The sequence below is a fragment of the Pongo abelii genome, chromosome 1 (genome assembly GCF_028885655.2).
Source record: "Pongo abelii isolate AG06213 chromosome 1, NHGRI_mPonAbe1-v2.0_pri, whole genome shotgun sequence".
In the NCBI taxonomy this organism is placed as follows: Eukaryota; Metazoa; Chordata; class Mammalia; order Primates; family Hominidae; genus Pongo; species Pongo abelii.
In genome coordinates this window covers 214,729,835-215,017,267 of record NC_071985.2, presented here as the reverse complement: position 1 = coordinate 215,017,267, position 287,433 = coordinate 214,729,835, and the positions used below count along the sequence as shown (strand labels likewise).

At 50.4% G+C, this 287,433-nt stretch overlaps 1 protein-coding gene across 6 annotated transcripts; it reads left to right on the top strand.

Moving 5' to 3' along the window:
• Window positions 1-89,811: 89,811 nt before the first annotated feature.
• Window positions 89,812-209,925, top strand: PAX7 (paired box 7). 6 transcript variants are annotated; one of them, XM_054540825.2, is made up of 9 exons: window positions 89,814-90,695; window positions 93,308-93,543; window positions 94,119-94,245; window positions 95,198-95,332; window positions 150,659-150,858; window positions 159,531-159,696; window positions 161,943-162,145; window positions 194,305-194,551; window positions 203,484-209,925. In XM_054540825.2, exons 1-9 carry the CDS (start codon window positions 90,611-90,613, stop codon window positions 203,597-203,599), a joined length of 1,515 nt encoding a protein of 504 aa, XP_054396800.1. In that variant the 5' UTR covers window positions 89,814-90,610; the 3' UTR covers window positions 203,600-209,925. The 6 variants fall into 6 exon arrangements, with proteins under 6 accessions (XP_009232676.1, XP_054396800.1, XP_003775838.1 ...); XM_054540839.1 differs by having other exon boundaries at window positions 89,817-90,695; window positions 95,204-95,332; XM_002811397.4 differs by having other exon boundaries at window positions 89,817-90,695; window positions 94,116-94,245.
• Window positions 209,926-287,433: the final 77,508 nt, after the last annotated feature.

Here is a 287,433-nt window from a genome sequence, read left to right as displayed (position 1 = left end):
TCAGCGTCTGGAGTTGCTCCTCTTCCCTCTCTTTGTTCATTGAACAAATATTTTTCCAACACTGACCATGTGCCAGGCTCTGTACTAAGTCTTCACACCCAGATGCAGGAAGCAAGTAACAGTAATGACAGTGACGATGAGAGCCAGCCTCCTCCAGATGACAGCATGAATGGTGGTCAAGATCCAGGCCTGCGTGAGTCCCCCTGCTACTTTCCCAACTGTGTGATCTTCGGCACATTGCTACACCTCCCCGTGCCTCAATTTCCTCCTTGTAAAATGGAAGAGATAGATTGTGTGTGATGGAGAAGAAACGGGATCACCCAGCCCAGGCTTTCAGCACAGCACCTGGTCCATGGGGGGCTCTCAGTACATGGTGACCACTGCTCTTACAGTCCCACAAAGCAGTGGCTTCAGACAGAGCTCGAAGAAGTGAGAAGGGATCTGGAGTGACTCTCCTTCTTGCTCTTTTCCATCCTCCCTATTGTGGCCCTAACTCAGGCCTCGTCATCCCTTACAAGGAATTTCCCCCCAGCCTCCCTGCCTCTGGCCTCGTCCCATCCAATTTGTCTGCAACACGACCACCAGGTTGATCAACCCCAAATTGCAGGTTGCCTTGGGATCACGTCACTCCCTGGGCCTCCTCCTACATGCATGATAAAGACCACACTGCTCAGTGGGCCCTCAAGATCCTCAAAGGCTGAGGCCAGCATTGATGCTACCTCCTGCTGCCTCTCACCTCCTATCAGCCTTTCCCACGCCTGCCACCTAAGGTCTACTTCATCGCCTAGGGCCTCTGGAAAGAAGACACCTAATGGTTATCTGAGCGGGCTGGAGGCCAGCTCACATGGGCATGGAGGCCCATTCCTCAGGTTTCTGAGACCTGGAGAAATTGGGGTTACAGCAGGATAAGGGGCTTCATATAGAAAGGGGCAGCTCTGGAGGCTCCAGGGGAGAATCCTTCCTGGCCTCTTCCAGCTTCTGGTGGTGGCCGGCAGCCTTGTCATTGCTTGGCTTGTAGCCACATCACTCCAATCCCTACCTCTGTCATCACCCGGCCTTCCCTGTGTCTCTGTGCCTGTGTCTTCAGTTGGCGTTCTCATAAAGACACCTGTCATTGGATTTATGACCCCCCCGCCAATCCAGCATGATTCAGTATTAACTTGATAACATCTGCAAAGACACTATTTCCAAATAATCTCACATTTGAAATTCCAGTTTCACATGGATTTGGGGGAGACACTATTCAGCCACAAACAATGGTCTTATTCCCCCATTTTCTAGAAGAGGAAACTGAGACACAGAAAGTGACTTGCTCGAGGTCATGTGGCAGGTCCAGGATCCGTGCTCCTGTCTGCCTGACATCAGGACCTGCCCTACCCATCCCACCACCCTAGAACTCCAAGGACCTCAGTCATCACTGTCACTTATTGATGTGCCATTTGACATCCATTCTTCCATTTAACCCTCAGAACAGTCTTCTGGGACTGGAGACATTATGCTTGTTTCATAGACATCAGCTTAGAAAGGCTAAGTGGCTTGCCCCAGACAGTACAGCAAATTAGGGAAAGAGCCAGGATTAGAACTGAAGTCAATCTGACTTCAGAATCAAGGGCTTACCCACTACGGCCTTGAAACACTTCCATTTCTCTCTTTGCTTTGTGACCATTTAAATCTGGAGGAATCACATATCGCCATCCCTGCAATCCAAAGGCCGTTTTCCAGAGTCAGAGATCCTCCCCACTTAATCCATGTTGAAGGGGCTCTCCCATCCCTAGGGGTCTGGGAGGGGGATGTGGAGCGGAGAAGCCACCTCCCCCATCCACATTTACACACACACTCACACTCACACATCCATACTCACACACTCACACTCCTCTGCCAGCCAGCCATCTCCCAGAGCCAATTAACAAGGCTGGGTGGTCTCAAGGGAGCCCCACGGGGTGATAGACTTATTGATCCGCTAGAGTTGTGGAGTGTCAGGCCGGAGAGAGGAGTCATTTAGGCAGTGTTCTTTCTGAGTGCGGCAGGGACTCCGGGGGTGGAGAGTAAGTTGTATTTACTGTGACGGTAATTGAAAGGCAGCAGCAGCCACCCCGCATTGTCCCCAGCGATACCTAATTGGTGGACCAAAAACTGCAGGAGAGCTGGGGCTGGGGCTGGGGGTGGGGAGAGGGAGAAAGAAAGTTAATATAGCCCAGAATCAATAGTGAAAGCTTTCACAGTGTCAGGCACAATAAATGGAGCTGAACGACTGGAAGCTGCAGAAAATTAGCCTCGAGGCTGACTTGGTTTGAAAGCTAAAAGCTGGTAAACGCAGAGACAGACGGGAGTTCCCGGCCACCCCTTCTGTTGTCATGTTTTCTGGTGGCAACTGGAGGCCTGGTGCCAGCTCAGGGTGCACAGGCCTGGGGGAGGATGCATCAGACAGACTCTAATTTGGCCACCTGGTAAAGGACTCAAGACATGGAAAGGCTGCGGTCACCCATGACCTTGGCCCAATCGTGTCAGCTCACAGAGCTTTAGTTTGCTCCTCTGCAGAGTGTGCACCTAGTATGGGAGTGCAGTGTCATATGGTGGAAAGAACATGAAAAGACCAGGGTTTGAACCCCAGGTGTGCCATGTCCTCACGGTGGGACACTGAATAGGTGACTTAACCCCACTAGAAAAGGAGAATTGTGATACCTGGTTGTGGTAGGCTGAGAATGGACCCCTAAAAGATATTCACGTCTCAACGCCTGGAACTTGTGAATGCTACCTTATAGGGCAAAATAAAAATGGTTCTTTGCAGCTGTGACTAAATTAAGGATATTGAGATGGGCAGATTATCCTGGAGCATCTGGGAGGACCTTAAATGCAATCACCACTGTCCCTTATAAGAGAGTGGCAAAGAGAGATTTTACAAAGACACACAGAGGAGGAGGTGACATTAAGATAGAGCAGAGGGTGATCTGAAGATGCTGTCCTTGAAGATTGGAGAGATGCAGCCACAAGCCAAGGAATACTGGCAGCCTCCAACACTGGAAAAGATTCTCCCCTAGAGCCCCTAGAGGAAGAACAGCCCAGCTGACACCTTGCTTTCTGCCCAGTGATCCTGATTTTGAACTTCTGGCCTCGGTAACTGTAAGAGAATAAATGCCTATTGTTAAAGATGCCACATTGTGGTCACTTGTTATAGCAGCCTCAGGAAACTAATGCACCAGCTTTGCAGAGCTGTGAAGATGAGAAACGTGTATTAAAACAGCTGGCACATGGCAAACTTCAGAGCCGAGAGGTCACAACTCTCAAGCAATCAGCAGCTGTCAAGCTAGAGCCCAGGGCTCCGTTTTAAGGCCAGGTCTTCAGTTTCTACATGAAGCATCTGAAATTTCTCCAACAAGATTAATTGAGAAAATTATTATAATCTTTTGAGACAATAATAATTGGTCTCACTCTGTCACCCAGAGCTCGCTGCAGCCTTGTCCTCCTGGGCTAAAGTGATTCTCCCACATTAGCCTCACGAGTAGCTGGGACTACAGGTGCACACCACCACACTGGCCTAATTTTTTTATTTTTTTTGTTTGTGAAAACAAGGTCTCACTATGTTGCCCAGGCTGGTTTCGAACCCCAGGCTTCAAGCAATCCTCTCACCTTGGCTTCCCAAAGTACTGGGATCACAGGTGTGAGTCACTGCATCTGACTGAGAAAATTACATATTGTCTGTTTTCTTTTGCTAGAATGCAAGCCCCAAGAGGACAGGTTTCTTTATTTTGTTCACCCATATACTCAAATGCCTAGGACAGTGCCTGGCACTTAGCAAATGTTCAATAAACACTTGCTGAATGATAATAATAGAACAACAACCAAAAAAATACTCACCTAATGCAAAGCAGATGCTCACAGGATGGCAGCTGTAGTGACATTAACAAAAGGCTTTGTCTTTCCTCTCTGAGCCTCAGTTTCCTGACTTGGGGAATGATGTTGCTTAAAATAGCATAGCTCTGGAGGACTGGCCATGTGGGGAATACTCAGTGAGGGAAAGAAGAGTGCTTTGAAATTTGTAAAATGTTGTCCAGAGTCCTTAACCCAGCCTTCCTGCCCTCTCATGAGACTCCAACCACTCACAGCCCACTAAACCCCCTGAGACCCTGAAAGTGTCCTTTGATTGCCTTCAGGAGTCAAGAATTCCCTATAATTATGTACAAAATGTTCTGTAAATATACACTCCTGCACTTCCCTTGCTAAGTGTTCAATTTTTAGATTCTCAAAGAGGGCCTGTGACCTTTAAAAAATCTGTAACCCCTGGAACAATCTATCTCCTGCATCTCCAGCTATGGGGAGCCCCAGAGGCCAGCTAGGAGAGCAACCTCCAGATTCACATTATCACTGGCTGTGCCCCAAGACAAGACCCTCTGGGGGACGTGGCAGAAATACCCTGCCTCTGTGGGCGGAGGGCAGGAGGCCAAGATGAGGAAGCAGTGAGGCCTGGGGAAGCAGTGAGGAACGAGGGGCACCAGAGGTCAAGGGAGAAGTCTCAGGCATGCTGCAAATAACCTACACCTCCTCCCAAATGAGCGCTGACAGTGTACATCTCACCTCAATTCTGCAGTAGCTTGAAGGTGGCCACAGTGGGAATATTTACACCACGGAAATTGGCAAATGCTACAAATCAGTTTACCTTCTTTATTTTTCCTGGATAACTGGCTGTTGAACATTTTACCATCACACCACTGGAAAAACCCCCCTTGGAGACAAGCTACCTATTCCAGAGCTTTGTAAGGAACTTCCCCACCACACCAGCATCCCCATGCAGGAAGCCTTTGTCCAACATGCATTCATGAATGTTTATTTACCAGAACTCAACTGAGACAGCTCCAACACCTGCTGGACCTAGAACAGGGAGGATGGCCCATCTCACCCCATCTCATCTTTCCTGAGGGGCCTCAGTCCCAGCCCCACTGGCAGCAAAGGATTAGTGGGGCCATTTGGGCACCAGGGAACTCAGTTGGGGCTGATCTACCCAGCATGCAGAGACGGCTCCACCACAGACAGGCCAGCCTTGGGGGTCCAGCCTCTCTCCATCCCTCTCCTGAGCAAGTACTCACTTTGCTTGGCTCCCTCAAGCAAGAATCCTAAGCTGGCAAGTCAGGCAGCCTGAGGGCCGGGAGGTCTTGCACTTTCCAGGTGGCGGGATCACACTTTCCATCCCCCAGCCTCCCTCTCCTCCTCTGTACCCTGGCAATGAAGGGCAAGGACTGTGAGAATTAAACATGACCAAGTCAGAGAAAGCTCCAAGCCAAAACTCCCATTCGAAGTGCATCTCCCACACACCAGGAACTTGACAGATGGCATCATAATTCACCCTCCTGAAAATACTTCTGTCATCCCTCCTTTCCAGTTGAGGGAACTGAGGCTCATAACAAGTAAATTCCATGCTCAAACCACACTAGGAGCTTGAGGTGACTTGGAAATTAGACCGGTCCAAAGGCCTTTGCCTTCACTGGCTCCCAGGAGTGCACATGGCACATCACTGTGAGATTCTAGCATCGTACCCTCCTCGCACTTGCCATAGAGACCACACACCTGCCCCCCAGTTCAGCAGCTCCAGCTGTGTCCCTTCTTCTCCAGCAAATGCCACAGGTTCCAGGTTAATTGCTGGCTTGAGAGCAGGGAAGGGAGGCCAAAGTGTGCAGCAGTGCAGATGGTCCAGGCAGGAGCAGTAAACTCTGCAGGTGCATTGCTGCAAGCTCCACGTCTGCCCTCTGCCTTGCTAATTGGCACTTCCTTGTTAGAGCCATTTCATCGAGATGGAAAAATACATACATGTGTGGACGTGGTGGGAATCTGCTAGGAAGGCTGAAATATCAAAGTAAGGTGGCCAACTCCTTTGGAGAGCTGCAAAAATGGGAGACTGGGACGGACAGGGCAGGGGTGAGAAGGGATGCAGCCAGAGAATTTGGTGTGGTTCAGTGCTTCCCCTCCAGTGGCAGACAGATCTGAATGAGAAACTCTCCAGGAATTCACGGGAATCGCTTGAAGCCGGGAGGCGGAGGTTGCAATGAGCTGAGATCACACCACTGTACTCCAGCCAGGGCAACAGAGTGAGACCTTGTCTCAAAAAAAAAAAAAAAGATATTTGTTATGAAGCAGGAGCCCACAGCATCCACAGGTCCTCAGCTGGAGGAGATGCAAGCCAGCCACACAAAAAATGTGTCTTTTTCACATCCTCTCTCACGCCCCACACACACTGTCCTTCAGGGGCTTCTAGGAGCCAGCATCACCCCCTGACTGCTCCTGACCATAAACACCCAGTGGCAGATTCTGTCTGTCATCTTGGAGAGCAGAAACAACTTGGCTCTGGTCACCAAAGCAACTCAGCATCCAGACCCCAAGAGGGAGAAGAGGAGGGAGTGGGCATCTTCCATTCATCCACTCACCCACCCACCCACCCACCCATCCAACTCAGTAAGCACTGAGCGATTCTCTCTTTGGGCTTTTGCACATGCTGTTCCCACTTGCTGGAATGCTTTTCCCTTCGGGTGCCCACATGGAAGATTCTTCTTATCATTCAGGTCCTAGCTCAAACGCTAGCTCTTCGAAGAGACCTTTCCTGTCTATTTAGAGCACTTCTTCTCCAGCCCTGGGTTTAACAGCCTTCTTGGCACTTGCTTCTCTCAAAATGATCTTGTGCCTTCGTTTTAGTCCTTGATTACTGCTGAATCCTCCCTCTCCCAATAGAAAGCAAGCATCACCCTTACTGCTGCGTTCCCAGTGCCCAGGGTGCTGCAGGGTGCAGGCATGGGTGAGTGAGTGGGTGGACCAGTGAGTGTCACTTGCTGTGCACCTGCCATCTGCTGGGCCCTGTGCTAGGGACCCCCAGAGGAATGAGAGTGGTTCGGTCCCTGTCCACCACCTCCCCAGCAGCTCACAGGCCTGCTGCCCCAGGGCAGGTGGCCTCCTTGTTTTAAGTGTGGTCACAAAGCCACCAGGAAAGCCTGTGATTTCAGAGAAGGCTTTCCATAGCCAGAGGCATTTAAGCTGAGCATTGAAGGAGGAATAAGAATTCCTCAGGCATCCATGGGTCAAAGGGGATTCCAGGAAGAGAAATTCACGTGGCCCAGGCCCTGATGGAAAATGGGGAAACTACAAGTTGCTTGGTGGATCTTGAACTCAAGAGAGAGTGATGCATCCAAGTTGTCTGTTAAGATCTCTCGGGCAGCAGTGGTGTAAATAGATAGGAAGGAGGGATTCGATGTGACGCAAGGTGAGAGGAGAAAGAGGACGCTGTTGCAGGAGGCAGATGGAAAAAGGAAAGGAGGAGAGGACAGATATGGGAGATATCAGATTGTGGAAAGGAAAGGATTTGGGTGGGGTAAATGGAGAAGCACAGGATGGCATCCAGGGTTCTCTGCTGGGCCACAGGAAGGATTCCTGGGGTCCCCACTGAGCGAGGAAGCCAAAAGCAGGAGCCAGTGGGAGGAGGAATTCTGTTCTGGGTCTACTGAATTTGAAATGCCAGAGGGACCTCCTCCTCTCTCCAGCCCACCCTGTCCTTCCAGTACAGCCCACCTACAGCAACAACAGAATCTGCTGGCTTAGGGGGAGTGTGGCAGGGGCGAGGCAGGGGCGAGGTAGGGGTGTGGCAGGGGCGAGGCAGGGGCGAGGCAGGGGCAAGGCAGGGGCAAAGCAGGGGCAAGGTAGGGGTGCGGCAGGGGTGAGGCAGGGGCTCCTGTGTGGGTGTGGACAGCAGCCCCTTGATTCATCCCCTGGAGGTTGAAATGGAGGGAACCCAGAGACAACCTGGCCATTGGTCCAGCCTCTCATCTTCCAGGTTAGGAAACAGGTCTAGAGAGAGGAAGTAATTTTCTCACCAGTCGGGAAAAGCTATGTTTGCTGCACTCACAAACAGTCCCAAATTATCAGCAAATGGATTCAAGCCACAGTACTTACTTCTCATTTAACATGACCGGGATAGATCCTCTGGGGTCTGTTCTGTGTCCTCCTCCAGGACCCAGACTGCCCCAGTCACTGGGGCAAAGGGGAACGAAGCCCCTGGAGAGTCTCCCACAGGCAAGCATGATGCCCGGGTCACTTCCCAACTCCTTGGCTGGAAGCAGTCCATGGCTCCACTCAACCCCAAGGGAACCAGACAAGCTGTCTTCCATATGCCCAGAAGGAGGGGGACTGGGAACATTTGGGGACTGCACTGACGAGCCTGCAGCCCAGGTCACTAACAGAGCTGACTCAGTGCTGGGCAGCGTGCTGTGTGTTTCACAGACACCATCCATGTGATCCTCACCACAACCCTGCAGACACAGCACCATGACTGCCCCCATCTGCCAGTCCAGGGCCTCATGGCTCACAGCAGGGATGTCTTGGCCAAGACCAAGAGGTGGAGCTGGGGTTCAAACCCAGGGCTTCCACTTTTGGAGGACCAGCAAGAGTCTGGATGACCCAGAGGAGGAATCCAAGACTCAGCCTTACTCCACAACCCTAACATGCTGTCAGTCTCCTCTGAGATCTGCTGTATTTTTCCTGAACACTGCAGCCAGCTCCACCCTCAAATCTCCAGGGAGTGATGGTGAGAGTGAATTTGATCTTAAAATCTGTCAAGTCACGTGTGTGGTGAGGAGAAAAGTCCCATACACTTTCCAGGTGTTTTTATTGGAAAAGAAACATGCAAAGTCCAAAGTCAAGCTGCCTTCATAAGTGGGACGAGGCCAGTCGGCTGGAAAAATGACAGCTCCACACCAGCCCTCCGTGTTAATTGCATCCCAGCCACTACCCCCAGCTGGAGAAACACGGATGCAATTAGCATGCAGCCCACGACTCTCTGGGGCCTATTCCATCAACACATTTGTCCGATGGCATTAACACCACCTCGCTGCCATCATCCTCACACAGCTGGGCCCTCATGCTCTTAAAAAGAAAAACTCGGGATATTTTCTGTGCATAACCCTGGTTACCCGCCCAGATGTCTGCACTTCTCTTTTGCTCACCTTGTATCCCCAGCAGCATGCCAGGCATGTAGTAAATGCTCAATTAATATCTGCAGATGAATGAATGATGTTCCAAGTCTTCTAGTTTTATGATTCACCTGCCCTTTAATATTCAAATGAAGTGGCTCCAGGCACCGGCAGATGACTTCTTTTGCTCTGGCCCCTCATCTGGGAAAGGCTCAGTTTCGTCCACCTCCTCTCACATGGACTTTCTCTCCTCCCTTCCTCTGTTATCCCAAATGTGGGACATAGCGGCCCCCTTGCCTTGGTTCCTCCCAGCTTCCACCAGGACAAGGCACATGTGTGTGTCCAAAATTTGCTGAAGGTTTGGGTAGTGCTGACGAAGAAAAATGACATTGCCTGGAAATGGAAAAGCAGACATCTCTGCTACGAAATTCCTTCTTCCAAGTCCCATGGATGGAAGGAAACTTGTCCTTATGAGCTCCCCAACCCCAGCCCTCTAGCCTCCCACCAGCTCCTCAGCCTCCCACTCCTCCCCTCTCTTGCTCCTGGCCTCCAACCCCCAGCAGCCATCTGCTCCTGTTTCTCACAAAGGCAGCTGGCTTTCACCCCCTCCCAGAGCTCCCCCAGGCCTGCTGTGACGGCCCAAACCTCACACAGACTCTGCCAAACAATCCGATCTTCACCCTTACCAACCCAGAGCCCCGGGAGAAGCTCGGAAATTGCCTGGACAGGGAATTCCTGGGCTTGGCTCTTGGCATGTGGGCTCTGTAGGTGAAGGCCTCAGTGCAAAGATGTATTCTCCCCTAGACACCAGTTGTGCCACCTCTGCCTCCTTGGGAAGCAGGAGTGGCTACGGTCTGGTTTGGGGAGTGTAAATGGCAATGCATTTAATCCTCACAATCACCATTTGAGGTGATGTCATGATTCTTGCCATTTTCCAGATGAGGAGTCTGAGGCCCAGAGAAGTAGGTGACTTCTCCGAGATCATCAGGTTAGCAGGTGGTGGAACCGGGATTCAAAGACAGCTCTGTGTGAGTCTGAGGTCCATGTGGTGCCTGCACATCACACGGCGCACACCGTGCTATGTCATCCCATCCAAAATCCACATCCGCTTAATAACAAGGAACACACAGAGGGCAGAGAGGTCTTCTCACCCAGGACTGAAGGGGCAGGGAGGCCTTTGGGCTCTGAATGGGAGAAAGGGGCAAAGCCAGAGGAAGGACCACCTTTGTGGGACACCTGTGGTGTGCCAGGCACCAGCTGGGCATGCTGCACAGTGTCCCATTCATCCTTGTGACAGCCTTTTACTACCATGTTACAGATGGGGAACTGAGGTCCACAGAAGGTCATGCAGCTTGTAAATGGCCAAGCTGGGACTGAAACAAAAGTCTGTCAGCCTCCGAGGCCCACACTGCACCCCTCCATCTCAGCATGGTCTTCCAGGGTAACCGTCTCAAGGTCAGGCTGTGTGGGGAGGGGAGTCCAATCCGTGTTGTGGCAAATTCAGCTGGTGGACTCTCATGACAGCCCTGTTCTCACACAGTGCTCTGTGCAGACAGGTGGGGCCCAGACACTGCCAAGCAACTGGTCCACCCCACCTGCATTCACTGCTTCCTGCAGCCACCAATGTGGAATTATTGCCCACCTGGCAAATCCACCCTTTGGGCCATTTCTGATCCCTCTGTCCCAAGACAAAGCCCCAGCATCCAGCTCCACGGGCCGTCACATCTGGTTGAGAAGTAAAATGCTTTGTTTCATCTACATGGCATAGGCTTTGCAGTCAGACCAAGGTCAAGTCCTAATTCCACAATAACAACCCAAGATAGCTGATGAGTGACTGCTAAATAGAGAACCAAGAGGCAAGGTTATGGATGCTAATGAAATCATAGAAGTAGCTGGGCATAGTGGCTCACGTCTGTAATCCTAGCACTTTGGGAGGCTGAGCAGGTGGATCACCTGAGGTCAGGAGATTGAGACCAGCCTGGTTAACATGTTGAAACTCTATCTCTACTAAAAATACAAATATTAGCTAGGCACATTGGAGTGCACCTGTAATCCCAGCTACTTGGGGGGCTGAGGCAGGAGAATCGCTTGAACCCAGGAGGCAGAGGTTGCAGTGAGTCAAAATTGTGCCACTGCACTCCAGCCTGGGTGACAGAGTGAGGTTCTGAAAAAAAAAGAAAAAGAAAGAAAGAAAAGAAAAGAAGAGAAAAAAGAAAGAAGGAAAAAAAGAAAGGAAAGGAAGAAAAGAAGTTTGGGGACTATGTACACACAGACACACACAATGAGAGAGAGAGAGAGAGAGAATTGCCATCTGGTGCAGCCTTCTCTCTCCACTCTGGTAATATCCCCATTTTACAGACAAGGCAACTGAGGCACAGAGCTTTGCCTAACACATGGCAAAGAGGGGGCTAGAACTTGGCTCCTCCATCAGTGGAGTTCACACTGGGTCTCAGGGAGCCTCAGACTTCACGGAGATGCCACAGGGAGGGGAGAAGCCAGTCGGGCAGAGGCTCCATCGCCAGAACAGCTTTGCTTTGGTCTGCACCTGTCGGGGCTCCGTGTCAAGTTTTATTTGAAGAAATGGTTTGCTGCTTAAGGAAAAATCTGAAAGCCAAGGCACTGCTGCTCCAGGGAGAGGCCGTGGCAGCCTTTGAGGAATGAGAAGGTCAGGATGACAGTGGTTAAGCCTCAGGAAATCAACTACCCAAAAACGTGCCCCTTAGTCCTCTACAGAGTGCCTTCACCTCCCCAAGGACCTTGTGCCTATTTTCTCTCCTCTGTCTTCTACGCAACCCTCCCTCCCCACTGGCTCTCTGCTGCAGGCCTTGCCCCTTAAGACTTGGAGAATAGAGAAGCCGTCAGATGCAAACCCACCATCAAGTCTTCCTCCTGCCCCACTGCAGTTGCCCCCTCCTCTTATAGGGAGAAAGTCCCCCCCAACTCACTGAAGGCCAGTCTCTCCACCCGGACCGTGGGTCCTACTAGGAACCCCCTCCATGCCATATTTCACTTACCTTCCACATCTTCAGTCTGTCCCCTTCCCGGACCCTTCCCATTAGCTTTCAGAAATGTTCTGCCCTCTCTCTTTTGTCAGGACACCTTCCCTTGAGCCCTCATGGCTCCCACATCTGCCTCTCTGCCTCCTCCCATCAGCTGCTTAGCCCCAACCCCAAAGGCCCCCACCCACCAACCTCACGTCACCAAATCCAACAGGCACCTGTCAGCCTGCCCATCGGGAGCTCCCAGCAGCATTTGGCCGGTGGAAGTTCCCCTCTTCTTGCGACGTGCTTTCCCAGCATCTGCACCCCCCTGCTCCCTGGCCTCTCCTTCTCAGTCTCCTCAGCTGTCCCTGCCGCTCCACATGGCTCCTAAGGAGTGGCCTTCAGGACTGGGCCCAAACCATTTTCTCCCTGAGTGATTTCCTCCATGCACACAGCCCAAAATGCCACCTGCTCACTGATGACTCCGAAATTTCACCTGTGCATGAGGCACTGACAAAATCACACGCTTGGTGTCTTTAATCTGCTTCCTGACCCCACCTGTATGTCCCAGGGGCACCTCAAACTGGCTGTAACTGGAACTGCTGATCTTGTCCCGGGATCTTCTTGGCCACTCCTCAGACTCACAACCTCTAGCTTCTCCCACCCCAACACTCTGTCCAGAAACCCACACCCTCTGCAGGCTGCCTGACTCCTCCCGCTGGCCCTGCCAACCCTGTCTCCTGATTCTCTGGAACCATCCACTGAATCGCTGCCGCCCCCACGTAGCCCGAGCCAACATTATCTATGGCTCAGAACTGCACAGGCCCCAGCTGTGCCCTCTGCTTCCCTCCAGCTCTCCCTCCAGTCCCTCTCCACAGGGCAGTCAGAGGGGCACTGTGAAAACAAAATCTAGTTCGTGGGGCTGCTCCTCCCCACTTCAGCAGCTCCCCGAGCCCATAGTGTGGCTCTGAGGCTCTGCCGATCGGCTCTGCATCCACGTCCCTGGGCTCACCTCTCGCTCTTGCCGTCCACACATGGCACCCCCTTCAGCCAGGCATCCTCTTGCCACAGGGCCTTTGCACGTGCGAATCCCCCTTCCTCCCCCAGCTCCAGTGCCACTGGACATTCACTGTCCCTTATTCTCAGGGGTAGGGAAGTCTCAGCTCTAGATGAAGTCAAATGACCCCATCTTTCAACTTCTCCAAGGCCCTCCTCTCTTTAAACCAATCCAAGCAATGCCTCCTTCCTCCCTGGGCCGAGGGCATCATGATGAGGTCGAGAGCTCCATCCATCTCCTTGACATGATACCCCACACTTAGCGCTGTGCCCAGCACCGAGCCCATAATGGGTACCCAATAAATCCTTGCTGGGTGAATAAGTGACTTACAACAACCCTCAGAGCTCTCCAGGGGCTGCCTTGGGGCACACTCAAGTAAGGAAGCTGGGCAGGAATTCTCTCCATTCTGCAGATGGCAATACTGGGGCTGAGAGAGGAGTGGCAACTTGCCCTCAGGGACACAGTTAGGATATGGTGGGCCATGACACCGAGCCAGGTCCAATCAGCAAGCCCTAGGGCTCAACCTGTGTAGATCCTGGTGACCTCTCTCCCATCTGACTTTGACAACCAGCTCCAATTAGAGTAGCATCATAAGTGGTGAGAGATCCACTAAGCAAACCATGTCCCAAACCGTCTATTGTGTAATTGGCCGCATAAGACACATTTTTCTCTGCCGTTCAGTTACAACTTAATTTGCCAGGTCAGCAGTTCTGCCTAAAGTCACGGGCAGCAGCCTGGTTATGAATATCAACTGATTCTCCCAGCACGGCTCAATGAAATGGAATTCATCAGCACTTACCCAGGGATGAGTGTGACAGAGGAGGAAACTGAGGCACGGAGAGGGGAAGTGACTCACTCCAGGCCACGCAATCAGTAAGTGCTGGAGCCAGAACTGGAATTCAGCTCATGTCTTTCTGGCATCACACCCGACACCTCCCCTACTGCCCCGCACTACACATGACTGCTCCGTTTGGTTTTGATTTTTTTTTTTTAATATAAGGCTTCTCTGAAACGAACTGCTTCCCTACATCTCAGGTCCAGAAAATAAGCATCACTTTATATCCAACTAGATTGTAGCACTTAGTTACCATGTTTTTGGAGCTGTTTATACCCATCCCCATTCTCTATCCTGTACTCCTAGCCTCTGACCGGGAGCTCCTGGTGGGGACAGGGACTGTATTTATCTTGGTATCGAAGGTGCCCTGCACAAGTTTAACCTAAGGAAGCCAATCCCCACGGGTGCTTCCTGGGTGGAGTTGTTACTTTCAGAGCAGTCACTTTGTATATTATTAACAGTGACAGCGATGAAATATTTATGAATGAATGATGCAATGTTTGAAATTTGCTTTAACTTAATAAGGGACAAGAGGAGAGGATGGGGGTGTGGAGGGGGCAGAATTGAAGAAGGATTGGTGGCGAGTGGGGCTGGGGACTGGGTACATGGGGGTCCTTAGACACCCTGTCCGTTTGTATGGAAGTTCAGAATTCTCCATAGTCAAAATATTTTTAATTAAATATCCTTCCCAAAATAATACTAATCATGGCAATGGGAGTAGCTACAAGTGGAAGTAAATGTGATCATTTGTTAATCACTGCTCATGTGCCACGCTCTATGCTGAGATTCACACGTGTCATCTGATTCCATCCTCATGTTACCACTATAAATATTTTGTCTGTGTTGCACCCAGGAAGCAGCAGGTCACAGACAGAGATCTAGAGATTCAAACCCAGACCTGTCAGGAACCAATATCCACAGTCTCTACCCACAAGCCACATTGCACATGGCCTTGACACTGTCAGTGATGGAGACATCCTGGCCTGTATTTTGGGAAGGGGCCTCCAAGCCAGCACCTTTCCTCTGGGGGCCTGTACCTTTATCCTTTAAAGAGAGTGATGCTGATTTTCTGAGTCATCCAGGAATCACATGGAGCTAAAATCTCATGGGCCAGGAGGGCTGTCAAGCTGGACAAAACTGCCTTGGATCAAGACAAGCAGCAGTCATGAGCGCCCAGGCCTCCTGGCGCCAGGCTGCCACGACTCTTCCTCTTTAATAATTCTGAAGTTCCTCCCGCCAAGGTGCCCCTGCTTCCACCCAGGTTCAGGCCTCAGCATTGCTCACCCAGGTCACCCTCTTCCCTAGTCCACCTACCTCCCACGTGGCCAGTCTGTTCTGACCTCCCCACAGTCAACAGAGACTCAAGTCTAGAACCCAAAAGTGATGTACCCTATCCCTTCCCAAGCCCCGGGAGATGAAGCCCAAATTCCTTAGCATGGCCCTGGGCAATCTCCCTGCTCCCTATCCTCTTGCCCCTGACCTTCCAACCTCATTTATCTTATTTGCCCACCTCTTACCACTCCCTGCCATGCATTCTCTTCCCCACCCCAGCCAGACTGGACAATCTGCAGGCAAACAAAAGCCCCACATTCTTGTATCTGGATGGCTTTGCTTATCTGTTACTCCATGTAGCTGGGACAACACTTCCCTCCTTAGCTGCTACCTCTCCCAACCTGACAAATGTCTAATCATCCTCTAAGACTCAGCTCAGGTGTCACCTTCTCCAGGAAGCCTTCCCTGATGCCCCAGGCTGGGGACAGGGGTATGTTCCTACAGCCCACTATGCTTGTCTCCAGCCCTGCACAGCAGCCTGGGTTATACACACCTGCTGCTCTGTGTCCCACTCCAGCCAGGGCTCTTCTCCAAGGCTGGGACCCATCTCTGTGTCCCCAGAGCCTAGCACTAAGCCTATGACACTGTAGCTGCTAAACAGAGCCAGTATGTGCAAGGGTAGCCTGGCCATTTAGTCTTTCTGAGCCTCGGTTTTCTCATCTGCAAAACAGGATTATGGCACCTACTGCATAAGGATGTTTGTTCACTCAGCAAATATTTATTGAGCTCCTATAATGTGCCAGTCTCTAGGCCCCAGGTTGATAGCTGAGAGCAAAGCCGGATGAATTCTCATGAGCTGACATTCCAGCAGGGGGAGACAGACAAGAAATAAGACAAACAAATACAATGTAGAGCAGTAGTCCCAAATTTTTGGCACCAGGGACCAATTTCATGGAAGACAATTTTTTTCATGGACTAGGAAATGGGTGGGTGGGAAGGGATGGTTTCGGAATGATTTGAGCACCTTACATTTATCGTGCACTTTATTTCTATTATTATTACACTGTAATATATAATAAAATCATTATACAACTCACCATAATGTAGAATCAGTGGCAGCCCTGAGCTTGTTTTCCTGCAACTGGATGGTCCCATCTGGGGGTGATGGGAGACAGTGACAGATCATCAGGCATTAGATTCTCATAAGGAGCTCACAACCTAGATCCCTCACTGACGCAGTTCACAGTAGGGTCCGTGCTCCTATGGGAATCTAACACCACTGCTGATCTGACAGGAGGAGGGGCTCAGGCAGTAATGCTCACCCGCTGCTCACCTCCCGCTGTGCAGCCCCATTCCTAACAGGCCACGGACCAGTATCAGGAACTGGGGAGCTCTGAAGTATATAGGATGTCATGTGGCAGTGATGAAAATGAATCAAGAAAAGAGCACTAGAGATTAAGGGGAGCCCAGAGGCAAAGTAGCACTTTTTTTTTTTTTTTTTTTTGAGATGGAATTTTGTTCTTGTTGCCCAGGTTGGAGCGCAGTGGCACAATCACAGCTCACCGCAACCTCTGCCTCCCAGGTTCAAGCGATTCTCCTGCCTCAGCCTCCCGAGTAGCTGGGATTACAGGTGCGTGCCACCACACCTGGCTAATTTTGTATTTTTAGCAGAGATGGGGTTTCTCCATGTTGGTCAAGCTGGTCTTGAACTCCCGACCTCAGGTGATCAGCCCGCCTCGACCTCCCAAAGTACTGGGATTACAGGTGTGAGCCACCGCGCCCGGCCCAAAGTAGCACTTTTAAGTGCTTTGGTCAGGAGTGGCTTCCCTGTGAAGGTGCCACTTAACTGGCGTCCTGGAGCAGGTGCAGGAACGGACTGTGTGGGTGTCCTGGAGAAGTCTAGGCAGCAGGAAGGAAATGCAAAGGCCCAGAGGTGGAGCCTTGCCAGGGACAGGGTGGGAGGTGGAGAAAGGAGGGTGGGGAGGAGAAGCAGGCCGTGGTAACCATGGTGATGAGTCCTGTACTCCGAGTTCAATGGGAACTCATTCTGAGCAGCGAGTGACACAATCTGATGGCTGGGCTGGCAGGGAGTAGGCGTGTGAGCACTCAGCCCGGTGCCGGCACACAGAGGTCGCTGCAGAAGCGTAGCTGTGGCTGCTCTTATAGCAGCAAGCAGCGTTCTCGCCCTCATCCTGATCACTAAGGCATGAATAGTAGCTGCTTCTGATGGCCGTTTCCGGAAACGTTCTGCACACAGGAGCTTCTCTTGAAAGAGCCTCGGCCCTCAGAGGTGGCTTCTTTGAAGGACAGCCGTGGTTGTGATGCGTGAACCCTGCTGCGCCTCTTTAGAGCAACACCAAAGTCTCTTTACCTGGTGCAAAGGCTCCGTGAGATGACTGGGGAGCCTTGCCTGGGAGCTATTTACAAGCTGGCTAGGGACAAGAGAATTGAAAGAATGGCTGTATTGAGCAGAAGACTACACCACCAGGATGAATTCGGGGTAATCGTGAGCCCCAGCGTGTGTAATGCAGGACAGGGGCAGTGGAGCCCAGCGGGGAGGTGCCTACTGGGGCTGAGATCATCGAGGGCGAATGAGGCTTCACCTCCGCCTAGAAGGACTAGGGTGGGGGAGGGACAGCCTGGGCTCGCCAACCCACCTGTGCAGGCAGGCAGTGGAAATTTCTGCCAAGGAGATCACCCCTTGTGCCTGACCCTCTGACCCAGGACAGAGAGCAAGGACCGGGAAGACCTTCTCCTGCAGGAGGATCAGGAGGAAGAGAAAAAGGAAGACAGGAAGGAAGAGGGGGAGAATGGAGGGACTGCTTTTAGAGCAAAAGGTATCCGGAAGTGTCTGGCAGTCCGATGGAGGAGACAGCCCTTGTGCTGGGGAGCTCCCAATCTGATGGGGGAGGCACACCACCACTACCTCTTTGCCCTCTGCCTTCCTTCCTAGATGTATCCCAGAAGACTTATGGGGGCCTGCGGGGACGGGGTGTGAACCATCCAAAATGAAATATCTTCTTTCAGAAATTGAGGCCAAGAAGTGAAGCAAAAGCAGAAGGTAGCGACAGGCTGCTGACTTCTACAGAAGTTTCTCCTAAGGGGATGAGCGGGGTTTGTTTTTAAATTCAAGGAGAACCATAGGAGCAAAAATAAAACAAACCTCAGCTAAACTCAGAGAAAGATTTGCCAGACTGCCGCAGTGGAGCTTTGTCTTCACAAGGTTTGGGTATTTTTTCTAATCATAAAGTTAAGATGTGCACTTTCCAGAGTCCAAAAAATATATAACCAAGAAGACGGGGGAAGAGTCCCGTAACATTTGTTTGTTACCTTTCTTTCTCCTTTTTATTCTATGCATTTTAACGTGGTTGAATCACGCTGCATACCTCCTTTCACTTATTCATAGAAGAGCAATTTAAGTCTCTCTTACATACCTGGTACTGTTCTGGGGATGGGGGATACTGCAGTGAACAAAACAAGCCCCCTGCCCTCATGGAGCTGAAAGTCTACTGGGGGAGACAGGCAAGACACAAATAATTCCACACATAAAATATGTTCAGCAAATGAGAACTCCTATAAAGAAAACAGGAAAATGATGGAAAGTCACTGAAAGGCTTGGGGCAACTTAGTCAAGGTGGTCAGGGAAAGTCTCTTCTGAGAAAAAACTTTTTTTTTTTTTTGTGAGATGGAGTTCCGCTCTTGTCGCCCAGGCTGGAGTGCAATGGTGCGATTTTGGCTCACCACAACCTCCACCTCCCAGGTTCAAGCAATTCTGCTTCAGCCTCCTGAGTAGCTGAGATTACAGGCACCTGCCACCACACTCGGCTAATTTTGTGTTTTTAGTAGAGACGGGGTTTCTCCATGTTGGTCAGGCTGGTCTTGAACTCCCAACCTGAGCCCAACCATGGAAGAACCAGCCGTGAAAAGATCCAGGGGAGAGGCACTCAGGGTAGAGGGCACCGCGGGGGCAAAATCCCAGGGACTGAGATGTGCTTGGCATCTTCAAGGAACAGAAAGAATGCCAGTGTAGCTGGAGGCATGTCCCTGTGCTATTATTAAACACTCAGGAAGAACTTTTTAGACATCCAGGGGCTGTGAGCCTGGATTGGGTAATCGGGAGTTTTGTCCTTGAGAAGACACGAGCATCCCCGCAGCCTGCATTTATCCCAGAATTGGAGCGTGAGGAGGGGATTTAGAACCCGTCTGCTCTCCAGCTTCTCTTACTGGAGGAAGGAAGAGAAGGTGGGCATTTCCCACTGAAAAAGGCTTCGGCCCTCACAGGGGGCCCATTTCAAGGGCAACCGTTGTTGCAATGCGTGAACCCTGCAGCGCCTCTTTAGGACGACACCAAAGTCTCTTTACCTAGTGCAAAGGCCCTGCGAGATGACTGGGGAGCCCTGCCTAGGAACTATTTACAGGCTGGCTGGGGACAAGAGAGTTGAAACTACGACCGTACTGAGCAAGATGAATTCAGGAGAATGATGTTGCTTGAGAGCTGCCAAATGCCAATTCTGCCAGATGCCATTTAGTGCTGTGAAAATCTTAATTCACTTCAACCTCATGGCAGTCCCATGAAGGAGATAATGTTATTCTCCCATTTTTCTCATGAGGAAACAGAGGCTTAGAGCTGTGAAATACCTTGTCCCAGGGCCGGGCACAGTGGCTGACGCCTGTAATCCCAGCACTTTGGGAGGCCGAGGCAGGCAAGTCACTTGAGGTCAGGAGTTCGAGACCAGCCTGGCCAACATGGCAAAACCCCATCTCTACTGAAAATACAAAAATTAGCCGGGCATGGTGGCAGGCACCTGCAATCCCAGCTACTCAGGAGGCTAAAGCAGGAGCATTGCTTGAACCCACAATGTGGAGGTTGCAGTGAGCCAAGATCGTGCCACATGGATTGTTGCACTCCAGCCTGGGCAACAAGGTAAGACTCCATCACAAAAAAAAAAAAAAAAAAAGGAGAAGAAGTGAGAACAAAGACAGCAGACGTGCCCCAGTGAAGCCTGTACTGCCTGTTTGAAGGCTCTGATCCTACATCAGGACAAGCCATGGGAGGATAAAATTAACTTCTATTGGCCAAGACCAAGTGGTGTCAGCTCAGCACAACCTCACCAAACCTCACCTCTGAACCTGTAGTTGTAAGGCCAACAGGGGGCCCTGCTCGGAGAGGAACCATGCAGATGCCCTGGCTGAGAAAAGTCAGGCACTGCACCCAACCACACCACCAGCCCAGCAGCCCTACCTCGCCTCCATACAGAGCAGGAAACAGTGAAACACCAAAGGGAAAAGAATGAGACAGACCTGGAGTTTAGTAAACAAACACACGGAACAGATGGATAGGTGGATGGACGAATGAGTGGATTCCAAGTAGAGAGCTCCACATGATGACAGATGTGATAACTATCAGAGATCTATCAGAAAGAGGGGAGTAAATTATATATTATATATGTATGACTATGCTTACATGTCAGATAGATTGACAGATTTTTGAGATACACAGATTATATGTTTGAGGTAGATGAAAAAATTCAAGGGTGGACTGGAGCCCCCATTCACATCAGCAGGTGAGTCAATCCCGTGCATCTCTCCCTGACTCTGTTCTGTAACATCACATGGGTTGCCTGAAATCAGCCTTGGTGGGAACATTTACACCAGAGAAACGGGGAGATGCTACAATCAGGGCTATATTTTTTCCAAGGTCTGATTTAGCAGCACATGCTGATTAGATCTGCTGTAACAGGTTGGTAATTGGATATATCTCAGATAGATTGTATATACAATGCACATATATGAGACATTATATATGCAAGGTACATAAGTTATATTTCTTTAATAAACTGACAAACATAAATATATATATACACCTAAATATAATTTACATTTGACTGAATCTTATGAAATTGTGGTTCTTCTACTGTTTTTAGTCTGCCAAAAAAAGGCACTTTCATAGGATTATACCTAGTAGACAAGTTATAAATGTGTGTGTCCCTGTGTGTATAATCTTTAGAAAGCACCCAGGACTGAGAGTCAGAGAGGAGACAGGGACACCTGGGCTCCAGGAACTACTCCACCACTTACTAGCTGTGTGGTCCTAAGCAAATGGCTATCCTTCTCTGAACCTCGGTTTCCTTGCTGGGCATTGACAGCCTCACCTCCAGGGTTGCTGAGGGGACCACAGGAGGGCACAGCCCAGCGCACAGCCCCCGGCAGGGCTTCCTGGGAGCCTCTCAGGCCTGCACTAGCCCCCACAGCACATTCCCACTGCAGGTCGGCCCTGGGCATCTGTGTGACCTCGCTGGATCTCCAGAGGTCTCCTCCTGCAGAAATGGACTCTCCCTAGGGGAAGTCGCTCCTTTCCTGGTCCTCGCCCCTCCCTATGTCCCCCCGTCAGAGTGAGGATGCACCAGCTGACAGATTCCCAGCCCTGATGCCATGCTGAGTCTGGCTGGAGGAGTGACACCCCTCAGCCATCAATCAACAGAGCCATGACAAGCACCGGTCTCTAGGAGAATCCATCATCATTTTCCTGTTCACCCAGCCCCTCCAGTCCATCCAGCAAACTCCCTAAGGGGAGGGGCCAAAGGGAGCCTTTCCAGCAGGACAGAGGCAGAGCCAGGCGCTGGCTGGGGCTCTGGTTCTAAGTGTGCTGGGTGTCCATGGGCAGGGCCACTTCCTTTCTGGGCCTCAGTTTCTCTTCTGTATGTTTAGCCTAAAAACATTTTTTTTAGACGGGTTGTCACTCTATTGCCCCAGCTGGAGTGCAGTGGCACCATCAGGGCTCACTGCAGCCTCAAGCTCCCCAGGTTCAAACACTCATCTCGCCTCAGCCTCCCGAGTAGCTAGGATTACAGGCATGTACCACCCCACCTGGCTAAGATTTTTTGAGTTTTAATGGAGACAAGGTCTCACTATGTTGCCCAGGCTGCTCTCAAACTCAGCTCAAGCAATCCTCCTGTCTTGGTCTTCCAAAGTGCTGGGATTACAGGGATATGAGCCACCACATCTGGTCCTAAAAATATTTTTAAATCAACTGAATAAAAACAAAAAAAAAAACCCTTCCAGCTGAAGAAAGCTGCTTGTAGGTGGATCCAGCTCTGGAGAGAAGAGATTACAACCCTGCCCTTCACAGAAATCAGCTCTTGGGAATCTTACCTTAGTAACTGGTGTTAAGGAACAAGTACAGGTTCAAACTCTAGCTCTGTGACCTATTAGCTGTGTGACTTCAGGCAAGTTATTCAATATCTCTGAACCTCAGTCTCTTCATCAGTAAAATGAGGATACTAACACCTGCCTCACAGGGTTCTCATGTGGATTAAAAGACATAACCTTTAAAAATGATGATATCAGGCCAGGCGTGGTAGCTCACACCTGTAATTCCAGCACTTTGGAAGGCTGAGGCGGGGGGATCACTTGAGCTCAGGAGTTTGAGACCAGCCTGACCAACATGGTAAAACATGTTGCTGCCTGGGATGCTGCTAAGTTTACTAAAAATACAAAAATTAGCTGGACGTGGTGGCATGCACCTGTAGTGCTGGCTACTCGGGAGGCTGAGGCAGGAGACTTGCTTGAACCCAGAAGGCGGAGGTTGCAATGAGCTGAGATTGTGCAATTACACTCCAACCTGGAAGACAGAGAGACTCTGTCTCCAAAAAAAAAAAAAAAAAAAATTCTGCCATTTTTAGAGCACTGGCTACATGCCAGCTTCTGTGCCATGAACTTTGTGTACCAGCTCATTTCTTACTACAAGGATACTGTGAAGCAGGTCCTATTATTCTGCCCATTTTACAGAGGAGAAAACTGAGGCTCAGGAAGATGAAGTGACTTGCCCAAGGCACACAGCTGGCAAATGGCAAATCGGGATTTGAACCCAGGTAATCTGTCTCACCCAGAGTGGGTGCATGTTCTCACCCACTACACCACAGCAATAACACTTGTAAGATCTCTGATGCATAGGAGGGGCTCTATCCAAGTCAGTTACTGGGGTAACCATTGTTAAATTTTCATCCTTTATTCACTAGGCTAACAGGACCTTCCGGACTGAGACATTTCCTCCAGGACTCAGCCTCGGGGCTTTTGGACCAAGGCTGTGAAAGGGAAGGAGTCTATCCCAGTCTTTTGAAAGCCTTGATTGGAAATGGTTTTGCTGCTGCCGCCCTCTATCAACAGGCTTGCCCTGAGCCTTGTGCAGCTTAGCATCCCTTCAACGTGTTGGGGACATTTGGGGCTGTGCAGAGATCTGGGGCAGGATGCCAAGGGGAGGCAGAAACAGGTAAGCTTTGTGTACAGAGCCTCAGCTTGGCCTCCTGAGCATCCACCAGAGAGGAGAGCAAGGGCGGGGGGCTCTCAAACCCATTTCACCTCAGACCCTACAGGAAACTAGTTTGCAGATGCAGGGAGAAATCAAAAGCATAAGGCTGGGAGCAGTGGCTCACACCTGTAATCCCAGCACTTTGGGAGGCCAAGGCGGGCAGATCACTTCAGGTCAGGAGTTCAAGACCAGCCTGGCCAACATGGTGAAACCGCAGCTCTACTAAAAATATGAAAATTAGCCAGGCATGGTGGTGCGTGCCTGTAATCCCAGCTACTCGGGAGGCAGAGGCAGGAGAATCACTTGAACCTGGGAGGCAGAGGTTGCGGTGAGCCAAGATAGTGCCACTGCACTCCAGTCTGGGCGACAGAAGGAGACTCCATCTCCAAAAAAAAAAAAGAAAGAAAGTATGAGCTTTAGGCATGAGAGAGACTGGGAATCAAATTCAGGCTGTCCACTGTGTGACCTCAGACAGGAGAACTCACCTCTCGGAGCCTAACTTCATCATCAGTAAAATGGGGATGTTAATGGCAACCTTGCAAAGCTGCAACGTACAAAAATGCCTGGCTCATAGCAGATGCTCAGTAAATGGTAGCTGTCACCATTGATTATTTTAGTTTGGCAAACCACTGATTCTGAGCCAATTACAGTCAGCCCACTTGAAACCCAGCAGCTGTTGGCCAAAGTCTGTCTGTCTGGTTTCAATACACCCAGGGGCTTGGGTTCAACCAATGGCTTTTGGGGGAGTTGGTTGAGTTTCGCTGCTGGTTATTTGCAAAGTATCTGGCTGCTCAAACCCAGCCCAGCTGGCCAGTTCCTCAAAGAAGCATCTCTGGACTGAACCATGCAGGCTGTGTCGGGAGAGCTGGCTGTTTCTTGCACATCTGCAGAGCAGCTGTAGATGTGAATTTAAGCTATAGAATGGAATTTAAGCCCTTCCTTTTCAAACACAAGAGTCTGGCTTGAAAATAAAGCCTGGCTTAGCCCCAGAGGCAACCAGTGTGGCACTCAACCTGTATTTACAGGGGAAGGGGAGGTGCTAACAGCTTGGGACTCTGCTCCAAGCCTGTCTCTTTTAAAAAGCCACTGAGCAGCTCTGCCTGGCTGTAGAACATCCCACTTGGGGTGATCTGCCTGGAACGCTGCTAAATTCCAAACCGATATTGAAATCAGCCTTCATAGGTAGGCAGGGCATCCTGGGCACATGGAAAACAGCCAGGGAAGGGCCAGTTCTTTTGTTCTGAGCAGACCCCAACCCCACTGGATGAGGCCCATTTTCCAGTGACCAGTTGAATTCAAGGACGCTGCAACACAATTTGGAGAGGAGTTGAAGAAGGGAGCCAGTGTGCTGGGACTCTGGCAGAGGGGGCTAGGAGGGACACTGATGTGGCTGAGAGAGGGAAGAAGCAGGAGACTTGGGAAGCAGTGTGAGTTTTCTTTCCATCTCTGCTGTGTGATCTTGGTTACTCTGCTTGCCCTCTCTGGGCCTCTTCTGCCTAAATGAAATATGACCATGAGCTGTATGAGCACCGTGGCTGGGCGTTGTTCAATGCTGTCTCTAAAGCACCTGGCTCAATGCTTAGCACGTAGTAGGCCCCCTATAAATAATTACTGAGTGAAAATGCCTCTCCCTCCAGCCCTTCTCCATGTAATTTTCCCAAAGGCAAGCCTTTGATTAGAGAAGCATTGTGTGTCAGTACAGACTGCTCTCAGTGCAAGAAACAGTGTCGGTATGTATCTGATTTTTAAAAGCATTGATCTCCAGCCCATTCCGATCCTAATGAGGCAGAGAAGAGAAGAGAAGCCTTCATTCTCGCATTCCTCTCTGGAATTGCTCTCCCACCCCTGCCACCGCAGGCTGACAGCTACTGAAGGCAGACAGTACCTTGGGACCCAAGGCCAGAACTGCAAACCCTGCCTACAGGACTGATGAGGTATTGGGAGAGTGTGGGGCCCAGTGAGGTCTGGGGCAAACTGGATTGTATCCACCCCATCCACAGGGGCACCTCCTATCAGCTCCTGCCCATCATTAACACAGGAAATGCAAGCCTGATACAGCCAGCCCTTATAATCTTTCTAAGATACAAATACAGATTTGTATGTTAAATCACTTAATTTTAAGAGTTGACAACTAATTCAACATTGAAAAAGAAAAATTACTGGGTGAGGCAAACACATTTTGCTGGCAGGATTCAGCCCAGCCTCTGAAGTCTACTGGGTAGTGGATAGGAACCTATTCGAAGAGGGAAGACTCAGCTCTTGCCCTAAGGGACATGTCAGTCTGATGATGGGGACCCAGCTCTGCCCTTGGGAATCCTTCAGTTGAGATGAGAGAGGCAAAAAGAGACAAGAATTCCAGATACTTCCAGATTGACCCACAAAAATGTGCAGATGAATCTCACACAGACTAAGGCCACAGCCACTGGGAACCACAGGGTAGAGGACCAGCCTGGACTAGTTTGGGGTGAATTGGGGAAATGCCTCTGACACTTTCCTACAGGGTCTTGAAGAAAGGAAAGGATGTGGATGGTGAAGGTGGGTGGCCCAGGTGAAGTGAACAGGGGAAAGCCAAGCAGAGCAAGGTGCTAGGTGGGTAGCAGGTGCACCTGGCCGCTGAATGGAGAGGCGCAGTCTTAGAATGTCTGGGACGGAAGGGTTGCTGGCATGGCCTGGTCTCATGGTCCCAATACAAGATGGGAAAATAGAGGTTCAAGGAGGGGAGAAACTTTCCCAAGACCAGGGAGGGCACTGATAACATGGACAGGATGGAAATGAAGTCACAGGAGATGAGGCTGGGTGGGAAGGGGCCAGGGAGCCCACCTGAGGGATTGCAGTTTACCGCATGGCAGTTTACACGGGGGAAAAGCTTCTGGCTGATGACCCCACCTGCCCCGCTTCCTGTGGACTGGAGCCAGGTGGAAGGCACCATCTCCAGCCCACGGCTGCCCTTTGAATTAACCTTTAGACTGCACAGATGAATGGCTCCATCTATCTTTCACCCAACAGGCTCCAGAAGTCTGACAGAGGGAGCGAGTGTGGCCCAGAAAGGGCAGAGGTCCCGGTAAGAACAGGAAGGATGTCCCAGAGACAGGAGGCCTTGCCTGCCAGGACTTAGGGGCCCATGAGGGGTGAAGGGAAAGCTGCATTGAGCGATTTCAGGGGTGGGCCAGGGCCTTCATGGTCATGGTATCCCTGACTCCTCTCATCGACCGTGCAAGGCCAGGACTGTCATGACCCATCCCACAGATGAGGAAGCAGAGACTTGCCCATGGTCACCCAGCCAGAAACGGCAGCTCTAGGCTTAGGATCTTTCGAACAGACCAGCCAGGTGATGCCACACCCTGGTGTGGAGCCACTCCATGACCCTTGCCTCTTTCTCCTGCTCCTGATCCTCCACCCTTCCCTCGCACAGGGTCTTTGCACTTGGCATTCACTCCTTCTGGAACACTCTCCCAGCATCCTTCATACAGCTGGAGACATTCAAGAATCTGCAACAGTCGGGGGAAGGGGAGACAGAACTCAATCTCAAGGGGACACTGGGGGCTGGGTCTCCAGGGCCTCCCTGTGCCAGGCCAAGAGTCTTGGACAATTGGGAGCTGGCAGAGGACTTTTACCCTCTGTGCTTATTCAGATACTCTTCATTGCAGCCTTTAAAATTTCCTAAATTGAGGTATAAAATGCATCAAGGGTACTGAACTTAAGTGACCAGTTCAACTTCTGACATATCCACATCCGTGTCCTTTCCACCCATATCAAGGCAAAGATCATGTCCTGTACCCCAGAAGATCTCTTTGTGTTCCTTTCTAGTCAAAGCTACCTTCCTCTAAAGGTAATGTAATTCTGACTTCTCTCACCATCCATTAGGGATGCCTCTTGTTGACTTTCATCTGTATGAAACCACAGAGCATGTGGCCTATGGCAGATGGCATTTTCCACAGCTGGCTTCAACAGTATCTCCCATTCCCCATACTCTTTTTGCAATGTGGTGTTGATACTCCTCCCATAGAGAACTGAGTTCTGTGTTCCCTCCCCTTTAATCTGTGTGGACATTTATCCCCTCATCTAATAGAGCATAGTGGGTGGAATGCTATGTGAGTTGAACAGGTGATAAAAAATGCCACATACTTCACTGTGCTCTCAGGGGACAATTGCTCTTGGATCTGGCCACCATGCTATAAGGAAGTTCAAGCAGCCTGTGGAGGGGCTGATATAGGAGAAATCCATTGCCCTGGCTGAGCCCCCAGCCCACAGCCAGAAACAGCCTGATAGCCATGGGAGTGATCCATCTTGGACATGGGTTCTGCAGCCCCAGTTGAGCTACCCACCAATGCCAATTGAGCAGAAACAGGCCACCCCACAACATCCTGCCTAAACTGCCTCTTTTGAGTGAAATAAATTATCATTTTGTTTTATGCCACTAACTCTGAGATGGTTCATAAAAAAGATTTTAAGCAGGAGAGTGATTTTGAGTAAGAGTTTTGCCCTTGTATATAATAAAAGACACAGCATAAATTGGCTTGAGGGAAAAGAAAGAAGAAGGAAGGAGGGAGGGAAGGAGGGAAAGAAGGAAGTAAAGAAAGAAGGATGGAGGGAGGAAGGAAGGAAGAAAGAAAGAAAGGAAAGAAGGAGGGAGGGAAGGAAGGGAGGAAAAGAGGGAGAGAAGGAGGGAAGGGAGGAAGGGTGGGAACGAGAGAGGGAGGGATGGAGAGAGGAGGGGATATATTGGTTCTCATAACTAAAAAGTTCAAAGAGGGTTTGTATTGGTTTCCTAGAACTGCTATAACAAACAACTATGGACTGGGGGCACAAAGAACAGATAGTTATTGTCTCACAGTTCTGGAGGGTAGCAGGCCAAGGTCAAGGTGTCAACAGGGTTGGTTCCCTCTGCAGGCTGTGAGGGAGGGATCTGTTCCAGGCCTCTCTCCTTGGCTTGTAGTCAGCCATCATCTGTCTTCACGTCATCTTCCCCCATGTATGTCTGTGCATATGGGGATGCACGAATGTCCCCTTTTTATAAGGACACATGTCATATTGAATTAGGGGCCCGCCCATTCCAATATGACTTCATCTTAACTAATTACATCTGCAAATGACCCTATATCTAAATAAAGTCACATTCTGAGATTCTGGGGTCAGGACTTCAACATAGGAAGTTGGAGGGGGTAGGACACAATTTATCTCCTAACAAGGCTAATCCAGTCATGGCTAGGTCCAGCCATCATCAATGTCACCAGCATCTCTACACCTCCCGAGCTTTGCTTTCCTGTTTGGGCTCATTCTCAGGCTCTATGTGCTGACAAGATGTTCCAGGCCTGCATCCTCCCAGGCTCATGTGCCTGGGAGAAGAGCGCTGCCTCTCTCAACAGCCGTTTTGAACACACAGCTCTGGCCAGCTTGGGGCCGGCGCCTGCCAGTGAGGGGGACAGGGCAAGAGAGTGGGGATGGCTCCGCGCCAAGCTCTCCAAGCCTGCCACACTCTTGCAGGAACGGATCCACCATCCCCGGGTCACTTGTGTCACGTTCCCATTCCAAGAACAGCATGCTCAACACCCAGCCCTGAGATTAAGAGGAAAAATAATATTTAAAGGCACTTATTAAAGATACTCAGAAGGCCCTTCGAATGTCAAACAGCTGTGAGCAAACCCTAATTTGATGATCTACGTGTTAATGAATCCCAGACATGCAGATTAAATTCTCTTTAAATTGCACGTGGTTTTAAAATGCATTTTTCTCTGGCATGTCTGGTTCAGAATAAGGTTAGCGAAACACCTGTGAGGCAGGTCCAACGATCTGGGGATGGAGCAGGAGCTGGAGATGTCCCTGGCTCGGGCCTGGGGGAGCCTGTGAGCTATAAAGAAAAAGACCCACTGAGAACCGCATCAGCAGCAATGCCGACTGGAGCATGCGGTTGAGGGCAGCTTCCCACGTGCGGGTCTTTCACTTAGCAAATATTTACAGAACTTCTACAGAGGGTGCAGGCCCTCTCCTGGGCATTGGGGATGAAGCAGTGAAGATGGAAGCCGCAGCCTTGCCCTTACCTCCAGGTGAAGGGGACAGACAATAATGAGAGAGGTAGATTGCTAATCAAGGGAATTCAGAGTAGAATAAGTGCTATTAAGGAAAGAAACAACGATGTGATGAGGAGCAGTTTGGTAGCAGGTAACTGGGGAAAGGAGGTGGTTCAAGAAAAGGGGTTAACCATCATGAGGCTGGGGAATGGCACAGGCAAGAGCCCCGGCACCCACCAGGCCTGGCCCAGTCAAGGTGCCAAAGCTGGCCTAGAGGGAGTGGGGAGGTGGCATATGGCAGACACAGGGCAAGCCGAGGACTCCACAGCAGGTGATAGGCGTCTTCTGAACAGCAACGCAGATACACCTGAAAACACAGTACATGGAGACCAAGGTAAGAAACAGAACAGGAGCCTTAACTCAGCCACGGCTGGGACATTAAACATACATGTTGGCTGGGCGCAGTGGCTCATGACTGTAATCCCAGCACTTTGGGAGGCCGAGGTAGGTGGATTGCTTGAGCTCAGGAGTTCGAGACTAGCCTGGGCAACATGACAAAACCCCGTCTCTACCAAAAAATACAAAACTTAGCTGGGCATGGTGGCACATGCCTGTAGTCCCAGCTACTTTGGAGGCTGAGGTGGGAGGATCGCTTGAGCCTGGGAGGTCGAGGCTGCAGTGAGCTGTGTGATTGTGCCACTGCACTGCAGTTGAGAAGGTGAGAACTTGTCTCAAAAAAATAAAATAAAAATACACATAATATACCAGAATGAGGCATGGCCAGGTTACTGGGTGCTGGTCACAAGCTGGGGGCTGAGTCCACTCTGGAAAAAGTCCTCAAGCTGTATTTGGGGTACCTGTACACCTTTCTGTCTGTATGTTATTCTTCAATAAAATGTGTACCAAAATGATTACACAACGTAATGTTTGAGATGCTGGATATGCTAATTACCCTGATCTGATCCCTGTACATTACAGATATTGAAACATCACTTTGGACCCCATGAATATGGACCATTATTTTATGTCAACCATTAAAACGTAAAATTAAAAAGACAAAAACTAAAAGAAAAAAGACCAAAAAAAAAGTATGTACATGAGAAATAGCCGCGCGCCTTTGGCAAGAACGTGGACCCACAAAAGGATAAATCTTAAAGACATTCAAATGGTTGTCTAGGAGGGACGGGAATCAGGGATGAGGAGAAGCAAATTTTCTAAAACTTCCTGGAGCCCCCAGACCCCATAGCAGTGACTTTGTGTGTAACTCACTCACTGGTTTTGTATTGTCAACAACCTCGTGATCCATCCAAATGAAGAGACAGGCACTGATTGGACCCGTTTAACAGATGCATTGGCCGTAGTGGTGCATGACTGCAGTCCCAGCTATTCAGGAGACCAAGAGGGAGGATCCCTTGAGTCCAGGAGTTCGAGACCAATCTGGGCAACATAGCGAGACACCCCCTTCAACACTGACCCCACGTCATAAATAAATAAATAGCCGATGAGTTCTTTGTGCCACTGATAATGAATGAATGGGTGAGTGAATTCTGGCGAGAGGCCCCGGGTGCCTGGGAGTGGCTGTGAGGCACAGGTGGGGAGGAGCTGACAGAGTCTTAAAGGCCAGTGCTGTGTGCTCTCTCATCCCTCCCCTTAAGCCCCCAAGACACCCCCAGCCCACCTCTGGTCACGGTGGGAGCTGGCCCTCCTATCACTTCCACAACCTGCACCTGGTAGGGTGGCAACATGACGGATGAGGGCTTCCGCGACCCCAGCTGCTGGCATGAGGAAGGGAGGGAGAGGAAAACACCCCCGCCGTCCCATCCTCTATTTTTATTTCTCTCTGAACCTTGAAAGACAAGGGTTCCAGCAAATTGCTCTCGCTGGCTGATAGAGCCTGGAAGTGTCTTGCGTCGCCCATCAACATCCTTGAGTCAAGTCCTGCCCTGCTGCTCAGACTGACCACCCTTACTTCTGGCCCAGGTCTGGAGGGCAGATATCTCAAGACCTCAGAGACAGGGACTGAGCTGTTCATCCTGCCTCGATGCCTCTGGCAGGGCAGAGTGGACAGTGGTCAGCTCCTTGTGGGTTGCCAGGTCAGTGAGCCCAGCCACCTGCTGCCCACCTGCTCTGGGGACAGAGGAATCAGGAGCGTGTGTGGCTGAGGTCAGACTTGCTCACTCATTCATCATGCTCTGCTTCTTTCGTTCCTGCACACCCTGTAAGCCGTGGTTCTCTTACGTAGAAATTAGTCGACCTTGAAAGACAAGGGTTCCAGCAAATTGCTCTCGCTGGCTGATAGAGCCTGGAAGTGTCTTGCGTCGCCCATCAACATCCTTGAGTCAAGTCCTGCCCTGCTGCTCAGACTGACCACCCTTACTTCTGGCCCAGGTCTGGAGGGCAGATATCTCAAGACCTCAGAGACAGGGACTGAGCTGTTCATCCTGCCTCGATGCCTCTGGCAGGGCAGAGTGGACAGTGGTCAGCTCCTTGTGGGTTGCCAGGTCAGTGAGCCCAGCCACCTGCTGCCCACCTGCTCTGGGGACAGAGGAATCAGGAGCGTGTGTGGCTGAGGTCAGACTTGCTCACTCATTCATCATGCTCTGCTTCTTTCGTTCCTGCACACCCTGTAAGCCGTGGTTCTCTTACGTAGAAATTAGTCGACTTATTTTTTGTCTTCCCACTGCAGGTAAGCTCCATGAGGGCAGGGCCCAGGGCCTGCCCTGTCACAGTGGGTCCCCAGGTCACTCATCCCCACCTACCTCATGGCAGAAACTCAATCAATATTTGCTGAATAAGAGAGGGCCTCTGTGAAGGAGGCCGGGGTTATTCCCATTTATAGGTGAGGGGACCAAAGCTCAAGGGAAGAGCATTCGAACCCAGGACCTGGGAACTGCAAGCCTCGTATTATTCTCCGTGCAGGCTGCCTCTTGGGAACTCTGCTTTAGAAGGGACGGTGCAGTCTAAACTGGTGCATGCAAATGAAATGCAAATGACAATGCAAATATCACTGGCTGGCTTACACAATGTCCTGGCCTCTGGGAGGATTCTCTGAGTGACACTGTCGGAAGCTCTGCTGCAAACTGGTCCCTCCAGGTGGCAGCTGGAGTGGGAATAGGAGAACACCCAGAAGAGACAGGGAGAGCAGTTACAACACTGGTCCTGACCCCAGCCACTCCATCATCTAACGTCTTTGGAGGGGCGCTCACCGTCCTGTGGGCTCAGGCCCTACCCTCCCCATTCTGCAAAGAAACCAAGGCACACAGTTTAGGACTGGAATGGAATGGAGCTGAAACAAGGACCCCACCATGATGAGGAGGATCGAAGTTCTCAACCCCTGTACCCGGCTTTATGCACATAATCTCATTCTGTCCTGACACATCCTAAGCAAGAGGGATCTGCATGCTTCATTTTGCAGATGAGAAAACTGAGGCTTAGCAAAGTCAGCTAACTCACCTAAAGCTACAGAGCTGGCAAGTGTGGCTGGCATCACTGCCCATTTAAACCTCTGCACAGTTCCGCCTCGCTCATCCCTGTATTTCCTCGTCCTCCTCATCCACACACACCTATGTTGTTCCAAGGATTGCCTCTCTGCTCCTGCTGTGCTCCAAGACCCCCCAATCCTTCCGGGCTAGAGGAAGCCCTCCTCTTCCAGGGAGCCCTCCCTCATGTCTTCCTCTTTGGGAAGCCCTGCAGCAGGGAGAGGCTGTGCCCACAAATGTGTGGTTTCACTTCCTCTGTATTTCTTGCATGAGCCACTGGGCATGGTGGCTCATGTCTGTCACATCTATTTCTTCAGCCCCCACCCTAGTCAAGCCACCCTCATCTCTCCCCTGGAAGACCCCCACCACGTCTCCTCATTCCATCTCAGCCACACGGGCCTCCTTCCTTTGTTTCCAACACACCAAGCTATTGCTGCCTCAGGATGTTTGCACCAACCATTCCCTCTACCTGAAGCCCAAAGTCTCTGGCCTTTGTTCAGCAGTGTCATAATTTGAGGTCTCAGCTCATAGTGCACCTCTAAGAGTAGCCGCTGCCCCAGTGGCTCCTTATCTCATTCCTCTCTTCACCTCTCCTGCAATCCACAATGCTCTGTTTGTTTCTTTCTTTGTCTCCCTCCCTTAAGGTGTGAGCCTCAAGGACAGGGACCTTGTCTCTTTAGTTTGCTGCATATTCCCCCCACAGAGGAGGCACTCAATAAATATTTGTTGAATAAATGAATAAATCAACTAGTCAATTGAACAATCAATCATGAAGGAGGGTTTTAATGTTTTGAAGAGGCTCTGGGTCCAGAGCCACTATGAACAGCCAGGGCCAAAATCCCAGAGAGGTGACAGGGCCACTGTGGTCTCACTCAGTCAATCATATGGTCAGTCAACAAACTCTCTCTGGGCTTGATCATCCAGCTGGCACAAAGATTCACCAAGGAATATGACGGGTGTCCACCCTGCCCCCTGAGCTCGGTGTCCAATAGAGATGTTGAATGGCAGCTGACAAAACCACTACTTCGACCTAGGTCCCACTTGGGCCAGGCCTCTCCACCACCTCTCCCCTGAGTCCAGCCTTGGCAAGACTCTGAGACCCGGGTCTAGGGAAGCCATTCATTGACTCAACTTCTGCTCACTGGGAAGCAGTAAAGTGATTAGCAGTGTGGACCTGGGTTCCAATCCTGTCTCTGCCACCTACTAAGAGCATGACTCTTTGCAATGTGTCTAGGCCTCTGAGCCTCAGTTTACCCATCTGCAAATGGGGATAGTAAAGGCATCTCCCCATGGAGTTTCTCCAAGGAGAAGGTGTCAAGAAGGACCTACCGTGGTGCTGGGCACATACATGAATGCTAGTCACCATTACTGAGCTGCCCGAAAGGAGCCAAACTGGGGCCCAGGGGTACAGAGTGGATTCAGACACTACTGCAGAACACTCCCAGACCACAAGGCCATGTGACAAGTGTAACAGGACAGAGTTGTGGGGAGCCTCAGAGAGCCGCAGGACCTGGAACCCACCCTGGCGGCCAGAACAAGTTCCCAAACCTACTAAGCTGGGTCAAATCGCCCCTGCCCACAATCCCATCTTGTTTTGTTACTTAAAAAAAAAAAAAAAAAATTCTGGCCGCGTGCAGGGTGCACACCTGTAATCTCAGTGCTTTGGAGGGCAGAGGCAGGAGGATCGCTTGAGGTCAAGAGTTGGAGACCAGCCTGGGCAACACAGTGAGACCCTGTCTCTACCAAAAATTTTAAAAATTAGCTGAGCGTGGTGGCATATGCCTATAGTCCCAGCTACTCAGGAGGCTAAGGTGTGAGGATCACTTGAGTCCAGGAGTTGGAGGCTGCAGTGAGCCATGATTGTGCCACTGCACTCCAGCCTGGGCAACAGAGCAAGATCTGTCTCTTAAAAAAGAAAAAATTGAAAGCTGAAGCCAGGATGCGGGTGTCGTTGGCTCAGCCCCTCCCTGCCCATGTCCCCTTATCGGTTCTGAGGCCTCTCCAGGTGGGCAGCAGCTGAGGCCTGGGATCTCCTCTAGGAGCTGGAGGGGTCTCCTGGGTAGAGAGAAGGAGAGAAGAGAGAAGCCTCTGCTTAAATCCAGAACCTCTCGTCCTACCAGGGGAGCACACGGGTTTTCGCAGCCCAGCTGGCTCAGGAGGGGCTCTGTCCTCCAGGGCAGGGCTACCCAGGCCCAGCAGGGGCTGTAAAGGGGGAACCTGATTTTAAGCCACAGAGGCCTTTCTGCTCATGAAAAGGAGCCTGCAGGTCCCACAGACAGAACAGAGGACTAGAAGTCGGGAGGCACCAGGCAGCCTTGCCTCCCCAGAAACTAACCAATCCACCAGCTCCCTGTGCAAATGGGGAAACTGAGCCCCAGGAGGCACGGGAGGGTGACTTACCCAAGGTCACACAGAGACAAGACTGGCACTCAAGTCCCCTCACCCCAACGGACTCACTGCATAAGAGAGTAGAAACAGCACCAAGCTCCGGATGAAGGGGTTGAGAGTGAGTGACATCTGGCCAACCCGACCCCCAGCTCCATCTCGCCTAGGGCAGCCCCCAGCCCAACCAGGCACCCAGTTCCTTGGGACAGCTTCCCCCAGGCCTTGACTCTGCTGCCCCCCAGTGGCCACCTGTGTTGTTCTCCAGCACCAGGTCCCTGACATTGCTGACAGCTGGTCCAGGGGCTGAGCCCTGGAGTACGCCAAAAATATGCAGGAATGAGGGAGCAGGAAGCCGAGGTGAGAGGCCACAGAAACAGGCTTGGCCTCCTCGCCTAACTCCTCCCCACAAACACAAACCTGAAAAAGACGCTGGGGAGAAAGTGGAAGCCAGTCAGTGTGGGGTCAGGAGAACACCTCTGGGGGTCTTTGGACTCAGACTGAGGCTCCAGTCCCTGCTATGGTGGACGGTAAAAGGCAAGAAATTATCCTCGGCTGTCCTCCCACGCCAAGGTGCAGTCTATTTCCCTCCCCTGAATCTGGCCTACCCTTGGTTTTGTTTGACGAGTAGAATGCAGCAGGAGTGGCTCTGTGTGATTCTAAGGCTGGGCCTTAGGAGATCTGCGGCAAGGCCGGGTGTGGTGGCTCACGCCTGTAATCCCAGCATTTTGGGAGGCCAAGACAGGCGGATCGCCTGAATCCAGGAGTTTGAGACCCGCCTGGGCAACATAGTGAGACTCTATCTCTATAAAAAAAAATTTTTTTAAATAGCTGGGTATGGTGGTGCACACCTGTAGTCCCAGCTACTCAGGAGGCTGAGGTGGGAGGATCACTTGGGCCCAGGAAGTTGATGCTGCAAGTGAGCTGTGAACGCCCTGCTGTACTCCAGCCTGGCTGACAGAGCAAGACCCTATCTCAAAAAAAAGAAAAAGCTCCACATAATAAGCACACAGTAAACAAACAGGTCATTTTCACCAGGTCATCACCGTCACCACCACTGCCATCATCATCAACACTCTCATCACCACCATCACCACTATAATCATCATCACCATCATCACCAACATTATGCTTTGTGACCACAGAAAACTAGCTGAGCCTCTCTGGGCCCAGGAAAGTGCTGCCTTCCAAAGTGGGCAGGACCCTCAGCAGTGGAGATGAAATGCAGAAAGCTCTCTTCCCTCTCTCTTCAGCCCTCCCCCACAAGGACCAGCACAGACGAGTGAGTTTCCACCCCGTCTTCACTTCTGGGCAAAACTCCCTGAACATGTGGAAGACAGAGTCAGCTTTTTAGCATCTGGGGCTTCCTTCCCCACTTTTGAGCTCACCCGAGCCCACCAGCTTCAGAAAGGTGTCCCTGATCCATTGCCCCCACTTGTCTTCCTGAGAAGTGCTGGACAAGGACAAAGACACATTTGAACAGCCCACATTCTCCAATTATTGATCTTTCACAAATATCTCCTGAACCCCCACCCCCTGGGGCCATACACTGTGTTGGTTCCTGCACCTACACAAAGATGAGAACAAGCTTTGGAATCAGACAGGCCTAGACCCAGGCAGACCCCTTTAATTCCTAGGCACATAAAAGTGGACAAGTCATTTAGCCTTTCTGTGCTCCAAATAATAGATAGATGACTGAACACAGGAAGCCCTTCCAAAGCTCCTCCAAGACATTCTCCGCACGCTCATCCCAGGGTACCAGTATCCAAGGCAGAGTCTGGTGTGGACTGAACAGTGGGGCTGCTCTTAGGCCTTCATAGATGCAGGTGTCCTGCCCCCTAGCTCCATGGCGAGTGGGCTGAGCATGATGTTCTCACCCATGGAAGGGACTCCCCATTCTCTGGACCTTGCTTTTCTCTCTGTTCCCAGCTCTGAACCACTTCCAGCCTCTGGAGAAGGGATGAGCTGTCAGTCAACAGCCACTGGGATATGGACGGCTAGGGCCCCTGCTGTGGCCTGGCTTTTCTTTATCACTGATGCCTTTGCCAGATGGTCACCTGCACAGGCCATTTGAAATAAACAGGAACGTTTCATCACGGACAAATTGAGGCCAGGAGTTTGAGACCAGCCTGGCCAACATGGTGAAACCCCGTCTCTACTAAAAATACAAAAATCAGTAGGGCACAGTGCCACAGGCCTGTAATCCCAGCTACTCAGGAGGTGCAAGAATCACTTGAGCCTGGGAGGCAGAGGCTGCAGTGAGCTGAGATCATGCCACTGCAGTCCGGGCTGGGAGACAGAGTGAGACTCTATATAAAAAAAAAAAAAAAAAAAAAAAAACAGAACCGCTCAGGATTCGTAATGACAGCTGCTACCACGTCTCAAATGCCTAGGTGTCCCAGGCAGAACTCTGGGACCTTTCCCTATGTGCCATCAGCAAACATTTATTGAGCACCTACTATATGCCAGGTGTTTTTCTGGGCACTTGGGAGATAGTAGTGACAAACACAAAGCTCCATGACTGTGCAGAGCTGATTTTTCTATCAGGGAAAGAAAGCAAATTAAATCATAATAAATAAGTAAATTATGTAATAGGTGGTAAGGGCATTAGAAAAAGACAAACCGCATGGGGAAAAGGGATTGATCCTGCTGAGAGAATCTCAATTTTCATCAGGTGCTCAGAGTGGACACCACTGAGAGGTGATTTTGAGCAAAGACCTAAAGGGGGTAAGGGGATGAGCCAAGCAGGCATGTGAGGAAGGTTTGGCCTGTGGGAAGACCCTGGGGCAGGAAGAGGCTGTCCCGTTCCAGAACAGCGAGAAGGCCAGAGGGGCTGGAACAAAGTGGAAGTAGCAGGAGACGGGGCCCAGAAAAACTTTGGCTTTATTCTGGGGCTTGCTGCAGAGTGTTGAGCAGAGGGACAACAGGATCTGACTCATATTTTTCAATGCTCTCTCTGAAGCTGGCACAGTGGCTCACGCCTGTAATCCCAGCACTGCGGGAGGCAGAAGTGGGCAAATTGCTCAAGCTCAGGAGTTCAAGACCAACCTGGACAACATAGCGAGACCCTGTCCTTACCAAAAAATACAAAAATTAGCCAGGTGTAATGGTGTGCACCTGTGGTCCCAGCTACTCAGGAGGGTGAGGTGGGAGGATCACCTGAGCTCAGGGAGGTCAATCAGCCATGATCACATCACTTTACTCTAGCCTGGGCTGCAGAGTGAGACCCTATCTTCAGAAAAAAATTAAAAAGGCAGGGCGCGGTGGCTCATGCCTGTAATCCCAGCACTTTGGGAGGCCGAGGCGGGTGGATCACGAGGTCAGGAGATCGAGACCATCCTGGCTAACACGGTGAAACCCCATCTCTACTAAAAATACAAAAAATTAGCCGTGTGTGGTAGCGGGCACCTGTAGTCCCAGCTACTCAGGAGGCTGAGGCAGGAGGCATGAACCTGGGAGGTGGAGCTTGCAGTGAGCAGAGATGGTGTCACTGCGCTCCAGCCTGGGTGACAGAGCAAGATTCCGTCTCAAAAAAAAAAAAAATTAAAAATAACTTCCTCTGGCTGCTGCGTGGAGACTTGCAGGGGGCAGGGATGGGAGCAGTGAGGAGGCTGCCTAGAGTCCAGATGTGAGAGGATGATAACTCAGAGCAGGGTGGCCCAGTGGAGGTGGGGAGAAGAGATCAGAGCCAGGATGTATTCTGAAGGTAGGGCCCTGTATTAGTCCGTTCTCAGGCTGCTATGAAGGACTGCCTGAGACTGGGTAATTTATAAAGGAAAGAAGTTTAATTAACTCACAGTTCCGCAGGGCTGGGGAGGCCTCAGAAAACTTACAATCATGGCAGAAGAAGAAGCAAACACATCCCTCTTCACGTGGCAACAGGAAGGAGAAGTGCTGAGTAAAGGGGAAAAAGCCCTTTATAAAACCATCAGATCTCGTGAGAACTCACTCACTACCACGAGAACAGCATGGGGTAACGCCCCCATGATTCATTTACCTCCTACCGGGCCCCTCCCATGACAAGTGAGGATTATGGGAACTACAATTCAAGATGAGATTTGGGTTGGGACACAGCCAAACCATATCAGGCACCAACCAGGACTCCCTGATGGACTGGATGTGACTTTATTTCAGCTTCCTGGCCCCTCTGAAAGGTGGGCATGATTATTCCTATTGTATTTTATTTTATTTTATTTTTATTTTTATTTTTTCTGAGACAGGGTCTCACTCTGTTGCCCAGGCTGGAGTGCAGTGGTGCAGTATCAGCTCACTGAAACCTCCACCTCCTGGGCTCAAGCAATCCTCCCACCTCAGCCTCCCGAATAGCTGGGGCTACAGGCACGTGCTACCACACCTGGTTAAGTTTTGTATTTTTTGTAGAGATGGGGTTTTGCCATGTTGCCCAGGCTGGTCTCAAACGCCTGGGTTCAAGCAATCTGCTCACCTCGGCCTCCCAAAGTGTTGGGATTACAGGTGTGAGCCATCACACCCAGCCTATTCCCATTTTAGAGTTGAGTCAACTGAGGCTGAGAACTTGTCTTTCTCCTCCCACTGGCTCAGGGGCATGGCAGCCAGGCAGAGCTCTGCCATGAGTAGCACCGCTGGCATCCAGAAGCCGCCAGAGACAAGCCTGGGGCCTCGGGCAGGGGCAGTCAGGGGCCAACACCTGCCTGCCCAGCACCCCATAAAGCCAGCTGGAGCATGAATTGATGGTCCATTAACAGCCTGGAGCTCAGAGCAGCCGTGTCCTCAGCAGTTTATAAACTCATGAAAACACCATGGTCACGGCCACACATCCCTGCCTCCTTTAGCCGACGATGAATGGGCTTTCCTGGTGGAAGAGGTACTGGGCTGCTGGGGTGTCCCTAAGCTTGGGCATAACAGGACTCCTGTGCCCCTCCCCATCTCCTCACTAGGAGTCTGCCCAGGACCAGGCACCCACTTCCCATGGCTGCCTCATGGCTCTGTCCCCACTGTCCTCACTCTTTAAGGAAGCCCCCTGGGGCAGGGGGTATAGGAAAGGATGAAGGAAGTTTATATCTGATGGGAATGTACTGTGTGCCTGACACAACCTTTAGTCATCACAGCATCCCCACAAGGTCAGTGGCACGGCCCCCATCTTAAAAGTGGACAAACTAAAGCCCACGGGACTGGAAGGACTCACTCAAGGTCACCTGGCTGGTAAGATCAGAGCCCCGGGGGTCTGGCTCCTGAGTTGATCCCCTAAACCCCCACCCTCTGAGGCCACATGAGTGCCCCAGCCCTCAGTGTGGTTCCTGGTTTGCACAGATGGATAAACGGCATCACGTGGGCACCAATATGTGTGTGCCAATGTGTGCCATCCAGATGGGATCCTGCCCTGATCCCTGGCATGACTCTGGCACGTGTATCCCGGGGACACACTGCCATCTGGACAGAACCCAGAGGCACCACCTGTGCTCCCTCCACCATCTCTCCTTCACCATTCATTCAACAAAATTCACTGCGTATCCTGACGTTAGGGAATGCTCTCTGCATCAGGCTCGGTTCCAAGCTCATATCGATTCACCTGACCCACCCACCGTTTGATGAGATGTGTATTCTTTTTCCTGATGTGCAAGTGAGGGATGTGAGGCACAGGAAAGTTAAACAACTTGCCCAAGGTCACACAGCTGTTTAATGGCAGAACCAGGCTTTGAACTCACGTGTATCCAACCAGAACCCACTATACCTTCTGGCTTGGTCTAGCTGGCTTTCCCCTGAGGGTCCCCACTCACTGCAGGGCAGGGGGTCTCTGTGTCCAGGCTCCATCTTTGAGCCCCTGTGGAAGAGCGACCAGGCACATCTGCTGTGGCTGGAGAAGAGGCTGGGCAGGTGCCCACCTCCACTCTCAAGCTCTAGTAAGGCTTCTGTTCCTGCTCCTGGGCCACCTCCAGCGGAGCAGTGTAGCTCGCTCTCCTCAGAAGCTCACCCCAAGTTCCCTGGAGGGATGTCCTGAGGGGCGCAGGCATCCAGGGTTCCAGAAGGCACGATCCAGCCCACACCTGCCTCAGGTGGGACGCTGGCGCCACCTTGCGTCCTTCCGCAGCCCTGCAGCCCTCTGCACAAGAGCTCTTCGGACAGGGCTGGGCCTTGCACCCCAAAAACCTCAGGCCCTCCCGTGCCATCTTCATTTTGTTGTCACAACAGCACACCACCTGAACTATTATTTTTTTTTTTTTGAGACAAAGTCTCATCCTGTCACCCAGGCTGGAGTGCAGTGGCACGATCTTGTCTCACTGTAACCTCCACCCCCTGGGTTCAAGCGATTCTCTGCCTCACCCTCCCGAGTAGCTGGGATTACAGGCTCATGCCACCACGCCTGGCTAATTTTAGTGTTTTTAGTAGAGATGGGGGTTTCACCATGTTGGTCAGGCTGGTCTCAAACTTCTGACCTCAAGTTATCTGCCTGCCTCGGCCTCCCAAACTGCTGGGATTACAGGCACGAGCCACCACACCCAGCCTGAACTATTATTTACTCAGTATATTTTTATTTAAATCAACTCACTTGTTTTAGCTAGCCTCATCCTGGGCAATAATGTCTGCAAAATCCCAAGTATGATGTGCTGGTCGCATTTTGTCCTGATACCAATAAATACTAAGTATATACCTTCAAAAATTGTATTCATGTGTCATGTAAAATCGCTTCTCCACTACGTTTTGGCAACAAGCTCATTCATGAGTGTGTCCCTTCTTCCCTGGGTGAGTTTACAGAGGCTGAGAGCCTTCTTTATGGAAAGAGAGAGGCAGACTCCACCCCTGTCCTCATCCAATTTGCAGCCCAGTGGTGGTACCAGATATTAATCAAAGAATTGCAAAAATAAATATACAATGATGACCCATCAATGCTATTGAATTATAAAGCTGATTTCCTATGAGGAAGTAAAGACCACTGGATAAGCCCACGATAAGGGGACTTGACCTGGATGGGGAAGTCAGGGAGGACTTCCTGAAGGAGGTGGTGCTTGAGCTGAGAGCTGAAGGAAGAGCAAAACGTTAACTAGGTGAAGAGGGAAGGAAAGTGTTCTGGGCTGAAGAACCAGCATTTCCAAGAACCCCAAGGCAGAAGGGAGCCCTTCCCATGAGTTCCTGGCCTTCAAACTTGGCTTCCTGTCTGTGGGCAGCGTGGGCACTCTGCGTGTGTGGCCTCCTTCCTTTGCCTTCCTTGCTTCAGCTCCAGCCTAACCCACCCACGCATATCCCCAGCACGAGCAGGTTCTTTGAGTCTATTTCCTTTTTACTCTTGTAACTTTGAGGTTTTGCCATCAAGAACCCCATTTTTAAATCAAGAAAATCGAATTTGGGGGATTTCCAGTTATTTTTCCAAAGTCACACAGCTTGGCAGAGCCAGGATTTGCACCCAGGCCCGGTGGCTGTGCTCTCCTGCTACATTCGGCCATCTCTCAGCAGCGTCCCAACTCTCATCTCCATGGATTTAGAACCGGGAGATCTGGGAGCACAGCCTGTCTTAGCACTAGCTTGCTGGGCAACTTTGGGCAGGTCACTATGCCTCTCTGAATCTTGGTCTCCTCATCTATAAAATAAGAAGGCTGCACAATAATGGTATTAATAGCTAACATGTGTTGCTCCTCATACCCACCCTTAAAAGTACACAGTGGAGTTATCCCCACTTTGCAGATGTGGAAACAAGCTCTGAGAGGTTTAGCAATTTGTCCAAAGCCACAATGCTGGTAAGTAGCAAAGCAGCCTGGAACTATCTCCAATGTGCTTTCCAGTAACAATGCTCCCAATCTGACTGTCCCAAGGTTGTCCCTGGAATGTGAATCCACATCTGGCCTCAGTCACCGGATTCCAAGGCTGTCCATTTTAGTCCACTCCCGCTGTCTGTGGGTGTGAGACTTTTCTGTCCAAAGAAGTAGGGGCTCAGGCGCTGCCTGCCTGGCACTGCCCAGCCCACGGTGAGCTGAGCTGGGTCCCTGGGGTTCTGGCTAAGCCCATCCCTGCAACCCAGGCCACCCACTCAGCCGCCTTTACAGAGATGCATTGACCCATTTAGACACTCTCAGGGGAGCCATTGCTCTTTCAGAGTGACATCATTCTTCTGGCCTCAGGTCAATACACAGATTTGTTCCTGGCATCGGAAAACATTTAATAGCTGGCTCCATGGCCCTCTGTCAAAGCCGCCTCCACTCCCAGCCATGGCCCAGGCTCCTCTGGGAACCTTGGGAGCGCTGGGTTGACCCACTCTGGCCAAGAGCTGGCCTGCAGAGAGGGGCGGAGCCAGGGTGTGGGTGTGGTTCTGGCCAGGTCTCCCCTGGGGTCCAGGGTGATGGTACAGCACAAGCTCTGCACATGCTGTCAGCAGCAGGGTTTGCAAGCCTCTGGGCCAACTTTTGATGCGATACTCTGGCCTGGCCCCTTCCCTTCAAGAGCCTCCAGTCTGATGGGACAGACCCAGCCTCTGCCTTCAGGGATCCCCAGGTCAAATGGGGGAAGCCAAGCTTCTGCTTTTGGAGGCCTCAGCCTCAGAAGGAAGAGTGACATCAAGATGAAAACAGCATTAAAACAAAGCCACAACGAGACAAAGGCAAATCAATGCCCAGAAAATGGAGTCTGGCCCATGTGCAGGAAGGGTTTGACAAGGGTTTGGAGTTTATCATGACTGGCTGCATGGAGGAGGCGAACATTACAGCACATTTAAAGCAAAGAAAATTACAGACAGACTGAAAGTATGAGAGTGAGCAATTTGAGGAAGGAAAGCCCGTGCAAACGTTCAAAACGGAACAAACTGCAGCTTGTACAAAGGTGGATAGTTGAGCAGTTGAGGGATAGATCTTAGACTGTCCAAGAAGAGCCGAGGTTTTACTGAGCACATACTATGTGCTGGCTGTGTTCTAAGGTCTCCACCTGTATCATTTCATCAGGTCTTCACAGCAACCCTATGTGCCAGCTGCTACCATGTTATCATCCCCATGTCCAAATGAGGGCACTGAAGCACAGAGAGGTTAAGTAACTTGCCCAAGGTCACACAGCTGGTAAGTGGCGAAGCTGGGAAGGTCCTAAGTCATGGCCCAATCTAATATCTCTGTATTACAAATAGCAGCTAAGGCTCAAAGAGGGGTGACACAACTTGCTCAGCATCACACAGTGAGAGGCAGGGTCAGAATGGGAGCTGAGGTTATAATGCCCTGGAATGGAAGGCTAGGAGGGATCTTCAGAAGGCACTGAGATCAACCTTCTGTAGATCTGACTGATCCACTGGGGGTAGGGGATGTGGCAAGAGCAATGTGGAAAGGTTGTTGCCATAGAGAGAGAAATGGCAGCATCAATGTGGAAGGAAGCCTTAGATCTTGCAGCACCGTCTGCTGGAACCTAAAAATAGCCTGACATTCCATCTGTAACAGGCAAAAGGTTTTAACAGATGCTCCGCCAAAGAGAATATGTGGATGGCAAGTAAGCACATGAAAAGATGCTCAACCTCATTAGTCATTAGAGAAATGCCAGTCACAAACACAGTGAGATGCCAAGTGTTGGCAAGGAAACAGGACTCTTCTTCTGGGAATGAAAAATGGTACAACCACTTCAGAAGAGTGTGGTGAGGCCAGGCACAGTGGCTCACGCCTATAATCCCAGCACTTTGGGAGGCCGAGGCGGGCAGGTCACTTGAGGCCAGGTTTGAGACCAGCCTGGCCAACATGGTGAATCCCTATCTCTACTAAAAATACAAAAATTAGCCGGGCATCGTGGTGTGTACCTGTAATCCCAGCTACTCGGGAGGCTGAGGCAGGAGAATCATTTGAACCCGGGAGGCAGAGGTTGCAGTGAGCCGAGATCGTGTGACTGCACTTCAGCCTGGGTGACAGAGCAAGACTCCATCTAAAAAATAAATAAATAAATAAAAGAAAAACGAAGGAAAAGTTTGGTGATTTCTGAAAATGTTAAACTTATACCTACCACATAATTCACCCATTCGGTTCCTAGATGTTTACCCAAGAGAAAAGAAAGCATGTGTCCACACAAACACTTGCGCACGTGTGTTCCTCAAAGCTTGATTGGAAGTAACCAAAAACTGGAAATAACCCAAACGTCCATCAGCAGGTGAATGGCCAAATTGTGGTACGTCCACACAGCAGAACACTATTTAGCAACAAAAAGGAAGGAACTAGGAATACACATGGCAACGTGGATGAATTTCAAGATAATTGTGCTGAAGAAAGAAGCCAGACCAAAATGAATCCATACGGTATGATTCCATTTATATAAAACTCTAGAAAATGCAAACTAATCTGTAGTGACAGAAAGCAGGTCAGTGGTTGCAGGGAGTGGGGGTGGGGGGAAGATGGGAGAAGGCAGGGTTACACAGGTACACAGGGAAGCTTTTGAGGATGATGAATACATTCCTTATCTTGATTTTGGCTATGGTTTTGATAATGCATGCATATATCAAAACTATCACATGGGCCAGGCACAGTGGCTCACGCCTGTAATCCCAACACTTTGGGAGGCCAAGGTGAGTGGATCACTTGAGGTGAGGAGTTCAAAACCGGCCTGGCCAACATGGTGAAACCCCGTCTCTACTAAAAATACAAAAAATTAGCCGGATGCAGTGGTGCGTGCCTGTAGTTCCAGCTACTCGAGAGGCTGAGGCACAAGAATCACTTGAACTCTGGAGGCAGAGGTTGCAGTGAGCCAAGATCGCGCCACTGCACTCCAGCCTGAGTGACTGAGCAAGACTCTGTCTCAAAAAAAAAAAAAAAAGAGAAAGAAAAAGAAACTGTCACATGGTAGACTTTAAATATCTGCCATTTATTGTGTGTCAATTACTTCTTGATAAAGCTGTTTCAACAAATGGCCGGGTATTAAGCAGCCCAGGGGCCCAGGGAGAATTCCCTGAACTAGAGTGGTTCACCTCTAGCTCAGGTGAGGTCAGCCTGAGGTTCTAGTTCAGGTGTCCGAGGGAGGCACCTAGACACCCTCAGGCCCTACATAACCCCACCCTCCACCTCAAAGCCCAAGATTTCAGGAGGTTTAGATGTTGATTAGTCCAACTCCTACGGTATAAAAGGGGAAACTGAGGCCCTACCCACTACACCACTGCTGTACCTGTACTCAGCCTGGTGGAAAGTGCATCCCACAGAGCATCCTGCCTGGCCAGGCCACAGCCATGGTCATGGATGGCCTAGAGCCAGGCATGGGCCTGGTTCAGCCCCACTCAACACCCTTTATAGCCAACCGATGTGCAGAGCTCAACACATTGAGCAGGGAGGGCTCGTGCAGCAGAGAGAAGCCTTCAGAGTCAGATAGATCTGGGTTCAAACTCTGGCTTAGCCTCTTCATGGGTCCATGACCTTGCACAAATCACACAATTGCTCTCTCCTTGGGTCCCTCATCCATGAATGGGGATGAGAACACCCACCAGATGCTTTCTCAGGATGCTTTCCATTCCTAGTAACAGACAACCCAACTCAATCAGACTGAAACCACGAAGAGACTCCACTGGCTCACAGAACCGTGAAGCCCAGCTTTAGGTCCAGTCTGGCAAGGATTGGTCCAGCAGCAGCTCAGCAATGCCAGCAAGAAACGGCTTTCTTTCTGTTTTTGTTCTCTGCCTTTTGAAGTGTGGGCATTTCCCTAAAGCTGGCTACCCACCTGATCCCAAGAATGCAGCCAGCAGTTCCTGGTCTATAGGTGTCCTCATTTATACCCTGCAGAAATGAGAAGACATCTTTGTCTTTGCATCCCCAGAACAAGTGGTTGAAATGTTAGCAACCTCTAATGGGCACCGCCATTACCCAGACAGGTATGGACATGAAGTGCCTGTATCCCATGGGGACTAAAGGGTGGATTCTGGGAATGGGGATGAGGGCAGGGAAAGGAGGTGGAGACGAAATGAAGGAAGGAGAGAGGAGATCAGAAGCTAGATCTCTGGTTAATTCACAAAGCCTCTTTGGAATGGGTGAGGATTTCCAGCTGGTGGGAAGGAGGCTAACTGAGACAGATAGAAACCACTCTCAAGGCTTAGCGTTTTAAATGTGTCACAGAGGGTGTGTTCAGGAACAGAGACAAGTATATAAGGCATAACGTACATCCTTGGGCAGTTTTATTTTAAATTTCATTCTGTTGCATTTTAATTTTTGAATAGCTAATGTATTCACATGCTTCAAAAACCAAACAACATCAAAATATATGCAGTAAAAATCGTCCTTCCACCTCTGTCCCTCATCTGCCCAGTTCTCAGCATCGACCGCACAGGTGACCGCTGTTCATGCTTTCTTCTGTATTTTTCCAGCATTTTTTCTGCATCTCCATGCAAATAAGAATATAGAGTCTCGGTTGTCCCTCTTTTGACACAAAATGTAAAACACTAAACACACTGTCTCTCTCCTTCTAATTTTTTCTCCTAACCATGGTATTCTGTGGTCCACACAGACCATAATTTAATTAACCAGCTCCTTATTGCAGCGCATGGGCTGTTTTTAGCCATTTGCTGAACAATGTTGCGATGAACAGCCTTGTATACAGCTGTCGTTTCACACGTGCAGGTATCTCTATAGGATAAATTCCCACAGGGGAATCACTGGGTCAGAGAGAACATGCGTTTGAAACTTTGATGGATAGTGCCAAGGTACCCTTAGACATTGTCCCCGCGGTGACATAGGAGAATGTCTACTTCTCCCTCACACTCACCAACAGAAGGTGTCATTTTACATTTGGATGATTGGCAGTCTGATAAGGGAACGTGACATGTGTCTGTAGCTTTAATGGGCATTGATCTTACTATGGGTGAGCTGAACTTCTTTTCCTATGTTCAAGCATTTTTGGATTTTCTTTTCTCTAAATTGTCTCTTCACAGCTTTTGCCCATTTTTATTTTGGGTCGTTTGACTTTCTCATCAATTTCCCTACGTTCTTCAGGAGGGAGATTAACCCTTTGCCTCTGATATGAGTTGCAAACATTTTGTCCCAGTTTGTCATTTGTTTTTTTGACTTTGCTCATGATGGGATTTTTTTTTTTTTTTTGACAAGCAGAATTTTTTTTTATTTTTTTATCTATTTATTTTTTATTTTTTTATTTTTGAGACGAAGTCTAGCTCTGTCGCCCAAGCTGGAGTGCAGTGGTGCGCCTCGGCTCACTGCAACCTCCGCCTCCCGGGTTCAAGCAATTCTCCTGCTTCAGCCTCCCGAGTAGCTGGGACTACAGGTGCGCACCACTATGCCCAGCCACTTTTGTATTTTTAGTAGAGACAGGGTTTCGCCATGTTGGCCAGGCTGGTCTCGAACTCCTGACCTCAGGTGATCCACCTGCCTCAGCCTCCCAAAGTGCTGGGATTACAGGTGTGAGCCATCGTGCCCAATTTTTATAGAAGTAAATTTATCAGCCAACCACGGTGGTGTGTACCTGTAGTCCCAGCTACTTGGAAGGCTGAGGTGGGAGGATTGCTTGAGACCAGGAGTTCAAGACCAGCCTGGGCAACCTAGGACTGCCCCATCTCTACAATAAATGAATAAATGAATAAATAAAAATTAGCCAGGCATGGTGGCGCATGCCTGTAGTCCCAGCTACAAGGGAGGCTGAGGTGGGAGGATTGCTTGAGGCCAGGAGTTCAAGACCAATCTTGGCAGCATAATGAAGCCGTGTCTTTAAAGAAAAATAAAAAATAAGTAAATTATCCATTTTTAATAGCTTCTAGATTTCTGAGTCATAATTAGAAAGTCCCCCATTTAAAAGTCATAAAGAAACTCTCTGATGTTTCCTTCTAAAATGTTTAAGTTTTATTTTCACACTTAAATTTTTGATTCCTTCAACATTTATTTTAAATATAAAGTAGAAATCCAGATTTTTTTTCCAGGTGTCTATCCAGTTGTCCAACACCATTTATTAAATAATTCAGCTTTTCTTTGCGGGTTTGGTATGGTAACCTTACTAACTGTCCATCTAAATGTAGGCCTATTTCTGAGTTTTCTTTTATTTTATTGTCTGCTTGACTATTCACTGGTCAAAACCACATTGTTTTAATGATCGAGGCTTCATAATATGGGTTGGTCCTTCCCCTGAGCACCCTCTTTTACCAGAATTTTCCTGGCTATGCCTACTGGTTAATTTTTCATACGAACTTTAGGATAAGCATGCCTCATTCAACAAAAACTGTGGATATTTTTTATCAGAATCAAAGTATATTTATCAATTAGCTGAGAGAGAATTAAAATGTCATGGTATTGAGCCCTGCTGCTCCCCCCCTCCGCCGCAATACGATGTATCTTTCCACTTGTTCACATTCTTCTGCCTTTTAGTAATTTTGTTAATTAAAATGCTTATTGAAATAGAACATGTATACAGGAAAGTCACAAATCATAAAGGGAACAGCACTGTGAATTTTAACAAAGCAAGCGCCCCCGTGAAATAGTCACCCAGATTGAGAACCAGAACGTGACCAGCTCCCCAGAGCCCTCCTTCTTCTCTTCCTGGTGATCATACCTCTCTTCCCAAAAAGAAACACCTTTCCCATTTCTATTAGGTTGGCGCAAAAGTGATCGCGGTTTTTGCCATTAAAAGTAATTTGCCCTTAAAAGTAATGTCATTACTTTTAGTGGCAAAAACCTCGATCACTTTTGCATCAAACTAGTATCATCCTGTGTTGTCTGTTTTTATTTATTTTTATTTATTTTTATTTTTATTATATTTTAAGTTCTAGGGTACATGTGCACACATGCAGGTTTGTTACATATGTACACATGTGCCATGTTGATGTGCTGCACCCATTAACTCATCATTTACATTAGGTATATCTCCTAATGCTATCCCTCCTCCCTCCCCCCTCCCCCCACCCCACGACAGGCCCTGGTGTGTGATGTTCCCCTTCCTGTGTCCAAGTGTTCTCATTGTTAAATTCCCACCTATGAGTGAGAACATGTGGTGTTTGGTTTTTTGTCCTTGCAATAGTTTGCTGAGAATGATGGTTTCCAGCTTCATCCATGTCCCTACAAAGGACATGAACTCATCCTTTTTTATGGCTGCATAGTATTCCATGGTGTATGTATGCCACATTTTCTTAACCCAGTCTATCATTGATGGACATTTGGGTTGGTTCCAAGTCTTTGCTATTGTGAATAGTGCCACAATAAACATACATGTGCATGTGTCTTTATACCAGCATGATTTATAATCCTCTGGGTATATACCCAGTAATGGGATGGTTGGGTCAAATGGTATTTCTAGTTCTAGATCCTTGAGGAATCGCCACACTGTCTTCCACAATTGTTGAACTAGTTTACAGTCCCACCAACAGTGTAAAAGTGTTCCTATTTCTCCACATCCTCTCCAGCATCTGTTGTTTCCTGACTTTTTAATGATCGCCATTCTAACTGATGTGAGATGGTATCTCATTGTGGTTTTGATTTGCATTTCTCTGATGGCCAGTGATGATGAGCATTTTTTCACATTATAATGTAAATCAAAACATATATAAAGACAAATAAAGAAAAAAATGAAAAAGAAAAAATGTTTTAAAAAATGTGCTCTTTTTTTCCAATTTTTTCTTTTTTTGAAACAGTGTCTTGCTCTGTCACCCAGGCTGGAGGGCAGCAGCACCATCACAGCTCACTGCAGCCTCAACCTCCCAGGCTCAGCCTATCAAGTTGCTGGGACTACCTCATCCTCCCACCTCAGCCTACCAAGTAGCTGTGACTACAGATGTGCACCACCACACCCAGCTAATTCTTTCTTTCTTCTTCTTCCTCTTCCCCTTCCCCTTCCTCTTCTTCTTCTTCTTCTTTCTTCTTTCTTCCTCTTCCTCTTCCTCTTCCTCTTCCTCTTCCTCTTCCTCTTCCTCTCCTTCTCCTTCTCCTTCTCCTTCTCCTTCTTCTTCTCAGAGTCTAGCTTTGTTGCCCAGGCTGGAGTGCAGTGGCGAAATCTCAGCTCACTGCAACCTCCACCTCCAGGGTTCAGGTGATTCTCCTGTCTCAGTCTCCGGAGTAGCTGGGATTACAGGTGCATGCCACCATGCCCAGCTAGTTTTTTTTGTATTTTTAATAAAGACAGGGTTTCACCGTGTTAGCCAGGATGGTCTAGATCTCCTGACCTCGTGATCCACCCACCTCAGCCTCCCAAAGTGCTGGGATTACAGGCATGAGCCACTGCGCCCAGCCACACCCAGCTAATTTTTGTATTTTTTGCAGAGACAAGGTTTCACCATGTTGCTCAGGCTGGTCTCAAACTTCTGGGCTCAAGCAATACACCTGCCTCACCCAGCCTCCCAAAGTGCTGGGATTACAGGCATGAGCCACTGTACTGGACTCACATGTGCTCTTTGGTGTCTGACTTCTTTCACTCAACACTGTGTAAGAGCCATCCTTGCTGTGATGCACAGCAGTACTTTGTCCAACTTAATCACTGTAGAGTTTTTCATTGTCTGACTATGTTACAATGTGTTCAAGCATTCTACTGCTGATGGATATTTGGGCTATTAGGAATACTGTTATGGAATTAATAATATTACTAATAATTAATAATAGGAATTAGATTGTGCATGGTAGCTCACATCTATAATCCCAGCACTATGGGAGGCTGAAGTGGGAGGATCACTTGAGGCAAGGAGTTTGAGACTAGCTTGGGCAACATGGTGAGACCCCATCTTTACAAAGCAGTTTAAAAATTAGCAGAGTGTGGTGGTGCACACCTATAGTCCCAGCTACTTAGAGGCTGAGGTAGGAGCCTGGCTTGAATGCAGAAGTTGGAGGCTGCAGTGAGCTACAATTGCACCATTACACTACAGGCCTGGGCAACACAGATACACCCTGTCTCTTAAAAAAATTAATAATAATAAACAGTAGCATTAGGAATAGAACACTCTTGCCTATGTCTTTTGGTACAAATATGTGCTCATTTCTGCTGAGCCCTCCTAGGAGTACCATGGCTGGGCCATACAGTGTATGTATGTGAACTCTGGCAGACACTGACAAATCATTTTCTAAAGCACCGGTACTCATTTCCACTCCACCAGTTGTCTGCTCAAATTCATTCTTCCTTTCTCATCAGGAACATTGTGAGACTACATTTCCCAGGTTCTCTTGCAGTTAGATAAGGTCACATGTGCTGAGTTCTCACCAACAGATTATGAATGGAAGTCTATGTGTCCCTTTCATAGTCCACAGTGGGTGCACCTCCTTCACACTCCTGTCCCCCTTCCCTCTCTCTGGAGCCCACAGTGACCCAGTATCAACCATGCAAACAATGGCAATGCCCTAGGAGAAGACAGAGAAACATGTTGGAAGGGATCTGGCTTCCTGAAGACCCTTTGGAACAGAGCTGCCCCACCAACTAAGCAGATCACCTCACACTGTGAGGAGTTAGACCTCTTTGTTCTCCAAGCCGATGTATGTTGGAGTCTTTTTGTTCTAAGAGTTAGATCTTTCATCCTCAATAATACAGGAATTGGTACCAGAAGTGGGGTGTCAATCTGTGACAGTGTCTTAACAGCCAGGCAATGGATAAGAGTTATTCATCACCTTATGAAGACTTTCTTTATCCTTGATTTGTCATGCAACGAGGAAAGTTAATTGAAGTGCGTTTCTCCTTTGTATCTCATGTGATTTCTCCTTTAGAAATGCACCTACTATGTTATTTAGAGCATAGAGGTTCATAACTCTTATCTTCATTGTGGATACACATTTGTATATTCTAAGATGACTTTCTTTGTCTTATTAAATACTTTTTAATCTAAACTCCACATTGTGTAATATTAAGATTTTAGTCTGCATTTGCCTAGTATACCTTTGCCTAGCTTTTAGGTTCAACCTTTCTGAATTACTTTGGTTTATGATTGCCTTGTTTATAGAACACTGAGTTAGATTTGGTTTTGTGACCAAATCTAATTTCTTTTCTTTCACTGGGCAAATTAAGCTTATTTGCATTTATAACACCTGTGTTCTGTCATATTATTTTATGTAATTTTTTCCTGTTTATGGGTGTTTTAAATGTCTTTTGTTATGTGGTTTGTTCTTTTTTGTGTGGTTCTTTTGATATAGAAGGAGTTTTATACTTTTGTTCATTATTATAACTTTACATAATATTCTTAGTCCTCAATTTCTCAGAAAGTAAGAACACTACAGTGTTTATTCTTTTTCTTGCCCATCTCCCTGGCTTTCCCCCAGCACAGCTAATAAGGCACTGATGGGTTCCTTTCTCAGTGTCTCCTCTGTTCTGCTGCATGTCTTCATACTACTTGTCTTGATTTGCCAGCTTTGAAACATGTTCTTTGTGCTTCCATTGTGTAATGGTTAGCACTCTTGACTCTGAAAGATGTTCTTTGATTCCCACCTACTACAGAAGAGGCACTTTGCAAACACACCCTGTTTCCTGGCTTCTTTCACCCGTCCCCTCCCATTTCTTCTCACATGCATCATTTCTAACCTCATCACGGAGGCCTGCATTCACATTTTTATCTATTCCTCTACTTCCCACATTTGCATTAGTCTCAGTTCCACACTTCACCACAGTCAATGCACTACCAGCCCTCTGCCAGTCATGGGGCTGAAGTTCATCCTCTAGATGTTTCCTCCAGAGAGACTCCACAGGGACAATATCCACAGAGTTCTGCCATGTTCAGAATTGCTGGTGGGTGGCGCGTATATCTGAAGGACAGCTTGGCTCAATAGAAAATCCTGCCTCACACCTTCTTTCCTCAATTAGATCTCATTGGCATTGCTCTGCTGTCTTCCAATATCTTACTATTACCTTATTATTACCAACAAGGGAAGGAGCTAGGTTTTTCTGGCCTATTTTAGGCAATGTCTTCTGCTCTTTGGTGTTTAAGAGATAGAGATGCTGTCTCTTCTGGGTGAGCTTCTCACTGACACAAGTGCACTTTTGCTCATCTTTCTGGACTCTCCGCTGGTGGAGCAATCTTGCCCTTTATACCCTCCCACGTTGTTTCTGCCACCCTTCACCCCATGTGGCTTGTGTGCCAAGGGTGGCTGCATTTGACAGCCATTATGCCTTATGTTCCAGTCTGCCCTTTCTTCATTCGAGTTTGGCTGAAGATGGAGTTTGTTGGGTCTTTAGTCACAATATCCAGGCGGAGAAGATGAAAACTGCTTTTTCATGCTGACACGTTCACATCAGCGTTCTGTGGAGCAACCCTACAGCTGACCTCGCCTGCACGCGGCACTGTGGGTGCCACAAACAGAGGCCACAGCTCCTGCCTTTGACAAGCAGCCATCAGTCTCCTCACAGAATGGAGAACCAGGAAACCTCTGGAATCAGAGGCTGTCTCTCTTGTCGTTGTCCCGCATAACCATATGAGTTGACTATACAGTCAGCCTTCTGTATCCACACGTCCTCATCCACAGATTCAACCCATCAGGGATCTCAAAAGTGTGAAAAATAATTAAAAATAATACAACATTGGGAGGCCGAGGCAGGCGGATCACGAGGTCAGGAGATCAAGACCATCCTGGCTAACACGGTGAAACCCCATCTCTACTAAAAATACAAAAAAATTAGCCGGGCATGGTGGCGGGCGCCTGTAGTCCCAGCTACTCGGGAGGCTGAGGCAGGAGAATGGCGCGAACCCGGGAGGTGGAGCTTGCAGTGAGCCGAGATCGCACCACAGCACTCCCGCCTGGGTGATAGAGTGAGATTCCGTCTCAAAAAAAAAAAAAAAAAAAAAAATACAACAATAAATAATGCAAATAATAAATAGAACAATTAAAGAAAATACACATTTTAAAATACAGTATAACAACAACTTATACAGCATTTACACTGTATCAGGTATAAGTAACCTAGAGATGATTTAAAGTACATGACAGGATAGGCCAGGCACAGTGGCTCATGCCTGTAATTTCAGCACTTTGGGAGGCCGAGGTGCACAGATTACTTGAGGTCAGGAGTTCAAGACCATCTGACCAACATGGTGAAACCTGTTGACCTGACAGAAGGAGAATCAGAATTAGTCTCAGATTTTAATATTGAATACGCTGCAGGCCCATACACTCTCTTTTTTATAGCAGAGTACATGAATATTATTATAATAAATGCCCTAACTACTACAATCTTTCTAGGAGCACTATACACTATGCATTTTCCAGAACTCTATACCACACATTTTATTATCAAAACCCTCTTCTTAACCTTCCTGTCTCTACTTTAAAACATATATATAGAAATTAGCCAGCCATAGTGGCTTATGCCTGTGATCCCAGCTATTCAGGAGGCTGAGGCATGAGAACCGCTTGAACCCAGGAGGCGGAGGTTGCAGTGAGTCGAGATCATGCCACTGCACTCCAGCCTGGGTGATGGAGTGAAACCCTGTCTCAAAAACAATTTAAAATAAAATTAAAGTATATGAGAGGATGTGTGAAGTTTATACACAAATACTACAGCATTTTATAGAAGGGACTTGAGCATCTGCAGATTTTAGTATCACCGTAGATACCAAGAAACAACCGTATATTGTGAGCCCTGTGAAGAAAGCAAAGTAGGCAAAGGGGAAGAAAAGTGATGGAGGCTGCTAATTTAGTTAAGGCAGACTTTTCTGAGTAAGGACTATTTAAGCAGAGTGATAAATGACACGAGGGTCCACCTGTGCAGCTACCCAGGGGATGGTCATTCCAAGCAGAGGGAACAGCAGTGAGAGTTTAAGGCATGACAAGGAGGCTGGAGAGGAGCTGATGAGGGGCAGGTGCAGTCTGAAAGATAAACAGAGCTGGGCACCGTGGCTCAAGCCTGTAATCCCAGCACTTTGGGAGGCCGAGGTGGGAGGATTGCTTGAGTCCCAGAGTTCCAGACCAGCCTGCACAACATGGTGAAACCCTGCCTCTACTAAAGATACAAAAAATTAGCCAGGCATGATGGCACGTGCCTGTAATCCCAGCTACTCAGGAGGCTGAGGCAGGAGAATCGCTTGAACCTGGAGGCAGAGGCTGCAGTGAGCTGAGATCGCGCCATTGCACTCCAGCCTGGGTGATAGGGCGAGACTCTGTCTCAAAAAAAAAAAAAAGAACAAAAAAAGAAATGCCAATTAGCTGGCCACGGTGGTGCACACCTGTAGTCCCAGCTACTCAGGAGGCTGAAGTGGGAAGATTGCTTGAGCCCATCAGGTCGAGGCTGCAGTGAGCCATGATTGCACCACTGCACTCCAGCCTGGGTGATAAAGTGAGACCCCGTGTCAAAAACAAAACAAGTCCAGGTGCAGTGGCTCATGCCTATAATCCCAGCACTTTGGGAGGCCGAGATGGGTGGATCACCTGAGGTCAGGAGCTTGAGACCAGCACCAGTCTAGCCAACATGGCAAAACCCTGTCTCTACTAAAAATACAAAAATTATCTGGGTGTGGTGACATATGCCTGTAATCTCAGCTTCTTGAGAGGCTGAGGCAAGAGAATCGCTTGAACCTGGGAGGCAGAGATTGCAGTGAGCTGAGAGTGCACCACTGCACTCCAGCCTGAGCAACAGAGCAAGACTCCGTCTCAAAAAAAAATAAATAAATAAGTTAATAAATAAATATTAAAAACAAAAACTAAAAAGATGAACAACGGCAAGGAAGGTTACCCACAGGCCCTGATCCTGTCTTGCTGTCTTTGGTTTTACTCTGAGTGGGAATTACTGCAGGGTTTGAGCAGTGGCATGACATCATCTGACTTGCTTTTAAAGGGATCACTCTAGAAGCCAGGTAGAGAATAAACTACGGGAAAACACGAGGTAGAAACAGGGTGAGGCTCACACGAAGGAGCTTCTTGACTTCAACACTGACAGGCACACTGCAGATGAGGGTCTGCAAACCAGGCCTCCTGTCCTCACCTGCTCTGATGGAATATCTGCCAAGCCAAGTCCAATGGCAGAAGGAGCTAGGGGGCCCAAGGACAAGCTGCCCTTCATAAGAGCGGAGACCCTGCCTCCTCAGCCCATCCTCTCCACTGCAATATTTGTTCTCTCATGACCAGACACGGAAGCCTGACCACCGGTAGCTTTGCAGGTGTGGAGGGGTATCTGGGGTCAGCTCCCAAGGGCAGGTGCTCCGGGTCAGCCCCTGATTCCAAGGAGAAGGGTGCGAGGTGGCCACTAGGTGGCAGCATTGCTCCGCTGAGAAGGCGGTATGTTGAAATCCCAGAAAGAAGGGGCTTCTTGGGAAGTCTCAAAACCTCCCTCAGCCCCCTTGCTTTCATGGATGAGGACGGCAGTGAGTAATATAGTGGTGAATTCAGGAGTTTCCAAGACGATAAATACTTTTCACATCAATCGCTTCATGTGACCCTTACAGCAAATATTGTGAACTGGTCCATGGCGACCTGTTAGTCCATTTTGCAGTGAGAACAGAGGCCCAAAGAGAGCACCGTGGCTGCCGAGCCCGGCCTTCTTCCAAGCTGTTCACCCCTTCCAGAATCTGGCCCAGTGGCAGGGTAGACAGTGGAGGTAGGGGGAGTAAGAAGTCCCTTTACCTGTGTCTGGTATACAGGTTGAGAGCAGCGCACATAGTTTGGAGGTGGGGAGAGTGAGAAGTCCCTTTACCTGTGTCTGGTACACAGGTCGAGAGCAGCGCACATAGTTTGGAGGTGGGGGGAGTGAGAAGTCCCATTACCTGTGTCTGGTGTGCAGGTCAAGAGCAGCACACATAGTTTGGGGCCCTTTTAGGACCCTCCAGAAGCCGCTCACATCAGTTGATGGAGGGTTATCTAAATTCAACACACATAAAGTCAAAAGTGGCAGCAAAGGAGGAATTATATTTGTCACTGCCTGTCTGTATAAACACTCCACTAATGGTGTCATTATTCATTATCATGCAAAAAAGTGGGGGTGGCTTCCTTTGTGCCTCCCCCAACAGACCTAGTCAACCCCCATATTATAAAGCATCCTATTCCTCTCCTTCAGCACAGAACTAAAGGAAATCTGTTTAACATTCTTTGGTTTTATGTTGTTGTTTTGAGACAAAGTCTTACTGTGTCACCCAGGCTGAGCACAAACATAGCTCACTGTAGCCTTGACCTCCCAGGCTAAATCAATCCTCCCACTTCAGCCTCCCTAGTAGCTGGGACTACAGGCATTTGCCAACATGCCTGGTTAATTTTAATTTTCTTAGAGATGAGGGTCGCAATAGGTTGCCCAGGCTGGTCTCGAACTCCTGGCCTCAAGAGATCCTCCCGCCTAGGCCTCCCAAAATGCTGGGATTACAGACATGAGCCACCGTGCCCCGCCAGCATTCTCTTAAGTAACTATGGGATTAACGTCGCTCCCTTCCACCAAACTGTCAGCTTCAAAAGAACAGGAACTGATCTCTGTGCTCGGCACTACAACCTCAGCTCCCAGGACTGTGTGATGCATAAAACGTGTTCAATAACATGAGTTAATGAATGCGCAAATGTCCTGGCCTAATCTCATGGCCTCCAAGAGGTCTCTCCTGCCGCAAAGTTTTGCGGAGCCCACAGCAAACGGCAATCTGTTGCTGCATCGGGGCCAACTGCCTTCCATGAACCCGGAACTGAAGTCGGTTCCAAGTCAAAAGCTTCCCCGGGTTTGGGCCCGTTCCCCCAGCTGATGGGCAGATAGAGCAGAATGGGAGATGACCCAGCGAGGCCGGCCCCAGCCCCACTTCCACTCCCCAACCCATTCACTGGCTGGGAGTCCTGCCCAGGCTGCAGGATGGAGAAGCCGGGAGAGCCTTGCTCGTAAATTACATTTTAGACAGTCTGCTGGGAAGATTAGAATCACACTGGTTTGGAGCCAGGGCTTTCCAGAGTGTCCCTGCAGGAAAAGAGGATCCGGGATAAACAGCGAAAGGGAAAGAGAGAAGGGGACGGGAAGGGGGAGAAGGAGGTAGCCAGGGAGAAGGAAGAGGGAGGGAGAGAAGGAGAGGGAAGGGAGAGAAAAAAAAAAAGACAGAGAGACAAAAGACAGGGAGAGAGGGGTGGGGGTGGCGTGTACAGCCAGGGCAGTGAAGACCAGAAGCCACAGAGAAGGGCCAGGGGAGACAGAGCTGGACAGAAGGAGCCAAGATTCCTACACAGGCAGGTGGGCTGACAGCACCCCCTCTGCCTCTTGCAGTTTTCTCAGTCCTGGGTGCTGAGGGGAGCATGTCCCCAGCATCCTTCTCTGGCAGAGAAGACTGATGGTCTCACTGGTCCTCAATAACAAGGGAGAAGGTTTTTTCCCAACCACGGCACAGACTGGGGAAGATGTTTCCCCAAGGTCACACAGCAAACCTGGTGGTGGATCTGAGGACTTCAGGTGCTAGGCCGCCACTAAATGCTGTTCTTGGGGTCCCCTCGTTGGAGCAGGACAGGCCTCGAGGACGGCGTGTGGAGGACGCACATTCTCACGCTTCCTCAGTTTCCACTGCAGCAACATCTACTTGTTTCTCACCACAAGACTCCGCTTCTCCCCACCATGCTGCAACACCTCTTACGGAATGAACTTTGGCCTCAAAATTTTTTTAAAAAATGAGCTCTAACCTCCAGAAAGAAACAATTTTTTTAACTAAACTTTAAGCCCTGAGATCACAGAGAGGCACACCTCTCCGACTGAGATTCAGCAAACCTGGCTTCAGATCCCAGCTCAGCTATAAACTCACTGTGTGGTCTTGGGGTACCCACATGATGTCTCTGGGTCACATTTTCCTAGAGAAGCAGAAGAGTGGAGTAGTGGTCCCCAAAGGGATCGTTCAATTTTTTAACAATCCTTACCTCCCCCTTGGAAGAAATCCCAAGTAGGGTGCACTGAGTGAGCACTGGATTGGAAGTCTGGGGCGCCATTGGTCCCAGCAGATGCAGCTCTCAGCTCACCCCTCATCTTGGCAGGCCCTTTCAGAGCCAGCAGCACTGGTTAAAATGCAAGCGTGGCCGGGCGTGGTGGCTCACACCTGTAATCCCAGCACCTTGGGAGGCTGAGGCAGGCAGATCACCTGAGGTCAGGAGTTCGAGAACAGCCTAGCCAATATGGTGAAACCCAAACTCTACTAAAAATACAAAACTAGCCGGGCGTGGTGGCACATGCCTGTAATCGCAGCCACTTGGGAGGCTGAGGCATGAGAATTGCTTGAACCCGGGAGGCAGAGGTTGCAGTGGGCCGAGATCATGCCACTGCACTCCAACCTGGGCAACAAGAGCGAAAACCAGTCTCACAAAAAAAAAAAAAAAAAAAAAAAGCAAGCATGTCTCTTACCTGCTACTGTGTTTGAGCTTTCCTGCAACGCTGTAGGCTAGGCCTTTCAACTATGCCCATTATACCGATGAGAAAAATGAGGCTTGGGCAGAAGTGATTTGCTGATGGTGATTCAGCTCAGAAGCAGCAGATGAGGCAGGTGTCAGATGGATGGAAGCCTGTCTGAGCCCACAGCCCCAGCACATGCCTGCTCCACCCAATGGCCGAACTGAGATGGGAAGAAATTTGGGGTGGATAAACGGAAGATAACGGCTGCCTCCCACAAGGAACCTCTGGATCATCTCCCCAGGAAACCTCTTGCCCCAAATCTCTATTGTATAAAAACATTTTTTTGTACCGACAAGAAAAACTGAGACCCAGAGAAGGTTTTGTAGCTCCGGGCATCCTTTCTGCTCCACTTATAGGACAAGAGTTGCCTGAAAAAAATACAGGACAATAATTGAGACATATACTAAAAATATATTCCTAGTTTATCTGAAATTCACATTTAACTGAGCAGTTTTATTTGCTAAATCTGGTGCCTTCAGTGAGACACACCCCACTCCCCAGTTTCCATCACCCTTTAGGACTGGGATAGATGGGGATGATCCAATTCTAGAGCCTGTGTCTCTTTCTTCCCAACCTGAGCTATCCTCACCTGGAATCCTGGGCCTTGCAATGAACAAATATTGGAACAGAAACTTGGGATACAATTATTTTGTTCAACAAAGTGTTGAAGTCCAGCCGTCTCTAATGCACATCCCAACTCTCTGGGCTTGTCCAAGGAGGTCTCTGTGTTGGGGCAGCCAGCGGCCCTTGGAATCCATTGAGCCCTGACCATGTGACCTCAAGCCAGTTCCATCACCCCTCTGGGCCTCAGTTTCCACATCTGTGAAATGGGAGCCCATTCTTCCTTTCCCTGCAGCCCTGGTCCAGGAGAACACAGCTCTGGAAGCATCTCCACGCCCTGTGCCCAGCGCTCTTGGGACCCAGGCTTTGGGCTCTGTGAAGGCTTCATGTCCCTCCTCCTCCAAGGTCAGGGTGGAGGGTAAGGGGTGGGAGGGCAGCCTGGTCCTGCCACTGGGAGATGCTACTTCTGCCTTGTGACCAAGTATCACACATGCCCCAGATCTATGTGTCTCCTGCCCCCAGGTCCCGGTGTAGTGCCCAGCTAGTCAAAATCCCCGCTGATGCAAATGAAACACTGAGCCTCACACGAGGTGCCCCGTGTGGATGATCCGCTGCAATCCCCACCACCATCTCAAACCCCCTGAGACTCCCATCACCTGGCAATGCTACAGTTACTATGTGTGTGGTCTGCCTCCCCCCAGGTTACTGGGCCCCTGTGGGCAGTGATCCTGTCCGTTCCGTTTACTGCCACGTGCCCAGGGCCAAGAACAGTGCCTGGCACGTGGGAGGTGCTCAGGATCTTGTTGTGAAATACACAAGTGGACAACACGGTAAGGTGACTGCTTTACTATCCCCTTTCACAAATGAAGAAACTGAGGAAGAGATGAAGCCAGTTGCCCGAGGCCACACAGTGAGTGTATTTGAACCCAGGCAGCCTGACTCCCGAGCCTATCCTGTTAACTACCACCCTACACAGGAGCACACGAAAAATAAATGCATGAGTGAATGAATGAATGCAAAAGTGAATGAATGCATGCATGAGTGAATGAATGAATGCATGCATGAGTAAATGAATGAATGAATGAATGAATGAATGAATGCATAGTGAATGAATGCATGCATGTGTGAGTGAATGAATGCATGCATGCATGAGCCACCCTCCATCCTTCACCCATCTCCTTCAGGGGCCTGTATTTCTCCCACAATGTGGGGCAAAGCAGTCCTACAAATGGTGGTAAGCAGTCAACCTGAGGCCTTAACCATCAGGCGCTCATGGAGACCCACTCAGAGATGGGCAGCACTGGCCCCGAGTCACTCAGCATGTTGGTAGGGGGCAGAGCATCCTCTCCCAAGGCCCCTGGCCCTCAAGCCTAGCCCTGCCCCACTCTGAAACCCTCGTGTGTTTGGTGGCACAGCCGTGGCTGGGGGTAAACTCCAGGCTTGCTGTTGACTACCTGGGTAACCCTAGGTGAGTCCTGCACCTCTCCGAGTCTCTCCTGTTGTAAAATGGGAACACTGCTACCCAATTCGCAGGGCTGTTCTGAAAATGATGAGGTGACATCGTGGACAACAAGCTGACTTGGAGAACAGGCTCCGCTCAGCAGATACCACCAGTCCCCTCCCAGCCTCTACCCCACCAGGACTAACTGGGGCCCGCCAAACCCCAGAGCCAACCTGACAATTCTATGAAGGTCTGAATCACTGGGAAATAATTGAGGTTAATTCCTCAGTCTCCCGCACAAACCACCCACCTCTCCTCCCAGCAGGCCTGGGAGGATTTATGAGTTAATGGTGGCATTGTCATGTAAAGGGCATTGAGATCCTCGGAGAGAGAGCCCTGGGAATGTATGGAGTATGAAATGGGAAGCATAATGGTATTAGCACCCAATTACTCCAGGATGATCACTCGCCCGCAGCTAAAACTAAGAGCTCTCTCCCCTAGTAACCCTTCCGCACACCCCTGAAAGGACCAGGCCGGCAGATACATTTGGCTCAGGCCTGAGTCCTTCCAGCTTGCTGTGTGGCCTTAGGAAGCTCACAGGCCCTCTCTGGGTATCTTGCCACATTAGCTCTCCTGAGGGTCCCTGCAAATCAACAATCATACACCCAGCCTGCCCCTCTGCCCCCAAGCGGTGGCCCTACCAGGGATGGTGGGAACCTCGCATGGGTGTCAACTCACAGAAGAAGCCAGGGATTTGAGCTCCCAGCCCAAGCTCCTTCCCCACCCCTCACTGAGGCCCCGACATGTAGACAAACAGCTCTTTGAATCTGTCATATGAAGAGCTCGCACGCTGCAGCTCAGAGAACCTTCCAGAGGAATGCACTTAATCCTGGCCACAGCTCTCTAAAGAAGCTAAGATTATGATTACCAATCTTTGGGTGAGAAAACTGAGGCCACAGGGCAAGTTCTTGCCCACAGACCCAAAGCTGTGAAGCAGGTGACCAGGGTTCAAATCCAGAAAGCCTGACTCCAGACCTGCCTCATACGTGCTCAGTATGGAGGAAAAGCCCCAACCTCCTTCCGGAGGTCTCACCCTCAGAGCTTCGTGCTGGATCATCTGCCTGCTCCCCACTTCCCCTTGCTAATAGTAGAGCCAGAGCACAGCTTCAGTTAGCAGTGACCACACTCCAGGCCCTGTGCTGAGCGCCACTGACTCGAAGCCCAGGAAATGCATGTCTGCATCCTCATTCTACAGGTGAGGAATTAAGGCCCAGAGAGGAGTACTTGGCCCAAAGTCTTATAGCTAAGATGTGGCCGCTCCATCATTTATGCCACCTCCCAATGTCATTCTTTTTTTTTTTTACTTTGAGACAGTCTCACTCTGTCATCCAGGCTGGAGTGAGTGGCGTGATCACAGCTCACTGCAGCCTTGACCTCCTGGTCTCAAGGATCCTCCCACCTCAGCCTCCTGAGTAGCTGGGACTACAGGTGCCTGCCACCATGCCTAGCTAATTTATTTTAATTTTTTAAGTAGAAATGGAGTTTTGCTATGTTGCCCAGGCTGGTCAAATGACCTTCCTGCCCTGGCCTCCCGAAGTACTGGGATTGCAGGCGTGAGCCACCATTCCCCGCCTGAGCCACCACGCCCGGCCTGATTTCATTTTCCTTAGAGCACATCCTTCTCCCTCTGTCTCTTTTCTTGCATCTGTGCACAGGGGAGTGTCTGCCCAGGCCTCACCTTTCCCCTTCACTGCCGGGTTTCTAGTGCTTGGGGCAGCGCCGGGCACATAGTAGGTGCTCAACAGACGTTTATAAATAATGCTCGGAAGGAAACGTTTTGTAGGCCACGGGGCTGAGGAGTCTTCCTCATGGGGTAAGAATGAGAACCTTCCACTTAAGCAGCCTGAGCAAGGCGAGGGATTGAGGCCGGGACGGTTATGAAGGCCACTCAGAGAGAGAATCAGCAAAGGCATTGGCCGCAGCTCCGTTGCACCCAAAGTCCCTCAATGTCTTGGGTCAGACCTGCAGTCCAGCCCATCTGGCACAACTGACCCCCAAAGGAAGCATTCAGATCCTTCATCCCCCCAGGCTGCTGGGGTTCTCTGGGGCCCTCCTGGGTCCCAGAGCTCTCTCTGCCGGCCACAGCAGTTGTGGGCCCACCTGCCTTTCCCAATGGGAGCAATACAGCCTGTCTGAAAGTCTCTCTAAGGTCTCTGCCTCCTTCCTCAGAGACTGCTGGCATGCTTGTCTTGGCCCAGGTCCTCACCTTCCTCCTTCGGCTCCCTTATCCCTCCCCGCCTGCCCACCCCCACACTGCCCCCTTCACCCATCAGAAGTTAATTCCTCAGAAACTTTCCTTGGGAGCAATTTCCACTTCTTATTATGCCCGCTGCGCCGGCCCAGCTCGGTGCTATCTGGCTCTGTACAGCAGGGAAGACGGTCTGACACTTGCCTGGAATAGCAGAGGTGATGGAGAGGGGGGCGGCTCCTGGGATTAGGATAAGGGCTCACAGGCCGCTTGGTATGCCAGCCCAGGCCGCAAGCTTTACCTTCCATATTGGGGTGATAAAGATGATTTTCCATGCTGGTCCCTATCTCCTATCAGGACCAAACATTCAAATACAGCCCTACGTTTTAAACTCTGCAGCACCCTGCAAGACACCGCCTTCTCCAAAGGAAATGGAACCTTACAATTTGAAAGGTAAAAAAAAAATTAATTGAAGTAGCCAGGTCAATCCCTCCCTATCGACTCCTGGATTAATGAAAAAATGGAGACCCATTTTGAAGGCAGGTGTGCTTATAGGGGGCAGAAAGAGAGAGACGGGGACTGGGAGGTATTTGGCCAGCTTCGAGAAAGCCCCATGCATGCCTTCAGGAGGGTTCCAGAGAAGGGCACCCTGTCCCAACCCACTTGTAGGTGCCCTGGCCTCAAAGCTGTAAAATCCCAGCCAAGGAGGAAGACCTTGACCCAAAGGTTGGAAGGTTGGAACCTTTGCCAGGTTCTGCCAGGTTGGAAGAAGCAGGCGGGGTGGGGGTGGAGGAGGCAGCGTGACTTCACTTCCCATCCTAATAAAATTTTACCAAAGAAGAAAGAGGCTTCAGGAAGGTTTGGCTTCTGTTTATATTATTATTATTATTTGAGGATTTCAGAATTGTTTCCTGGGTTCAGAGTCTGTCAGCAGAATATTTATTGTACTTTATGGTACATTAGTAACGAGATTGTCTTCCCTTTCCACCGCCAACTTCAAACCCCCTGTCATTCTGGAAGGAGAGGGTATTAAGGAGCAGGATTTCTTTTTTGCCAAAGTCAGCAGCTATGGCAGAGATGCCCCAACTCCCGGAACTCCAGCTGCTGTGGCATTGCCCACGGGGCCGGGGGAGGAGTGGGGGAAACAGCTAAGCTTTCAGGCTTTGTACCCTGGCTAGGCCTGGCACTACCATCATCCTTGTTCCTCTTGGTCATCGTGCACCCCGTGCACCTGCACCTGGCACCTCCTGAACTCTTCAGAGGGCTGCTGGGAGCACTGCAGGAAGAGGCCCTGCCCCCTGTGTCTCCCCATCCCCAGAGGGGCACCACACCCCAGCACAGCCTCAGCACCAGCCACAAATTACAGCCTGGACAACCATGGATCGCTGGCCTGCAGGAAGGGGCCGGAGTGGGGCGCCGGGGATGAGGAGGCGGCGCCATCCCCCCTCCTGCAGGAGCAAAGGGACAAAGGGGTGGGAACAGAGAAGCTGGCCGCCTAGCCAGCTACCCTGCCCACAGCAGCTTCTCCTACAGGTTTTACAAGTCTGCCCTGGAGGCGGGGAGAAATGTGGCCACAAGCCATTAATTACAAATTGGTTCAGGGAAGGAAAGGCTGGAGAAAGGGTTTCCACATCAGCTCCTACCTCAGCTGGGAATTCCTCCTCTTTCTGGAATGGGTCCTGCAGTGAGCTCTGGGCTGGCAGAGGGGTCCCAGCACCTGCCCCGCTGGGTGTTTGCCTGTCGCGCCTCTGTGGGCCTCATTTTTTCCCACCTGTCAACCAAGGGATTGGATGAGATCAGCTCTAGGGATATTCCTAATTCTGGTAATAACAACAATGGTAAGAGGTGCCAAAGGCATTACCTCATTGAATCCTCCAACAACACTGTGAGCTGGGTCCGATTACTATCTTCACTGTGCAGGTGAAGGAGCAGGAGGAGCAGCAAGTGTGGTGGCCTCGGAGGAGGCAGAGTCAGCCTTGTCATTAGGTAGGTAGTGGCAGTTGGTGCCTGGAGTCCTGCCTGACTCCAGAGCCCCCCTCGTGACTCTCAGCATAACGGCCTCTGACAATTCTGCAGGTCTAGGATTATACATTTATCTTCCAACTTTTCCTCATCAACTAAAAATAAATAAAGAAATGTGTCTAGAATCTTAAAAACTTCAGGATGAGTTCCTGGGCAGCAGCAGGACTCTCTGCACCCATGCAGACACCAGCAGCAGTGTGGGAAAATCCAGGCCTGGGCCTTTCATGTAGGAGGTAGAGAGGCTGTGGAGAAGGCAGCCAAGCCCAGTTAGTACACCAGGGGCACCATGGTCCTCCACCTTCCCTCCTCTTCCAGAATCCTGCATCCTGCCAGGTCCAAATCTCCTCGCTCTGGACCAATCTCAAGAGTGGTGGGATGTTGCAGGGTACAATTCCTTGTTGGGGGGCAGCCTTAGCCTTACCAACTAGATGCCAGGGGCACCCCCAACCGCAGTTGTGACAACATTCCCAGGTATTCCCAATTGTCTCCTGGGGGGGGCGGGAAGGGAGGCAAAATCATCGCCCAGTTGAAAAGCATTGCTCTAGTAGTTAAAAGTATGGGGCCAAGTTACCCCAGTTCAAAGTCCCCTTCTGCCACCTAGAGTGTGGCATTTGGCAAGCTGCTCGACCTATCCAAAGCTCAGTCTCCCCATCCGTCAAATGGAAGTCATAATGATTACAAGGACACACTCTGAGGACTTGACAAGAGAAAGCCTGTGCAGTGCACACAAGGCCCTTAGCCCAGAGCCTGGAAATGGCCTTAACCACAGGAAATGGTCATAGGATGGGAGAAGCAACAGTGTCACCCAGAGAAGAGGAGCTTCACTGATAGAAATCACCAGACTTGAGTCTGGTGTCATCATAGGTTGGGCACAGCACAGCCTGAAAATTTGTCTGCAGACTTTGAGACCCTGGCTCTGAAGGCCCTGGTAGTCACCTTGCCTGGTCCTTTAACCAAAAACCCCACATCAAGGTTTGCCTCATTTCATTAGATCATAAGTTCTCAACCAGGGTCAGTATTCACTCACAGAGGACATTTAGCAATGTCTGGAGACATTTTTTGTTGTCACAACCAGAAAGAGGAGTAAGTGGGGGTGCTATTGGCACCTAATAGGTAGAGACCAGGGATGCTTCTAAACATCCTACAATTCACAGAAGAGCCATCAGAGCAAAGAATTGCCCAGGCCAACATGTCAGTTGTGTCCAGATTGAGATACTCTGCATCAGACTGATTTGACTCAACTTTCTTTCCCTTTTTGCCTTGGCCACCAGGAAGCTCAAAGCAAAGTTTTATACTCAACTGCCATAGTTGTTTTCATTCTTGGTTTCCAATTTGACTATTTATCTCCCCAGCTCTCATCTTTAATGACTCTATATGTTCTTTTATCCTTCTTTCAATAGGCCTATAGGATTTTTGTTTTGATTTAACCATGCTTTACTCTTTTAGCAAGAAGATGGTATATACACCAAAGCCAAACTAATCTCTGTTGCTTCTTTTTAGTTGATTAAAAATTTTTGGTGTGTGGTTTGCACTTTCTTTTGTAAGTTATTTTATCCTCTCAACAGCCAAATAAAACATGTGTGTGAAGAAACTGAGGCTCAGCCCGGTCATTCTGTGAGTAAATAATGAAGCTAGAACTTACAAAACAAGTGAAATGTCAGAGACTAAATGAACCGTATTAACCTGCTTAGATGGGCAATAGTAATCATTCTTAATGTATTCATGCTAATTAACCAATTAATCCCTACAGCAACCTTTTAAAACATAACACCATTTCCTTTTTAAAGATGAGAAAACCCAACACCCCCAGCCAACGTGGATGACTAAATTAGATAGTCTCATCCGAAAGCCACTTGATTAATTCTGTCGTCCACACAGACTAAGTTATCCAGATGATTGGCACATGTGAGGTGGTCTGCTCATTTTTCAGCAAGCCGTCATCACGATGTCCCCTCCACTCAGCTGCCTGATGGATCGCCAAACTCAAAGTGGCAGAAACAGGTATATCCAGGCAATGGATAAAGGGAACAAAGCCACAAGAGGAACAAAGTACTCATTCATGCTACAACATGGAAGGGCCTTGCAAACATTATGCTGGCTGAAAGGAGCCAGCCACTAAAGGATACGGCCAGGAGTGGTGGCTCATGCCTTAATCCCAGCACTTTGGGAGATCGAGGCAGGAGGATCATCTGAGGTCAGGAGTTCAAGACCAGCCTGGCCAACATGGTGAAACCCCGTCTCCGCTAAAAATACAAAAATTAGCTGGGCGCGGTGGCAGGCACCTGTAGTCCCAGATACTCAGGAAGCTGAAACACAAGAATCACTTGAACCCAGGAGGCAGAGGTTACAGTGAGCCAAGATTGAGCCACTGCACTCCAGCCTGAGTGACAGAGTGAGACTCCATCTCAAAAAAAAAAGAATACGTATTGTATGATGCCATTAAATAAAATGTGCAGAATAGGCAAATCTAGAGAGAAAGGAAGTGATTGCCCAGGGCTGGGAGCAGAATGGAGAAGGATTGCTGTGGGGACAGGGCTTATTTCAGGATGGATGAAAATGTTCTAGGGCTAAGCAGCAGTGATGGCTGCATGACATGGTAAATATACTCAATGCTGCTGAACCGTGCAGTTTAAAATAGTATATTTTATGTTACATGTATTTTACCACAATAAAAAAATGTAAAATAAGAAAGAAAGAAAAAAGAAAAGGGCCAGGTAAGGTGGCTCACACCTGTAATCCCAACACTTTGGGAGGCCAAGGCAGGAGGATTGCTATAGGCCAGGAGTTTGAGACCAGCCCGGGCAACATAGTGAGATCCTGTTTCTACAAAATAAAAGATAGGCCGGGCATGATGGCTAACGCCTATAATTCCAGCACTTTGGGAGGCCGAGGCAGGTGGATCACTTAAAGTCAGAAGTTCAAGACCAGCCTGGCCAATATGGTGAAAACCTGTCTCTACTAAAAATATAAAAATTGGCTGGGTGTGGTGGCGCATACCTGTAGAGGCTGAAGCCATGATAATTGCTTGAACCCAGGAGGCGGAGGTTGCAGTGCACTACGATCATGCCACTGCACTCCAGCCTGGGTGACAAAGCAAGACTCTGTCTCAAAATATATATATAAATAAATTAAATTAAAAAATAAAACAATTAGTCAGGAGTGTTGGTGCACTCCTGTGGTCCTAGCTACTGGGGAGGCTGAGGCAGGAGGATCACTTGAGCCCGGGAGTTTGAGGCTGCAGTGAGCTATGATTATGCCACTGCATTCCAGCCTGGGTGACAGAGTAAGACCCCATCTCTAAAAATGATAATAAATAAATAAAAATAAAAAATAAACAAAAGAAATAAAAGGCACAACCAATCTCCCTCTTCTGGACCAGGAGACAATGTGATCATCTTTTTCTTCCTTTTCTTTCTCTCTCTTTAACAGTGAAATATTGTTGGCACAACAAACCAACCGAAAGAAAGAAGGAAGGAAGGAAGGTAGGAAGGAAGGAAGGAGAGAGAGAGAGAGAGAGAGAGAGAGAGAGAGAGAAAGAAAGAAGGAAGGAAGGAAGGAAGGAAGGAAGGAAGGAAGGAAGGAAGGAAGGAAGGAAGGAAGGAAGGAAGGAAGGAAGGAAGGAAGGAAGGAAGGAAGGAAGGAAGGAAGGAAGGAAGGAAAGAAAGAAAGAAAGAAAGAAAGAAAGAAAGAAAGAAAGAAAGAAAGAAAGAAAGGGAAAGAAAAGCCGAACCCGCTGGAGCAGCTGAAGTCTTGCTGACATTATGGAGCGTCATCAGGTCCAAAAGGTGCTCTGATTGGTCCGTCAAAGGGTTATTTTGTCTACACAACACGCACAGCTGGTTCAAAGTTGGATTTTTGTTTTCATTTTCCCTCACTTTGGCTGGATGCTTTACCTTGGTGAATAAGCAATTTGAGAATGACTGGGGAAAAAATAATACTTTTACTCAAGTCCAGGTTTCCAAATTGCCCAATTAATAGACGAGGGGGAAGTCCTTTCTTTGAAAGATCTGGCCTGAAGCATTTGGAGCCAAAGTGAGTTTTGGTCCCACTGCAAACGATGGGAAAATGACTCAACAGGAGGTCTGCCCTGCTTCACTCCTCCCTGGGGCCTAGAGAGAGGGTTTCTTATTTAGCAGGTGTACTGGGGGTTATTCATCCTGCAGGAAGGGAAAAGCAACCTGCAGAAATCCCACTTGAGAATGGCTAATGAAACTGTGTAACTCCATACAAGAGAACATAATGTAGCTATTAAATATGCTGCCTGCAAAAATTAAAAAAAAAAACTAAAGACACGAAGAAGTATTTTCATATAGACTTGAGTGAAATAGCACTTGAAGCCATAGTACAATTGCAAATGTAGGGACAGGGGAAATACTGAAGCAAACACACGAAAATGCAGGGCTGATTCCCTGGCCAGTCTTTATTTTGCTCTACGTACTTTGCAAAGAGCGAGTGTGTTACTTTTATAATCCAAAAACATTTTTTTTTCTACAAATATTTTCAGGGAATATCAAGGACCAGCCTTCCCTTTGAAATGGCTTCCAGCTTGCAAATAGCCTAAACTCTTCTTTGCTCTCTGCCTGTAGCTGCAGCCGCGGTGGGGGAGATTTCAGATCACAGGCAGAGAAGCGGCTCAGCTGGGTTGCTCCTGGCCACCTCCCAAAGATGCTGCCTCTGCAGAGAGCCGGAGAGAAACCCGACCCTGGAGATGCTTGGGTTATGGGCTTCTGGAAACACAGAGCCTCCCACCAGTGCCAGGGCTGCTTTCTCACAGAGAATCCAAGGTTCATTTTAGATCAAAGTTGAAGCAATTCTTCCTGGAGTCTTCTTTCTAATGCCCTCCATTCGTGCCTCTGCCCTCTTACTGGTTGTGCGTCTTTAGGCAAGTCATTTGTACCACTTGCCAGTAAAAGGAGCCAGTTGTTGGCTGGGCACGGTGGCTCACGTCTGTAATCCCAGCACTTTGGAAGGCCAAGGCGGGTGGATCACCTGAGGTCAGGAGTTCAAGACCAGCCTGGCCAACATGGCGAAACCCCATCTCTACTAAAAATACAAAAATTAGCTGGGCGTGGTGGCAAGTGCCTGCAATCCCAGTTATTCAGGGGGCTGAAGCAGAAGTATAATTTGAACCCAGGAGGTGGAGATCACACCACTGCACTCCAGCCTGGGCAACAGAGCGAGACTCCACCTCAAAAAAATAAATAATATAGGCCAGGTGTGGTGGCTCACATCAGTAATCCCAGCACTTTGGGATGCCGAGATGGGCAGATCACCTGAGGTCAGGAGTTCGAGACCAGCCTGTCCAACGTGGTGAAACCTTGTCTCTACTAAAAATACAAAAAAATTAGTCAGGTGAGGTGACAGGCGCCTATAATCCCAGCTAGTTGGGAGGCTGAGGCAGGAGAATCACTTGAACCCGGGAGGTGGAGGTTGCAATGAGCCGAGACTGCACCATTTCACTCCAGCCTGGGCAACAAGAATGAAACTCTGTCTCAAAATAAGTAAATAAATAAATAAATTTAATTTTAAAAAAGAGCGAGTTGTTCCAGTGAGGTTCAAATAAGCAAGTCCCAGGGCTCCAACCCTGCCTGGAGCGTGAACCCTGCATCCTGGCAAGTCTGTTCTGGTTCTTCACCTCTCTGCATAGTCCTATAAGCCAGATGCTCTCTACCAAAGAGGAAATGGTCTCAAAGAGGTGAAGCCTCCCGCCCAAAGTCACAGAGCTGGAAAACTGCAGAGCCAGGATTCGAACCCAGATGCCTGGCCACAGAGCGCAGGCTCTTTTGAATAGTTCCTCATTTTCATGTCTACATTGTCCCTCTGACTACACAGCAGCTTAAGGATTGACACCACATTTGGTTCAGTCAACATTTGTGATGAATCCCTAATGATAATAACACTAAGACACGTATTGTAAGTCCAGGCGTGGTGGCTCACGCCTGTAATCCCAGCACTTTGGGAGGCCAAGGCGGGCGGATCACAGGCCAACATGGCTAAACCCCATCTCTACTAAAAATATAAAAATTAGCCAGACATGGTGGCGGGTGCCTGTAGTCCCAGCTACTCAGGAGGCTGAGGCAGGAGAATTGCTTGAACCCGGGAGGCGGAGGTTACAGCGAGCCAAGATAGCACCACTGCACTCCAGTCTGGGTGACAGAGGGAGACTCCACCTCAAAACAACAACAACAACAACAACAACAAAAATTAAAAAAAAAAAAAACCATGTATTGTGCAGCTACTGTGCTAAGTGCTTTTCATACTTTGCTTTATTTAATCCTTTCATCAGTCCCTGAGAGGTAGCTATTATTATCATGCCTATTTTATAGATGAGCAGATGAAGACACAGAGACGTAAACTGACTCATCCTACATCACACAGCTGCGGAGTCAGGAGGATATGAAGCCAAGGGTGTCTGATATGGTTAAGATTATCAGCTCCACAGCTTGGGTATTGCAGTTGGTGTCTACATAGGACCAGGGGTGTTAAATTCTACACTGACTGTTTTCCCTGGGTACTTTCAGCTAACAGGGCCACTATAAATCTTGATCCCTGCTTACAGCTGGGGAGCCATGCCCTGGGCCAGAGTAGTTGGTACGCTAAGTCTCCCTTACTAGACAGAGACTGTGAGAGCAGTGAGTCTGCCCAGCTGTGGCCAGTGGCCAATAGACAGCTGTGGATTGGTGGACATCGTGGCCCAGCTGTAGATCAGCAGACATTACCCAGCTACAGGAGACAAGAGAAGATGCTCTTTTCCTTGCAAACCATGGATGTGGCCCACAGAGAAAGTGTAGGTGTTCACTTGCCAGCCTTCCATACATCATGGCACACCCAGAAACTGATACACTTAGGGACAGACAAGACCACTTGCAGCTGTAGGCACCTGGCGCAGCCACCTGCTCCCACCAACACATTCCCTCCCCAGGTTCAGGGGGATCCCTCTCCCTTCCCCACCCTTTAGAATTTACTTTTCACTCCAAGGAAAAATAAAGAATTTACCTCAGAAAGGCTTTTAAAGGAACTCCCAGTTCATCCCAAGGAAGTACTGTTTTAATGTAGATTCCCAGCTTTAATGTAAAGACACTGGTGCCCATGGGTAGATGAAAAAATGTTTGACTCTGCAATGAGTACATTTGAATGGCCTATAGTTTGCAATTTGCAGCAATCTGGTATCAGTCAACACTTTTTGTTAATGTATCTTTTAGAGAATAAAGAAAACTGGGAGGCCAGGCATGGTGGCTCATGCCTGTAGTCTCAGCACTTTGGGAGGCTGAGGAAGGCAGATCAGTTGAGTTCAAGTCTAGCCTGGGCAACGTAGTAAGACCCCATCTCTGCAAACAAATACAAAACTTAGCTGGGTATGGTGGTGCACACCTGTAGTCCCAGCTACTCAGGAGGCTGAGATGGGAGGATAACTGAGCCCAGGGAGGTCGAGTTTGCAATGAGCCATAATTGCGCCACTGCACTCCAGCATGGATGACTGAGTGAGACCCTGCCTTAACAAAAAAAAAGGAAAGAAAACTTAAAAATACCCTTTCTATCTGCATCAGCCCTTTCTTTCTATGGACTTCAGCCCACGTCAGTCTTTAGGGCACACACATGCACACAAACATACACACAAAAACACATGCATCCTCTCTTTACAACTCCATGAGTCTCTTCCCTAGACTTAATCAATATATAAAACATATCTCCATGACTCTTCTCAATAACGCCCAGCTCTGGAAATTCAGAACGGAATAGAATTTCCAGGTTTCAAATCACGGATGCAAGCTTAGGGACCATCTGACCTCATCATTAAACAGAGGAGCACACTGAGGCCCAGAGGGGAAGTGACTTATCCAAGGTCACAGAGTGAATTTATGCTGGAGCCCAAGTGGGTACCCAGGTGGCCCCCAGCTCTCAGACCAGCACTGCCCAGAGAGGTACAAGAAATAAAAGTCATTGTCTAAATTGCAAGGAGACAGATACAACTTCTCCATCCCCAAGGAGAGCCAATGGACGGAATCTTTGCAGGCACAATTGCCACAAAAAGTTTTCAAAGACTTTCCTAGCCTAATATATGTAAAGAAATCTTTGGAGAGTCATTCCCCATTAATCAGCTGTCAGCAGTGTTCTGAGGGAGGGGAGGGGAGTTGAGGATGGAGAACACTAACTCATTTCCCAGAGCCTGTCTTCAGGATTTCAAAAATGAGTTTAGCAGAGCCAGCCACTTTGGGGGCATCTGAGAAAATGAGAAATGCTTCTAACACCCTCAAATGCTCTCAACCCACATAACGGTGGCTGTGATTTAGTGACTCTCACACTTTAGCATGCATATGAATCTTCTGGAAGGTTTGTTAAAACAGATTGCTGGCCGGGTGCGGTGGCTCATGCCTGTGATCTCAGCACTTTGGAAGGCCTAGGTAGGTGGATCACTTGAGCCTAGGAGTTTGAGACTAGCCTGGGCAACACTGACAGACCTTATCTTTACAAAAAATACAAAAATTAGCCAAGCATGGTGGCTTGCACTTGTAGTCCCAGCTACTTGGGAGGCCGAGGTGGGAGGATCGCTTGAGCCTAGGAGGCAGAGGCTGCAGCCGAGATTGTGCCACTCCACCACAGCCTGGGCAACAGAGCCAGACCCTGTCTCAAAAAAACAAAAACAAAACATAGATTGCTGCCCACCACCCCTCTCCAACCACCCAGAGTTTCTGATTCAGTAGGCATGGCGTGGGGCCTGAGAAGTTGCATTTCTATCAAGTTCCCAAGTAAAGCTGATGCTGCTGGTTCCTGGCCCACACTTTGAGAATCACTGTTTTGTGCTCTTGATACTGTTTGGACGGTTCAGACAAAAGGGTGAAAAACAATTACATTAACCTGGGAGCAGCATCCCATGGCAGTTGGGCACAGAACTCAGAGTCAAGCAGACGTGGCTGGGACTGGAGTTCTGCTGTAGACTGCAGGAGTCCAGCCTGGTTGCTGCTGTTCCCTGCTGCTTGGCTCCGAGGCTGGCACACTGTGGGTGTCCAATAAATGTGTGTTTCTGGGTGCTGTCTTAGCTTTTAGGTGGAGGTAAATTACACCACTGCCTCCCACTCCCTAAAAGGAAGGGAACGGAGAGATGCACAAGAGTCTGCAGAAACACCAAGAGTAGCCATGGCTCTCTCAGTTTTTCACCTTGACATTGAGTTCGGAGCAATTAGGTGCTGAAGCCTGAACATGGGTCCAAAGTCCATTTCTTTTCATTGTAATGATTTTCACATGGGTGTTCTTATTTTTAATAGTTGTGACCCTCATTATAGAAAATTTACAAAATGTTTGGAGGCAAAAAGAAGAAAATAGCTATCACCCATAACCTCACCCCTGAGGAGTACTCACTCACCATTTGGGAATACGTTCTTTGGGTGCTATTTTTCCACACATAAGTATTTTTTTTTCTTAAGTAGAATCATGCTGTTTGGGAAGTTGCCTTTTTTTCACTCAATGTTTCATGAATATTTTTGCAGGTCATGAAATTTTTCCAGGTACAAATTCCAAGGGGTAGGATAGTTCCATTAAGAAAGTAGACTCATGGCCGGGTGCGGTGGCTCACGCCTGTAATCCCAGCACTTTGGGAGGCCGAGGAGGGCGGATCACCTGAGGTCAGGAGTTCGAGACCAGCCTGACCAACATGGAGAAACCCCATCTCTACTAAAAATACAAAATTAGCCGGGTGTGGTGGTGCATGCCTGTAATCCCAGCTACTCGGGAGGCTGAGACAGGAGAATCACTTTAACCTGGGAGGCAGAGGTTGTGGTGAGCCAAGATCGTGCCATTGCACTCCACTCCAGCCTGGGCAACAAGAGCGAAACTCCATCTCAAAAAGAAAAAAAGAACATAGACTCAGCCAGGTGCAGTGGCTGACGCCTGTAATCCCAACACTTTGGGAGACTGAGGCAGGCAGATCGCTTGAGCCCAGGAATTCGAGACCAGCCTGAGCAACATGGTGAAACCACAACTTCTACAAAAAATGCAAAATTTAGCTGGGCATGATGAGACACACCTGTAGTCCCAGCTACTCGGGAGGCTGAGGTTGGGGGATCGCTTGAGCACAGGTAGGTGGAGGCTGCACTGCGTTGTGATTGCACCACTGCACTCCAGCCTGGGTGACACAGTGAGACCCTGTATCAAAAAAATAAAAATAAAGAACATGTACGTAGCCGGGCGCGGTGGCTCATGCCTATAATCCCAGCACTTTGGGAGGCCGAGGCGAGTGGATCACGAGGTCAGGAGATCAAGACCATCCTGGCTAACATGGTGAAACCCTGACTCTACTAAAAAATACAACAAAAATTAGCTGGGCGTGGTGGTGTGCGCCTGTAGTCCCAGCTACTCGGAAGGCTGAGGCAGGAGAATGGCGTGAATCCGGGAGGTGGAGCTTGTAGTGAGCCAAGATCGCACCACCGCACTCCAGCCTGGGCGGAAGAGCAAGACTCCATCTCAAACAAAAAAAAAAAAGAACATGTATGTAGACTCTGAAGCCAAACTACCTGAATTCACACTGGCATCTGCCACTTACTAGATAAGGGAAGTTGGACAAGTTGCTTAACTTCTGAGTGTCTCCGTTTCTTCACCAGTATAATTGGGATGATATTATTTGTACCTATCACAAACAGTTGTTAGGAGAATTAGATGAGCTAATCTATGTAAGGCATTTAGGATGGTTGCTAGCGTGAAGCTAAATTTTTGGTGGAATATGGGTTATAGCCTAGAAACATTACACATTGTTGCCTCTTATTATGTGTCCTTGTAATGGCCTGGAGTATTCCATTATATGGATGTTTCATAATATATCTGTCAATATCCTATTGTTAGGAATGTTTACTTTTTTCCAGTTTTCCCTATTAGAAAAAAAATATTGTGATGTACTTATATCTTTGCACATATGCGTGGTAAATTCCTAGGCATACAAAGTGATGTATAAGGATGGTTCTAAACATTTCTAGAGCTTTTGACACATACTTGCTAAATTGCCCTTCAGAAAGCATAGCAATTTACTCTGCCACACAGTATATGAGTCACACTTTCCAGACCTCTCAGTCATCCTGATAGTACCATTCTCCCCTTCACAACTGCCACTTAGATGGGCGGGGCATGGTATATCATTGTTTTAATTTGTTTTTCTTTGAGGTTTCTGGTAAGATGGACCATTTTTCATATACTACCAGCCCTCGAGTATGTCTTTCATAAATTGCCTGTCTATGTCCTTTGCCCAGAGATTGTTCATCATCCATATTGATTTGCAAGTGCTCTTTATATAGCAAAGATATTAACCCTTTGCAGCAGAGGCATTGAAAGCGTTTAATCCAGTTTGCCATTTGCTGTCAATTTTATTTTCAGTGTTTTTTCTCCCACCGTGTGTCACTTTGTTTGCCTCAGATCCCAGCCAGGGGAGCCATAGTCTCCTCCCCCTCAGCATCTTCCCTGCCCAGCTCCACCAGCCTTGGGCCCTTTTAAGTCTGCAGCCTGGGGCAGTCTCTTTGATTTACTGTCCTCTACGTAATGAAAAACCCCAGATTGGAAAGTGGTCTATCAGGTCTTTTCAGAAGTCTAAGACGACCCCCAAATCCACTGGGTTCCTACCCCTGCTGGCTGCCTCATAAGGTCACAGGTCATAGGTCATCACGCCCCAATGACCCCCAAAAAGGGATAACTCAAGCCCCCTGGTGATAACAGTTGATGCCAGCCAACTGGTTTGGCTGCTTGCTTCTCTAAATTTCCCTGATAATTTTTGGTGGAATGTAGATTATAGCTTAGGACTGCAAGAGGAAAAATAATATTCAATTGAGGATAAAAGATAAGAGATGCCCCTTACTGAGCCCTGCTAAGTGCCAGCCGCTCTACATGCATTATCTCCGCAGCAGTCCCCACCAGCTAAGTGTCACTGTGCTCCTTTCTTAAAAGTGGAAATGGAAGTTCAGAGAGGTTAAGTAACTTGCCCCAAGAAACCCAGCTCCTGAGGATTGAAGCCAAGATTAAAATTTAGCTCATCAGATTTCAGAACCTGTGTCCTCTTCCTAAGCCCCACTCACCGGGTTTAACCCCGGCTTTGCCACATGCTTGTTTTATGACACCAGAAAACCCCTTCACCACACTAGTCCCCAGTTTTCTTTCATCTGGGGATAATAACAGCTTACCTCCATACCATCCAGTATCAAGAAGAGAGCCAAGGTTTTTAAAAAACATGGACATGAAGTCTCCATAACTGTAAAATGACAGTTTACCTTTGACAAAGGTACACATGGCACCTTCTTAGATGAATTCTCGGAATACAGCCATTAATTCACTTACAACCTTACAACCTGTATCAGTCATATATAGTCAGATATTTACATTTACAGGATGGATCGCCAACCCCCTTTCCCATTCCCACAAATCGTTTTCATTTATTCAACAGATATTCACAGTTTTCCAGGTCCTGCGGGAGAGAAGACTGTGTCTGTGACCTCGAGGAGCTCACACTGATACACAGATGCACACACATACACACACATGCATCCTCACCTCCATTAGAGTTTTCCTTTAGAGTGTCTTTTTTTTTTTTTTTTTTTTTTTTTTTTTTTTTTTTTTTGAGACAGAGTCTCGCTCTGTGGACCAGGCTAGAATGCAGTGGCACGATCATAGCTCACTACAACCTCTGCCTCCCGGGTTCAAGCAATTCTCCTGTCTCAGCCTCCCAAGTATCTGGGACTACAGGTGAATGCCACCACGCCCAGCTAATTTTTGTATGTTTAATAGAGGGGGTTTCACCATATTGGTCAGTTTGGTCTCAAACTCCTGAACTCAGGTGATCCACCCACTTCAGACTCCCAAAGTGCTGGGATTAGAGGCGTGAGCCACCGCGCCCGGCTAGCATATCTTTCTCCTCCATGGCTTGAAACCTCTTGACTTTCCAAGGTCTTAGAGACACAGAATCCCTCGGTTCACATGAAACTGGGTCCCTAATGAGCCCGGCCTTCCTGACACATGGCAAACCTGTGTTCAGCTGAGTCCCCGTACCTGGAGGTGCAGTCAGAGCAGGTGTGGCCCCACCCTTTCAGAACATGGCAGCCAGCGGCCAAGTGCCATGGTTCATGCCTGTAACCCTAGCATTTAGGGAGTCCAAGGCGTGCGGATCACCTGAGGTCAGGAGTTCAAGACCAGCCTGGCCAACATGGTGAAATCCCATCTCTACTAAAAATACAAAAGTTAGCTGGGTGTGGTGGCAGGCACCTGTAATCCCAGCTACTTGGGAGGCTGAGGCAGGAGAATCACTTGAACCCGGGAGGTGGAAGTTGTAATGAGCCAAGATTACACCATTGCACTCCAGCCTGGGCGACAGAGTGAGACTCCATCTCAAAAAAACAACAACAACAAAAAAGAACGTGGCAGCCAGAGCCAACCCTGCATTTGCCCTGCAGAGCCCATTCTGCAGACGCAACTCCAATATCCTTCAGGATCCAACTGCATCTGCCCGGCAAGTGAGACCCTTTTTTCCTCTGAAACCAACATTACCTGGGTCAATAAGGATAATCTCAAAAACATGATGTTGAGCAAGAGAAGTTTCAGAATGATGCCTAAAGTATGCTGTTACATAAACTGTAAAAACTTTATGTTAATATACATATGTAGTAAAAAATATGGGCCAGGAGCAGTGGCTCATGCTTGTAATCTCAGCAATTTGAAGGCCAAAGCAGGAAGATTACTTTAGCCCAGGAGTTCAGAGCCAGCCTGGGCAACATAGCAAGACCCCATCTCTACAAAAAATTTTAAAAACTAGCTGGGTATGGTGGTGTGTGCCTGTAGTCCCAGCTACTTGAGAGGCTGAGGAGGGAGGATTGCTTGAGCCGGGGAGGTGGTGGCTGCAGTGAGCTGTGTGTATGCCACTGCATTCCAACCTGGGCGGCAGAGATCCTACCTCCAAAAAAAATTATAAAAGCATGTATATTAGTTTCCTATGGCTGCTGTAACAAATTCCTAAAAACCTGGTGACTAAAAATAACAAAAAATTATGCTCTCATGGTCTGGAGGTCAGAAGTCCTCAATTACTATCACGGGGCTGAAATCAAGGTGTCAGGTGAGCAGAGCGTGCTTTCTCTGGATGCTGCAGAAGAGAATCCCTCCCTTGCTTCTTCCAGCTTCTAGTGGCTGCCGGCATTCCTAGACTTACGGCCACATCACCCAGTCTCTGCCTCCATGGCCACGTTACCTTCTCTTCCGTCTGTGTCAAAGCTCCCTTTTCTTCCCTCTTATAATGACACTTGTGATTGCATTTAGGGGCCACCAAGAAAATCCAGGATAATCTTCCCATCTCATGATCTGTAACTTAGTCACATCTGAAAAGACCCTTTTTCATTTGAAGGTAACATTTACACGTTCCAGGGATTAAGACCTGATATTTCTAGGGGCCATTATCCGGGCTACTACAAAATGTAGAGAAACGACAGATGCCACCTTAGGGAGTGTGTTTCCTTCCGGGAAGAGAAGAAAGGGACCGAGGCAGGGAAGGGGTACTCGAGGGTGTTGATTGTGTCCCTAAATAGTTAATGGTAAACATTTATTAAAATAAATAAATAACTTAAAATTTAAAATTTTAAGCCCTGCTTTCTCCTAGCTATGCAACCCTAGGCAATTTATTTCACATCTCAGGACCTTTATCTCCTCATCTGTCTTATAAGGATGCCGATATCTACTTCATGGATTTGTATGAGAACTAAATAATATAATGAATGGAACATGCCTAACACAGTGTCCGGCTCATTGTGAGTACTGAGTTACCATTATGATTATTATTTTTTTAAGACAGAGTCTCACTCTTGTTGCCCAGGCTGGAGTGCAGTGGCATGATCATTGCTCACTGCAGCCTCTGTCTCCCAGATTCAAGGGATTCTCATGCTTCAGCCTCCCAAGTAGCTGGGATTACAGGTGTGTGACATCACACTTGGCTCATTTTTGTATTTTTACTGAAGGTGGGGTTTTACCATGTTGGCCAGGCTGGTCTAGAACTTCTTTTTCTTTCTTTTTTTTTTTTTTTTTTTTGAGACAGAGTCTCACTCTGTAGCCCAGGCTGGAGTGCAGTGGCACGATCTCAGCTCACTGCAACCTCCGCCTCCCAGGTTCAAGAGATTCTCCAGCCTCAGCTTCTCGAGTAGCTGGGACTACAGGCATGCGCCATCATGCCCAGCTAATTTTTTATTTTTAGTAGAGACAGGGTTTCACTATGTTGGCCAGGCTGGTCTAGAACTTGTGACCTCAAGTGATCCACCCACCTCAGCATCCCAAAGTGCTGGGATTACAGGAGTGGGCCACTGTGCCCAGCCAGGCTTGTCTAGAACTTCTGACCTCTAGTGATCCACCTGCCTTGGCCTCCCAAAGTGCTGGGATTACAGTTATGAGCCACCACACCTGGCCCATCATTATTATCATTGTTGTTGTGGTTGCTACCTTTCTGAAAGTGAGGAGCATTTTCTACAATGCACCTGCGGGTACCAGCATGTGCGTGTGGGCACACACACACACACACATGCAAGCGCACGACCCTTTCTGAGCGAGATAAATAAGTTTTTCTGCTCCAAGCCCTGGTTTCTGAAATTCAGCATTGGTAGGGGGGTGGGTACTCAGGCGAGCTGGAAACTACAATGGTAGAAGCGGGGGGAGCCCTTTGCAAAGGTACTTTTTGATCTGCTCTAACTGCCACTATAGAGAATTAGATGGAATTCATTTTTATGATGAAGGAATTAATGGTTATGGAGAGAATCGGGTTCAGGTGGAAGACTTGAATCCAAAAAAGGGAATAAAGCCTTGAAATTCAAATGAAAAATTATTATATAAGCATAAAGGAAACCTATTTTACACCTGTAAGACTAAATGTATAAATATGAACCAACTGCTCCCTCTGGGAAATGGGGATTGTGCTTTTAATTCACCTAGACAAATATGCAGTGCATTCTCACTTCCACCTATACATTTCAATGAAGACCGGGCACCCGCCAGGGGCTCCTGAGTACCCCTAGACTGGCCACCTCCTTCCCCAGGCTAAGCACTTTCTGGCCCAGCAAAAGCCTCCCTGGCTTCCCCAGAACTCCCAGAAAGCAGGTGAGGCTCTCTAAGCTGCAAAATCCTTGAGCAAGGTCATCTCAAAGGCTGCCTCCTGGCAGTAACATTCTCTGATCCTACAGTCCCACACCCCCACCAGGACTGCCAAGGCAGTATCTAAAATCTCACAGCCATCAGAATGTTTCAGCTGCATTCCGTCATTCAATCATTCATTCATTCAATAACACCTCTGAGCACCCACCATGCACCAGTCTCTGTGCTCAGTGTTGAAGATCATTTGGTTTACAAAAGAGAAACTGATGCTGCAAGAGAAGAAAGAGAAACAAGAAAGAGCTTTGAAATCTAGGAGGCCTAAGTGAAAAATATCTTCCCGGCCAGGTGCGGTGGCTCATGCCGGTAATCCCAGCTACTTGGGAGGCTGAGGCAGGAGAATCACTTGAACGGGGGAGGTGGAGGTTGCAGTGAGTTGAGACTGCACCACTGGACTTCAGCCTGGGCAACAAGAATGTGACTCCATCCCATCTCAAAAAAAAAAAAAAAAAAAGCAAAAGAAGAAAAAAGAAAAGAAAAATCTCTTCCATGCTATCTGATAACTCTTTGACCTTGGACTCCTCTCTGAGCCTCCCTGAGTCTATTTCTTCCTCTGTAAAATAGAGATGCTGCTATCTCCTACTTGGGGTAGCTTTGAGATTAAGCAGGCTTACTGTCAATTGTGTGGCACAGAGTGGGCATTCAAAAATTCTAGTTATAAACGTGAGTGCCCAAGGTCAAAGAGTAACATAAGAATCCAACTTCAAGATCATTCAGCTCTTTATTGTGCACCATCTGTGTTCTTTCAGACACTGAGCTCCATCCCAGAATTGCAGAGATAAATACAAAAAAAAAAATCCCAGTGGCCAACTATCAAGGAAGTGGGAAACAAGGAGGCCAGCTTGCGTTGAGTGCCAACCAACTGTAGACCAACCATGATGCTAGGCGTTTTCCCCCAACTCATCCCTGCTCCTCAGGACAGTACAGATCACCATGTTCCGAGTTCTGTTGGAGCACTGTTCACCATGCACACATGGCCATGCACCCTCATGGTGCTCCAAGGGACAAGTCTCCAGTTAACCTATGAGGAAACCTTAGCACATAGAGAGCAAGCCAAGGTTCAATCTGCTAGGATCATTCATTCATCCATTCATTCACCCAGTGATGTTTATTGAGCATCTGCTATGGTACATAGTATACAGCAATGAATACACAGAACAAGTACGCTTGTCCTTGTGGAGCTTCCATAAGCTTCTGCCAAGTCCATCCGTATGCTCCTCCTGCATGTGGGAGAGGAAAGACCCCTCTGCATGGAGTGAACCGTGATAGAGGTGGGAGCTCCCCAGGGAAAGAAGGAAGCCGGAGACTTGCAAGCAAGAAAACTCAATTCCATCAGCTTCCTCTTCTCAACAAGCCAGTCTAAGGTGGAGTACAGGCAGCGTTTGATCTTTTCATCCTCGTTCCCATCCTGCCTCAGCCCTGAGAAAGCCTGGGGGCCTGGAGGGAACATTCACCTGGGCTTGTGGGCTTCCCTGGAACTTGTGCACAGCCCAGAGCTCCAGGCCGGCCAGTGCTGGGCTCACCACATCCCTCTGATTGTTTAATGAAAGTGCTTTGAAGGTCCCACAGATGCTCCACTGTGATAAGGTAATTGTCCAAGGGCAATTTCTACAACCCATTAATGCTGGACTTGGTGCAAATTGAACTTGGAGAAGGTGCCTCGGCACTGTCTGACACTTGGTCTTTTGTTCCAGCAACTGGGAGTTTGCGAGGAGGCTTTCCTCCCGAGCCTTCCAAAGGGTGCCAAGAGAGAGAAATTCCTGTTACACATGCCCTACCTCACATCTCTGCATGAGCATATGCACTCGTGTGTACACACATGCACACATGCACATAAGTACATATGTAGCTGCACTCATACTCTCTTGTGTACAGGCTGTTGTGTACTCTTATATAGGTGCACACATGCTCTCAACCTCACATATTCATATGAACGTATCGCAATATACCTCCATCCCAATCCATTACCTTTAAACCACTGGGACCAGACTGGGGCGGGCTGGCAGGGGAGGAGGGGCATTCTCTTCCTCCTGGGAAGGTTCTTTTTCCACTTCAGAAATGGAAAGGAAAGAGGGATTACCAGGCACGGGCAGAGAGGAAAAGGCTTTTACAGATATCAGGGACCACTCTGTAAAGATGGTTTCAATCGCATCTCTGAAAGCCAGTAGAAAAGCATTAATAGGAGAGGAAAGTGCAGAGAGGAGAAGGAAGAGAAGTGGGAGAAGCACCTTGGCGAGTCCTGGGTCTCTCTCTAAGCTTCAGCCTCGCTTGTCTTTATTTCCAGAACCTTGAGAGGTAGAAGGCTCCCAGGACCAGCCTGAGAAGGAGATGAAGGGAGAAATGGAGGAAAAGAAAGCAGAGAGGAGGAGAAAAGGAGCAAGGAGAAGAAGAGAAGGAGAAAAAGAGGGGACATAAGAAACAGGGAGGAGAAGGAAGAATGGAGGAAGGAGAAAGAGGGAGAGGGAGAAGAGGAGGATGAGGAAGGGAGGAAGGAGAACACAAGGAAGAGAAGGAAAAGAGGTGAAGAGGGGCTGGGCACGGTGCCCCATGCCTATAATCCCAATACTTTGGGAGGCTGAGGTGGGTGGATCACCTGAGGTCAGGATTTCGAGACCAGCCTGGCCAACAATAGTGAAACCCCATCTCTACTAAAAATCCAAAAATTAGCCAGGTGTGGTGGCAGGTCCCTGTAATCCCAGCTACTCAGGAAGCTGAGGTGGGAAAATTGCTTGAACCTGGAAGGCAGAGGCTGCAGTGAGCCAAGATCATGCCACTGCACTTCAGCCCGGGTGACAGAGTGACAAAAAAAAAAAAAAAAAAAAAAAAGGTGAAGAGGAGGAGGCGAAGGAGGAGGAAGAGGAAGAAAACAGAGGACAAAGAGAAAATAGAAGAGGAAGGGAAGGAAGAGGAAGAGAAAGGGCGAAGGAAGAGTGGAAGAGGAGGAGAAGGAGAGGAAGGAGAAAGACCAGGAAGAAAGGAGGAGGCTCACTCGAGAGCCCACTTAGCAGTAGGCCTGAGACAAACCTGGTTATTATTACTGTTGTTGTATCTTTACTGATGTTGTTCTTGTCCAGTTCTTGAGAACTGGAATCCAATGCATACTATTCCATTTTTCTGGGGGAAAAGGAAAATGTCAAGCAAGCTATCAACTTTCCTTATTGTTTCTATTCAGGTTTGGGCAGATTATTTCAAGGTCACCTCTAGAAGAGTGCCACTTCTTAAAAGAAAAGCATAATAATAAAACGAAAACGTCGGTGCCTCTTGGAAATGTAGCGCTGAGGGATTCCAGCCTCCAAAACCTGGAAGGAGACTCCTGAGAGCCCTTTGTTCCTGGATGTTCAGTTTCCCTCCACACCCCCATGCCCACCCCCTCCTCTCTCATTATCAAACATTTGAAGACTGAGTAATTCCATTTGTTGATATCTTTGGCCTCCTCTAGCAGAGCAGGCCAGAGCCTCTGAAAATGCAAAGGCCCCCAATGAAATAAAAACCCCTGGTTTTCAAGGTGGATTTATCACTCTTTAAATGAATATTTATTGGGTAATCACTTTCCAAAAGTGCTCATGACACAGGGGACTGAAATAAAGAGCATCCTCTCCCTTGGGCTGGGGGAAGAGGCTGTTGGCCGCTTGGGTGCAGGGAGGAGGGAGCCCCTTTGTGGCCCATGTCTTGGGAGGGAGCAGCCGGAGACAGGCCAAGTTTCCCCAGCTGAACTCAAGCTGGGGTCTTGCTTCTGTATCTTGAGCCTGCTTATTTCTCTCCCATTTCCAAACCCAAATTGGGTTTGGAAGATGCCACTTGGAAACTTGGGAAGAAGAATACCTGTTAGCATTGTTGTTGCCTTAAGAAAAGGGAAAAGGAGGAATGCAGAGATTTCAGACTAGACGGGGTGAGCTAGAGATAGGAGACAATCATCCAAGCCAGATCACACTGAGATGGGAATGATTCCTAGGGGATTAGCGGGCTGGGCTGGGCCCAGAGATGCACCCCCAGACCAAGAAGAGAAGGAGGATCTCTTCCCCAAGGTCTTCAGCCAACCTCATCTGGACCAAAGGATCTTCCCAGGGATTCAGGTCTGAGTTACAGCCCAGAGAGCAATGGAGGCCCATACATACCTCAGGAAACCATGGAGATGGGGGAGGCGGTGACAAGACAGACAGTCCCAGAGAAAAGCCGCTGGGGTGAAGCCAGAAAGGCAAGGAGGAAAAGAGAAAGAGAGATCAAAAGAACAAAACAGATGGAGGAGACCATAAGATAGACTGAGGGAGACAGAGAGACAGGAGAAATGTTTGTGTGTGAGAGAGAAACAGAGAGAAAGAGGGTGAAAGAGGGTGAGGAGAGACGGACAGAAAGAGGGGGTCAAGGGCTAAAGGAAAACTTTCTGGAACAAGTTCGGCCCAGCCCACACACTCAGAAGCCCTAACACCATCCCAGCAGCAATTGGAAGTCTTAGGAGTTGATTAAGCCTGCATGGGGGTGACTTTTTCTAGACAAGGGGGTAAGCAAAGGGAAACGAGAGAAGGGGACGCTGCTCTCCCTCATCCCCAGCCACAGTTCCCAGGTGAACCCCCCTTTCCCCTGCTGGATGTGAAATTGCCATTTCACCCTGCCACACTCCTTAATTGTTGCAAAAATCATTTGTGAAATTGGTCTCCAACAGGCAAGAATGGCCACACTCATTCTAATAGACAACCCCACCTCAACCCTTCCCTCTGCAGGGGCCCATGGAATCCCGGAGCTGCAGAAATGCTGGGGACCTGTGTCGCTACTGGACCCGCTACTGTGAGTCTTTTGCAGGGAGGGTGAGGGACCACACTGTGGGCAAGGTGGCCCCAGTGCAGGACTCCTGAGGTTCTGAGAGTCCCTGGCAGCAGAAGCGTCCAGCTATGCACTCGCCCCACTCGGCTCAAGATGCTACTTGAGCACTGGCCAGAAGAGAGGGAGCCTCCCACCCTCGGCACACCCTGGAGGTCTTTTCTCACTCGAGAATTGACCTAAACACACACTCACACATTCCTGACGCGTGCTTAGAGCTATACCAAGGCAACCTGGAGGTGACCTCAAAGCAGAAATACAGACATGGACCCTCACTTAGAAACACACATTTACCCTAACTGACCCCAAACAGACCTACACACAAAACCCACCTGCACCTTGACACACAGACCCAAGCACAGGCAGGCCTATATTCACACGAAAGCACACTGGCCCATTCCACAAATACAGGGAAGAAGTGCCTTGAAACCTTCTAGGCAGAGGACAACTAGTGACGAATGAATGGATGAATATGCAATATACCTAATATATATGTGTGTGTGTTATATGTGTGTGTGCATAAGTGTATATGATACAAATACATGTATATATACACACAGAGAATATATATCCACCTATGGAGGCCAAAGCAGGCCAGGTCCCCAGCAAGGCTGGTGATGTAAGGGGGTTGCCATCTTCCCTGGGCACACATGCTATGACTTAAAGCTTGATCTCCCAATCTCTCCTGGGGCAGGGCCCCATAACTTGGGCCAGACAAGGTACCCGGGTCTCCCCCTTCCAATTCGAAAGCTACTTGGCATCTCTCTTCTCAATTAGAGAGAGTATGAGCTTAACAAGTTTTTCATCAGGGCCCCCATTCCCAGAAGGCCCCCCCAAAATCTGATGAGCCCCTTGTGCTAGGAGAGTGGGGAGAGGAGGGAGATCTGTCACATGCTGAGAGGGGCAAAGGTCACAGGTGAGGCGAAGAGGAGGGATGGGGACACCCTGGGGCCAGCCAGCGGTGAGCCCCCCAGGCTAAGACAAGGCTGACCCCACTGCCGAGAGAGGGCGGGCAGGGGGCGAGATTGAAGGCTGGGTTCATTTTATTGTATTTTGCCTCCAGCGTGGGGCCGGAGACGCTCTTTCCCCCGGGAGACAAAAGGCCTGCAGTTGTGGCGTCCTGCCCCGCTGGGAGGGCGTTTCGCCCCCAGGACTCGGTGTCCCGAGGTTGAGGCTACTGGTCACTCTGGCTTCAGAAAGCGAATAATTCAGGAACCTCTGATCACCCCACCCTGACTCCCGATCATTCAACTGGGGCGTCCCCTCAAACCCACCAGCAAGGAGCTCAGAGTTGATGAGCTCAGAGCTGTATCAAGTCTTGACGGGCTCCCTCCCTCCCATTTCCCACCTCTGTGGGCCCCCAGATCCTCACACCAGCACCAACTCCCTGTAAACCCAACTACCTGCTGGTAAGGAGTTATGGGCCCGGCCTGGGGGCCTGAGAAGGACGGCGGCGGCTGGAGATGTCTGCACGGGGCGGAACTGGAAGGGGAGGAAGAAACCTGTCCCTAACACTTAGCAGACCCACTTTGCCAAGCCTCGGAACGAGATACGTTACTGGGGGCTTCTCAGAGCGGCGGGAAGGTAGAGTAAGAACCGGACACCGGGGCTCTGACATTACACAAAAAAGTCAGAATTCCTCCCTTCAAGTCACCCTAGGCCCGTTCCCGGGGAGCCTCACTGGAGGAATTTCAGAGGGTGTAAGACGAGGGAGAAGATGAGAAATAGGGCGGACTCTGGCCCTGGGAGGCCAGAGAAAAGGCGAGACTCCAGAGAGGCGCCGGACTGGAGGCAGACATTCCCATACAGCCGGGACTCCGAGAGCAGCCGTGGGCGACCTGGGGGCCGGGGACTCGGCGGATCCGGCCCATTCATCAAAGGAAGGCACTGGGACAAAGTTGGCCCCCTCCCCTTCTCCCCCAGCCCCCAACTCGCCGGGATCGGCTGCCTCTGTTTTCACGGCGGTTCAAATTCTCCCCCAAAACGAGGTCGAGCCGGGGATTAGAAAAGAGGAAAAAAATATTCGTTGGCGATTTCTTTTCGTTATTGGTCCTCCGCTCCCTTGCGCCCTGGCCCCCTTCCCTCCTCATGAATAAAAGAAAAGTCCAAACCTATCAGATCGCGTTCACTGCCTCCTCCGCCTCCTCCTCCTCCTCCTCCTCCTCCTCGTACTTCGGTGAAGACTTTTGCACAACTTACCCAGCTGATCACTCGCGCCCCCTCGCTTTTCCATTTCTCTTTCCCCAACCCCGTCACCCCCTGTCGCCTCCGTCCAGCCCTGAAACCCGAGGAGGCTCCTTCTTCCGTCTGTCCCCGGGTCTCCTAGGGGACCGGGGTGTGAAAGCTGGTGTGGAGGGAGAAGCGAGTGTGGTCCGGAGAAAGAAGGCGTGGAGAAGAGGGAGGGAGCGAGAGCGAGAGAATAAATATATAAATAAATACGAGAACGAAAGCCACTCCGCAGTCTCCGGGCTCGGAAACTTTGGCCCCGAGCGCGAGAGCGCGAGAGCGCGAGAGCGCGGCGCTCGCCACTCCGAGGCTGGCGGCCCCGATTCCGGCCGCGTTCCACCGGCCCCCCTCCGCCGCCGGGCCTCGTCTCCGGGTTCTGCCAGGCGCAGCAGCCCGCACAACTTCTGGCCGAGCCCAGCCGGCAGAGGCGGACTTGGGGTTGGAGTGTTTGTTTGTTTGAACTTCCTCGTCGTCGCCACCTTCCCTCCCCCCAACCTCCGCCCCCACCTCACCCACCTCCCCAGCTTCTGGACGTGTTTGACTGCAGCCGGGGTGGGGGGTGGGGGTAGGGAGTGTGTGTGGAGGGGAGGGAGAAGAGGTTAAAAAAAAGAAGACGAAGAAGACGGAAAGAAAGAGATCGCAGCAGGGGTGAAGGGAGCGGACGGGAAGCGATTTTTGCCGACTTTGGATTCGTCCCCGGCGTGCGCAAGAATGGCGGCCCTTCCCGGCACGGTACCGAGAATGATGCGGCCGGCTCCGGGGCAGAACTACCCCCGCACGGGATTCCCTTTGGAAGGTAAGAACGGCCAGGCTGGCCTCGCCGCGACTCCGCCGCCCGGAACTCGGGGTCCTTGGAGAGGCTGCGGTCTCCAGGGGACGGTGGCGGCGCCGGCGATAGCAGAGGGATCCCGTTCTCTTCTGGGTCCCAGTCCGGGCGCGGAACCCAGGAAGTTTCTGAGACCCATACTTGTCCGCTTCTGCTGGGTTTCACTGACCGGCGGCCTTCGTTTCGCAGGTCGCGAGCTGCCGGCCTTTATCCGCAGGGCTGAAATTCTGGTAGATTTGGACTCCTAGTAAATATCAGGTCCGGGTGAATTTCAGCTCTTTCCACTATTTCCAGAAACTTCTTCCCTGACAGTTTCTCGGCTCTCCAGGCTCGCTGGCTGCCAGCTTTCTACTCTTGTTTTGAATTATTTTTTCCACCCCCGGGATTGGTCTTCCAGTCCCTTTTATTTCGAATCACCTACCATGGGTGATACTTTATATGCCTCAACTACCACGGCTATCCATTTCTTCCGAAGCCACATTCAAACACTCCTGCTTTTCAGCCTGGAAACAAACTAATTGGAAATAATAATTAGTAATGATTTTCCCCCTAAAACTTTTTACTCGGGCTTCCGCACTCTGGAAATCTCCCGGGAGAGAACCTCTAAACGGCGAGGTTTAGAGAACCTCTAAACGGCGAGAGGGGCACGGCAATGTCCAAACGAGGAGAAAGAGCTGATTTTGTAAAGCGTCCTTCCTAAACATCCAGCGCCCGCCCAGGGAGACCTGAGAGGACGGGCGGCGGCGAACCGGGTCCCGGCTGGAGAAAAGGCTGGGAGCGCACGGCGGAGAGACCCGCTCCTGTGTTTTTGTTCTGTTTTCTTTTTAAACTAATGGAAGGCCTCAACCTGTCACTGAGGGATCATTTGGCTTCTGAGGGTAGGTAGCCTAGGGTGTCACAGAGAAGTCGTTAGAAATATGTGCGACTTTTTTTTTTTTTAATTACTCTTCTTGTAATCGTATGAGTCCCTGGCGCGTGAGGAAGGGGAGAGAAGGCAGGGAGCGGGTGGGCGGGCTGGCAGCCTGCGATCCGGGAGGAGCTCCCTTGGGCAGCGAGACGGCGCCGGGTCCCTGAATTAGACAGAGGCGAAGAGAGTGGCTCCGTGATCAAGTGCGCGCCGGCAGCCACGCAGGCGGGAGAGCGCGCAAACCCGGGGATTTGCAGTGGCACTCTCCTGTAGCGAATGCAAGTAAAACAGGCGGCTGAGGACGCGCGGCGGATTAGAACAATATTTGCCCAACATGACGCAGAATACTGAGGAGAGCCGAGTGCCGGTCGCTAAAGAGGCTCTTGAATATAAAGTTGGGCGCTCGAGAGCTCTTGAGCGCTAATGGCATATCCCGCCACGGAGACCGAGTGACTCTGACTTTGCGACGCACGATTTCTGATTAAATCCGAGGGTGGCTTCAGACACCGACTTTTACAAAGAGAGTGGGGGGACCGGGAGAACGAGGGAGGGGGCTGTAGGAACGGCCCAGCAGCGGAGCCTCTTCTCGCCTCCTCCCTTTCAATTACAGTCAGCTCCCTCCACTCCCGCGGCTGTGAAATCGTTCTAATCTTCCAGATCTCCGCAGCCGCTGAGTCCCCAAATTGGGGGGATCGAGGCCGGATTAGTGCTCTGGGTGTCCCCTCAATCTTCTGTGAGGAAATTGTGTAGACTTTGCATTAAGGCGACCAGGGTGTTCTCCCCTCCCCAGCACACACCAGGGATGCCTGTCTTCCCGGTTCCCAAAGTCACCCCCACCCGGGGGAACTGTGTCCCATCTGTCTACCAGCCTCGCAGAGCCTGCAGGCACTGTTCATGGATTTGTGAGGCCAAGTCAACTATTTAATTTAGGAGCTTTGGGGCAGTGGTGTCCTAAAATTGTCCCAAAACGAAATTAGGACTTTGAGGGTGGTTAGAAGCAAGGGGAGTCACCCAAGGGACAGCCAGGTGCCCTTGGAGGCAGCAGCCAACAGCATATGTCACCCGTCCCTCGGCTGTGTCTCAGCTGGTCCCTGGGACAGTTCCACTGCTCTAGCCAGAGCTGTAAATGTAGTAATCAGCCAGGCCTTTCTAGCCCCCAACAAACTGGATCATTCATGACTACCAGGAGTGTAGAACTGAGCAGATGAGCCACATCACACCCGTTATTGGACTCTCCAAGACGCAGGCAGGCCTGCAGCCCAAGCTTCGGCCTGAGGGACAGAGGGTCATTGGTCCCAAGATCTCTAAGGCTCTACCAGCCTGGTGGCTCTGAGGTCTCACCTTCGTCTCTCTCCCTCCCCTTCTTAGCAGCATTCGAATCCCCCAGGTGTGTCCTCATCCCTCATAGTGTGGAAGGAGTTGGGGCACACAGCATCTGGGGAGACTCTTGCAGCTGTGACTCCTCTATCCATCTCTGCAGGAGATTTCCTAGATTTATGACAGTTGTTTCTCAAACTACCTACCTACCGAAGCCCCAGTGTGAGGACCACCGGGATCGTTGTCTGAGGTCTTGGGGCTCAAACTAACAAAACTGGAGTCAGGGAGTGCACTCAGTGTCTGCTCTCCATCCTCACCCTGCACCTCTCTCCTTCTGCATCTCCCCTCCCTTCTCCAGTGTCCACCCCGCTTGGCCAAGGCCGGGTCAATCAGCTGGGAGGGGTCTTCATCAATGGGCGACCCCTGCCTAACCACATCCGCCACAAGATAGTGGAGATGGCCCACCATGGCATCCGGCCCTGTGTCATCTCCCGACAGCTGCGTGTCTCCCACGGCTGCGTCTCCAAGATTCTTTGCCGCTACCAGGAGACCGGGTCCATCCGGCCTGGGGCCATCGGCGGCAGCAAGCCCAGAGTGAGTGTCTTTGCTACAGAGGCTGGCAGCTGGCTTCCTATGGTCAGGGGCTCCTGGTTGTGGCCCCTCTTACTAACTCATAGCACCAGGCTGTAGGAAAGTACAGCTGGAGGGTGTCTTCTACTCCCAGATATCCTCCCATTGTTTTCCTATTATTTGAATTTCTCAGAGAAGGAGCTAAGTGAGGTCTAGGTTGTCCAAGACCTTGAGGCCAATGAGCCATTCCTGGACTGTCCCCACATTTGCCTCAACCCCTGTCACCTTCCAAGACCAGAAAACATCTTCTCTCAGTCTTTCCTGAGATAATGACGGGGACCCTGGGGGTCCTAATTAGAGTTTTTTTATTGCCTATCCGTGTTCCACCCCGCCCCACCTGGCCAGACCCCCAGCTGCCTTCCTAGGAGCCAGGAACCGGTTTCTTGAAAGGATAAAGCCAATCTCTTGGGGGATGGGGGGACACATGGCAACCAGAACCACCAGCCTGGTCTGGGGCTCTTAAGAGGTGATATTAAAAGTATTTCCCTCCCCCATCCCATTTTTCCACTCCTACTCTCCCACCTCCACCTCTGAAGCAGGTGGCGACTCCGGATGTAGAGAAAAAGATTGAGGAGTACAAGAGGGAAAACCCGGGCATGTTCAGCTGGGAGATCCGGGACAGGCTGCTGAAGGACGGGCACTGTGACCGAAGCACTGTGCCCTCAGGTGAGAAGGCAGCTGAGCCGGCAGAGCTGGCCCAGAGTGTGGCCAGGGCTCCAGTGTGGAGGGCTGGAGGTGGGAGAGAGGGGAGGGGAGATGATTGTTGACTGGGAACTTACTGAGAAGTTGGGAGGAAAGGAGTACAGAAAGGCAGAGTTAAGGCATAGGAGTAAATCAAAACAGAATGGAATACGATGGAAAGAAGGAATAGGGAAAGAAAAAAGTTAAGAAAGAGGAGAGAGAAAGAAGAAAGGGAGGAAGAAGGAAGGAAGGAAGGAAGGAAGGAAGGAGGGAAAGCAGGCAGGCAGGCAGGCAGGCGGGCAGGCAGGAATGGGCAAAAAGTTAACCTAGAAAGTTGGATGATAAGAGAGCCCCCCTGGAGGCTTTTTCGGAGAAAATGGCTTCAATAGATGGATCTGTCCTAGGAGGGTGGATGCCCATGGGCTTCCCTGGACCACCGTCTCAGAGTTATCATTTCTGCTGTCGCCAACACCAGCCATTTGAGTCCTAAATTTGGAGGTCCCAAACCATACTGCCTGTGAGAGAGAAAGTGATCTGTTGTGTGTGTGTGTGTGTTTGTACGTGTGCATTCAGGCACGCGGGGCCAGAATGCACACCTGAGTGTGGGAGTGGCAGCAGGAGCTGGAGAGACTCCAGGGGTGTGGGTGGAAGCGCACCTAGGCAGGTGTTAGTGTAAGGCACAAATGCATGCAAGCATCTGCATAGGAATGCACAGTCTAACCACCCTGTGAGTGCCCGGGGTGTGAGTCAGGCTTCTCCAAGTGGATGCTGGTTATGGAGTACGTGTCAATGCCTAAATGTCTGTGTGTGGAAGAGGGATGAATGGATATCTGTAAGGAAGCAGGGGGCTTCCTGACTTTCTCGCAGGGGCCCAGGCCACCGCTCGCTCCTCTGCTCCAACAACTTATACTTGCTCTTTTGCCTTTGAATTTCTGAGGTTTAGTGAGTTCGATTAGCCGCGTGCTCAGAATCAAGTTCGGGAAGAAAGAGGAGGAGGATGAAGCGGACAAGAAGGAGGACGATGGCGAAAAGAAGGCCAAACACAGCATCGACGGCATCCTGGGCGACAAAGGTAGGGAACTTCCCTGGGCTGCGAGGCCCCAGCCCGGGTTTTCCCACGCTCCGGTGTGCGGGCCAGTGGTTCGCTCCCGCCGCCGGAGCAGGCGACCAGAACTCCAGCGGGGAAACTCTCAGGCTGCGGGGCAGCTGGGAGCTGCTCAGGCTTTGCCGACAGCGCCCCCTCGGTGCGCACCCAGGATGCCGGCTAGATGCGAAGCCCGCGCCTTCTTTGCGCTATGGAGGCCGGGCGCGGACGGCCTGTGAGTCCCGGGAGAGCCCGGCTGCGGGGCCGCGCGCCTGGACCCCAGTACTGCGGGGAGTGCGTCCTCCCTGGCTGGCGTTTTGGCTGCTACTCTCGGCGTCGATCAATTATTTATAGGAAACTTGGGCAAGGGGGCGGGGGACGGGAGGGAGGGAGAGAGGAAGGAGGAGCAGGCCCGCGGCTCCCTAAATGAATTTGTTAACCAGACCCGCACACGCTCTCTAAACGGTCCCTTGAAACCCCGCCTGACAGTTGACTGACCGCTGCAATCAATAAAAATTAGCCAGGGCCGCCGCCTGACTCAGCCCCGCGTTGCCAGGGCGGACTGGGGGCCAGAGAGTGCCTTCCTCTGTGGCGTGCGCCGGCAGGGCTGGGAGTGGAGGCCAAGTTCCCAGATGCCCAGGGTCGGAGGATCGCAGTGGGGGAGAGACTCAGGCTCCACACACCCTCTCCCCATTCTTAGCACGGCTTCCGCGGGCAGGCTGGGGTCTGAGCCCTGCGCCATGCTTTTTCTCAGGATCAGCTAAGGAGGGCGTTTAGTTTTCAAGCGCCCGCAAGCCCGGGAAAGGGGATTGTGCTTTTGTTTCTTGACGGGAGGAAGTTTCGAGAGAAGGAAGGGAAAGTTCTTTCCTCCTCATTAAACCCTCCCCTTCCTCACTGCCCTCATAATTCCCCTCCTAAGTCTCTTTGAGACTTGGTAAGTGCACGTTAAGGGGCGACAGGGAGAGAAACAGAAATGGAAGACCCAGAGTCACAAAGACTGACAGTTAAAAGAAAAGGCCCCAAACACACACGCGGGGAGGCGGCAGGGTGAGGGAATCGGAAAGACAGTGGCCATGGGAACCCGCAGACTGGTGGCTTTGGAAAAAGTGGCGAGTGCCCTGGAACCTGAAAGCTTGCAAAGAGCCTGTGTTGTTTCAGTCTCCCTTCAGAGGTTTCTCCTGGCACCCCTCTCCTCACGACCCCAGCACTCCTAGCCTAGGTCTCTCTCCAGTTCTCAGAAGACCCTCCCAACCTTGAAGATGAACTTCACAGACAAAGCCGGCTTACTAAGACAACTCCCATCTACGCCCAGCCCCCACAGGCGTGGTCCGAGGAGGAAGGATGGGGGGCCGGGCAGCCCCGTGTGAGAGCGGCCTGGAGCGAAGGGAAGGGGCGGGCTATTGACACACAGGGCCCCTAGTGATGCCGCAGTCCCGCCCGGGACAAAAGGGCGAGGGAAGAAAGGGAGCGAGCTGTGCCGGGCGCCCGGCTGTGCCCGGCCTGACCGAGGGGCCACGGGTCTGCGGCGGGAGGCAGCCCTGCACTGCCAAGCGGTCCTTGGCTAGGCCAGTCGTCCCAGAGCCCTGGGACACCTGCCGGGGGACCCAGTCCTTATTTCAGTTCCCATTGGAAGGAGACTAGATGGACTTTTTGTGGGCTGTGGAGGGGAGGCATAGAACTTGAATAATCTTTCCTGGACAAATAATCTTTCCTGCACAACAGACAACTCTTCTGAGAGTTATCCCAGGGAGAAGCAGAGGAGGTTTGGTTTTCCTTGGAGAGACTTTAAGTGTGTTTGCACGCAGGGAGTATATCCAGTTCAATCTGCGAGGAAGCACAAATAGGTAAATTTCCTCTGAGAAAAAAGGGAAGGGAAGGAAAGGAAGAGGATGGAAAGATCGTGAGGTTTGGAGGATTCCTCTGATTCCAGGGAATGCGGGGCGTTCCATGCTGGCCTGGGCTCACCACACCAGCTAACAAGCCACTTCGCTGGATAGAGGTTTTCCCTGCAGCAGAACCAGGAAGAACCACGTCTCCAAGGGTTTAAAGTGGAGCCTGTGCCAGATGGGGGAGGCTGAGGACACAGGTGCTAAGTCTAGAGGAGCTGAAGAAATGAAATGATCTTATGCAGTGAGCCTGGTCTCCAGAAAGTCCCGCAGTTTTTGCGTGACGGTGGGTGCACTGAGTGCGCTGATTGTGCATTGAATGGCTGTGTAAGCGCAAGCATTTCTTGGTGTGACTGTTTACCCACGGGCCTTCGGATCTGAATGCTGTAGGCCATATATCTGTGCAAACAGGATTCAGCATAGGTGTGCAGGGAGTGTGTAGATGGGTGTGAATGGGCAATATGATGGTGCAGATGAGAGAGGACCATCTATCCATCTGTGAGCAAATTGTATCCGTTTCCTATTTGAGTTCCTGGGCTGGTCGGCAGGCACCCCTGTGAACCCCTCATCTCTCTCCCAGGCCCCAGACATCAGTTTCATGGCCAAGTTAAAGGTGAAAAGACCTTCCAATCTCCATCCGAGTCATCCAGGTAGGGAGAGGCAGAGATGCCCCATGGCCAGAGCAGGGGGAGTTGTGCACTCCCACAACTTTGTTTTGGCTTCTTGCTCTTGAAAAATGCTTTCTCTGGGGGAGTTGCCCCTCTCATGGCAGGGAGTCACCAAAGAAGGGGTTTAAGAGCTCTCCTCTTTAAGCACTAAAGAGAGATCCCTCCCTGAGTCCGTTTTTTCCTATCGTCCGCTTGGCATTTAATAATGTTAAGACTTATTAGAGCTGGTAATGAAAACTGGGACTGCTGAATAGGAAACTGTGTTGGAGAGGGGTGTAATAGCTTCCAGGCATGGTAAGAAACTATTTATCCGCAATCAGTTCTCACTCTCAGAGTTTGAAGCACAAACGTTAAGTTGAAGGGTTTTAAAGCAGATTAAATTGAGCTTTTATTTCTGTGCACTTTCATCTCTGAACAGCTCACTCCTGCTCCCCTTGGGCTGATATTCATGAGGCTGTTCATATTTTTTTTTTTTTTTTTGCTCTTATCCTTGTTAAGACTGAGTTATTAGGATTGTTGGTTGTGAGTATTCTCAGACCGTTGCCGATAGGTGCTTGCCCCAGCCAAGCTCGGCTCACCTGGAGAGGGAAGTGGACAGTTCCTTGCCCCTATGCACTTAGACTCCCTCCTCTTCACCCCTTTCTCCGAGGATCAGGGGATAGACAGGCCAGGGACCCAACAGGGAGGGGATTTGAGGAGAGAAGAGAAAGGAAAAGATTTTCATAGAATCTGAGCTCAGAGAGATTCTTGTGGGGAATTTGATAGGGGTTTGCAATGGGTCAAACCGTTCCTCAGTGGGAGCTGAGGGAGTGAGTGTGAAGAAATAAGCAATAATATAAACAACAATAACAGCAGTGACAAACAATAAGAACACCAAAGCCGCATGCATCTGACAGTGCACCAGTTTAAGCCAAAACTGATCAGATCGGACCAGGGTCTCCGCTTTGTTCTTTAGGATGGAAAGGCCAATGAGGTTACAATTAATATGAAATATAGGGAAAAGTTACCAGATTAGAAAAAAGAAGTAGTAGTAGTGGAGGCAGCATTTTTCTCTGGGGTACGGGGCGGGGGGGAATCCTGGGGGTGTCAAAGTCCAGGTGGAGAATTTGCAGACTTCCTGGGTGTGAAAGACCATCTGAGGTGGGGGGAGGATTGGCGAGGACGGCGAGTGAGGCAGATTTGTTTCTCTTTGCATTTTTCCTTTATTTATTTTTAAGGCAGCAAACTTACAGGTGTGGAGAGGGAAATGACGGGGAAGGATCGGAAAGGAGGGGAGAGCCCGGAGTGTCGGTTTTAGACACTTGTAAAAGGAGGTGGGAAACAATTTAATTTGGCAGCAGCGATAGCTGCTAATGCGGTTTTCGGTCGTTTGCTACACTGGAGGAAGCTGTTTTGATTGTGTGTACAAGGACCTGCCAAATTTAATTAGGCTCCGGGGGAGCTAGTGAATAGGGGAAGGGGGGCACGGCTCCCCTCAGCCCACACCATTTTTTCGGCTTCACACCTGGAAGGGACATTGTTTACGGGATCTTCGAGAACCAGGAAGGGGCGGGGGCGGAGAGGGACAGGAGCCTTGGAAGAGGGGGCGAGGGAGGGGACGAGGATAGTCTATTTATCACGAAACAATCTGCATTGATTTAAACCAACAAGTTCCCTCCTCTGTAAATGTGTGTTTAGAGAAAGGTAATTGACACTCCACCAAATCAAAGGATTACCCGGGTTGGCAATCTAATCAAACAGAGTCCAGGCGGGATTTGAAGCTGTTCAGAGTGGGATCAGCTTCGCATAATGGGGGCTCGGAGGAAGATGGGAGGGTGTCAGGCAATTCCCGGCTTTAGGCAGCGCTCGGCGGTGGATATCCAGTGCGACCAGAGGGAGAGAGGGAGGGGGCGCGGGAGGGGGCGCGGGAGGGGCGCGCCGGGCCGGGGGCTGGGGGGGATGGGGCGAGCGGAGAGGGGCAAGCGGAGCTGGGAACGTCCCGGCGGAGGGGGCTCCCCGCGGAGGGGGCTCCCGGCGAGGGGCCGAGCCCACACTGGGCTGACAAGGCTCCCCTTTTCTTCCCTCCATCCCCCCAACCGAAGAAGAGAGAGGGGGGAGGCGGGAGCGGAGACTAACGAGAAACAACAATGAGGAGATAACTATTACAAAGGCAAACACTGGCGCTCGCGCGCTCGCAGCCCCAGAACCCGCGGTAAATAAACAAAGTCTGCAAACTGTTTGCTAGATAAACTCGTGCCTAAATTGAGTGTGACGGGCAAGGAGAGAAGAGACAGAAGGAGATAAGGTTGGAGGGGGATGAACGAGCATAATCTAATAGAAGACGTTTAGAAAACAAACTTTAAACAAGGGAGAACAGGCGAGCGGAGGGCAATTATCCGCCCCAGAGAGCGGGGAAGCCGTCGGAGGTCTAAGAAGGGGTGGAAGGGAGGGGACTGGGAGCTGCGGAAGAGCTGAGTGTTGGGGGGTGCCTTTGGGACTCCGTGGGGAGCCAAGAGGGGCTCCCCAGGGCCCGCAAGAAAAGAGGCTCTGTTCCCGGATTGAGTGAGGTTCCCGTGCTCAGCCGGTCTTGGAACGCAGGCACGTCTAAACCGGGTGGGGTCCCCCGCTGCGAGGGCGTGCGGGTTTTGTGTTCCCCTCGGGGCACGCACCGCCACACCTGGGCTGTTTCAAGACGTTTGTACCTAAAAGACTAGTGTGCACGGCGCAGCGGTTAAAGGAATTAGATATTTACCAGTTTGAAATAAGCCTGGCTAAGAAGAAGAGAGAAGAGAGAGACATTGAAAAGATGAGGCTGGGGGAAGACTTCAAACGAATTCATCATTTGGAATGGTGGAGGGGAGATTTACCAGACAGTATTGGGAAGTTATTTAGATATTAATAACACATTTTCCTGAGGCGCGACCACAGCAGCCATCTGCGCTGCTCTCGGAGCTATTTGGCTGGGTAAAATATGGGCGTCTCAAATGTTGGGAAGAGATAACGCAATCAGGCTAACCCCGGTCCTAAGACTGCATCGCAGCGTTAAACCCGGATTAACCTCCCCCCCCAACTCCCGCGGCCCCCTCCCCTTTCACAGCTTTCCAAATTTTCAGTGGAATTTACATGGAAGGATTTAAAAGCACATATAACAGTAGCCTTAAAGCAGTAAGGTGATTATTTGGGCTTTTTTTTTTTTTAAGAATGTCTTTCTGAAAATGATAGTTGTCACACATTACATTATATATAAATAATATTATATGAAAACATATTTTTATATAGGCAAAGAGGGCTGAGCAAATGAGATTTCCTTCCAGGTTACCTCTTTGGAGTTTCTATTTGCCATCATTCTATCATCATCAATAAAGTTGATGAGGCTTCATTCTGTACTGTGGGGCAAGAGCGCCTAAGGATATAAACATGTAATGTACAAGGTTCTGGCCGTGGCCCTGGAAGCTCATAGTCTAAGACTAGACAGAACTCACACCCCTGAAAAGACAATGCCTGGTTGAGGGAAGGGTTCCTGCACAGAGGAGAGACCCCCAAAGAAAGGTTCTCTAGAGGCTCTGGGGCCTTGAAGGCCATGACTAAGGGGGGCGCACGTTCCAGAAATTCCAGAAAAATAGCTCTTCTCTCCCTCCCATTGCAGACTAAAGGGGTAATTAGGAAACTCAGGATGAGGGTAAGAGGCGCTTGGAAGATTAGGATGCCCCCCTCAGTTTTTGCTGTCCGGGGCCTTCCCTCTTCTTTTCCCCTTCCCCCAACTCTGATTGAAAGAGGAAAAGGTGGAAATGGGGTCAGCGCTTTCTGACCTGCTCTGGAGCGATTGGCCCCGGCTGGGGTCGGGCAGGGGGAGGGAGGGAGGGAACTCGCCTTCCCAAATCGAATCAAGGCAGAACGGTGACCTAAGGGGGAAACTTCGCCATTAGTAGATAGATCTCTCCAAAACTTCAAACGAAGTGGGGTGGGGGAGAGGTGAGGCAGGGAAAGAGTCCAGAGAGAGCGCAGGGGGAACTACCAGCATGCGAAAGGGAGGGGCCTGGAGGAGGAAGAGATGGGGTCGAGGGCAAAGGGGAGGCGGGGGCCAAAGGAAGGGGTGTGGGGAAGGGGATGCGAAGGGAGGGGGTCGGCTGCACTTGGAACTTCAACCCCCTGGGAGAGGAAAAGCGTCTGCGGGTCGCTGCAGCCTCGGGAGGGGTGAAGGGAAGTTGTGTGCGCCCCAAGTCCAGCTCAAAAGAGGCCCCGAGGACATTCCAGGGCGCCTTAGGCACGCGTGCCAGGCCCCCGGTTTGGCAGCCGAGCTGAGCGAGGGTGGATTGCGAGGGGCACTGGGGCTGCCGCGGGGCTCTGCGTGTCGGCTGCCAGTGAATTGGCCGATTTCCCCAGTCTGAGGGTCAGCGAATGGACCTTTCCATGGCTTGGTCGCCGTGGTCCTGGAGGTGCGCTGGGCCTGAGCTCCGGTGGAGACCAAGGGAGGGGTGGGGAGAGGCAGCGGAGACAGAGAACCACAGAGGACGAGAGAGCTAGAAAATTCAGAGTGAGAAAGTCTGAGCGCAGCAGGAGAATCTTGCGTACAGTTTGAGGACGCTGGAAAATGCGGAGGGGCAGAGGGAGGCGCCGAGCAGCAGGAAGAAAGACAAAGAGATGCAGAGTCACCGAGAGACTGGCCCTGGGAATGGCGGATCAGGAGAGCCAGCGGGACCTAGAGACGCAGCCCGCGGGAGAGCATGGGCAGAGAGGGCGAACGCTCAAAGCCGGGCAGCAGCGAGGGGAAGACGGGAGGCGGGCGAGCCGCGGCCGCCCTTTTGATCCTTCGTGGCTTCCCCTTATCAGAAGCGCTTTCGGTGACATCGGCACAAAGGCAGTTCATCATATTACAGCACATCCTGGCGGCTCGCTGCGATCCTGCCGCTTAATTAGAGGCGAGCGAGCTGGGCCGGCGGGGCGGGAGGGAGGCCGACCCCGAGGCGGGGACCCGGGTTCCGCGCTCCAACCCGGGGCGCTGGGCAGGGGCCAGCCCGCGTGCCTGGTGGTGTTGGGACGTGGAGCGAGGGGGAAGCCGGGAACTGCATTCAGAGCGTCGCTAAATTAACAGGCCGGCCCGGACTTCACTGCCCGAAGAGTGAAGCTCGCCGCCTTCCAATTTAGCCGCCGCCCCTTCTAAGTTCTCGGCTTTGGGAAGGGATTGCGCTCCGGCCACTTTCCCCGCTTCCAGGCTGCGAACGCTGCGGACTGCAGGGCGAGTAAGGGGGAGGTAACCCAGTGCGAGCTGAAGGCTCAGTACAACTCCGGGTCCAGGTTTCACCCACCAGCCCCCCGCGGTTGTGTTCCTTCCCCTCCTCCGACCGCCTTGCTCTCCATCCGAACCCAGGTGTGAGAGGCTGGAGCAATCTGAGAGGGTCAAAGTGCATCGTGGTCGAGGTTCTACTGTCCATGCCGTTCGCAACTCACTAGTGATATCACCCTAGACAACCCATTCAACCTCTATGGGCCTCAGTTTCCTTCCATGAAAAAGGAGAATTAGCTAAGACAAATGTTGTTATCCTTTTAGGGGATCCTGGATCCCTTTAAGAATAGGCTAAAACCGAAAAAATAATTTTAAAACCTTGTCATTTACATACTTATATACTTTCATACAGGCAGAATTTTTCATCTAGTATAAAGGGGTCTTTGGGGCTTCCAGAGGCCACACCCCATTCAGAACCTCAGATCTGCGTGCTTCCTGATGACTCCAGTATTCTCCAGGGAGCTTCTGATTCCAGCATCAGGAAGCTCAAAATGAGGGGATGGGGAGGAGGGGCACTGAGATCCTGCTCTTGGTCTGGTCCTTGCTGCTTCCTCCCCTCTCCAAAACAGAGCGGAGAGCTTCTCCTCCACCCCACTTGGTTACTGGAAGGGTCCTTTGGGAAGTGTTCATATGCTGATATAAGCACGTGTGCTATGCTCCCCCTTTTACCTATACCACCCAAAAGAGAAATTTTCCTCTGGAGTGTATGTGTGTGAATGTCTTCATTTATTCTGCAAAAATCTTTTGGGCACCTACCAGGTGCCAGGCGTTGTGTTAAGTGACCTCAAGAAGGTCCCTGCCCTCATGGAGTTCTGAGCCAGGCGGTGGAGACAGAAAATAAACAAGCCCGCAAATAAACAGATGTGTCTCGTGTATGTGTTTGTTTTGTGTTTACCTGGATATCTTTGTGGGCTTCCCTCTTCGCAAGACTGTCTTGTGTCTGGGTGTTTGTGAATGGTGTGTGTGTGTGCGCGCGCGTGCGTGCGCACGACAGCAGGGTGTGTTTGCGGGGCTGTGGCTGAATTTGGCAGGCAGCCCCCAAGCTGACCTCTGGAGTGGCCCGCGTCGGCGGGCTGGGCCTTGCTTCGCCACGGGTTCCAGGGAGAGGCGGAGGGAGGAGCGGCTGGGCTGCGGAGCCTCTTGCCTTCACTGCACTCTTTGTCTGACACCACGAAAAGACCGAAGATCAAAGAGGCCCCCGGGCGGGACAGAAAAAGGGGTGGGGCGGCGGGCGTGATAAGTAGCTCGGAAAACTCCACCCTAAACTTTTCTGGGTCCTTTCCATGGGACCCAGACCCTACAGAACCTCACCCAAGTGGGCGAGTGGGCGGCTGGCGATGGGTTCTCTACAGTCCCAAGCCTCAGCGAGGGCGACAGGTGGAGAGGGACAGCTACGGCTGCGGGCTCCAATTCAGGCCGAGGTCTTTAGGTGACTGGAGAAGGTGGAGACAGAGCAACATTCAGAAGTTTTGTGAGGTGTGTGTGTGTTTGTGCGGTGTGTTCTGAACACTTTTGCAGGGAGATTGTGAGTCTGGATCAAGCCTCCTGGTTTCCTGAAACTTGTCTTAAAGTCTGCTCTGGCTTTACCTGGGCTGCAGACTTGGGAACTGGAAGGAGTCAGGAGGAGTCCTAAGGAAGCTTCTGGGACCTCTTGTTCCCAGTGGAAGCCTGCAGAAGCGCCTCCGTCTCCCGCACTTTCCTGTAACCACAGCCCTAACTCAGGAAGCTGGTCTCTAAGCCACCTGGCAAGGCGCTTTCCCCCCACCTCCCGCGGTCCTCACCCTGCAGCTCTCCTTTCCGCCTGGACTTCTTGAGTTCAAATTCACCCTTCCGAGGGTCTAAAAATATGGTAGAAAAATAAAGTCCAATGTGGGGGGATATGCCCCATCCTCCATTCTCCTCCCTCCCGCTGTCTGCAAATGCCAAAATTCAAAATGCCCACCCCTTCCACATTTTCCATGGGGGAAGATTCTGAATGATTGCAGAATCCCAGCATGTCCGGGATTTGTCGGAGGTCCTCGGAGTGAACCCTAAGAAAAGAGGCCTTGAAACTTTCTTTAATAAGTGGGGCTGAACCTCCCTCTCTCTTCAAATTAGGTTCTGGTTGGGACTTTTTCTCTGGTGGCCTGGTGGCCCGTACAGGGGACACGGAGAGGTTTGCCCAGAGCTGCCTGTTACAGGCGATTACTGCTGTAAATGGTCCCCTTTGCGTCGACCCTCTTCCCCAAAAACCCGGTCTTTTCCGTCTCGGCGGTGCCTGAGCCTCAGTTTCCCTATCTGATTAGTGAGGATAAGAGCCGCTCCTGGCCTCCCCAGACAGCAGGAAATTAGGGCCGGGAAAGCGGTTTGGAAACTGGTCAGCGGGTGCAGGCGGGCAGAGGGTGGGAGGCGTCAGGAGTTCTTCCTCCTCCCCGGGTCGCCCCCTCCCCGCCGCCCTCTCGGCACAGTCCCCGCTCGCGCCTCAATGGCCACTTTAGAAATACAAACAACTTTAGAAATAAAGTAACCAAACCCCCGAAAGGGGCTTTGAAGAGGCGAATGCCTGGTGGCGCTTTACTATGGTGTGGGCCGAGGCCCCTGCCTAATCCCGCTTTCATTTCCACCGACGGCCGCGGGGGAAGCGCTCCCGACCTCCCGGCCCCTCAGGAGGCTGATTAGGCCACAAAGAGCCCCCATTATCCCGAGAAGAAAACCGGGGGGCGGCGCGGGGCGGCGCGGCGCGGGGGGAGCGGCCCGCCCGCGCCCGGGCTATTGACTTAGTGGATGAAGTCAAGAGCGGGCACGCTGGGAGCCCGGGGGTGGGGTGGGGGGGAGGGCTGGGGCCTTGGGCGGGGATCCCGGAGGTGGGGTGGGGGAAGGGCTGGAGGGGGAGGGGGGACCCGCGCGGGAAGGGGCGGGGGACGGAACAAAACAGAACGCACAAAACCCACAACAAAACCGAGCTCCGGGCGAGGGAAGCCGGGCCCTGGTGCAGGGCTTCGTCTGCTGAGCTTGGCTGGGTCAGCTGCCCGCGCCGGCCAGGGGAGGGGAGGGGGGCAAACGACCTGGGCCCCGCCGCCACTGCCGCCTGGGCTGAGTTGCTTACTTGGGACGGGGTGGTGGAGGAAAGGAGAAAGTTGCAGCCGTTGGATAGTCTGTCGCTAAGTGCTACATGGCTTGGGCTCGCGGCTCTGTGGCTCAGGCTGTCTAGTCCTCCTCTGTGACCCCAGGGAGCTGGGTACAGAGGTCTCCAGAAGTCACTCCCGCTGTGGCAGCCTGCGAATCTGTGATCACAGCTATAGAGGATGCTGTAGAGGAGATGCCTGAATTGGGGGGGATGGGGCAGGGAGAGGAGAAGGAGGCAGGAGATTGAAGGAGAAAGAGGAGGACCCTGGATTCTGAAAGATCTGGGTAACTTTGAGTGAAGCATTCTGAGAGCCTAGATGTCCTCTTCTGCAAAATGGGTCCATGGACACAACCTCAAAGTAGGCTAGGAAACGTAAATGCTATAATTACATGAAGTACAGGGCAAACTGGGAGGCTGGAGAAATATCACTCCCCCATCCTCTCCTGCCTCCTCATTTCCTGCAAGACTTCTTTCAGTCACTCCCCTATGACTTGAGAAATAATAGGGGCCTTGGAAGAAACGGGCTGTGAATCCATAAGTGATCACCAAATGTGGGCGCAGGTGGGGTGGGGGCAGGTGCTCAGCCAAGTGCAAATAAATCGTATCCCTCCCAATCTACAGTTCTAGACAGAAGAAATAGACCTGCTCTGTGGGCAGCTCCTCATTCAGCAGAAGGTCAAGAGAAGAAGGTGGAAACGCACAGAGCCAGTTCCTGGAGCCCAGTAGACACTGTTCTGTGTGTGGACGGACTTCCCTCCCCTGATGGTTTCTGTCCCCACAGGCGGAGGCTGGGCAGCCTTGACTGACAGGATAGGAAGGTGTGGGTGAGTGCTCTGGCTTGAGGAGATGGTGAAAACATCCTCCAGGTATAAAGGAGGCAGGTGAGGGTATGTGACACAGGCTCCCACCTGACTGGCCCAGTTACCTCCCTTCCCCAACCAGAGCTGTTTTCCCCACCCCCAGCCATCTCCCAGAAACGGGCTCTGACTCCAATGATTTGGAAGTTCTTTGAAGGCAATGTCACTCTTCATCCATTCACTCTACTACTTTATTTTTGTCTTTTTTTTTTGAGTCTGGGTCTTGCTCTGTCACCTAGGCTAGAATGCAGTGGTGTGATCACTGCTCAGTGTAGCCACAACCTCCCAGGCTCAAGCGATTCTCCCACCTCTGCCTCCCAAGTAGCTGGGACTACAGGCACGCACCACCACACCTGGCTAGTTTTTGTGTCTTTTTGTAGAAACAGGATTTTGCCATGTTGCCCGGGCTGGTCTGGAGCTCTTGGACTCAAGCGATCCTCCCACCTTGGCCTCCCAAAGTACTGGGATTATAGTGATGAGCCACCATGCCCAGCCATTCCACTACTATTTATCAAGCCCTAGGTTGTGTGGGATGTGCTGGGGAGGATACCCCCCACTGCCGGTCCAGACTCATCAAAGGCTAAGTTAAGGAGTTAGGACTTATTCCAAGGGCAGCAGGGAGCCATGGAGGATATTTCAGTAGGAGAGTGATGGATTCACCGAGCCGAGAATGTACCAGAAGATGTGGAGATACCAGCTAGGAGGTCAAGGCTGTGGGAAAGGAGCAGAGAGGTGCAGAGGGGCTGGAGAGCAGAGGATGCAAGGAGACATGGTTAGGAGAGGGCTGCCCCAGCTGGAGGTGGAAGAGGAGGAAAGCAGCCCATTCCCAGACTCCCACCACTGACGCCCAGGGGTACTGAGCCTGTGACTGGCTGCTAGGTTCATTCAAGGGAACTTGGAATTCCTCTGCAGGCTGAGACTACAAAGGGTGGAGTCAGACTCAAACAGGCCTTAGACGTCATCTGGCCATTTTACAGATGGCAAAGCTGAGGTCCAGAGGGAGTGACATGAGTGAGGCCAGAGGAGGGAAAGGCCACTCTGGTCTGCTGGCAGTTATGTGCGGGTACAGGAGCAAAACGGACTGGTGGAAGCTTTGGTCTCAGGAATTAGGAAGTCATGGAATAAGGACAGCTGCGGGAATAAGGCCTTTCCCCATGCCGGCAGTTCATCGCCCTCCGTGTTTAATGTGACACATGCCTTAAAGTTCTGATTCACAGAGGGGGAGACTGAGGCACAGAGTGTTGATCAGCCCAAGGAAGTAAGGGGAAGAGGATCCCCTTCTAACAGGCTCTGCAGGACTCTGACACCTTTGCCCTAAGAAGCCTGAAGGGCAGCAAGAAGCTCCTCTTCTTACCCCGTCTGGACAATTGCAGCCCCCATCCCCCTCCCCCGTTCTTCATAAACCCCAGATTCTCAGGTCCAGGGGAGACTGTGGTTCAAGCGATTGCCACACTCACCCCACCCCGCTACCACCCACACTCCCAGCACCCATAAGCACCTACTGGGATCTTGAGCCCTGCTAGATGCCACAAACTTGGCCTGCTGAAGGGTTGGTCTGTCCACCATCCTGGGAACAGTCCTTTCAACGGCAAGGAAAAATAAAGCCCAGAGGGAAAAGAATCACAGATTGTGGTTAGGGTTGGAATTCAGATCCTCATGTAAATGGCCCCATGCAGAGGCCCTAGCCTGAGCACTAACTGCTGTGTCATTCTGGAAGAGCTGCTTCATGTCTCTGGCCCCTGGTCCTTTTGTCTGAACAATGGCAAGGCAGGATCTGCCTAGTGGTTTTCAAACTGTGTTCCATGGAGTCTTGAGATTCTCAGCCTCAGGGCACATCCTTTGAGCTGTAATACTCTGGGCATGTGTTTAGTGGAGGTGAAGCAGTGAAAAACCAGCCTGGTTCCCCATGGATAGAGGAAACTCCAGGAAGGCAGGGCTTTGTCCTGGGAAAAGCAAGGACCACTTCCCATCCAAGGCTGCTCTGGAGGAGGGTGAGGGGAAGAAGCTCTGTATACTCCTGGAATCAGAGCCCTCGGGCTGTGGTTATTGGTCTTCAGAGATAAGGTGATAACTGCTTATCTGGTGACAAATGATTATCCTCCTCTTCTATTCCTCTGATTAGGGAACTTTCTCTCCTGGCTGGGAGGTCTCTTTGGAAGAAGGGCAGGGCTGGTCAAGAGACACTGACGTCTGCCTCTTCAGTCCCTGCCCGGCTTGCTGTGTGACCAGGAAGCAGTTACACACTCTGTGCTTCATTTTGGAGCCTGGTGGAGCAGCTGGCTTTCAATGCCATCCTGGGATGGTGCTGGAAGGAGGATTCAATGCAGCCTGTGAGGGATGGAAGGAGCAGGAGGGGTGAGGGCAGAGGACAGAGGGCTGTGCCCCAGAGTCACCCAGGTGCTTTCACAAGACATGCACACCTGGGTACTTTCTTGATTTGGGACATCTGAGCACAGTGGCTTTGGAGCAATCTGTCCCGATCATTCTGATGGCCTCCCCAGCAAGAGCCACTGGTCTCATGCAACACCTTTTGTTATAGATGGAGAAACTGAAGCCCAGAGAATGGAAGGGAATTGTTACCCGTTGCATAGCAAATGGAGAGGAGTCAGAAGAGAGACCCAGTCCCCAAACTATTACGCCAGGCACCATGAAGGGAACATTCTTCCAAAGTTGCTGGGTCCCTCAGCTTTTGTTATGGTCACCTGTCCCTACTGAGGGTCCCATCTGCCAGGGTACCATGCTGGGAACAATGGGGCTGGCCGGGCAAGACCTCTGCTCTGTCCTACCGTTCCCAACTCCTGCTTGTGCCATAGATGGTCTGCCAGACACTCACTGTCATCTCAGCTCTGGGCTCTGAGCCCTTATATCCACAGGCAGCTTCAGTGCACGGAAGGACCCCTGGACTTGGAATCAGTAAGACCCAGGTTCCTCCCCACTTCTGCCCCCACCATGTCCCCTGAGCTGTGGCTTCCCCTCTCTCAGCCTTAGTTTTCTCATCCAGGCAATGGGAGAAAATGAATTAAAACACAGAAAAGCTATGTGGCACATAGGAAGTACATGCTTAAAAGGAGATAAAAGACTTGAAAGTGCTTTGTGTGAAATAGATGATCCCTAAAGATCTATATGCTGAGAATTTCCTAAGTCAAAAGCACATTGTTTCATCAGTGACTCTAAAATGTATATGCATATATTTTTATAGGTTTTTGAAAGATTTATTGCAAAAGTAATATGTACTTGCAAAATTTCACATCGTAAAAAAGTATATCAAATAAAAATTAAGAATCCTTCTCTATCCCTAACAACAGCTTTGTTGAGTTGGAATATAACTGTCTAGATTTATACAGTGATATCTAGATATGTCTCTCTATCTAGATCTACCTATCCATCTATCTGTTTAGATGCAGATATATATTTGAAGGAAAGTGGTGTCACATCAGCTTAACTTGGGGGCAATAGAGGCTTCAAGGGGTGACTGTGAATCCCCAGAATTAATTTATCAGTGGTGGGTATGAATCTGGAGAGAGATTCTGAGTGTTCCAGAGCTCAGGGTCCCCCAAAGGTTAAGCATCCTGAGTTGGAAGATTTGTAGTTGTTTGTCCTCTCAAAGCTCTGTCCCTCCCCCGCACCCTCCCTCCAGGCCTCACAGTGCCACCCCTCCCCCTCTCCCCTCCCCCTACCCCACCGCCTCCTCATGCACCTGCTGAGGCTTCCGGCCTCTGCTGCTTCAAAGAGGCAGGCTGGGCTTTACCTGCCTGCCTCGGAGAAAAGCAGCCTGGTTTGAAAGGGGAAGTGGCATTTCAGGCACTTAATTAGACCCGGGACAAGAATGGAAGCTGGCTCTCCGGTCAGGCCAGGGGGGATTGTTGGGGGATTAACACTCAGGTAAACCCATCAAGGCTCACCGGCCCCCTGGCAGGAGGCAGCAAGAGAATCCCGGGCAGCAGCAGAAAGGCTGGGCCGGCTGGGCCCACAGCCTGGGAATCACATTCCAGAGTAGGGTAGTGGGGGTGTGCAGAGCCGATAGAGGGTGGGAGGGGAAGGGAGGGCCACTGGCTGCCTCCACCCTTAACCTCGAGACTGGCCCCCTTCTCTTCCCCGCCCCCCCATTGCCCCAGGAAGGTAGAGTTACAACTGCCATTTTATTTCTACAGCAAAATGTATTGAGAACCCACTATGTGCCAGGCGCTATTCCTAGGAGCACAGCCGGCAATAGCGCGAGGTCCTGGCTGCACAGAGCTCACACACTGGGGGAAGAGCAGGTTCACCAATACGGAAAGGCTTTCAGAAGGTAGATAAGGGCTTGAAGAATATAAAGCATAATCGTGATAGAAAGGGACTGACAGAGGAGTGATGTTTATTAATAGTTGGGCTATCAGGGAGGCCTGCCACCAGAAGAGGTGATATTTGACCTGAAACTTGGGTGGAAGGAAAGAGGTAACCATTTATTCAAAACATCTACTACTTAGGACAATGGCCAGTTGAGAGCTGACTGCATACGTGTTAAGTGCTTTACATTAATGAATTAATCAGATCCTCCCAAGAATACCTCGAAGGAGAGATTATTAATTAAGAAGCCGATTTGTAGGTACAGAAATTGAGGCATACAGAGAGGTGCCTCAGCTCTTTGGGTCCAGATGGGCAGGGCCATCTCAATGGATGCCTGTGCCGTCTACCTGCCCACCTCTTGCTACGTGCCAGGAACTGAGCCAGGTGCTCTATACACCTCCCTTAACTCCCCAGCCCTGTGGGTATCTGTTTTCCCAATTTTGTAGATGAAAGCACAGCTCAGAGAGGTTTACTCCGTTGCTTGGAGTCACACAGCCAACAAGTGTAGAGCCAGTAATTGAATCTGGTACCACAAACTCTTCCTGCTGCAACAGCTACGCTTTTGCAGGCATTGACTTTGGAATACCCTCAGCTAATTCACAGGGTCCTTTGTCCCTGAGGAATGGCCTTCCCTGTCTCCTTCAGGGAAAGGGTTTCATCCTTCAGGGAAGATTCATCGAATCGGGATTTGCTGGGGTTTTTTTTATTTTTTTATTTTTACGAATGGGCTTCCTGGCCCGCATTTTGATTTGCGCTTGGGTTTATGAATTGAGGAATCACAGTCAGCCTTGGGAATTAGTTGCAAGATAAATATTGCAATCCTGGTTAAGGACTTAAGAATTGTCACTTGTGTGTGTATATTGTTGTTGTTGTTACTGTTATTGTTGTTGTTGTTGCAACGGGGCTGTGTACGCATGGTTACGGTGGGTCAAATGTGGGGAGTTAGGAAGTGGAGTTGGTTTGTGGTTAGACTTGGGGGAGGTGTTGCTTTCGGTTGTTGGTGTGCTAGTGGCTGTGTCCCTGTGATATGGAATGTACTGTCTGAGTGAGAATGTGTTCAGGGCTCTGTGGTTATGTGGATATGGGTGTGTAGCTGTTGATGACATGGATGGAGGGATGTATCTGGGTGTGTTTCTGCAGAACAAGTGATACCTGTACCATGTGACTTTGTCAGTTCCACCATGTCCAGGTGCAGGTCAGGGGTCTGTCCATGGTTCTGAACGTATCTGCCCCCATTTTACAGATAGGAAACCAAGACTTAGAGAGGGCAAGTCATCTGCTTGAAGTCATCTAGCTGAGAAGCGGCTGAGCCTGAAGGGAAACCAGGGCTGCCTTCAGAGTCCAGCCTCTTTTCCCTGCTCCCCAGGAAAGGTTTAAGTGACAACAAAAGGTTTAAATGCCAGCAAAAGGTTTAAACGCCAACGTCGGTCACGGGGCCTGGCGGACGTGTGTGTGGTCACATGCATGTCCTCCTTCTCGTTCTGGTGTCTCAGCTCCTGCGCATTCCGTGGGCCCCCAGCCCAGCCCTGTCGCAGGAGAGCCTTTCTTTCTCAGGACTGCAAATACACCAAAGATGAACGCCGCCCGCAGCTGGCTGCAGCCCTGAACAATGGCAAGACCTAGGAAGTGAAGAAATTGCCCGAGGAGCACAGCAGCCCAGTCCAGAGAGGCAGTTTGCAGAGTCTGCCTGCTGGCTCTGGCTTGAGTGCAGTGAGCCCTTCCCCGACCCGCCAGCTCCACACTCCCGGCTGGAAGGATAAACAGTCTGTAAAGAAATTTTCCCTAGAAAGAACACTTCGCTCAAGTGCAGGTCCACTGCCTTAGACCGGTGATTAGGGGAGAGTTAAAGAAGGGGAGGGGTGTCCCCTCCCAGGGGGAAATATGCAATAAATAATCACAGGTGGGAGAGCATGAAGTGGAGGGGCTGGAATCCCAGCTGGATGCTGGACCCCGCTCCAACACCGTTCTCCAGAATGGATGACAAAATGCAACACAGTAAAACAAATCTGGTGCTCATGTGCAATGCCTTCCTCCTTCCTAAATCTCCACTCACCCACTTCTTCCCAGCGAGTGGCAAGGTGGCAGATGCCATCTGAGAACTACCTAGGGTAGCAGAGGAAAAAAACTACAACATCGGGTGGGCTGCAAGGTAGCTTGTACAAATTTGCCAGGCCGTAGTAATTAGAGATGAACAGAGCATGCTCGTGTCCAGTTGGGAGGGAGCTCTGGAAAGCAAACCTGGAATTCTGGAGGATTTACCATGAGCCAGACACAGCTCCTTTAATCAGCACAGCCCTATGAACGTCACAGGTTTTACTAATCCCATTTTACAGATGAGAGAACTGAGGCTCAGTGAGGTAAAGTCACTTGCCTGAGATCACAGGGCTAAAGAAAGAGGCAAGGCATTTGAATCCAGGCCTCTCAGGCTTTGGACCTGGGGCCTCCTATCACCCCTGGGGTGGCAAGGGAGGAGCCGATCAAAGGAAGAACTAATCTTGCTTGGCACGTGCCTACAATGCCACCGTGATATTAGTTCCTGGGCCAGAACCATATATGCATTCCTTTAATTTGGGCATTATCATTATCGTTTAATTTTAACTCTGCTATTTTGTCTGGAGCTAGTCAGGTTTGCACAAACTCCTTCCCAATTCATCTCATTACTGCAAAAAATAAAGACTGTTATTTTCAATGAAGACAATGTGACTCCTTTCTAGCGGCCAGAAGCTGGTCTCCCTGGATTCCAGTTTCCACGGTCAGAAACAAGGGCTGCGGCCGGTCCCAGTCCATGACTACAGAGCTTAGAAATGCAGGTGGCACGTCCCCTCCATAGATGAAGCCACTTAATTACGACGCAATCAATATGCAAACAAGTGCCAAACTGGGTTTGAATCAAATTTCTCACTGGGGACTCAGTGGGGGAGGAAAGTCCAGCTGAAGGGGGCCAACCGGGATGAGTTGGCAGGGAGGGGGCTGCAGGATGAAGAGATGGGCTTCAGCTGGGACCCAGGCACCTGAGGGTTGCTCAGAGACCCTCCACAGTCCCCAGTGTCTGGCATGGGGCCCGGCTCCCATTGAGGGGAGCCGAGGCCTGTGGCTCAGGGCTGCAGTCGGCGGGAGGGTTTCCAGGCCTGTCAGCTGAAGTCTGGCGGCCTCCGCTAATTCATTTGACTCGGAAATCTCAACTTGACCAAGTTCCCCCTCCCTTCTTTAAAACAAACTCATTAAACTTGTCAACACTCATTAGGCCTGTAAAACATTGAACTACAGCCACTGGGGAGACTTGGAGAGGGTGTGTGTGTGTGTGTGTGTGTGTGTGTGTGTGTGTTTGTGTGTGTGTCTGGGAGTGTGTGCTCCAAAGCTGAACTAGGCCCTGGGAGACCCATCTCCGAGGCTTCGCAGGGGCAGAAGTCACATTCGTTTGTTCATCTACTTCCTTCCTTCCTGCATCTGTGTTTCATCAAAGGCAGAACAGCTTGGGGGTTTGCAGCATCAGACTTGAGCTGGAATCGGCCTTTACCCTCCTGGCACTCCAATGCAGCCCTCTCCTTAGCCTTGCCAGTGTATCAGTTTACCCCATCTGCGATATGGGTATTGTCATAACGGACCCATTTCACTGGGCTATTGGGAAAAATACATCTAAAGCACTTATAACAATGCCTGGTGCATTTTAAGAGTGCAATGACTGGTAGCTATTATTCTTGTTGCTGTGATTGATGATTTAAAATGTAAGAGGCAAGTCCGGGCGCAGTGGCTCACGCCTGTAACCCCAGCACTTTGGGAGGCCAAGACAGGTGGATCACTTGAGGTCAGGAGTTCGAGACCAGCCTGGACAACATGGTGAAGCCCTGTCTCTATTAAAAATAAAAAAAAAAAAAATTAGCCAGGTGAGGTGGTGTGCACCTGTAATCCCAGCGACTCGGGAGGCTGAGGCACAAGAATCGCTCGAACCTGGGAGGGCAGAGGTTGCAATGAGCTGAGATACCGCCACTGCACTGCAGCCTGGGTGACAGAGTGACACTGTCTCAAACAAATAAATAAATAAAATGTAAGAGGCGGCTTCATTTAGCACTTTGAAATTTGGATTTGGAAAGATTCAAGTTTGAATTTCAGCTTCCTGGTGTGAGACTCTAGATCATGGACCATTTCCCTGAGTTTCAGTTTCCCAAAGTAACATGAGTAAAATAAAATGCATGCAAAAAAAAAAAAAAAAAAGGGATAAGGAGGCGAGACATGGTGGCTCATGCCTGTAATACCAGCACTTTGGGAGGCTGAGGCAGGAGGATTGCGTGAGCCCAGGAGTTAGAGAGCAGCCTGGGGGACACGAACCCTCTCTCTACAAAAAAATCAAAAAATTAGCTGGGCATGGTGAGGCACGCCTGTGGTCACAGCTACTCGGGAGGCTGAGGAGGGAGGATTGCCTGAGCCTGGGAGGCCGAGGTTGCAGTGAGCCGTGATCACACCACTGCACTGCAGCCTTGATAACAGAGCAAAACCCTGTCTCAAAAAATAAAGAAAGAAAAAATAGGATCATGTCAAGAAGTGAGTTAACACATACGGAATCAAAACTAGTGTGGTGTCTGTTGCTGTAGGAATATCAGGAATGTCCTTTTTTCTTTATTTCCCTCCCTATTCAACCCACGACCCCACCTTACCAGGCAGCGCAGAATCAGGGGGACAGGTCGAGATCCCATTGTTTTGGCATGGAGCATGGGGGTGATCAGAGGCTACACCTTCTTATGACCTAATCCAAAAGTGAGGCAGATATGGGCTCCCAGGAGAGGGGCAGGGGATTGAAACTCTACCCCCAGCCTAAGGGTGGAGGTCCCTCTGATCTGAGAAGCAGAAGCCTCATGTGGAGAGGAAAAAGTGCTCAGAGGAGAAAAAACTGGCCCCATCGCCTCCACCTTCCGTGAAAAAAAAACCAAACAAACAAACAAAAAAAAACGCCGCAGTTTTTAAAAACTGCCTGATGGCAAAGAGACCAAATGACCCCAGATCTAGAAAGAGAAGCCAGAGGAAGGGTTCCTGGCTGCTCTTGCTTTCTGTCACACTTTCCTCCTGAGAAGCTCCTCTTCTCAGCTCGCACTCTCTGAGCTAGAGACCTGGTCTCCTCTGCCTCCTCCAGGCTGCCAGCAGAACCCAGCTCCACTAGGCTCAGGGACACTTAAAGGGAAGCAGAATTCAGGGGCCCGATGAATAGCGGTTTTGTCTGGGCTGCCTTTTAGGATCTGCGACTGCAGTGGTGGTGTGTTCTTTTTCCCTTTAAAGCGGGGTGTCTACAGGCTCTCTCTCTCTCTCTCTCCCCTTCCCCTTCTTATTGAGAATGCCCCCTAAAAAAAAAAAAAAGACGCCAGCCTTCTGCTATTTTTCTTCTCTCTCTGAAAATGAGAACATCAGCTATTGAAGCGGATTGATGAACTCTTCCCAAAAGTTTATTAAGGGAAGGTTAGACAAAGGCCCCAGGGCCCGCAGGCGACTGAGCAGTCAGTATATATACTGGGCCCTTTTGTCCCCCCAGGGCCGATGCATGAATACCTCTCAATGGCCCTCTTTAGAGTGACAAGATCAAGCCAGACAACGGCTTGTTAAAAGGAACTGCTAGCTGTTTCTCTTTTTCCAGCCCAAAGCTCCGTCCCCCACTTCTCCTGCATTAATGTACATCTGCAGCGGGAGGAATAATTGGCTGGAATTCTGTCGGTTTTGTGTGGGTTTTTCTTTTTTCTTAAATACACCCTTCCTCCTCCTCTTCCCTGCCCCCACCTGCCCCTCCCCACTCCTGCCCTCCCCCTCCCCCCACAAAGGTCCTGGAGCCATATGTTACTGAGCACATCCTGGCTGTGTCTTCGAGGGACCCCAGGGTGGGTATTTCTGGAAGACAGCAAGAGAAGGGGGTTCTGAAGCTTCTGTTCCTTCCAGTCCATGCTTATAATAATCACCCTGTTTCCGAACACTTACTGTGTAGCAGGGGCTGGACTAGGGACCCAGGTGTGCCATCACCTCTGCAGACTTTTTCATCAAGGTAGGTGTTATTGGCCCCCATATGATGGAAGGGAAAATGAGGCAAGAGAGAAGTAACTTTCTCAGGGAATCATCTGGGATGCAACTCTAGGCCTGGCCCACTCTTGGGGGCGTGCCCTGATTTTCAGCTGCTGCATTCAGGACAGGGGTTAAAGCCAAAAGCAAATCTTAGCCCCAGTTCTATGGCAGGCTTCTGCCCGGCTGACTATGGCTCAGGCAGCTAGAGAGAATGTGTTGTGCAAGGAAGGTTTGCTGGTAGAAGCCTGACCCCAAGGACATGTGGCTGGGCAAGGTTGTAGGAGAGCTGGTTGGGGCTGACATTTCATAAACATGAAGTTGCCTTGGGAGAAACCTTTCTTCATTATCAATGCTAAGGGAACCCTTGCTCAAACAAGCCAGGGTTATGTAAAAATCCAAAATTTCCTTCATTTGAGCTGGAGAGTGTGTGTGCGTATGTGTGTGTGCATGCATGTATATGTGTGTGTGTGTTGTGTGTGTGCATGCATGTGTAATGTGTGCATGCCTGTATGTATATGTGTGTGCACATGTATTTGTGTGCATGCATGTGACTATGTGCACATGAGCACGTGTGTGACATGTGTGTGTCTGTGTGTGTCTGTGTGTGTACTGCAGATTCACTGTCCTAGTGAGTTTTGTTCTGTGTTTCCAGCTCCTGCACCAGATTAGGACCTTCCTTGAGAGCAAGGACCAGTCAACTACATTTTATTCTGCTTTGATCTCACCTATTTAGTGCCAGTGCAATACCATATGCAGAACAGGTGCTCAATAAATGCTCCCTAACTTGAGAACTTCTCTGAGACACCTAAGCAGGAAAGGAGAGGGGGCAGCCAGGCCTCCGCTGAGGACTGAAGGCAAGCCTTTCCCTCCCGCTCCTTTCCACTTCTCTTCCTCCCTCTCTCGCAATCCCACATCGGTCTTAATTTGGGTGCTACTGAGGGAACCTGAAAAGGGAGTGTCCCTAATGATCATGATGTAGAGAATTCCACCCATGTCATTCACCTTCACCTTCTAAGGAGCTTCCCTGCTAGCAGAGCCAGGGAGGTCATTTGTACTCACCTTCCCTGGTGGTTTTTTCCCCTGGGGAAAGAGAGAGTGGAAAGGAAAGGACCTTAGGCAAATAGCCAGGTGGAGGGAAAACTGCTTTTGCCTGAGAGGTGGGAACCCTGCCTCTGAGTCCTGGTAGCAGGCAACTGTCCCATTTGGCCTGGGACTTTCCTGGTTTTCACACTGAGGGTCTCACATTCCAGAAAAGCCTTCAGTCCCAGGCAGACTGGGATGGTTGCTCACCCTACCCCCTGGGGTGTAAGGATCAGTCCCGTAGGTCCATGGGGCTCAGGTACCTGTCACAAGGAGCGGCCTCAACCTCCTCCCACCTTTGTTAAGGAATGGGTTGGAGGGGAAGAGTGACTGCAAAAGAATTGGGAAAAGCCCAGCGGGCCATGTGCTCGAGGGCCTTACCCTTCGGCATCTGTCCCTTGTGTGGGGTGGTTGAGGGGAAGCATGGATGTGGGAGGTCGGAATTCGTCCATGTTTGTGGGTGGAATTGGAGCCCAGTGGCTGGAGCCTGGGGTGTCCTCCTTATCAACGCTCCCAAATTGGAGCCTCTGTCAGGGGAGGGGCCACTAGGATAGGGCCAAATGGGCCTCCCATTTGGAGCTTGGCTCTTTGACTTAGACCAACTCAAGTTTGAATCCCGGCTCTGCCACTTGCCGGCTGGGAGGTTTTGGCCAAGTCATCCCCCTACCTGTGGAAGAGAGGTGACACCACTCCAACCCAACTCTGCCCAGGACAGAGCAGGCCTCCGACTCACGCCACATTCTTCTCTTCCTTTCTGCTCTGCTCTTCCCCCAGACACCTTATTTTTTTCTGGCTTAAGGACAGAATTAGGAGGGAGGAAAACGGAAAATCCAGATGCCAAGTCCTTCCAGGGAGACCAAAGTGGGGGATGAGTGAGGCCTGGGAGGCGGAGGGAGGGTTGTCGTGGAGTCATCATAATTTAAGAAATCTGCCTCCCTTCCGCACCCCAAGATGAGCATTACTATTTCATGGATGATTCAAGTCTAACTTCCCCCAAGGAAGGGCTGTGACCCCTGACCCCTGTAACCTGTATTTACCACGTTCAAAAGCCCCTACTAGCCCCAGAGAGCTGACCTGAGCTGGGACCAAGGCACCAGGACCGGCAGGGCTATAAACAAGCCTGCCTCCTTGGGCTCAGGAATCCTGAGCGAAAAAACAGAAGGGGGCTCAGAGGTGGGGCCCAGTCCTGGCCTGTGAGCCAGCGGCTAAAGGGAGGGGAGAGAGGACCCATGGGGGTGGGGGACCTGGAAGATGAGTTAGGGGAGAAATGGGCAAATAAGGCACTATTTCCTCTCCTTGACCCTCCGTTTTCTTGGCTGTAAAATGGAGCAAAAGCTACTTTGCTCGTAGGGGTTTTGTAAGGCTGAAGTGAAATAGTGAGTGTAAGGGCTTCAGAGTGCTAGAGGGGAAAGTAAAACGCAAACACGCGTGCTAGAGCAGGGGGCATAGAATGGGGAGGGGGCTGAAGGATGGAGGATTAGACAGTTGACACGTGGTTGTTAGATGATCAGTAAATCTCTGTTGAGAAATAAATACCCAGAGCTTGGCTGAAACAGAACAACGTGGGTCCATCCCTGCCCTCAGAGGCCCCCTTGCTTGGTGGGGTAGACAGGCAAACAGGTATCGCTCCCTTCAGTGTAAGGGTCGCCATGAGGAGTAGGGGGCATACGGGCTGTGGGAGAGTCCCGCTTTGGGGTCCATGAGGTGGAAATGAATTCGTCTTTATTTTTTCAAACTCACATTTCCTGTGCATATTTGCAGAAACTTTCTGATCTCCCCTCCCATCCCAAACCTGCCTTTGGTGTGTCCACGTCTCTGGATTAGACTTTAATCCTCCTCCAGCTCCTTGATGGGCATGCAGAGGCTGAGAGGATCGAAATGGCCTTTCCCAGCGCTTGCTCTGGGACTATCTGGAAGCCTGTACACTAACTCAGCCCTCTTCCCTGCCCTGTAACTGCAGACAAGAAATGACCTCCACGAGCCTCAGTGTTCTCATCTGTAAAATAGGGCTAACGACACCCACCTCACAGCGTTGGACAAAGCCACGCGCGGTGCCTGGCACACAGTAGGTGCTCAGAGTGTGGGCCTGGAGCCCATGCTGGCTTTCCGGCTGCAGCACACAAGAGCCTGGGCTCCCTCGGCCAACTGGGCTTGGCCTTTGAAGCTTAGTGTGGCTCCTTATTATGTCAATTAATTACCCGGGGACAATGGAGCACAGCCCTGCCCTCTGCCCGCACCTTCCAGTGGCAGGGGGTGGGCGGAGGGCACAGGGAGGGGGAGGTTAAAAGGCTGCCTGTTTGTTTATGGGCACAGGAAGCTTTATTGGTTTTAAACTCCAGCCTGTTCTGAAATCAAAGATGATTTCCAGGGAGGGGGTGGGAGTCAGCCACTTGAAGCTCAGAGAGTGGCTTTGTTTATTTTGGGGGCCCTGACTGAGCACAACCTGGTCTCTGCCTGCACCAGTGTCCTAGAGACCTGCTCTGGGGTTGGGCAACAGGAGTCGGTGCTTCGCTGGGGGTAGGGCGGGTGCTGGCGGGTTGAGGGGGGCGAGGAGGCAGCTTCTCCTGCAGGCCTGGGAGGAGACGGAGCTTTGGTTTCCCAAAGCCTGGGGTGAGTGCTGCTGAAGTTATGAGACCCGGCCTTGGCCGAGCTACTCCTGCTCTCTGAGCTTTGGTGATCTTGCCTTCAAAACGGGCCTAAAGATGACCCCTGCCCCGGCAGTCTTGGAAGATGCGTCGGGTAATGCTCATTGGTGTGGTTCCATGAGGCGACCTTTCTGCAGTCCTGGAATTTGCAGTGCTCCTTTGTTCTTTCTTTAGTTCATTCATTCATTCATTCATTCATTCATTCATTCACTCATTCTCTCATCCTGTAAGAGAGCCTGTAGCTTCACACCGGACTTCTACTTGGAATTAGAGAAAAGAAAGCTGGTTTCTCAAATTCAAAAACACCGTATTAGTTCTAGCTTTTTGTTTGTTTGTTTGTTTGTTTGTTTTGTTTTGTTTTGTTTTTGTTTTCAGACAGAGTCTCACTCTGTCGCCCAGGCTGAAGTGCAGTGGCACAATCTAAGCTCACTGCAGCCTCCGCCTCCCAAGTTCAACCAGTTCTCCTGCCTCAGCCTCCTGAGTAGCTGGGGTTACAGGCACACACCATCATGCTCAGCTAAATTTTTTTGTACTTTTAGTAGAGATGGGGTTTCACCATGTTGGCCAGGATGGTCTAAATTTCTGACCTCAGGTGATCCACCTGCCTTGGACTCCCAAAGTGCTGGGATTACAGGCATGAGCCACCACACCCAGCCTGTTAGTTCTTTATATTGAAAGAATCACATATTATTGTGAAGAAAAAAAAAAACAAAACCTCAAACACTAAAAGAATATAGAAAGTAAAAAAGCTTGTCAGCCTCTGCTTCCTACTTTCCAGAGTTAAATACAATGAATAACTTGGGAGTCTGATCTTCTAGACGTTTCTCCAGAGAGAAACGGCACATCTATACATATGTTTATTTTGACAAAGTGGGATTGTGCAACAGACACTGCTCTGGACTTAATCAGTTAATAATGTGTCCAGGGCATCATTTTCCGGAGGCTGGTGCCTTCTTGACACCTCGCCAGTGATGGGTTTTACCCATTGTTTTAGTCACCTTCAACCTGATGGTAGCTGAGAACTGATGTGTCTAGCCCTGGGCTCATCAGTTCCACCTGTTAACTGAGGAGCCATTGCTGTCCCCATTGTACAGGTGATAAGACTGAGGGCCAGAGAAGCTGGATGATTTCTTCAGATCTCCTGCTAGAAAGCAGCTGAACTGGAATTTGTGGGGTTTGTTTTGTTTTGTTCTGTTTTGTTTTTGAGACAGAGTCTTGCTCTGTTGCCCAGGCTGGAGTGCAGTGGCATGATCTTGGCTCATTGCAACCTCTGCCTCCTATGTTCAAATGGTTCTTGTGCCTCAGCCTCTCGAGTAGCTAGGATTACAGCCATGTGCCACTACGCCCAGCTAATTTTTATATTTTCAATAGAGGTGGGGTTTCGCCATGTCGGCCAGCTGGTCTCGAACTCCTGGCTTCAAGTGATTCACCCGTCTCGGCCTCCCAAAGTTCTGGGCTTACAAGCGTGAGCCTCCACATCCAGCCTGAGCTGGAATTTGAATTTGGGTTTTCTGACTCTCAGTCCTCTAGGATAATTTGGGGCACGTGGAGGAACTGGCCCTATCCTAAGTTCAGAAGACAGACTCCGGATAAGAAGTATAACAGCCTGTGGTGAAAGATACGTGGTACCGACATCTTCCCACAGGTCAGGAACAGTTATGACTTTAACATAGCCTTGAAGTTCAGGCCAGCTGCTACCAGCCCATGCCAGATGGCTTCTTAGTGCCACAGTCTTCCCTTTTCCCTCCCAGTGAGAAAACACAGGGTGAAATGGGGGCTTAGAAAGCCACCACCCCACCCACTGGCCTTAATAAAGTGGGATTCCAGGGCTGCAATTCATTTTCCCAATCCAGGATCTTGAAACTCACAGCTCTCCCAGATCGTTGTACCAAGATTGGGATCTGGAGCTGAAAAGAGCTTCTCCAGCAGACACTTCTCAGATGTCAGCTCTGGAAGCATCCAGTCTGACCCTCTCACTTTCACAGATGGATGGGCAGAGGCCCCAGGAAGGTTAAGTGACTTGCCCAAGGTCACACAGCTAATCAGTGGCAGAGCTGGGACAGATTCCCTTTTGCTGGAAAGATGATCTCGTGCCTCTGAGGCGGTGGTGACCTCTCTCCTGGCCCCTGACAGCCTATGGCCACATCTGAGTTTTTCCTTCCCAACTGTCGAAAGTCTTCCAAACCTCAGGGAGGCTGGGAGGCGTAACAAATGGGGAGCTGGTGACCGGGAAGAGGGAACACCATGCCTGGGGAAGGGGAGGAAGGAGGGCGAGGCAGCCACGCGAAAGTCCAGTTACCAGGCTATCAACAGCCCTCTCATTTGGTCAGCACTTTACAGTTTATGAAGCTTGTCCCAAGCTTTGATCCTCACAGCCCTCTATGAACTAGCCTTGTCACCCATATTTTCCACATGGGGAAATCGAGAGGATCAGAGGATGACATCCGTTGCTCAGGGTCCCACAGTAAGTGATGGAATATCAGATCTGGGGTGAGGCAGGGGCAGCTTGGGACCATCTAGTCCTATCCCCCCATTTTACAGATCAGGAAGGTGAGCCCCGAGAAGGGGAGGCTAGGAGCTCCCTGTTGTAATGCTCATTTCCCCAGACATATGCTGGCCTCCTGGGCATATGATGGTAAACCCCAAATCCTGAAGGGAGACAGGATGATGTGTTCCCTCTCCAGGGAGCGTGCTTCTTGACAGGGCCCAGCAGGAGACACTACCCTTTGGTTCCAGTGATTCTAAACCTGGCAGTGTAGTGTGGTGTCTAATCTTGAGTCAGCTGGACCCAAGATTCCAATCCTGGGTCCAGCTGGACACAGAGTCCAATCCTGACTCTGCTGTGTGTCCTTAGGAAGACGACATCTCTCTGTGCCTCAGTCTGCTCATGTGCAATATAGAGCTCCATTATAGGTTAGATGATGTGATGTGTGCACACAGCTTAGCAGCGAGCCTGGGCACAGTAGGTGCTCAGTAAAGATTAGCAGCTTATTATTATTTCTTAAATCAGGGCCTAGTGAGAGGGATGGAGGATGTCCCAGCTCTCAACCTCAATGGCCTTAACAACACACCCATGGCACATGACTTTCACAGGTCTCTAGCCAACCTGTGAAGGTGAGCAATGAGGTGGGCTTGTGCCTGGAACTAGAGAGCTATGACATGAGCGGGCTCGGGTGGCATTGCTTTTTTTTCCTTTTTCTTTCTCTTTTGTTTTTGAGACAGAGTCTCACTCTGTCATCAGGCTGGAGTGCAGTGGCACGATCTCGGCTCACTGCAACCTCCACCTCCCTAGTTCAAGCAATTCTCCTGCCTCAGCTTCCCGAGTAGCTGGGACTATAGGCGCGTGCCACCACACCCAGCTAATTTTTGTATTTTTAGTAGAGATGGGGTTTCACCACGTTGGCCAGGATGTTCTCAATCTCTTGACCTCGTGATCTGCCTGCCTCGCCCTCCCAAAGTGCTGAGATTACAGGCGTGAGCCACCGCACCCAGCCTTTTTTTTTTTTTTTTTTTTTGAAACAGAGTCTTGCTTTGTTGCCCAGGCTGGAGTGCATGGCATAATCTTGGTTCACTGCATATTCTGCCTCCCATGTTCAAGAGATTCTCCTGCCTCAGCCTCCCCAGTAGCTGGGACTACAGGTGTGCACCACCATGCCCGGCTGATTTTTTGTATTTTTAGTAGAGACGAGGTTTCACCATGTTGTCCAGACTGGTCTCAAACTCCTGACCTCTGGTGATCTGCCTACCTCAGCCTCCCAAAGTGCTGGGATTACAGGTGTGAGCCACCATGCCTGGCTTGGATGGCATTTCAGCTGCAGAAATGGTGAAGTTTTCGTGTAGAAAAAAGAAAGAGGCTGGGCATCGTGGCTCCAGCCTGTAATCCTAGTACTTTGGGAGGCTGAGGCAGGAGGATTGCTTGGGCCCAGGAGTTTGAAACCAGTTTGGGCAGTGTAGCCCCGTCTCAATAAAATAAGATCCTGTCTCAATAAAAATAAAAGAAAGGTGGTAGTTCATTTGCACCTCCTTTCCCCAGGCTGTGCCCATCTAATTCATTCTGTTTCAAAATCATCATTTAATTTAGAGGGGAAAAAATAGCTCTGCAGACCAGGGCTGAAGGCCAACTCCAAACCTTGGGTCTGTCCCCCACTCCTTTGCACTTAGTGGCCTGGCTGTGGTCTAGGGGAGGCCCCGAGCTTGCTCTGACCTGTGGGGACCTCATATGCTCTCCAAAGAAGTTGTCAGGGAAGGAGGTGGCATAGTCTCTGCCACAAGCCCCAGAAAGGCTGATGGCACAGATGAACATACCTGCAAATGCCATAGTCTTCCTAATAGCTGCCCAGCAACATTTTCAGGGGTGCTGAGGGCCTGCAGTCAGCCTTGATCCTCTTAGCCCCCAATCTGAGTAAAGGTGATGCCAGCCAGTGATTGTGGGCAAAGGCTTTGGGGTGGGGGAAGGGGTTGGTGGGGCCCGGAGGGTGACTGAGGGAGACATCTGGCCAATCACAGAGCCCCGACTGACACCACCCCATTCCTCGGCAAAGTCCTCGGGGTTCAACCCTTCACCCAGGTGCTGTATGGCAGCGCTCCACCTGGAGACAGGCTTTGAAAGTGAATTATTTGAAACTGAGGAAGCCAAGGCCTCACGGGCCTCTCAGCATTCTCAGAGCAAACAAACTTTTGGCAAGTTCAGAGAAAAGGAAGTGGGATTGAATTTCCTCTTCGACTCACCTGGGGAAAAATTCAGACTGCTTGGTGGTGGGGGCACCAGGGACCTTGGCTCCAGGATAGGCTGAGGGAGCGGGGGTCCTCTGGGGTCATTGAGAAAGGTCCTTGAGATGCTCTATAGCTTCTCCATAGTAGCTGGTTCTAGAGCTAAGGGCTACCAAGTTTGGACAGTTCTTCCTTTGGTCTGATTTCATTCCCTCCTGCTGCAGATCAAAAGACAGCTTCTCCCTTGCTCACCAGCTGAGTTGAGGAATCAGGTTCAAGTCCTGACCCTAGCTGTGTGTGCTGTCAGATGATAAGCTGCTTTACCTCTCTGTGCCTTTCCTCATCTATAAAATTGGGGAAAATAATAATTGCCCCCTCAGAAGTTCTGGGCCAAGTGGAAAATTTTACAAGAAGGGAAGAGGTGGGGAGAAGTTTGTACAGTGGTTGGGTTTTGCCCGCATCTTCAGAGAGTGGAGGGAAGGAAGGAAAAAAGAAGGAGAGAAGGAAGGGAGGAAGGAAGGAAGTAGCTTTGGTCTGCACACACCCCAGAGCAGCAGCCGGGTAAAAGCGGATCTTTCCTCAAGAAGTCAGATTCTCATGAAACTATGGAGCGCCAGGAGGACAAATCACAGAAGGTAGATGCTGGAGGATGCGGTGGAGGGATTGAGATTAGACATAAGGAAACACAAACCTGTTAGTATCTACAAGTCATGGAACCCTGGGTTTAAGGGGGTGGAAGTTTGAGGACCATTGGAAAGAACTCTACAAATGTGGTAGAGGCAGAGATATGGTGTCAATTACCTTCCCGCTTCACACCCAGTAACTCTGGCCCACCTGCCTACTTATGTGAGATCTCTGTCCCTAAGCTAGCCTAACCAGCACTGGGGGTTGACGAAGGTCCAATCTTTGCTTTCCTCTTTCCCCAGCCAAGGCCAGTGGGACACATGCCCTCTCCCCAGCTCCCAATCCTCCCTTTCCTCTGAGGACTTAGCTACATGCCTCCCAGCTGAGCCATCAAAGGATGCTTCCTCTACATCCCAGTCTCCTTACCATGCTGCCTCTGGAACCAAGTAGAATATGGGAAACTTCCGAGCAAAACCCAGGAGCCCAGGAGCAGGGGTTCTCAGCCTTGGCTGCACACAAGATTCATATGAGGGAGCGTTTACAAATCCCAGTGCCCAAGATGCACCACCGCCCCATTAAATCAAAATGGACAGGGGGTGGGGCAGTATTTTTTAAAGCTCCTTGAGTGATTCCAAGGAGCAGCCCAGGCTGAGAACTTCTGGCCCAGAGTCAGAGCTGTGGATATTCCAGCCACATTAGATGCCTGAGCCACACCCTCTGAATTTCAACGTCCTGGCCCACACAAAGCAGGCACTGTCAGGATCATCTCACAGAGCTGTAAGGCAGGCAACAAGAGAAAGCAGTGTGAGACAGCAGTGCCTGGCACCTAGTAGGTGCTCAGTAAATGCTTGTTAAAAATAATAACAATGGCCAGGTGTGGTGGCTCACACCTGTAATCTCAGCACTTTGGGAGGCCAAGGCAGGCAAACTGCTTGAGGTTAGGAGTTAGAGACAATCCCTAGCAACATAGTGAGACCCCATCTTTATAAAAAATTAAAAAAAAATTAGCTGGGCATGGTGGCATGTACTTGTGGTCCCAGCTACTCAGGAGGCTAAGGTGGGAGGATGGCATGAGCCTGGGAGGTTGGGGCTGAAGTGAGCCTTGATCTTGCCACTGCACTGCAGCCTGGGCAACAGAGTGAGACTCTATTTCAAAATCATAATAATGACATAACAATAATAATAACAGCTCTCATTTTTGCAGTGCCTACCTGGTACCAGATACTTTGCATGCATTCACATAAACTTTTCCCTGGACCTGAATGTTTCCTGGGATTGGCACCACTTTTCCCAAGAGGAAGGCTGCCTTTGTCCTGGTTTGAGGCAGGCGGGTGTGTCTGGAAGCCCTGGAGCAGGACCCTGGCTGGTTCTTGTTTGGACACATCTTAGGTAACCTTCGGCAAACAGTGACTCAGCCGCCTTGGCTGTAGATGAGTTCTTCCCAGGCCAGGCCTAGCTTCCTCAAGTTTCCTCCTGCAACATGTCAGGGCCCAGGAAGATGTGCTAAGCACCTGTGTCGGTTTTCCTCGGGGGCCCTTGGGAGGGATCGGGGGCCGAGGGACAGGGGTCTCTCCTTTCCTTCTGCTTTCTGAGGTGCTTGTTTTGCTGGAGCATCCTCCTGCCTCCTAGATGCTGGGGCTCAGAGAAGCAGAGTGAGCAGCCCAAGGGCACCAGGATTCAAACCTAGTTCTCAGTCGCTAAAGCCATATTCTGCTGGCAGCCTCTGGTTCCACATAGCAGGGGAACAGAGGAGGAATCCATAGCCTCTTTAGAGCTCCAGAGCTGGTGTCCCGAGTCAGTGGCCTTAGGACTTAACAAAAACAGTGACCATATGGTGGTACCCTCAGGAGATCTGCTGTTGGCCATCCCTTCACCCCTTACTGATACACCCCCAGAGTGTCTGAGAATCAGTCCCAGCTCCCTCACTAACTGCTGTGTGACCTCTAGCAAGTCACATTCCCTCTCTGGGCTCAGTATTCGCATCTGGAAGACAATGAGTTGGGACTAGGTTATCTCTCAGGTTGCTCCCAGCTTGAACCAACTCTTTTGATGCAGAAAGGATGTCTCAGACATTGGAGACAAAGTCCGTACTGGGGGAAGCTGTCCCAAAAAGGAAGGCTGGTGCCTGCCCCAGACCTGAGTACAATCCCATACTCTGCTGCTTAGAAGCTTTGAGACATGGACAGTAGCTTGGCCTGAGTTCTGGCTTCTTTATCTGCAAATGGAATGATAATGGTTGCAACATAGTTGTAACGGATAAAGGAGCTAATCCACAAAAAGCCCTTGATAGGGAGGCTGAGGCGGGCGGATCACGAGGTCAGGAGTTCGAGACCAGTCTGGCCAACATGGTCTCTACCAAAAATACAAAAATTAGCCAGGTGTGGTGGTATGTGCCTGTAGGCCAGCTACTTGGGAGGCTGAGGCAGGAGAATCATTTGAACCCAGGAGGCAGAGGTTGCAGTGAGCCAAGATCGTGCCACTGCACTCCAGTCTGGGTGACAGAGTGAGACTCCATCTCAAAAAAAAAGAGCCCTTAACAGTTCCTGGTACATAGAAAGCACTTTTTATGAGCTGAAATTATCACTGATGAGGATTTCTCTGCATCTTAGACCCCCTGCCCATAAAATAGTACCTACCTTGTGGAGCCACGGCAAGGCTAAAATGAAACAGTACGTGCCCGTAGCTTGGTGTCCAGCAAATGATCCCAAATATTGTAAAATCAATTATTTGCCTGGGTGTGGCTCAGTCTCCTATTTGCAACCCACATCATGAGAGCAGGAACTAAGGAGTGGAGCACTGCAGGGCAGGATGGAGGTGGCTTTTGTTTGCCCTGCCCAGGGCGCCAAAGACATTCAGTTCCCAAAGTCCTGAGTGCCCAGGCCCAGGGGACCTGCCTGCACCGCTTCCACTTCCTTGGCTGTGGCACTACCAGCCCTAGCCCAGGCCTTGTTCTCCACTAAGCACCCCTCCACTCTCTTGCTTTCCCTCAGGCCTGAGCTCTCAACCCCTAATTCATGAAACCTGTTGACTCAGGGCCCAGACCTGCAGCCCCAGGCATCCGTCCGTCAGTCTATCTGTCCATCCGTCACACCAGAAACCTTGCTGGCCTCTCTCCAGGGCCTGGTCAGAGAGTGCCAGCCAGCCGGCAGGAGCTGCAGGCCATGGAGACGACAGCCCGGGCCCGTGTGAGTCCCTCCACCTGGCTCCTTGTCCCATCAGGCACCACTTAAGAGGATGTACCGTTACATGTAAAGGACGAAGGCAGGGCTGGAGACGCCTTCAGAAATGGAAATGGGACCCATTTGTTTATAATTTACTCTCTGACACTTAACAGGAACCTGATGGGACCAATAAAAGCTCAGAACTCACCCAACTCCTGCCTCAAAAGTGCTGGAGCCGGTCCAGTTCTCTAGAGGCAAACACATCTTGAAGCCGGGCAAACCGCTTGGCTCCCAGCACCCCATACCCCCTCGCTCCCTCCCTCCTCGCTAAACTTTTGAAAGACCCCTCACTGTTCCCTAGCTCAGTGGGCCTGCCAGCCTTTCCAAGCTGTGGGGCAGGAAGGCAGCAGGACTTGCTTTCGAGGTAGAGAGGGGCCTAGAAGGCAATTCGGGAGAGGACTAGAATATTCTGGGCACCAGGTAGGCAAAGAGAGGGGGCCAGTGACGGAGGAGGAATCCAGTTTTCAATTTTCCTCAACAGAAAAATGAGTGCGTGAGAGACAATAATTTTCCAGTGTGCAGGCCCTGAGTGAAACCTCCTTGAGACATGGTGAGTTATTAAAGAGGAGGAAAGAAAAGAAATGGTAAAATCAGTTTGCCTTTAGCAGAACTGTACAATGCACTCTTATTTCCAGGGGAATCTAATTAGAGGGCAGACAGCCGAGCCTGGAAGGGGAAGAAAGCCAGAGGTTGGGGCTGGGAGGCCCCAGTGGGCCAGGTGGGAAAAGGGTGTGATGGTGGAGGTTGGGCCCTGGGAGGACGACCTTGGAGAAACATATTCCCTCCCAGCATCTCGGAGGGCTCAGCAGGCCTGGATTCAAATCCTAAATCTTGGCCCTGCCTTATATCTTTGGGTTGGTGGCGTAACCAGTACCTCTACTTTCTTCATTTTAAAATGGGAACAGGCCAGGCCTGGTGGCTTATTCCTGTAACCCCAGTGCTTTGGGAGACTGAAGCAAGAGGATCACTCGAGGCCAGGAGCTGGCATAGCAAGGCCCTAACTCTACAAAAAAAAAAAAAAAAAAAAAAAATTTAAAAATGAGCCAGGCATGGTGGTGCCCACCTGTAGTCCTAGCTGCTTGGGAGGCCGAGGCATGAGGATCACTTAAGCCTAGGAGTTCAAGGTTGCACTGAGCTATAATTGCACCACTGCATTTCAGCCTGGGTGACAGAACAAGACCCTGTCTCTTAAAAAAAAAAAAAAGTAAATAAATAACTAAATAAAATAGAAATAATAAAGTTCCTGTTGGTGTAGTTGTCAAGATGAAATGAGGGAATGTCTGAGCAGAGCTTGGCACATACGGGGCACTCTGTGAGTGTTTCTGACCCTCCTCATTCACCAAGGTGATCAGCCTGATGTCCAACCCTAACAGCTTCCTCATCCCATGCACCCTTGATAATACCCTTCACTTTCCCAAATCTCCCTTTGCCATCTCCTGTTCTTTCACCACTGCCCTTCTGAAACTAGCCACCAGGTCCCCTGGCATCCTGGTATTACAGGTCTAGCTTAGCCTCTGAGGCCACCAAGCCATCCCGTTCCCCATCTCTTACAGAATACATAAGATTCTTATAATAAAATATCACTTTTTTTTTGTTTAGAAACATATAACAGGAAATAAATGTCCTCAGGATTGTAAGGGTGCGCCATGCACCCACCCAGCAGAACCATGGCTGGCAGGAAGTGTATGTCCTTCCACATCAATTTCAGGAAACACGAGGTGCAGCATCTTCCCAGGATATGCATCCCTGTCTCAGATGCAGCGTCCCCTCCTGCCAAATGCAGCCCCAGACTGGAGAGCACTGTTTTTGTTTTTGTTGTTGTTGTTGTTGTTGTTGTTTTTGAGACTGAGTCTCCCTCGCTCTGTCGCCCAGGCTGGAGTGCAATGGCGAGATCTTGGCTCACTGCAACCTCCGCCTCCCATGTTTAAGCAATTCTCCTGCCTCAGCCTCCTGAGTAGCTGGGATTATAGGCATGAACTGCCACGCCCAGCTAATTTTTGTAGTTTTGGTAGAGAGGGGGGTTTCACCATGTTGGCCAGGCTAGTCTTGAACTCCTGACCTCAGATGATCTGCCCGCCTCAGCCTCCCAAAATGCTGGGATTACAGGAGTGAGCCACCGCACCCGGCCAGAGCACTGGTCTTTTATGCAGACTCTATCGGGGCCATTTAGAGCAAGCACAGCATGGCGCTGATGCGGGGAAGAGGAGGTAAAAGAGTGTGGATGCAGCAGCACTGGCACGTGCAGAGCTGCAATTTCCAAGGCCTCCTCACTGCCCTCCCTTACTGAAAGGGAGTTGGAATGGCAAGGGTTCTGTAGCATGGGTTCTGACTCCTGACGGGCCTGGGTTCAAGTCCTGACCCAGCCACATATAGCTGTGTGATCTTGGATAAATCACTGCCCCTCTCAGAGTCTCTTCCTTAGGACTGGTTTAATATTGATGCCTACTATCTCTGAGTGCTTGGAATGACGCCAATTATGCATGCAAAGCTTAGTACCTGGCATAAGGCAAGAGCATCATAGACACCCGTTACCACTGTTTTATCCCCATGGAGAGGACCACGTGCTCTTCAGAACTAAGAAGCCCAATCCCACACCGTCAGCTCCTTAAGTGAACACATTTTTGTCCACCCCCAAATATCTAGAAGCATGGCTTCGTGCCCTGTCAGAACCAGTGTGTTTTCAGACTATACCACTCCCTGCTAGTTTAATGTAACTAACCTCTGGTTGGCCACATTTTTGGAAAATAACATTGTTTATTTGATCAAGATTCAGTAAGCTGGGCTCAGAGCAATAATTGCCCCAGGGTGCGAGTAACAGATTTTATTTTTATTGATCAAAAAAAATGGTTTTATCTAAAACACATCAAACTTTTAAAAGGCGTAAACAGCAGGATCAAATTGGATTTTAACTCCTTTAAAAAGTGGCTCCTTCAGGAACCCATTCCAAAGATGTCCAACTCTTTGCAGTGAGATACTCAAACCCCAGGTTGGATGAGGGATTCCACGGGCAAGGGAGGTTATTTTGGAGCCATAATGAAGGCACTGCATTTGCATTTGGGGGCCCTCTGAGCGGCTGAGACATCTGGAAGCAGAAGGGGGAATTCGATGGAGTATCTGTGTGTTGGTTTAGAGTGTCAGTCCTCGACCTCTTGGAACTGTTCAGCTGGCTAGCTGGGGCTTCCAGCGTGGGGCCAGGTGTCTGGTGTTGCATAAATACATCTCTAATGAAATTATTGTACAAAACAATCCTAACACACTCACCAACAATCACGTTGGCTTGAAGAGAAGACTATTTGGAACATTGCACCTTATTGCTCAGATCTGGCCATATAGGAGGACGTAATTCTTTCACTCCTTCGACAAATGTCTGTTGAGCAATTACCATGGGCCAGGCCCTCTTCTGGGCATTGAGGATAAAGCAATGAATAAAACAGATAAAAATCCTTATCTTCATGGAACGGAAACATAGTTCTTCCAAATAATCCAAGAGGGGAGGCTGGAAGACAGCTCATGGAGGAGGTAGGTGTTGGGTGTGGTTCCTGACTTCAGTCTTTTAAAGGCCACTCTCCTGATACTAGGACAGCTCTTTCCCCTTGCAAATACCAGTGACACACCTGATTGCTGAACACAAAGGGAAGGATGGTGAGGAGAAAAGGGACTTAGGGAAAGAGCCAGGGTGGAGAAGAAGGGGTGAAAAGAGGTGAGTTCAGAGCCCAGAGCAGGCAGGGAGGCAGGCTTCCAGACTGTGGTCTGTCAAGAATCTGATGACACAGCCACCATGGCAAGTTGCAGGAGCAGGCACAGAGAAAGAAGTTCCTCCTCCAAGCTGGCCCCCTTGGCATCGTCTCCACCCTTCCCATGTGAAAAAGATCCAGGGCTTTGGAGCCATGAGGGGCTAGGGCATGGCAGCGCTGTCTGTCCCTCTTTTTCCACTGTGATGATGGGTGAGAGGGATTGTGTGTTTCTCCCCGGGCTCTTGCTCCCTTTCACAGAGCAGCATGGTCCTGTTTATTTGTTGATGCTAGTTTTCTCTGCATTTCTATAGCACAGTGGTTCTCAAATTGTGAACCACCCCCACCAGCAGCAGTGGCAGCATCATCTGGGAACTTGCTGGGAATGAGACTTCCTAGGCTCCCTCATGGGGCCCAACAACCTGTGTTTCCAGAGGCCCTCTAGGTGATTCTGATGCTGCTAACACTTGACAGCTGGTCTAGAAGATGTTGGGGAGGTGGCTTGCTTTGCTTAATATGCATTCATTGGCTTTGGTGTCTGCCCTACCTGAGTTTGAATGGAGACTTTGCTGCTTAGCATCTGAGCAAGTCTCCACATCTCTTCGAGTGTTTGAAAGAGTCCTCTTCCCATGAGATGATTGTGAGGATTCTATGAAAGGACGTAGTGCACGATGACTTCCTGGGACATAGTGGATCCTCAGTAGCCCCGTTCTTTCCTCTGTGGCTTACCTGCCTTACCTGACACACGCCAACCATGAAAAGAAGCCGAAACTGTCCAATAGGCTCATGCCGATCGCCTTGGAAAAATCAACCTCACCAACTCCGACAGCAACAGAACCACAGCATCTTAGAATCGCAGAATCTTAAGATGTTAGAACCAAAAAGGGAATATTTAGCCCCACCCAGCCCACCCAGTTTTTATGGGTGAAGGAACAGAGGCTCAGAGAGACCACCTACCTGGCCAAGGTGACATAGCACGTCAGGGCATCTCTCCTCTCCCCAGCCCAACTGTATGCTGGTGCTGTCCTGGGCTCTGGAGGTGGGGTAATGAATACATCAGATACAGCCCAGGACCCCTTCTCAGGCTGTCCCCCCAACCCCACCTGCAGTCCTGCTCTCGGAACAGCTTTGCAGAGACTGTCAGCCAGGAAGCCGAAATGAGCCCCTGGCTGCTTTTTGTAAACAGCTTTTGAAGTCTCATTTTCTGTCACACCTCTCGTAACTAGCTCAGAACGGGGCTCATACCTGTGTTCAACCCCGATGTGTTGAGTGAATTCATATCTTGAAGCCATGGCTCTAAGTTCGAGTCTCTCTTTCACTTCTTCTCTTGGTGGTGTCTCGGGGGGCAGGAGTCCAGGCAGCGGGGAGATGCAGCAGGCCTCAGGGTCGCTCCCCTGATCAGGGCAGGTGACGGCCCTCACTTAGCCTCCCATCTGCCCACCAGCATCCCTGCACCACGAGCTGGCTCCAAGCCGGGGTCCGCTCAGGACCAAGTTTTCCAGGGTTGGGGCATCCGCGTGACATAATACGTAACAGTAATTAAGAAATAAGCCACCTCGCCCAGCTTCACAGCAATCATTAGGCTAAGTAACTACCATGGTCCAGTGCCTCAAAAATCACCATTAGAGTACGCTCCTTATGGCCATAAAATTTCTCGTTTTCTGCCTTTCACCAGCCTCCCCCTGCCATCTTCGCCTTGCTTTATTTATACATTCGTCCTCAAACAATGGCAATAAACTCTTTCCCAGAGTGTTGCAAATCAGAAATTTGTCCACATTTTTCCACCATCTTCCACTGTGGACCTGCTCTGCCTGGGAACGGCCCAACCAGGCCAGCTGGAGAGGGCTGGGTTGCAGTAGATTGATGGGGGCACGACAGGATGGGGTTGCTGGGGAGAGAGGGTGGGGAGGGGGGCAGCGGGAGAATGCACCATGAAAGGCCTCTCGCTGCCCAGCGACCAGCCGGAGACACAAGGGGCCCATGAGTGGCTGGGGGAGGGGAGGGGAGGGGAGGGGAAGTTGGGGGAGGGGAGGGGAAGTTGGGGGAGGAGAGGGGAAGGGAAGGATAAGGCTTCCCAACCCCCTTCTCCTAAGAGGAAAAGAGGGGGATTGGGGAATCCTGGGAGGCAGGGCAGGCCCCAGGCAGAATGGGAGGGTGATGAAATTGGTCCTTCCCCTCCCCTACAGGAAGCAGATGATCTCAGGGTGTCCTGTAGCTCATGCTGCACACGCAACTTAGGATCACAATCCCTTCTGAAACTCCTCACCACCCCCACCAGTCAATGATCCTTTCTCCAGCAACAGGCATTGTTGAGAGCCAGCCCCACTGTATGCCTGGCACTGTCCTGAACCCTGAAGGTGGGGTTTATCCATCAGATACAGCCCAGGCCCCTTCTCAGGCTGTTCTTTGAGATCCAGGAAGACCCCTTGATTTTAGGGGTAGGGAAAATGCGGCTCAGAGAGGGGTTTAGACTTGGCAAAGGTCACACGCAAGTTGGAGGTGAAGTCAGGGACAAACTTCAGGGTTTCAACCCCAAGCCCCCTCGTCTTTACAGCCAGCCCACGGGCTCCTGGGGGATGCTCCTCTGGAGAGGATGAAGAGTCCTCTCATCTAAATGGGGCATGCTGGTTGACTGTAGGTGATTTGGGGGACACTTCCACCCTGACAACTCGTGTTTTAATCTGGCATTCCTGGAGGCAGTAACAGGGGAAATAACCAAGTTGATGGCTTTGGTGTTGGTGTCTCCAGAGGGTGAAATCTGTTTCATCGGGCGGGCTTCTCAGGTGGAGATCTTGTTTCTAAGGGGGCGGCATGGCCTCCCTTACAGCAACTGCCCCAGTGGTGGGGGTGTTGGGCTTATGTTTCCAGTGATCCTGCTTGACTTTCTCATCAGCACTCCAGGACCGGCGCACAGCAGACCCATCTTTCAGAGAGTGGGTCTCTTTCACGGTGGCATGATCCCGAGACCCCTAATTCCCGTTGCAATGAACATTCACTGCTGTAGCTTTTGTTAGTGTGGTTTGTGAGGCACCGCTGGGTGCTTGATAAACACCTGTGGGGCACGTGCTTCTCTGTACACCTTGTTAGGTACACAGAATGTTAGGTTTCAGAGTTTTCCTGGGAGGCCTGTTTGAAGGAAGATAGAAGTGTGGGGATAGACGGGAAGCTGGAAGCATAGAAATAACTCTGGAGGGAAAAGAAACTGGCACAGAGTCCCGGGGGAGAAGCTGTGACTCTGGGGAAGCTTAATCAGTTCTCCTTGCTGTGTGTGTAATGATGAGGGTCCATGGCTTCTTTATTTAACTGATGGCTGCAGTTCCTATAGACTGTGATTAAAAGCATTCTAGCCAGGCGCAGTGGCTCACGCCTGTAATCCCAGCACTTTGGGAGGCTGAGGTGGGCAGATCACAAAGTCAGGAGTTCAAGACCAGCCTGACCAATATGGTGAAATCCCGTCTCTACTAAGCATACAAAAATTAGCCGGGCGTGGTGGCATTCGCCTGTGGTCCCAGCTACTCGGGAGGCTGAGGCAGGAGAAACGCTTGAACCCGGGAGGTGGAGGTTACACTGAGCCAAGATCGCGCCACTGCACTCCAGCCTGGGTGACAGAGCGAGACTCCATCTCAAAAAAAAAAAAAAAAAAAAGAGAGAAAGAAAAGAAAAAGAAAGAAAAGAAGCATTTAGCCGGGCGCAGTGGCTCACGCCTGTAATCCCAGCACTTTGGGAGACGGAAGCGGGTGGATCACCTGAGGTTGGGAATTCAAGACCAGCCTGACCAACATGGAGAAACCCTATTTCTACTAAAAACACAAAATTAGCTGGGCATGGTGGCGCATGCCTGTAATCCCAGCTACTCAAGAGGCTGAGGCAGGAGAATTGCTTGAACCCAGGAGGCGGAGGTTGCAGTGAGCCAAGATCGTGCCATTGCACTCCAGCTTGGACAACAAGAGCAAAACTCTGTCTCAAAAAAAAAAAAAAAAGCGTTCTAGAATGATAGGAACTGCAGAGCTGTTCTTAGTCACCCTGCCCTCGGGTAATGCCCAATATAAGAAAAAATAGAGTTTCCATCCTCGAGGAACTCCCAGTCTTATTGTAAAGACGCCATCTCTACCCTGGGCTGTCCTCAGTTTGATGGGGAGATGGACTTTCCACACATATCCACTGAAAGCTAATGATTAGTCTCCAGCAGGAGTTGATACTAAGAGCTGAGAAGACGGCACGGGCAGCAAGTGCCATAGGGATTCAAGCAGAGTTCTCTGGATGTGGCAGTCCTGGAGGGCTTCATGGAGTAAATGGCCTTCATGTCTAGATTGGGAGGACGGTGGGGTTAGACAATGGGAACTAACTTGAAGGCATCATCCCAGGGCACAAGTCGGTATGGAGGCTGGAAGTGGCTCTGCAGGGTGGGCATGTTTGAGCCAGTGCAGGGGACCTGGCATGGCAGGCTCAGAAGTGCCCATCGCGATGGTTAAGAGGGCTCTGGGACCGGCTGCCTGGCCTTCACTGTCACTCTGCCATTGAGTTACTTAACCCCTTTGAGCCTCAGTTTTCTCACCTGTAAAATGAGGCTAATAGAAATACTGATGAGCGTTGTAGTGAGGTGATGTGATTTGCTACAGGAAAGGTCCTTCGTAAGGTCAAAGCACACTATAGCGGTTTGAACGCTTCTTCTCTGTGGCCTTCACACCCAGCCCCACTGGGGGATGCTGCATGGGTTCACAGAGCCCCGTCTTCAGGGTAGAGTGAGCCCCAGGTTTAAGTCCTTTTTCATGACTGAGCCCAGAAGCAGGGAGTTACATGGACAGAGGGAGGAGGCCCAAAGCCATTTTCCATCTCCACCTCCAAACAACTTTCCAACTGGACACAGCACCTGTCTCCCAGGGCTCCAGCACTGAGAAGGGGTGAGGGTATGGGGAGGGGGAGAAGGAGGGTCCTGCAGGCTTGGCCTCTCAGGCATATGGTCCTTTCACAGCCGCTTTGTGGGGCACGGATGGGTGGTCGGGCTGCCTTTTCCTTTCCATGCCGGACAGCTTAATCTGGCCACTGGAGCCCCAGCTGCTGCTCTTTCCCCTCTGCTGATTTTGAGACCTCTCCTTAGGCCTCCCCTGCTCCAGCTTCCTGGGCGTCTGTCTTCCTCTGGCCCCTTAGTGCCTCCAGCATTTATGCTACAGCTGGATCACTTACCTGAGACCACCTGGCCCCCTCTTCTCTGTAGGTACATTTTGCATCCAGGACAGATTTCTGGGAAAAGGATGGGATGGGATGGACGTGGGGTCTGTGGGCATGGCTTGGGGTCTGCAAAGCCTCCATCGTGGAAGAATAAGGAAAGGATGACAAAGTCATGTTCATTCATTCAGTCATTTGTTCATTCATTCACCCATGCATTCATTCCTTGCCTTTGTGTTTTGTGCCAGGCAACTGTGCTTGCCTCTGAGGGATACAGAAGTAAAATAGGTCCACACTACATGGAGGGGCCAATAATAACAATAGCAGCAATAATAATAGCTAACATGGATTGGGTGCTTACTGAGTACCTGGAACTGTTCTTGCCTTGCAGTAATTCCCTTCATCTTTGTGCATGACAACTCTGTGGGGTTGGTACTATTCTTGTCCTCATTTTACAGGTGAGGAAATTGAGGCCCAGAGGGATGAAGTTACTTTTCTACATTAGTGGGGGGCTGGGACAGTTGTATCAAGGGTACCTCTGTCTGTGTATTTCTCAAGGTTCCCACCCCTGGAGCTGCATCAGTACCCTAGGGAATACGCAGGATGGCAGCTCTTATTCCCAGGGGATGCATAAGCAAATAGAGATTCCAAGAGGACAAGTGACAAGTGACATGCTCAGGGTCACACAGCAGGTCATGGATGAGCCCAGAGTGCCAACTCCCCACCTGCCAGGCTTCCGTTCTGAAGGAGAGGAGAGACTGGGTCTGGGAGTGGTGGCTGGCAGGCTGGCCAGCCCAGGAGCACCCGTCACACACAAGGCTGGGAGCTCAGCCTCCATCCAGTTTTCCTCACCTCCCCTCCTCCTTTCTGTCTCCCATCACTCTCACCGTTTAGAAATAACAAGAATGAGGCTCAGGACTTAAACATACCCAGGAGTTATGGCTGGTAGGAGGCAGATTCCGAACTCAAACCCAGGCCCATCTGACCTCACTGCCTCTACTCTTCTCACCTCTCCCCCAGTGCCAGCCCTTGCTACCTCCACCACACTTTGTAAGACAGGACCAAGCGGGCAAGCCCTTCAGAAGCAGCATAGTGACTTCTGCTCTGCCCAGCACAATCGTTGCTCTCCCTGCTGCTTAAATAACTTGGATGAGTAAATGATTGAAATAACCCGTGAGAGAAGTGAATGAGAACTAGTGAGTAATTTCAAGATGGACTTAAAGTCACAGGAAGAGTGTAAAAGATTTTGAGCCGGGCGCGGTGGCTCACGCCTGTAATTCCAGCACTTTGGGAGGCTGAGATGGGCAGATCACCTGAGCTCAGGAGTTCAAGACCAGCCTGACCAACATGGAGAAACCCACTCTGTACTAAAAATACAAAGTTAGCCGGGCGTGGTGGCACATGCCTGTAATCCCAGCTACTCGGAAGGCTGAGGCAGGAGAATCGCTTGAACCTGGGAGGCGGAGGTTGCGGTGAGCTGAGATTGTACCATTGCACTCCAGCCTGGGCAACAAAAGCAAAACTCCGTAAAAAAAAAAAAAAAAAAAAAAAAAAAGAGATTTTGAGCTGAGCTCCTCATAGAGTGGGCCTGCCCCTGCCCCCCAAGGTGCCCTCTTAAAATGTCCCACCTCATCCTCCTCACTAATCCACAGCTGCCACCCCTTCCAAAACTCCATATTAGCTGCACAGGACCAGCATGTTAAAGAGACCGAGTTAGAAGGGTCCTCATGACATCTTCAACTTCGACCTCTTGCTTCATCTCCCATATGTGCTTTGTGCTTGGTTCACAGCTTGGTGCAGAAGAAAGAGCTCTGGGTCTGCCACGAGAATACAGGGCTCTGAATTCTGTCCATGCAACTACACAGTACCATTTCCAGCAGTACTACTTCCTTCTTCCTAGAAAGGCTCTTTCCCGGCAGGAATGTATACACAGTGCCCTCTAGTGTCTAAGGACAGTACCATGCTGCTAGCAGAGAGCCAGGATCAAAGAATGCCCCACTGCAGTTTCCCCTTGCATCAGATTTTGTGGTGCAAATCATCTACCTAGGGCTTAGAATTTTATTTTATTTTATTTTATTTTATTTTTATTTGATACGGAGTTTCATTCTTGTTGCCCGGGCTGGAGTGCAATGGTGCAATCTCAGCTTATTGCAACCTCTGCCTCGCGGGTTCAAGTGATTCTTCTGCCTCAGCCTCCTGCGTAGCTGGGATTACAGGCATGCACCACCATGTCTGGCTAATTTTGTATTTTTAGTAGAGATGGGGTTTCACCATGTTGGTCAGGCTGGTCTCGAATTCCTGACCTCAGATGATCCACCCACCTTGGCCTCCCAAAGTGCTGGGATTACAGGTGTGGGTCACTATGCCCGGCCGGGCTTAGAATTTTAAAATCCGGCCTGGTGGGGTTCAATGGGAGCTCCCTGGAGAAGAAAAAGTTTTGTCAAATTTTGTGAACAAGGTGAGAATCCATCTCTGGCTTTCCTAAAGACACTCTCCTCCTTCCCTCCTCTCCTTGAGTTGGGAGAGTGAAATTGAACCTGTGGGCTTCTCTCATTCACTGGGAGAGAGTGTAGGATTTGGAGTCAGATAGAGCCTATTTGGATCCTCACGTTGCCAATGCTTCCCAGCCCCCAGGAGGCCTCTGGGGCAGCCAGAGGACCTGGCCACGGAGCCTGAAGCCTAGGTTCTGGTTAGGGGCCGGTGGGACCCTTCAGACATTAGCATGGAGGAGTCTCACCCTTTGCCAGCTGTTGGGCCCCGTGGACGGGGAGGAGCCATGTTGCCCACTTTCTAGAATCCCCTTCGAGAAGAAGCAAGAAGTGTTCCCCCCGGATCAATGCCAGCTCACCCTGTCTTCTTCCCAGTGGAGAACTGGGGATGGGGGGAGCAGCCTGAAGTGGGCGGGACTCCAGCCCTAGAAAACCCCACGTTAGAATCCCACCCTGCCACCTTCTGGACAGTGGCCCTGGGCAAGTCCCTGAGACTCTGAGCTCCCGTCCCCTCCTCTGGGGCCAGCAACTTGGTGGTGTAGCCTTGGTCCAAGGGTTGGAGATAACGGACTCCCCAGATGTGCTGTGGCCTTAAGACGTTCTCGGCCCCTCCTGGGCCTGCCTGGGAAGGGGAGAGAGGAGGTGATGCCGGGCTGTGGGGGCGGGGTAGGCAGGACCTAAGGAGTTGATGGAGATCCCATCTGTCGAGGACAGGTCTCAAGGGGAATGTGCAGAGCCCCCTCCCTGCTTCTGTACCCTCAATCAATCCCGTTCTCCACCTGTCCCTGCACGGCTGCCCAGCTGCCTGGATGGGGCAGGGCACCTGGCTGGGGTCCCTGCTCACCAGGACAGTGGAGTACGTGTGTGGGTGAAGTGGGTGGGGGTCAGGAAAGTGGTCAGGTACAGCCAGAAACCAGAGTGGGGCCAACTGGTCAGGCGGTTGGCTCAGTGGCTCCATCCGGAACCTGACCTCCCCTCCACCCATCTCCCCTGCACCCTCAGAGTAGGGCTGGGTTGATTTCACCTTTGAACTCCCAGATACTGGGACTGAGTGAGTGCACAGACACATTTGAAATGAATCAAGTGTGGATAGTTTTGCTCTGTCCCAGCAATGAGAATGCAGCTATGGATACCTTAGACCCAGAGCACCAAGGAAGGCTTACTTGTCCCCGGCAGTTGTTTTTCTAAATTTCGTTTTCTTTGAACATTCAGTTGTTACCAACCCAGCATTACTTTATGTGCCGTAAGATACCAAGTCATTTTATCATCCATTCATTCATGCAACAAATATTTGAGTGTCCACTTTGTGCCGAGCATTGGAGATTCGGCAACGAACAAAAGGACAGTCAAGAACGCCCATTGGCCGGGTGCGGTGGCTCATGCCTGTAATCCCAGCACTGTGGGAGGCTGAGGTGGGTGGATCATCTGAGGTCAGGAGTTTGAGACCAGCCTGGCCAAAATGGCAAAACCTTGTCTCTGCTAAAAATACAAAAATTAATCAGGCGTGGTGGTGGGTGCCTGTAATCCCAGCTACTCAGGAGGCTAAGGCATGAGAATCACTTGAGCCTGGGAGGCGGAGGTTGCAGTGAGCTGAGATCAAGCCACCGCACTCAAGCGTGGGCAACACAGGAAGACTGTCTCAAAAATAATAATAACAATAATGCCCATCCTTGTGGAGTGTGCAATGGGTGGTGGATGGGTGCTGGGAACAGATGACAAAACAGAATACATAGCACGTCTGACTGATTGTGCTGAGGGAGGGTCGGGGGTGTCTCTGTTATTATCTGTGTTTTCACATGTGGGGGCCACAGAACCCAGCCAGACTGAGTCCAGAACCTGTGCTCCTCAGTGTCCGCTCTTCCTGGCCTGACCAGCTGCAAACTGCAGAGGTTCACCAGGCCATGAGGAGGGTGGGACGGGGCATGGGCAGAAGGCACAGCCTTTGCAAAGCCCTGCCATTGCTGGGAGAGAAGGTGGTGGCTGGAGTCCAGGAAGAGATGGAGTGGGCGGATGCCAGGACAGATTCCAATCTAAGAGGGACTCGGGATCTCCTGGTCTCAGTGCTGGGCTAGCTGCATGAGAGGCGGGAAAGGAGAGGAGGAAGAATTAAGGACAGTGCTGGCTGGGTGTGGTGCCCAACGCCAAGAGGAGCACCCAAGAGGAGTGTGAGCAGAAGAGGTGGACTGTAGTGGGACACTTCATCCTTTCCTGGAACCCCAGGGAGGTTTAACTTGGATTCCAAGCCCCTGCCTCTCAGTCTGATCCTCCGTCGCCCTGTCCTTGTGTGTAGTCTGACTCCCACAGCCATGCCCGAGCCCCATGCACTGTGCGCTGGTTACAGCTGAGCGGTTCCCTCGGAGGGGCAGGGAGGGCCCCTGCCATGGTCCCAGCTTGCCGGGCCCCCAGCTGAGCTGTAAATGACTTTTCCATTTTCTGAGACCTGCGCCCAGGCCTGTTTGGTATTCAGGGACTCCTGGCCCACACTCGCCGGCTCTCAGCTCTGCCCGAATTACTTGATTAAAACGCATATCAACTATTATGTGATTCGTTTCTCTGCCACAGCTCCGCGCCGGGGCCTATGTTAAACTGTAATAAAAGCTGGGTTGGGAGGCTGCGGGAGAGGGGAGCACAGAATTAGGGGTGGGAGGGTTTCCGGAGGGTGTGAGGGAGGCTGAGAGAAGGACCCCAAACCTCAGGGCCACTGCCGGCCTCCACTGATCTGGGATGGGTGATTTAGAAATGGGTCAGCTCCCTCCTGGTCCTCTGTGAGCTGGGTAGATCCAGAGATTGTGGTCACCTTATCACCTTATTTCAAGGTTTTTCCTCTGGCAAAAGACAGAGGAGGGAAAGGTTGAGGATGGAAGAGAAGCCACATTGCTTTTCAGGATCAGAAATGGAATTTTCCATCACCCAGGAACTTGCTGTAGCCAAATTGGCCTTCTCCGGGCTGGGAGTTCTGAGTCCTGGGTTTACTTTGCAGCTTCACTGCCCTGAGACTCCACTGAACATCTGTAAAATGGGGATAACACTGCCTGCCTTCCCCTCCCCTTATTGGGAGAGACTGTGTTGGGACAACAAAAGGGCTTGTAAACTGTAGAGTGCTGTGTGCAAGTGCAGGGGGTGACTGCTGCAGTGCGTCAGAGTTCAAGAGAGACTTTGCCAAGCTCTGCCAAGCTCTATTCATTCAAGGGGCCTTTATTGAGCATATGCTGTGTCCCAGGCATAGTCCCTGCCACACTCAAGGATCTCCCAGTCCAGTGAAACCCACAGACCCATAAACAGTCACGTTCAGTGTCTCCTGATGAGCTTTGAGAACGCCAAGGAGGGGAACTGAAATCACCTTGGATGGGCCCAGGAAGCCTTGCTGGAGGAGGTGGCCCAAGAGCTGGATGGTGCTGGGTGAGCACTCCCAGGAAGAGGGAAGGCACTCTGAGCAGAGGAAGCTCATGCTCAAAGGCATCAAGGCAAGACCCACCTGGCACGCTCACTCACAGAAGCCATGAGTGGCTGGACAGGGAACTGTATGGGATGGCGCGGTGAGTGGGGACACGTGGGCAGGGCCCATGGTGGTTGAGGCCTTGCTGGCGTGGCTGAGGCTTCCTGGCACATGCTGGCAGTCAGTGATGGCTTCCAGAGGTCAGTAGCTGTGAAAGGAGGCTTTGAAGGGACAGGCAAAGGCTGGGGGAGAGAGGATGACAGCTGCACCCAGCAACCTTCCATCCATCACCATCACCATCAACATCACCATCACCATTACCACCATCACCTCAGCCTGGGCCAGACACTGCCTGGAGCTGAAATTGCTCCTGCCTACCCCAAAGCTTTGACAACGCAAATGACTTCCAGCACCTCCCGCCCCTCATTCTGTCCTGAGGTTCTGCTGCTTTAATGAGTCACAAGCTGCCTTGATGTTTTATGTCTGTCCTGTGCCCCAGTTCATCTGGCAGTGTTTCCTCCACTGGACTGGAAAATCCCCAGGACAAGGTCATACCTCCTCTATCCGACTGGGAGCTTCCTAAAACAGAGGCTGTTTCTCCCCCATGAGATTGGGAGGTCTCTCAGGTAGGAGCTGCAATTCTCCTTTGCTCAGTATGGACCGCTCCACATCCCTAACTAGAGACAGGATCCAGGAACCCAGAGAGTGCGTCTCTCCCTGTATCCTTCTCTTTTGGGGCAATCTCCAGACCAGCACCCCACTGGGACCGTCCCATTCCTTAGCTGTTTGAGAGTGCAAGGGCAGAAGCCGAGGATGGCCATGAGGCTGCTCCCCCACTGTGCACCCCGAATCTGACTGCCGTTTAATGAATGCGTTCCCATGTTCACTCCCCCCACATCCCCCTCCCCGAACCAGCTGCCTAGACTTCACCAAGGTACCAGCTTTTGGTACACAGAAGACTCAGCCCCAACCAGCAGGGCCTCTATGGCCAGTTCCACCTAATCCTGTTGATTAATTTGACTCTGAGGCTAAAGGGTTTCCAGGGGTGGGGAGGGAGAAGGGCACCCCAAGAAAGTGGGGGTGCAGGAAGCTGAAGTGAGGCTGATGTGGTGGCACTGGGGTTCTTTGTGTCTTCTCACACTGCTTTGGCCTGGTACTCCCCACCCTGTTTCCTTTTCTGTCATCACCACCGTCATTGTCCTCATCATCAGCAATAGTAATAGCCTTCATGGGTCCTTGAAGTTGCAAATTACTCCCATCATCTTTATTTTATTTTATTATTATGTTTTATTTTTATTTTTTGAGACAGAGTCTTGCTCTGTTGCCCTGGGTGACGTGCAGTGGTGTGATCTCAGCTCACTGCAACCTCCACCTCCCAGATCGAAGCGATTCTCCCGCCTCAGCCTCTCAAGTAGCTGGGATTACAGGCACGTACCACCAAGCCCAGCTAATTTTTGTATTTTTAGTAGAGACGGAGTTTCACCATGTTGCCCAGGGTGGTCTTGAACTCCTGACCTCAGGTGATCCACCCGCCTCAGCCTCCCAAAGTGCTGGGATTACAGACATGAGCCACCACACCGGGCCCCATCATCTTTGTCTCATTCCATTCTCAAAGCCATCCAGGGAGGCATACAAGGATATATTGTTATCCTCATTTTTAAGGCTGAGAAAACCAAGGTCCTGAGAAGGGGGGCGACTTGTCCAAGACCACACAGCTAGGGAAAGACAGAGCCCACAAGCCAGGTCTCAGGCTGCCGAGACCAGGATTCCTGATTAGACCAGGGCTGTCCCAGAGGACCCTCGAACTCCTTCCCAATCTGTCCCTTCCCGACAATCCCTCTCCAGGGCTCACTTGCTGTGTGTCCTCCATCCAAGTGACTGAACCTCTCAGAGCCTCGGTATACCTATTGGTAAAAGAGTCAATAGTCCCTGCTTCACAGACCTATGAAGGCTGGCACAGAGGTTTCTAAAGTGGGGGTCTCTTCCCCTGAGCTTGGCCAAGGCGGGTGGTGGATGCTCTTTTTCAGGGGTTGAAGTCACAAACAAACTGCAGTTCTGTTCTCTTGAGATCTCTCTGGATCTCGGTGGGCAGTGAGACAGAGCTCTGCCCTCCCCACTCAGTGTCCAGAGGGTTGTTATGGCAACCTCCAACATCCAAGAGGATCATGCCAGATCCTTTCGGACAAGAGAGACCTGTGGGCCCTGCTTGGCCTTCCCCAGTCTGGGCTTCGGTCTGGGCATCTCTCTGGATCCACGGAGTTCCCCAAATCCCTGCAGAATAAGGAGTGGGAGCGACAAGGAGACAGGAAGGAATTAGACCCAGAACTCCATGGTGAGTCTAGAAAGCTGCAGGTGACTTGCAGGACCGAGGGATCAGCTGAAGCATGGGAGGGCACTGAGGCCCACGGCTCAGCAGAAGCACTTGAATTTTATCTCTCGGTGGCATAAAGCAAATGTTGGTCCTTTGCTAACTGCAGTCATGAGTTTGGTCACAACTCTATATCTTGTCCTATTATTTCCTTAATATTTTACTATATCCAAAAGCACCTTTAAAAACCTAATTCAAGGATATTAATGCTCTTATAAATGGAAAATGAGTATCATTTCCTGTAAATAGATGGGAACCATAAAAACCATAAATAGCATTAAAAACAAGCAATGTTGTTAAATTCTACCTAGAGACTTGCACACGGGAAGCTGTGAGCTTGGGGCCTGCCTTCTCTTTGTTAAGAAAAAAGAACAACTGTGTTAATGACTGTATTGGACTGTGCTGGCCTCAGTGGTGGCCACCAGCCACGTGTGACTATGTAAATTTGAATTAAAATTAAATACAATGAAAGACGACGTTCTTCAGTTGCAGTAGGGAAGTTTCAGGTGCTCAAAACCCCACGTAGTTAGTACTGCCATATTGAACACTGCGAATCTAGAACGTTTCCGTCATCGCAGAAACTTCTACTGGACAGCACTGCTCTAGAACTGAATGGAGACTCAGTCAGATTAGTATTTCCAGGCCAGGCATGGTGGCTCATGCCTGTAATCCCAGCAATTTGGGAGGCCGAGACAGGCGGATCACCTGAGGTCAGGAGTTCAAGACCAGAGTTCGACACCAGCCTGGCCAACATGGCAAAACCCCATATCTACTAAAAATACAAAAATTAGCTGGCCATGGTGGCATGTGCTTGTAGTCCCAGCTGCTCGGGAGGGTGAGGCACGAGAACCATTTGAACCCGGGAGGCGGAGGCTGCAGTGAGCAGAGGTGGCACCACTGCACTCTAGCCTGGGTGACAGAACAAAACTCCATCTCAAAAACATAAAAATAAAAAGTAAATAAGAAAGACTAGGATTTCCCCCAGGACAAGGCTATGCCTCCTCCATCAGACTGGGGCTTTCTGAGGGTAGGGCCTGTGTCTGCCCTCATCTCTGACCTCACAGCTCTGAGGTCACATCTCTGACCTCACAGTCTCTGCCCAGAGACTGCACTCCCTACAACTCTAGTCCCCCATCTCCCTCAGCTCCTGTCTGAGCTCAAGTGTCCTCACTGGAGAACTGAATCTGGTGCCCCATTCCCCATCCACGGGCTGGCCTCCCTGCCTGCCAGACAAATGCCTGCTTCCTTCTTCTGAAGCCCCAAGGGCTGGCTTTCATTGTCACCGTCAGAACACTGAGGTTATGCAGTGCATTTCAGGAATTGAATCCTTGGCATTAGTTGTATTTGGCTCTGAGCCCCAGACATGGTGGGGAAGGGGCTCCAGGATGGCAGCTGTGCCCACTGTGGTCTCCCCACAGTGACTGGGGGGCTGGGTAACTGGCAGCCTTGGCAGGAAAGGCAAGGGCAGAGCCCTGGCAGGAAAAGCAAGGGCAGGGGTTAGATCTGACCCCAGGTCTCTGCCCTTGGGGATGAGGCAAGCCACGATGAAGGCAGGACTCCCTTGCAATCCGTTCCTTCGCTGTGTGGCATGGCGTCACAGTCAGAGACAGCCTGGCACTGGCCAAAAAAAAAGCAAGGATAACTTTCCAACGGACAAGACAGCAGGATGGAAGGAAGTGGGCCCAGGGCACAGAGGCATTGCCAAGACGGATGACCCTCCAGGCGCATGACCTCCCACACCCCCGGGCCACACCCACTAGCTTCCTGGCTATGAATGTGGCGCCATGATTAAATTACCCAGCATACCTTTTGACACACCAGGCGTTTACGTGTGCTCTCCTCTCTGCCTGCAGTGCCCTTCCCTTCACCTCCACTTAACATGTAAGGCAGTACTAGTTTCTCTTTTTGTTTTTGTTGTGGGGAGGAGGGAGTTGCCCCTTGGGGGAGGGGCCTAGGCCTATTCCTGTAATTAACACTTGAAGCGATTGGGAGGAAGGGATCTTTGTATTGGTGGAAGGGGTCAGGGGCGAGGAGCACAGTTTGAGTGAACCTCACATTACCTTTCTGGGACTCAGCTTCTCCCATCTCTGATGCGAACACAAGATCTCCCAGGCTCTTCTAGCTTGACTCAGGCTGAGTGCTCCAAGCCCAGGGCTCAGTTCCTACCTTTCCCACTGCATACCTAGCCTCTTCAGGTGCATAGCAGGTACTCAATAAATGCTTTAGGGGAGGGAGTGAATGAGTCAATGACAAAAAATAAAAGTGCGTCCAGGAATACCAGAGATGGAGAAGGAGAGGAAGTGGGAGAAAGAAATGAAGGCAAAAGAGAAAAAGGAGGAAGAGGAGTGGGGAAGAAGGAAGGTGGCCTCTGAGTGTCTGCTCTCTTTTCCATCTTCCTTTCTGCTTCCTCTTCTCTATGCTTCCCACAGCTCCCCAGGGGTGGAACAGGGAGCTGGTTCCCGGGTGTCTCAGCCCCAACAGCTAAGGAGACTGAGCAGCGGCTTCCTGCAGCCTCCCTAGCTTGGGCCAGGGCTGAAGCAGATTCCTGGCCTGATAACCCCAACCAGGCCGGGGAAGTGAGCTGGCTCCAACCTTTCGGGCTCTCCAGGCCCAGGCCCAGGAAGCAACAAGCCTTCACCCACCCCCAGTCTCCATGGTGGAAATTAGTGGGGATGATGGGGTGGGGTCCGTGGCCTTGACCAAGGTCATTCAGGTGAGGTCTCCTCTAGCCTGGGGGAATCACTCAGAGACCCTGGGGCATCCCAGGGAGAGGCTGTCAGTGGAAGTCGCCTAATCCAAACCCTTCATGTCACAAATGGGGAAAGTGAGGCCTGAGGAGGGGAGATAGCCTTCCCAGGGTCACCGGCATTTAGGAGCAGAGCCAGCCCTGGAATCTAAGCTTCTTGATGGGCAGCTCTGGACGCACGCACTTTTTCTTTTGTTGAGACAGGGTCTTGCTCTGTTGTCCAGGCTGAAGTGTGGTGGTGTGACTGGCTTACTATAACCTGGAACTCCTGGGTTCAAGCAATTCTCCCACCTCAGCCTCTTGAGTATCTGGGACTACAGGCATGCGCTTCCACACTCAGCTAATTTTCTTACCTTTTTCTGGAGGTCGGGTCTTACTGTGTTGTCCAGGCTGGTCTTGAACTCCTGGGCTCAAGCAATCCTCCTGCCTCAGCCTCCCAAATTGCTGGGATTACAGGCATGAGCCAGCATACATGGAGGCCTGTTTCTTAAAGTCAAGATTATTGAGGTATAGTTAATATACAGTAAAATTCTGCCCTTTTAACTGAGAATATAGCTCTATGGATTTTGTCAAATGTATCTCACCATGAAACCATCCCTTGAGTCTCATGTCATGGACATCCTTGCATGTCAGTGGAAATAAACAAAATGCCCAGCCAGAGGGGACTGTTTTGTTGTTGTTGTTTGTTTGTTTGTTTTTCCATAAAGGCAAAGATTTTACAAGAAAGTATTTAAGCAATACTCTAGGGTTAGGCATGGAGGTTGCTTCCCATCCTTCACATTGATAAACAATGCTAGGGTGAGCATCCTCCTATCTTGTGCTTGGGAAGAGTCTGATCGCAGTGCAGTCATGGGTCCTAGGTGGGCGCGAGTGTGCCTTGTGCTCTCCTCCCAGATCCCAGCACCCTTCCATCTCTCTAAGCCCCTGCCCTCTCCCTCCCTCTCCTCCGGCTGTAGGGAACCGGCTGGACGAGGGCTCGGATGTGGAGTCAGAACCTGACCTCCCACTGAAGCGCAAGCAGCGCCGCAGCCGAACCACATTCACGGCCGAGCAGCTGGAGGAGCTGGAGAAGGCCTTTGAGAGGACCCACTACCCGGACATATACACTCGCGAGGAGCTGGCGCAGAGGACCAAGCTGACCGAGGCGCGTGTGCAGGTGAGGAGGCACCCGCGGTGTCGGTGCTGCAGGTATACTCCAGAGATTCAGAAGTTTGGAATGGTCAAGGCCAGTGGGTTTAATGGGACCCCTCAGGGGGTTTACAACAGGTTCAGGGGGTTGTGCAGGCAAGTAATGCCACCAGCATTTGATGCAGAGTTGCTAGGCAGCAAATGTTGGTTGACTGAGAGCTGGACAGTCCAAGGAGGAGGGAAGAATGGAGGGAGAGATAGAGGGAAGGGGAGAAGAAAAGGAAGAAGGAGGAAGGGAAAGAAGGATGAAAGAAGGAATGAAAGAAGGGAGGGAGGCCAGGTGTGGTGGCTCACACCTGAAATCCCAGCACTTTGGGAGGCCGAGGTGGGCGGATCACATGAGGTCAGCAGTTCAAGACCTGCCTGGCCAACATGGTGAAACTCCATCTCTACTAAAAACCCAAAAATTAGCTGGGCGTGGTGACAGGCACCTGTAGTCCCAGCTACTCGGGAGGCTGAGGCAGGAAAGTCACTTGAACCTGGGAGGCGGAGGTTGCAGTGAGCCAAGATTGCACCACTGCACTCACTCCAGCCTGGGTGACAGAGCGAGACTCCATCTCACAAAAAGAAAGAAAGAAAGAAGGGAGGGAGGGAGGGCATTAGTTCAGCCAGAAGAGAGGGTTTGGGGAGTATAAAAATCTCCAAATCTCTGATGAGCAGAAGAAGTGATCAGGAGGAAGATTTCCAAACAAGCCTAGCTTCCTCAGATGGGTGATGAGTGTCCCGTTACCGGAAGCATGCACGTAGGCTGGGCAGGCCAGTTCTTGGCAGGTTAGATGCATCAGGGCAGGGTGGGCAGCCCCCGAAGACCCTGCACATCCCCTCCATGGCCTCAGTGTGTGGGAAGGAAGAGGGGAGAAGAGCAAGAGCCTCCTGACGGCTTGAGGACTGCCCCGCCTGCCCTCTGTCGGTGGGTTGAGGGGCAAAGGCGTGCTGCAGGGGGCCTGGGGACATTGCCTCACTTCCCCAGGCCAAACTCTCGGATTCCAGGAGGCCTACAGTTGTTCTCCAAGTGCAGGAGCCTCTCTGGGGATCTGGCTGGAAAGGGCTGAGGCTGGAGGGTTGGGGATGGAGGAGGAAGAGCCGGGACAAGTCGTGATGAACAGCTCTTGTGGGAATCCATTCCTGGGCTGTCTTCTCCATGGATTGGGAGGCATAGAGAGAGGGGAAAGATCCCCATTACCAGAATCTAAGCAGTGCTCAGGGAGCCAGAGCGGCCTGCAGAGGGGACACCCCAAAGAGTTGACGGTGGGCACTTCCATGCAAGAGGAGCCAGCCTTTGCCCGGCACCCACTTGGTGCCAGTGGCATTGCTGGGGCTGCTTCTCAAACGCGAGCTAGTGGAAGCTCAGACCACCTTGTCGGGTCAGCATGGTCGCTCCCTGCAAGCCACGGGTGCAGAAACTGGAAGTTCAGAGAAGCAACATGCCCAGGGGCACAAGCTGGATGGGGGCTGAGCCAGGCCCAGCTGCTGGCAAAACCCATGTCCTTTCCATCCAGGGAAACGAACAAGCTGAGTCACAAGCTGAAATTTGAAAGCAACTGGGACAATCCTAGAAGCAAGGGACGTTTCAGCACTCCAGGACCCAGTGGACACCCCTCAGCCCTCTGTCCCCACTCCCAGATTAGGGGCCCTTCGCTTCCTTTGAGGGAGGACCCCAAGGGGAAAGAGGCGGGAGGCAGCAGCCAGCTCATCTCATTCCCTCCCCTCCTGACCGAGGTGATATCCGAGCTGGCTCCAGGCCTCCCTCCTGCTCTGATCCTCCTGCAGCTGTTCTCCTGGGCACATTCCTGGGCGCTTTCTCGTTCCCACGTCTGGCGGCCACGGCGGCTTCCCACCACCTTGAAGCCTGACTGCTCCTTGTAAAATTTCCTGGCTGTCAGAGCAGTGCTTTTATTGGCCCAAGGGACTCAGAAACAGGTGTCACTCAAGGTCCACAGAGGGAGGGGGTCTGGGAATGGAGAGGCAGCCAGAGCCCAGGCAAAGCCATCCTGAGGGGGTGGGGTCCGCCTCCTGCGTCTTATTGACTTCCTATCATACTCTGGGCTTCCCCAGTGCATGGAGCTCCCTCTAGGGCAGGGCAGGGACTCCCCATTAGACCAGAATCTCTCCCAGGGCAGGGCTGGATCTCCCCACTTAGCCTGAGAGCTTTCTTAGAGAAGAGGGAACAAAAAATGTTTGAGTTTTTAAAGAATAAATGGCCTGGTGCGGTGGCTCACTCCTGTAATCCTAGCCCTTTGGGAGGCCAAGGTGGGTGGATCACCTGAGGTCAGGAGTTTGAGACCAGCCTGACCAACATGGAGAAACCCCGTCTCTACTAAAAATACAAAATTAGCCGGGCATGGTGGCGCATGCCTGTAATCCCAGCTACGCAGGAGACTGAGGCAGGAGAATTGCTTGAACCGGGTAGGTGGAGGTTGCAGTGAGCTGAGATCGTGCCATTGCAGTCCAGCCTAGGCAGCAAGAGCAAAACTCCGTCTCAAAAATAAATAAATAAATAAACATAAAATAAAATAAATCAAGAACATTTAGCCTGGAGAAGTGGAGACTTGAAGGACACAGCTGCTCTGAGCATCTCCAAAGGGTGAACCCAGGGCCAGGGTCAAGAGGCGAGCATCTAAAGTCCAACATGAAGGTCTGCAGGAAAGAGCTCAGGACTAAGAGCTCAGGGTTCCTGCCTTTGGTCAGCTGTGTCACCTTCAACAGGTCAATTTCCTTGCCTGAGACTTCGTTTCCTGTCTGCAAATAAGGGGATGAAACTCAACAATCACTAAAACCCTTACATTTCTGGGATCCCTGTTTACTGACAATCAGGGATGCTTTGTGAGGTGATGAGATTCCCATTACCAGAAGTGTTCAAACAAAAGCACAATGTCCAGTCAATCAGGGACCTTGAGGTCTTTGAGTTATGACCTCAAAGTCCCCTGAGTACTGCTTAGATTGTATGGCTTCATACATTTTAGGTCCTGGTCTTTGATTCTAAAGGTCTGTGGTTCTGGGATTTTGCAATCGTATAATATCTCATCTCAGTGGACCTGGGAGATGGGTGGGTTAGTGGACTGGTTCAGGGTGGGCTTGGAGCCAAATACCTAGATGTGGATTCCAGCTCCATCTCTTACCCTCTCCACCCTGCACCCATCTCTCACAGGCAAGATGATGATAATGATGTCTACCTTGCTCTGAGGATTAAATGATTACATGTAAAAAAAAAAAAAAAAACAGGAAGTACCTGCACACAGAAATGCCATAAATAGGGGTTGTTCTTACTCAAACTCTGCCTGTTCTTGGCAGCTCAATTCTAGCCACCTTTGCAGCTCCAGATACATTCACCCAGCAGTCATTTACGGAGTACTTGCTGTGTGCCAGGTGCTGTTCTAGGCATTGGGGATTCAGTGGGCAAAAAGCTCTGCTGTCTTGAAGCTGGCATTCTCATAAACATGTGTGCAGGTAAACATGATGTCACGTGGGGATCTGGTCACCAAAGAGTGGCCTGTTATCCTCTCTGGCTCCCTCAAGCCCTGCCTCCCTGCAGGGGCCAGGAGCCTCTGCTTGAAGCTTGCTAGATGTTACCAGTGCCTGTAACACCTCTGCCTCAGCCAGGAGAAAGCCAGAGCCACGTGAAGGGCAGCCAAGGGGGTGTCAAGCAGGAGAACCCCTGCCCGGGGACCCATCACTCCTTTCTCTGGAGTGATGCATATATCTTCCTTAGAGGTGAGCAGATCCATTTTTTCCTGGGTGCCACAACCCTGAGCCTGTGAATTTCTTCTAGAAATAGAGGCTGCAGGGCTGATAGGTCCCAAAGTCACCCCAAGGCCTCTCCCATGACTGCCTGTGATGACTTCCCCATCCTTCAGATGATCAGCACCGGGAAACTAGGGCTGTGTGCAGCGCCTCTTTACTTTATGGTCCTTGGAACCCTGCTCTTTGCTTGGGGTAGGGGTGGGATGTTCTGAACAGAAATCCCATTCTGGAAGCACTACAGAGATTCACTAACCAACAACTTATACTGAATATCTTAATAACACTAGGTAGCATTCATGGTGCATTTCTTTTTTTTTTTCCTTTTTTTTTTTTGAGACAGAGTTTCACTCTGTTGCCCAGGCTGGAGTACAATGGTGCAGTCTCAGCTCACTGCAACCTCCGCCTCCAAGTTGCAAACGATTCTCCTGCCTCAGCCTCCCAAGTAGCTGGGATTACAGGTGCCCACCACCACACCTGGCTAATTTTTTGTATTTTTAATAGAGACAGGGTTTTGCCATGTTGGCCAGGCTGGTCTTGAACTCCTGACCTCTGGTGATCTGCTGGTCTCGGCCTCCCAAAGTGCTGGGATTACAGGCATGAGCCACTGCACCCGGCCTTCATGGTGCATTTCTTATGTGCCAGGCATGATGAGTCATCATGCATATGTTATCTTTATTAATTCTCACCATGACCCTGCGGTGTTATGTGTTATTCTTCTCTCCATTTTGCAGATGAGAAAACTGAGATTTACCTAAGGAAAGTAACTTCCTAAAGCACAGTTATACATATATACAGTGGAGTACTATTCAGCCATAAAAAAGAATGAGATCCTGTCCTTTGCAACAACATGGATGGGACTGGAGGTCATTATGTTAAGTGAAATAAGCCAGGCACAAAAAGACAAACTTCACATGTTCTCATTTATTTGTGAGAGCTAAAAATTAAGGCAACTGAGCTCATGGAGATAGAGAGCAGAAGGATGGTTACCAGAGGCTTGGGCAGGTAGTGGAAGTGGGAGGAGAAGTGAGGATGGTTAATGGGTTCAAAAAACGAATAAGGATGAAGAAGATGTATTTGTATTTGATAACACAATAGGGTGACTATAGTCAATAATAATTTAATTGTACCTTTAAAAATAACTAAAAGAGTATAATTGGACTGTTTGTAACACAAAGGGTAAATGCTTGAGGTGATGGATACCCCATTTACCCCGATGTGATTATTATACATTGTATGCCTATATCAAAGATCCTCTCTCTCCTATAAATATGCATGCCTACTATGTAGCCACAAAAACTAAAACTTAAAAAAAAGATACAGTTCAAAGTGACTGTGCTGGGACTTGAACCCAAGTCTATCTGCTCAGGTTCGTTTCCTCTGTGCTACATGAAGAGAAGGGCCAGATGGAATATTGGACACAGTACACAGATGGCATCAAGTATACTCTACTCCCAGTGCAGGGTATTGAGAGAAGGATCAGAAATGAAGAATAAAACCCAGCGCCTGCTTTCAAAGAACTCAGTCCTGACCAGAGATTCTGGGTAGGGTGCTGGGGCTGTCACTGTCCCTTTTAGAGCGTTTATTTCCCTCTTTGTAAACGGGCAGCTCATACAAGACGCTGGCACAGACCCTTCCAGCTCAGCTATCTTAGAGGGTCTCCAGCAGAATGATGCTTACCTGTGGCTGACGCTGTTCTAAGCATGTTGCCTGTGCTAACTCATTTGAGGTCCAGAACTACCTAGGAGGTGGCTGTTATTAGCCCCATTTTATGAAGAAACTGGGATAACAAAAATTTTCCCATCTTAGGAGTTAGAGGCAGAATTCCATCCCAGGCAGTTGACTCCAGAATCCCTGCTCTCAACCATTCTGTTACACTTAGTGAGAAGGGAGGTGCCTACTGGGAGGGATGTGAACCTAGGGACGTAGGACAATGAAGGAAGAAGAGATGACAGAATTGGCAACAAAGGCATGCCCTCTCCTCCAGGAAGTCCTCCTGGATTCTGAGAGGCAGAGTTGGAAGCCCTTCCTCTGAGCTCCTTATCCTACCTTGCATGTCACCCCATCTGAGCTTACTGCACTGAAAAGCAGCTGCTCTTTGACTCATGCCCAGGCAAAGGGCAGTTTGAGGGCTAGGAGTGGGTCCTGTCCATCTCTCTAGCCTGTCTTGCTTGGCACAGAGAGGAGTCCCAGTAAAAGTTTGAGATGAGAAGGCGGGAATAAAGAAGGAAGGGAAGAGTAGGAAAAGAAAGGGAAGAGATTAGAAGGGAAGGGAAGGAGGAAGAATGCATCCAACTTTATTCAGCATTCTTTTTTTGAGGAAAAGATGAGCGGCACCTAAGGACCTGCTGCTGCATAGCAAACTAGAGTGGCATATCCCAAATGCCCATCATTCTCCCACCCACCCAAGATGTTCGCCACCTTCACATATTATCTATATTGTTATTTACTTTTCAACGAAATCAATGTGTTTTAAAATAAAAATGCACAACACTCCCATAAAGGGAAGGCAATTGTTAAAATACACACACACACACACGCACACACACAACACACAAAGGGAAACAAAACAACGTGTTTAAAGCCTTTCAGGAAAATGTCACCTGCAAACGCCTCGTCTCCCTGCGTTCAGAAGAGAGATTAGCACAGGTTAGAAAGGCGCTGAGGATGCATTAGCACCAAACTGAGACCCCTCTTCCCCTCTTCTCCATGCCCAGGAGGCCTGGGAGAGAAGTGAAAAGGAATAACTTTCCCATCCTCATGTTCAGGTTACTGAATTCTGTTTCTCCAACACGGAGCAGTGACAGGAGGCCCACTGTTTGGGAAACACTGAATTAGTACAAAGACCTCCCCACACCCTTCCCGCAGAGCCTGGAAGCTCGGAGGCGAGGCCATTCCTTGCAGGGCTCCCTCCAGCATCCCTCCCACTCCAGGGTGCCCCGGGGAAGCCCTCGGTGCCCTGCAGAAGTGGGGAGAAGCCAGGGCTTTGAATCCATCCCATCGGGAGCCAGTCGTTTTCCCTCCAGGCTTGGCTGCCTCTTCTCCCTTTCTCTGTGAAACCTCAACAGATCAAAGCCGGCAGCTCTTGTTTATCCAGCCTGCAAAGCTGAACGCTGCTTTTCCCACCCGGGAAGGATGACTCTAGGGGCACATAAGCGCCCTCCACCTGGCTGCACTCCCCTCCCTCATCTCAGCAGACACGGTCCAGAGATTTGGGGGTCTTGGGTGATCAGGTGCCAGGAGAGGTTGCGGCCTTCACTCCCCATCAGGTTGGGACACCAACCAAGCCTTGTGGCCCCAGCCCCAGCAAAGACACCCCAGAGCCAATCCTGCCTCCCCTTGTTCATTCATTCATTCATTCATCATTCACTCCTTCATTCATTCGACAAGTATTCCTTGAACACTTACTAAGCTCCAGGCATTGGGCAAGGAATGCATGGCCTCTGCCCCATGGAGCTTGAGTCCGAGGGGGACATTAGGAGCAGCACAGCCAAGAGACAGATAATTAGAATCATTGATCCTGTGGGGAAGCACACAGGCAGGAGGCCCCCCTGACAGAAGGCAGAGAACCTACCTGAACCCACCTTAGATGCGGCAATTAAGGAGTAGGAGTAGGAGGAAGCATTTCAGCTGAGCTCTGAAGGCCAAAGAGCCAGCTGCAGAAGAGTGTTCAGGTGAAAGGGAACAGCATGTGCAAAGCTGAAGATGGAAAACAGCCCCCTCAAGGCTGCCCCAGTGTGCACCCTCATTCTCCTCTGTCTCTGACCTGTCCCAGGAAACTTGCAAATCCAGATAAGTGGGCTCTAGAAAGCCAAACTGATTTTTTTTTTTTTTTGAGGTGGAGTCTAGCTTGTCGCCCAGACTGGAGTGCAGTGGCGCGATCTCGGCTCACTGCAAGCTCTGCCTCCCGGGTTCATGCCATTCTCCTGCCTCAGTCCCGACTAGCTGGGACTACAGGCGCCCACCACCACGCCTGGCTAATTTTTTGTATTTTTAGAAGAGACAGGGTTTCACCATGTTAGCCAGGATGGTCTCAATCTCCTGACCTCATGATCCACCCACCTCGGCCTCCCAAAGTGCCGGGATTACAGGTGTGAGCCACGGCGCCCGGCCAGACTGATTTTAAGTTTGAACCTCAGCTCCAACACAGACTAGCTCTGTGGACTTGGGCAAGCAACTTGACCTCTGTGAGCCTTGGTTTCCCTTTCTGTAAAATGGGAATAGGAGAATACGTCTCATGGGTCTCTATGCATGGATTGACATGTGAAATGCCAGCACAGGAAGGGAAGACAAAGATACTGGGTTATTATCCCACTAATGTTTGATAAATCCGTGTGTGTGTGTGTGTGTGTGTGTGTGTGTGTGTGTTTCCTATTTCAAGCAGGCCCAGGGTGTGTAAGCAAAGTAGGGCCTCAGTCTCCAGAGAAAGAACCTGGCTTGCACATCTGGGTCTGAAGTGCAGGTCTCATTCAGGTGGGTTGCAGATGCGTGGCTTCCTCCTGAGAGGCTTCCTGGAGAAGGTGGTCAAGCAGGGCACCAGCACTCCTCCAGGAAGGAGCAGCTGCAGAGGAAAGAGCACTGGCCTGAGAGCCACACAGACTGGCCGGGCCACTGACTCAACCTGGCCCACGGACAAGTCACCCACTTTCTTTGGGTCTTGGTTTCCTCATCTGTAGAATGGGGATAATATAGAACCCCCTCACTGGTGGTTATGAGGGCAGAATGGGCTCATACCTATGACAACACTTTGCAAATCGTCCCATGCTGCACAATGCCAGGGCCTGCAAGAGGATGCTGGCTGGATCAGAGGGTGACGGCTTGGGCAACTGGGTCTAGATGTGTTGCAGCTCTCTGCCAGGAACCTGGCTGAGGGGTCTCCATTCTCTGCTCTCCATCCCCCAGGTCTGGTTCAGTAACCGCCGCGCCCGTTGGCGTAAGCAGGCAGGAGCCAACCAGCTGGCGGCGTTCAACCACCTTCTGCCAGGAGGCTTCCCACCCGCTGGTATGCCCACGCTGCCCCCCTACCAGCTGCCGGACTCCACCTACCCCACCACCACCATCTCCCAAGGTGAGTGTCCCGGCCCCATCCTGCCATCTCAGTGGTGCCCCTTCTCTTCTTTCTTTACTTTCACTTACAAAGGCTCTTCTTTTTTTTATGACCATTTCTTACTTTCATGTAAGCAGGCTATTAAGAGAAAAAAGATGCAATCCTGCCCTTGAAATTCTTGGCCCTGACACAGAGCAGCCACGTAGGGTCCCCAAGGCAGCCCCTGTGCACCTGTTTAGAACTGAGCTTCTCAAATGGTACCAGGGATCTCCCAGGAATGTTACTAAAATGCTGGTCTGGGTGAGGCCCGAGATTCTGCACTTCTAAAAATCCCCCTGGGAATGCCCAAGCTGGTGGAGCATGGACCAGGCTTTGAGCAGCGAGGATTTGGAGGAGAGGACACTGGGCTGACCTGCTTTGGAGGGAAAGGGACAGATTCTCCAGGGACTTTGGGACCATGCATAGTCACAGTCTTTGAGTTTTTAAAATGAGAGAGTGACATAAGTACCTGTGTGCGTGGGAGTGCGTGCATGAGTGTGTGCGTGTGAGTGCATGAGTGTGTGCGTATGAGTGAATGAGTGTGTGTGTGAGTGTGTGCATGAGTGTGTGCGTGTGCACGTGTGTGTGTACTTGTTGGGAAGATGTTGGAATCATGTTGGAATCTTTTTTTTTTTTTTAGATTATGTTGGTCTCCAACCTATGACCAAAAAAAAATTTACAAAGGGGCTTAAATAATTTCCTGGGACCTCATTTTCTTGCCTCTCTCTCGAAAGTTCCATTTTCAGAGATGGAATAAAGGTCAGGGCCTCCTTTGAGGACCTGAGAAAACTCCCTCTGAGGGATTCCCCCCACTCTGGGGTGAACAGCCCTAGGGCCAGGCTGGGCTGAGCAGGGTCAGAGCCCTGAGGTCTGCCTGGGAAGGAGGCCTCACTTGAGCCCAGTTCTCCCAGTGGCTTGAAGTATAAGATTCCCTTTTAGCCTTGGAAAGGGATAGGCAGAAGGAAGAAGGTGAGTGGGTGGGAGAGGATAGGGGATCAGAGGGGCCTTGGAAGAGGAAAGGAAAGTCTGGGTCCCAGGAGAGAAGGTGAGCCTTGTAGGGGAAGAAGTGTTCCCTCCCCCCACCTCACCGGACCTTGCTCTCATTCTGTCACCCCCCACGCCCTGTCCCAGCACACACCAGGAATAACATTACTTGATATTGGCCTCATGAGCTGGGCGCAGTGGCTCACAACTGCAATCCCAGCACTTTGGGAGGCTGAGGCGGGCGGATCGCTTGAGGCCAAGAGTTGGAGACCAGCCTGGCCAACATGTGAAACTCAGTCTCTACTAAAAATACAAAAAAAAAAAAAAAAAAAATTAGCTGGGCATGGTGGCATGCATCTGTAATCCCAGCTACTCAGGAGGCTGAGGCAGGGGAATCGCTTGAACCCAGGAGGCGGAGGTTGCATGGAGCCCAGATCGCGCCACTGCACTCCAGCCTGGGTGACAGAGTGAGACTCCATCTCAAAAAAAAAAAAAAAATTAAATTTTAAAAAAGATAGCTACCTCATAAAGCCTCCTCTTAAATGACTGGCAGGCTGAAGTTCTGGAGGTCAAGGAGAAAGTCAAAGAGCCCCCTCCAGCACCACTGTGACTTGGTAAGATAAATTGAACCAGTGTTGAGGGTCCCAGCCCCCGCAAAGCTGCACAGAGGGGCCCAGAGAGAGCAGAATAACAGCCTAGCAGTAAAGAACAGAGATGGCTCCAGAGTTAGGCCATTTGAATCCTGGTCCCATCACTCACTAGCCTGGTCATCTTGTGTGAGTGCCCCAAGACCACCAAGCCTTGGTTTCTTCATGTGTAAAATGGGATTTACAGTCTTGCTTCATACCCTTAGGCAGCGTTTTGTAAAAGCACCTGGCAAGTGGTTGACGCACACAAAACAAAACAAACTGGGTAGATTAACAGAGTCCCCATCAAGGTCTGGCTTTCAGCCCAGCTGACATTTATTGAGCACCTACTGTGTGCCAAGCACTGAGGAACAGTGGCTGGTGTGCATCTGTCTAGGGGTTGTCTAGAATGTTGGGTTGTCAGTCAAGACCTGGCCAGTGCCTACTGCCCTGCCCAGGAGCCAACTTGTCTCATCTCAGGTAGCATGAGGGGGTGGTCCCTTCCCTCCAAGGGATGGAGACCAGGAGGAGGAGGCTCTTGGCTTGCCTTCTGCTCTCAGAGGCCCAGCCTCCAGGGTGAGGCCACTTGCTTAGGACCTCTCTTGGGTCTCTCTACAGATGGGGGCAGCACTGTGCACCGGCCCCAGCCCCTGCCACCATCCACCATGCACCAGGGTGGGCTGGCTGCAGCGGCTGCAGCCGCCGACACCAGCTCTGCCTACGGAGCCCGCCACAGCTTCTCCAGCTACTCCGACAGCTTCATGAATCCAGCGGCACCCTCCAACCACATGAACCCGGTCAGCAACGGCCTGTCTCCTCAGGTAGGTGGCCTCAGGACCCAGGATCCCACCGCCACAAAAGTCAGACATCTGCAGACAGCACGTGGGTGGAAGCCTTGCGCTCTTTCCTGTAGCAGGCTGACTGTGGTCGGGTTTTTGTTCTAGAACCAGGAATCCTCCCTGGACTCTGTCCCGTGCTCTTGGCTTTTCACCAGGAGTGACCAATTCCTGAAAGGCAGGACCATGTCCTATTGGTGGAGAGAATTGTGGATGGGGTTCTGGGTCGGTAACTCTACCCTGATTCGTCATTGGAATTCTGTTTGCTCCTGTGTGATTGGTTAAGTCACTCATTGCCTCAGGTGCTGTTAGAAGTCCCAGGACTTGCTTTGAATGAAGTCAGAGAGATAATGTGGGCGCTGATGGTGGTTATTGGTGAGTTTGGGGAACAGGACTTGATAATGCCGGAAGTCCCAATGAACTTGACGAACGGATGGGCTCATTTTTTTGTAGCTTCAGCAGGCTCCCAAATATCCGTGGGGGAAGGGATAAAGTGCCCCCGCCACATGTCTGTGGTGAGAATCCACTGCACATGATCCGAACTGATCTGAAGAGCCATAGTGTGGCAGAACAGTGAAGCCTGTTGCATGGGTCTAAATCCCAGCTCTACTGCTCAGGGGTCTCTGAGGCAAGTCAGCATCTGTGAGCCTCAGTTTATCCCCTATTAAACAAAGAGAGTTTGTAACTAACATCTCAACAAGGGATGCTTGCCACATTCAATATGCTAACAGGTCTGAGCACCTAGCCCAGAGCCTGGCATGAAATCAGTGCCAAGTAAATATTAGTTCTCTGGCCCTCCCAGTGTCAGGACAATGTAATTAATATAGGAAACCCATTACCTAAAAGGAGAATAGAAAGAATTCAAAGAAGGCCAGCAAGCTACATCCTGCGGGCCACATCAGTCCAGCTCCCTGTTTTTTGTAAATAAAGTTTTATTGGAATACAGCCATGTCCATTTATTTATGGTGGCTTTTTTGCCACCACTGCAGAATTGAGTAGTTTTAAAAGAGATCATATAAGGCCGAGCGTGGTGGCTCACACCTGTAATCCCAGGACTTTGGGAGACCGAGGCGGGTGGATCACCTGAGGTCAGGAGTTCAAGACCAGCCTGGCCAACATGGTGAAACTCCGTCTCTACAAGAATACAAAAATTAGCCAGCCATGATGGCAGGTGCCTGTAATTTCAGCTACTCGGGAGGCTGAGGCGGGAGAATCACTTGAACCCGCGAGGCAGAGGTTGCAGTGAGCCAAGATTGCACCATTGCACTCCAGCCTGGGTGACAGAGTGAGACTCCATCTCAAAAAAATAAATAAATAAATAAAAAGAGAGATCATGTGGTCCACAAAGCCTAAAATAAGTCAGGCCCTTACAGTAAATTAAAAAAAAAAAAAAAAAAAAAAAACTTGTCTGAAACATTCCCAAGAATGTTAATTTTCTGCTTGTCTGGATTCATTTCTGTTCGCCTCCATTAATTTGTGTAGTTGAGGGTTAATTGCATTTCAGCTCCATCATTTATTTATGGGAAAACCCTTGAGTAAGTCCCTTCCTCTTTCTATGCCTCAATTTTCTCATCTATGAAATGGAGATAAGTCCAGTACTTGCCTCCCAAGGTTGCTGAGGATTGAATGAGATGATCTGTGGAAGGCACTCAGCTCAGGTCTGGCACAGAGTGAGTGCCCAGTACCTGTAGGCAGCTGCCTGCAGAGCTCCTAATGGTGATGCATCAAGCCCTCTCAGGGTCCACAGTATGAAGGGTGATGCCACTTACTTGGCTGACCTTGTCAGCCCCTGCACTAGTCCTCACTAGGCCACCCCACTCTCTTGCTGCGATCCCAGGTGAACTAAACCCTGCATGTGGAATACAGCCTGTCGGCCAGAATGTCTTCCCTGGGGACCCCAGTTGGCCTCTTTGGGGTTCAAGGTCATGGCCTCCATCTCATTAGTGCTAACCTTCCAGAGCCCTTGAGTAAGTTCCAGAACCCTTGAGATGAGTCACAACAGGATCCCTGAGCTGGCTGGGGGAGGACACTGCTGAGATCCAAGGTGTCCACACCCAAGAATAGGGTCCAGGCGCGGCTTGGTGGTACAAAACAAATTTGGAGGAGCGTCCTTAGAAAGCTGAAGAGGGTCTTTGGGGTTCTGTGAGCAGCTGTCTTGCTTTGGAGATGGAGGGCCCCGGTACACATTGGCCAGGCCAGGGTTGAGAATCCGGGGCACCTGACTCCGTGACCACTGCTTTTCCCAGCCCACCCTGTCTCACTGTGGGCTGAGGTTTATCCCCAACACAGGACTCTGTCACAGGACAAAAGAGAGACTTAGCAAAGAAAGGGCCCCAGGCCTCCAGAGTGTGGGTTGGGGATGGGAAACTGACCCACTGGTGTGAGCAATGGATCAAGGGGGAGCATCTCCCCCATGGCTAGGAGACTTCACAGTTGGATGACGTGTTTTCCATCCTTTTCTGGAAGTTCCTAAGTTGGAACCCCAGCCCTCCACCCAGCCCAGAATTTCACCGAAGCTTAAAGCGAGACGCCTCCAGCCCATTCCTCAGGGCTGGGAGGCTGACATGATGAATTGGAGAAGCTCACAGGCTCCCATCAAAGGTGTGAAGACAGATGGAGGGTCTGACAGGGGCAGAGGGGACCAGGAGGTGAACAGCTGCTGGAGGAGGGCGGGTGCAGGGGCAGCAGGGCAGGCTGTGTGTGCTTCTGTGCATGTGAACCGCAGAGGTTAAGCTGCGAGCACTTCCTGAAGGATGGGTGCAGCGAGCAGGGCGGGAGTTTCTGGGTCTTGTACAAAAGCTCCCGGGGTTGCTAGGCTCCGACTCCCACTGCCCTCCCTCCTCAGTCTGGGCAGGTGGACTTGACACCATCAGCACATCGCTGTGGTCCTGGGAGGCGCGGGGCCAGGAATCCTCTGTGTAAAAGGATCTGTAGGGAGACGCCCTGTAAGGACAGATCTGCCTCCTGCGTCCTCTCTTCTCAACAGGACTGGCTTCTCTATAGCTCACCTGGGCAGGAGGGACAAGTTAAGCTTCCCCCCTGGGCTGTGGGGTTAGCACACTGTCCCCTTCTCCAGGATGGCAGGTCCCTGACACATTGCCCAGAAAACTGTGGACCTCAAAACTGGAAGGAATTTTTTTCTTTTCTTTTTTTTTTCTTTCTCTCTCTCTCTCTCTTTTTTTTTTTTAGACAGAGTCTAACTCTGTTGCCCAGGCTGGAGTGCAGTGGCGCGATCTTGGCTCATTGCAACCTCCGCCTCCCGGGTTCAAGCAATTCTCCTGTCTTCGCCTCCTGAGCAGCTGGGATTACAGGCGCCCGCCGCCACTTCCGACTAATTTTTGTATATTTAGTAGAGACAGGGTTTTGCCATGCTGGCCAGACTGGTCTCAAACTCCTGACCTCAGGTGATCCACCCACCTTGGCCTCCCAAAGTGCTGGTATTACAGGCGTGAGCCACTGCGTCTGGCCGGAATTTTTGTTCTTACAGAAGCCAAAGGGGCTTACACTGGAGGATGAAGTTGTGGCTCTACCGAGCACCTGGGCAGATCTGGGATAAGCTAGCTGTGCATCACGCTGGGCAGCTTGCTACTACTGTGGGGAAGATGTGCCTCCTCCAGTGGCTTGACCCAAGTCCCTTGTCTCAAACCCAGCCTAGGAAGTGGGGACCACAGAACACCAGGGACTCTATGCAGAATCTCAAGGAAAAGCCATTTACTCATCTCATCTCTGCACGTGCCCCCTGGCTTGGAAGGGAGTCACTAACATGATGAATATTTATAGAGAACCTACTATGTGCCAGGCACTGTTCTAGGCACTTGGGATAAATCAGTGAACATGAAAGGAAAACTCTTATATATTGTCCTAGTGGAGGTGACAGTACAACAGGGTCAGACAGACAAAAAATATAATTTTAAAAGGCATACAGTATGTTTAATACCAGTGTTGACAAGGACAGCTGAATTTTCTGGAGCCCTTCTAACCTTCAGATCCTGCTCTGGGTGTTTTACATATATTAATCCACTTAAAGGGTAGAACCAGGATTCAAACCCATGTCTTTAGAGCCTGAAATCTTTTTCTTTTCTTTTCTTTTCTTTCTTTTTTTTTTTGAGATAAGGTTTCACTCTGTTGCCCAGGCTGGAGTGCTGTGGCGCGATCTTGGCTCATTGCAACCTCTGCCTCCTCCCAGGTTCAAGCAGTTTTCCTGCCTCAGCCTCCAGAGTAGCTGGGACTACAGGCACGTGCCACCACACCCAGCTAATTTTTTGTATTTTTAGTAGAGACGGGATTTCACCATGTTGGCCAGGCTGGTCTTGAACTCCTGACCTTAAGTGATCCACCCACCTCAGCTTCCCAAAGTGTTAGGATTACAGGCGTGAGCCACTGTGCCCGGCCTAGAGCCTGAATCTTAGTTACTTGTTCTGTCTTCCTGCCTCTCAGAAATGCCCTCACTTGCACTCTTTTTAGAGATTGGCTGGTGCAAGAAGAAATCATCTAGGGAAGCCACCCCCATCTATGGAAGCCACCCCCTTCAGCTTGGTGGAGGAAAGAGCTCATTCGACTCAGGTGGTGGATGAGAAAACTGAGGCCAATGACCTCAGGTTAGGGACCAATGGGCAGAGCTGAGTTATATGGGCGAATGCCTTTCAAGAGGTTTGGATACCCTTGAGGCTTGGTTCCCTCATCATCTCCCCTACCAGCCCAAGCCCCGGCCTAATAGGATTAGGGATTAGGCACTCAACACTTGGATGTCCCTGGCTCTGTGCACTGGGTCCTTCTGAAGAGATGTAGGGAAAAGGAATCCTGCCTGTGAGACCTCATTCCTGATGAGGTTCATCTGGGGTTAGGATCATAGACTACCTGCAACCCCCAGCCCACTCTCTCCCCTTTGCTCCGGGCTGAGGGCCAGTTACTTGGACAATGACTGTTAGAAAACAACTTAGAGGTGGGGTGCCATGGCTCACGTCTGTAATCCCAGCACTTTGGGAGGCCGAGGTGGGAGGATCACTTGAGGTCAGAGTTCAAGACCAGCCTGAGCAACATAGCGAAACCCAGTCTCTACAAAAAATTAAAAAATTAGCCAGATACGGTGGGGCAAGCCTGTGGTCCCAGCTACTAGGGTGGCTGAGGTGGGAGGATTGATTGACCCTGGGAGGTTGAGGCTGCAGTGAGCTGTGATTGTGCCACTGTGCGCCAGCCTAGGCGACAGAGTGAGACCCTGTCTCAAAATTAATTAATTAATTAAAAATATAAAACAACTTAGGACAAAAGGAACCTTTTGTAACACGAATGACTTTGAATAATGTGACACCTGCAGATTGATCCATTCATACCAGCCCCTTTCTAGGAATCCCAAGCAGGCCAGGCTCTTATGAGTAGTGGCCACAGGTAGAAAGGAGAACACAAGGCTGGCCCTTCAGGGATCTCCAGTCTGGTGGGGAAGACACAGCCCCTGTCTTCAGGAACTCATAGTCTGATGGAAGAGACAAACCCCTCATCCTTAGATGCCCCAGTCGGATGGGGAAGACACAGCCCCTGTCCTCAGGAGCTCATAGTCTGATGGAAGAGACAAAACCCTCATCCTTAGATGCCTTAGTCTGATGGTAGAAGCACAGCCCTCTCTTGGAGCAGAGCTCCAAGAGACAGGTGGGGGAGACAGGCATCAGGAAGTCATTCAGAGCTGCAGTTCTTGGCAGGCCGAGATCCCAAGAAAAGAACCAGGAGAAAAGTTCTGCCAGTTTCGAGGGTCCCTTGGATTGAAGGCTGCAGGCAGGGTGCCTTGTGCTGGAGGCTTCCTGAGGGCCCAGGTGGTGTGTGCCAGGTGCGGCTGGGAGGTGTGGTTAGCTGGAACTTCCTCATCTCCCAACCTTTTTAAGATGCCAACTATATCAGAGTGGGAAGTGGAAACTGAGGCCCAGAGAGGGCCTAATCTCCCCCCAGATTTTCCGAAAATCATACCATTGGGTTAGCAGCACCCTTGGCTGGGGTCTGGAGGGCTCTTGCCACGACCTCGTGGAAGGGGCGTTGGTCTCTCCAGCACCGCTCCTGGTGCTCTTTCGTAATGTCCCACACTCATTGTCTCCTTTGTTCCTTTCTGGAGCTTAAAATGAAGGAACCCATAAAGGGATTTACATATTTACAATTTCCCCACACACCGAGCTAATGAAGAATATTCTCTAAGAGTGCAGTTAACCACACAACCACGATCACAGCCAACCAGCCTTTCTGTCCTTTCCTGATTCTTGATACCCTTCTCTCTGGTCCAGCCTGTGCCTTTAGTAATTATGGCGACAGCAATGGCAGAGATCGTGCTTACAGAGGGCCAGTTCCCGATGGGCCTGAATGCTGACCCCACTTGCCCTCCTTGACTCTTGGCTGTTATCTTGTGACCCTCGTTTTACAGATGAAGAAACCTTCCTTGTCCAGGGTCCCCTATCCATCCAACCACCTAACAAACATTTATGGAGCCTCTTCCAGGTGCCAGGTTGTGTGCTAGGATCTGGCAAGTGGCAGAGTTAGGATTCCAACAGTGGCTCCAGAGCTCACTATGCTACTGTGTTGTATCTGCCTGGTGAGGTTGGTCTGGTGGTCCATCCAGGGAAGCGGAGGTCCCAGGTCACAGGGGCAATTAATGGCAGAGTCAGGTTCAGAGTCGCTGTCCCCAAACGCCAAGCTTCCTCTTTCCTCCTGAGACCCACAGAAATCAAGCTCAAGGCTTTACCTTTATTTATTTGTGAATGGGGTCTCCTGGGTGCGTCTTAACAACACATGCCGAGTATTGCCCTCTGTCATTGTCTGAGGCCTCTGGGCATCCAGTTCAGCAAGAAAAGACAGTCCATCAATGGCACACCTACTGGACGCCAGATCCCATGTAAGCACTTTGCCTATCTGAAGTCATTCCAGCCCCACAGCAACCCTACTCTTGGGGAAATAGGCTCAGAGAGGTCAAGTCACTTGCTGAAGGTCACAGAGCAGGTGAGTGATGGAGATGGGGTTCTAATTCAGGTCTGCCGAACCCAGGAACCTCACCAACACTTGACTCTCAGCAAGACACGACCAAGACAGTCCACTTGCCCTAGGGAACTGAGTAGTGCCACTCACACAGTGGACACTGGAGATTCCTACCTCTCTCTTATCACTTCCTCTTCATGTCCCCACCCCTTCATTGGCGACACTGCATTTATAATAGGCATTTAAAATGAGTCTTGCTGGACCAGGGGCGAGGAAGGAGGAGGGAGCGAGAGATTTGTAGGCAGGAAGATGGGGAGGGGGATTGTGGGGTGTTAAATAGCCCAGAATTTTTAAAAAAACTGATGCAAATCACTGGTAGGAGAGAAAATTATGTGCAATTACGTCCTGATATTGGAAGGTTTTGCCTAGCCCAGGCAACAAGATCTCATTAACAAGCAGAAAATAAGATTGAAATGGTGTGTAAAAGAGCTGAAAAATGAATTTGAATGCTGCGTTTGTCCACAATTACCCCCTCCTTCACACATATTTTATTGCAATTTTTTTATTATTCTTAATCTCTCCATTCCTCAAAGCAGATTGGGGACATCCTGGCATTACCAGGGCTTCAGGAGGAGGTGTGGAGGATTGCCTGCCCCCCTGAAAGGAGACCCTTCTCTCGCACATTTTCCAAGGTTGGGTTTTGGAGGGATCAGAATTCATTTCTCCGGCTTAGCGGGTTGTAGGAACATGGGGCTTTAACCCCGGCTGCGAGCTCCTCTGCGCCCCGCCCAGCCCTTCCTTCTCCTTCCTTCCTGGGTGAGTCTCCTGCTGCCCGCTTCCTCCCTTTGCCTTCTCACGGTCTCTTTCAGGCCTCCGCTTTCTCGGGAGGCCTCTCCCTCATGCCCCATGGGTAGAAGGAAGCCTGGAGCGAGAGAAACTGTGTCACCTGTGCCGACAAGCAGCCCTGAGTTGGAGCTCTGGTTCTGCCATTTACTAAATTGCTGTGTGACCCTGGCACAGCTTGCTTAACCTCTCTGGGCTTCCTTTTCCTCATCGGAAAACAGGGGTGATCATTGCTACCTCTCAGGGGTTGCTGTGAGAACTAAGGGAAAATTCAAATTAGGTGCCTGGTACAAGTAGGCTCTCACTAAATGTGCACTCGTCACACCCCCCTCACCTGTGCCCTGGCCTCCACCTCTGCCTCACTGCCATCCCTTCTGTTCCCTTCCCTCTGTTCCCTTCTTTCACTTCCCCACTCTCCTGGACCCCTTTCAGTTAGCTGGACAATGCTTGAGTTGGTTTCCTATCCAGGGCAATGTAAGGTGTTCTGCTGACCTAAGTCTGGGGAGGAGAAGGTGCCAGGTGCAGGGGGTTCCCTCTCTGCAGAAAGTAGGGGAAAGGCTGTCTCCTGCTCCTCCCTCGGGCCCCTGGGGAAGGACGAGCTGATGGAGGAGTGCTTGACTCAAGTTGGAAGGGCATGGGCTCTGAGTGGTTTTTCCCAGGATTAGGGGAAAGCTAACTGAGTCATCCCCCCACCCTCCAACACACATCCCCACACCCCTGTTTCTCTTTCTCTTCGTGACCAGTGCTGTTGGTATGGAGTCAGGGGGCAGTTTGTGGAGTGGGCCAGGAGTCTGTGGCTGGATCTTCTTGGACCTGAAGCCGAATGACATTTTTCAGTGTCTGCCCTCCCTAACTGGCCTTCTGTACCCAGGAAGAGCCCAGCTCCCAGAGACTGCTCCCCTGCCTCCACCCAAACCACATCCACCAGCCCCTGGTCACAGCATCAGGCTAACAGTTAGGCTGCCCATCCACTCTGCTCATCAGGCAGCTCCCAATCCCCCAGGGCTTTTTCCCCCTGTTCTCTTGGCAAGGCCAGCCCCAGGGTAGGGATGAACTGCAAGGCTCAGGGGAGCAGCCATGGCGGAGGTGTGAACTGATGGTCGGTGTGAACTGATGGTCAGTGTGAATTGACGGTTGCTTTAGTCCCTGGCCCTGGGCATCCTCAGCCCTTCCAGAACCTGGGGAGACAGACCCGGCCAAGACCCTGCTCTCACATCCAGCTCCATCTTTTCCACAGTTAACCCACCTCATTGGGGAACGCTGAGTTATTTCCCCCCTGGCAGCTCCTCACCAAACAAAACCACCTGCTCATGTCCATCAAAAGCCTCAGCTCCAGCCCACAAGGGAGCGGCCTGGGCAGAGCCTCTTCTCCTGTGAAAATAGACTCGTGTTTATGTCTCTGCCTTTCCCACCCCTTTTTCCTGGGTGGAGGGGAATGAGGGGGCAGGGGAGAAGGAGGAAACCCCTCCCGGAAAGAAAGGCCAAACCAGGATCAGGAACTTTCCAGACTGCTGCCGAGGGGAGTGGAGCATGCCTATGAGTAGGCTTTCCTAGGAACTGGGAGGCCTGGCGGATTGCCTGGCTTTCAGGGTGACATTAGAGCCTTTGGATCATTGAAGGAGAAGTAGGAGAGCAACTCTGACCTTGCCTCCTTTCTTAGAGAACTGGGTAGAATTCTGGGAAGATATCGGATCTTCAGCCCACCTATCTGAGTCCGAACAAGAGGTGGGTGGAGGGTGGCCTTCAAGACCACTCTGGGGCCGGGTGTGGTGGCTCACGCCTGTAATCCCAGCACTTTGGTAGGCTGAGGCGGGCGGATCACTTGAAGTCAGGAGACTGAGACCAGCCTAGGCAACATGGTGAAACCCCGTCTCTACTAAAAATACAAAAATTAACTGGGCGTGGTGGTGCATGCCTGTAATCCCAGCTACTTGGGAGGCTGAGGGGGGAGGATCGCTTGAACCCAGGAGGCGGAGGTTGCAGTGAGCTGAGATAACGCTACTGCCCTCAAGCCGGGACGACAGACCGAGACTCCATCTCAAGAAAAAAAAAAGGGGAGGGGCATTCTGGGCCTCTTTCATGCCCACCAGCAAAACATCTTCTTCCATCCAAACTCCACACCTCCAGAGGGTGTGGGCAGGAGCTGACCTCTGCCCCTTTGCACAGATGGAGTAGAGACCTGGCATAAACAAGTGGGGAAGGGGAAAGTAGCCTGCTTGGAAGCTCTAGATGTTTCCACACACCACTGTTGTCAGGGACCATGGTCTTCAGTACGACCACAGGCAGCATGGCAGTACTTGGCACACAAAATCTTGGTGTGACACTTGTATTATAACTAGGTGTATGGCAGGTAATGGACCACCACCAACTGTTGGGCAACCCGCAGGCATACAGCAGGCCTGGTGAGACACAGCTGTAGTCCATTCTCAAGAGGATTTTGAGGCAGCTGATCATGTGGTTTGCACTTGAATATCATTACATATGATTCCCTTCAAATTCATTTATCTAACTCCGCTTAACAGCATAGAGGGAGACTCAAGAAAGAAATATGCATGGCTTTCTCTGCTCTTATACTTTGGAGAGACAATACTCCTCATCCCACCCCAGAGATAAATTAGAGTATTCATTGTGGACAATTTAGTGTGATTTCTAGTCAGACAGGAAGACCAGAGGAAGTCTAGAGAAGGGAGGGCATAGTCAGAGAAGGCTTCCTGGAAGAGGAAGCACAGGGATAAATAAAGGAAGGGGTAGGAGTTTGGTGCCGACCAGACAGCAGCAAATGATATGGCAGATAATAAAATAGTCACTAATTTAGGCACATCGTGGACACAGTGAATGATCATACAGACCAGGGCTCAAATGCTCACATGCTCAGCCGGGCACAGTGGCTCACGCCTGTAATCCCAGCATTTTGGGAGGCCAAGGCAGGTGGATCACTTGAGGCCGGGAGTTCGAGACTAGCCTGGCCAGCATGGTGAAACCCCATCTCTACTAAAAATACAAAAATTAGCCGGGCATGGTGGTGCGTGCCTGTAGTCCCAGCTACTCAGCTGAGGCAGGAGAATCGCTTGAACCCCGGAGGCGGAGGTTGCAGTGAGCCGAGATCTAGTCACTGCACTTCAGCCTGGGTGACAGAATGAGACTCCGTCTCAAATAAATAAATAAATAAAAATACAAAAACAAACTCTAGCTCCTCTACTTATTTGCTGTGTGATCACAGGCAAGTTATATGAGCTCTCAGAGCCTCATTTTATTCGTCTGTGAAATGGGGCCTCTGCCACTTCCCTTGCAGGCTTATGAGAATTAAATGAGATTGTTCATGTGAAACACTTAGTTCCATACCTGGCATCTAGTAAGAGCTTAAGACAATGTTCCCCTTTCTGCTTCTCCTCGCCCTGAACAGAAATTGAACTCCAGAAGTCTCGCTAGGGTTCTCTACCCAGGCAATTTCCTTTCTGGGCCTGGTCAAATGTTGGAAACTCAGGAGATCCAAGTTTCCTCTAGACTCTCCCTCCAAACCACCATGTGATCTTGATAGAGGCCTTACTCCTGTGGGCCTCAGTTTCCCCATCTGTGCAATGAAAGAGATGGACCAATTGCTAGCAGAGAGCCTTCCTATTCAGAATCAGTGATTCTGTGGGTTACTTGTACATCCAGGGGAGTCACAGCCTCCAGATCTGCCGGCAGGGCTGGCCCGCCTCTCAGTCTTACATCTGCACCTACTTCCTGCCTCCTGGGAAGCCTAGCAGGCCCGGGGTTTAGCCTTCCAGAGCTGCCTGGCTTGGTGGGAAAGAATGCAAATAGTGGATCTGTTTGCATTCCTTCTTTCTGATTAGCATAGGGACTGGGGACGAGACAGTACAGCAGACAGAAGGAAAGAAAATGAGGGAGATTAGGAATTAATACAGCGGGCAGACTTAGAGTTTCACAGGCCTGTCCCTGGGGTCCCCTGCGGGAGGGAGGCCGCCGGGATGGTTGGGCAATCGGGCCTGGGAGGCCAGGCAAGATCGTAGGTAGGAGAGACGGGGGTGACTTTGAGAGTCCCCAAAGGAGACTCATGCTCTCCTCTGCCTCCAAGCCTTTGTACCTGCTGTTCCCTTGGCCTGGAACAGCTTCTCCACCACCCCATTGTCATCTCAAGCCCACCCCTACTTCTTTTGTAAGACTTGGCTCCCTTCCATGAAGCCTTTCTTCACCACACCCCCCGCATGGTGGGTTACCTGTGCTTTCCCTGTGCAGTTACCACATTTTATCAGTACATTAAATGTATATATTGATATAAGTAATACGGTATGTCTTTATTGCTACACAAATATGATTAAATAGTAATAAGTAAAATGTTTTAGCATTTACCACAAGCCAGATGCTGTGCTAAGTCAGCTACATGAGTTATCTCATTTAATCGTTATAACATCCCCTTGGAGGAAATGCTGGAATGATTATTTCTGTCCTACAGATACAGGGACAGAGGCACAGAGCAGTTTAAATAATTTGTCTAGGGTAAGTTGCTCATTAAGGCAGGAGAGCAGGGGGGTCAAGATGCGTGCTAGAATCCCAGTGCTTGGGCTCAATCCCCAGCATTGTCACTTCCTACCTGTGTGACCCCAAACAGGCTCTTCCCTGCCTCTGTTTCCCCTTCTGTAAGGTGAGGCTAATAATCATCCCCATTTTATAGAGCTGGCCTGAGAAGTGTGTTCATATATGCAAAACATGCAGAAGAACAGCTAGCATAATAGGAGGTAGCTGTTTGCAGATGGGGCCTGAGGCTCCAGCAGGTGCCACCAGGGGCCCAGGTCACAGTAAGTTAGCGCAGGGCCAAGACGCAGACCTCCTGTTGCAGAATTCATGTTCCCTCAACACCTTTGCAGCTGTCTCTTCCACACTCATTTCCTATCTTCTTTTCATCAGCTTTTTCCATCCTGTTCCCCCACTCCTTCTTGCCCCCGACTCTAGGTTCCTGCCCTGCCCCCACCTCAGCCCCAGGGCTCCCTAACCTTCCCCACCGGCCCTTCTCTCTCCTGGCCCTCTCCCCGGCTGTGAACACGTTTCTCCAACACCTTTTTCAGTGGGGACGAGTGTCCTTGGCCACCAGGGGAGTTCTGCTAAGGGCAGGGGAGGCTCCTCCCTTGGAGCTTCGGAGAACATCAGAGATCTGGGTCGGGTCCCCCAGGACATTGTTGGAGGCCTTTGGAAGGATGGGCCTGAGTGCGCCCTAATTCCTGCGCACCTCGGTCTTGTCACTGCTCCACTCTGTGGCTCTGTCGCCTTCTGAGTGATAAGCGCCTGCACTTTCTTGGGAGGGTGGACAGCCTCCCCCACCCCTCAGCCCAGCCAGGCCTGCCTTTCACTTTCTCCCCCAGCCATTCTTGCCTCCCTGTCCCCTCCCACAGCTCAGAACTTTCTCTTGGGCGCAGTTGATGGGAAATACACGTCTGTTTTTTTGTTTTTTTTTTTTTCCCCACACACTCCCTGCTTCCTATTTCTCTCCTTTCTCCATTTCCTCTTTTCGCCCTTCGCGCCCCATTTCCCTTCGCCCCTGTGCACCACCCCCTTGCTCACCGTCTCCCTGACCCCGTCATAACCCAGAGAATACCTCCAGCCTGGGTCCTCTCTCCGCCCACTCCGTTCTCTCAGACCCTCATTTCCCTCTTTGCCTGTCTCCTCCCATAGCTGGCCTCGCCTCCACCCATTCTCTTCCCCCAATCTCTCTCATTCTCCTCTCTCTCTCATTCCGCACCCAACAAACACCTCTTTCCCCTCCATATGCAGCCCCTGCGCGCCCCCCTTGCCCTCCCCCCCACCCCCGTGTCCCCTTTCCGAATTCCTCCGCTGCTGGTGGGCTCTGAGGCAGGGACCGGGCGCGGGCTCCCGAGGCCGGGCGGACCCAAGTCCAGGGCGGGGGTTGGGGCGGCGGCGCGGAGGGAGGATCGGTTCGGGGGAGGGGGGGATCCGCGCGGCCGCCCCTCCCCGCGCTCCGCCGCCGCCGCCGCGCCTTTGATCCATGGCCCGAGGCCGCCTGACAGTGGAAAATGCGGGGAGACAAAACCACTCAGTCAAAGTGATTCCCAACAACTGTCTCCCCGAGATAAGGACGCCCTCGGGCTCGGCGGCCCGCTTAATTCCCGCTGCCCGGGCCTGGGATCCCGAGCAGCCGCGCGCCTGGCCGCCCCCCGGACTGCGGAGCCACCGCTCGCTGGTCCAGTCTTGGTCTTGGGGCCTCGGCCGTCTCGGGACGGGGCAGGCGGCGGAGGGACGGGCAGCCGGTAAGCAAGACCCGTGCTGCCTGCTGGAGAGAGAGGTTCCCTCGGGAGCGCCCCATTCCCCTCCCGTTCATTAGGGCCTTCTCCGCTAATGCACTTGCTCTTCCCTCCACCTAGAACCTTCTTGCCCCTCCTCTCCTCGCTTAGCCAGCCCTGCTCATCTCTCTGGTCTCGGCTCAGAGGTCGTTTCCTCTAGAAGTTTGCCCTGACCTGGCTCTGGTGGCCAGGCCCCCTCCCATGCCCCTTGTATTCCCCTGGGTAACAGCTTTGCCTCTGTTTTCTAACTTTTTGGATACCGCTCTCTCCCTCTAATGCAAGGACCCTAGGCTCTTGGCCTGTGTCCCCAGCACAAAGCCTGGTACGAAGTAGGTGCCCAATAAACAGCTGCAAACATGCCCTGGGCTCTCCTGAGGGTCTATTCTGTGCTCAGAGGATGCCAGGTGGGTTAAACCTGGCCTCTGCCCTCAAGAACCTTCCAGTTAGTCCACCCACAGACAAGCAAGTGACAAACCATAAGCCAGAAGCCTCCAGAGAGGAGGGAGGCCTGGGAAGGGTCTGCAGCACCCTCGTAGGGAGGGAAATACCGTCTTGACAGCCAGCTGGCCTGACTCGCTGGACAGACCACCTAGAGCCCTGACTCTGCTGTCTGACCACCCTCCTTAGCAAGCTATGGTTCAACAATGTGTAGATTCCAGAGGGACAGGAGATGAGATTATGTAAAGTGAGGCCAAAAGGGAGCCCTCGTGATCCCACCTGCACCTCCATGGGGGTGTCAGGGACAGGAGAGCCAGCACGTTTGGGATGATGGCAGAAGGCACATGTCCTGTGGAGGCAGAAGTCAGCTGAACTGAGTTCACTCGGAGCTGGCCAGGGATGGAAGGGGTAACTTTGGAAAGCAGGGAGTGCCCCATCTCTGCTCAGAGCGGGGTGCAAGCAGAATCCAGGCCATACCTGCCAAAATGATTGGAGGGTGAGTCTTTGCAGGGTGGGGCAATTGAGCTAGAGTCAGTGGTTCCCAAACGTGAGCCTGTTAAAAATCTCAATTCGCAGACTCCACCCTGAGAGGCTGTTATAGTAGGTCCATGGTGGGACTGGGGAAATCTGTATTTTTTAAAAAGGTACAGTGCAAAGCAGCCGGTCCCAGCCCTGGCACATCCAAAGCATGGATTAGCGAGGTTCCACCTTATAAACCTCTCTCCAAGTGGAGGAACATGAGGATCTGTTGAAGGCCTCCCTAACCTCAGTGCACCTGGGGGTCCCTGTGCACCCCAATGGTATCCACGCCTTGACCCTTCCTTTTTTTTTTTTTTTTGAGATGGAGTCTCGCTGTGTCACCAGGCCGGAGTGCAGTGGCTTGATCTCGGCTCACTGCAACCTCCGCCTCCCAGGTTCAAGTAATTCTCCTGCCTCAGCCTCCCAAGTAGCTGGGATTACAGGCATGGACCACCACGCTGGCTAATTTTTGCATTTTTAGTAGAGACAGGGTTTCACCATGTTGGCCAGGCTGGTCTCAAACTCCTGACCTCATGATCCTCCCACCTCAGCCTCCCAAAGTGCTGGGATTACAGGCATGAGCCACCGCACCCAGCCGACCCTTCTTTTCTTTAGAAAACAGGTTGGAGGGAGTGTCTGCTTGAAATGAACTGAGATCCCCCTCCCCAGCAATCTCAGAGTTAGAAGGCAGCTAGAAAGAGTTAACTGGCTGTCTCATTTTGCAGATAGAGACACTCACAATGCTCCTGCACACTTTCACTGTCCAAAAAGACTCAGGAGTTAGCAGGGCTTTTGAGGGCACAGTGGGTGCAGCAATGGCCTTATCATTGCAAGAGGTTGATTTGCAGCACGTATAGTCATCCATGCCTCTGGTCCCGGTGGCTTAGGTGACTTCTGCTTTGGCACAGAGCCCTGGGAAATCTTTTCAAGCATCCACAAAAGAGGCAACCCGTGTGGGTGAATGAGTGCTGGATGAGGAGACAGGAGACCTGGGTGGGGTTTTTGAGGGAGATCCACCCCTGCCCTGTTCCTGTCGCTCCATCCTGCTGCATGAGGGCTGGGGCTTTGGAGGATAGGAGACAGTGTGCACTCTCAGAACCCAGCCCCTAGGCCCTGGGGACTGCCAGTGGAACTGGCCTGAGGCCAAATGAATGTGACCCTCTCACCAGACCAGGGGTCTCTGACCAACGGCATCGAAGGATTAAGGTCCCGTGAGGGCCCTGGCAAGTGTCTTATCACAAAGGGGACATGTCCAGGCTGAAATTGAGACATACTGCCCAGGGGCAGAAGTTCTGGAGCCTTCCCCACAAGGGGCTCCCTTCCCTTCTTGGGCATAGATAATGACCTCACCCGGCCCTGGAACTCCATAGCATCCTTCCCTGAGTATCCTGGATTGTGGCTCCAACCCCAACTAACTTCATTCTCCTTTTCTAGTTCTCTGGGGTGAAACAGCTGTCCCAAATGGGGTCATATTCTGCTTTTACCCCCAAAGAAGTGGAGTTGGTATCCCAGCATGGTTACTGATCATAGTAGCAGTCATGCCACACCACATTGGTTTGGCAGTTGGCAAAGGCACCTCTACTCCTATTAGCCATTTGGCCCTCCCTGAGCCCTAAGGGCTTGAATCATTGTACCCATTTTGCAGACTCAGAGAGGTGAGCCCCGTGGTCAGCAGCAAGGCACAATGTTGGAACCAAAATCCTTAGTTTATCCAGATACTAAATTCTCTCCTCCAAGCTGGGCTGCCAGAACAGGCAGGGTCTGGAGCAGATCCTTGCTACTCCAAGTCTGTTCTGCACTTTAACGAGGTCCCTCCGAGGCTCTGCGTGCCTGTGGATGTTTGAGAAGCACTAGAGGATGACCTCTCATGCCTTCCCCTCCTCCCAGCTCTCAGATGCTCCATAAGCTCCCTGCGATGACTCAAAGTAAACCACCCTGAACAGCAGAGGACAGAGAAAGGAAGGGGCCTGGGAGGGAACCCCAAATCCTTCCGAGGCCCAGAGGAAGAGGCAGCAGAGCAAGGGAGGTGGCTGCGGTTCTGTACTCAGCCAACACCCAGCTAGACCAGGGTATGGGCCTGGCACCCTGGCATGACAGCTCAACCCTGGGCACATCAAGCTCCTGGGATGATTTGGCAGGTGAATCTAGCAGGGAGGTGTGCAGTGGGCAAGGAAGTGGTCAGAGAGGCAGACAGATAGACCCAGAGAGAGCCAGGGTATGAGGTGCTGATGGAGAGAAGGGAGGTGGGTGCGGATGGACCCATGGAGAGAGGGGAGGTGGGTGCAGATGGACCCATGGAGAGAAGGGAGGGGGGTGTGGATGGACCCACTGAAGCGTCAAGGAAAAGGAGGGATGGAGAGGGGTGGAGGTTGGGGGCGGGGAGAGAGAGAGAGAGGTAGAGAGACACCCAGAGACTGAGAGACAGAAACAGGAGCAAGAAAACCTAGGGCAGAGCAATGCGGAGGCAGGGGCATATACAGGGGTGGGGCCAGGAGAGGGAGAGACACAGGGAGAGGGATAAATCAAGAAGGCCAGGGATGATGGAGGGGGTACCCAGAGCTGGAGGGAGGAAGGTACAGAGAGAGGGCTTGAGGGCTCGGAGGAGAGGGACACAGACAGCTCCGCCATCAGAGGAACCCGAATTTGAATTCCAGGCCCACCACCTGCTCCCCCATGTTGGTCCATGGGAGCAGCAGCAGCAGGCAGGTCCCTTTCTCTCCCAGCCTAGTGACCTGCCAGAGCCAGCTTCTCTCCAAACTCCCTCCAGCCTCTTCTCCCACTCCCAGTCCAGGTGTCCGTGGCGAGGACCTTTTCCCATGCACAGGGGGCTGCCCAGGCCTGAACCGCAGATGCCCTGGCCTCCCAGTGCGGCGGTGGTGGGTCCCAGAGCCCTCAGAGCCCAGGGTGAGAAGTCCTGCCCTTTTGCCGAGTGTTTTCCTTTAGTTCCAGATGCCACCCTGACAGGTGCTACCCTGTGATTAATGTCCCCACCCCCAAGGCCTGGGACCAGCCCCTCCTCCCCAAGCCAGAGGTGGAGGTGGGTGGGCAACGCAGGGACTGAGCTTCCAAAATCCCTTCCTGGTTCCTCCCTCTCCCTGGACCCCCTCCAGCCACCAGGAGCAGAGAGAAGACCCCTCCTCAAAGACACTCTCAGATGAGCCACATGGCCGTGGCTGAGTTTCCCTTTAAGCCTCAGTTTCCCTGGCTCTCTGAAGGTGGCAATAGTCCTGCTGCTGTGCTCAGGAGGCCGTGCCAGCAGAGAGCCCGGAGCTCCCTGGGGCAAAGCAGAGAGGCTGCTGGGGGCCTCTGGGGAGCCCCACACAGTCTTGATACCAGAGCCGCTAGTGGTGGTGGATGTGGGGATAAAAAGAACCATTTCTCCTCCGTCAGTGATGCGGGGAGGAGAAGCTGGCAGTTGTTGGACCATGTCTGGAAACACACGGGCTTCAGCAACTTGAAGGCCCTGTGTAGAGTGGCAGAGAAGCAGACCATGGTTACTTCAAAGGAGAGTCATAATTAGGGGCGTTGCATGGTTTGGGGGACTGCTGTCAGAGACAGGGATCAAGGTTGGAGGTATAATCGGTCGTGTTAAACTGGAGAGTATTATCTAAGTTGGTGGCAATGGTTACCAGCTGTGTGATCTTGGGCAAGTGACTTGACCTCTCTGTGCCTCCATTTGCTCAAATGTGGATGATACAGAGTTAGACCTGCTTCCCAGGGCTGTTGTGAGGAGTAAATGGGTTAACGCACTGAAATGCTTAGAATGCTACCTGACATGGAGACAGCATTACAGAAATACTAGCTTAGGATTATGGATGGCTGACCTTGGAAGTGTGGTCAGCACCAGGATCATGGAGTGGGGTCGTAATCAGAGCGGGGGGCCCAGGTTGGAGTTGGGGTGCATGCAGTATAGGATAAGGCGGGGACTCCATTTGCCCAACCCCTTCCCCATATAACCCACGGCATCGCCTTCCCAGCCTGCATCGCCAGCGAAAAAGCTACTATCTCCTCCCGCATCTCTTAGGGCCCCGGGGACTGAAACGAGACAACATCACTCCGCCACTGTCCCCAGCCTCTTGTTTGTTCAGTACGTCGATGCCGTGGGCACGTTTTTGCTAATTTCGTAGCTGCCTTTATCAAATGGGGATTCACAGGCGCTTTATCCTCGATAAGTGGATTAGTCTTTGAGCTAAACAAGAAGGTGTGGGACGAGGGGGCTGCTCCGGAGAAGATATTTGTTTTGTAAAGAATGGAGCCTGCGTTCCCTGCCCTGTGTGGGTGAGGCGGCAGGGCGTCGATGTAGCTGGAAGGGCTGTCTCTGTTCCTTCTCCCAGGGCCCCGGAAGCCCTAACTCGTGGGAACTTTCTACAGTACCAGCAGGGAGCAGGAGGGAGGCTGGATCTCTGGAGAAAGAGCCCCTGGGTCCATCTGGGGAGGGGAGAGTGAAACTCCAAATCAGACCTGGGTAAATAGGTATACCGGGGCTCATTTTGAGTTGTGTCACCTCCTTGGGCTGCAGCTTTTTCCTCTCCATCTTCTGTCTTCATCCACCTTTCCTTTCCTTCCTACCCTTCACCTCCTTTATTTGTCTCCTTTCTTCATCCCTCAAACCCCTCCAAGGGCCTTTTGCTAAGAACTGTAAATTCAGGCACCAATAAGACATCGTTTCTGCTCTTGCAGACTTCATAGTCCAGTTGGACAAAACCAAGACAACAAATTAATGGGCCCCCAAATGTGGCAACAAGAGGTGAATCTGGTTGGAAACCCTAGAATGCTTCCAGCTGCTTCCTTAGCCTTGATGCTCTCTAAGGAATGGCCATCTGGTGCTCACAGGGCTTCTCAAACTTCTCTTCAAACACCCGGGATAATAGTTGAGTATGTTCCCCCTGAGGCCCTGACGGTGGAGTGTAATATAGAGTTTAATGTATTCTTTTTGAGATGCATTCTTTGCCATATATGGAGCCATATATGTTGGGTCATAATAATGGAATAAGTTGGCATCATGTCAAGTTGACTCCTCTCCAGGAAGTTGCGCCATGTTTAGCTTGTGACTTTCCATGGCACATGAAGGACAACTGAATATGGGCACTGAGAGGGGAATCAAAGATGATTGGGATGTCTGAAGTCTGAGTGACCAAGAAGGTGAGGCATCGTAGACAGAAACAGGGAATGCAAGAAGAGGACCTGGGTCAAAGCTAGCTCTTTGTAGGTCAAGACCAGGAGATAGCCACAAACGTGTCCAGGACAGAGGTCAGGGCAGAGATGTGGATTTCAGAGACATCTCTCTGCAGAGACCTGGAGGTGGAATAAGATGCACAGGGAGAGAAGAGAGAAAGGCTGGGAGGTTTCATTGCACCCATAGAGGGGGGGACCCAAATGCTTTCTTTTTCCTTTCCATTTTTAATATGCATAGTCAGGATCTTGAGGTCCTTGCTCTGTGTTGCAGCAAGAGCCTGGTTGAGGGGGAGAGAGGGAGCAGAGACTCTAAGAAGGAAAGAAAAGAGTGGAGCAGAGCATTCTGGTCCCCAGCTGGTCCTTAGCAGCGTCTGTCCGCCCCAAACTGCCTCCAGCTGAGTGTGATTTTGCTATTTATTTACATGTAATTATTGCTATGAGGTGCAGATATTAACGCTGTCAAGAGCAATTTGCTCTGACATTTTTCACTCGCTCAGTGCCCCTGCCACTCTCAATGGGGCCCAGGGTTCTCCCAGCTCAGGCCGCTGCGTGCTCGGTGGGCCGGCCGGGAACCACCCAGCCGGCAAGGAGTGGCGTCAGCGGGCTCACCCGGCTCCTCTGCAAACTCATTAAGCTTCGAAATTGAATTTGGTCTGGGAGAGGGCTGGCTGGGCCCCACTCCACCAGCCGAGGCTGGCTCAAGGCCTCCCTGCTCCGTCTTCCACAGAGAAAACTGGGCAGGGCCAAGCTCGCTGGGGCACAGGCCAGTGGCTAAGGCTGGCAGCAGGCTGCAGAGGCAGCTGGTGAAGGCAGTGGAGGGTCATGGCCAGAGAGGTGAGATGTACACAGCCACCATCAGCAGAGCCCCAACACGGCCAAGGCACGCTGCGGCCATGGCAGCTCAAACCCTCTCTGTCTGCTCCATTACCAGGTCACCCAAGAAACCAATCCGTAACTTTGAGGGACAGCACTGCAATTGACAGGTGCACCCACCTAACTAACAGACTGTCCTATGAAGCCAGTCAAACACCTTAGTCATCCTGCAGAGGACGGTACCATGGGGGCAGGAACTGGGGCTGCAGCAAGGCCCCTGGGTGGATGCTAGAAACAGAATCGACTTTCTATTTACAACTTTTGAGTTCAAATCCAACCCCCAGTACTTACTAATTGTGGAGACTGGGGCAAATTATTTAGCTTTCTAGAGCCTCCGTTTCCTGATCTTGAAAACAGAGCAGCCATTTTTCATTATATTTCATATTTCATTGAATCTAAGACATCTGATGCTGGCCCTCCCTTGATCTTATCAGAAGATGGGAACAAAAGCTTTCCACACAGCTACACAGCCACGTAGCCACAGCAAGGCAGTGACGAAGGCAATATGCATCCTCATTTCAGAGAGGTGAAAATGTACGTCTTCGACCTGCTGTGGGGAGGAGGGGCTGGCGGTCCGCCTGCACATAGTAGGTGATGGACGCATAGTAGGTGCTTAAGGCTATGATCCTTTTCCCATGTGAGCTTCTCTGTAACCAGGGGCCATTTTACAAATGGGGAAACTGAGGCTTATTTGTTAATTCATTCCACTGAAGGGATTTTGTTCCTGGGAGGGGGCAAGCCGGGCCTGAGCTGTCATGGCCCTGAGTCCTTAACACATTGTGATATGTGCCAGCTTGTCTGCCCAGGTACCAACAAGGCCTCCCTGCCACCGCTCAGTCCCTGCCACAGCCAATCTGCATCCTCCTCTCCACCAATTACCGAGGTGGAGATGCCCCCCCCGCCCCCCCCCCCCCACCACTCCGACTCCGCCACACCAGGGGGGCCTGAGAGCCCAGACCTCCTCCTTTTCCAACCTGGGCGGGGGACCAGAGTCAAGGAGGCCCTCCTCCCTCCCCTCTCCTTCCTCCCGCCTGCCCCTCCTCCCCTCAGCTCGGCCAATTAGGCCCCTGACACCTGGAGCCACTGACAAACTGTTTCTGTCACTTGCTCTCTGTCTTTCATTAGGGCCGCAGAGGAGGGGCAGCAGGGAAGGGAGGGGGAGGAGATGGGATCTTTCATGCTTAGTAAGGCCAGATACATTAATTACAAAACGGCCATTTGCCGCGTGAAAGTGTGCTAATTAAATTTATGCAATCATTATCTTTAAATAGTCATATCTTTTCCAGCGATCGGCCCCTTCCCCCCGAGCCTCGCCGCTCCTAGCAGAGTCACTCTAATCCCTCGTCCGCCATTTATCGAGCCATCAGAGATGGTTTCTGAATCTCACTACGCCCTGTTAGCACCAGCACCCGCCAGGGGCCCTGAGCCCTCAGACCCATCCTGGCGTGGGCACCTTCAGACTCAGGCCGACCCAAGGATCTGCCCTGGGATGAGGGGCAAAGCCTCCATCTGGTGTTTCCAGATATTTCTAGATGTTTCCAGAAATTTGGAGATTGACATCTTGTAAAACAGACATTGGAAGAGTGTGTGTGTGTGTGTGTGTGCGTGCGTGTGTTTGTGTGTGTGTGTGTGTCTTTGACTTCTTGGACAATGAGTGGAAAGCCATTCTGTTCCTCCCTCCACCCCCACCTCACCTCTAGACAGTCCCTAACTAAAAGCCTCCAAGGACCCCTGGGATGGGGAGGGGGCGCTTAGAAACCCATTGAGTTGGAGGATGTTTGCCATATGATCCTTCAATTTATTCTTTTCCTCCAACCAACTCTGTGCTAGATCCTGTGCTCGGGATAAAAAGAGAAATTCATTTCTTCATTCATGAATTTCCTCACTTAGCAAATGTTTGTTGGGTGCCTTCTGTGTCCCAGGCACTGGGAATAAGATGCCAAGTCTGTCCCCAGGCAGCTCCTGGCCAAATCCAGGTACATCATGGCCACAAGACAACAACAAACAGGGTGAGGCTCAGTCTGTTCCCAGGCAGAGGGTTGGGCCTTAGTGGGACTGAAAGTTTCCACGGGATAAGGCTCGAACACAGGGACCTCACAGCCTCTTTTGGCTGCACCTCCCAGGATCTCTCCCTCACACACCAGTAGGTTCTTACCAAAGTCTTAGCTGGATGTCTTCTGCTGCAGTTTCACAAATTACCCCCTCTGCTTTCCTCTTCACTCAGACACAGCCGGCCTCATGAGTCTTTCCAAGTCTGTGTATCAAACCGCACATGGGAGGAGGAGAGACCCAACAGGGTTGTGGGTGGGTAGCCCCCACCCTGGTCAGAGATGGCAGTCAATGCCCCGTGTTCACCACGTATCCTCTGAGCTTCCAAGGTCCCCAAGCTTCAGCCTGTACTCTGGGTTGGGGCACACAGGATCTGTGCCCCATACATGTGCAATGCTCACATGCACACACACACGCAGACAACACTCACACATGCACACACAGTAGTAGCTACTGCGTGCACATGCAATACTTATGTACACACAATGCTCATGCACTCAATACTCACACAAGCACACATACAAAATTCACACATACACAAATACTTGCACATGCACACAAAAATTCTACACATGCATGTACAATACTCCCATGCACATATAACACACAGGCACATACATAGACACAATGCTCACACATCACACAAGGACTTAGAAGCATACATACAACACACACACACAGTACTTCCATGTGCACAAGCATGCATGAACACGTAGTACTCACACATGCACACTATTCACACATGCACATACTCTCCCTCCTCTCTCTCTCTCTCTCACACACACACACACACACACACACTGAGTTAACACTCAGTTAATAAATGACCCTGAGCCACCTATGGTAAATGAAGGCCTCAGCCAGGCACAAGGCGATCACCTTCTAGCGTCAGACCAAAAGTCGAGACACTTTCTAGCATCAGACCAGAAGTCAAGAGTCAAGGGTCCTTGCCCCAATCCTGCCACTCATCCCCCAGGTGATTCTGGGTGAGCTGCTAAGCCTCAGTTTTCTCATCTGAAAAATGGGGTAACAGTGCTTCCTAGAGTCATTATGAGGCTTAAAGGGAAATACTTCACAAACTGTAAAGTGCTGTGCTTGTGCAAGAGACTGCCATCAGCCAGGCTTAGAAAAGCGTTCATGGAAGTCTTCGAGGGTGACAAATGAGAGGGGACCAGGAGTCAGGGGGCTGGGTCAGGGGAGGGAAGGGAACCTTCTTGCCCACACGGCAGATACAGGGCTGCGGTGTGGGATGCTGGTAGTGGAGGGGGTGGGGTGTGGAGGCCATAAGCAGAGATGGAAACTGAAGTGGGGGACAGGGAAACCTGCAGGAAATCTTGTTTGGAAGCTCCAAGTCAGCACCCGAAGCCTATTACCGCTGTCCACAGGGGGGAAGGAGGGGGAGGGTCCAGATCCTCTTAGTGGAGAATTGAGAGGAACGGGGCGAGGGTGGGCAGCTGCCTGGGTGGGTAATTTCTGGCTTGCACTAATCCCAGTGTGGGGCTGGGAACAGGCAGCCACCGGTAGGGGCATGCGTGTGTCTGGGTGTCTCCTGGGGGCTGGAGGAGGGTGAAGGGCGCACAGGTTTGCGTGAGTGAGCTGACGCAGGTGGAGTTGTGGGGTGGCAGTGTGTGGGTGCGTGAGGGTCTGTGTACCTCTGTGTGTGTGCGTCGGGGAGGCCGGTGGATCTGTGGCCAGAGGGATGGGTGCCTGCGGGTTTTCATGGATGTCATTCTCTGTGTGTTTGTGTTGGCACATCTGTAATGTGTGTGTCTTCCTGCACGGGTGTCTGGATGTGTGTTGGTGCGTCTGTAATGTGTGTGTCTTCCTGTATGGGTGTCTGGGTGTGTTTTGCGTGCATCCCATATCTTCACCTGTATGAATATGGATGTGTCATGGTATTACATGTGTGTAGCAATTCACAGTGATGTCTTGAGACTAGTGGCTCTCAAACTTGGCTGCTCATTAGAATCAAATCACCCGGGAGCTTTAAAAACTCCTGACCTGACCGGGCGCAGTGGCTCACGCCTGTAGTCCCAGCACTTTGGCAGGCCAAGGCAGCCAGATCACCTGAGGTTGGGAGTTCGAGACCAGCCTGACCAACATGGAGAAACCCCATCTCTACTAAAAAAAAAAAAAAAAAATTAGCTGGGCTTGGTGGTGCATGCCTGTAATCCCAGCTACTCAGGAGGCTGAGCCAGGAGAACAGCTTGAACCTGGGAGGCAGAGGTTGTGGTGAGCCAAGATCACACCATTGCACTCCAGCCTGGGCAACAAGAGCAAAACTCCATCTCAAACAAACAAACAAACAAACAAAAACAAACTCCTGACCCCCAGGCCCCCAAGTGATTCCAGTGGACAGTCAAGACGGAGAACCAGTGATGGAGCAGACAGACCCAGGGGAGAGGCCCATCCCTCTTGCCGAGTCCTCAGCCTGCTCTCACAGGGTCTGCCTGAAGGCAGAGGTGGATTCCAGGCCCCAGACCCTTAGGAACCAAGGCAAGTTGTAAGCTGGGCTGCCACAGGTCATCTCCCAGCCTGGGAACAGTTCTTGGTCCATAGGGACACTTTCATGCAATTCAAACAAAGCATTCTATTCCTGGCAAGCTGTGTTCTGACAACGGGAACAGAGGGCTCTGAAAATATCTCCTCTTCTCACCTCTTGTGGAAGTCAAAACGGTGAGCCAGGGCTGGAGGTGGACCTGAGGCTTGGAGATAAAAGTGCTCTGTGTGTCAAGCCAGCAGATCCTTTTGGAACCACACCCAAGACAGGGGGCAGGAGGGAGTGGCAGTAATCCCTGGGGTGCCAAGTCACTCCCCCTCTTTGAGCCTCAGTTTCCCCATCTGTGAACACGCAGCAAACTCCAAGTTGCCTCCCCAGTTTCATGTGCATATTTGGGTGTATTTACATGCAAGTGTGTGCATGTGTAAGTGTATTGGATGAGTTTAAGAAAGTGGGCATGCAAATGGGAAAAACTATCGTGCCGGTTAACTGGGGTTCTGATGAAAGGCTGTTTGGCGATCGGGACCAGAGACATTTTCAATGGACGCATTGTCGTGGATTCAGTTGTGTGTCCTGCAGAGTGTGGTGTGGGCTGCCCTGTGCAGTGTGTGTGTTGTGGAGTTGTGTGGATTCCACTTGCTTGGCTGAGACTGGGAGACTTCAAGGATTTGTACTTTGATAGTTCCTTCTTTCTATGGGGAGCACACTCAGGCCAGAGTGGGGTGCAACTTGTCAAAGCCGCACACTCCTGCTCCCTTTCCAGTGTGCAGGCCCCAGCTTCTGCGTGGGGACAGAACAGTTCTAAGAGGGCAGAGCAATGCTTCATTCAGAAAGCACCCACTGGGTGTTGGCCCCCATGGGAGAAAAAGATGAAAAACTGCACAGCCCCTGACTGACAAGTGTTCCCAGAGTCTGCTTCCAAGTGCTCATTTCCATCTCAGGCAAGGTCCCTGAGCCACCTGCCTCTTCCCTTCTAATCCAGGCAGAAGAGGTGTCAGGGAGGTGAAAAAGGAAGGGGAGGGGGACAGCTGATATTTACTGGGAACTAACAATACACCAGGTATGGCACATCCAGTGTACGTTTACTCACTTAATCCTTACAATAACTCTCTAGGTAGCTACAATTATCATCATACCCATTTTATAGATGAGAAAACCGAGGCACAGAAGGTTAAAGAAATTGCTCAGAGTCGCAGTTAGTCAGGGCAGATATTCTGGCCCCCATGCTGCAGGAAAGCCCTTCTGAGCACTGACTGGCCCAGGCCCAGTGCCCTCGGGGAAACTGTTGTCCCTCTTAGAGCCTCAGGGTCCCTCTTAGGCAGTGCAGAGGTGGGGCTCTGTGACCTGCCGATCGTTCCTGCAGCCTTGACCTGATTCCTGACCCCCACCCCTATCCTGACTTTCGGTCTCTAGGCCCTGTGCCTCCCTCTCCCTCTGCACCCTGCTGCGGCCCCCACCCACCCACCACAAACCCTGCCACGGAGCCCCAATGATGGCGATCGCCCCTTCTAATTGCAGCCACACTCCCAGAGCCACGTTCGGTTATCACAGAAGGTGCAGATCTCGCAGCTCAGCCTCCTTAGTCCCAGGCCCTCGGGGCCAGCTCAGGAACGGAGGGAATTAATTACATTTTTCCCATCCCCTTCTTTTAAAGTAGGGGAGCGCGCCGGCACATCCCAGGGGAGGGGGCGGTGAGCAGAGGCTGTGGAAGGGGGGCACCCACCCCCAAACCAGCAAGCCTCTCCCCAGCGGGCAGAAGGGAGGGTGAGGCTGGCCTCTTATTGATTTAGTCTGGTCGAGGCTGGGACTGATTTGGAGCAGAGAGAGAGGAAGGGGTTGGGGGCGGGGTAGGGGCCGTGGCGGGTGGGGGGAAATGGAGGAGGAAAGGAGAGGAAGGGACGGCTGTCTGTCAGCCTGACGGACAGCCCTGAGATTTGCCTTCAGATAAAACCTTACAGATGTGGAGGTCGGTATTGATTTTGAGTTAGTAACGGTAACGTACCAAGAAGTAATACATTAGTGAAAGCAAGGTCACCAGGAAAAAAGTAAAACCCACCCGGGGAGAGGCCTTAGCATTCTTGAGGGGGGTGGATTACTGCATCAGACCTGAACTTCCTCAAGTTGAAAAGTTTGCAGGCTCCGGACCTCAGCTGGGTTCCTAACTGTGGGCCAATGCTTCCTGCTTCTGCAGGCCAAGAGGGAGCCCTAAAGGTCCCCGGGAAGCCAGAGGCCAGCGAGGGTCATTTAGGCCCGTAGGGCTCTGTGCAGTGAGGCTGCCAAACCTCTCCCTGTGTGCTCTCCAGCACAGCTGGTGGCAGGGAAAGAGCGCAGCTAGGGACCCAGGAGACCTGGGTGCAAATCCCAGCTCTGCCACTTACCAGCTCTGTGGTTGTGGGTGAGCCCTTTTGCTTCCCCGTGTCTCAATTTCCCCATCTGCATAATGGGAGTAATGATACCCCATCTGCTTGAAGAGTCCATGAACTGGCCAATATACGACTCAGGCCTTGTGGTCTTCATCAGTGAGTGTTTTCCCCTCCTGCCGCTCTCCAGTTGGGTCCTGTCCCATTAGCTTAGATGCTGCCCTGCCTGGAGACGGGGGGTTGGATGAAATGGAAGCCCTTTGATCCACAGACCCCCAGGGGCTCTGGGAGAGAGTGAGCAGTGGCAGCACATCCTCCATTCACACCTTCCCCAGATGTGGATTTGATTTGATGTTCCAGGGCAAATCCCATTGAGTAAATCCCATTACGGGAAAAGCTCCCTGGACCCAAGCTGTTTCTGAGTTGTCAGTTCACGGCCCAGGGTCCAAGGCCTCCTGAGCCACCGGGCACCACCCAAGCCCCTTCTGAGAAAGGACTGCCCAAGCCCTTGTGGCTCCTGGAATTTTCACTCTCCACCTTCACCTTCTTGCTATTTCCTAAACCTGCTGGGTGTATCTCGTGGTTCAGCCCCCTCAGCCCCAGGGACCTCAGGGCCTTTGCACTTGCTGACTTCTCTGCCTGGAAAGCTCCCCTGCCTCGTCTTCTCAGGGCTGTTCTTTCTGGTCTTGCTGGATATCCCATCTTTGGGGAGGTCTTGCCTGACTGCCCCACATAGCCCCTTATTTTTCCTCCGTAGCATTTATCAGTATCAGAAATTATATTAGTTGTTCACTTGTTTATTGTCAGCTTCGTTCCTTAGGCCGACAGCTCCAGGAGGACATGGGATTGGCATTTTTCATGGCTGTGTCCCCAGTGCCTGGCTTAGTGTCTGGCATATAATAGGTGCTCAGTAAATGTTTGTTAAAGGAATGCGCATGAATTCAGCAGAGGTTTTCTGAGCTCAGAATACGTAGCAAGCACCACGTAGGCATTGGGGCTACAGAGACGGACAAAACGCAGTTCCATCCTGCTCTCAAAGAGCTCATAGTCCAGCCCTAGCTCCAGACTGGCACATAGTAGCACCCTATGAAATGCTTGTTGGATGAATACATGAATGAATGAAGGATATCTTCAAGAAATAACACATTGTTTGGGATAGCTGGGATGTAAAGTGCAAGGTAGAAAGGGGTGAAAGGAGTTGGGACAGGCAGCTAGAGGTCTGGTCACTAGGAGCTTTTGCTGAGAGATAATGGGGAGCCATTGATAATTCTTGAGTGATATTGTCAGATTGGGCAGCAGTTCTGTGTAGGTCTCTGTCTTAGAGGATGGGGTCTACACATAGCTCTCAGCCTGTCTCAAAGCATCCTCATCCTCTTCCTAACCATCCCCGGACTCCTTCCCTCCCATCATCCCGTCTGGGCTTGGCGTCTTGGGGATGGGTAGGAGGGAAGGATCAAACTGGAGTCTCACCGGAGCTGACAAACCCTCCCAGGAGTCTCCCAGCCCCCGTCAACTGTCCTTCTGAAAGAAGGGATCTGGAGCCTGTGTGTTTTTTCTGAGCCTCTAAGTCTATTCTTGGAGTCCAGGCCTCCTTTGAGCAGGGAGCAGGGTCCGTGTTTGTGTTGGGTCAGAAAGGAGATGGGTGGGAAAATGTCTAGACTAAGAACCCCAGGGCAGAGTTAGATTCCTGAGTTTGCCCTGGGACCTTGCTCTCCTCTCCAAGCCCCTAGCACATTCTTCAAACTAAAGAGATCCCATCTTGACAGAGAGAAAGCAACAAACACAGTCCCACAGTGTCAGACACCCTTACATACCACTACCCCAGCACTCTACTGTTGACCCGACCACGACAAAGACCTCAGAAGCACATTCAACACAGAGCGAGCTAGGGAGACCTCAGCTCCCTAAAGTAGTGCTAGTGTCCAAAGGACTCCAGACACTGCCCAGCCCAGCCTCCTACCTCCCAGGCAGACTTTCTCTCTCCTTCTTGCAAACCCATTCCAGTGTGTCTTTGCCATCTTGATGAGGTTGACACACCCCTATATCCCACCCAAATCTCCCCAGCTGTGTGGAGATTAAGACTAGCCAGTTGACAGTCCCAGCTGGTCTGAGCTCTGAGCTCTGGCTGTGGGGTGAGAGTGACAGAGGGAAAATGTGGAGGAGGGCAGATCCCCAGGGCTGAGGGCATGGGGGAAAGAACCAGGCAGAGGCTCTGCTCAAGACATTCCAGAGGACCTAAGCTTCCCCCAGAGCAAGGGACCCCACCCCACTCACCCCACATTAGCTGCCCAGGAAACAAACTACTGCTGGTCCTTGGAGTGAGACCCTCTAAAGTGATCAGATGCCTCAACCTCATTCATTCTTGAGAGTTGAACTTGACATTTTGCAGGTGAGCCAGGGTCAGGCGAACTGAGCCCTGGGCCTGCTGTGAGATCTGGGGAAGCCACAACCCCTTTGCAGGCCTCAGTTTTTTCATCTGGGAAATGGGCATCCTAGCTTTGCCCCACACATCTCTGTGGGCTTTTGGGTTGGGAGAGTCAAATGAGTTAACTGCTCAGGGATATTCCTGAGGTTACACAGCTGGTAAACAGAGGAGCTCGGTGTCTGTCCCTGGCCCGAAGAATCCATCAATGCCCTCGACTGTGGCCAGGCCTCAATGCCTGTGGCACAAGCCAATAATAAAGGCAAAGGTAAAAATCTTCAGAAGGTGTCTAGTCGGCAAAACGATCACTGCTTGAATGCCCACAGCCTGCTTTCTTACCCTGTAGGGGGAGTCAGGGAACTCAACTGTGTGCCCAGCAGGGATTGCCACGTGGTTCTCCGTCTCGGTGCTGGGCAGATTATCAGCAAAGCCATCTCCACCTCATACTCAGGGTCTTCCTCCCATAAAGGGCGGCATCACCAGGAGGTCATCAGGGGCCTGGGCCCTGCAGGTTAGGTTCACGAGGGCCTGCCTCTCCCTCCTACTCTCTCCCCTGCCCTCCTCTGGACTGACTGGGACACTGTGCCCTCTCACTCTCCAGGAGCTCCTGCTGCACCACTCCCAGTCCCACTCCAGGAAAGCACTGCTTTTCCCCGCCTTCTTTCCTGGAGAGCTGGACAGCAGGTTCCACCTCCCCTAGATTTCCCAGACTGCCAGGGATGACTGGATGCCCTCCTCTGTGTCCTTTGATAGATAAGATGCCTGTATCACTACTCCATGTCTCTATTATCTTTGTTAGTAGCTTCTCTCACCCGACCCAGACCCTTCCTCCTCCTCTCCCCCGACCGAGGGCAGGGACCATGGCTCTTTCTCCACTGAAGTCTCAGAGCCTTCAGCTCTCAGCCTGGGACCAGAGCCACCATCCACGTCTGTTTGTGGAGTAAATAAGTGAACATCCCAGTAAGTGAACACCTGGACCTCCATCCAGGTCCCCTAAGCTGAGTTTCTAGAGACAAGCCTCCCCTGGTAGTCTGTGTTGCCAGCGCTGACAGTGAGTTCCTATTTGTGGAACCCAGCCAGGCAGGGAAGGAAGGGATGGTCACAGACCTTAGGAGCTGGTAGAATCAAAGGAAGGGGCCTGAGAGGCTCTTTGAAAGCATTGGCCGTGGGCTTCAGTGTCGAAGGGGCAGGAACTTCAGAGTCCAGAGGAGTGGCAGGCAGAGCAAGCCACACACAATGACGCCAGACAGATCAAGAGTCCTGCTGTAATGTTTGTGTTAGAAGACGGGGTCATCCCAGTCTGATGGGGGAGGCACAGTTCTCTGAGCTTGGAGAACTCCCTGACTGATGGGAGAGGCCTCATTAGCCAGTTTGTTCATTCGTGCATTCATTCATGCATTTATTCATTCAATAGACAGGCCCAGAGTGACCCTTAGAGCCAGACCCTGGAGCTAGAGAGGCGAGTAAGGCCCTGCTGAGTTCTCAGTGGAAGGAGGATCCCTGGGTCAGGACCCTCCTTCAAGAGAAACACTGAAGATCAGAAGCCATCCCATGCGTGAGGGCATGCAAATCAGGTAAACTGAGGACCTCGAAGCTACAGAGACTTCAAGGGAACAACTCTGGCAAAGAGCGTTCCAGGGCCAGCCTGGCATTGTGCCCAGTGTGCTCGTGTCTCTGGGGTCTGTCCAGTGAGCCTGGCACTAATGGCCTTTTCCCCACAGGTGATGAGCATCTTGGGCAACCCCAGCGCGGTGCCCCCGCAGCCACAGGCTGACTTCTCCATCTCCCCGCTGCATGGCGGCCTGGACTCAGCCACCTCCATCTCAGCCAGCTGCAGCCAGCGGGCCGACTCCATCAAGCCAGGAGACAGCCTGCCCACCTCCCAGGCCTACTGCCCACCCACCTACAGCACCACCGGCTACAGCGTGGACCCCGTGGCCAGCTATCAGTACGGCCAGTACGGCCAGAGTGAGTGCCTGGTGCCCTGGGCGTCCCCCGTCCCCATTCCTTATCCCACCCCCAGGGCCTCCTGCTTGTTTGTGGAGAGCTACAAGGTGGTGTCAGGGTGGGGAATGTCCGTTTTACACATGGAAAAATTGAAGTCCAGCAAGACAGAACAGTTCACCTAAAATGACACTGAATTGGGCAAAACCCAGGACATCTCCTGGCTAAGCCCCTGCTTCCATACTGTGACTCCAACAGAAATATAATACACAACACAAATATCACTTAACATTTCTAGTGGCCACATTTTAAAACATAAGAAGAAACAGGCCAGGCATGGTGGCTCATGCCTGTAATCCCAGCACTTTGGAAGACTGAGGCAAATGAATCACTTGAGCCCAGGAGTTCAAGACCAGCCTGGTCAACATGGTGAAACTCTGTCTCTACTAAAAATAGAAAAATTAGCCAGGCATGGTGGCGCGCACCTGTAATCTCAGCTACTCAAGTAGGTGAGGCACAAGAATCACTTGAACCCGGGAAGCGGAGGTTGCAGTGAGCCGAGATCACGCCACTGTACTCCAGCCTATGTGACAGAGCAAGACTCTGTCTCAAAAAAAAAAAAAAAATCAAGGAGAAGAAACAATGGAATTATTTTTACTAACATTTTATTTAACCCAGTACATCTGAAAGATTATCATTTCAAAATGCAATTCATATATAATTATTGAGATATTTTACATTCTCTTCTTCATACTATGTCTTTGACATCCTGTGTGTATTTTACACTTACAGCCCATTTTAATTTGGACACTGAGTTTTCAACAGAAATACTTGATCTATATTTAAATTTCATATAGTTTGCAATTGAGAAAATAGACTTACACACCCAAAGTGTTCCAAATTGTAAGTTTTCCAACCACTAAATAACCCAATTGAAGATTGGTTTTTGACTTTAAATTAGTTCAAGTGAAATCGACATTTGAAATTCTGTTTCCCAGTTGCACTAGCCACCGTTCAAGTGCTCGGTAGCCATGTGCTGCTGGTGGCCACCGTGCTGGACAGCTCAGTGGGAGACCCTGCCTCTTCTGCCACAGGGCATGGGAAAGCTGTGTTTGCAGCTCTCTCCTCCACTCCAAACTCTGCAGTGGTCTCATGCACACATCCCAGCTGCTATCCCCTTTGTGCCTTGCCTTGAGGCAGGTACCGTGGACCCTCACACCAAAGGCTGGAAAACGAAGGCCTGGACACAGCCTCCACCGCCTGGCAAGGCCAGCAGCAGGGCAGGCCCAGATGGGACAGGGAGCCAGAGGTCAAGGGTCACTTTCCTGCCCCACCACCCTGCAAAGGCCTCACCTGCTGGTGTCAAACTAATCAGAAGGGCGTGTGGCAAGAGGGTGAGGCCCCCATCCCTGAGGGCATCCTCTCCCCCAGCCCAGCCCTGGGCCAGCCTTTCTGACCTCTGCTTCCTGTCCACCCCCCAACCCACTCCTCTTCACGTGTCGTTGGCCTCCACTGCCAAATGAGGGCCAGCTGTGTCGGCTCCACCTCCCAGCTGGGTTCACAACCCTTCCTGTGCGGGTACATGTTTGCATATGTGTATGTACACGTGTGTATGGGTGTTTGTGAGTACGTATGTTGGGACATGTTACAATTCATGTGTGTGTGTGCATGTGATGCTTCTGAGCATTTCAGCACCCGTGTGTTATTGCATGCATCTTTGCATATGCGCGAATACATGTATGTGTCAGTGGGCACATGTGAGCATATGTGTATATGACTTCACATGCATGCACATAAATGAGCATACTGTGCACACGTAATGTGCACATCTGTCTGTGTGTGTGAACACACATGTGCACACATATATGTAAGTATATGTATCTGCTTAAACAAACATGTTTAAATGTGCATTCAAGTCTGTACATATGGTTGAGTGTGTCTTTATGTGTGCCTCCATGTTTGGCTCAGGTATGCATATGTCAATATGTAGATAGGTATAATGAATATGTATGCATGTGTATAGATGTATATGAGTGTGCAAACGTGTGACTGTATGTACGTGTATAGCCATGCATTGAGGCATGCACACATGCTTGAGTGTGTCTGTGATCGTGTGTTTGGGGGTACCTGTGTGTGGACACATATATTCTGTGTGCAGCATGTAAATAGGGGTGAGTGTATGAGTATGTTTGGGTACGTCATAGGTGTGGCTGTGTGTACATGTGTATGGATGTACGTGTGGGTGTAGACATACATCGTGTCTGTGTGTATAACTGTGTGTGTGTGAATGTGTGCGTGGGGGTCCTACATGTGCATGAGAGAATTTCCAGAGGGCCCCAGGGTGACCCCCTGACCCAGCCCATGTTCCTGGGCATGGAGCAGGACACACATGCTCTTGATAAATATTTTAGAGTGACCTCAGCGGCAGCAGCAGCCCCGGCCTGGGGCAGGCGTTAGTCACACCCAAGCTCAGTGCCCTCCTGCTCCAGGGGCGCCTGCTCATTTCGGAAATAAAATTAACCCCAAAGTCAGCATGGGGGCAGCAGGGGAGGGGATCAAAAGGGAAGGGGCCTAGGAGGCGAGAAAGGAGGGTTTGTTCTCCTCTTGCCTGGACAAAGCCAGCCAGAGCAGCTTCCTCCTCCCCCACCACCCCCTACTCCGTTCTTCTCTTTTCCATTCTCTCCTTCCACTCCCTTCTCCTCCTCCTGTCACTCCCCTTCCAGCTCCACCCTTGCTGCCCTGGCTTCTCCAGGAATAGCTCAGAGCTCCTCTTGGCCACATTCTCCAGTCCTCCCCAAAGGGAGCCCAGCACAGACCCCAACTCACCCCACAGAGACTCCGGGCCCAAGCTGGGAGGGAAGGGCTGGAGGAAAAGCCCCCTCCTCTGCCCCCAATTAGTGCAGGCAGCCACACACTTGCCTCTCTGAGCCTCAGTCTTCCCATTTGTGAAATGGAGGCCACGAATTAGACTTAGCCATCTCGAAGTGTTTCCATTGCACCACCTCCCTCTCCTTTGCCATTTTGGAGGCCCTGAGACACATCATGTTCCCACTAACCATTTGCCCCACATCCCTGGGCAACTTAATCCATCTATGGCTGGGATGCCCCACTGTGTGTGCAAGAGTCCCATGTCCTGGACTGTGCCCGCGTATGCCCAGGTCTATCTGTCCTCCCTTAACACCTGTCCTCTGCCCAAGTTCATCCCACAGGGCACTGGGCAAAATGTGTGCTCCTCATTCATGTCATTCTCTAAGTTATTTGTCCCCAGGTTGCAGGTGCAAAAACGAGGCTCAGAGAGGCGAGGTAGCTTTTCCAAAATCCCACAGCATGGCAATGGTGGACCCAAAGTCCTCTAACTTCAAACCACAGATTTGTGGAGGCCACTGAGCAGCGATACACACCTGAGCCCACCCATGCGTGGATTCACGTCCACAGCTTCACATGCACGTGCATATGGACAGATGCACACACAGAGAGGGGTTTATATGTGAGTGTTCACTAATGTGTGTACACAGCTTTAAGATATAAATATACAAAATGTGCATGTGTAAAGGAAGGAGGAACGACCATTTATTGAGCATCTACTATGGGTCTAGCATTTCATCCTCACGCCACCCTATGCAGTACACGTAGTTATTCCCATTGGACAGATGAGGAAATGGGATCCCAAAGAGGCTGTTTGCCCAAGGCCACCTGGCAGCCCATACTGATGTGTACACAGCCACACCTGCAGCCTGGTCCCTGGAGAGCCACCTTCAGGTGTGCATGGAACGAGCATACACATGGGCCAAACTCTTAGGCCCCAGAGTCCTCCTCCTCCTCTCCGTGGGCTTCTCATCTTCCCAGGGACACCTTCACTCCTTTTCCTGCTCTGGCCATTGTCCATCCACCTGTCCGTCTTTCCTCGTCTCTAGGGGGGTGGGGGCAGGGGCCCAGGGATGGGGCACACCGCAGATTAATATGGCCTTGGTGTTCCCAGAGGCCAGGGCCATACTAATGATGGGGCTGATAGAACGCAGAAGTGTGAAAAGAATTTTAATAGATCTGACAAGTCTAATAAGAATTTGTGTCTAGAAGGGTCCTCCTCTGGGGCTGCGGGCTGACGAGGCGCTGACGGCTGAGATTGTTTACCGGTTGGCATCACCACCACGTCTCCTGCCAACTCCCAATTAATCTAATTTGAGACATTTAGAAACCAGGCGCGGGCGCGAGGCAGAAGAGGGGAGAAGTGGAGAGACAGAGGGACAGGGAGGGCCGTTGACGGAGGCCATAATAAGAAATGTCACAGCCCTGCCCTCGCCGGCCCCTCGGCTCCACCCCTGGGAGAGGCAGGCTGTGCGGCCTGTTGGGTGCCCTTGAAGTTGGCAGGGTCGTCAGGAAAGTTTGGCTTCCTGGTGTTTCCTTGGCTACCTAGATGGGGCCTGGCAAGCTCCTACTGTGTGCTGGGCCATGGGCTAGTCGCTGGGAGAGGCTGACAAGGATAAGGCACACAGAGTGGCCAGAGGCACAGGCAGGACCAATGCAGGCTCCTCCTCCAGGACCAATGCAAGCTCTTCCTCCATGTCACGCACTGCATGTGACTCTGGGCCGGTGACCTCTCCGTACCTCAGTTTCCTCATTTATAGAAGGAGAACGCTGATACTTAAAGCATGGGGAAGTTGAAAGAAATAGATGTGGTCATGCCTGCCAGCACACAGTAGGTGGTCCATACATGAGGGTGTTCGCCTTGTTGTTCTGATTATTATTCAAAGCCAGTGAAAACTAGAACTACCATATTTATCAAAAGGATAGGAATCAGTGTAGCAAAGGGATGCCTGCACTCCCATGTTTATTGCAAAACCATTCACAACGGCCAAGACATAGAATCAACCTAAGTATCCATCAACAGATGAATGGATAAAGAACATATAGTGTATCTACCCAGTGGAATACTATTCAGCCATAAAAAAGAATAAAATCCTGTCATCTGCAGCAACATGGATGGAGCTGCAGATCATTTTATTAAGTAACATAAGCCAGGCACAGAGAGACAAACATCACATGTTCTCACATATGGGAGCTAAGAAGGTTGATCTCATGGAGATAGAGAGTCAAATGATGGTTACTAGAGGCAGGGAAGCAGGGAGGGAGATGAAGAGAGGTTGGTTAATGGGTACAAACATACAGTTAGATAGAAGGAATAATCTCTAGTGTTTGATAACATAATAGGGTGACTACAGCTAACAACAATGTATTGTATGTTTCAAAATAGCTAGAAGAGAGGATTTGAAACACATAGAAATGATAAATACTGGGCCAGGCATGGTGGCTCACACCTGTCATCCCAGCACTTTGGGAGGCCAAGGTGGGCGGATCACTTGAGGTCGGGAGTTTGAGACCAGCCTGGCCAACATGGTGAAACCCCATCTCTACTAAAAAATACAAAAATTAGCCAGATGTATTGGTTGGCACCTGGAATCCCAGCTAGTTGGGAGACTGAGGCAGGAGAATTGCTTGAACTCAGGAGGTGGAGGTTGCAATGAGCCAAGATTGCGCTATTGCACTACAGCCTGGGAGACAGAGTGAGAGTCCGTCTCAAAAAGAAAAAAAAAAAAAAGATAAGATAAATCCTGAAGGTGATGGATGCCCTAAACAGCCTTACTTGATCGTTACACATTCTATGCACGTAGCAAAACATCAGAGGTACCCCCCAAAATTATGTGCAAATATTATGTCTCAATTGTTTAAAAAGCCAGAGCTCTCAGCCCACCCACAGGAATAGCTGGAGAGGTTGGTGTGAGAGGCTGGCATGGTGTGAAGTAAGGAGGGGAGGCAGCGGCTGCTGTGACTCAGGGAAAGCGTCTCCTGCCTTAGCAGCATGCCTTTGGACAGATGGCTTACATTGCCTGGAGCAGAACATAGGATCAATGCAGAATTTGGGGTGTAGAGCACCTCGTGCCCTCTAAAGTGTTGTGCATGTACAAAGGGTTATTCTCTAGGAGCCTGCAGGGGTGGCTGGGAGCCAGGCTCAGACTGCCTGGGTTTGAATCCTGGCTCCACAACTTATGAACTGTGTGATCTTTGAAGTGGTGCAGTCTCTCAGAGCCTCAGTTCCATCATCTGGAAGATGCGGATACCACCACTACCAGCCTCATAGAGTTGTGAGAATTAAGTGGAAAATGAGCACAAAATGCTTAGAACAGGACTGGGATAGAACAAGCTCTCTGTAAACACTGGCTCCTCCTCTTTCTATTCCGACTGTCCCTCTAAGAATGAGGCTTTTTTTTTTTTTTTTTTTTCTGAGATGGAGTCTTGCTCTGTTGCCCAGGTTGGAGTGCAGTGGTGCAATCTTGGCTCACTGCAAGCTCCACCTCTCGGATCACGCCATTCTCCTGCCTCAGCCTCCCAAGTAGCCGGGACTACAGGTGTGTGCCACCATGCCTGGCTAATTTTTGTATTTTTAGTAAAGATGGGGTTTCACCGTGTTAGCCAGGATGGTCTCGATCTCCTGACCTTGTGATCCACCCACCTTGGCCTCCCAAAGTGCTGGGATTACAGGCATGAGCCACTGCGCCCGGCCAGAATGAGGCTTCTTAACGGGATGAACCCTGGAGCCCAGGTAAGGTAGGCTCCCAGTAGCAGAGTTGGTGTGGCCAGGGCTACAGGGTCCCTGCAAGGCCAGAGATGGGAATGGCCCTACCCTCACGCAGAGTAAGAGGCAGACCCAAGGCAGGGCCAGGCTGACTGCCACCAACTCTGCTCTACCAACTGGGAGCCTGGAGGCCAAGTGACTTCAGAGGAAGGCTGGCAGTCCCTGGGGGCTCAGCTCAGACCCTAGGCAGACTTAACTTTCCTCTTGTCACCCACCCTGGAGCCTGGTAAGCAGAGGTGCACAGGGTTCAGATGCTCCAGAGAGATTCCAGGGCATTTGCACATCCTTTGGGACTGTCGAGGGCCAAGCCCCTTCATGCTCTGTAACCACCATCTTAAAGAACAGTGTCTCACTTCATCCTCATAGCAGCAGCGCTGGAGGAGGCTGGACTTTGTTTTCCCCATTCTGTAGACAAGAGAGCAGGTGTAGAGAGGTCAAGTGATGTGCCCAGGGCCACACGAGCAGGAGGTAACTGGGACTGCAGCCACTTCATCTGCTGCTTCATCCCCTCCTGTCCCCATCAAAGGCCATGTTTACTTACTAAATCCCAATCCTAGTCTTCCACTGCTTCCAAACCCACATCTCTCAAGCTCACAATGTGCCAGGCACAGTACTAGCTAGCCACTTTGTACGTATTTCTTCTTTAACCTTCATAACAGCTCCTCAGATAGGTGCTGTTACAATCCCCATTTTACAGACAAGGAAACTGAGGTTTGAATAGATGAGGTGGGATGCCCCAGACCATACGTTAAAAGTTGGCATGTGCAGGATGTGAACCTGTGTCATTTGAACCACTAGGCAATATGGCCTCCCATGGCTCAATGATTGGCACTGCCCACCTGGCCTCCCTGGCCTCGTCCTCAGGCCATGCCTATCACCTTTTGGCTCCACCCACCTGCCCTGGGCAGGAACCTCCAACCTTAAGGAAGCATGTAGAGTGCTACAGGGTCCCCCGTGGGCAGGTGACAGAACAAGTGTTGAGCCAGGCCTTGAAATTCCCAATGCAGTGTTCTTTCCATCTTCCTCTTGCTTCTGGATCCTACAAATCCCAGGGGTTTGGACTGGCCACAGCCACAGATCCCAGCTTGGGAGGCAGCATCTCTGTGCCTCTGGAGGCCTTGGCCACACCCCAGCCAAATCATTTGGTCAGGGCTGATTTCTATTGTAGCTCAGAAAGACGGAATTAGTACAGTCAAGACAGAACACATGTACATGCAGGTCTAGGGTCATCCCTGCACATACACAGATATAGAGGCAGGTAGCTGGCTCAGTTGGAACTCACCTGTACACAGTGCCTGCATATGCACTGGCATTCCCAAGGTTCATCTATTCACAAAGGTGCACACAACTCACACACATATGTGCACGTGTGTGTGCAAATGTTGCTCTTCTGTGGACATTCATGTGCAAGCCAATTATTCAAGGAGATTCTTGTTTCAGTTGTTCACACACACAAGTATGCAACACTCTCAGGCACACACACCCTCAGACACTCATCTGTCTCCTCTGGGTGACCAGATGGACAGAGCTGTAGGTCTCAGCTCCCTCCGTATCTGCGTGCTGGCTCCTTCTGCATTGATCCCTCAGCTCACCCACAGCCACTTTGGCCTCACAGCAAAGGTCTTGCTTTGCCTTATCTGTAAGCTGGGCACAGATAGAGAAGGCAGAGAGACCTTACCCTCATCATTACCTGCACTCAGGGATTCACAGGGCCTTCCCCATAGCAGGTATATGTAGTGGGCTTGTTGAGGGGTGGTTAATTCTTTGCTCAGCAATATGGGTAATCTTCTGTGCCTCCCTAGGAACTTACCAGAGAGCTGGGCACACAATGCATTAAACATATGTGCTGAATGATTGGAGAGGAGATGAGAGAAAGAGCTTCATGAAGAGATGGTTAGATAGAAGGATGGATGGATGGATGGATGGATGGATGGATGGATGGATGGATGATGGATGGGTGGATGAGGGATGGATAGAGGATGGATGGATAGAAGGATGGATGGATGGATGGATGGATGGATGGATGGATGGATGGATACATGGATGGATAAATGGATGGATGGATGGACAGAGAATGGATAAATGAATGATTGGGTGGATGGAGGCATGGATGCATGGATATGGCTGGATGGATGAGAAGATGAGTGGATAGAAGGATGGAAGGATGATGGATGGATGAAAGAATGGATGAATAGGATGGATGGATGGGATGGATGGATGGATGGATGGATGGATGGATGGATGGATGGATGGGTGTAGATAGAGTGAATGGAAGAATAAACAAAAAGAACCTCAATTTCTAGGAGAGTCTCTTCTTTTTTCCAGCTGCTGTTGATTATCTGGCCAAAAATGTGAGCCTCTCCACCCAGCGTCGCATGAAGCTCGGGGAGCACTCTGCTGTGCTGGGACTCCTGCCTGTGGAAACTGGCCAGGCCTACTAGGGCCCCTGGGGTGACTTGCCCCAGCCCAATTCCCAGCCCAACCCTAACTGACCCCTGAGCCTCCCAGCCCTGCCCCCTCATCCCCCTGTTGTCCTAGGAGGCCAGGAAAAGAGTCCACCTGCTTCTCATCACCGGCCCCCTGGAGGTAGACAGCCAGCTTGTCACTCACCTGTGGTTAGGGATCCAGAGTGATGCCCTTGGAGTCTGCTCCCCACTTTCCCAAAGGAGGGTTTCTGGTCAGCCTGAAGTCCTCCCCTGTCAAATCCCATGGTGGCCTCTGTGCCATCTCAGGCATGGAGATTGAGGCCCACCTTGAACACCTTGGGCATCCAGAGGAGGATGGTGCCTGAGAAGAGGTCCTGCAGCCCTTTGGACCCAACTCCAGTGGGTGCCCTAGCTAGAGGTGGAGGTGAAGCTTTCAGGGCTGCTCTCAGCTGGATGTACTGGGAGCCAGCCCTGCAAGGAGGGTCTCTGGCTCAGTGTCAGAACCACAGCCCTTTCCTCCTCTAGACATTGGGACTCCAGCAGAGAGGGGACCCTGGCTGTGGGGTCTTCCCAGGGGAGTCAGCATGGGGGCAGTCTCACCCCCACCCAGGAATTTGAAGGACTTCAGAACCCTCCCCAGACACCTCTACTGGGGGCACGGGGAAATCTAGCACAGGCAGGGAGACTGGGGAGACCAGGAAGAGGCTTAACCAGAGGGCAGGGGCACGCGGGGGTGGGACTTATCAGCCATGGGCCCACCCAGGATATGAGGACCCAACTCAGGCTTCTGGAAGCAGAGGGCTCTTAGCCTGAAGCCCAAGTACCCCCAATGTCCACTATATCTGGGGCCTGGGGAGCCCACAGAACCTTTCAGTTTCCTTCATTAGCTGAATCAGATGAGATGGGGAGGGGATAAAGTCTTGAGGATACATGAGTGGAGGAGCAGGAAGTGGGCTCAGAAGGCACTTTCATAACCAGGTCCCTCTGTTTGTGGGAGGGCAAGCCTTTGTTGCCCAAGGCTTCAGCTCTCTTCCTGCAAGTCCACACCCCAGGGAGTTGAGATTTTGCCCAAAGCCTTCTGCAGAGGCTCGAGCCCATCCTTACCATGCCCCATCCTCTAGGAAGAGGCCTCCATCTTCCCCAAACCCCTTTCAGTTTCTGCGGATGCAGAGAGCTACCCTCAGAGCTTTGGAGGAGGGCTCTAGACTGGGCAGGGATTGTTTGCCCCACAGACAAGATGATCCCCCCTGGCATGTTGTTAGGGGCATATCGCTGTCCTGCTCAGAGTGGCATCTTTCAATGTTGCCTCCGTCTTGGCCAAGAAGTCCCTGCCTCCTGATCCGGCACAGCTGAGCTGAGGCAGATGTGACCAGTTTTCAAGCTACCACCCCTGGGCAGAGGAAGATGTCAACAATTCCAGAGCAGAGGGAAGAGGCACCTTCCTTGACCACGCCAGTGGCCTCCTGAAGTTCCATTCTCTGAAGAGCTGGGACCTTGAGGGGATGATTCAAACCCCCGATTCCTCCTCCCTGGGAACTTTTTACCACCTTTACCTATTTATCAAAATCACATTCATCTTTACTATCACTGTCACTGTAATCTACATTCCATCACCTTTATCAGGTGCTGCTGAGTACAAAGTACTTGGGATGGGAGACACAGCACTGAATTCACAAACATTGGATCAAACTGCTTGTCCCCACCTGGGTTCATGAGGTCACCTCTTTGCTCAATCCATGCCTTTTGCCCTTAGCCAACAAGACATTCCTAGAGGGAAAGGGCTGCTGCTCTGGGAGTCAACCTGAGTTCCTCCTTCCTGGGGAGCTGGGTTGGCAAGATTCTAGGACACTCACCTGCATGGATGTCACCTCTGTGACAAATGCTTACCTGTTTCTCATCTTCAGACTTGGTGATATCAAGCCTGTTCTGGACCATGACCAGGCTGGCTCATATCTCTGGTTTAGAGAAACCTATGAATAATTGGGGACAAACAGACTCTTTGGTAGCAGCAGACACATGTGATCCATCAAGATCAACCAAGGTTGCAACTTGAGCGTCCACTGCCAGAGACCTTTGGTTCTTCAAGCTCGGGACAAAAAAGAAAACTCTGTTGTCCCTTGGTAACCCAGTCTCTGCTTTTGTAGCTATCACAGCAGAAAGCAGCTCTTCCTGAAGACCAAACACTTGTCATCCACATTCCTTGAATGGCCAATCCTTCTACCTGGAGGCCTGGCTCAGAAAGTGTCTGAGTCTCCTGACACCCTCTGTGACTCAGGAGCAGGGATCTCAGGCAGCTGTCATCAAAACCACCCAGCCCCATCCCCAGGAGGCGACATTCTAATGCTAGGACCAATCCCAGATATCTGGTCCCAATGGTGAAATGGAACAAAGACCTGCTTGGGAATAAACCAAATGATTTCTCATGACGTTGAACATAAGTTCTCCCAAGCCATCATCTTGGTAGAAAATGGGACTTATTCCTTAAGGGACCCCACCCCCTTCAGAAAGAGGCCCTTGACCCTGATAGGTTCTCTCTAAAACCCGTATATTAACACATCTGGCCAACTTGGGTTATAAAATTCAGCCTTGTGTTGGCAACTCGAAACATCACCAGGGAGGTGATGTTGAGTGAGAGACACAAGGCCTCCATCTCTTTGGGGCTGGCCACGGCCTGAGAAAGAAGGCCCGGGTTCCAGCGGCCAGGCCGTCCCAGAAACAACCCCCATCCATCCCTGTAAATAGAGTCTGTAGCAAAATAAGAGCTGCTTCCTCCAACTTATCACAAGTCACCGTTGGTCCTCTCTAAGGAGGGCTGTCTTCTGAGTTCATTGTACAATAGTTGGAAACGTGGTGATGTGCTGTTTGTTTATAGAAAGTTGACTTTTTACAAATATATATATATACTAAAAAAGGAAAGAAATCCCCCACAGTGTGTGTCGTGCTAGTGCCAGAGACCATCTGTAGGGATATATCTTCATATTGTGTGTTTCAAATTATGCATTCCAGGCTCTAGTGGGTTCTTTCATTCTTGTTCCTTTATTTTTTTCATTTGGTATTTCTCTCTTGCTATATAAAGAAAAAAAGAAGTGATGTGTAAGAACCAAGCTATGCTTTTATACTTCCATTTTGTACTTGATTTACCTTTGTTGTTCTTTTGCCAGAGGAACATGAAAGGGCAGAGCAAACAGAGAACTAGGGGGATAAGAGAGAAGAAAAGAAGAATGGAGAGAGAGGTTTGCCCAGAAGGAAAAGGAAGAGTCAGACTGAAATCTGACTCTGGCTTGAGAGCAGGACAGGTCCCAGAGTTTGACCACTCTGCCAGAATCCAGTGTTTTAAGATGGAGTTGGTGAAGCATCCAAGATTTTGGATCCTGGGACTCAGTGACACTCTATCACCCAACTAAAAAGGTGTTCTCTGGGACCTCTCTCAGGCTGATGTTCTTCTCATCAAGCTCCCGAATGTGTCTCGCACTATTGGACACTTTTTGGGGGTACACAGGTCTTCTCTCCTCCCCTCCTGCAGAGGCACCAAAACCAAGACCAAATGGGGGTTCTCTAGCCGCCAACTTGAAACGCTCTGAGACTTCTGTGTATTTGATGCTTCTTCAAGTCAGCTCTGACATGGCCAATTCCCTGACATGGGAAATATTTACATAGTACTCTAGATCATTCCTTCTTCCTAGTAACTGCAACTTTGTTGCTTCCGTGTTTGACTCACAGCCATTTTCCCCCATGCGGAAGTGAGTGGGTGTACGTGAGGGTGTGAGTGGGGTGTGTGCGTGGGCGTGTGGGCGTGAGGTGTGTGTTTAAATATAATCGCACCATAATTTATTCAGCTATATGGAGTAGTAGACTAGAAAGAAAAACTGGTATTTGCTTTAACTACCTGCTGCTTGTAAGCGCTTCCTCTGTAACTCAGGCGTAACTGTTATACATTAAAAGAAATTAAAAGCATTTTGAAGGTTTCGTGTACTCAATTGATTGTCATTATGCAGCTGCTCCAAAAGGGACTCTGAGGGGTGTCCAAGAAGCCTTTGGACCTAATTTAGAGGATCAGGGTAGAAACTGTGTTTCTCTTGCTCCCCACTGGGTCCTCTAGTGCCAAGCAGCTGCGAGGTTTCTGGTGAATGCCTGATCAATATTTGATCAATGGATGTTGTTACTTTAAGCCTCTCTCTGAGCTCATAGAAACAGCACAGTGTCAAAGAATAAGGTGAAACTTTAGTTCTCTTCACCAGAGCAAAATTTTCCTGCTGCTAGTCTTAGAACCCTCAGTGGCTCTCTCCCATTACACAGGATTTGGAAGGTAGAAGAGAGCTCAGAAACTTACATATTGCTTGGAAGCATATGGGGATTCTCAGGCAATTTTCTGGTTTTGTTCTTTTTAGAGATGGGGTCTTGCTGTGTTGCCCAGGCTGGAGTGCAAGGCTATTCACAGGTGTGATCATAGCACACTGAAGCCTTGAACTCCTGGGCTCAAGTGATCTTCCCGTCAGCATCCTGAGTCATTGGGACTACCAGTATGCCTGGCTCTTTTTGAATTATTGATGGCGAGATCTCCAGAGAAAGCTGTAAGGGAATGAAGGAAGCAAGATAGGACAAGTAAAGAAGCTGAGCAAAGAGGTGGTTTTACCTGGCATCCAGCTTCAACCTGATGCTACAAGGAGCTCTGGAGTGTGGATTGTAGTACCAGAGTAGTCCCACCTTGAGGCCGGGGGCTGGCCTTTGGTACTGTGTCAGTCAGTCATTGACTGCTGGCTGTCCCGTTGATGTGGGTGGGTGGGTGATATGTAAGTGATATATAAACTATCTGTCCAAGCATCTCTCAAGTGGCTTTTGTGGGCTGCAGGCACTTCTGCAGAGAAAGCACAGCTATGAGCCCTTAGCAACAACAAGCACATCAGGGGACAGGTGCACTGGCCCAGGAAAAGAGACCTGGGCAGGGACCAGCAATGTCCACTCCACATATGTTCCCCTGGCCCTAAACCTGGGTATCCAAGTCATTCCAGGGCTCTGGTTTCCTTGGATTGTCTTCTGAACAGGAATGCAGTGGGGTGAGAGAGTTGTTGGTTGAAATTGTACATGAAGAATTGATAAGGTGCTCCTGTTGACCTGTGTCCAGTTAATCCAGCCAGATTCCCCAGGGCAAGGTCTGGAGGGAAACCCTTGGGTCTTCCTAGGGTCTGAAACCAATCAGAAGTTGCCCCAGTATCTTCCTCTTCACAGAGTCCCTGGAGTGTGATAAGCTCTGTGCCAGTCCCCTGTGGAATCCAGAAAGCATATATCAGAGCTAGTGCTCCCAACCATGTCCTGTCTCACATCTGTCCCCCACCTACCCACCTGCAACCAATCTATCCTTCAGGTAAGTCAGGAAGATGTGGGGGAGAGTCAGCTCTGCATCTAACTCACTATGGGTCCTCAGACAATTTTCTTCCCCTCTTGGACCCTATTTCCATATATTTTTAAAAAGCAGGCTTGCTGACACCTAAGGATCTTCCAGGTTACCATGATGATAACCTAAGCCAAAGGTTTGTTGTCATGCAGCTCAGAGAGTGCCTGCATCGCTTGGAGGTGTCCATCACAAGTGCTGGGAAAGCAACACAACACATGAGGTGCTGAGTGCATGAGGCCAAGGAGCTCCACAACATAGCCTGCCCTTTGAGACCCCCCACTTGGGGAGCTTTGCTAGAAGCACCCCCTGCCCCCAAAGACCTTTGTGGGCATCCCAAGGAAAGCTGAGGAATGTAGTTTTCTACCCAGGCACATGACTGCCCAGAATAAAATCAGGTTCCTGTATATAAAAGAAAAGAGGAGATGGATATTGGATAGACAAGTGTATCAGTCAGCTACTGCCACAGTAATGCTGCATAACAAAGCAGTCTCTCTTCCTGGTTTCATTGATCTGCATGCCTTATGGTGAATGAGTTTCACAGCCTTTCCTTGGACAAAATGTGCTAGTGAGGGAAAGGAGCTCCTTAGATAAATGAAGCCTCTGAGGTGGGAGGGACACACAGGACAGGGAGACCGAGAGCAATTGCACCTGCTGTGTGGCTGAATCTAGAATATCTGATCCTCCTGAGAGTACAGGTTCCAGAGCTCCACCATTCCCCTCCCTAGGCTGCCACTGACTTACTCTGAAAAGAGATCATTTTCCTACTGCTGACAATGTAAACAGCTGCAGTGAGGAGTGGGGACCCATTTCCCGAAGGCAGCAGTTGGGGCTGGTGTTCAGAGCTCCAGTCACCTTAGCTCTTAGCACCTTAGTTCAGAGCTCCAGTCACCTTAAAAAGTGCTTCCTTAGGTAAAGCCCCACCCCTTAGTACTCTCTGTGTGACCATAGGCAAGTCACTTTCCCTCCACTGTCTCATCTTTCAAATGGAAGTAAAGTCTGTCCCACTGTGTCAGCATAGAATACAGTAACCAACAACCCCAAATGTTGGTGGCTTAAAACACCAGAGGTTTGCTTTCTTCTCATCCATATTCATGACCACTACTCATCCTAGTCAGCATGATAGAGACAGGCATCCTCTCGAGCGTGCTGGCCTCAGTTACCTAAGGAAAGACAGAGCAGGTGGATCAGGCATTGGCTTTTAAAGCTTCCGCACGAAACAGGACACATCTGCTCACATGCCATTGGCCAGAGCAAGCCACATGGCCACAATGCACTTCAAAGGGAGCAGGGAGGTGTAATCTACCACTTGCCTGGGAAGTGGGAAGTGAGATTGCACTCGCTGCCCAGAGGGTTTTTACAAGGATCAGGAGAAGCAAACACCTTCCTGAAGCACCTGCTCTGTGCTCCTCTCCAAGGTGGGCCCTAGAGGGAGGGTGGGGCAGGGAGCTTCATTAAAAAGAACAGGAGACATAGATGGCCCCTGCTCTGAAGGAAGGGGAATACCATTTAATTGAGCTCCTAATTGGCTCCAGGCAGCAGCTTTTTGTGTATCATCAGTGTAACAACAGCCTTGTGAGGTGGGAATTTAACCTTTTGATGTACAGGAAGGAAATCAATGGTCAGAAAGTTAAAGTGTTGGCTCAAGCTCACACCACTGGTCAGTGGTGGAGACTGAGCTCTCCATGGTCATGTCTGATTTTTAATATCAAAGCACTGGGGAGATGGAGCAAGGGTCTTGTGTGAGGGTGAATCCCCGGGATCTCTACCCCATAGAAAACAGGTGGGGCGGCCTTCTGCTATGAGGCTTACACCAGAGGGGCTATCCCAGGTCAGGGAGCCCTGGGGGTCACCTTCTCATCTGGCAATGAGACATCTGCCAGGAAACCCTCAGGTATTAGCAGTGGAGTGACCCCTCCCAGAATTCACACCACATTCATTCTCTTGGGCCTGTTGGCTAGAACTAAGAGCTTAAGAGAGAAACACTAATATTACGTACCAGGTACTCCACGTCCATAGTTTTAGTTAACCCTCCTAACATCCTGCAAGATAGGCATTGTGAGTCCCATCAGACAAATGAGGACATGGACCCAGACAGTGAAGTAACTGGGTCAAGCCTCACCCAACTAGAAATTGGAGAAGTAGGGATTCAAACCCAGATCTGCCTGATCTCAAATGCCTTGTCCATCACACCAGGCTGCTTCCCCAAAGTGGAGCTATGACACTGGTTAAACTAGAAGGACAGTGCTTATTGAAAGGAAATTTAACAGTCAGCTATGTCACAATAATGCTGCATAACAAACCACCTCAAAACTCAGTGGCTTAAAACAACAAGCATTAATTCTCACATTCACAGGTTTGTAGGTTGACTATGGTTGGGCTAAGCTAGGCATGGATGGTGTGATAGGCACAACTCTAAGATGTCCCCTAAGATTCCTGGCCCCTGGTGTACACACTCTATTTAGTTCCCACCCCTTGAGCATGAACAGGATCTGTGAATATAATGGACTAGTCACTACCTTCACAGGGTTATGTTACCTGGCAAAGGTGATGGAATAGTCAGTCACTCTCATGATTATGTTACATTACATAAGACTTCATCACAGCAGACTGCAATGAGATCCTCCTGCTGGCTTTGAGAAGTAAGCTGGCTACATGGCTAGGATGTTAAGGCATCTTCTAAGAGCTGAGAGTGACGCTTGTCCAACAGCCAGCGATAAAATGGAGACCTCAGTCTTACACTCACTAGAAATTGAATTCTGCCAAAAGCCCAAATGAGCTTGGGAACAAATTCTTCCCCACACAGCCTTCAGATGAGATCATAGCCCCTGCCAACCCCCAATTTCACCCTGGTCAGATCCTCAGCAGAATACCTAGTTCTTCTGCACTCAGACTTTGACTTGCAGAAACTGTGAGAAAATAAAATGAATGTTGAGTTAATCCACAGAGTTTGTGGTACTTTGTGATGCAGCAATAGAAAACTAATACAGCCAAGCAGCTTGGCTTCAGGCTGCAAGTCTGACAATATTTGTTCTGGGAGCCCATTAAGAAGGCAGCTTCTAGGCAATGATTACAAATCATGAGTTCAATGGATGTTGTGGGGGTTCCAGTTCAATCTCCATTTCAAGCTCCTTTTCTTGTCAGATTCACGGACATCTCATGGCCAAGGCAAGTTTCATGGCCAAGCTCAAAGTCAAGGAATGGGGATGTATACTCCACCAATCTTAAGGCATGAAAAGAGTATAAATGTCTAATTCTGTAATAGTGAAGAATTAGGACCCATTATTCAGGAAATTTAGGGGAAAATTCCTCTGTCTGTTTCTACCTCCTCCACTTCCATGGATACACAGCTGATCAATAAGCAGTTACCTCCATGCTGAGTTTAAAGTTCATGAAACCCCATACCAGCCCTGTCACATTGGTCCACAGAAGATAGGCCTCCAAGAGAGAAATATGGGACTTAGGGGAAGTCCGGTGAATGTCAGAGTATCAGTAGGAGTATCAGGATGAAGTTTGTGGGATATCAGGAGATGCTTTGGACATTTGAACACCAGCAGGAGCATTCCCAGGCAAAAGGGTAGAAAAGTTGACATAGAGGTGGCTGGTTTCCCTGGGACCTTGTGCTGGGTCCCACCTAATTGACCCTATAGATCCCTTCCTCCTTTTGTGAAGCCAGGCTTGAGGTAAGCACTTTAGCTGCCCATACTATAAGAATAAGCATTTTTTTTTTCTGTGTCAGGCACTTTACATACAAGATTTGACTACAGTTTTAAGACAGCCGACTCTGGATCCAAGCAGCCTATGTTCCAGTCCTGACACCTCTACTGTATAATCTTGAGCAAGTGGTCTAAACTTCTCTGAAGACTCAGTATCCTCATCATCTATAAAACTGGCATAATAATGGCACCAACCTCCAAGGTGGTTGTGAGGATTAAATGAGATCACAGAATAAAGAAATCAACCTAACTTTCTTAAGCCCTACGTTTTGCACATTTATTTGATCATAGGGCCTTTTATTGTAGGAATGCTTATTAACATTACAGGGAGATTCTTGGAGCTTTCTAGCAGCCAATGGAAAGTGGGAAATCTGAAGAGTTACACAACCACTGATGCCAATGAGAAAATAAGAATCTTACTAAGGGAAGGTTCAAAGATTTCTACCCTTCAAAAGGGTAGGTTCAAATAATTTCTCTCTGGGAAGAGACTGTGTGATACAATAAATAAACACTCAGGAAACTTGTGAAATGTATAAAGATGAGTTGTGAGGGATTGTTTCTCACAATAGTCTTCAATATAGGTTGATAGCAGTTTAGCAAATATAATCCTGCTGGCAGGTGAGGAGATATGAGAACAGGATATAATCTAGATACTGAATTCTTTGATGTGTTCATTTGATCTAGGGATCATTCGGGAACATCTGGAGAAGGAGGGTAATCCCATCAAGAAAGTCATACTTAACATGACCTTTTAAGAACTAGACTTTTGTTTAATGGCAAAGAACTGAACAATATACACTCTGGAAAATTTTTAGAGTGTCAGTTATATAGATATTTAGGTTTTTTATAGACAGCATTATCAGAATCTGGCAGTCTCTATCTTTTGAGGTCTATGTTTAGACCTTTTACATTTAATGTAATAAGTGATGTAGTTGGATGTAGGTCTACCATTTTATCTTTTTTATTTTCCTGGTTTTAACCTCTTTTGTTCATTTGTTTCTGTGTTGCCTTTGTGCTGCCTTCCTTCAGATTATTTTAATATATTTTAGTATTTCATTTTAATTTATCTATTGGCTTTTTGCCTATATCTCTTTCTATTATTTTTTAGTGATTGACCTGGAGATTATAATATACATACCTAACTTTTTACAGTCTACTTAGAGTTAATTTGTACCTGTAAATAAAAATAAAACATAGAAGCCTTACAATCCTTGACATTATAGTTGTCCTATGTACATATATTGAACCCTCCCAGACAATGTTATATTTTATAATCATTTATTTTAAAGAACTTAAGAGAAGAAAAATAGTGTATTGTATTTACCCAGACATCTAACATTTCTGTTGCTCTTTCTTTATTCCAAGTTTTCTTCTGGTATCAATTCCCATCCTCAAGAAGAACTCCCTTTAACTTTTCTTTCAGGACATTTCTTCTGGTTAAGAATTCTCTTAGTCACAATAATGAGATCGGGTTGTTTAAAAGTGTTGCAAACTACCGCCTTTAACCTTGTTGCTCCTGCTCTGACCATGTGACATGTCTGCTCCTACTTGGCCCTCTGCTATAAGTAAAAGCTCCCTGAGGTCCCCTCAAAAGCCAAGCAAATGTTGATGCCATGCTTGTATAGCTTGCAGAACTGTGAGCCAATTAAACCTCTTTCCTTTACAAATTACTCAGCCTCAGGTATTCCTTTGTAGCAACACAAGAACAGACTAACACAGGGGTGGAAGTGATAATGTGACTTCCAGGCCAAAGGATTAAATTGTCATATATGTTTCTCTAACAATCTTTTCCCCTACCATATTCATCAGAGAATCTGCATAATCCAGAAAATGCAGCTACATGATGATGAAATCTAATGGATGCAGATGCTGAGACCTATAGCAGACTTTGTAAGATAAAAACATAAAACCTTGCTGTATTCAGAAACTGAGATTTTGAAGTTGTAGATTACTGCAACTTATCCCGACTAATCCTGAATAATATCCCACATGAGAAATATTTAGTTTCTAAAACATGTCTCTAGAGTTTAAAAAGTGATACTAAGAATTAACAGATTGAACTACAATGATGAATACATCATTATACATTTGTCAAAATCTGTAGAATGTACAGCACCAAGAATACACCCTAATGTAAACTATGAACTTTGGATGATAATGACGTTGGGGCAGTTTGGATCTGTGTCCCCACCCAAATCTCATGTTGAATTTTAATCCCCAATATTGGAGGTGGAGCCTGGTGGGAGGTGATTGGATCCTGGGGGTGGATCCTTCATGAATGCTTTAGCACCACGCCTCAATGCTGTCCTTGTGACATGTGAGTGAGTGAGATACCATGAGATCTGGTTGTTTAAAAGTGTGCAGCACCTCCCTCTTCTCTCTCTTCCTCCTGCTCAAGCCATGTGAAGACACTTGCTCCTGCTTTTCCTTCTGCCATGAATAAAAGTTTCCTGAGGTCTCCCCAGGAGCAGAAGCCACTATGCTTCTTGTACAGTCTACAGAAGCATGAGCCAATTAAAGAAATTTATAAATTTCTTTATAAATTACCCAGTCTCAGGTATTTCTTTACAGCAGAGTGAGAATGGACTAATACAGATGTGTTAAAAGTAGACTCATCAGTTTTAATAATGTATCCCTCTGGTGGGGGATGTCAAGAGTTGGGGAGGTTGTGCATGTGTGGGGGTGAGAGGTAGATGGTAACTTTCTGTACTTTATGCTTGATTTTTCTGTAAACCTAAATCTGCTCTTAAAAAAATTAGGTCTATTAAAAAAAAATTTGGGAAGCCAAGGCGGGTGGATCATGAGGTCAGGAGATCAAGACCATCCTGGTTAACGTGGTGAAACCCCGTCTCTACTAAAAATACAAAAAATTAGCCAGGCATGGTGGCGGGCGCCTGTAGTCCCAGCTACTCGGGAGGCTGAGGCAGGAGAATGGCATGAACCTGGGAGGCGGAGCTTGCAGTGAGCTGAGATCACGCCACTGCACTCCAGCCTGGATAACAGAGCAAGACTCCATCTCAAAATAAAAAAAGAAAAAAAATTCACAGATTGAGATATTGTATTTTTTAAACCACACATTTTAATGTTGATATCTATTTCTTATTTCTCTGCTATAATAAGAAAATTGGCATTTCCTTCAATGTTTCTTCAAATTCTTACAAAATTTTTGTTAATTACATTATTATTTTTACTTTTTTATGCCCATATCAAATTACCTTCTGTTTTATAAACATAATTTTCATAGTTGTTATGTCTTACACGTCTATTTAATACATGGATTAAATGCTCATCACAAATGCTTTCAACATGGTTTCTATAAAATTTTTTTAAAAAGAATCCTCTTAGTTTTCCTTCATCTAAGAATATCTTTCTTTTGCTTTCATTTCTGAAGGATATTTTTGTTAAATAAAGAATTCTGGGTTGACAATTATTTCTTTCAGAAAAGATGTCCCAATGTTTCTTCTAGCATCTATGGTTTCTGATGAAATATTCACAGTTATTTGAACTGTTGTTCCTTCTTAGGTAACATGTATCATTTTTCTGACTACTTTAACAATTTCTCTGTTTTTGGCTTGCAGAATTTTTGTTAGGTTGTGTCTGGGCATGGGTTTTTTAAAATTTATCTTCTTTGGGTTTTACCAAACCTCTTGAATCTGAATATTTGTGGATTTTTCTCCATTAAGTTTGGAAACTTTCCAGCCATTATTTCAAAAAATATTTTTTCTGTATCTGTCTCTTACTCTTCCTATTCAGGTATTCCAATGACAGAAAGGTTAGAGTTTTGGTTTTTTTTGTTTGTTTGTTTTTGTCCCATAGGTTCTATTCTGCTATTAAACTCATTCAGTGATTTTAAAATATATATATATGTATAATATGTTTCAGTTATAATATTTTGTTTGATTCCTTTTTATAGTTTCTATTTTTCTGCTAAGAATTTTTATCTCTTCACTCATTTTAATACCTTTACCTCATGGGGTATGGTTATAATGGCCCCATTAAAGTCTATGATAATTCCAACATCTGGGTCATCTCAGGGTTAGCATCTGTTGATTGTCTTTTCCCTTGAGAACTGGTTTAGAGTTTCCCGGTTCCTGGTCTATCAACTAATTTTGGACTTTCTGAATATTATGTTGTGAGACTCTCAATCCTGTTAAAATCCTCTGGAGGATGGAATTTTTGTTTGTTAGGTTTTTTTTTATTGTTTTAATTTAGTAGGCCATCAATCTACTGATGTTCAGAACCCAAGATCCGTCTTGCCTTCCACGAATGATGGCTTCAACTTCAGTCCAGTTTTCAAAGCCTTTGCTATGCTGTTTGGGTCTGTCCCACCCAGAGATTGGTCTCAGACTTGGGCAGTGTTTTATGTCATCACTCACTTCTCAAATCCTTTGCTTTTTTTTTTAATATGTATTTCACACATGCATCACTTGAAGGTGAGCCTGGGACTTATGTCAGTTCATACACAGAATTAGGGGGCTTCCTTCTCCATCCCTCTCCTCTTGGAGATTTTGCCCACATCCTGTCACTTCCAGGGGTCCCATTTTCTGGTCCCTCTGGCCAGAAAAATGACATTCTCTGAGTGTTTTAGCCTCCCTTGCTGTCACACAGATGCATGTGAGTGGGTCTGCCCTTAGGAAGAAGGCACAAGATATTTTAAAAGATTTTTAAAACTCTAGTCGTAAAGAGATTCACCATTTGCCTCATGTATTTGGAAAAGAAAAAAAAAAACTCTAAACTCTTTCCACCCTCCACAAAATAGGGGGCCCCTCTGCCTGGCTCCTCTATCCGGGGTGACAGGTTTTCTCTCTGGCCCTTAGGTGCCCACGTGCCACCAGCATCATTACAGAAGTGTGGCTTCACTACCAGGGTTGGTCTCAGAGTAGAGCAGAGAATGTTTTAAAAGCAGAAAAGGAGGCTGGGCACAGTGGCTCACATCTGTAATCCCAGCACTTTGGGAAGCCGAGGCAGGTGGATCATTTGAGGTCAGGAGTTTGAGGCCAGCCTGGCCAACATGGTGAAACCCTGACTCTACTAAAAATACAAAAATTAGCTGGGTGTTGTAGCGGGCACCCGTAATCCCAGCTACTCTGGAGGCTGAGGCAAGAGAATTGCTTGAACCGGGGAGGCAGAGGTTGCAGCGAGCAGAGATCACACCATTGCACTCCAGCCTAGGCGGCAGAGAGAGACTCCATCTCGAAGAAGGAGAAGAAGGAGGAGGAGGAGGAGGAGGAGGAGGAGGAAAGAAGGAGAAGAAGAAAAATAAAACAAATATTTTTCTTATGTTTTCCAGCCCAGAGGGATATTTTTTTCCTGATCCTATGGCCAGAAAGACAGTTTCCAATCTGTCCCACCTGCAGGTAAGTGGAGTCCATATGACCCTGGTCCTTGTGTGTCAGGATGCAGACTTGGCATGATCCTTTGAACCCTCCATAAACTGTCTGTCCACTGGCTCCAGCATTCTGTGCCTTCTTTTTGTTTTTTTCTGAGACAGGGCTCACACTGTCACCCGGGCTGGAGTGCAGCAGCGCAATCTCAGCTCACTGCAACCTCCACATCCCACGTTCAAGCGATTCTCCTGCCTCAGCCTCCCGAGTAGCTGGGATTACAGGCTCCCGCCACCACACCCAGCTAATTTTTTGTATTTTTAGTAGAGACGGGGTTTCACTATGTTGGCCAGGCTGGTCTTGAACACCTGACCTCATTATCTGCCCACCTCAGCCTCCCAAAGTGCTGGGATTACAGGCATGAGCCATCATGCTGGGCCTTTTTTTTTTTTTTTTTTTTTTTGAGATGGAGTCTCGCTGTGTTGCCCAGGCTGGAGTGCACTGGTGCAACCTCAGCTCACAGCAACCTCCACCTCCTGGGCTTAAAAGATTCTCCTGCCTCAGCCTCCCAAGTAGCTGGGACTACTACAGCACGAGCCACCATGCCCAGCTAATTTTTTATATTTTTAGTAGAGACGAGGTTTCACCATATTGGCCAGGCTGGTCTCGAACTCCTGACCTCATGATCTGCTTGCCTTCTTGGTTCCCCAGTTTTGTACGTAGTCCTAAAAATAAAAAAGAAAATTTTTGCTTCTCTGTAGATAAGAGGTCCAAGATGCAGGTGGGAATTAGGAGCTTAATTTAGGGGTGGCTGAAAAAGAAAATGAACGTTGTGCTAGTCCGAACTTAATAATGACGTTGTGTGTCTCATCTGTTTGAACAGCTTTAAAACAGCTCATCTCAAACCAACATTTTCCTGAGAGGCCGGCCTATGCCAGCTCCTGCCCAAGATGCTTCAGAAACAGCTTAGCTGGGGGGAGACAAGTAGAAAACTTCAGTGGAACATGACAGAGGCTCTGAGAGGGAGGCCAGGAGAAGAGCATGCGCCTCAGTGGTTCTGATCCCTGGGTCAGAATCCAAACCTGGCAGGCCTCTAAAGCTTACCGGTGGGACTCCACCTCAGCCAATTGTATCAGCATCTTGGTGTGGGGCGGGGGGTGGCAATCATTTTTGAGACAGGGTCTCACTATGTTGCCCAGACTGGAGTGCAGTGGCATGATTTCAGCTCACTGCAACCTCAGTCTCCCTGGCTCAGGTATGCTCACACCTCAGCCTCCTGAGTAGCTGGGATTACAGGGGCACCCTGCCCCGCCCCATGCCTGGCTAATTTTTCTATCTTTTTTAGAGACAGGGTTTCACTATGTTGCCCAAGGGGCTGGTCTTGAACTCCTAGGCTCAAGTGATCCTCCGGCCTTGGCCTCCCAAATTGCTGGGATTGCAGGCATAAGCCAGCACCCAGCAAGGGATTGCAGGCATAAGCCAGCGCCTGAGGTAGGAGTAATTTTTAAGGTGTCCTAAGTGACTGCAAACTGTAGCCAAGATGAAGACCCCCAACCATCTGGGTAGAGGCATCTAGATCTACCCAACAGTGCATTTGGTCTCATGGGATGCTGAAGGTAGACTGGAAATCAGGGAAATGGAAAGTGCAGGAAGCAGAAGGATCTTCATCAACGTGGGTGAGAGCAGGTGTACTTGCCTGAAAGGAGGGCTGGAAGAGGGGGAAAGACCAATGCAAAGACTCCACCAAGGGAACAAGATATACAGGCCACAAAGTCATGCCAATAATCCTATAGCCTATGGTGCTCCCCTAGTTCCATAATTTCTAATCAAATGTCACTTTCCATTGTCTGATTTTATTATTTTTTTCATCCACTAGCATCCTCCTTGTTGAATGTATGTCCTTAGAGTCTTGAAAAAATAGCTTTATGTGTGTTATAAGTTTACATCAATGTCTTTGTGATGTAGATTTCCTCTGTTTCTGGTCATTTTCAGGTGGCACTGACCCTCCTCCATGTGACTATATTCGAGCATCACCTCTGTGTGCTAATGAGCATTTCATCACAGTTCACTTCTCCAGTCCCTGAGGGATGCACACCTGAGCTCCCTCCAGCTCCCACTCCCACCAGCAGCACTGAAATGAACGTCTTCATACCAGACCCCTTGCAGATCTGACCTGAACATCCAGATGGGACTGCAAGTTCATCAGATGCTGTTAGAGACCCAATGTTGTCAAAGGAGAGTCTCCATCATTTTCCTTATTTGTGATTTTGGCCCCTGAGGACAGATTGGCCCATGAATCTATCTCCAGGGTCTGGCAACGTCCATTCACATAGTGCCACCTTTGGCTCCAGGTCTTTCATGAGGGAAAGCAAAGGCAGCTTGAAGTCAGGGGAGCAGTCCACAGACCACCCTCACTTCTAACTGTGGAGTTTGGGCGTTCATTCCCAAGGCCATTCTCAGGTTCGACCATTTGCTAGAAAGACTCATGGAAGTCACCGAAAGTGTTTATACCCATGGTTATGGTTTATTACTGTGTAAGGATACAGATCAAATCAAGGAAGACACATGTGGGGTAGAACCCAAGGGGGTTCCAATGTCAGAGCTCCCATTGTCCTTTGCCTGTGGAGTCACAGACAGTGCTGACTCCTCCAGGTATGATGTGTGACAATAAGCAGAATATTGCCAACCAGGGGCACTCACTTGAGCCTTGGTGTTCTGAGTTTTTACTGGGGAGTCATGGTCGATGCCTGCCTGCATGGCTGACCTTTAGATCCCAGATCCTGGAGGCTGAGCTGATATTTTCAACAGGACCTGTTATTAGTCAGGTTAGGCTTGGCTCTGCTGCAGAGGCAGATAAACCCCCAAGCTCAGCAGCACTAGACAATAAAGGTTTGTTTTCTCCATTGTGGTCCCATGTCATTTGGAATGCATGGCCCCAAAGGTCACTGCATCTGGGGAAGAGGAGGGAGGCCAGGGCATTCTGGCTGTTAACTGCCGTGGCCCAGAAGTTACACATGTCATTTCCTCTCACAGCCCATTGATGGGGATTAGTCACACGGCTGCAACTTACTACTGTAAGGAAGTCTGGGACACGGAGGGCAACTCATGGAATATTTGCTGAATGGAGGCCCAGTCCCCAGGAAGCCACCCTCCGATCATGAGACGATCCCTACCCCTTCCCGTCAGCCCAGGGGAAGTGGACAGGCACTGAGTAGGAAGCAGGTGACCTGCCAAGTTCATCCATGCTTCATACCCAGCTGGAATTCCTGGAGGGCTTCCAACGCTCTGTGCCAACTCCTGAGAGTCCGAGAACACTGAAATAATTCAACCAGCCCGGACAGCTGATGAGAGAAAGGGGCCAGCCCCTCAAGAGTGCAGAGGAAGCAAGGGGAAAGGGCTGAATGGGTGGGAGGGTACCCTCATCTGTGGCTTCAGCAAGGACCTTGCTGTCTGCTCAACCTCCAGGAATTCCAGATGAGGCCTTTGCACAGCTGGTGTGGAGGGGTGGAGGGCTTGCATGAACTCAGAGTCCTTCATGGGGATTAGAAGCTTTGTCTCCATCCTGCTGTCTGGGTAGCTCAGACTCCCTCCACGGCCATCACAAGGCTTAGGGCTGCCCTCGCAATCTGGGCTGGAGGTAGACTGAGGATACTGCTAGGGTGAGGTTCTGGGATGAGGCTGTCTTCCCTGTCTACTTGCAGACAGTGAAGTCCTTGTAGCGATGTCAGAGGAGCTGCTATGAGCCCTGAGGAGCCCTGCTATTGGCCAGGTCCTCACTCTGTGCAGGTGGTCCACATGCTGTCCTGGGTCATTTCACTCAATCCTTACAACAACCCTGTCAGCTGGAAATGATTATGCTCAATTTAGGGAGGAGGAAACTAAGGTCTAGAGAAGCAAAGAAAAGTATTCAAGATGACACCCTCGGTGGTGAAGCCAGGGCATGAACCCAGACAAGAATTCAGTGTTCACACTTTAAAAGTCATCGTAAGATGGAAAATGTCACAAGATTTAAAGACATAGCCATCACCGGCCTCCACAGTTACCAGCTCACCACCCATCCCATTTCATGTGTCCCCCCACCAATCACCCCTCCACACCCTGGGTTACGTTGAAGCAAATTCCAGACCTCACATCATTTTTAGATAGTTCAGCACTGTCTCTAAAAGATAAGGAAGGGCCTGTGTTTTTAACTACAGGACCTCGCATGGAGTGGACATCAATAACTATTCAATAAATCTTCACTTATTATCTATGTGAATAAAATCTCTAAGCACCTGTCAAGCCAAAAGTGTATTTGTGCATCTCTAAAATGCAGTCAGGAGTAGTGGGAAGATAATGGGCTTCACCATAATCTTTGGGTTCAAACCCCAGCTCTGCCAGTTGCCATGGCTATGGGATACTGGGTGAGTTCATGGAAACTGCATGAGCCTTGGTTTCCTCCTCTGAAATCCGCACATCATGACACTGTGACTTGTAAAGTTATTAGGATTCGATGAGCACATAAATGCGGGCACATGCCCTGCAGAGAGCCTGGCTTTCTAGGGTAGTTTGTCAATAGCATAACCCTGAGTAACTCATCGAACCTCTTGTACCTCAGTCTCGTCATCTGTAAAATGGAGTAATAACAGTACCTGCCCCAAAGGGCTGCTGTGAGGAGTCAGTGAGTTGATCTATGTTAGATGTGGGATGCCTGGCACTTAATAAGTGTTCCATGTGAGTTACTAATCACTAGAAACCTGCAGTGTGGATAAGTAATGTCCAGTGTAAGCGTTATAATCCTGCAACATCAAACAGTTCTGGATCAAGCTATGCTTAAGATTTGAGCAATGGTTCTTATCTGGGGGCAATTTTACTGCAATCCTAACTGGGGGCAATCTGCTGTCTTACTGACCCCAGGAGACATTTGGCAATGTCTGGAGACACTTGTGGCTATAACAGCTGGGTGGGTGAGCTGCTACCAGCATCTAATGAGTAGAGGCCAGGGATGCTGCTCAACATCCTATGAGGTACAGGACAGTCCCTTCAACATACAATTATCTGGCCCAAAATGTCAGTGGCAAGGTTGAGAAACCCTGGATTAGAGAAAGGATCGGGAGGGGGTTAGCTCCATCGCACAGAGGCTGGGAGATTGACGCTTCAGTCATCTGGGGCTGTGTCCAGACTCACGAAATTAATGGGATTTTTTCCATCTTCAGCAGAGTAGCAGTTGATCTGGTTCTTTCCGGAAGACAGCTGGATGTGGCAGCACGCCCTTTTTGAGTTGGGTACACTTTGTCTTATGAAGTGTCCTCTCCAAGCCTCTGCAGCTGGTTTGGGAGTGGCCAGGCCCTGGTGGGTGGAGGGTTCTGCAGGACGAGGGGGCCCAGCTCCCTGCCAGAATGCAGGGTCAGGTGGGGATTTCTGGCAGCAGCTGGATGTGCTTCTGGTCCCAACCTGGAGACAAGAGGAGGGATCTGGGGATAGAAGGCACATTCAGAGAAAAAGCACGAAGAGGACATCATGGGCTTTGGAACCAGATGGGCAGCTGTTCAAATTCTAGCTCTTTCAGCTACCACTGGATGACCTTGGCATGGAACTTACCCCCTCCAAGACTCCTTTGACAGGACAAGCAGGGGTTGTCCAAAGTCCCAGAGTAACCAGGGCTTGAGTCCATGTTTCTTAATTCTCAGTCTAGGCCCTTCCCCATGCATTCATTCATTTATTCATCCATTTACTCAATCAGCCTTTCATTTGTGATAGGAGATTGGAAGGGTGAAATGGACAGTGGCCACAGAACGAAGGGCCTTGTAGATCCTGGCAAAGAAGTTAGATTTTATTCTAAGAATGAATGAAAACCACGGAGGGTCTTCAGGGACATAATCAGACTTAGAAAAAGTCTGTTTGACTATTGTATGTAGCTGGACAGGCAAGAAGCCAGGCGCCCAGTGACAATGGTGGCTTTGACGGGGTGGTGGCGATGAGATGGAGAGGAGAGAGATTCAGGACACATTTTGGAGGAGAAGCCAGCAGGTCCTGCTCATGAATTGGGATATGGTGGGGGTTAGGATAGGAGGGAATGGAGAGCAACTCCTCGGCTTTGCTCCTTTACAGCTGGGGAGATATGGAGGCCACTTACTGAGACGGGAAAGGCTAGGAAAGGAGCCCATCAGGCGTAGGGTGCAGGGGGCAGAGATTCAACAGGTCTGCTCAGCCGTGGCAGAGCTGGGAGCTCCACGGGAGACCCCCGAGTAAAGATGGCGCTGCCTGACAATTTTGTAGCCTGGAGAAGATGGTGCATGTGGCTCTGGAAATTTGGCTGGGATGCAAATTTGATTGAGATCATTTAGGGAGGGGGTAAGATTTCTGTCTTACATGGAAGAAGAAAAGAGAGCCAGGGACTGGACCCTGGGTGCTCCAACCTTTAGAGTTCAAAAGAAAATCAGCTTCCAGCAAAGCAGTCTGCAAAGTAGCAGCAGATGACAGGGGAAGAGCAGGGAAGAAGGATGCCGGAGCCGCAGGAGAGAGCTCTGGGTGAGGCCACACGCTCCGGCACATAGCAGGTCCTCCATGAGGCGACATGCGTAAGGCGTCTGGAACATAGCAGGCCTACAGTAATTGGTCCATATTGGTATTAACTCTTAAACATGCTTGGAAGATGGCTGCCACATATCAGTCCACCATCAGCCAGTTGATGCTGGAGTCCGGCCCTTGTCTGACAGGGCAGATGCTTTTTGGGAGGACGTCGGGTCTCAGGCTCCAGCACCCACAGCCTCAGCATCCATTCTCAGCTCTGCCTGCCCTGGGGGTGTGGCCCTGAGCACGTTCCAGAAGCTCTTGGGACCCACATCTTCTCATCTGTAACATAGGGTTATTGATAGAATGTGGGGACAGAATTAGGATTCGAATCCACTTCTGCTGATCCCAGAGCCCACTGTCTTTCCATGACATAGCATGGCAGCCATTCCCATAGCAGGAGGGAGCTGCTGAAGGGGCATTGAAGACGGGGCTGCCTGGAGATGCTATTCTTGATGATTTCTGCCACACAGGGTCCCTGCTTCAAGCACATTGAGTCCACTTGTTCTCAATTCTTGCTGTTGCCTGTTAGAATCAGATCTGGGTAGGTGAAGAGGGCAGAGGGAAGGGGGCTAAAACATATTAATGTCCAGGCCTCTCCCCTGCCCCATTAAATTAGAACCTCTAGGAATAAAGCCCAGGTATCAGGATCATTATCATCATCATCATCATCATCATCATCGTCATCATCATCATCATCATCATTATTTTAGGTCCCCCGTTGATTCTGACACAATCCAGTCTTGAAAACCGATGGAGAACCTGAAGCCCTAGAGCTCTAACCCTAAGTCTTTCCTACCCTGAGTTCCTACAGGATGAAAAACAAGGCTGGCTTTCTCTTCCCTGCATAAAAGACCTCCAGAGAGGAAGTGTCATGGGTAGTTAAGAACCCCCAGCATGGGGTTAAACCCTCTGAGTTACTTTTTAGCCATGTGGCCTTAGTCAAGTTCTCTCCAGCCTGATTCCTGGGAAAGATCAATTCTTCAATAACCATTGCATGACTCTATACAGTTGATAAGGCATTTTGATATACACCATCTCTTTGAATTCTCCCATACAATCCTGTAAGGAAGAGGGAAATGATTAGTTCCATTTTCTAGTTGGGGAAACTGAGGCTCAGAGATGAAGTCAGTAGCCAAAGTACATTCAGCTATGGTTTGAGTGCAGGTTTTCTTTCTCTTTTGCCAAAGGGAGGCTGGAATTAAGAAGGCCCACAATGGAGCTTTGCCCAAGACAGTTACTGGGACATAGGAGAGGCTTGGAAATTGCAGAATGAATGAATGAGCTAAACAATGGGCAGGAGATGCTTCTAAACAGGGTCCTGTAGTGACCAAGGCCCCCACCTCAGTGAAAGGAGAGGAAGAAATTAACCATTCCAGGCAGCGGCTGCACCAGGAACAGGCCAGCCATTTACACGCAGCATGGGGCTTTCAGTCATACTTCCACTGGAAGGGACCCATTTTACAGGTGGGAGGTTGAGGCCCACAGTCAGTGGGTGGACAAGATCCTCTAACTCCTGATCCAGAGCCCCTTCTGACATCCCAGAGTTCAAAAAAAGTCATGGAATTTTCAAGAAAATTCTGCGTAAAGCTTCTCTGGGGAAACAAAGTCCTCATTCTGGTATTCATCCCAAAGAAAAATTCTGCATCTCTGACCGGTATGTACCAGGTATAAGCTGGACAATGGAAACTGTCGCAGGAACACTGACTGGTTAATTTTCTTCCTCACATCCAAACTCCCTCACATCCCATGCCAGATTGGGTTAAGTGCTTTACTTATGTTATTTCAGGGGCTGTGGATCTTCATCCACAAAGATCCAGTTAGTAAATATCTGAGACTTCTTGGACCATCCAGTCTCTGTCAGTTTCTCACCTCTGAATGTTGCCCAAAAGCAGCCATGTGTAAATACATGAGCATGTCTGTGTTCCAGGAAAATTTTTTCCAGCCCAGGCTGGAGTGCAGTGGCACAATCTCAGTTCACTGCAACCTCCACCTCCCTGGTTCAAGCAATTCCCCTGCCTCAGCCTCTTGAGTAGCTGGGATACAGGTGCACACCACCACACCTGGCTAATTTTTTTTGTATTTTTAGTAGAGATGGGGTTTCACCATGTTGGCCAGACTGGTCTCGAACTCCTGACCTCAGGCAATCTGCCTTGGTCTCCCAAAGTGCTGGGATTACAGGCGTGAGGCACGGCGCCCGGCTCCAGGAAAATTTAATATGTGGGCAGTTAAATTTGCATTTCACATAATTACATATCACAAAATGTTGTTCTTCTTTGAATTTATTTGTCAACCATTAAAAAATGCAAAAACTCCTCTTAGCTCCCAGCCTGTATGGACAGGGGACAGGAGGATTTGGTCCAAAAGAGCCATAGTTTGCGGGCAGAAACCATACGAAGTAGATTTTGTTGTTACCCTCATTTTAAAGATGAAGAAACTGAGTCCCAGAGAGGTTCAGGGATTTTCGTAAGATCACACAGCTAGCAAGTAGCAAAACTGGGAGTCATAGTTGGACTCAGAGTCAGGCAGTTGGGCTCCAGAGCCAGGCTCTTAACCACTCAGTTGCCATATGGACATAGAACCTTCACGTGGTGGAAACTTTAAGTTCATGAAACTGAGGCCCAGAGAGGGGATTAAGGCTGCAACCTAACAGAGACACACAGTGATGGAGAGGCAGAGCCCCGCCTGGCTCCCTGACTCAGTCCAGGGTTGGTTCCTCCACATCAGGCAGCTTCCTCATTTATTCCAACTAATTATCATCTGTTAAGCAGATGATCTGGAAATGCCGACATGAGAGTTGGAAGTGGGGGTGGGTGACTGACAAGGCGGGAGAGGGAGGTGGGCAAGAGCGGCTCCTGCCTCCACACGCGTCCACACGCATCCACATGCACGCACACACACAACGGCTTCCATTTCCTGAGATGTCCACCTGCTTTTATGAATATAAGTGGATTTGTAACAAGCATTGCAGCTGCATATAAGGCATTCAGACATGGAGACAATTTTACTAGATAATAGACTATCATGCAGGATACAATTTAAATTAAAAAATGCAATTTTCACCTTGAAATGAACAAATGATTACAATTTCTATACAAATTAAGGCATTCAGCCTCCCTTTCAGTAGCGGCACCAGCCCATGAAATATGACATAATTACCATGAAATACATTTTCAAATATTTTGATTTTTGTCCTCTGCTTTTTAAAAAACATAGGCCGCCTTCTAGGTCTCCGAGTGTGTGTTGGCATTTCCCACCTTCTGGGAAAAACACATTAAAAAGAAAAGCCAAAGTCCCCGAAGATGAAGTTGGCCCCCCTCCCTGCCCTCCCCTCCTCCTATCTCCTCACCCCTCAGAGTTCTCTGCCCTCCCCCTCCCCGTCCCTTGGCTCAGAGATAAAATTGAAAAAAGGCAGAGAGAGGAGAGGGGACACAGGCGCCCACCTCCAAAGCCTGAAATTTATCTAAGTTGCCACGCTTATCTGCAGAATCGCATCTGTTGGTTATCACGACGCCAACCGCTTCAACCCTCCATCCCGCTCTTCTCTGGAAATGGCTCCCCCATCCCTCCTACCAATGCATTCCCCGCCCCGCCTCAACCTGCAGTCTTATTTTTTAATTACTTTTCCATTGTGTTGTCTCTTTGTGGCTGGAGATGGAAGGATAAAAAGCCACTGCCTGTGGCTTGATCCAGCCCCATGGAACTTGGGAGTTTGGAGTTCAGAAGGAGTGGACAGGGTGGGCGGCCAGTGAGTCTCAGCTACCGAACTGGGTGGAGCTCTCTGTTCTTTGTCCTAGTTGAATGACCTTGATGAAGGTCATTCCTACCCGAATCCGTCTCCTCCCTGTGCCTGTAAACCTGTCATCTTGAACAACCCATCCCTTTGGTCTGAGCTTTGGGTGGAATATCTCTTGGGACATTAGATCTGCATCCAAAACACTTACAGGCTGACCTTCGTCCTCTTCCTTGGTTCTTTGTGTTGGTCTGAGTCTTCTGTTCTGAACCAGCATCCACTAGGCAGGCTTCACCACTCCCAATTCTGCATCTGCTGTCCCCAGAACTTGGTTCCTATCTGTCGCGTGGTCTCACATGACTCTTTGGGCCAGCTGTGCCCTGCCTTTCCCTCCTTAAGGATTATTCTGGCTCTTCCTCCATCCTGACTAGTCTAGTCTGGCCCGAGTCTCCTCCACTTCAGGGGGTTGTCCTTCTACCTAAACGAAGCCTGTGGAGGAAGATTGACGATGAGATGCAGCGCTTAAAGCCCATTGCTTTTGCTTAGCACATTTGTTTTGGTTTTCCAAGCATTTTCGCCTGCTTCAACATGATCCCATCTTGCGATGGCCCTGTACAGAGGACCTCACTCACAAAGGAAGCATTCAGCATTTTACAGAGGAGTAACCAGGTATTCTAGACCATTGTGGGAAATGACCAAAGCAAGTCCACACTCATTCTCGGAGCACGGACCACACTCTCTTCCTCTGACCCCAGCCTACCGTACATTCCACCCTCCCTACTCTCCTTCCTCAGCCCAGGGAGAGGTGAAGACTGGATCACACTCCAGTTCAGAGAGCAAAATGGAACATCCTAGTGGAAAGAGAATGGGTTTTAGGATCAAACATTCAGAGTCTCAGACTCTGATCTCCACCTCTTTCTTGCTCTCTGACCTTGGCCAAATTAATTGGTCTCTGTGCCTCAAGTGTTCTCATCTGTAAGATGTAGAAAATGATATCTTCTGCATGGAGGCTGTGAGAATGAACTTTGCAAGAGCGTGGCAGACCTTCAGCAGATGTAAACGTCCCCTCTCATGCTCTGACTCCCAGCTTCCTTAGGGATTTTGAGATTTTATTTTTAATTCTTCTGGTTCATTAAGAAAAGCCCAAGCCCCAAAGTGTTCATCACTTAGAAACTTGTTGGTGTTTGAGGGTGAGTCAAGTGTCTATGCCTGAACCAGATACCAGGGTATTGAGAGATGAATGTGCCAGCATCCAGGGAGGGGGTGGTGGAGTTGAGGGGAAGAAGGAGGGCAAAGGATAATCATAACAACGTTCTACTAAACACCCACGCTCTGTCATAGCCACTGTGCTAAGGGTCTTTATCTCGTTAATCCTCACGATCATATTATGAAGTTAATATTAACCCCGTTGAACAGACGGACAAACTGAGACACAGAGAAGTTACGTCATTTGCCCAAGATCACACAGCTAGGAAGTGACAGAGCTGGGGTGTAAACCCAGGCTTCCTGGCTCTAACAAAATGCTCTACTCAAGTCTTCTGGGTTGACCAGATGACCATCTTTTCCCAACTATGTATTTCCTTAGTAAAAATATATAAACAAATGACAAGTGACCTAGGAACTTAAGGCACATCAACAGCTAGCTGGTTAAGTAAGACAAGTACACAAGTAGCTTTAAGTAAGACAAATACACAATTAGCTTTACTCCAAGGCAAAATTGACTGATGTCAAGCACAGGAGGCAGGATTGCCAAGCACCCGTGGCACTCTGCTCAGACCATGACCCAGGGAGCAGCTAAGCCATGGGGCTGGGAGAAAGGTTAGAACATGCATAGTCAGGCGGTCAGATTCCACTCTTGGTTCTGCAAAGCCCCCCATGTGGTGTGGCCAGATCACCTAGTGACTCTGGGCCTCCCCATCTTCACTGGTGGAATGAAGGGACTGATCTGAAATCAGTGATCTGCACATATTTCCAGAAGCAACCCTAGGATAGGGGAAAGGAACTGTGAGTGCCCACACCCAGGGCACTCAGAGTGGGGAATTAACCCCAGCTAGCCCACCCCAGGCCAACATTTACTTAAATGGTCAAAATGGTAACTTTTTTTTTTTTTTTTTTTTTTTTGAGACGAGTCTCGCTCTGTCGCCCAGGCTGGAGTGCAGTGGTGCGATCTTAGCTCACAGCAAGCTCTGCCTCCCAGGTTCATGCCTCCTCCTGCCTCAGCCTCCCGAGTAGCTGGGACTACAGGCGCCCACCACCACGCCTGGATTTTTTTTGTATTTTTTAGTAGAGACAGGCTTTCACCATGTTAGTCAGGATGGTCTCCATCTCCTGACCTTGTGATCCACCCGCCTTGGCCTCCCAAAGTGCTGGGATTACAGGCGTGAGCCCCCGCGCCTGGCCTAAATTGTCAAATTTTTTAAGTGTCAAAAATGCATGCAAATTTGGCGTTCTGTTCCCCAATGCACACTATATTATAAAAACGGTGACAGTTCAGTTTGGAATTTTTCTCTGCAAAATTCTATCTAAAACCACTACTACTAACCACCAGAAAAGTTATATCACATTTTTTTCTGTGGCTTTTTTCATGTCTACAAATTCAGCAAAAGGCCAGATCCTCTGTAATAGCCCTTTATTTTATTTAATAAAATAAAATAAAGCCAAAGTTCTTCTAGGACAATGTTCTATCCATTATTATAACACCCACACATTCTAATATTGAGTTGTTTTTAACACTCTAACATTATAACATTGTTACCCTTGATTATCATATTATTCTAATGCGCAGACACTGTCTCATTCTAATATTCAACCTCTCTACCACATTGAAAAAATCCTCTAATCTTCAATTCACCTGTTTTTAGTATTTGATTCTAAGTCGTGGATGGACAGGAAGGTGCTTCCTTGTCATGGGAGGGCAAATGAGCCCCCAGGAACCCGTGGGAGCCTTTCTGCCAGTACCCAGGCAATTAACAACCTCCGCAGCCACATGACTTGAATTTATTCATCCTGAAAACGGGACAAAATGACTATCTTAGAAGTTGTTTGAGATCCTTTTCTGCAATGTAATGGCAGTTTATAGCTAACATTTGCTGGGTGCTTACTAAGAACTTTACATGCATTCTATCATTTAATCCACCCAAACACCTTACAGGCTGCTATTATTGTTCCCAATCTACAAAGGAAAAACTGAGACTAAGAGAGGTTCAATGACTTGCTCAAGTCTCACAGCTAATTGTGAGAGAGACAGGATTTTAACCCATGACTGTCTGACCTCAGCTCATTCCTCTGTTGAACTAATGAGCACAGATGGAACTTTGGGGAATAGGGAATCAACCCCAGAACCTAACACAGTCCTAATTAAATATTTATTGAGTACATGATTGAGTGAGTGAACAGTACTCTTAGAAATGGACCAACCCTAGGAAATCACTCACCAGCATTCAGATGGGTGAAGGGTTAACCCTACTTTAAAGATAAGATGTTTAGCAAGATCACGCAGCAACAAAGTGGCAGGGATGGGGATGGTGGGTGGACACGGCTGGGACCCAGGTTTGCTTCACATGGTGGCAGAGCTCTCTGTCCTCCACCCTGCTGCTCCAACAGTGGAGCAGTGCCCAGCCTTGGCAGGACCATCCTGGATACCTTGGAAATTTGCTTGCACTGGCTTCAGATGGTCTTGGATTTAGGTAACTTGGAGATGCTTCAGGGAAACAAGTGTGAAATTTGTGTCTCTCAAGTGAAAGCCCTGTCTGTTACAAAGGCAGGATTTTTAAAACCACAGATTAAAATAAAGCTAATTAGAGGTAATGGAGATGTGAATCAAGAGAATCAAGATCCTTAACCATCTTTATAGCTGCTTCACCATCTCCCTAAAGCCTTAACCATCTTCATAGATCCTTGGCCATCATCATAGTCATTGGCCACTCCTGGGAATTCAAGCCTCAGAGAAAAACCTATGATAAGGGCAAAGCTCTCTTCATGGAGATGCCTGGGATAGTGAAATAAAATCAGAACAACCCAAAGGTTCAACAATAGAAGGGTGGTTAAGGAAAATGTGGTATTTCCACTCAATGGACTACTCTTTAATGTCCATTAAAATGTATATTTACAATTTTTTAACATAGGGAGATATTGATATTCCACTGATGAGCCAGATATCGTAGGACAGGAAACTAGCCCTTATGATGTGACCTTAAGGTACCAGAAGGTAGACTAGAAGGGACAGTATGAACGTGTCCATAGAAGTTTCCCTGGAGAATGGGATTATGGGGATTATTTTACCTCCAAATGGATGCTCTATTGCTTTGATAACTAGAAATTCATTAAAAAGAGAAAAGCAGACAAGGAATAAATATGAGAAGGAAGACGAGAAGAAAAATGCCTTGTTCTTGGCTGTCACTTCTTTTGAGTGACAGCTTCCCAAGGAAAGCAGAAGTCGCCCCGTAGAAAGAAAAATAGAGGAAAAGGATTTAACAAAATTAGAAAGCTTCAAGCCCAAATGTACCCCATGACTAAGAACCAATAAAAGCCTGCAAAAGAAAACTCCCACCCCATCTGTCTCCACGACCGAGGCCACCATTCATGAGCCACCAGCATGGCTGTTTCTAAACAGAGGATTCCAGCTTCAACACAGCACATGTGTCATGACCTTCAACAATTTTCATGCCCTGCCACAGGACAGAGCAATAATACTTATTTTTAAAATGAATAATACTTGTCAAAGCAGCCATTATGTATTGAGTACCTACTGTGTGCCAGGTACAGAGTCAACACCTCAACATGCTTGACCTTATTTTATCTAGATGGCAACTCACAAGACAGGTGCTGGGGTCGTCCTTTGGAGAGGTGTGCCCGAGGTTCTTCCACTTTAGTAGCCCACCCGGGGCCAGTGGCAGAGCTAGAATTCAAACCCTGGCCTCTGACCTTCGCCACCACCAGATCCAGCTCCATAGGCAGGAGCCCTGGAAATATCAACCAACCAATTGCACAGAAGAAAACATTGCTCCTTTTTCTGCTGCCATAAATAAGAATGTGGATGTTCTGTAGTTATTAATTATGGAACGATCTCCAAGATATCCAGTTAGATTAAAAAAAATAAAATGCAGGTATACCATTTGTGTATGAAAAATAAAAAAGAATAAATCAATGTGCTTGCCTGTACAGGTAAAAAGAAGTCTCTGGAAGCTATTCGAAAAGCTGGTTACATTGGTTACCTTTAGGGAGGGCGACTAGGAGCAATGCCTTTGTCCTTTTGAATTTTGAATCATGTGAATGCATGATATTAAATATACAGAATTTACAAATTCTTAAAATTTAAGGAAAACAAATTTAAAGAACTCATTGCTCTTGAAGGTACAAACAGGTAGATGTCACCAGCCACGTACTCATTAGGACAGGCTCTGAACCATCCCTCCTGGGCAGCCCTTGGGTTTCACAGCATTAGACCCGGATTTCTTGCCTGTCATTGCCCATAAAAGCTTATTGGCACCATCAGGTAGTTCTTTAAAGAAGCCCAAGTTAGTGAATTAGTTCCAAGGGAAGGAACGTATTTGATGGTTGAGATTTGAACTAGGAAGCTCAAAACAAAAAGAGAGACAAAAAAGTTCAAGAACATTTGACTGAAACAGAGAGAGAGGATTAAAAAGGATTTGATCTATTCCACAAACATTACATAAGCCCGTTTGTATCCCAGAGCATTGTTGGGCACTGGGATGCAGCAGGAACAGCACAGAGTTCCTGACCTCAGGGAGCTCACATTCTAGCAGGTGGAGGCAGATGGTAAGTCGCTGAGCAATTATGTATTGAAAATAGTCATTGCAACTTGTCTTAAGCCTGGCAAGGGAGCAGAGGGCTCTGGGAGGGGCTAGTAGGGCTGCATTCAATGCCTCTCAGGAGGCTACATTCTTACAGCAACCTAAATGATGTCCAGGAGGCAGCCACCTAGAAGCTTGGGAAAGGCATTCCCTGGCTGAAGGAACAGCCAGTGCAAAGGCCCTGCGGTGGAATCTTCCAGAGTGGGAGATCATGCACTCTGGGGTGAGAATACCCTGACTGTGGTAGGGGTTCAGCAAGTCATTCAACCTCTCTGAGCTTTAAATCCCTCGCTGGAAATGGAATAACAGTAGCTCCAGAGTCCAAAGGCTTTGCACAGGTGCTGTGTGAAGCCCCTTATGAGCCTGTCTCCTCCTCCTTCAGCTTTACCAATGGTTCCCAAAGTGGCTCCCATCAATGGCAGCATCTGGGAACTTGCTAGAAATGCAAACTACCCAGCTTCATCCCAGATCCCCTGAACCTGAAACTGTGGAACTGGGGACCAGCAGTCTGTGTTTTAACAAGCCCGCCTGGTGATGCTTGCTGCAAACTCCGGTACAAAAACCATAGATCTACATCATGGTTACCATCATCCTCTTCACCCTTCTTGTCTAGCACTTCCTCTGATACCATCCCTTAACAAGTCACCCACTTCCCAATGTCTCCAATGTTGACTGCTAGGCCCCTCGGTGGTCCTGAATCAGCAGCTTTTGCTACATGCCTTCAAGGTCCCAGCAGGTAGCTGCCCTGCCCCTTCTCCCCTTCTCCAGGGACTCACCAGCCACACGTGCATCCAGGGGGCCCATCTCCTTTATAAGTGAAACAAAGTGATTTAACACACAGAGGCCGGGCATGGTGGCTCATGGCTGTAATCCTAGCACTTTGGGAGGCCGAGGCAGGCAGATCACTCGAGGTCAGGAGTTTGAGACCAGCCTGGGCAACATGGTGAAACCACGTCTCTACTAAAAATACAAAAATTAGTAGACTGTGGTAGCAATTGCCTGTAATCCCAGCTATTCGGGAAGCTGAGCCAGGGGAATCACTTGAACCAGGGAGGTGGAGGTTGCAGTGAGCCGAGATCATGCCACTGCACTCCAGCCTGGGTGACAGAGTGAGACTCTATCTCAAAAACAACAACAAAAAAAGACAAACACAGACACACACACACACACACACACACACACAGATAGTTTGAATCCTGACTCTTCTACTTACCAGCTGTGTGTTCTCAGAAAAGTTTCTTAACCTCTCTGTGTCTTGATTTCTCATCTTTAAAACAGAGATAATACATTTCCAGGATGGTTGAAAGGATTAAAGATATTAATGTAGATAAAGGTTGGAACAACACCTGCCAGGGAACACACAGTTGAATTTTAGAAATTATGGTTCTCCGGGCCCTTTCCACCCAGGCTCCTGGCCCTACCTGCTCCTGTTTCCCTCCGTGCACCACAGGCACCAGCCAGACTGGACCACTGTGATTCCCGAATCTGCATTTTTTTCACGCCTCCACCCTTTTGCCCAGGCTGTGACATCTATCTGAAATGCTTCTTCCTCTTCACCTGCAAAACTCCTGCTAGCCCATCCTTCCCCTCTGTCCTGTCCCCTCTCTATTCACAACCAGGTTGGCCTAACTCTCCCCTCCCTCAACATATGACATACCTCCCTCTCAGCCTTCAATCCCCAGGTACTTAAATGCCTAGTTTTGATGTCTGGCTTCCCTCCTAGTTTGTGAGTTCCCTGAAAGCAGAGTTTAGGTCTTATTCATCTTCATGTCCTACATCTGGCTCTTAGTGAGTGTTTAATAAACATTCATGGAGTAAAAATTAGGAGTGAATTTTAAAAAATGAATTAGAGTAACAGGGACCGACAACTCAAAATCTTTAAGATACAGTGAGTAACATTTAGAGATGGCAGAAAATTACATACATACGATCCCATACAGTGACACTCCAAAAGCCGTATTTCTGCATGTGCATTTATATATTTTGTGCATGGAAGGATATCTGGAAGAGTAACCAGCAGTAATACCAGGGCTGGAGTTAGGCAGAGAGACTCATTTCAATGGTGGGTGAAGGGTTTGTCTCCCTGTCTTGTTTGAATTATTACCAAAAGAATGGAGAATTTGTTGTATATTAAAATCAAAGAAAAGAGTTCTCCTGTAAAGAGTTGATGTGGAAGCCTTCCCTCTCCCCGCTTCAGATCCATCCTACATCTGCAGGGGGCTTGGGAGGCCAACAGGTCCTCTGGGCCTGTCCTCCCTGCCCCTCCCCTGGTCCTCGCTCCCTCTTAGGCTGAGTGTGTGATGGACTGGTGAGCAGGACAGCACTGATGGGGTTGCTTTGGGAAGGGTGGTCAGGCCAAGGGGTGCCTCAGTCACCTGGGAAACAGCAAGGGAAGGAGAAGATCAGTGGGTGTGGATGGAAGGAAGAGAGAAAAGGATGGAGAGGCTTCTGAAAATCACTGAATAGGCATTTAGTGAGCATCTACTGTGTTCTGGGAACTTGCAAGGAACCCAACAGGCCTTATGTTTCAGATGGAGAAACTGAGGCCCAAACATGGGAAGCGGCTTGTCTAGAGGCAGGGCCGGGACTAGAACCCGGGTCTGTCTGCCCTGAGTTCTCCATTGAGAGAGTGGCTCCCAAGGCAGGCCAGGCCTTTCTTACAGACTCCAGGAGATGGGCTGCCGCACCTCTGGCTGCGTGGGCGCTAGCCCACAACTCCGGAAGGCAGGAGGGAAGCACCTGCCCTTTGTCAGGCTCCTATTACATGCCAGCTCTCCCCAGAACCCTGAAAAGTAGGCACGATTATCTCCATTTTACAGATGAGAAAACTGAGGTTCCAAGTGATGAAGCGACTTGCCCAAGAGTGTTTGGTGAATACCTGCTATGTGCCAGTCCTGCTATGTGCCAAACTAGCCCCCACCTACTGGTCTTGGAGCGATGCCGGGATATCCTAGCTGGTTCGGCAGGTGAGGAAGACAAGGCTCAGAGAGGCTCAGATGAGATTGTGTCACCCAAGGTCACATAGCCAGCACACGTCGGCACTCTCACCCTCACCTAGAGAGAAGAGGACGCTTTCTGGAAAAGGTAGAGTTGGTTGGACAGGGGATACCTGGGTTTGGGTGTGTCTGTATATCCCTCCGCTGACCCTAGACAGTGGGACTCCTACCTCATTTCTGTCCTCCATGCCCCAGTCCTTGCAGCTGTGCCTGCCCCTTCTGGCCCCCTCAACTGTCACGGATTATGCCTGGGACCCTGAGGACAAGGGAGCAAACATCTGGATCCTGTTACAGGGCCTAGCTGGAGGTATGGGGGCAGCGGTGCGAAGCCAGTGGAGCAGGGGCTCTAAATGAGATTCAGAATCTCAGCAGGGCCCTAGCATGGGCGGGTGAGGGGCCGAGGGGCCGCAGATCCGGGCTGGGCAGGAAGGCGGGATCAGAGCAGACCAGCAAACCCTTCCTGAGCCGCTGGGGCCAGCAGGAGGCGGGATTATGGAATTAGTTCAGGAGGCAGCTTTGGGCAAGGTCTGGCGATGGTGGCCCCTGGCAATGGCCCAGTCAGGTTGTGTCCACCTCCCAGGGGTCACTGGGCACTGGGAGTTCAGTGGGAATATGATTTGGTTTAGAGGCCAGCCCTTAAGGACAGATCACATCAAATTCAGCCTGAAATTCCAGGCCAGTCAAGGCAGCCCCTCTGTGTAACAAAGTCAACAGGGAGCCTGGGAAGAGCTGTGCAGGGAGCATGGATGGGGGTCCTCACCATGAGGGTGTCCAAGGGGCTTCACTGTTGCTACCCATTATGGCCCAATCTGTGTTGGCAGATTGGGAGGATCAAAAGAAGAAACCCTACGGTGAGCACCACTTTCAAAGCACTTACTGTGCTTGGAGAATATCTGGTGTTCAAGAAAATGCCACAGGGTGAGCATGGTGACTGTCCACTTGACAGATGAGAAAATAGAGGCTTAGAGAGGTTGGTGAAGAAACAACTCCCTGGGAGTAGGTGAAACTCAAGCTGGAACAAGAGAGAGAGAAGGTGGAGAAGGTATTCCAGGCAGAGGACACAGCAGAAGCAAAACCAAGGTGGCAGGACACCCATGCATTGGGTGGGTGCCTTCTGGGGAAACAGAAGGTTCTCTTGGGCAGGGTAAGAATTCAGATTGCACAGTGAGGAGGGAGGTTCAAGACTGTTTCTGAAGTGCTTTGAATGTCAAGGTAAGCGGTTTGGACTTTGTCTTGGAAGCAAGAGGGAGTCATCGAAAGTTCGTAAAGATGGCAGTGCCACGATTAGAGATGGGCTATCAGGAGAGTCACGAGGGCAACTCCCACCAAATGGGTTAAAGAGAGGAGACAGTGAACACAGAGAGGCAGGCGAGCAAGGACTCTGTTCACGGTGCCCTGAACGAATGGGCTACTGCACAAATACGTCATGAAGAGGAAGAAATCAAAGAATAATTCTGATTGAAATTATAGTGGTGTTAGGCCATTCTTGCGTCACTCTAAAGAAACACCTGAGACTGAGCTGGGCACATGGAATCATGCCTGTAATTCTAGCACTTTGGGAGGCTGAGGCAGGAGAATCACTTGAGGCCAGGAGTTTGAGACCAGCCTGGCCAACACAGTGAAACCCCGCCTCTATCAAAAAAAAAAAAAAAATTAGCCAGGTGTGGTGGCACATGCATGGAGTCCCAGCTACTCAGGAGGTTGAGGCAGGAGAATTTCTTGAACCCAGGAAGCAGAGGTTGCAGTGAGCCGAGATTGTGCCACTGCACTCCAGCCTGGGTGACAGAATGAGACTCTGTCTCAAAAAAAGAGAAAAATCTGAGACTGGATAATTTATAAAGAAAAGAAGGTTAATTGGCTCATGGTTCTGTAGACGGTACAGAAAGCATGACGCTGGCATCTGCTCAGCTCCTGGGGAGGCCTCAGGAAGCTTTTACTCATAGCAGAAGGTGAAGCGGGAGCAGGCACGTCACCTGGTGAAAGCAGGAGCAAGGGATAGGAGGAGGCACCACACACTTTTAAACAACCAGATCTCAGGAGAACTCACTATTGCAAGGACAGCACCAAGGGGATGGTCCTAAGCCATTCATGAGAAATCCACCCCCATGATTCAATTGCCTCCCACCAGAACTCACCTCTGACACTGGGGGCTACATTTCAATGTGAGATTTGTTGGGGACACAGATCCAAACCATATCAATCGCTTAATGTTTACTGAGAGCTTCCAAGCTTACTGAGTTCCAACATCTACTGAGCCTCATTCTGAGTGGGTGCAGTATCTGCCTCGGAAGCGATGTTAGCATCCCCATTCAATAAACAAGGACGCTGAGATGCAGAGGGACCGCTTGCCAGAAGGCCACGGAGCTAAGAGGCAGCTGAGCTGGGGTGGGGATGGAGGCCTCCTTACTCTCCCAACAGTGCTGTTTCCCCAGACCACACTGTCTCCCCACAAGAGTGAGGTGCCAATAGCCAAAGTGGGGTGGCGAGGTCTAAGTCAAGGGCACTGGTACCTAAAGGGGCAGGGCTGGACACCAAGGCACTGACGCCCAGCTCGCCACATTCCTGAGCCTTCCAGGGCCAAGTCTGCCCTCCAGATGCTTGGACCTAAAGGCACTGGCCATGGGACAAGCCTTACATAAGGCCTATGTGAGACAAACCTCGGATCATGGGACAAGTGGTTACAGATGGCAGCAAGAGGACAGGGGATATTTACTCCCACTCTGTCCTTAATCTAGAAAGACTTCTTAGCCAGAGTGGAACCTCAGGGACAAGAAGTAGACATAGTGCTGTATCATGGTTAAGATCATAGATTTTGGAGTCAGATAGATCTAGGTTTGAATCCAGGCTCTTGTACCTGCTATGTGACCTTGGGCAAATTATTTAACCTCTCTGAGCCCAATTTCCTTACCTATAAAAAAAGAATGATGATGCCTTCCTCTCAGGATTTTTGTGAGCATTACATAAGGTAATAAATGTAAATCACTTAGCTTCAGGACTGGCATATAGTAGGTACTCAATAAATAATAGTCAGATTAGAGCCTGGGGACTCACCCCCATGACCATGTAACACCATGGGTGATCCCAGTTGGATCTAAGTTCCTTGGGGATCACTGAATTCCTGATAGCATGTGGTGGCGTTGGCACATCCCAAGGCAGGTGTGTGCCCATCCTAGGATGGGGCTGCAGGTATTCCAGGTACCTATATCTGGGTCCCAGGCCAGTGCTTCGTGGGGGCTAGGGTGAGGATCAAAATAACCATAGTGGTGGTGGGGGTGGTGACAAGGAGGATGGCAGAGGTGATGAAGTCTTGTGGAGACCTAATCCAAGTCCTTCCCTCACCCCACCCCCACACTTTTAGTAAAAATTTCAACACTGACTGAGCCATTGTTTGCACTGTTTTCAAAGCTTTACATGCATCGGCACATCAATCTTCCCAGTATCCCTGTGAGGTGGCACTGTGCCATCCCCGTTTTTCAGATGAGGAAGCTGAGGCACAAGCAGGCAAAACGGCTTGCCCCAGATCCCACAGCTGTAAGTAGCAGATCCAAGATGCTAACTCAGGTCTGTCTGATTCTGGGGCCCAGACACCTGATCTCCCAGAGCTGCCTCCTCAGCCCAGTATTCAAAAGTTCATGCCAACACTGCTCAGATTTTAAGAGTGGAATTGGCCAAGCGCGGCGGCTTCTGCCTGTAATCCCAGCACTTTTGGAGGCTGAGGCAGGTGGATCACTTGAGGTCAGGAGTTCAAGACCAGCATGACCAATATGGCGAAACCCCGTCTCTACTAAAACTACAAAAATTAGCTGGGTGTGGTGGCATGCTACGTAGTCCCAGCTACTCAGGAGGCTAAGGCAGGAGAATCACTTGAACCTGGGAGGTGGATGTTGCAGTGAGCCAAGATCATGCCACTGCACTCCAGCCTGGGCAAAAGAGTGAGATTCCGTCAAAAAAAAAAAATGCGGAATTGTAGAGAGTTTTGCAGTATTCTGTGGGTTTCCAGAAAGACAGGCTGGCAGGCTTCGAGGAGAGGGTACTCTTCTCCTGCCTGCCTGTTCGTGAAGCCCATCGGAAAGGCAGAAGGTCTGGTGTTTAAGAAACTGATTGCTGAAGCCAGACAGTTTGGGCTCAAATCTTCCCTTTGCTGTTGACCTCTGCATGTCCCTGGGAAAGTTGCCTAATTTCTCTGTGCCTCTAATTCCTCATCTGGGTAAATGGGGTTCATGATCATGCCTGGATCTCAGAGGTGTTCTGGAGGTTAAAGTTTTAGATGTTTTTTAATGCTTGTAATGTGCCTATAATGTTGCCCAGTAGACAGCAAGCATTCAATAGGGGTGTCCCAGGCTAGGTCTCAGCTATCAGGGCCATGTGGTTCTGGAAGGCAGAGGACATTTGGCTGAAATGGAGCCATCAGGGATTGCAGAGACCCAGGCCATCAGCAAGGGCATTGATGTCTCAAGATCTAAATTTTTCATTCCCACTCTACCTGCCAGGAAGCCCTGCTTGCCTGTTCCCTCTCCTCCACCCCTAGTCCAGGAGGCCACCAAGACCTGAGACTGCCTGAGAGTCCTAGAGAGCCCCAGATGCGAGATTGCGCGCTGATTTGGAGGCCCAAGATGTCAAGCTAGCCCCCAACTAATCTTTGTTCCTGAAGCCAGTGGAGCCCAGCTGCCCAGCCTTGGGGGGACCGCAACCATGACAGAAACTGATTAAGTTGCTCTGCAAGTGTTTGCTGAGTGCCTACTGTGTGCCAGGCACTGCCCTTGGCACTGGAGATCAGGCTGAAAACAAAGTCTCTGCTCACATAGAGCTCACATCCTAGCAGAGTCAGTGATGAGCAATTAAAAAAAAAAATGAATGTGGCCAGGCGCTGTGGCTCACACCTGTAATCCCAGCACTTTGGGAGGCCGAGGCAGGTGGATCACAAGGTCAGGAGATCAAGACCATCCTGGCTAACACGGTGAAACATCATCTCTACTAAAAAAAAAAAAATACAAAAAATACAAAAAATTAGCCAGGTGTGGTGGCAGGCACCTGTAGTCCCAGCTACTCAGGAGGCTGAGGCAGGAGAATGGCATGAACCCGGGAGGTGGAGCTTGCAGTGATCCGAGAGTACGCCACTGTACTCCAGCCTGGGGAACAGAGCGAGACTCCGTCTCAAAATAATAATAATAATAATAATAAATAAATGAGTGTGAGATTTAATATAATAATTTGAGGAACTGATAAGTATAGTGAAGAGAAACAGAGTGGGTCGAAGGGGTGGAGAGGGAGGAGGGAATCTTGGGAAAAGAAGATTGTAGACATCTGGAAAAACGATTTAAAAAGAACTAACTTTTCTGGTCTTCCACTAAACATTTGCTCAGGAAAGTGAACAGATTCGTGATACATATAAAAACTGGATTCTTGGTAGGAAACTCTTTTGTAGAATCAAGAACCACTTGGTCAAATGCCCTTAAATGATAGCCAGTTATAGGCACGAGCTCAGTCTACCTTGTTAAACCTATGACAGAGCCTCTACCCTTCTAAGCCTCAGTTTCTTCAGCTGTAAAATGGGATCACAAGCCCCCACTGGTGGAGTGGTTAGCCAAGCTCAAGGAGATAGTCTGTGTAGAGCCTTCATACAGCCCCACCCACGCTGGGCAGTCACTGTTCACTAAGCAACATTGTTGAGCGCCTGCTGGATACACTGCAATCCAGAGTCTCAGGACTTCTTCCTTCCCCAGGTCTGCCATCCCCCCTCATGCCCAGGTCTCGGTGCTGCCTGGTGCTGGGCTGGCCCGGCATCCCCAGGCAGGAAAGGGCAGCGGCTTCTTTAAGGCAGGCCCCAGCTGTGCCGCCTGGATATTGGAGCATGGACGAGATTAGGTGGCAGAGGCGCTGGCCGGGCCAGATGCGCCTGAGCGCAGCCTCGTTATGTATTCATGAGCTGTGAGGAAAAGAAATAAAAGGATTCATTATCGTCCAAACTGTTACCAATGACATGTACCTGGAGCCCGAGCACCTCTGGAAATCTAATGCGACACACTCCGAGAGAAAATGTATTCCCAGGCTCGGCGCCGCGGCCGATGGAAAATGTCCCCTCCCCGCCCTTCCTCATTGCCATTCACTCAGGGCGACATTTACAATTCTTCTGCCATTATGTCCGACCAGGGCCTCTGAGCCTCTGTCACGACCTGCACATTAGCTGAAAATTGGAAATTCCACAGCGTCGCCGTGGCTGTGGCCGTGGCCGCGGTGGGCTGGGCCAGAGCAGGGCTCGGAAACAGAGAGGCACAAGGGACTGAGCAAGAGGGGCGCCCAGGGGCAAGGTGAAGAGACAAGGGGAGGAACAGTGCTGCTGGCCTTTAGGGGTCCTGCTGGCTTCGATCTGTCCCCAAGCTGGCCACCCACCATGCCAAGCCCAGCCTTGGGGTGCCCAGGGTGGCGACCCCAACCCCTTTTACCTCTTTACCTGTGTTCTCCCCCCACCCCTATCCTGCTCTGAAAGTCTTCTGCCTCCCACATAGCAACCCCAATCCTTTGCTCCCTTCAAAGACCCAGTAAAAATATTAACAACACAACAAGAGACATCCGTCTGAAGCTTATTTTGCAAGATGAACGTGTCTCAGGTGCATTATAAAAGCATTGTTTCAACTGATCACCACCACCCTGTGAGGTGAGTTCTATTCTGGTCCCCATTTTACAGAGGAGAAAAGCTCAGACTTGCAGAGTAAAGGGACTTGCCCACAGTCACGCAGGGAGAAAGGAACAGAGCTGCGATTTGCCCCCTGGCCGGAGTGATTCTGAGACTTGGGCCTTGTCCTAGCACCACATGGGAACTCCAGGCTCCAGGCTCAGCTCCTGCAAGAAGCCTTCCCAGGCAGGTCTCTGCCTATTGAAGTTAAATCCTTGGGATGGGAGCCTCTGGGCTCCCGTGTGACAAACTATGGGCCTCTGTTTAATACACCTTCCTGGGAAAGACACAGCTGCCCATCCAGACTGCTGTGCCCCAGAAGGCAGGTGCCCATCACCTGAGCCTTCTGTGTCTGCTTGCAATGTTTATCACTCAGTAAGTGCATAGCTAAGTCCTGTGGAGTATATGTCTGTCCCATGTGGCTTCAGAGACAGAGCTGGGATGGAATGGGGCAGCCAGGGAAAGCAGATTTGGGCCTTATCCAAGGAAAAGCTTTTAGTAGAAAGGACAAATAAAAAACAGTATTTCAAATAGAAAATGAATAGTGTATTAGCCATTTTCACGCTGCTATAAAGAAATGCCTGAGACTGGGTAATTTATAAAGAAAGAGGTTTAATTGATTCACAATTCAGCATGGCTGGGGAGGCCTCAGGAAACTTACAATCATGGTGGAAGGTGAAGAGGAAGCAAGACACCTTCTTCACAAGGCGGCAGGAAAAAGAAGAGCAAAGGAGGAACTTCCAAGCACTTATAAAACCATCAGATCTCACGAGCACTCACTCACCATCATGAGAACAGCATAGGAGAATCACCCCCATGATCCAATTGCCTCCCTCCTTTGACAGGTTAGGATTACAAGTTCCCCCTCTTGACATGTGGGGATTACAATTCGAGATGAGATTTGGGTGGGGACACAGGCCAAACCATATCAATTAGCTTTTCAGTGTAAATATATCTCAAATATCATTGATTATTTGAAATTCAAATTAACTGGGTGTCCTGTCTTTTGATTTGCTAAATCTGGTAGTCCAAGCTTAGAGATACCCCAAGCAACCCCACAATGGACCTGGCTCACCTAGGAGATTTGGGGTCAGTGCCCCAGGCCACTAGATCCTGAACTCTTAGAAACATCAGCCAGAGATTCTATTCCCCAGACTTCCTTGCATCTAGGTGTGGTCACATGACTAAGTTCTGGTCAGCAGAATGTGAGTAAAAGTGATACCAGACCCTTCTGGTTAAAAGGAAAGGACAGGCATTTATCTTGCCCTTTCCCCCTTCCTGCTTGCTGGGTTGCAGAAGAAATGGCAGGAGCTGCAGCAGCTATCTTTGACCCAGAGGTAGAAGCCACATGTTGAGGATGACACAGTTGTCCCTAGTGGGCCTGGACCACTTACCTCTGGAGTGTTATTCAAGGTAAAACAAACAAATAAATAAACAAAAAAGAGCTAATTGTTTAAGCCACTGTATTGTTAGATTTATTTGTTCTAGTAGCTTAGACTGTACCCCTAACTAACACATTATCCCACCAAAATGTCAGCCCCCAGGAAGGTGAGGACTTAATCATTCAATGTGCTAACACCAACACGTGTCACCGAGTAGATCCTCAATAAATGCGTGTTGAACAAATAAATGAATGAATGGCCTAGATGACCTCTGAGAGTAAATAAACAGCTGACTAATTAATTAATTATAATAATTAGCAATTACTGAATGTTCACACTATTTTCTTATAACCATTGACTCCTTCGATCCTCACAACCCTATGATGTAGGAACCATTCACATCCCCACTTTATAAATGAGGACACTAAGGTGACTTGGCCTAGTTTAGAGAGCAGGTGAGTGATGGAGCCAGGGTGCAGTCTGGCTCTGGGGCCCTCTCGCTTAACCTTCTCTCCTGCCTCTCTTTAGAAGAAAAGATGAGCCAGTGGGTGAATGAAAGGGCAACTCTATAACTTTGTTTATTCAACAAATCTTTTACTGAGTGTGACATGTACCTGGAGCCTGAGCAACTCTGGAAATCTAATCTAGGGCACTGTTCTAGAAGCTGGGAATTTAGCAATAAACAAGACAAACAAAAATCCATACCTACAGTGCTTATGTCCTAGTCAGGCAGACAAGCAATAAGATAAACAAGCCAACTGGATAGTGTTACTATAGAATTCCGTTTATACGAAGTTCGAGAACAAGCAAAACTAATCTATGGGGATAGAAATCAGGGCAGTGGTTGCCTTCAAAAGGAGGATTGGAGGAAGGGACGCAAGGGGCTCTCTGGGGTGGTGGAAATGTAGTTTATCTTGTTTGGAGAGTTGGTAACATAGAAGTAGTTTTATTTTGAGACGGAGTCTCGCTTTGTTGCCCAGGCTGGAGTGCAGTGGCACCATCTCAGCTCACTGCAACCTCCACCTCCCGGGTTCATGCCTCAGCCTCCCAAGTAGCTGGGATTACAGGTGTCGCTGCCACCACACCCAGCTAATTTTTGTGTTTTTTAGTAGAGATGAGGTTTCACGATGTTGGCCAGGCTGGTCTCAAACTCCTGACCTCAGATGATCCATCTGCCTTGGCCTCCCAAAGTGCTGGGATTACAGACGTGAGCCACCATGCCCAGCCGGAGGTAGCTATTTACCAAAACTCATCAAACTTTATATGTAAGGCCTGTGCATCTTACTGTACATATATAAAGTAAACCTCAGTCAAGAATCAGTAAAATCAATATGTATAGAAAATAGACATAATGTCGGGTGGTTCTAAATACTAGGGAGAAAATAAGAAGAAAACCAAGGTAGGGTAGGGGGATTTTACATAGAGTGTCATGGAAGGGAAGGGAATGGAAGGGGAAGGGGAAGGGGAAGGAGGGAGGGAGGGAAAGAGGGAGGAAAAGAGGGAGGGAGGCAGGGAAGGAGGGAGGGAGGGAAAGGGGGAGGGAAAGAAAGAGGGAGGAAGAGAAAGAGGGAGGAAGAGAAGGGGGAGGGAGGGAGGGAGGGGCAAATGAGGGAGTAAAAGCCACGTCTTGTCCAGAAAGGAGCACTCCCTGTGAACAGGGATTCATACTCCCAGAGCTTCAAGCCCTGGGGAACCAGGCTCCTCCAGTGTGGGAGGGGCAGTGGTGGTGTCTATTTGAGAACAGCCTCTTGCATGGAGCCCTGCTAAGTAGTTTGAGGACAAACCCTAAATCCCGGGGTCTAGGAGATAGAAATCACAGGGCAGACAGACCAAGGTGACTACTCTGCTAATTAAAGAAAAGGAGATGTCCCTTAACTCACCCTGCACCCAACCCTAATGACTCTACCAGCACATTTCCCACCCAACCCAGCCTCCCTACCTCCACCAATAACTGGACATCCCAATAAACAGCAGTGGGAATTGGAAATCCATATGAAAAAAAAAAATCTAAACCCTTCCTCACGCCATACACAGAACATCATTCCAGATGGATTCACAGATCTAAATGTGGAAGGTAAAATAGTAAAATTTTACAGTAAAACAGAACATCTCTGTGACCTTGAAGCAGGCAGAAATGTCTTCAACAGCTCTAAAATGTGCTACCCATCAAAGAAAAAATTTTAATTAGGCTATGTTAAAATTAAGAGCTGCTATTCATCAAACAATATCATTAGGAAGGTGAAAATGCAACCTACAGAGAAAAATAGGATATTTGAATATATTTGACAAGGGATTCACATCCATTATATTTCTTTTTTTTTTTTGAAATGGAGTCTCACACTGTTGTCCGGGCTGGAGTGCAGTGTTGCGATCTCGGCTCACTGCAAGCTCTGCCTCCCAGGTTCATGCCATTCTCCTGCCTCAGCCTCCCGAGTAGCTGGGACTACAGGTGCCCGCCAACACGCCCAGCTAAATTTTTTGTACTTTTAGTAGAGACAGGGGTCTCACTGTGTTAGCCAGGATGGTCTCGATCTACTGACCTCCTGATCTGCCCGCCTCAGCCTCCCAAAGTGCTGGGATTACAGGCGTGAGCCACCGCACCCGGCCCCATTATATATTTTTAAAAGTTTTTCTACTAATAAATGTGAAAAAAAAAATCCCATAGAAATATGGTCAAGAGAATGGAACAGACACTTGACAAAAGAAAACACCCAAATGGCTAATTAACATGAAAAGATACTCAATGTCACTAATCATTAAGGAAATGCAAATTAAAACTACATATCAGAAAGAGGACACAGGAGAAGATACTAAGTACTGTTGAGGATGTGGTGGACCTCTTCATGTTCTGCTATTAGGGCGTGAACTGGCATGATTACTTTGGAAAACTGTTTTGCAGTGTCTGTAAAGGTGAACGTGTGCCTTCCCTATGGCTCACCAGTGCCACTCCTAAGTACATATTCAACAGGTGTGCTTATGCCTTTTGCAACAATGCTCGTGGCTATTTATGGAGCCCCAAACCAAAACTCCAGGCCCCTCTTGCTTAATGTTCTCTCCTGTCTCTCTTAGAAGAAATGATGAGCTAATGGGTGAATGAAAGGGCAACTCTATAACTTTATTTATTCAACAAATCTTTTACCGAGTATGACATGTACCTAAAGCCTGAGCACCTCTTGAAATCTATTCTAGGTCACTGTTCTAGAAGCTGGGAATTTAGCAACAAACAAGACAAACAAAAATCCATACCTACAGTGCTTATATCCTAGTCAGGCAGACAGGCAATAAACAAGATCAACAAGTCAAATGGATAGTGTTACTGTAGGACTCCATTTAGAACAAGCAAAACTAATCCATGGGGATAGAAATCAGGGCAGTGGTTGCCTTCAGAAGGAAGGGATATATTCAAATGTCCCTCAAGAGTAGAACAAATCAAGAAACTGAGGCTTATTCATGCAATAGAATAGAATACTACAAGACACTGAGAATCAGTGAATGAAGATCAACTAGTCATACACAACAGCACGTAAAGTAGAAGAAGCCACGCACAAAACGGAATGTGTTGTGTGATTCCATGCATAGGAAAGCGGCTATTTTTGAGGGGTGGTGACTGGCAGGAGGGATCGGGGAGGTTTGGGAAACCAGTGATGTTCTATTTCTTGACCTGGATGCTGGCTTCCCAGGTGCACTTACCTGGGGAAAAATTTTCCAGCTGCATGCCTACAATTTGTGCTCTTTTCTGTGCTTAGGATGTACAGCAATACAAAATTTTAGAAAAAGACAACTTTAAAATAAAAATCTGTTGCTTACAGCAGGGGCTCAGCTCACCAGCTCCTTGACATCCTGAAGTGACAACTACTTGTCCACCCTTAGTTGCTGAGCTTTTAATGAGAACTGCCTTTCTTTGTGGTTAGGTGTGTGTTTTTCTGAGAATGGCTTTTTCCTCTTTTCTGTGATTTGTGAGAGAAAGATAGAGAAAGGGAGAGATGGAGGGCTGTCAGAAATCTCCTGTAACATAGAGTCAAGACACTTTTGGCCAGGGAGGGATAAATAGGGTTCTCATTCCACATACTCCATGCTTTGGAAATCACAGATCTGATTAAATTTTCCACCCCAAAATTTATGTTGCTTATCCATCAGCATAAAGAGGTACTCAATAAATGAACAAATGCATACAAAAATCAGTGAATGGCTGGCCATGGTGGCTTACACCTGTAATCCCAGCACTGTGGGAGACTGAGGTGGGAGGATCACTTGAGCTCAGGAGTTCGAAACCAACCTGGGCAACATGGTGAAACCTTATCTCTACAAAAAATACAAAAATTAGCCTGGCATCATGGCGAGTGCCTGTAGTCCCAGCTACTTGGGAGGCTGAGGTGGGAGGATCACTTGAACTGAGGAGGAGAAGGTTGCGGTGAGCAGAGATCGCACCACTGCACTCCAGCCTGGGCAACAGAGAGAGATCCTGCCTCAAAAAAAAAAAAAAATCATTGAATGAATGAAACAAAGACTCTGTAGCACCTCTGATCCTGGTTACACACCTCTGGTGACGGGTAACTTATCCCCTCTAGGGGAAGCCTGACCTGCCACTGAGGAGCTCCAGTTGGCAAAGGCTGCCCTTAATGGAGCCCTTGTTCTCCTCTCCATCCTCCTCTTCCCATTTCTCCAACCTTCCTTCAGAATAAACCTCCCCCAAGGGACATGGGTCCCAGCTATCCACCCCCAAACACACACACACACACACACACACAGAGAGAGGGGTCCCCTGTTAGAACCAAGGAAGGACGGCAGATCCACTCATGTCTGTGAGTTGGGAAAGGAAGGAAAAGATAATGAATGCACATTGTGCATTCATTCATTCATTCACTTACTCGTTTATTCACTTATCGGGTAACCTCTTGGCTCCCATTCCTGGGCAGATCTTGAGCTAAGCATTAAGACCTGAAAGGAGGCCAGGTACAGTGGTTCACGCCTTTAACCCCAGCACTTGGAAGGCCGAGGTGGGAGTAAAACTTGAGGCCAGAAGTTCAAGACTAGCCTGGGGAAGATAAGTGAGACCCTGTCTCTACAAAACAAAAAAGAAATTAGCCCTGCATGGTTGTGCATGTACCTGTAGTCCCAGCTACTCAGGAGGCTGAGGCAGGAGGACCACTTGAGCCCAGGAGTTGGAGGTTACAGTGAACTATGGTCCTGCCACTGCACTCCAGCCTGGGCAACAGAGCCAGACCCTGTCTCAAAAAAAGGATAACCATGATGAATAAGAAATCACTTTTGCCCTCTAGGAGCTTCCAGTTCGGTGGGGGTCAGGCTGACAGGTAAGAATATCTGTGCAGTACCTGGGCTGCACTTGAATCCAGGTAGGTGGTTGATGGGGAGTGGCAGGACCTGGAGCTGATATTTCTCTCCCGGCATCCCCCCACCCCACGTCTAAAGAGGAAAGGGACTCGTAAACAAATGGTCACTGACCATCCGGATGCTTGCTGGGCTGGCGGCAATAATAGTGCTAATAATAATAGTAGCAGTTTTCCAAGCAACTAATCTTTATGACAACGCTATTATTATCTTCCAGTTTACAGATGAGGAAGCTGCGAGGTTAAGTCACATGGCTCAGGACACGCACTGCTAATGGGAAAGGAAATGAGATTCGAACCTGATTCGTCTGACCTAATGACCAAGGTGCCTCCTTGGAGAGGAGTATGAGGGCATTGAAGGAGGATACCCACTCTGATCTTGGAGGCTAGGGAAGGCTTCCTGGAGGCAGTGGCCCTTGATCTTATTCTTGAACGATGTTTAAAGACTGAATATACAAATGGACAATGGCCAGACCATATATGAAGATAGAACTTTAACCCACAACCCACAGCACCCTGCCCAAGAAACAAACTCCCTCATCTGCAAAAGAAAAAACAACCCAGGAAACCAGCCTGCTGGAAGTCACACATGCTATCTCTAGGGACAATCCAGAAAGCTAAACAATAACTTCTATAATGATAGACCCAAAATGGTCAGGCCCTGATTAATAACTGACAGCTTCCCTAATTTTTGTTCCTGCATCCAACTTACAACCAGACAGAGAAAGCCAAATGTGCACCCCTAAGCAATCACATGGGATGCCCCGCTTCTAGTTAGCCACCTCCAGCCTCCCCATGCCCATGGCCTCCCATCGGGCCACACCCGAGGCTTCTCCTCCTTCACCGCCCCACCGCTCCTCTCTTTGAATCTCTGCCAAAACACAAGTGATGGAGGCTGACTCCCTTGCTACAGCAAGCTCAGAATAAATAGCCTTTGCTTTTCTCATTGGGTCGGTCTTCTTTATTTCCACAAGATGTAGGAGTTTTCCAGGTGGCACAGTAAGGGAAGGAAGAAGCCAGAGAGAACGGCATGTGCAAAGGCACAGAGGTGTGAATTAGCCAACCATGGGAAATGGAGAAAATAAGAGATAAGGCCAGTGAGCCAAGAAAACTCCTACTCATCCAACAACACCCAGTTTGAGAAGTCTCCTCTATGCATAGAGAATAATAAGTACCTCTGGGGTCTGCAGGGACCAAGTGAACTTGCTCAGCTGGTACCCACCCAAGACCCCCAGGAGAAGCTTACATCACCAGGTGAGGGTGGTTGGAGATGGGGAGCTCCATTGCCCAGATGCGGGGCCAAGGCCAGTGAGCCCTTCTTATGCTCCTGCCCTGTTTGGGCTGCCCAAGCCTCTACCTGGCTGTGCACCCCACACCCTGGCGCCCCCTCCCCTCATGCGTCAGCCACATCTTCTCCACCTTAGCTGCCCTCTGTGACTGTGCTAATAAGTATGGACTGGCAGTGTGTTCTGATTTAATCAAGGCTGGAGACAGGATTCCCCCCGCTGCCACCGCTTGTACTGCCCGGGGCCCAGGATGCTCAGATTAATTCACAGGACGTCACAGACACTGTTCTGCCATGCTTGTCATCTTCCCCAGCCAGGTGTGAGGTTTCCCAAAGCCCTGAACATGAAGCCTCAGCACCTGGGCTCAGAGGCTCCATGCTCCATCCCGTCCTCATATACCTCCCCACCTTAGGGGTACAGGCTGCAAATGAGACACTCCAGCCCAGAGGAGGGGCCTGGGATGGAAGCCCCATTCAGATGTCTGAATCTGGAATGGGCCATGTGGCACAGGAAGAGAGAGGCTAGCCTGGGATGCAAAAGAAATGGGTTAGATTGTCAGCCCCAGTCTAGAGGACATTAAATCATCCTAAGCTCCCTATTTACCCCCGACCCTCACCCCAATTCCTTCCTCTTTTCATCTTCGACTTAACAAGTGTTGTCTGATCACAGCCTATGGGCCAAGGGCTGGGGATGCTACAGGGAATAAGATACGGTTCCCGGCTGTAGATAGTCAGTGTTCTCTGGGCCTCAGTTTCTCATCTGCAGAACGGGGCACCAGTCCTTCCCTGGATGGCCTCACGGAGCGACTGTGAGGATCCTGGAGGGTCGTTAATGTGGGCATAGTGGGAAAGCAGTTGGTGCAGAGAATAGATGACCCAACACAGAGTCAGGGTGTCTGAGTTCAAGTCCCGGTACAGCCACCGGCAAGCTGAGGGGCTGCAGGCAAATTACTGCTTCTCCCTGAGCCTGTCTTCTCGCTGCAAAGTGGGGAGAGCAGACATAACCTAAATAATATCTATTTGTCAAGCACTTACATGTGCCAGGCACTGTTCCAAGCACTTCGGAAGATATGAGTTAATTTAAGCTCCACAACCTCCCATTTTGTAGATTAAAGAAACTGAAACACAAGAGGTCAAATAGCAGGCCCAAGGCCACACAGCCAGGCAGTCTGGCTCCAGTACCTGCTCTCCTAAACCCCTTGCTACGGCGTCTCTCACCACCCATCCATGAGCACCTTGGCCCAATCAAGCATCTCTCCGCCTCCCCAGAGTTCACACAAAACAAACGCCTCTGTAATGCTCTCTCAGAGTCCACGGCAACCAGGTCTCATTTTATTTTTACCTTTCTTGGTATGTGTTTCTGTCTTTTGGTTTGGTTTTAAGAATCAGACAGGAAACTCTATCAGGGCAATTGCTATGCCTCCCCCATCCGGTAGCTCCCTCAAACAGGGGCTGATCTCCCTCATCATTCTGGGGGTTCCCCAGAGTGAGGATAGGAGGGGAGCTCTGGGTCTCATGGCAGTTTTTCCACCTGCCTGTTCTTAATCTCCCCAATTCCCATCAGAGGCCCAGCCCTTCCTGGAGCCATCTGGTCTACCTCCTCAGGGGCACCACCTGCAGGATGATTCTCTCCAGCCGCCTTGGAGAAATGAATATGGTAATACCCTTTCCTAAATTACTGTCATAGTTGGCTAAATGTGAGAAACCTAGAGCTGGGGGCATTGGCAGCTCAAGTGCTAAGAGTTAATTCAATTAGCCAGAGCACAGAAAGCTTGGGCCTGCTGTCCGCCTGCAGCACAGACCAGCAGGCTTCTGGGGGACTTTCCACACCTCTGAAATCTCAGCTCCCCTTCCACACCCCATGTGGCTTTCCCAGTCTTCCCTTATCCAAAACTAAGGCTTGGATTAGGACAAACACCTAATGCACGCAGGGCTTAAAACCTAGATGACGGGTTGATAGGTGAGCAAACCACCATGGCACGTGTATACCTATCTAACAAACCTGCACATTCTGCACATGTATGCCAGAACTTAAAGTAAAATAAATAAAATAAAATAAAATAAGATAAAATAAAATAAAACTAAGGCTTGGAAGCATGAATGAGTCCAACTCCAACAGGCCACCTGACATGAAAGGGCCCTGACCCAAGGCCCCTCAGCACATCGTGGCAGCCTCAGGCTTTGAACCCAGGACTTCTGGTTTGAAGTTCTGCTTTTGCATTTGCTGCTCCCCCTGCCTGGAATGCTCTCCCCCAGATTTTTGCCCAGCCCCCTCCTTCTCATCCTTCCCTATCCCATCGTCTCAAGCCCAGGCACACTCCCTCCAGGGCAGCACCCATCCCCCTCCCTGCCTCGCTTTCCAAGCGTGTTGTCTCCCGCGGAGAGGGCCCTGTCTACCTGATCCCCACCTCCCCCCATGTTTAGGCTGCCAGACCCATGAAGCCAGCGCCACGGACGTCTGCCTCACATCAGTCTAGGTCACAGCTGTGTTGCCAGCACCTGGCATGTGGTTGTCTTCAGTAAATCTCTGTGGAATGAACAAATGGGGGTCCATGAAGACCCCACAGCCTGGAACTTGGGCCTCTTCTTCTGTGGCCATGGCAGGAGGGATGCCAGGGGGACCAGCACTGTGGGCCACACCCTTCCCACAGCCCAGCTGTGGCTGCAGCCGCCTCTGATTAGGCCCCGATTCACAGAGAGGCCTTTTGGCCACCAGCTTCCATTAGTTGCATCAGATTTTAGCTGGGAAGCCTGGCTGTTGCCCAAGAAGGTGGTCTCGAGAGAGGCCTGGGCAGGAGTAAGCTTGGGAGAGACTCAGCATCTGGGGTCTCAGCAATGTGACAGTCCAAGCTCTGCGGGAAGGCTGGGGTGGGGTGAGGGATGGGTAGGGGAAGCTAGGGGCAGCGAAGAGTGTTCCCTGAGTGATGCCTCTGACGTCCATCACGGGGTCAGGAGCTCACTCAGCCTCCCCCTTCTTCACCCTTACTCTGGATCTGCCACCACCATTCCGTGTGACCTCAGGCCAGTCACTTGCCTTATCCAGGGCTCACTTCCATGACTGCAAAGGGAGGGGATCAAACATTTTGGGGGCTCCCCCAGCTTAGGGATTCCGAGGTTCCATCTGGCTATGATTCTCACATTCCCTGGATGCTCGGGGGTCTCCACGATCTCCCTGTTTCTTTTCCCCAATCACCCTGGCTCCCTGTGGCTGCAGTTATCTTTCTAGCACAAATCACCCCATGTCTGGTCCCTCTGTCTCTGCTGCCTCATCTCTTGCCACTTGCCACCAAATTCAGCAGTTTCTTTAAAAACCAAACATACACATACCACGCAACGCGCAGCAGTGGCGCTCCTGGGCATTTATCCCAGAGATGGGAAAGTGGATGTCCTCACAAAACCTGTGCACACAGATTCGTAGCAGCTGTATTTGTTGGAATGGCCAAAAGTTGGAAACAACCAAAATGCCCTTCAGCAGGTACATGGTTAGGCACACCCTCACTCATCCATCCCATGGAATAATACTCAGCAATGAAAAGGAATCAACTATTGATACATGCAGCACCTGGGTGAATCTCTAAAGAGTCATGCTGGGCCTGGGCATAGTGGCTCATTCCTATAATCTCAGCACTTTGGGAGGCCAAGGCCGGTAGATCCCTTGAGTTCAGGTGTTTGCAACCAGCCTGGGCAACATGGCAAAACCCCACCTCTACAAAAACAAAAACAAAAAAGGACCTACAAAAATTAGCCAGGCATGGTGGCACGTGCCTGTAGTCCCAGCTACACTGGAGGCTGAGGTAGAAGGATTACTTAAGCCCAGGAGGGTGAGGCTGTAGTGAGCCAAGATCGCACCCCTGTACTCCAGCCTGGGTAACAGAGCAAGACCCTGTCTCGAAAAAAAGAAAAAAACAAAATCACGCTGGGTAAAAAAAAACAAAGCCAACTCAAAGTCACATGCTGTATGAGTTCAATTCCATAAAGCTATGATGAAATCATAGGTCAACAGATTAGAGACTGCCAGAGGTTAGGGATGGTTGCAGGAGGAAGGGGAGCGTGGTTATAAAGGGGTAGTACAGGGTTCTTTGTGTTCTATATCTTGGGTGTGGTGGTGGTTACACAAATCTACACATGTGATAAAATGGTAGGGAACTGGCTGGGCTCAGTGGCTCATGCCTGTAATCCCAGCACTTTGGGAGGCCAAGGAGGGCAGATCACTTGAGGTCAGGACATCGAGCCCAGCCTGGCCAACATGGCGAAATCCCGTCTCTACTAAAAATTCAAAAATTAGCCAGGCGTGGTGGCACATGCCTGTAGTCTGAGCTACTCGGGAGGCTGAGGGAGGAGAATCACCTGAACCTGGGAGGCAGAGGTTGCAATGGGCCGAGATCACCTCACTGCACTCCAGCCTGAGCAACGGAGCAAGACTCTGTCTCAAAAAAAAAAAAAAAAAAAAGAAAGAAAGAAAAAAAAAAAAAAAAGAAAAAAAGCAGGGAACTATACAATACATTGTCCCAATGTCAACTTCCTGGCTTTGATCTAAACTAGAGCTATGCAAGATGTCACTATTGGGGAAAACTGGGTGAAGAGTACATGGAACCCCTCTGTACTATCTTTGCAAATCCCCGCGAATCCATAGTGATTTCAAAATAAAGATGTTTTTTAAGCAGGATTCAAAAGTCTATACAGCGTGGTTCTAATGATGGGATGATGGTTGTGGGGAAGGTGGAGGCTGCTCTTCCATAATAACACCATGGTAGACTCACATGATCCATGAAAGGCTCTTTACAAGCATCAGCTCATCTTATTCAGACAATCCTCCCACGATGTTGAAAGGGATTCTTATTCCCATCTTACAAAAAAGGAAACTGAGTCTCAGGAAATTGGAGTCTCTGTCCTAGGGGCAGAAGAGAAATTTAAGCCCAAAGTGTCCTACTTTCAACCCCCCCACCTGCCCCTCGCCTCTGTTTTAGTCTCATTTGCCATTGGGTGGTGGTGTTTATTTTCTTCTTTCTACTTCTCTGTATTTCCTCTAACAAGCATGCCTTCCTGTAATAATCAGAAGAAAAAATAAGCAAACACTAGAAAGTGTTCCTTGGTGGATTGCCTGCTTCTTCTGGAGCCTGTGGCACCACAGTCTACGATTTCTGTCCCCTTGACACTCTCCCGGCTGCCCAGGACGGGAGCCGCCTCCAGGGCCTTCTGCCACACATACCCCCACTTGCCCACTGTAGACAGTGGGGTCTGCAGTCAAAGCCCCAGGGCTGCTCACACACACTAGGAGCCCTGGCACAAAACTCTTAACCTGGGAGCCTCAGATTCCTCATGTGCAGAATGGGAATTAGTAATACTTCCCGCTTGTCAAGGTTGTTGTGAAGATCCAATGTAATAAGATGGTAATATTCCACCGATATTTGCTGTGTGCCTACTATGCGAGAGCATTTGATCATTTGCAAAACTGAACGCTGCCTCAAATCCCTCCTGGACCACAGTGAGGTAGGAATTGCTAAGTAAACATCATGGCTGTTATTGTTGTTCTTGTCCCTGCCTAGCTGGCGGCAGCCTTGTACATCCAGACGGGCAGTGGTTCCTTGGGAACCTGGCAGAACCGGGTGGAATCGAGCCTCCCTGGGAATGGCAGCGCCAGAGGAGAGTGGAACATGCCACAGAGCCCACAAGACCCCGAAAGACCCCACTAGACCCCGCTTTGCCTGCTGGTTTTCCGCACCAAGAATCGATTTTCAAGGGTGTTTCCCAGAAGTGGTCTGGCCTCTCTGGTATCATCATTCACCCCACCCTGGCCGCCAGCCACTCCTCACCAAGCCCTCTCTGCCCTGACCGCCTCTTGCAATGGGGGCCCCCATCACAAGTGAGAATGGGGAGCAGCTGGGACAGGAAGCCGCTTCCTGAAAATACCCTGACTTCACCCATGAGGGTCTGAATGCCAGCACCCCCTGCCCGCCATGTCCTGGCCTTCACCCCCTGAGGCCCTTGGCAAGACTGGGCCAGGAATGCCACACTGGGGCCAGGGGAGCCTTTCCCAGGCTGGGGCTTAGAGAAGAAGGGTCTAGGCCAAGTGGTCAGAGCTGAGGGTGGGGTACTTCCTGCGTTCCAGGGGGAGACGAAGCCACTGCCAGCTTCCCATGCCCATCCCAGCTTGCAGATGTTCCAGAGAGTGTTCAGAGGAAGTGCAAGGATTAAGACAGGGAGTAGGGGACAGAACAGGAGAGGATCCACCCAGGGAAGGTGAGAGAAGAGCCCTGGAGAGGTCACAGGGATCAGTGGGAGGAGCCTGGGGCAGAGGACACACAGGCTGCCGCTGCTGCTGACCTGCTGCACGACCCTGGGACAGTCACGTCCCACCCTGGACCTCAGTCCATCTGCAATCCAAGGGGGCTAAATGAGACAGTTTATTTCAAGAATTCACTGAGCACCTCCTGCTGTGGGCCCTGGGCTGGCCCCTGGGGGCAGAGAAGCAAAGGAGACAGGCCTCCTTCCTGCCCTGTGGAGCTGACTGTGGGTGGGAAGGCAGAGAACAAACTATTTTTTCAATAAGGAATGTGAGACGGGAAGTGAAAGGGTGCCAGAGGCAGACCGGGGTTCCAGGGGCTGGGAGGATGGGGCAGGGTCCTCCTGGGGGATCAGGAGGGTTTCCCTGAGGAAGCAAAGACCTGGATACATAGGAATCCACTGGATGTCCCAGACTCAGGGAACAGCATGGCTGGGACTGGGAAGCTGGTATATGCGGAGGACCAAAAGGCCCAGGGGAGCTGGGCCATCATCCCTGCCAGCTACGGTAAGGATTTTGATCTTCTAACAAGAAGCCATGGAAGGGAAGATGGAATAGAGGTGTTTCTGTGCCTGGGGCTGGGGCCTTCAGTCCCCTTCTCATTTGCAGAGGTGCCTCAGTGGAATCCCAAGGCCTCAAGGAACCCAGTTGGGAACCACTATGGCGGCCCATTTCTAAGGACCCTTCTGGGCTCCATGAGGATTCTAGGCCATCCCCAAGCTGCACTTGGGCCCATGCTAGCATCCCCCAGCAACACTTTGACCAAGCCCCACCCCAACCCGACCCAAGGGAGCAGCTCACCAGGGCCTCGTGCCCAAGAGGCTCCTCACTGACCAGCACCCCCCACCAAGTCTCAGGAAGTAAGGAGGGGGAGAAGTGAGGTCAGCTGGCCCCAAGTAAAGGCTGGTTTCTGCAGATGTATGGCCTTTCCTTCTTCCCTCCTCCTGCTCGGGTCCTTGTCATGTCCAGGTCAGGCGCCACTTCTTGAGGAAAGCTTCCCTGGACCCCTTAGGCAGAGTTGATCCCTCCCTCCCTTGGGCTCCACGCCACTGCAGCCACTGATGGTCTCACCAGTGTGTGAGCTCCCAGAGACAGGGGTGGCATGGCTGCATCTGTGCATTCATTCATTCGTTCATTCAACAGGTGCTGGGAATGCTGTGATGAACAAGGTAGGCCAGCTGCCTGTGCTCAAGGTGCTCACAGTCACCTGTGGCCTAAAATAGTGCCGTATTTATCTTTGTACCTCAGGGGCCCTCTCAGGGCCTGGCACCAAGGGCCCCCAGTGAGTCTGCTGAATAAGTGGATCAGAGAACAACAAGGGTGGACAGAAAGAGAGTTGGGGGGAGGAGGAAGGGGGGAGGAAAAGCCCCCGTAGGGAAGGTTCTGTGGGCCTCACCTTCACCAGGTCTCACCCACATCCTAGGTTGCCCCCAACCTAGGGCAACTTCTCACCCAACTCAAGGACCTCACTTAGCAGCCTTACCAGACACCCTGCTCTACTCCCTAACCCCACTGAACTGTGGCCATATGCTTTCCAGTCCATGTTGGATTTTTCAAAAGGAAAACAAGGAACGGCAAAGAAAGCCAGATGCCAAAGAAAGCACACAGGCATGGCCACAGGTACAGATGCCTTCAGGCAAGTCTGGCTGGACGGCTGAAGGGACGTTGGCCATGGCACTGTTTCAGCATGGTTGGGTGGGTGCTACACCCAGAACACAACAGCATCCCTCAAACCACCACCACCACCAACATCAGTAACAATGTCAGCATCAATACCACCACCACCACCAAAACCAGTAATAACATTAGTACAAACACCACCACCACCACCACCACCACCACCACCACCAGTAACAATGTCAACACCAATACCACCACCACCACCAAAACCGGTAATAACATTCGTACAAACACCACCACCAGCAACAATGTTGGCACCGATACCAATACTACCACCATCAAAACTAGTAATAATGTTAGCACCAACATCACCAACACTGACACCACTTGTAACCATGTTAGTGCCACCTCCAACACCACCATCAGCATAACATTAATACCAACACCAACACCGCCAAAACCGATAATAATGTTAGCACCAACACCAACATTAACACTACCAGTAATCATGTTAGCACCACCACCACCAAAACCAAAACCAGTAATCACATTAGTACCAACACCACCACCAACACTAACACCACCAGTAATTATGTTAGCACCACCAACACCAACACCAACACCGAAACTACTAAGAACATTAGCACCAATGCCATCACCAACACAAATACCACCTGTAATCATGTTAACACTACCACCACCATCACCAAAACCGGTGATAATGTTAGCACCAACACCATCACCAACACTAACACCACCCGTAGTCACGTTAGCACCACCACCAACACCACCATTAGCATAACATTAATAGCAACACCACCACCATCAACCCCATAACATTACCACCTCCAATAACAATAAAAAGAACACCCTCAACACGAACACCAATAACTTCAGCATTACCAGTAGTGACAATACCCCCAACACCAATAACAACATAACACCTACATCACCAGTAAAACATTAACACTACTAACACCATCACCACCACCACTCCCAATAACAACAACCTCAACACCAACACCAGTAACTTCAACATGATCAATACCAACAACATGATCCCTCTCTAACAACACTACCGACAGCGACATTAACACCAACTCTGTCAGTGTCAACACCACCATCAACAACCCCAACACCAATAGCAAAACATGACCAATACCAACACTACTACCAACTACATCAACACCCCAGCACCATCACCAATACCATATCACTGCCATCAACAACAGCAGCAACAATTATTCCAACAACAGCCACTGCTACTACCGTAACCCACCAGTAACACCTTCTACATTAGTAGCAAACCCGGTAATACCATGAATATCAACAACACTAACCCCCTTCCCAACGCCCCACTGCCACCAGCACTCACTTCGTACCAGGAACTGTGCCATGTATTCTACACACACGATTTCAATGAAGGCTCATCCCAACCCCATTCAGTGTCTCTCTTATTATCTCCAGCTACATAGGAGAATACAGAGGCTCACAAAGGTTAGCCACTGTGTATTAGGACAAGATTGCCGGACTCCTGACTCCCAGTCCAGTGCTCTTCCCACTGTATCTATGTCTATCTCCATTGCCTGGACATCCTCCTCCAGTCTGCTCCTCTTGCTCTGTGAAGTTGGGCTGAAATTTTCTCCATGGCACACACAAGCTGTGATGCCTTGGGTGAGTCTCTCCATATGTCAGGGTCTTTCTACCCCCTCCTGCAAAACAAGACGGTACATTATTCTATCCTGAGCGGCAGGCAGACCCTGAGATCGCACATACAAGTCTTCAGGCAGGGTACCCAGGGCACAGAAGGCATGGAGTAAGGGGCAGTTGTTATTGTTATCAGGGTTGGCAAGAAAAAAAAAAAGAGTACTCTCATTCTGCCGACCGGGGCTGAAAGCCTGCATTCATTCATTCGATGTTGGTAGCAACAATCACAGCCATAACAGCTTGTGTTTATTGAGGACTCACTGTGTTGCCAGGCATGTCCAAAGTGCAGCACATGAGAAAATTAAGGTTCAAAAATGTTAATGAATTAACCAAGCCGGGAAGTGGCAGAGGTGGGATTTGAACCCAGGCAGCCAGGCTCTGCCTGTGCTCTTAATCATTTGTCTACACCTCCTCCAGCAATATAATTAGCCTCTACTGAGCACCTACTATGTGCTGGTGCTTCTCAGGTATTATCTCTAATCTTCACAACAATCTTGCAGAGCAGATAATACTGACCCTGAAATGAACTTGAACTTGGAGTCCGCCAGGCTCCAAAGTGGGGCTCTCGCTGTGTCACGGGGCCCCCACCTCCCTGTCTCCTGGGCCATGGCACTCTGGATACCCAGGGGAAACCCCGGCACCCTGGGGGCAATGACCTCAGGTCCCCTCCCAGGGCAGGTCTATGTTAAAGGCTATTCAGGCACACAGAGGGTGGCTGATTCCAGGCAGGGCCCTCCTGGCTCCCAGAGCTCTTTGGGATCCAAATGCCACCCCCCAACTATCACAGCCCCAGGGGAGTCCACGGGCCAGGCCGGTTGGTTTTTGGCATCCCCATGAGCAGCTGCCTGGGCAGAAGGGTTTTGTCTTTCCAGGCTGGATGGGAGAACCCTGACTCCCTCCCGAGTTCTTGTTCCCAGGGAAAGACCTTGGCAAGATCCCTGATCCTTCCCTTCCCTGGGACGGATGGCTTCCAGCTGCCTGCCGCCCCCAGCCTGGGAAAATTCCTCCGTGCTCTGCGGGTCCCTGGATCTCTGAAACCTGAGTGGCGCCTCCATGGCCCCACCCAGGACTCCCTTGGCCACCATTTTCCTGTAGAGCCAAGCGCTTTTGTATTCCCAGCAAGACTCCAATTACAGCAATAACAGGAATGGGCGACTTTAACCTGGGACGGGCTTAAAACAAAGACATTCTCCGTCACTGCTCCCCTATGTGTGCCAGGCCCTGTGCTAGGCACCTTACAAATGGCAAATGGGTGCTCCCACATGCCTGTGAGTTTGGCATTTTACAAATAGGGAAACTGAGGCTGGGGCAGGTCTCCATCACTGATTAATGACAGAGCTGTGTAGTAACTCGGGCTGGTCAGAGGTCCATCACACTTTGTCTGTCCAACTCCCTCATTACATAGGTGCGGAAACTGAGGCCCAGAGAAGGGAGTTACCTTCACAAGGGACACTGCCAGGAGTACCGGGCTGGGTGCAGCCCAAGAGGATTTGACTCTCAGGCTTCTTCTCAGTCTCCCCTCTGCCTTCCTTGGGAACGCATCCCTGACCTCCCCTATTGTTCTCTGCCTTGTTGTTCACCTCAATCCCTCCTCCGCTCTGAGAGCAGAGAGGTTTTTAGGTGTCCCGCTCCTGCTTGTGAACACACAGCCACCCGCGATCACTGTCAAAACTAGTCCACACGCATGCCCTGTCTCTAATCTAGCTCCCCGCACCAATCTCATACCCTATGAGTTTCCCAACATGCCCTGCCCTGCCGAGCCTCTGGGCTTTCACAGATGCTGTTCCTGCAGCCTAGCTTGCCCTTCCCCTCACTGCCCGTGCCACCTCTGCACTGTAACTGCCTGCTGACTCTGTCTTGCTTTTGAAGTTCAAGCCCTAGCAGGGCCAGGGCTGGCTCCCCTCCCCTCTGGGGGCCCCCAGGGCCTGCCACCTCTTCTGGAAGAGAAACCAGCATACTAGAGCAGTGGGAAAGCCCAGGCTTTTAGGGACCTCCACTCTTATCACAGCTCTGTCATCCTGACAATGTCAGCAATGCTCAAGGTCTGTGACTGTGACAGAGGTTCCCCAGTCCCCTCCCCACCTCTGTCATCCCCTCCACGAGGGACTGGAAGGATCCTCGGTGCTGAGCTTAGGGAGAGTGACAGCAACAGGTGTTGCCCCTGCCAGTGGGGCCTTTCCCACATGCAGCCGCCAGCTGGGAAGATGGATGGGCCTTCCCGGGCCAGGGCCAAGGAAGGGGGAGCTCATGTCTCCAGAGCTTCACATCCCTGGCTGGAAAGGGCCATAAAATGTTCCAGGGCCAGACACAGGATTTGGGCCATTCTTCAAGTCATGGGGGATCCATTGTTTTGTTTTCTTTTTAAGGAAGAAAAAAGAGAGCGAGAAGGAGGAGGAGGAAAGACCATCTGTAGTGCTACCCCCAACCCTATATCCAGAGGCATGGCCGGGAGACACCAGCAGCTCCCAGAACGGACCCTGGCTCCGTCTTTGACCTGCCCTGCCTCTAGCCAGGTCGGCTGACCTCGGGCCAGGGAGCTCTCTGGGCCTTAGTCACTCATCTGCCAGATGGATTGGACAATGCCCTCCCAGCTCTATTTTCTACAAACCAGGATTTATCAGGAGCAGAGGCAGGATTCCAGTGGAGTTTCTGAAAAGTCTCATCCAAAGCAGAGAAATCAGGCAGAGTGGAGAGAGGGTGAGAACCATTGAGAGGCTTCTCCCTGAGTCTGTGGACAACTTAGTCAGGCCCTTAACTAAATATTCAGGACTTTCCCTCTTGGGACTCGATTTTCCCTGCTGGGATATGAGTATGAAGGTTCCTTTGATTATGGAGAGGAGACTGAGTGCTTACGATGTGCCAGGCACACTGAAGCCCTGTGTTTAGCATAGCAGTGTCTATGCTGAGTAAAGGTGCTGACCTCCTTCCATACAGCGGGTGTGAAAGGGAGGCTAAGGCCTGCCCCAGGGTCATCCAGGAGTGAGCAGCAGGGATTTGCACCCAACATGCTCCCCTGCCTCATCTGGCTGCCCCTGGATGGCCTTCTTCGACCCAAAGAATGCAGAACCTAAGCAATGCTAAAGGCCCTGAGCCAAAGCCAGGAGCCCCGGGGCAGCTCATGAGGAGGGACCCTTAACCTGGGCCCAGCTTCCAGGGCTGGCCTTCCCGTGGCCACTGTGATGTCCACACTCCAATGTGAAACCAGCAGCCGAGAGGCACAGACTCACCCCAGCCCCTCCCCAATCCCCTCCCCAGTCAGTTCTTGCCCTTCACCCCACTCTGTGCTCCAGGCCATCTCTCCAACCCCTGCCTGGCCTTTTGCTCATTGCTTCAGAATTCGAGTAATCTGGGAGCATGTCCACCAGTCCCATTAGACTGTTATAGCTCCTTGAGGTCAGGACCTATCTTACTGCTTCCTGGAGCCTCCAGAGTGCCCAGCAGAGGGCCCACCAATTACTCATTCATTCAGTAATTATTTATTCAGAACCTACTATGTGTCAGATGTAGGCCCTACTATGTGCCTGTGTGTAGGCCCTGGAATACAACAGGGAATAAGGAGCCACACTCTCCCTCAGGGAGCTTACCTTCTAGAGGGAGAGATGGGCAAAGATGAAGCCGTTGGGGACAGTGCTGAGAGAAAGAAGTGGAGGAAGGATGATAGGGTGGGTGGGGGAGAGGGGCAGGCTCTCTAAGGAGGTGACACTTTTGAATTTTTTTAGAGACAGGGTCTCACTCTCTTGCCCAAGCTCAAGTGCAGTGACACGATCGTAGCTCACTACAGCCTTGAGCTCCTGGGCTCAAGCGATACTCCAACCTCAGCCTCTCAAAGTGCTGGGATCACGGGCAACCACCACCTTGCCCAGCGAGGAGGTGATGTTTAAACTGAGACCTAAAGCATTAGCAGGAGCCAGCCTGGCTCACTGTTTCCTGGGAAATGAGAGAAATTTAGACCAACTTCTTCTACTTATGCATGGGGAAACTGAGACCCAAAGGGGTCACACACAGCCATTTAGAAGCTTGACCCCTGTACCTGGACTTGGGTTATTTTCCTCCCCAGGAGCACAGGAGGAGGGAAGGGGAGGGTCTCAGCCTGAGGCACAGCCAGGGGAAGAGGCAGGGGGTAGGGGAAGTGACAGGACTTCTAGCGCTGGGGGAGGGGCTGCCTTCCACCTGCTGGACACAGAGCCCCTCCCCATCCTAGACCCAAGGTTCCCCAAGGCCTGCCTGCCCACCCCACTGACCAGCCTTCAGAAAATTGATTTCCTAACAGCCATCCATCAACCCGGCACCTCCAGCTGTTGGTGTGACACCCGCGTCCCCAGAGCCTAATCCACCCAAGGAAGCTGCTCCTGGAATGCCCTCCCTCACCCCTAAAATGACCTCTGTGATTCCAGGAACTGGTAACTGAAGACCGAAGACAGCACCTCCCCTGTGATTGCTCCTCCCCACCCCCACCCCCCATCACTCTGAAAGGGGTTTTCAACCGCTGCCCCCAGAGGCCCTCTGCAGCCTCACAATACTGGGTCTACTTGAATACCTCTCAGTGACAGGGTGCTTGGCCCCTCCTGGGGCAGCCCTGATGATAACTCAGGTCCCATTGATAGTGGAGCACCTGGGAGTGGTCAACACTGTAGTTAAGCCTCAAGATAATTAGGCAAGGCAATGTTATCCTTCTCATTTGAGAGATGACAACATTGAGGCTCCAAGGTCAAACGTTCTGCCCAAGGACTGGCTCACCCCAAAGGTGTAGGTGTCACCCCTGCCTCCCCAGTTCTCCTTCCTGGTAGTAAACAAGTTCCTTCACCCCATGGCTTCTCCCACCGGCCTTGGTTCCCCTGAAGACCACCTAGGATGTCCCTGGAAGGTCATAGCTGGGAGCAATGGCTTCAAGCCAACTCTGAGCTTCTATTCCTTGGCCCGAGTTCCCCCAGCTTCCACTCACAGGGGAGACTGGACATCCATCTGATCAACTTAGCCCTGACAGCAACCCAAGACCCTAGTATGGCCCACAGATCCCCTTCCAGTGGCAGGAGGGAGGAAAGGAGAAGGAAGGAGGGTGTTAGCCCTGGGATCAGCAGCTCCAGCCTAATTTGCAGCAATTTGCTGTATGATCTTGGGTAATGGAAACTCCTATCTGGGCCTCAGATTCCAAAACGGAAACAGGAATTAAGAGGCTCTATGGAGAAGCTCTTCCCGGAGGAAGGACTGTGGTGTGAAGATGGTGGAGCCCAAGGCCAGTTTCACCCACGTTGAAGACCCTGGGACAACCATGGTGAGATCAGCAAGGGAGGTGGAAGCCTAGAGAGGGGAAGCAACTTGCCTGAGGTCACATAGCCACAAAGTAGAGAGACCTTGAGCCAGAACACAGATTTCCAGGTGGGGCCAAAACCATCCTCTAATCCACAGGCCTTCCTGCAGTTCCCTGGGAGCAGTCAAGACCCCAGAAGGCCTTGTCACCTCCGTGTAAGTCCTTCTGTCACCCCTGAGGGACCTAGTTTGGTAGGGTTGGAGGACAGGAGCTGGGCCCACAGCTGGTAGGAACAGGACCACAAAGGGTTAAGGCTCTGCCCGGGTCTGCTTGATCCCCCTAAGCAGGCAGGACCCCAGGCAGAGTCGGGGCTTGGGTTTCATGCCACCCCCACCCTGGTCTGGCTATAAAATACAATCGTGTCTCGCTGCTGATTGATGGTCTGGGGGAAACCTTGGGGAGATGGGCTGGGGCGAGATCAGATTTTCAAGGGCTCAGCCACTGATATTCTATCTGGGGCCTTCCAGAAGCTGCCACCGGCCCATCTCCATGGGCCCTCCAAATCCTGGAGGAGGCAGGAGTACAGAGGCAGTCAGATCACCCTCCGAGGCCACGCCACAAGGCAGAGGTGCCTGGGCTTACCTCCAGCCCTGAGAGTGGCCTACAGAGTCCCCTCCAGAAATCTCAGGAGACTTGCCTGGGTGGCTGTTCATTCATTCATTCACCCACTCATTCATTTCCCAAATACCTACTAGATTACTTCAGGCAAAGGGGTTCCAGAGGTGAGCCTCGGCCAGAGATAGTCCAGAGACAGCTCCTGGCCTCATGAAATTTTCCATCTAGCAGGCCCAGAAAAGTGCGATTCTGAGACTTCAGGCCCACCCACGGCATCCAGGATTGAGGACCAGACCAAGAGTGAAGTACCAACTGGGGCTTGGGCTCTGTCTCCAGGCAGATCTGAGTTTGAATCCCAACTCTGCCACTTAGGAACTACGTGACCTTGGGCACGTTGCTTAACCTTTCCATGCCTCATCTGTAAAATGGGCAGGTAATAGCATCTATCACTTGGCATTCCGGTGTGGAACAAATGAGGCAATGAATCCAGAGTGCTTAACATCGAGCCTGGCATTGAGTAATTGAGTAATTATAGTTGCCCATTACGATTTTGGATTCTGGGAGACTGTCTGGCACTCTGTGTGAATGAATGAATGAATGAATGAATAAAGCTGGTATGCCAGGCTGTATTTGGTGCTTCCTACAAAATATCTCATTTAACCCCCACCATGATGGGGAAACTGAGGAGGCATTCTCAGAAGCATTCCCTTCCTCCTGTAAGTCCCAGGCCCTCAGTTTTGGCCTCGACTGGAGACTGACCGCTTTCATAATGGGGGTCCCCATCTTTGTTCTCCCAGTCAATCAAGAGTGTGCTGGGGACAGAGGTGGCACCAGTTTGTCTCTGAGACCTCTTCTTGCTCATTTGGCACCAAGCACACAGGAGGCATGAAGGAAAGGGAAGAAAGAAGAAGACAGGAGGGAAATCAGAAAAGGGGACAGGGGCAGGGGTCCCAGCCAACCCAAGGGCCTTGGCTCCAGGTGTCTGCGCTCCAGGCACAGCTCAGAGAGAAACCATGAAAACCATTTCAGGTTCCTCTTTCTGCCCCCGCAGCCATGGACACCCATACCCAGCAGGTAAGTTTAATATGCAGGCTTGAGGGTCCAACTACCTGGATTCCAGTCTCACCATCCTCTAACAATGACGTGAGCTTGGGTGAGTCATCTCCCCTCCCTGGGGCTCAGTTTTTCCCCTCTGTGAAATGGGAATAATAATAGTGAGATCCCGCAGACTTTTCCTTGCCTATTCATCCTGGCCCAGCCAGGTCATTTGAGCACAGCCTCCTCGAATGGTCTTTGCAGGAGGAGGAGCCCCGACCCAGCAGCTGGCCCTCAGCCTTGCCCCTCATCTCCCCCTCTTCTCAGTACCCCCAATCCCCAGGCCCCCAGGGCCCTTAATCCACCCCAGAGTGACATGGAGCAAGTGCTGTGTCCCAGCGCCCGCCTGCTGCGAGGGGCGGAGGATCACACAGGCGGGGAGAAACCCTAGCTCCGCATGCAGCCTGGGGACCCAGCAGACTGTCAACAGCAGATTAGACCCCACACTGTTCCCAGGATCCAAGAAGGGTGGGGGGGGGGTCTCTCCTCCGAGTCCCTCCCAACTTTCTGCTGGAGGTGAGAGACCCAGGCCCCTGTCCCCAGAGCTTGGAAAGGCAAAACTGTTGTGAGAATTTATTCACTCATGTCACAGAGGCGCAGAGACGGAGAGGGGCTGGCCCAAGGTCACAGAGCAGGCTTGCCCAGAGCCAAGGCCAGATCTCTGGCTTCCTTGCTCCCAGACCTTCCTGCTTCCTGCATCCCAGTCTAATGCCAGTGATTTGCCCTGACTGTGATCTTGACCAGGTCAACAGAGCTTTTCTTCCTCATTAACTTGTCAGCTAACAATGCACTGCCCCGAATGCCCTGGCCTGATCCATCTCCCCCTGCCGCAACCTCAGAAAGTCCCAAATCTCTTCAGCCAGGTGTTCTGTAGACAAGGTTCCACACTGGCCAGCTCTGGTCCCACGGCCATTTCATTTGAAGAGTGAGGGTTCTTGCAGCATAGCTGTGGGAGATTTGCATTAAAATTCGCATTTCTAGCCTCTCTTAAAATAAATGTTCAGGCTGCAGAGTTCCCCATAGTCCCTGCCTGAGCAAAAACCCTGTGTCGCACATTATTCTGGGTATGTCACATATATCAAGTCCTTTAGTCCTTATAACAATGGGAATTCCTATTCCATCAACAAAGAAACCAGACTCAGAGTGAGCTGGCACACAAAGATCATATTCACAGCCTGGAAATGGCAGAATTGGAACTCAAACCCAAGTCCAGTGACTCCAAAATCTCAGAGCTCCTACTGCTTCTCGTTCAAGGCAATGGGGTTACTGCCTCACAGCCTTGCAAATTGAAGTCTCAAATTCTCTCCAGTTCACATGATTTTCTAGTTGACCTCTCCTTTCCTCCACAAGCCTCGACAATTGGCATGGAGCTGAGCTTAGAGAAGCTTCCTCCCTGAGTCTCTCTCCTTCTGGACTGACCTCCTGGGAAATGTCCTAGGGTCCAGATTCGACCCCACACTTTCCCTTTTTTACCCACATTGTCACCATGATAGTGAGACAAACGCCAAAGGTCTGGCTTTGTGGGCCCACCACGGTCTAACCCAGCCCACCTTCCTCCTTCATCTTTCTCCCTTCTCCTCCTGTCATCCCATGTCCCCAGGAAAATTAAGCCACTCCCCGATCCCACAGCCACTTGCTCTTTCCTACCGCCCTCCCCAGCTCACACCAGACCCCCTGTCGGAAATTCTCTCCCCACTCCATTTCCCCTGGCCCTCAATTGTGTCCTCCCCCATCCCAATCACAGGTGACCTCCTGCTTTCTCTTAGGCATAGATTTTGGAGCCAGACAGACCTGGATTTGAATCCAGCTCTGCCATGTGCCAGATGGGTTACCCTTAGGCAATGCATTGTCCTTGCATTCCTCAACTTCCCCATCTGTAAAATGGGTTTTTTTAATAATTCATCTCATCCTGTCTCCAACTGCTATTAATTCAATGAGGATTCAATGGGATGATGTTTGCAAAGCACCTCCCACATAGTAGGTGCTGCCTGGCTTGCATTAGACCATTGTCAATGTCTCTTCTCTTATGCTGTGCATTTTAAGCACCCTAAAATCAGAATCTTATTTTTGTGCACTTTTTTCTTTGCCCTGGGCGTAGTAGGCCACCTGGCACGTAGCAAGAAGTTCATGCTTTGAATATTGCAGGAAGAAACACGAGTCTCAGTGTTTCAGGGCCCAAAGTGTCCTTGGCTCACTGACAATAGCAGGGGTGGGGTCCTAGCCTGTGAGTGTCAGCCAGACAGGCAGGTGGCTAGAGAGGAAATGTCACCTTTGAATTCAAGGCGATCTTGGTCATGTAGTCAGTCAGTCAATCACTAGCTTATTGAGTACCTATGATGTGCTGATGTTGTACTAGGAACTGGGGTTACAGCACTAAACAGAACAGATGAAGTCTTCGCTCTCAGAATGTTTGTATTTTAGGTCAGGGAGACGGATCATAAACTCAAAAGCAAAGAAGCAAGTGAGATGATTTCAGATGTTGCTAAGCACTATGAAGACAGTCCAGCCCAGTGATGTAATTGGAGATCAATGTCAGCAAAGACCAGGCTGAATCGACAGGGAGACAGCCGTGCATAGATGTGGGGAAGAGCAATCCAAGCAGAAGAAAGAACACGTGCAAAGGCCCTGGGGTGGGAACAAGCTTGGTGGGTTCAAGAAAAAGGAAGGAGGGCATTTGTGTCTGACACAACAAGAGGGTGACAAGAATAATGACAAGAGTTGTGGGAGATGAGAACAGAGCAGAGGGAGACAGGGCTGCGTGGGGGCCTATGGGCTGACTGAAAAGCCTACAGTTTCTTCTAAAATTGGTGGAAGCCACCAGGAGGTGAGTGACACAATCTGATTCCCACTAGCGGAAGCGTCCCTGGCTGCTTTGGGAAGAGTGATTTACCTGGGGTGGGGTGGGGTCAAGGATGGAGGCAGAAACCAGCAAAGAGGCTGTAGGTATCCGAGCAAGAAAAGATTGCAGCCAGGCCGGGCGCGGTGGCTCACGCCTGTAATCCCAGCACTTTGGGAGGCCGAGGTGGGAGGATCCCTTGAGCCCAGGAGTTCAAGACCAGCCTGGGCAATATGGTGAAACCCTGTCTCTACAAAAAATACAAAAATCTGCCAGTCACGGTGGCACACGCCTGTGGTACCAGTTACTTAGGAAGCTGAGGTGGGAGGATTGCTTGACCCCAGGAGGTCAAGGCTGCAGTGAGCCGTGATAGCGCCACTGCACTCCAGTCTGGGTGATGGAAAGAGACTCTGTCTCAAAACAAACAAACAAACAAGATGGCAGCCAGTTTCAACATGGCGCCCGTGGAGATAGAGCCAAGATTTGGGAGATGTGCAGGAGGATGGGAGGAATTAAGGATGACTCCTGTGTCGCCAGCAGGAGCCACTGGGTCTCTGAAGAGTTCACAATTTCTAGCCTGCATTCAGTGTCTAGGAAGATTTGCTGCTATTATTATCTGCTGTGTGACTAAGCGAATCACCTCAGTCCTCTGAGGCTCAGTGTCCACAACTGTACAATGGATTCACAACATACACAGAGTGTGCAGTTAGGATCACACAAGATCATGGACGTGAAGGGCTTGGTAATCTCTGAAATACTGTAAAATAGAAACTACCAAAGCTATTAACTGTTTATAAAATCAAAAAGCTGTGAAATGTTATTAGTACCCTCATTATTACTATTTCAAAGTTGGAGTTCCCGGCTGGTGAGTGGACATGTGGCACCCTGTGTAAGTAAGCTGGGCCAACGGAGTCTGTGTCCACTGTCCAGTTAAACTCCTTCCCCGAGAAGGAGGGGAGGATGAGGAGCACCCTGGGCAACAGAGGAGGTTCCAGCTTTGGGGTCAGGAGCTTTGGGCCTGTTCCTAACTCAGCCACTGATTCTTGGGTGACCTTGAGCCACTTGATGCCCATCCTTCTCTGGGCCTCAGTTTCCCCTTCTATAAAGCAAGAGGGTAGGGCTAGAGATCCCCAGTGGCCCTTCCAGCTGTGACCCTGTTAAAAGCCAGTTCCCTGGACGGGCGCGATGGCTCATGCCTGTAATCCCAGCACTTTGGGAGGCTGAGGCGGGTGGATCATCTGAGGTCGGGAGTTCGAGACCAGCCTGGTCAACATGGTGAAACCCCATCTCTACTAAAAATACAAAAATTAGCCAGGTGTGGTGGCAGGTGCCTGTAATCCCAGCTACTCAGGAGGCTGAGGCAGGAGGATCCCTTCAACCTGGGAGGTGGAAGTTGCAGTGAGCCGAGATCGATCACGCCATTGCACTCAAGCCTGGGTGACAGAGCAAAACTCCGTCTTTAAAAAAGAAAAGCTTGTTTTTCTCTTCCCGCTCTGTCATGCTCAGAAGTTTAGTCTCTCAGCGCCTCCTAGGGAGGGCCAGCTGGCCACACCTGGGGATCGACTACCCAGAGCAGGCTCACCCACAGGCTCTTTCAGACCTTGCCTACTCCCCTCCCCAACCCCAAGTCGCCTCTGCTTGCCTTTCTCTTCCCACTTCCCCACCTCCTGACTCCAGCCCTGCCAGGGTTAATTGGCCCGCAGCTCCCACCCCTGCAGGAAAAGCAGAGAAGGGGGGCCCAGGCTCCCCCGACACCCGCCACAGCTGTCTCCCCACATCCAGGATAACCAGGTCCCAGGAGCACGGGAGGAAGCGGACAACATTCTTGAGGGCCTGATGTCAGGCTGGCTGCTTCCCACTCCCCTCCCCAACCCACCAGCCCCCCATCAGCCCTCCAGACCTCTCCCTCACTCCCCCCTGCCAAGGCAGCTCAGCGGGCACAGAGCCAGCCAGGCCTGGTCATGAATCCTGGCTAGAAAAGCTTCCTACCTTCCTTCTCAGTTTCTTCATCTGCAAAGTGGGGATAATTCCTACTTCAGGGGGGGACAGGATTCAACAAAGCTAATTTGCATATACAAAGTGCAGGGCACATAATAACAGCTAGGTTTTCCACGGCGCAGCTACGCCCTAGGGCCTACATACAAACTCACTTAATCCTAAACCGAGGCACAGAGAGGCTGAGTAGATTGCCTGAGGTCACACAGCACTAAGTGGTAAAGCTAGGATTCAAATCCAGGCCTTTCTGGCTCCAAAGTCCACAGGCTTAATTACACTGTGTCCACTAGATAAGGGGTAGTTTCCTTTGTCCCTATTCCCCCTGTCTTCCACTGCTCCCCACCCCTGTGGTCAACCCAGTGAGGGGAGAGCCCCGGACAAGGTGGGGGTCACACCGTGGCTTTCACCTGTGTCCCTTGAGCTGCTGTTCTGCCTCCTCTCGCTGTGTGGCATCGGGCAAGGGGCTTCCCTCTCTGGTCGTGACACACATCTGGGACACCAACATCAGAAGAGGAGGCACTGGCATGGAATGGGCTTTTTTAGGCTTGATGCATGCAGATAACTAAGCTCCCAGAGCTGCTGGCCATGGGGGAAGGGAGGCTGGCGGCCAGAGATGCATCTGCAGATACATTTTAAACATGCAAATGAGAGGAAAGGAGGGATGTTCAGACATCCCTGTGCAATTCCTCAGAATTGGATCTCAACCCTGATGTCACACATGCCAGCCTGATTACCTCCGAGGATGCCTTCTGCAAGATCAGCACCTGCTTGCTAAAATGAGGATTCAAATGCACTCAGTGTGTCCATCTGTAAAATGGATGCTAAATCAAGAGGCTTGAAGCCATGGGGAAACCAGGGCCTACTTCTAGGGACAGAGACAGCCCACGGTCATAGAGAAGGTCAGGAGTGGAGATGGGACTAGAACCAGAGCTTGAGACTAAACACCAAGGTTCCTCTTCCTCTCCCGCCGGTCCCCCACCCCCAGCGCTGGCTCCCACCTCTCACTCTTCCCTCAGCTTGCAAGAAGCACCACCCCTGCACTTACCCCTTTCCTGCATCCTGGAACACTCAGCCTCGGAACCACCTCGCCCTGGTGCCTTCGCCCTGCTCCTCCTCTGAGGGAAAGCATCCACTTGACATCCAATCATGTGCCACCTTGTTTTATTCCTACCGCATGTGTGTGAATTTTCTATTTTATTCATGACTCCTGAAAATCAAGGGTCGTATTTATTTTTCCCCCAAATTTGCTGACACAAAACACATGCTGCTTGTTTAACCGACAATTGAATTAATCAGTCTTAAGCTTCTCTGTCACCATCACCATCATCAACATCATCAGCATCACTTCACCCTGTCAACTGCCCCTGCATCAGGAAAAGCACCCACAATTGCCATCTTCATCCTCTTCCTCCCAAATGTCACCATCATCATCCCCAGGAATAGTAGCAGCCCTGGGGCCATCACCACCAAGCTATCATCCTAATGATGTCATTCCGCACATGGTCACTCAAAACCTCACGTGGGCCAAGCACTGCACTAAGAGCTCTCCAGGCATCTTCTCGTTTAATCACCTAGTCCCAGCCATGCCCCAATGGAGTAAGAACTCTTATTGTACCCGCTTTACAGATGGGGAAACTGAGACACTGAAGGTTTCTTGGATGCCTAAAGCGATAGGGGCAGGAGAGGAGCCCAGGTTTGCCTAATTCCAAAGTCCATTTTCTCAAACATGCTTTATACCATCACCCCAAAGCCACAGCAAAATTGCCATTGTTTCCACTGCCAAATAAGCAACCAACATCAGCATGAGTATTTTCATTACCGCCATCATCAACACAGTCACCACCACTGCCAAGAGCTGTCACCGTTAATCTCACCACCATCAGCTCCACCCACCCCACCAGCCACATGAGCATTCTTTACATTTTGCTCATCCAACAGCCCCCAAGCACCATCACGCATCAGAGACAGAAGAGAGACAGAGGAGCAGGCTTGGCCCCTGGCCTCGGAGAGCCTATTTCCCCTCCCCTCATCACGACCATTCCTTCCTCTCCCAGCCTCACCACCCTCATTATACAAAGGAAGGCCTGGAGCAGACCCATTCTCTTCCTCATGATTGCGGGGAGGGACATTGTCATGGCCAAAAGATCAGGCCTTTGAGTGGCTGTACTCAGCAAACATTCATCCAATAATTCATTCAATTCATTAAGCATTTATTGGGCATCACTGTATGAGCCCAACGGCTACAGAAGTAAAGAAAACAGAGAGGGCCTACTCGAATGGAATGAGGAGGACAGATGTCAAATAAATCACTACAGGAGGGACGGGGTGCCAAAGAGATGAGTTGATTGTAAAAAGGCGTGAATTGGAACAACCTAGCCTAGTCTGGGAAATCCAGGAGGACTTCCTGGAGGAAGCACCAGCTAAGCTGAGATCCCAGTGCTAAGTGGAAGTGAGCTAGGCAAAGATGAGAATATGCTAGGGCTACTAGGAAGGTGTTCTGGTGGCAGACACAGCATGTACAAAAGCCCTGAGCTGGGAAAGACTTCTGCTTTTAGAGCAACCAGAGGGAACCTAATGTGGCTGATGCCAGGTGACACGGGAATGAGGAGGTGACCAGAAACTGAGGCAGCCCTGCCAGCCTCATGAGGAGTGCAGCGGGGATGGCGGTGGGGGGCAGGGGGCAGCTCTCGAGAGGATTTGGAAAAATAGCACCCAGCCCTGGAAGACAGGGCATGGGCAACCCAGCGTGAGGCCCAGAGGAAGGAGCCCAGAGGGTTGATGGGGGCTGATGAAATGTTATGGACGGTGCTGAGCGATTATGCAGAGAGAATCGATTGCTCGGGCTGGTGCCTGCCTGGCACAGAGACATAAGCACTGAAATGTCAGGCCTGTGATCTGAGAGTACCACCCCGCAGCCGCTGAGCTAGAGAGCCCCCACGGGTGCAGACCAAGATGGGGGTGTGCTAAAAGAAATCCCAATGCCCCCCAAATGGAATCGTTGTCCTGGCAGGGCTGAGGCAGCAGGGATAGGAATGGGGCATCTCGGAAGGTTCTGGAGAGGAGGGGCCGGGTGGACCTGCTTTTCTGGGTTCTTGTGCATGCAGATAGCTCAGCTCCCAGAGACGCAGGCAGGAAGGGAGGGAGGGAGAAAGGCTGGGCTCCGTGCTAGAGAGACGCATCTGCGGATACATTCTAAACATGCAAATCAGAGAAGAGAAGGGGCACTGGGAGACTTCCAAATGCCAACTCCTTGGGGCACAGTGTAGGGTGGAGGGAGGGCTGGAGGGAAGGCAGGTGGAGGGGGAGCTGAGGGAGGTGGAGGGGGAGCTGAGGGAGATGGAGGAGGAGACCACGGGACCTCAGGTGAGCCTGACCCCCTCCTGGCCATACCCCTGCCCCCAAAGCCACCTCTCTGCAGAACAGACTGGTTCCTGCCTCCCAGCCAAAGAAGGCTGGGTAGGCTGGAGCAATTCCCCAACACAAGTATCCTGAGTGCCTACTATGTGCTATAGGCTTTCCCAGGTCTCAGGGATTCTACAGGGAGAAAACTGCCGTTAAGAGACTTCAGTGACTTGTGCCAGGCCATATGGGTCACTTAGTGATCAACAAGATCACAACAGCCCTGGCGATGCGACAGGCACTGCACGGAGCCCTCGCGTGCTCCATCCCATTTCATCCTCACTGCTACCATCAGGTGCTCTAAGAAGCATCATTACCCTCATTTTACAGATGGGGAAACTGAGGCTCTCAGAGAAGCAACTTGACTGAAGTCATCCTGCCAATAAGAGACCAGCTAGAATTCAAGCCCTGAGCTGGGATAGAGGGTCTATGCCTGGAGACCTCACTCCCAAGCTTCACAGTGGTAAAATAAGTCAACCCAGGCATAAGAAAATAAGCCAGGGAAAGAGCCTGGTTTCGGGTGGGGCCAAGGGGAAGGGAGAAACCAGGGAGAGGGCTTGTTCAACAATACAGAGTTCAAATCACAGCTTCCCAGGCTCCCTGTGCCCTAAATGCGCTGACTCAGGGTGGCTTTTTTATAGAATCCCTGCCACATGCTGGTCCCCTTCTGCAGAGTCATTGGTCCCCACAGAGCATTCTCCACATTGCATCTGGTGATCTTTCAAGCACGAATCAGATCGGATCCTCTCCTGCTTAAATTCTCTGGGTGACGTCCTGTTGCCCTGAGAATGAAATCCTGAGAGGCCCTGCCCCATCCAGCTCCTGCCCCCTCCCCATCCCTCTGTCCGGAAGATGCTTTCCCCAGAGCCTGCTGCTGCAGCCCCTCCCCCACAGCCTCCCTCCCTGGCCACAAGCAGCCCCAGCCCCTGTCTGTCCAGTCCCCCCGGCCATTCTTCACAGCACTTACCTCACTTACTTCAGTCTTGGCACTTCCTAGGTTTCTCTATTGTGGGAGTTTGGGCTTCATGAGGGTGGAGAGCTGGCCTGTCCTGTTCCCCGTGGCACCCCCCGGTGTCACATAGTAGATGCCCAATAAACATTTGTTTAATGGGGAAGGGGTAGTGCCCAACAAGGTCTCTTGCATGCTGTCAGGGCATAGCACGCCTGGGCCGAGCCCCCTTGCCTGGCAGATAGGGAAACTGAGGCTCTGAGGGGCTGACCCCACAGCTAAGGGCAGAGGCCATTGCTCTGAGGAAGCACTTAGCTCCCAAGCCGGGATTTTCCACTGCCCCAGGAGTCACCGGCTCCCTTCCCTCCTCTCATCCTTACTCCTCTCCCCTGCATCTCCCGACCCTCGCTCACCAGCACCATCCCTCCCTCCTGCCAGGCTGGCTTGAGGCAAAGGTGATTTGGTGACAGGGCCTGGGGCTGGACTTCGGTTCAAGACCCAGCTCCACCACCTCCTCACTGACTGACCACAGGCAAGTTCCTCTGCCTCTCCCAGCCTCAGTTTCCTCCTCTGTACAAGTGGGGACATCAAGGGGTGTTAGATGAGAGTGTGTGTGAGTGGAAAGGGCCCAGCATGTGCCTGGTGCCCAGGACACTCGCTTAACCCGTGATGAGAGTGGCAGTGCCATCTCCTCCCAGCTCATGAGGACTGGCACGCCCCTCCCTGATCCAGGCCAGGGTCTCTGCGCACCAGGTCCACCTGCTTCAGCCCTCACCCTCCTAACAAAGAGGTTGGTTGGTCTTTCCAGCCTGTCTACTCACACCCTCCCTACTACTCAAACCATTCATCATTCCTCCTGCTTCCTGTCCCATCAGCCCAGCCAAGAGGTTGTGATTACCACACAAGCACACGCATGTACCAAACACACATGTGCACGCAAGCACAGATGCCTGTATGCACAGTCACAGACGCACACATCTCCCCACACACAGCTGAGTAGTCGCCCAGAGGGACACGGCGTTGGGGTGCTTAACATGCACCCCCTCGCACACCTGCGTGCACGCACGGGTCTCCGTGGGCACTGAGTACACACGAACCACAGACACTAGCACCTGTGTGCCTGCGCTCACCCACACAAACCGCCCTGCTTTCGGCCCTTGCCTCTCTCCCACATCTGCAGCCTTGCAGACCCCGTGCCGTGGAGGTGACACAGAAACACACACTGGGTGAGTTAACAGTCGGGGCTGGCACTTGGCACCACACTCTGAATAGACGGGAACAGCCTGCATGCGCGCGCCTCTGTGTGTGTGTGTGTGGTGTGTGTGTGTGGGTGTGTGTGTGTGTGTGTCTACCCAAGCGTCCAGCCTTGGGCCTGGAAGAGACGGGACTTCAAGCCCTGCCCAGCACTTCCAAGCACGGAGCCCCTGGCAGCGGCTCAGCCTCCCTTTACACAGGAATGGGGCCAACAGCACCATCTGCTGTCAGCTTCTGGAAGTGCCCTGCAGAGAGCGCACACCTGGCTCTCAGATCAGCTTTCCAGAAGGACCCGGGCTGTGGCCGCTATCCTGACAACAAGCTGGGCCACAGGGACATCCCCAGTCCCGTGAACTAGAATGAGGCTGGTCATCAGAACCACCGGGAAGATTTGTGCCCAAGTTAGGGACCACTCTCCTTGCGTGGATGGGGAAACAAGCCCAGAGGCAGGGAGTGACGGGGTCCATTGGTTGGCCCAGGGAAGAGGATCATAGCGATTTCATCTTGTTCTCCAGCTCCTCATTTTGGTTCATATCTTGACTGTGTTCCATGTTTTGACAGGCAGGGCACTGATTTAGGGGAGCTGCCCAGGAGGCAGACAGGCTGGGGTGAAGTGGTGGGAGACGCAGGTCTCCTGCCCACACCAGGCCTTGCCCTGGACAGGAAGGCCCGCTGCAGGAATCCTGTTCTCAGCCACACCGAGGTACACGTACCTGACCCCCTGTGAGAAGGGCTGTGGATGGAGATAGGGAGGCCCAGGCAAGAAACAGCAAACAGAACCAGGGATGAGGAAGGCCAGGCCACAGGTGGATGGGGTGGTGCTGAGGTCCTGCTGTGCTGGACTGAATGCAGGTGTGAAGCAGCCTTAGCTTAGAGATGACCTGGTCCAGATGGGGAAACTGAGGCCCCAGGAGGAGGGGTGATGGACCCAAGGTCACTGGAGCCAACAGCCTGGCTAAGAATTGATCCAGGTCTTCTGGTTCCCAATCCAGAGCTCTTGCCTCCCACGTGGCTGGCTCCTTCCTTCCTTTGGGTTAAGAATTACTCTTTCTAGGAAGGAGGGGCCCTTTTTTCACATCCCTGGCAAAAGTGGCTGAGATAAGCCCTTAAAGAGTCTGAGAAGCCCCCCTCTTAGATCAAGAGGATCTAGGGAGCCTGGAGGTAGAGGAGACCTGGGGACTCTACCAGTTTCCTAAGTTCAACCCTAGGCCAACCCCTATTCCTGCCTCCCTTTTGTTAATGCATAGATATCATGGACTGCTGGGGTTAAGAATTCACAATAATAGTAGTCATGATGCTATGGACTGAATGTTTATGTCCCCCCAAAATGCATCTGTTAAAATACTAATCCCTAATGTGATGGTATTGAGAGGCAGCGTCTTTGGGGATGATTAGGTCATAAGAAGGGAGCCCTCATAAATAGGATTAGTGCCCTTCTTTTTTTTTTTTTTTTTTTTTTTGAGATGGAGTATCTCTCTGTCACCCAGGCTGGAGTGCAGTGGTACGATCTCGGCTCACTGCAAGCTCCATCTCCCAGGTTCACGCCATTCTCCTGCCTCAGCCTCCCGATTAGCTGGGACTACAGGCACCCACCACCATGCCCAGCTAAGTTTTTATATTTTTAGTAGAGATGGGGTTTCACCGTGTTAGGATGTTCTCCATCTCCTGACCTCGTGATCTGCTCACCTCGGCCTCCCAAAGTGCTGGGATTACAGGTGTGAGCCACTGTGCCCGTCTCTTTTTTTTTTTTTTTTTTTTTTTTTTTTTTTTTTTTTTTTTTTTTGAGACAGTGTTTTGCTCTTGTTGCCCAGGCTGGAGTGCAATGGTGCAATCTCAGCTCACCGCAGCCTCCACCTCCCAAGTTCAAGCAATTCTCCTGCCTCAGCCTCCCGAGTAGCTGGGATTACAGGCATGTGCTGCTACACCCTGCTAATTTTGTATTTTTAGTAGAGACAGGGTTTCTCCATGTTGGTCAGGCTGGTCTCAAACTTCCGGCCTCAGGTGATCTGCCTGCCTCGGCCTCCCAAAGTGCTGGGATTACAGGCGTGAGCCACCGAGCCCGGCTGGGATTCATGCCCTTCTAAAAGGGACCCCACAGCATTCTCTCACCCTCTTTCCACCATTTTAGGATATAACAAGTCAACAATCTGCAACCCGAGGAGGGCCCTCACCAGGACCCAACTATGCTGGCACCTTGAACTCAGACTTCCAGCCTCCAGAACTGTAAGAAATAAAGGTCTGTTGTTTATAACCCACTCAATTTATAATATTTTGTTATAGCATCTGGAGCTAAGACACATGATCATAGTAGCTACTGTGTGTTAAGTAGCCTGGAGACATCTCCCTGCAGGGATGGATTATTCTTATCTCATTTACAGCTAGGATAAGCCCAGGGAGGGGCAGTAGCTTACCCAACATCACAGCACCCAAGTGGCTGCAGCAGGATACACCCTGGGACACCAGCTTCAAGTCCAAGGCCCTCCCCACTGCTCCTCACCACTAAATACAGGGCAGGAAGAGCTTGTGTCCTTGAATTTGTTCAGCAGCATCAGTGCCCGACTGCAACAGGGGTACAAAAACACAGAAGTTCATTGAACAAGTATTTAGTGAGCACCTACTATATGCCAAGATCTGTCCCAAGTGCTGAGGGTACAGCAGAGAATAAAACAGACAAAACTGCCCTCTATTGGCAGGGGCATAGGGGACAGATAAACACAATGAGTTAGCAAACACATATCCTGCCAGATGGTGACATGGGCTGCAGAGTAAAGTGGAGTATGGAGGGAGGATAGGGAGTAGGGGTGACAATATGCAGAGGGGGCCTCAGGAAGGTGTCACTGAGAAGGGAATGGCTGAGCAGAGGCCTGAAGGAGGTGGAGGAACCAGCCAAGTGAGTGTGCTTCTAGCAGAGGAAATGGCCTGTGCAAAGGCCCTGAGGCAGGCCCATGGTTCATGTGTCTGAGAAACAGCAAGGAGGCCAGTGCCGCTGGAACAGAGGGGAAAGTAGATGAGATCAAGGAGGTTACCGGGAGATCAGATAGGGCCTGTGACAAATCTGGCTTTTACCCAGATGAAATGGGAAGCCATTTTGAGAAGAGAGGTAGCAAAATCAGACTTGGGTTTTAAAGGGCATTTTGAAAGTCGTGTGGTTGTATTCATCCGTTTAATATTTTTGCATTGCAGATTAAGTTTTGTATTAGTTTGTTCTCACACAGCTATAAAGAAATGCCTAAGACTGGGTAATTTACAAAGAAAAGAGGTTTAATTGGCTTACATTTCTGCAGGCTGTACAGGAAGTATGGAGGCTTCTGCTCAGCTTCTGGGGAGGCCTCAGGAAACTTACAATCAGGGCGGAAGGTGAAGGGGAAACAGCCTTGTCTTACATGGCTGGAGCAGGAGCAAAAGAGAGACATGGGGGAGGTACTACATACTTTTAAACAATCAGATCTTGTGAGAACTCACTCACTATGCAGTACCAAGGGGAGATGTGGCTAAACCACTCATGAGAACTCCACCCCCATGACCCAACCATCTCCCACCAGGCCCCTCCTCTAACACTGGGGATTACAATTCGACATAAGATTTGGGTGGGGACACAGATCCAAACAATATCAGTGGTTAATAGACTTTACAGGGCCAAGGAAAGAAGCAGGGGGGCTACTGAGGAGCTGCCCAGAACCCAGGGGTGATGAGCTGGAGAGTCAGGATAAGGCTCTCAGGGCGGAAGAGGTGCAAAGTGGTCAGATCTGTGAAATGTTTTTGAAGGTAGACACACACACACACACACTCATACACACACACACACACACGGGAGAAGCCTGTGAGCCACCTTAGCTGTAATAGGACCCGACACACCTGACCATCCACACTCTTTCATGCAGTACCCACTGATCAGACTACGTAGGTCAGAGAACACATCAGATAAGATGATGGTGATGCCTGGCAAGGTTGCTCAGGGGGCCCGGTGTGGTTTGTCCACCTCACTCTTGCCCCACAGCAGTGCTTGTGCCACTGCGAGAAACAGCTTAAATCCTCAGCCCTTGTCCAGCCTCTTCATTATGCAAGTGGGGAAACTGAAACACCAAGAAGCAAAGGGACTTGTCGCTCAGGGAGTCAGAACAAAGGCACAGTCTCCTGACTCCCTGTCCAGTGCTCTCTCTCTCGTACCACAAGCCCAAACTTTCCCCTCAGAACTGGGCAACAAGGACACAGGGGCTCGGTCAGGCCTGCACAATCTTTTCTAGAAAAGGGGGTGATAGTGAGGGGCCTTGGCCTCCAGACTTCATCCCCACTTCACTCCATCCCACAGGCTGCTCTGCCCAGCCAGAATATGGGTGAATCCCCTAATGACCCAAATCTGACAAGGAGCACAGTCTGTATGTTGCCAGCATAAGAAAGTACAAAAGAAGAGGCCTTAGCCTTTGGCCCCTAACTGGAGGCTTAATGAAGGCATCCAGCAAGAAAGGGAAGGGTCAGCATTGGTATCTTTGTCAACATCACCACCACCACCATCACCATCACCATTACCAACATCACCACTACCACCATCATTATCACCACCACCATCACCATCTCCAACATGATAACCATCACTATCACCACCCCAATACAAACAACACCATCATCACTACCAACACCAATACCAACCAACACCAATACCAACACCACCACCATCGCCATTACCAACATCACCACTACCACCATCATTATCACCACCACCATCACCAACACCACTGCTACCACTACCATCAACACTACCACCATCATTACCACACCACCATCACCATCACACCATCATCACCGTCACCAACATGATAACCACCACCACTATCACCACCTCAACACAAACAGCAGCAACACCCTCATCATCTATCAACACCAATACCAACACTCTACCACCAGCACCACCATCATCACCATCATTACCAATATCATCAGGATCTCTAACACCATCACCATCATCATCACCACCAACACCATCAATACCATCAACACCTCTTCACCCTCATCACCACCGTCACTGAGCCAGATCTAGTTTTGGTTGCACTGGAAAAAAAAGAGGACCCCCTGTAGCTAACACTGAAGCCAGAAAGTTTCCCAGAGAGACTGTGCATGGGCTGGGCATCTGCCCTGGGGAGAGCCAAATGGCTATCGGTCGTCAGGCACATGGAGCTGGAATGGCAGGAGATGGGGTTGAGTTAGGACTTGGGAGTAGAGGCAGCAGACAAGAGTCTATCCAGGGCAGCCACCAGGCTGGCTAGGAGAAGGAAGGACTAGGGAGTCTAAGGAGTGAGAAAGCAGCTGGCAGCTGTTCAGATTGAATGTCAAAGAGGGAAAGAGAACAGCCCTACAGGAGCCCGTTTATGAGGTGAAGAGAAGGCCAGGAGTGGGTGGAGTCCAGCAGGCAAGTAAGCATCGCCCAGTTAGTTGAACGAACATCACCATTACACCGCCACAGCATCCCACTCTCTAGCACAGCCATGGCCACCATCACCATGACAACCAGCCTCAACACCAATTTCCCCACAGCTATGGACTCTCTCACATCCCCCAATGACCACCACCACGACTGAAGCAGAGACTGCTGTTGCCCATCAGCAGGCACTGTCCCCTGCTGCCTTCAGAGCTCCCCAGGTTATCTGGGCATAGGGATGCTGTTGTAGGTTGGCTTCCCCTGCAAGCAGACCCTGAGATGGAGATCAGCAGGCAGATGGGCCAGGGGGTGCCCTTGGGGTCAACACACGTGTGTAGGGGCAGGAAAAGAAATGGAATTGGGCAAAGGGAGATGCTGGCTTCATGCTGTCTCAGATAAGGTCTTGGCTGACCCTACAAGGAACTGTGAAGACCGGGTGGCCCTTCAGAACTCTGCAGGTTGTGACACTCCTGTGCCATCCAGTCACTGTGTGCAGGCTACCCCTAGGTAGGGAGCATAACCTCGGGTGGGGCAGCTCTCTCCAGCCAAGAGACATTTCTGGAGAAGGTTGAGGACTGTCAGCCAGCAGCCCTCCCAGCAGCTGGAAAAAGATGTCCTTCAGTCCCAAAGGGTATTGGAGTGGAGCATCACAGTGTTCACCCCCGATGTCCACTAAATACCACATTCCCATCTTCCCTTGTAGCAAGATGTGGCCAAGTGGCTGAATTCTGACCAATGACATATGAGAGCAAATTATGTCTGCCACTTCCAAGTCATGCCTGAAAAGAAATAGCCATGTACCCCTCTTCCCACTCTCTCTCCTACTAGTTGGGATGCAGATGTGATGACGGGAGCTGGAACAGCCACCTTGGATCCAGAGATGGATGCTAAGTGTAGAGGGTGGCAGTTACTTATCAGTTCTCAACTACACACCTGCCACCTCCAGACTGTTAAATAGCAGAGAAGTAACTTCTGCTGTGCTTACACATTGGGGGCATCTCTGTTTTATCCAACTCTCCTTTACCCCAGTTGGACAGCCATGACCTCCATCACGGGTTCCCAATCCCCAGTATCGGTCTGTGGCCTGTTAGAAACCGGGCTGTGTGGCAGCAGGTGAGCAGCAAGTGAGCCATTGAGGGAGGCTTCATTTGTATTTACAGCCACTCCCCATCACTCTCATTACCATCTGAGGTCTGCCTCCTTCAGATCAGCAGCAGCATTAGATTCTCATAGGAGGGCGAAACCTATTGAGAACTGTGCATGTGAGGGATGTAGGTTGTATGCTCACTATGAAAATCTAATGCCTGATGATCTGTCACTGTCTCCCATCACCCCCAGATGGGACTGTCTGGTTGCAGGAAAACAAGCTCAAGACTCCCACTGATTCTACATTATGGTGAGTTGTATAATTATTTCACTACATATTACAATGTAATAATAACAGAAATAAAGTGCACAATACATGTAATGCACTTGAATCATCCCAAAACTATCCCACCACTCTGGTCCATGGAAAAATTGTCTTCCATGAAACCAGTTCCTGGTGCCAAAAAGGCTGGGGACTGCAGACTTATATCACTATCCTGCCAACCATGTGACAACTTGTCCACTGTCACCAACACCAAGTGACCACTCCAGGTTCCAATCCTGGCTGTGCCACCTATATGCTCTATGATCTTGGACACAGCACTGTACATTTCTGGGCTTCAGTTTCCTCTTCAGAAAATATGTCACTTCATAATCATGTAATTTTTTATACCTTGGAAGGTTGTCATAAGGATTAAACACAAGATCTACATATGACAGGAAGGAAATGTGTTAACATACAAGCTTTGTCCTCTTTCACACCTTCCCACCCTGTTGTCTGAACTCAGAGCTGTCTCAATGGTGGCTGTTGTCATTGGTACTGCTGTTATATTCCATGTTATCACAGCATTGTTACAAAGGCCACTGTGCTATCCCCACCTTAACCACTAGAAGAGCCACTTCCATTTTCACTTTAGAGTCAGAAAGACTTGAGTCCCAGTCTCAACTCCATCCATGACTGAATGAATGGCCCAGGACAACTTACTTAACTACCCTGCACTTCAGTTTTCTCCTCTATAAAATGGGGATAATAGCAATGCCCAAGTGGGTGGCTAGGAAGATTAAATGGGATGATGTGTGCGAAATGCTAAACACTGTACCTGTTTCATAGGAAACGCCCAATAAATGGCACCCATTGCCATTGCAGTGGTTGTTCTTTATCTTTGTAGAACACCTTCAGTTTGCCATCATAAGAGAGCCATGACATGGTCCTCCTTGGGTTTGCCATCATAAGAAAGCCATGACATGGTCCTCCGTGGGCTTTGAGATGTTTTCTGCAAGGTGGGAGGCACACCTCAGGGGCTTTGTGACTTGTGTTCAAAGGACCTGCTGGCACCACAACCAGGCAGCAACCCTGAGGGCTGGGAGGAAGGACTGAGAATGGCGCAGCCCAGAACCCAGAGTTCAGCAAACCTGTCCCCTCCCTGGGAGCCTGTGTGTCCAGGTCACTAGGAGAGGAGCTACAGACACACAAGTCCACTTGAGGAACCCCCAGAAAGGCAGGTCTTGAGGCGACTCCTGAATGTCTGCTCGGGCATGTGGGCTCATGGTTCAGAGCACAGTCGAAGAGTGAGCCTCTGTTGATGGCTCAGTCCTGGGCCAGGGGTCTGGGGTAAGCAATCCAGGCAGCCCCCCTCACAGGTACTGGGAAAGCCTCCTTGGCAAAATTCTCCTTCCAAGCTGGTGTCTGAAACCCACTGTTGCTGATGTGTCAAGTGTGGTGTTCAGGTTTCCTCCTGAGGACTCCTAACTCACCTTTTGTGAATTATTCTGTGCAGTCCTTTTCCTTACAGCAGCGGGGATCAGACAAGCTTGGGGAGGGCCCTGAGTTCCTGGGAAACCAGAGCCTGAAGGGGGAAAGAGAACAAACAAGTGTGGGAACATTAATGACAACATTTGAGAAACTCATCATTGTGCCACAATCCAAATCAAACTCTTGACTAAACATTGGAATAATAACCCTCCCCGTCTCCAGGCCCCTGTGTTCATCAGAACCCTCCACACATCGGGGGGCCCTCCCTGGGAGAGGACTTAACTCCCTCACCCATCAACACCGGGCTCAAGATCAAGTAACTTGCTTTGGCCAATGAAATGTGAGCATGAGTACATGTGCTACCCCCTGTAGTAGCTTTAAAAGT

What these genes read in the sequence shown, in the direction of transcription:
- PAX7 (XM_009234401.4), top strand. Translation starts at nt 90,611, where the DNA reads ATGGCGGCCCTTCCCGGCACGGTACCGAGAATGATGCGGCCGGCTCCG. An exon ending in CCGAAGCACTGTGCCCTCAG is followed by an intron (nt 94,246 to 95,197) that starts GTGAGAAGGCAG and finishes TGAATTTCTGAG; the next exon opens with GTTTAGTGAGTTCGATTAGC. An exon ending in CGGCATCCTGGGCGACAAAG is followed by an intron (nt 95,333 to 150,658) that starts GTAGGGAACTTC and finishes CTCCGGCTGTAG; the next exon opens with GGAACCGGCTGGACGAGGGC.